Here is a 288,358-nt window from a genome sequence, read left to right on the forward strand (position 1 = left end):
CCTCAGAGAAATGGCGGAGCCAGGTGCATGCGTTGCCACCGAATGCCAGACAGCGACGATGAGCAGCAAGTGCCTGAACAACGGCGAGGTGATCACGGCTTGCCCTCACCCATCAGAGGCGGACCCGCGTCCACCGCTGGTGAGGGACCTGAACCCCTTGGAGCCACCAGTGGAGGAGCCGAGCCTGCCTATCCCAGCCACGGAACCATGGAGGGCGGAGCTACATCAAGAGGTGACTCCGGAGGAGCCGCGGTCCGGGCTGCAGCCGATTCCTGTGTCCTTGTCAACGGAACAGATCGACATCGGTGGAATCACATCAGGCGCAGGTATGGACGGCATCCCTACTCCCCCGGCCGATTCTGCTCTCCCGACCGATCCGGCTCTCCTGACCGATCCCGCTCCTGCAACCGCTCCTCACCCCAGCAATGATCGTTCCTTCTTGGTGGAGCGGGTGATCCTCACCTCTAACGCGATGGGAAAGCTAGTGCCTCCGCTACCAACCAAGTTGGGAGAACCCATAGATTTGGGCCTAGACGGGGTGATCCTCCGGTGGGACACCCCCTGGACCGGGCCGGATGGAACCCGGGAGGATGGCCTCACCCTTGCGGTACTTACCTGGGAACAGTATAAGCAATGTCTAATACAACACTGGAAAGATCGAGACGAGACTGAACAACATGATACACAACGTAAGAAGTCTGCACCCGGCAGGAAAGACGTGGTAAAGCGGGGAACGGTGCTGGCCTACCAACCGAAGAGGGGATGGGGCTCCATACAGGAACCGGGGCTACCAAATGATGTCTTTGTTGCTAGCTACAACGTGAAAACCCCCTGCTGCAGTCGAGATGGTGACCCATTACAAAGGGGAGATCAGGTGACCTACACCCGTCATCGGAATGCACAAGGATGGTGTGCCCGGAACGTTCGACGGTGCGAACCTGAGAGAGCGTCCCCTGTTGCCCCGATCATGACTGATCCCGATTTGCCAGATCTTGTTCCTATCACCACCGTACGCCTAGTGGCGGCTGCTGAACTTGCAAGCAGGATTAGCCTTCAAATCCAAACAACGGCTGATCTGATGGCGCCTGAGAGACCAACTACCAGCATGGGTGCTGCCTCCACCAGGGGTGGGAAACCACCCTCTGTACCGAAAAATGAGTAAGCATGAATGCTTTGAATATGTAAATAGTTACTGTTCTATTATGTTGCTGCTAAAACCCGTCCAGGGTTAACTCTTAAAGGGATCCCTTTGTTGACCCGGGATCCCTATTGTTTTGTTTGTTTTTTCTAAGTTTTGCACAAGTTTCCAGAACTGCCGCAATCATGAACAGTACATGATACAAACTTTTTGTAAATAGTTTGCACCTTATTAAAGGTGCTCCCTACTGGTTTTACTTAAAGAAGGACTCTTTGTGAAGATACCACACTGGAACCTTTGCTGAGTATGGACTGGTAGCTTGAGAAGATATGCTACCTCATAGAGACTTGGTCCCCTCTTAAAGGGGATGTTCATTTGTGCACGTAAATGGTGATATTTGCTTTAAGACAGGTAGCAATAATGTTTTGACGAAAGAAAGTGATGATAATGTTTACATGAGAAAGTTATATGTATCCAACTAGTTAATTGTGAAGAAATGCTGATGATGTTCCCTGAAAGAAAGTGAAAGCTAGAAGAAAGTTTAATGTTCTATAGAAAATGCTTGATAATGTTGATAGATAACGAGGATAGAAGGTGAACCCTGAGTCCTCCTTGGAGTCATGTAGAGATGGCTCGGTGCTCTTAAACTGAAAGTAATGTTATGCTCTATACTGTGTATAGTAGTTGAAAAGGCAGTAGGCCCGGGCTGAACGGGGCGGTCCTGTAATAGAAAGGAGAGGCAGTAGGTCTGGTGCCGTTAGGACAGGCAGTCCTGCAGATTTAAAGTAGGAGAATGAAAAAGTTAAATTGCCTTATAATGTGATTATAAGAAGGTCTTTAGTGGATTCAGAGTGTATGTCCTTAAAGGCAATGTTAAATTATTGTTCAACAATTTTGCACTTAATAGAATACCCGGTTGGGTAAGAAAAGTTATTTATAGCATGTTGCTATGATATCTAACCATGTTTGTAACGTTCAAGTGTCCTCACCTCCCATAAAGGGAAGCTCTGTTTAAGTATACTTATTGTTATTGCACTCAACAAAACTGTATGTCTTTTTGCTAACTTGTATTGTTGTTTTCTTCTCAGTCCCGGAGTACTGTGTTTAACCAGGGGGGAGTGCAGCGCCCCAGAGTCCTGGTCATTGCAGTACTGTGGCTCCGCCACTATGGGGAGCTATGGTGCGTCTGATGGCACTGAAGGAGTTCATCTGATCAGGTATCACAGACACCAATACATTTCACAGTCGGGCCTCTGGGGGGAGCTAAGGGTTCTATTCACTAGGCCACTCCCCACCATAGTGGGTAAACTGGGGGTCAGGCAGGAAGTTAGATCAGAAAGCTGACTGGGTTGGAACCAGGCAACACCTTGTGGCAGAGGGTGTTGTGGGGGAAGATACAGTAGGGTCTCTGTCAGGGGTGGGATCCTGACAGAGGCTTGGCAACTTGAACGAACGTAACGGGACCGTGCCTGCTCAGGATAGCGGCGGTGCCCAAGGAAGGATTAGAAGCGAGATAGATTGTGCTGAGTGAGAAACAAGATCAAGCAAACGGAGAAATACCAGTAGGGGTCGTGCTGTAAGACCGAAGCAACACCCTACTGAGGCGCACTACCGGTGGCCGGAACGCCGAGGGAGTATAATAACATTCAGCTTCAAGCAATACTCCAAACAGCGGCAGGACAGTCAGTCTAAGGCGGGCTGTCTAACTTAAATCACCTATGCAGTCTTGGGGGGCAACTTGTGGAGAGGGGCGACTCTAGGGTCCCGGAAGAGCTCCGAGCCTACCCGTCAAACGGGTGCCATCCCAACCAGAACACCAGGGAGGGATGGAGGATTAGCAGAACATCATCTAATCGAGTTGTGAGGGAACTTAAGAAACAGACACAACAGTTGTGGGGACTTTCTGTAAGCACAGCAGGGAAGGACCGCAACACCTAGCGCTAGAAGGAAGGCACAGATTTCCACCTGCTAAGAGAACTCTGGAGGTGCCATTGGACCGGCCGGACTTGCGCAGCCTGGTTATCCAGATTCTGGACTGAGGACCCAGAGATCTTCAGTAAAGAGGTAAAGAGACTGCAACCTGGTGTCCTCGTTATTTACTGCACCGCACCACTACAGCCTCACCACTACCATCATCCATCATATCTATCACTGTACGCCCCTCGGCAGGGTCACGGACCGGGCCTAGCCACCGTGACAACCCCAGAGCAGAGACTCAGAGGCCCGGTACCGGGTATCCCTTGGCCCTGCGGCAGTGGGGGCGCTACAGAGTGATGGTACGTCTGATTGCACTAAAGGAGTTCACCTGACCAGGTATCACAGTCACACATTACACTTCACACTCCGGCCACCAGGGGGAGCAAAGGGTTCTATGTATTAGGCCACTCCTCACACTCTGGTAAAACTGGGGGTCGGATAGGAAGTTAGGGAGAAGCTGACTGGGTTTTGCCCAGGTAACATCTTGTGAGAGAAGAGGTTGCTTGGGAAGATTCAGGGTGGTCCCTGTCAGGGGTGGGATCCTGACAGAGGCCTAGCGAAAGGACAGATCGTTACGGAGCCACGCCTGCACTTCATTGCGGTGGCATCTTAAGAAAGGACACGAAGCGAAGTATATTGTGGAGAAGTGAGAAACGAGATCACAGCACAAAGGCGATAGAACCAGTAGGAGTCGTGCCCTGAGATCGGCAACATCCTACTGAGGCGCGTAGCCGGTGGCCGGAACGCCGAGGAAGTATTGGGCTCTACGCATTACTTCAAACCAACGGCAGGGCAGTTAATTTTAGGTTGGCTGCCTCACCTTAATCACCTAATGAAGACAACGGAGGCAATTGTGGGAGAGGGGCGTCTCTAGGGTCCCAGAATAACTCCAGGCCTACCCCGTCATACGGGTGCGTCCTATCCATATCATCTGGGGGACGGAGAGAGAAAGAACAGAAACACACACGACAGTTGTGAGGACTATCCCGTGGTGCTCAGCAGGGAAGTACTACAACACCCAGGCGCTAGTAGGTAGGCAATGATTTCCACCTGCAAAGGGAACTCTGGATGTGCCTTTGGACCGGCCGGTCTCAGCCAGCCCTGTTAGCAGTGCTCTGGATTGCGGATGCCGAAGCCTTCAGTAAAGAGGTAAAGAGACTGCAACCCTGTGTCCTCGTTATTTACTGCTACCTACACCAGCACCTACACCTTTATTGGGCGCCCCTTAGCAGGGCCACGGACCGGGTCAGGCCACCGTGACATCCTCAGAACTGAGAGACCCGGATCCGAGTACCCCGCCGTCCTGCGTCTGGGGGCCGCCACATGTGTTCTGTCTACTTGGCTGAATTCCAGATCTATGTTATAAAGAGATTTTTATGATGGCTATAGTCTGCTATGAGTCGATTTTGTGCCTATAGGCTTGTAATATGGACCGGTAGCGATTTCATATGGTGTATGCTCATGGGGTTTTGCATTGTATGATGAACCATACAATAAAAAGCAAATCAGAGTCCTTTGTCTCACTCAGTAGGATTTAGCACCCCAAACTATTGATATACTGTATGCATATAACTTTTTCAAAGACAAGTCCAGCAATACCTTTACATGGCCAGTCTGTTACTAAGAAATCAGCATTTGAAATTACGTGCTAATGAGGCCGAAATGCTACTTATAGGTCTGAAGCCTCTGTCACTCTAGCTCTATTTCCCGCTCAGCACCACCTCTTCCTGTTTGCCTGACAGCTCTAAAGTCACACAGCATGGAGGATTTCAGTCAAGCAGGAGGTGGTAGCACTGGGCAGAGATTAGATAATTAGATCTTGTTCTCTATCTTCTTCTCATCTGTAGTCATCAAAGAGAATTGGATCACAATATGCTGATACTCAGATCAAACGCTGAGCCAAGTGTCACTTATATAATCAATTTGATTTTCTTTAGTAATAATATACGCTTATATAGATATTTTTCTATGAACAGCAGATGACAATATCAATAATATCACAAACTGCTTTTTGCTGGACCACAATGACCTAAAACATTGACAAACGAGATGGCTGCATGAAATGAATGTCAAATTCATTATTTCTTACCATAAAATATGTCAGTATGGAGCGCCCCCACGTCAAGGGCAGTGGGGTACTCAGTACCGGGTCCCTCTGTCTCGGTTCTGAGGATGTCACGGTGGCCCGACCCAGTCCGTGGCCCTTTTGAGGAGCGTCCACTTAAAGGTATAATTTGTCTAGTGTTCGTGACGCCACCTGTGGTGTTCGGTCAGGGTGACCGATGCTGCTAGGGGTCCGCTGGGGTGATGGAGTAGCAGCAAGATGGTATATCTTCCCACAGGTGAAGTATGTCCCCAGGGCTTCCCAGATGTGTAGGTGGTGATGGTGGACGATGTAAGGCGCAATGAATAATGAGGACACAAAGGTTGCAGTCTCTTTACCTTTTACTGAAGACTTCAGCATCCACAGTCCAGAGTACAGATCACAGGGCAGGCTGAATCCAGCCAGTCTGAAGGCAAATCCAGAGCTCTCTTATCCAGGTGGAAATCAGTAGCCTTCCTACTAGCGCCTGTGTGTTGTAGTACTTCCCTGCTGAGCACCATGGGATAGTCCTCACAACTTTCGTAGATGTTTCTGATGTTCTCTCTCTGTCCCCCAGATGGTATGGATAGGACAACCCGTATGACTGGGATAGCCTGGGGCTTGTTTGTAGGGACCCTAGAGACGCCCCGAAACCCCACAATTTGCCCACCGTGTCTTCTTAGGTATTAAGGTCGGGCAGCCAACTTGGAATTGACTGTCCTGCCGGTCCCTGAGGTAAAGCGTAGAGATTATTACTCCCTCGGTGTTCCGGCCACCGGCTATGCGCCTCAGAAGGAGGCTGCCGATCTCGGGGCAGAACTCCTCCCGGTATTATCTCCTTGTGCTGTGACTTCGTTTCTCACTCTCTACAATATACCTCTCCTCTTGTCCTTTCTTAGGATACTGCCGCACGTGGGGCAGGCACAGCTCCGTAACTTTCTGTCTCGTGCTAGGCCTCTGTCAGGATCCCACCCCTGACAGGGACCCTCTGTCTGCAGCTCAGATGTTCCTCCTTTCCCCCTGTCTGCCTGACAGGTCTTGCCTGGGCAAAGCCCAGTCAGCTTCTCCCTAACTTTCTATCCAACCCATCAGTTTTACCCTTCTGTGAGAAATGCCCTACTAGATAGGAGCATGGCTCCCCCTGGTGGATTGAAGTGTGAAATGTGTTGTGATGCCGTGATACCTGGAAAGATGAACTCCTTTAGTGCCATCAGACGTAATATCACTCCCCCTGGTGGAAAAATGACGTTACTGCAGCAACCAGGACTCTGGGGCACTGCAAGTATACTTTAAATAATAGAAAGTTTTTCACTTATTTTTATAACATTTACTGTGCACTAGAATGGAAATATAAGGAAATCTAATCTTTTCACGTATAAAAAATATAACCTGCGCCTCTATATTTAACAGATTTTACATGTACTAAGGAGAAGAGGAGGTAGGTGCTTGACACTGCGTTGAGAAGGTCCTTCTATTAATGCTTTCCACAAAAACAACTCCCATGAATGAATCTGCTTGGTACAAGTTTCTTTTTGTATTCGTTAAATATTCATTTTTCATACTAGAGTATTGTTGAAACATGGTAAACAAGCAGTTATTTCTATGAGCATTTTAAAAAGGCCACCTGTGTCCTGATTGTTGTGCGTGAAGCACTGTTTGTTCATTACGTTTATGGGTGACAGCTGCGTAAGTTCAAAAAACATCCAACCAAGGAAAAAAACATAAAAAACATAAACACAAATCTCTTATGTAAGTATATTTTGAAATGCACCATCTGTAATTATCAAGTGGTCCTTGTGAATGTGATGCTCGGCAATGTTCATTCTTGCATTTTTGTGCAGCTTAGCAAGGTCCAGCAATTAGAGATAAATTGGAAGAGAAAATCGATTTGTTGCAAATCAAGTTCATGTTTAATTTTAGAAAATTCACTGGCAAATTCAAACATTTAGTGATTTGGACCTTAAAAAATCTCCCCCAAAAGCCCCTCCCTTTCAAAGCTGCCTACTATTTTACACAAAAAGAGAATTGAGCAAACGGGAAAAAAGAAGTCCCAGTCGACAATTCATAAGGCGTGGAAGATATTAATACAAATAAGGAAACTCACATGGCAGGGGGGAGGAAGGTAGCGCCCAACCCTTGTATCCTGGAGCAAAAGGAACCCCGTCCATTGTATCTTCAGCTGTGGTATCTGCCGCCCTGCTGGATGTGGTGTGCAGCTCTGCATGCACTATTGCAACGCCAGGTCAGCAGAGTTGTGACACTGCTGGATTCCATTACCTCCTCTTGCTGTTGGTAATGATGGATCACTCCCACAGATACCAATGGGTATTGTGAGAAAAGTTATTTAATGTCAGCATAACATAAAAATATTGGCAATTGTTTTATATTGGGGTTGGGACCTACCTGCTTCCCCTTCTTTTGAATTTCCTTATCTTTATTATTAAAGGGAACCTGTCACCCCCAAAATCGAAGGTGAGCTAAGCCCACCAGCATCAGGGGCTTTTCTATAGCATTCTGGAATGCTGTAGATAAGCCCCGATGTATCCTAAAAGATGAGAAAAAGAGGTTAGATTATATTCACTGTTGTGAATTTACCTTTTTGGCTCCCTCTAGTGGTTACTAGTGATTTGACTCTGGGAATGTCTGCCATCCCTTGTATGCTCAGCTGGGTCGTTAGGTCAGGGGTGTTGCTATATAAGCTCCCTGGACCTTCAGTTCAATGCCTGGCAACGTTGTAATCAGAGCTAATCTGTTGTGCTCTTGTCTACTGATCCTGGTTTCTGCTAGATTAAGCTAAGTCTGCTTTCTTGCTTTTTGCTATTTGTTTTTGTTTGCATTTTTGTCCAGCTTGTACATAATCTGTATCCTAACCTTGCTGGAAGCTCTAGGGAGGCTGGAGTTCTCCCCCCGGGCCGTTAGACGGTTCGGGGGTTCTTGAATTTCCAGTGTGGATTTTTGATAGGGTTTTTGTTGACCATATAAGTTATCTTACTACATTCTGCTATTAGTAAGTGGGCCTCTCTTTGCTAAACCTAGTTCATCTCTGTGTTTGTCATTTCCTCTTACCTCACCGTTATTATTTGTGGGGGGCTTGTATCCAACTTTTGGGGTCTATTCTCTGGAGGCAAGAGAGGTCTTTGTTTTCCTCTTCTAGGGGTAGTTAGTCCTCCGGCTGGCGCGAGACATCTAGCGACCAACGTAGGCATGTTCCCCGGCTACTTCTAGTGTTGGCGTTAGGAGTAGATATATGGTCAACCCAGTTACCACTGCCCTATGAGCTGGATTTTTGTACTTCGCAGACTTACTTGTTCCTCTGAGACCCTCGCCATTGGGGTCATAACAGTTTGCCAGGCCAGTATTAAATGTTAAATGCATTGCAGAAGCGGGATTATAAGAAAGAAAATTCTGAGTTTTTTTTTCTCTTTCTCATTTTTTTTTTTCTTTTCCCCTTTACCTCTGAGTGGCTTGTGTTTGCTGCAGACATGAATGTCCAGACCTTGATTACAGGTGTGGACCAGCTAACTGCTCGTGTGCAGGGCATACAAGATTATGTTATCAGAAATCCTATGTCAGAACCTAAGATACCGATTCCTGAACTGTTTTCCGGAGACCGATTTAAATTTAGAAATTTCAGGAATAATTGTAAATTGTTTTTGTCCCTGAGACCCTGTTCATCTGGAGACTCCGCTCAGCAAGTGAAAATTGTTATTTCTTTTTTACGGGGCGACCCTCAGGATTGGGCCTTCTCGCTGGCGCCAGGAGATCCGGCATTGGCTGATATTGATGCGTTTTTTCTGGCGCTCGGTTTGCTTTATGAGGAACCCAATCTTGAGATTCAGGCAGAAAAAGCCTTGCTGGCTATGTCTCAGGGCCAGGACGAGGCTGAAGTGTATTGCCAAAAATTTCGGAAATGGTCCGTGCTGATCCAGTGGAACGAGTGTGCATTGGCTGCAAATTTCAGAAATGGCCTTTCTGAAGCCATTAAGAATGTGATGGTGGGTTTTCCCATTCCCACAGGTCTGAATGATTCCATGGCCCTGGCAATTCAAATCGACCGGCGGTTGCGGGAGCGCAAAACTGCAAATTCCCTCATGGTGTTGTCTGAACAGGTACCTGATTTAATGCAATGTGATAGAATCCTGACTAGAAATGAGCGGAAAATTCATAGACGCCAGAATGGCTTGTGTTACTACTGTGGTGATTCTACACATGTTATCTCAGCATGCTCTAAATGTCTTACTAGGGTTGTTAGTCCTGTCGCCATTGGTAATTTGCAACCTAAATTTATTCTGTCTGTAACTTTGATTTGCTCACTGTCATCGTATCCTGTCATGGCGTTTGTAGACTCAGGTGCTGCCCTGAGTCTGATGGATCTGTCATTTGCCAAGCGCTGCGGTTTTGTTCTGGAGCCATTAGAAAATCCTATCCCTCTTAGGGGTATTGATGCTACGCCTTTGGCAAAAAATAAACCGCAGTTTTGGACACAGGTTACCATGTGCATGACTCCTGAACATCGGGAGGTGATACGTTTTCTTGTTCTGCATAAGATGCATGATTTGGTTGTTTTGGGTTTGCCATGGTTACAGACCCATAATCCAGTCTTGGACTGGAAGGCAATGTCGGTGTCAAGTTGGGGCTGCCATGGAATTCATGGAGATTCCCTGCCCTTGTCTATTGCTTCTTCTACGCCTTCGGAAGTTCCGGCGTATTTGTCTGATTATCAGGATGTCTTCAGCGAGTCTAAGTCCAGTGCACTGCCTCCTCATAGGGAATGTGACTGTGCAATAGATTTGATTCCTGGCAGTAAGTTTCCTAAGGGGAGACTGTTTAAATTGTCGGTACCTGAACATACCGCGATGCGTTCATATATCAAGGAGTCTCTTGAGAAGGGGCATATCCGTCCTTCTTCTTCCCCTCTTGGTGCGGGATTCTTTTTTGTGGCCAAAAAGGACGGATCTTTGAGGCCTTGTATTGACTATCGGCTTTTAAACAAGATCACTGTCAAATTTCAGTATCCTTTGCCGCTGTTGTCAGACTTGTTTGCCCGGATTAAAGGTGCCAAGTGGTTCACCAAGATAGACCTTCGTGGTGCGTACAACCTTGTGCGCATTAAGCAAGGCGATGAATGGAAAACCGCATTCAATACGCCCGAAGGTCATTTTGAGTACTTGGTGATGCCATTTGGGCTCTCTAATGCACCTTCAGTTTTTCAGTCCTTCATGCATGACTTTTTCCGGAAGTATCTGGATAAATTTTTGATAGTTTATCTGGATGATATTCTGGTTTTTTCTGATGATTGGGACTCGCATGTGGAGCAGGTCAGGTTGGTTTTTAAGATTTTGCGTGAAAATTCTTTGTTTGTTAAAGGCTCAAAGTGTCTCTTTGGTGTACAGAGGGTTCCCTTTTTGGGGTTCATTTTTTCCCCTTCTGCTGTGGAGATGGACCCAGTCAAGGTCCGAGCTATTCATGATTGGACTCAACCCTCGTCAGTTAAGAGTCTTCAGAAGTTCTTGGGTTTTGCTAACTTCTACCGTCGTTTTATCGCAAATTTTTCTAGCGTTGTTAAACCATTGACAGATATGACCAAGAAAGGCTCTGATGTAGCTAACTGGGCTCCTGCTGCCGTGGAGGCTTTCCAGGAGTTGAAACGCCGGTTTACTTCGGCGCCTGTTTTGTGCCAACCTGACACCTCACTTCCCTTTCAGGTGGAGGTGGATGCTTCGGAGATTGGGGCAGGGGCCGTTTTGTCGCAGAGAGGCCCTGGTTGCTCTACTGTGAGACCTTGTGCCTTTTTCTCCAGGAAGTTTTCACCGGCAGAGCGAAATTATGATGTGGGCAATCGGGAGTTGTTGGCCATGAAGTGGGCATTTGAGGAGTGGCGTCATTGGCTCGAGGGTGCTAAGCATCGTGTGGTGGTCTTGACTGATCACAAAAATCTGATGTATCTCGAGTCTGCTAAACGCCTGAATCCTAGACAGGCCCGCTGGTCATTGTTTTTCTCCCGTTTTGACTTTGTGGTCTCGTATTTACCAGGTTCTAAGAATGTGAAGGCCGATGCTCTGTCTAGGAGCTTTGTGCCTGATGCTCCTGGAGTCGCTGAACCTGTGGGTATTCTTAAGGAAGGAGTTATCTTGTCAGCTATTTCTCCTGATCTGCGGCGTGTGTTGAAGAGATTTCAGGCTGGTAGGCCTGACTCTTGTCCATCTGACAGATTGTTTGTGCCTGCTAAATGGACCAGCAGAGTCATTTCCGAGGTTCATTCCTCAGTGTTGGCAGGGCACCCGGGAATTTTTGGCACCAGAGATCTGGTGGCCAGGTCCTTTTGGTGGCCTTCCTTGTCAAGGGATGTGCGGTCATTTGTGCAGTCCTGTGGAACTTGTGCTCGAGCTAAGCCTTGCTGTTCTCGTGCCAGCGGGTTGCTCTTGCCCTTGCCTGTCCCGAAGAGACCTTGGACACACATCTCTATGGATTTCATTTCTGATCTTCCGGTGTCTCAGGGCATGTCTGTCATCTGGGTGATATGTGATCGTTTCTCCAAGATGGTCCATTTGGTTCCTTTGCCTAAGCTGCCCTCCTCTTCTGATCTGGTTCCTGTGTTCTTCCAGAACGTGGTTCGTTTGCACGGCATTCCTGAGAATATTGTGTCGGACAGAGGATCCCAGTTTGTTTCCAGGTTCTGGCGATCCTTTTGTGGTAGGATGGGCATTGATTTGTTGTTTTCGTCCGCTTTTCATCCCCAGACTAACGGACAAACGGAGCGAACTAATCAGACTCTGGAGGCTTATTTGAGGTGTTTTGTTTCTTCTGATCAGGATGATTGGGTGACCTTCTTGCCGTTGGCTGAATTTGCCCTTAATAATCGGGCTAGTTCCGCCACCTTGGTTTCGCCATTTTTCTGCAACTCTGGTTTCCATCCTCGTTTTTCCTCGGGACATGTGGAGCCTTCTGACTGTCCTGGGGTGGATTCTGTGGTGGATAGGTTGCAGCGGATCTGGAGTCATGTGGTGGACAACTTGAAGTTGTCACAGGAGAAGGCTCAGCGTTTTGCCAACCGCCGCCACGGTGTGGGTCCCCGACTTCGCGTTGGGGATTTGGTATGGCTGTCTTCTCGATTTGTTCCTATGAAGGTCTCCTCTCCCAAATTTAAGCCTCGCTTCATTGGTCCTTACAAGATATTGGAAATCCTTAATCCTGTATCCTTTCGCCTGGATCTTCCGGTGTCGTTTGCCATTCACAACGTATTTCATAGGTCCTTGTTGCGGCGGTACGTTGTGCCTGTGGTCCCTTCTGCTGAGCCTCCTGCTCCGGTGTTGGTTGAGGGCGAGTTGGAGTACGTGGTGGAGAAGATCTTAGATTCTCGTCTCTCAAGGCGGAGGCTTCAGTACCTGGTCAAGTGGAAGGGCTATGGTCAGGAGGATAATTCCTGGGTGGTCGCCTCTGATGTGCATGCGGCCGATTTGGTTCGTGCCTTTCACACCGCTCATCCTGATCGCCCTGATGGTCTTGGTGAGGGTTCGGTGACCCCTCACTAAGGGGGGGGTACTGTTGTGAATTTACCTTTTTGGCTCCCTCTAGTGGTTACTAGTGATTTGACTCTGGGAATGTCTGCCATCCCTTGTATGCTCACCTGGGTCGTTAGGTCAGGGGTGTTGCTATATAAGCTCCCTGGACCTTCAGTTCAATGCCTGGCAACGTTGTAATCAGAGCTAATCTGTTGTGCTCTTGTCTACTGATCCTGGTTTCTGCTAGATTAAGCTAAGTCTGCTTTCTTGCATTTTGCTATTTGTTTTTGTTTGCATTTTTGTCCAGCTTGTACATAATCTGTATCCTAACCTTGCTGGAAGCTCTAGGGAGGCTGGAGTTCTCCCCCCGGGCCGTTAGACGGTTCGGGGGTTCTTGAATTTCCAGTGTGGATTTTTGATAGGGTTTTTGTTGACCATATAAGTTATCTTACTACATTCTGCTATTAGTAAGTGGGCCTCTCTTTGCTAAACCTAGTTCATCTCTGTGTTTGTCATTTCCTCTTACCTCACCGTTATTATTTGTGGGGGGCTTGTATCCAACTTTTGGGGTCTATTCTCTGGAGGCAAGATAGGTCTTTGTTTTCCTCTTCTAGGGGTAGTTAGTCCTCCGGCTGGCGCGAGACATCTAGCGACCAACGTAGGCATGTTCCCCGGCTACTTCTAGTGTTGGCGTTAGGAGTAGATATATGGTCAACCCAGTTACCACTGCCCTATGAGCTGGATTTTTGTACTTCGCAGACTTACTTGTTCCTCTGAGACCCTCGCCATTGGGGTCATAACAATTCACCCAGGGGCGGTCCCGGTACGATGGGCGTCTTCATCAGATGACGTCCTCTTCTTGTCTTCTTTGTCTGTCTGAGTATAATCTAACCTCTTTTTCTCATCTTTCAGGATACATCGGGGGCTTATCTACAGCATTACAGAATGCTGTAGATAAACCCCTGATGTTGGTGGGCTTAGCTCACCTTCGATTTTGGGGGTGACAGGTTCCCTTTAACTTCCACGCTTTACGAATTGTTGTTTGGCTCTTATTATTTTTTCCTGTTTGTTCTGTGCTCTCTTTGTGACATCAAGGTAGAAGTCCGGTTGAAAGCTGTAGGCTGATTAGAATTTACTGAAGGCTTGGTTGCCTTCATAAGTGGTTTTCAAGGCTTTCACATAGTAATGTTGCACATATCTTTTAGTGATTTCTACCTCCTGATATATTCCCATACAGAAGTGCCATTTTTTTAAAGATCCTTTTTCCTTTTCTTTGCATTTTACACAAAAAGGAATTTTGTACCATCCAAAGTAGTACTGACATGAAATGTGCCACCAAGCAGATATTCCCATAATGTCTTGTAGCTACCATCACATAGTATAGCACAGCACAGCCAATCATGAAGTACCATCATTGTATATAAAAAAAAGCCAAGGCAGGAAATACAGCAGCCACTTTGGTGTAATTCAGGATACAGATAGTGTGCAACAGCACAGAAGTGAAGAACAGTTACCATCCGGTTTACTCCTGGCGTTATATGTTGAGGTCACTTTGACATTACTAAGGCTATGTTTGCATTAATGAGCTTAAATGCAATGACCTCAGTGTGATATACATCTCATCTCATCTGCAATTGGATTATTTGCAGTACTTGTGATTCATAGAAAACTGATTAGCTGTAAATTTAAGTTTTCTTAAAAATTTGGCAATTTGAATTTTAAAAAATTCTCTCATACAGTTATATGAAAAAGTTTGGGCACCCCTATTAACCTTAAGCTTAATGTTTTATAAAAAATGTTTTTTTTTTGCAACAGCTATTTCAGTTTCATATATCTAATAACTGTTGGACACAGTAACGTTTCTGCCTTGAAATGAGGTTTATTGAAATGTGCAATCTGCATTCAAACAAAATTTGACAGGTGCATAAGTATGGGCACCTCACCAGAAAAGTGACATTAATATTTAGTAGATCCTCCTTTTGCAAAAATAACAGCCTCTAGTCGCTTCCTGTAGCTTTTAATGAGTTCCTGGATCCTGGATGAAGGTATTTTTGACCATTCCTCTTTACAAAACAATTCCAATTCAGTTAAGTTTGATGGTCGCCGAGCATGGACAGCCCTCTTCAAATGATCCCACAGATGTTCAATGATATTCAGGTCTGGGGACTGGGATGGCCATTCCAGAACAGTGTAATTGTTCCTCTGCATGAATGCCTGAGTAGATTTGGAGCGGTGTTTTGGATCATTGTCTGGCTGAAAGATCCATCCCCTGCGTAACTTCAACTTTGTCACTGATTCATGAACATTATTGTCAAGAATCTGCTGATACTGAGAGGAATCCATGCATCCCTCAACTTTAACAAGATTCCTGGTGCCGGCATTGGCCACACAGCCCCAAAGCATGATGGAACCTCCACCAAATTTTACTGTGGGTAGCAAGTGTTTTTCTTGGAATGCTGTGTTTTTTTGCCGCCATGCATAACGCCTTTTTGTATGACCAAACAACTCAATCTTGGTTTCATCAGTCCACAGGACCTTCTTCCAAAAATAAATTGGCTTCTCCAAATGTGCTTTTGCATATCTCAGCCCACTCTGTTTGTGGCGTGCTTGCAGAAACGGCTTATTTCGCATCACTCTCCCATACAGCTTCTCTTTGTGCAAAGTGCGTTGTATAGTTGACCGATGCACAGTGACACCATCTGCAGCAAGTTGATGCTGCAGCTCTCTGGAGGTGGTCTGAGGATTGTCCTTGACTGATCTTACCATTCTTCTTCTCTGCCTTTCTGATGTTTTTCTTGGCCTGCCACTTCTGACCTTAACAAGAACTGTACCTGTGTTCTTCCATTTCCTTACTATGTTCCTCACAGTGGAAATTGACAGGTTAAATCTCTGACACAGCTTTTTGTATCCTTCCCCTGAACAACTATGTTGAATCATCTTTGTTTTCAGATCATTTGACAGTTGTTTTGAGGAGCCAATGATGCCACTCTTCAGAGGAGATTCAAACAGGAGAACAACTTGCAAGTGGCCACTTTAAGAAGCTTTTCTCATGATTGCTGTCACGGGAGACCTAGGTAGGCAAAAGCTAACAACCCAGGCCCCTGCGATTTCCCTTAGACTAGGGAAACCCTGACTGACCCTCTCCCAGAGTTTACACTGATGGTGTGCATGTCTGGGCCTCCATCCTCACCCTGTCTCCTGTTTCAACCCTAAGCTGAAACCACCACCCAGTGAGGAGACCACACCAATACCCACAGTTAGCACAGACAAGGATAACGGAAACTATACACCATGCCGCAGTCACACAGGAATACACTATAAATGCTCAGGGCAAAACAAATACAAATATAGGAAGGAGAAAATATGACAAAGGGAAATACACCATCAGATACGAACTCTTTCTCCTAGACCACCACTCCAGACCGAGATAACCAAGCACAAGACAGAAGCTATAATCGGCGATGCCCAATGTTCATCAGAACTATTTAAAGGCAGTGGGCGTGACCCAGCTTCCAATCCGAGTACCAGCTAAATTAACCAATGACCAGCTAGATAGAATCTAGCCGACGCCACTGAGCGCATAGTGGACAAAAGCGGAATTACCGCTGTCTGTCGGACGCCCTAGTGTGAACAGCATCCGACATGACAATTGCATACACCTGGCAATGAAGTTCAAAGCTCAGTGAGGTTACAAAACAAGAAAAAGTGCTTTAGTAAGTCAGTAAAAAGTAGGTAGGAGTATTTAAAACAAGAAAATGATAAGGGTGCCCATACTTATGCACCTGTCAAATTTTGTTTGAATGCAGATTGCACATTTTCTGTTAGTACAATAAACCCCATTTCAAGGCAGAAACATTACTGTGTCCAACAGTTATTAGATATATGAAACTGAAATAGCTGTTGCAAAAAAACAATTTTTATAAAACATTAAGCTTAAGATTATTAGGGGTGCCCAAACTTTTTCATATAACTGTATCTGCAAGCTATTTTATATTCTTAATGTATACTGTTTATTTTTCTTGTCTATATTGAAACATTATAGATTATGGTCCCTATTCATTAAAAGTGTTACTGCCGAAATTTTAGTATAAGAATACTTTGAAAAGTAGCATTTTTTTTGCGTAATGTGATGTAGTGCATAAATGTAGTTATTTTTGGGGGTATTTTCTCACCACTTTTGGCCAAGTCAGACAAAGTGAGTAGAGCTGTGAAGGATTCTGGGTGGGACAAGGTGTGGTAATGTCTGCCTGTAAAAAATACATGGCGTATCTGGCGAGCAGGTGCATGGAGGTGAACAACATGCACCAAATTAATTAATACCATCAGCCATGGGGGCCTTATGCTCCCCATCATATGCCAACTTATTTTTAGATGCCTCGAAAAGGCAAATATTCCTCACCTATCCTGATCCTTTTTTTTCATAAATTAGAAAATTGGATGAGATATATTGACAACATTTGGTTCAAATGGGATGGCTCTGCCCCGAAATAGAACAATTAATTCTTAGATTAAACCAAAATGATATCAATATCAATATGACCTATACATATGGCCTGAGAAGTGGAGTTTCTCGATGATAAAATAAAAACATCTACGGTGAAGGAAATCTGCATGGTTGCAAATAGGAAACAAACAGTCATGAATGCCCCACTCCAAACCAAATCCTCCCACCTCCCATCTACTATTGAAGGAATCCCAAATGCTCAATACCTTAGAGTCAAAAGTGTCTATTCATGGGAGGAGGCTGTAAAAGTTCAAACAAGAGATCTAGCAGACAGATTCCACAGTAGGGGATATAGCCATATAGCAATCAACAGGGTATTTAACCCCTTAAGACCCGAGGGTGGTTTGCACGTTAATGACCAGGCCAATTTTTACAATTCTGACCACTGTCCCTTTATGCGGTTATAACTCTGGAACGCTTCAATGGATCTTGACGATTCTAAGACCGTTTTCTCGTGACATATTCTACTTCATGATTATGGTAAAATTTATTTGATATTACCTGCGTTTATTTGTGAAAAAAATGGAAATTTGGCGAAAATGTTGAAAATTTCGCAATTTTCCAACTCCCATAAGTCTACTTTACATCAGAACAATTTTGGAAACAATTTTTTTTTTTTCTTAGGGAGTTATAAGGGTTAAAATTTGACCAGCAATTTCTCATTTTTACAACAAAATTTACAAAACCATTTTTTTTAGGGACCACCTCACATTTGAAGTCACATTTAGGGGTCTATATAGCAAAAAATACCCAAAAGTTACACCATTCTAAAAACTGCACCCCTCAAGCTGATCAAAACCACATTCAAGAAGTTTATTAACCCTTCAGGTACTTTATGAGAGCTAAAGCAATATTGAAGGAAAAAAATGAAAATTTTACTTTTTAGGCATAAAAAAGATCTTTTAGCAACAATTTTTTTATTTTCCCAAAGGTTGTGCCTAAACAGTGGAAACCCCCCACAAGTGACCCCATTTTTGAAACTAGACCCCCTAAGGAACTTATGCAGATGTGTGATGAGCACTTTGAGCCCCCAGGGGCTTCACAGAAGTTTATAACGCCCGGGCATGAAAATAAAAAATCATATTTTTTCCACAAACATGATCGTTTAGTCCCCAATTTTTTATTTTCCCAAAGGTAACAGGAGAAATTGGACTGCAAAAGTTGTAGTCCAATTTGTCCTGAGTACGCAGATACCCCATATGTGGGGGGAACCACTGTTTGGGTGCATGGCGGGGCTCAGACGGGAAGGAGCGCCATTTGACTTTTTCAAGCTAAAATTAGCTGGAATTGAGATCGGACGCCATTTCACGTTTGGTGAGCCCCTGATGTGCCTAAACAGAGGAAACCCCCCATAATTGACCCCTTTTTGGAAACTAGGCCCACGAAGGAACTTATCTAGATGTGTGGTGAGCACTTTTATCCCCCAAGTGCTTCACAGAAGTTTATAACGCCCGGGCATGAAAATAAAAAATCATATTTTTTCCACAAACATGATCGTTTAGTCCCCAATTTTTTATTTTCACAAGGGTAACAGAAGAGTTTGGACCAAAAAATTTGTAGTACATTTTTTCCTGAGTACACCAATACCCCATATGTGGGGGGAACCACTGTTTGGGTGCATGGCAGGGCTCAGAAGGGAAGGAGCTCCATTTGACTTTTTCAAGCTAAAATTAGCTGGAATTGAGATCGGATGCCATGTTGCGTTGGTGAGCCCCTGATGTGCCTAAACAGTGGAAACCCCCCACAAGTGACCCCATTTTGGAAACTAGACCCCCTAAGGAACTTATCTAGATGTGTGATGAGCACTTTTATCCCCCAAGTGCCTCACAGAAGTTTATAATGCCCTGGTGTGAAAATAAAAAATCATATTTTTTGCCCACAAAATAGATATTTTAGTATCCAATTTTTTAATTTCCCAAGGGTAACAGGAGAAATTGGACCACAGAACTTGTTGTTCAATTTGTCCTGAGTACACTTGTACCTCATATGTGGGAAAAAACAGTTTTGGGAACACATCAGGGCTCAAAAGGGAAGTACTGATGTTTTGGAATGCAGACTTTGATGGAATCGTCTGCGTGCGTCATGTTCTATTTGCAGAGCCCCTGATGTGCCTAAACAGGAAAAAAACCCACAAGTGACAACATTTTGGAAAGTAGACCCCCAAGAACTTACGTAGATGTTGTCACGAGAGACTTAGATAGGAAAGAGCTAATAACCCGGGCCCCTGCGATCTCCCTCAGACTAGGGAAACCCTGACTGTCCCTCTCCCAGAGTTTACACTAATGGTGTGCATGTCTGGGCCTCCACCCTTGCCTTATCTCCTGTATCAACCCTAGGCTGATACCACCGCACACCACCCAGTGAGGAGACCACACTCCAATACCCACAGTTAGCACAGACAAGGATAACGGAAAAATAAGCACCACGCCGCAGTCACTCAGGAATACACTATAAATGCAAAGGGCAAAACAAATACAAATATGGGAAGGAGTAAATAAGACAAAGGGAAATACACCACCAGCAACGATACTCCAACTACTAGCTCACCACTCCAGACTGAGATAACCACGCACAAGACAGAAGCTATAATCGGCGACGCCCAATGTTCAGGAGAACTATTTAAAGGCAGTGGGCATGGCCCAGCTTCCAATCCGAGCACCAGGTAAATTAACCTCGGACCAGCTAGATAAAATCTAGCCGACGCCAATGAGCGCATAGTGGACAAAAGCGGAATTACCGCTGTCTGTCGGACGACCTGGTCTGAACAGCATCCGACATGACAGATGTGCCTCCTTTGGAATAAATCTTTTTCCTGTAAATTAGTAGTGCATGGAGGTGTGGTACAATTTAAAGCAATCCTTCATACACAGGCCAGGCTTTTCGGGGCAGGTGTCGCATTGATAGATGGTGTCCTTGCGTATTCCTCTTTTATAGCACACTCGGCACCTTTTTTGTGGCTTACCTCTCCTTCCAGTTGGCGGGACCACCCCCGGAAAATTCTGACCTGGTACGATACGTGCACCTTCAGTTCCAGAAGTACTGGGGCCCGCTCCTTCCCTCATGCCAAACATCAGGGCCTTAACCACTACCTCCTGGAAATGAAGGTACGACGTATCAGTGTTGTGTTCACATCTTGACAGCAGGAAAGCGTTGAGCATTGCCATTTGTACAATGTGCACGGACAGCTTTTTGTACCACACCCTGGCCTTTCTCAAAGCACTGTACGGTTGGAGGAGTTGATCAGAGAGATCAACGCCCCCCATGTTTTTGTTGCACCCCAGTACACAGGTTGGTTTGCTGACCTCTGTAGAGGTACCCCTTACAGTGCTGAGGGCGCTGCCATCACCGTGTATGGTGATCAATAGAAGGACGTCCCTTTTGTCCTAGTACTTGACCAACAGCAGGTGGTCGCTATATTGATCTTTGCTCTTACCTTTTCTGAGAGTCTGCTCAAGTAGTATCTTTGGGAGGCCTCTCTGATTTTTTTGGACAGTACCGCAGGCTGCGGTACCTCGCGCAGAGAGAGATTTTGTAGAGTGGGATGCTGGTGTAAAAGTTATCGGTATAGAGGTGATAACCTTTATCCAGCAGTGGGTGCACCAAATCCCACACAATTTTCCCACTCACTCCCAGGATAGAAGGACACTCAGGCGGTTGAATCCTGGTGTCCTTCCCTTCGTAGACTCTAAAGCTATGGGTGTACCCTGAGGTACTCTCACACAGCTTGTAGAGTTTGATTCCGTACCTGGCCCTTTTGCTGGGCAGGTATTGATGGAATCTGAGCCGCCCCTTAAAATGAATTAAGGACTCATCCACGCAGATGTCCCTTTGAGGCACAAAAACTAGTGTTGAGCGATACCGTCCTATACTTGAAAGTATCGGTATCGGATAGTATCGGCCGATACCCGAAAAGTATCGGATATCGCTGATACCGATACCCGATACCAATACAAGTCAATGGGACACCAAGTATCGGAAGGTATCCTGATGGTTCCCAGGGTCTGAAGGAGAGGAAACTCTCCTTCAGGCCCTGGGATCCATATTACTGTGTAAAATAAAGAATTAAAATAAAAAATATTGATATACTCACCTCTCCGGAGGCCCCTGGACATCACCGCTGGTAACCGGCAGCCTTCTTTGCTTAAAATGAGCGCGTTTAGGGCCTTCCATGACGTCACTGCTTCTGATTGGTCTCGTGCCGCTCATGTGACTGCCAGGCGACCAATCACAAGCCGTGACGTCATTCTCAGGTCCTAAATTCCTAAAATGAGGAGTTTAGGGCCTGAGAATGACGTCACGGCTTGTGATTGGTCACGTGGCAGTCACATGAGCGGCACACGACCAATCAGAAGCCGTGACGTCATGGAAGGCCCTAAACGCGCTCATTTTAAGCAAAGAAGGCTGCCGGTTACCAGCGGTGATTTCCAGGGGCCTCCGGAGAGGTGAGTATTAGAGTTGAGCGACTTTCATTTTTTTAAGATCGAGTCGGGTTTTGTGAAACCCGATTTTGTCCAGAGTCGAGTCGAGTGCAGTCGACCGATTATCGCTAAAAGTCGGGGATCGACCGAAACACGAAACCCAATGCAATTCAATGGGGAAGCATAGTCGGCAGTGAGTGGAGGCCAGGAAAACACCTACAGTGCCCATTTTAATGCCAAAAACATCCATTCTTGTTTCTGAAGCTTGTCAATCTTAATTAACTTTATAATAATAGTTGGGCATAGGGAATTGGGGGTCATTTGGCAAAAGTTGTGGGGGGAGTAGGGCCGGCTCAAGTTTTTCGTGGGCCCAGGAAATGCGGACTACGTCACGGCGGTGTTGCAGGGAAAGGTAAGTATTTCAACGTTGCAAGTGCTGTGATCCTGAGCAAGCAGGGGGGGCCCACTCGTTCGCATTGGCACTGGCACAGGGCCCCTCAAAGTACAGCGATGTGTGTTTGCATGGCGGGGGCGCCTCCCACCAGCAGCGACACTTTTGCGTACTCTGAGGGGCCCTGTGCCAGTGACGTCGCCAACGAGTATGCCCCCCCACCTGATGAAGGAACCTGCACTTTCATCTGCACCTTCCTCTCTGTCCCTGTGTAAGGTGGTATAACATGCGGGAAGGGGAACCTTACTTTCAGCAGGGTCAGATTCTGGCTGTGTAGAGTATAAGGGGAATGTAGTGGTCTAGGTCAATGTACCAGCAGACTCATCTAGCAGTGGCTGGGCAATGGGCAGGATGAGGAGGAAACAGATATAGGGCCAAAGAATAAAGTAGGCTAAATGCAGTTCAAAATTGGTAACAGGACTAAACAGGCGGCATTGCTTTGTTCAGTGGAGTAGCAAACCCAAGAGCAGCAGACACTGTTTCAAGGGCATAACCACACTAGTAGGCCAAATGCAGTTTAATATCTGATAGTATAGGGCGAAAGCCAGAATGTGGAAGCTCAGCTTTGTTCAGTTGAGGACAACACCAGGCAGGGGCAGACAGACACCTTTAGTAGGCCGGAACAGCCAATTTTTTAAAAAAACAGCAGTTAGTAAGAGGCAGAAGGTAGAAGCTCAGCTTTATTCAGTTGAGGACAACACCAGGCAGGGGCAGACATTCACCTTTAGTAGGCCGGAACAGCCAATTGCATTTTTAAAAATGGTAATTTGGAACTGAAGGTTGAAGCTCAGCTTTATTCAGTTGAGGACAACACCAGGCAGGGGCAGACATTCACCTTTAGTAGGCCGGAACAGCCAATTGCATTTTTAAAAATGGTAATTTGGAACAGAAGGTAGAAGCTCAGCTTTATTCAGTTGAGGACAACACCAGGCAGGGGCAGACATTCACCTTTAGTAGGCCGGAACAGCCAATTGCATTTTTAAAAATGGTAATTTGGAACAGAAGGTTGAAGCTCAGCTTTATTCAGTTGAGGACAACACCAGGCAGGGGCAGACAGACACCTTTAGTAGGCCGGAACAGCCAATTTTTAAAAAAAACAGCAGTTAGTAAGAGGCAGAAGGTAGAAGCTCAGCTTTATTCAGTTGAGGACAACACCAGGCAGGGGCAGACAGACACCTTTAGTAGGCCGGAACAGCCAATTGCATTTTTAAAAATGGTAATTTGGAACTGAAGGTTGAAGCTCAGCTTTATTCAGTTGAGGACAACACCAGGCAGGGGCAGACAGACACCTTTAGTAGGCCGGAACAGCCAATTGCATTTTTAAAAATGGTAATTTGGAACTGAAGGTTGAAGCTCAGCTTTATTCAGTTGAGGACAACACCAGGCAGGGGCAGACATTCACCTTTAGTAGACCGGAACAGCCAATTGCATTTTTAAAAATGGTAATTTGGAACAGAAGGTAGAAGCTCAGCTTTATTCAGTTGAGGACAACACCAGGCAGGGGCAGACATTCACCTTTAGTAGGCCGGAACAGCCAATTGCATTTTTAAAAATGGTAATTTGGAACAGAAGGTTGAAGCTCAGCTTTATTCAGTTGAGGACAACACCAGGCAGGGGCAGACAGACACCTTTAGTAGGCCGGAACAGCCAATTTTTTAAAAAAACAGCAGTTAGTAAGAGGCAGAAGGTAGAAGCTCAGCTTTATTCAGTTGAGGACAACACCAGGCAGGGGCAGACAGACACCTTTAGTAGGCCGGAACAGCCAATTGCATTTTTAAAAATGGTAATTTGGAACTGAAGGTTGAAGCTCAGCTTTATTCAGTTGAGGACAACACCAGGCAGGGGCAGACAGACACCTTTAGTAGGCCGGAACAGCCAATTGCATTTTTAAAAATGGTAATTTGGAACTGAAGGTTGAAGCTCAGCTTTATTCAGTTGAGGACAACACCAGGCAGGGGCAGACATTCACCTTTAGTAGGCCGGAACAGCCAATTGCATTTTTAAAAATGGTAATTTGGAACAGAAGGTTGAAGCTCAGCTTTATTCAGTTGAGGACAACACCAGGCAGGGGCAGACAGACACCTTTAGTAGGCCGGAACAGCCAATTTTTAAAAAAAACAGCAGTTAGTAAGAGGCAGAAGGTAGAAGCTCAGCTTTATTCAGTTGAGGACAACACCAGGCAGGGGCAGACAGACACCTTTAGTAGGCCGGAACAGCCAATTGCATTTTTAAAAATGGTAATTTGGAACTGAAGGTTGAAGCTCAGCTTTATTCAGTTGAGGACAACACCAGGCAGGGGCAGACAGACACCTTTAGTAGGCCGGAACAGCCAATTGCATTTTTAAAAATGGTAATTTGGAACTGAAGGTTGAAGCTCAGCTTTATTCAGTTGAGGACAACACCAGGCAGGGGCAGACAGACACCTTTAGTAGGCCGGAACAGCCAATTGCATTTTTAAAAATGGTAATTTGGAACTGAAGGTTGAAGCTCAGCTTTATTCAGTTGAGGACAACACCAGGCAGGGGCAGACAGACACCTTTAGTAGGCCGGAACAGCCAATTGCATTTTTAAAAATGGTAATTTGGAACTGAAGGTTGAAGCTCAGCTTTATTCAGTTGAGGACAACACCAGGCAGGGGCAGACAGACACCTTTAGTAGGCCGGAACAGCCAATTGCATTTTTAAAAATGGTAATTTGGAACAGAAGGTAGAAGCTCAGCTTTATTCAGTTGAGGGCAACACCAGGCAGGGGCAGACACCGTTACTAGGCCGGAACCACCATTTTGTTTTTTAAAAAACACTTAATGAGAGCCAGAAGGTTGAAGCTCAGCTTTATTCAGTTGAGGGCAACACCAGGCAGGGGCAGACACCGTTAGTAGGCCGGAACCAGCAATGTGTTTAAAAACAGCAGTTAATCAGAGCCGGAAGGTAGAAGCTCAGCTTTATTCAGTTGAGGGCAACACCAGGGAGGGGCAGAAGCCGTTAGTAGGCCCTAACCACCATTTTGTTTTTTAAAAAACACTTAATGAGAGCCAGAAGGTTGAAGCTCAGCTTTATTCAGTTGAGGGCAACACCAGGCAGGGGCAGACACCGTTAGTAGGCCGGAACCAGCAATGTGTTTAAAAACAGCAGTTAATCAGAGCCGGAAGGTAGAAGCTCAGCTTTATTCAGTTGAGGGCAACACCAGGGAGGGGCAGAAGCCGTTAGTAGGCCCTAACCACCATTTTGTTTTTTAAAAAACACTTAATGAGAGCCAGAAGGTTGAAGCTCAGCTTTATTCAGTTGAGGGCAACACCAGGCAGGGGCAGACACCGTTAGTAGGCCGGAACCACCATTTTGTTTTTTAAAAAACACTTAATGAGAGCCAGAAGGTTGAAGCTCAGCTTTATTCAGTTGAGGGCAACACCAGGCAGGGGCAGACACCGTTAGTAGGCCGGAACCAGCAATGTGTTTAAAAACAGCAGTTAATCAGAGCCGGAAGGTAGAAGCTCAGCTTTATTCAGTTGAGGGCAACGCCAGGGAGGGGCAGAATCCGTTAGTAGGCCCTAACCACCATTTTGTTTTTTAAAAAACACTTAATGAGAGCCAGAAGGTTGAAGCTCAGCTTTATTCAGTTGAGGGCAACACCAGGCAGGGGCAGACACCGTTAGTAGGCCGGAACCAGCAATGTGTTTAAAAACAGCAGTTAATCAGAGCCGGAAGGTAGAAGCTCAGCTTTATTCAGTTGAGGGCAACACCAGGGAGGGGCAGAAGCCGTTAGTAGGCCCTAACCACCATTTTGTTTTTTAAAAAACACTTAATGAGAGCCAGAAGGTAGAAGCTCAGCTTTATTCAGTTGAGGACAACTTGAATTAGGGACTGCATACAGACTTAGCAGGCTGTCCCCTGTGTGGACCATGCATCCAATACATTAACCCATTGAGCCACAAAGGACACGTAACCTTCCGTGGCCATGCCTACAGGTCCATGTGTCTGTTGTCAGGTGTACCTTTGTCAGTGTAGGCCTATTGGAAGGAGGGACCGCAGACAGGCTTCGAAGGCCTAACACAATAAAATGGGCTGGCTGTAGGCACTTTAAAATTGGTTCCAGGGGTACACGGGCAGCAGTGGTCTGGTCAGTGGAGGCCTAGTGGAAGGAGGGACCGCAGACAGGCTTCGAAGGCCTAACACAATAAAATGGGCTGGCTGTAGGCACTTTAACCCTCCGTCACATACAACTGATCTGACAGGCGCTTCTCTTTTACTTTCATTTCTCCTTCCTCACCAGATTGTGAGGAAAGCCCCTCCCTCCAGGTAGTCTCCTGTCTCTTGAAGGTCTGTAAAACCTGATATCACAGTTGGATTTCAGAGCTTCAGGGGAGAGGATATAGCTGCACAGATCTCTCAGGCTCATTGTATGTGAATACGTCACATTCAGTAAGGTTGGTATTTTATGTTTTTATTCATCACAATAGTTTATTTAGCTTGTTTTATGAATGTATAGCACAAAATGTGAGGATATTTCATAGAAATAAGGGAGATTTTATAAAAGAAAGCGGAACCAGAAGGCTTTCAAATTATGAATGTCTCAAATGTCATAAAGCAATTTGCCTGACACATGCAAAAATGGTGTGTAATTCTTGCTATTTGCTCTGCAAGTGTGACTTTTCTGGGGAAACCTCAGCATCTACTTCTGATTGAATATGTTTTTAATAGTACTTAAGGTACCTTAAAATTAAGTTTGTGTTCAAAAATTTTCTTTGTACATTTTTTTGAGAGAGTCGAACTGGGGACTATTTGGCGGGAGTTTTGAAAAGTTTGTATTTCATAGTTATTAGTTTTATGTTAAGTAAATGTTTTTTTTTGCAACTGATTATGTGTAGTCTCTTTTATTACATCCCTATGAAGGTCACTGATCACTTTTAGAGCACTGAAATTGCAAACATTAGATATTATAGGTATTTTTCCAGCAGGCACCTGACAGGCACATTGTATGTGAACTCGTTAGTCCGAATATTGTATGTGACGGAGGGTTAAAATTGGTTCCAGGGGTACACGGGCAGCAGTGGTCTGGTCAGTGGAGGCCTAGTGGAAGGAGGGACCGCAGACAGGCTTCGAAGGCCTAACACAATAAAATGGGCTGGCTGTAGGCACTTTAAAATTGGTTCCAGGGGTACACGGGCAGCAGTGGTCTGGTCAGTGGAGGCCTAGTGGAAGGAGGGACCGCAGACAGGCTTCGAAGGCCTAACACAATAAAATGGGCTGGCTGTAGGCACTTTAAAATTGGTTCCAGGGGTACACGGGCAGCAGTGGTCTGGTCAGTGGAGGCCTAGTGGAAGGAGGGACCGCAGACAGGCTTCGAAGGCCTAAAATAACAAACAATAGGCTCATGGCAGTTTTACAGCGGTTACATGGATACACGGGCAGGCAGCTTGGTGGTGAGTGGAGGAGTATTTAAAGTAGGGACCGCAGACAGGCTATCAAAGGCCTAAAATAACAAACAATAGGCTCATGGCAGTTTTACAGCGGTTACATGGATACACGGGCAGGCAGCTTGGTGGTGAGTGGAGGAGTATTTAAAGTAGGGACCGCAGACAGGCTATCAAAGGCCTAAAATAACAAACAATAGGCTCATGGCAGTTTTACAGCGGTTACATGGATACACGGGCAGGCAGCTGGTGATGAGTGGAGGAGTATTTAAAGTAGGGACCGCAGACAGGCTATCAAAGGCCTAAAATAACAAACAATAGGCTCATGGCAGTTTTACAGCGGTTACATGGATACACGGGCAGGCAGCTTGGTGGTGAGTGGAGGAGTATTTAAAGTAGGGACCGCAGACAGGCTATCAAAGGCCTAAAATAACAAACAATAGGCTCATGGCAGTTTTACAGCGGTTACATGGATACACGGGCAGGCAGCTGGTGATGAGTGGAGGAGTATTTAAAGTAGGGACCGCAGACAGGCTATCAAAGGCCTAAAATAACAAACAATAGGCTCATGGCAGTTTTACAGCGGTTACATGGATACACGGGCAGGCAGCTTGGTGGTGAGTGGAGGAGTATTTAAAGTAGGGACCGCAGACAGGCTATCAAAGGCCTAAAATAACAAACAATAGGCTCATGGCAGTTTTACAGCGGTTACATGGATACACAGGCAGCTTGGTGGTGAGTGGAGGAGTATTTAAAGTAGGGACCGCAGACAGGCTATCAAAGGCCTAAAATAACAAACAATAGGCTCATGGCAGTTTTACAGCGGTTACATGGATACACGGGCAGGCAGCTTGGTGGTGAGTGGAGGAGTATTTAAAGTAGGGACCGCAGACAGGCTATCAAAGGCCTAAAATAACAAACAATAGGCTCATGGCAGTTTTACAGCGGTTACATGGATACACAGGCAGCTTGGTGGTGAGTGGAGGAGTATTTAAAGTAGGGACCGCAGACAGGCTATCAAAGGCCTAAAATAACAAACAATAGGCTCATGGCAGTTTTACAGCGGTTACATGGATACACAGGCAGCTTGGTGGTGAGTGGAGGAGTATTTAAAGTAGGGACCGAAGACAGGCTATCAAAGGCCTAAAATAACAAACAATAGGCTCATTTCAGTTTTACAGCGGTTACATGGATACACGGGCAGGCAGCTGGTGATGAGTGGAGGAGTATTTAAAGTAGGGACCGCAGACAGGCTATCAAAGGCCTAAAATAACAAACAATAGGCTCATGGCAGCTTTACAGCGGTTACATGGATACACAGGCAGCTTGGTGGTGAGTGGAGGAGTAGTGCAAGGAGTGTCTGTCCCAGTACTCCCAAAATATAAATAGATGTTAATGTCTCGCAAAACAACCAAAACAAAAAAAAAGGTGGCATACTTAGGTACAGGGGTGGGCTCATCTACTGAGTTTCTGACATAGTAATTTGGCAGTAACTATTTAATGGTGCCAATATAGGACACAGACACAGACTACTTTAAGTTGCATCATAGATGTCTACAAATTTGTATTGTCAGTGCCAGACATTGAATGATGTCAGCGAATAGACTAAAGATTGGTGGAGCTGTGCGACATAATTTTGCACGTGGTAGAGCACATTTTGAGCTGGGGTAGGGGGGAACTCTCTTGAGGCCGGCGGGACCGCCCCAGGGCCCCTCATGTTACAACGGTGTGTCTGACGTTGGGTGCGCACCACCACCGCCAGAGACACTACATTGTACTATGAGGGACCCAGTAGCAATGCCGTCAACCAAAAGCGAGCACACCCACCTCTTCAGACAAACAGCAGTCTCACGGGTGCTTGCGCCAAGTCGCGATACCACGGCCCCGTGTGGGGAGTTTTGCCATTTAGGGAGGTGTAAACATGTCGTATGCTGTACAATCAGCTGCAGCAAATTAGACATTAGAAAAGTAATTCACAGGCAAGAGCTTTTCATAGGAAAGCTAGGTGTCGGCCGGGCAAGGTGGGGCAAAAGATTTCGAAATCCAGTTGTGGTTCATTTTAATGAATGTTAGATCGTCAACATTTTGGGTAGCCAGACGAGTCCTTTTTTCGGTTAATATTGAACCTGCAGCACTGAATACTCTTTCTGATAGGACACTTGCTGCCGGGCAAGCAAGCTCCTGCAATGCATATTCTGCCAATTCTGGCCAGGTGTCTAATTTGGAGGCCCAGTAATCAAATGGGAATGACGGTTGAGGGAGAACATCGATAAGGGATGAAAAATAGTTAGTAACCATACTGGACAAATGTTGTCTCCTGTCACTTTCAATTGATGCAGCAGTACCTGTCCTGTCTGCGGTCATAGCAAAATCACTCCACAACCTGGTCAGAAAACCCCTCTGTCCAACGCCACTTCTGATGTGTGCACCCCTAACACTCCTAGTCTGCTGCCCCCTGGAGCTCGTGTGAGAACGATCACGTGCGCTGTGTGCTGGGAATGCCTGAAGCAAACGGTCAACAAGAGTTGATTGTTTGGTTGCTAATATTAGTTCCAAGTTCTCATGTGGCATAATATTTTGCAATTTGCCTTTATAGCGTGGATCAAGGAGGCAGGCCAACCAGTAATCGTCATCGTTCATCATTTTCGTAATGCGTGTGTCCCTTTTTAGGATACGTAAGGCATAATCCGCCATGTGGGCCAAAGTTCCAGTTGTCAAATCTCCGGTTGTGATTGGTTGAGGGGCAGTTGCAGGCAAATCTACGTCACTTGTGTCCCTCAAAAAACCAGAACCCGGCCGTGACACGCAACCAATTTCCTGTGCCCCCGGGAAAGGTTCGGCATTAAAAATATACTCATCCCCATCATCCTCCTCGTCCTCCACCTCCTCTTCGCCCGCTACCTCGTCCTGTACACTGCCCTGACCAGACAATGGCTGACTGTCATCAAGGCTTTCCTCTTCCTCTGGTGCAGACGCCTGCTCCTTTATGTGCGTCAAACTTTGCATCAGCAGACGCATTAGGGGGATGCTCATGCTTATTACGGCGTTGTCTGCACTAACCAGCCGTGTGCATTCCTCAAAACACTGAAGGACTTGACACATGTCTTGTATCTTAGACCACTGCACACCTGACAACTCCATGTCTGCCATCCTACTGCCTGCCCGTGTATCCTCCCACAAATAAATAACAGCACGCCTCTGTTCGCACAGTCTCTGAAGCATGTGCAGTGTTGAGTTCCACCTTGTTGCAACGTCTATGATTAGGCGATGCTGGGGAAGGTTCAAAGACCGCTGATAGGTCTGCATACGGCTGGCGTGTACAGGCGAACGTCGGATATGTGAGCAAAGTGCACGCACTTTGAGGAGCAGGTCGGAGAACCCAGGATAAGTTTTCAATAAGCACTGCACCACCAGGTTTAAGGTGTGAGCCAGGCAAGGAATGTGTTTCAGTTGGGAAAGGGAGATGGCAGCCATGAAATTCCTTCCGTTATCACTCACTACCTTGCCTGCCTCAAGATCTACTGTGCCCAGCCACGACTGCGTTTCTTGTTGCAAGAACTCGGATAGAACTTCCGCGGTGTGTCTGTTGTCGCCCAAACACTTCATAGCCAATACAGCCTGCTGACGCTTGGCAGTAGCTGGCCCATAATGGGACAACTGGTGTGCAACAGTGTCATCTGCCGATGGAGTGGTTGGCAGACTGCGTTCTGTGGAAGAGCTGTAGCTTCTGCAGGAGGACGAGGAGGAGGAGGAGGAGGGGGTGCGAACGCCTACAGCCAACTGTTTCCTAGACCGTGGGCTAGGCACAACTGTCCCTAAATTGATGTCGCCTGTGGACCCTGCATCCACCACATTCACCCAGTGTGCCGTGATGGACACATAACGTCCCTGGCCATGCCTACTGGTCCATGCATCTGTAGTCAGGTGCACCTTTGTACTCACAGATTGCCTGAGTGCATGGACGATGCACTGTTTAACATGCTGGTGCAGGGCTGGGATGGCTTTTCTGGAAAAAAAGTGTCGACTGGGTAGCTCGTATCGTGGTTCAGCGTACTCCATCAGGGCTTTGAAAGCTTCGCTTTCAACTAACCGGTAGGGCATCATCTCTAACGAGATTAGTCTAGCTATGTGGGCGTTAAAACCCTGTGTACGCGGATGTGAGGATAAGTACTTCCTTTTTCTAACCAGAGTCTCATGTAGGGTGAGCTGGACTGGAGAGCTGGAGATCGTGGAACTTTCGGGTGTGCCGGTGTACATGGCAGACTGAGAGACGGTTGGAGACGGTATTGTTTCCGCCGGTGCCCTAGATGCAATATTTCCTCCTACAAAACTGGTGGTTCCCTGACCCTGACTGCTTTTGGCTGGCAAAGAAACCTGCACAGATACTGCCGGTGGTGCGGAAAATGGTGGCCTTACAGTGACGGAAGGGATGTTGCGTTGCTGACTAGCTTCATTGGCCGAGGGTGCTACAACCTTAAGGGACGTTTGGTAGTTAGTCCAGGCTTGAAAATGCATGGTGGTTAAGTGTCTATGCATGCAACTAGTATTTAGACTTTTCAGATTCTGACCTCTGCTTAAGCTAGTTGAACATTTTTGACAGATGACTTTGCGCTGATCAGTTGGATGTTGTTTAAAAAAATGCCAGACTGCACTCTTCCTAGACTCGGATCCCTTTTCAGGGATTGCAGACTGAGCTTTAACCGGATGGCCACGCTGTCCTCCAACAGGTTTTGGCTTTGACACGCGTTTTGGGCCAGATACGGGCCCGGCAGATGGAACCTGTTGCGATGTTGATGCCTGCTGCGGCCCCTCCTCCACCTCCGCTTCTGAACTACTGCCGCCTGCACCCTGTTCCCCCAATGGCTGCCAATCGGGGTCAATAACTGGGTCATCTATTACCTCCTCTTCGAGCTCGTGTGCAACTTCGTCTGTGTCACTGTGTCGGTCGGTGGTATAGCGTTCGTGGCGGGGCAACATAGTCTCATCAGGGTCTGATTGTGGATCTGTACCCTGAGAGGGCAATGTGGTGGTCTGAGTCAAAGGAGCAGCATAGTACTCTGGCTGTGGCTGTGCATCAGTGCACTCCATGTCAGAATATACTTGTAATGGGCATGGCCTGTTAAATGTTTCACTTTCTAAGCCAGGGACGGTATGTGTAAAGAGCTCCATGGAGTGACCCGTTGTGTCGCCTGCTGCATCCTTCTCTCTTGTTGTAGTTTTTGCTGAGGAGGACAAGGAAGCGACTTGTCCCTGACCGTGAACATCCACAAGCGACGCGCTGCTTTTACATTTACCAGTTTCGGAAGAGGAGGCAAAAGAGCTAGAGGCTGAGTCTGCAATGTAAGCCAAAACTTGCTGTTGCTGCTCCGCCTTTAAAAGCGGTTTTCCTACTCCCAGAAAAGAGAGCGTTCGAGGCCTTGTGTAGCCTGACGACGAAACTGGCTCCACAGCTCCAGACTTAGGTGGAATATTTTTATCCCCACGACCACCTGATGCTCCACTACCACTACCATCATTACCAGCTGACAATGAACGCCCACGACGACCTCTTGCACCAGACTTCCTCATTGTTTTAAAATCTTAACCAAAGTAACTTTATTTGTTGCTGTCAAACAACTTACACGGTGAGCTATAACTTCAGTATGATTTCAATATCCCTTAACAGGTTGGTGAGACCACAAGGAAAATCAGGCACAATGTTACACACTCTGTTTTCTGTGGCACAAAATCACAGAGATGACACACACGCAGGACTGTCACTCAAGCACTAATGTCAATATTAATCTCCCACCTAATTTATTTATTTTTTTTTCTCAGGGAGACTTTAGAAACCAAATAATATTAAAAACAAAACAAAAAAAAAAACAAAAAAAAAAAGGCTTTCTATGGCCCACAATTAGAGAGAGAGAGGTGGCACACCCAGGAGTCAAGACTGGCGCACAAGCTGAAAGGGCAATATTACTCTCCCACTGTTTTTTTAAGTTTTTTTTTTTTTATTTTCAGGGAGACTTTAGAAACCAAATAATATTAAAAAAAACAAAAAAATAAATAGCCTTTCTATGGCCCACTGAATGAGAGAGAGAGGTGGCACACCCAGGAGTCAAGACTGGCACACAAGCTGAAAGGGCAATATTACTCTCCCACTGTTTTTTTATGTATTTTTTGTTTTTTAAGGGAGACTTTAGAAACCAAATAATATTAAAAAAAAAAAAAAAAAAAAAAAAAAGGCTTCCTATGGCCCACAATTAGAAAGAGAGAGGTGGCACACCCAGGAGTCAAGACTGGCGCACAAGCTGAAAGGGCAATATTACTCTCCCACTGTTTTTTTATGTTTTTTTTTTTTTCAGGGAGACTTTAGAAACCAAATAATATTAAAAAAAACAAAAAAATAAATAGCCTTTCTATGGCCCACTGAATGAGAGAGAGAGGTGGCACACCCAGGAGTCAAGACTGGCACACAAGCTGAAAGGGCAATATTACTCTCCCACTGTTTTTTTTTTTTTTTTTTTTTTTTCAGGGAGACTTTAGAAACCAAATAATAAGAAAAAAAATAAATAAATAAATAGGCTTTCTATAGCCCACTGAATGAGAGATAGCACACACAGCAGTGGCACACAAGCCCTGACTGAGGCCAATATTTTTCTCCCACTGATTGATGTAGTGTTTTTGTGTTGAGGTAGATTTTAGAACACAAATCAAGGAAAAAAAAAATGCTTTCTATGGCCCACTGAATGAGAGAGGTGGCACACCCAGGAGTCAAGACTGGCACACAAGCTGAAAGGGCAATATTACTCTCCCACTGTTTTTTTATGTATTTTTTGTTTTTTAAGGGAGACTTTAGAAACCCAATAATATTTAAAAAAAAAAATAAATAGGCTTTCTATGGCCCACTGAATGAGAGAGGTGGCACACCCAGGAGTCAAGACTGGCACACAAGCTGAAAGGGCAATATTACTCTCCCACTGTTTTTTTTATGTATTTTTTGTTTTTTAAGGGAGACTTTAGAAACCCAATAATATTTTAAAAAAAAAATAAATAGGCTTTCTATGGCCCACTGAATGAGAGAGGTGGCACACCCAGGAGTCAAGACTGGCGCACAAGCTGAAAGGGCAATATTACTCTCCCACTGTTTTTTTAAGTTTTTTTTCTTTTATTTTCAGGGAGACTTTAGAAACCAAATAATATTAAAAAAACCAAAAAAATAAATAGCCTTTCTATGGCCCACTGAATGAGAGAGAGGTGGCACACCCAGGAGTCAAGACTGGCACACAAGCTGAAAGGGCAATATTACTCTCCCACTGTTTTTTTATTTTTTTATTTTTTTCAGGGAGACTTTAGAAACCAAATAATAAGAAAAAAAAATAAATAAATAAATAGGCTTTCTATAGCCCACTGAATGAGAGATAGCACACACAGCAGTGGCACACAAGCCCTGACTGAGGCCAATATTTTTCTACCACTGATTGATGTAGTGTTTTTGTGTTGAGGTAGAATTTAGAACACAAATCACGGAAAAAATAAATAGGCTTTCTATGGCCCACTCAGTGAGAGATGGCACACACAGGGATGGCACTGTAGCAGAAATGCCAATCTTAATCTCCCACAAAAAAAAAAAAAAAAAAAAAACAGGGACTGTCCTACAATTACTATCTCCCTGCAGTAATCTAAGCCAGGTATGGCAGGCAGCAATAGGAGTGGACTGATGCACAAATTAAATAAAAAGTGTGGACAAACAAAAAAGATAGCTGTGCAGAAAGGAACAAGAGGATATGTGCTTTGAAAAAAGCAGTTGGTTTCCACAGTGGCGTACACACAGCAATACAGCTATCACGGAGCCTTCTAGGGCAGCCCAATGAGCTACAGCGCTGAGGAAAAAAAAAAAAAAAAATAGCTTCCACTGTTCCTGCACACCGAAGGTGGTGTTGGACAGTGGAAATCGCTACAGCACAAGCGGTTTGGTGGTTAGTGGACCCTGCCTAACGCTATCCCTGCTTCTGACGAAGCGGCAGCAACCTCTCCCTAAGCTCAGATCAGCAGCAGTAAGATGGCGGTCGGCGGGAACGCCCCTTTATAGCCCCTGTGACGCCGCAGACAGCAAGCCAATCACTGCAATGCCCTTCTCTAAGATGGTGGGGACCAGGATCTATGTCATCACGCTGCCCACACTCTGCGTTCACCTTCATTGGCTGAGAAATGGCGCTTTTCGCGTCATTGAAACGCGACTTTGGCGCGAAAGTCGCGTACCGCATGGCCGACAAGCACAGGGGTCGGATCGGGTTTCATGAGACGCCGACTTAGCCAAAAGTCGGCGACTTTTGAAAATGATCGACCCGTTTCGCTCAACCCTAGTGAGTATATCAATATTTTTTATTTTAATTCTTTATTTTACACAGTAAAATGGATCCGATACCGATTCCCGATACCACAAAAGTATCGGATCTCGGTATCGGAATTCCGATACCGCAAGTATCGGCCGATACCCGATACTTGCGGTATCGGAATGCTCAACACTAACAAAAACACTTCAGCAAACTTTTTGTTGAAGTGTTCGATGACCAGCCGAACTTTGAACAGACGGTCAAAGTTGGGGTCATCTCGTGCGGGACACCGTGCATTATCGTTGTAATGCAGGAACTTATGGATGGCCTCAAAATGCGTACAGGTCATGACCATTCGGAACACTGGAGTGTCATATAAAATATCAACACTCCAATATAGCCGAAGTTCAGGCTTCTTCAGGATCCCCATGTGGAGGACCAGGCCCCAAAACTGCATCATTTCAACTGCGTCTACAGGAGACCAGTTAGAATATGATGAACCCGAGTTTTGGTCCAAAAATTGCTGAGCATACAAGTTAGTTTGCTCCACCATGAGGTTAACGAAAGCCTCAGAGAAAAAGACTTTGAAAAAGTCTAGTTCTGTGAGGATGGTGGTGTCAAACTTGATTCCTGATTCTGTCACAAAATCAGGAAGCAGTGGCTTGTAATTTTCAGGTGGTGAGGTCCATACGGGGTCCGAAGAGGGTTGAGCTAGTTCGTCATCGGCAATGGTGGGCTCTTCATCTTCATCAATGATGGGCACTGCCTCATCTTCTGTCCTGCGGCATCTGCATGGCGGTTCCGCAGAGCCGGAGGAGGAAGATGAGGAGTGGGAAGAGGATGAGGAAGAATCGGAAAAATAAGAAAAAAGTGGGATCCTCTCCCTCGGTATCAGTGTCAGAGGCAAGGAAAGAATATGCCTCCTCCGCTGAATAGCGCTGTTGAGACGAACGGGAAGAGCAGGACATTTTTTTGTAAGTATGGTGCTTGGGTGCACTTTATTGGTAACTATGTGTAAGTGTGGGGGGATAGTGCTTGGTGCAAACTACTCTGAAAAGAAAAAGCTAAAGGAAAAAAAAGCAAATAGGGAAAAAAATACCTGGGAAAGAAAAGTCTAAAACAGCAGACCCTAGCTCTGATAAGTGAACGGTGTCACTTTTCAAAGTTCGGTGGCTTCTGGGTGTGCGAATGGGATGTGAGAAAAAAATGACAGGCATGACAGCTCTGATAAGTGAACCGCGTTACTTATCAAAGTTCATTGGATGCTGGGTGTGCGAACGGAGATGTGAAAAAAAAGAAAAAGAAAAGGAAGGCATGGGTTAGACGCGGCGGCTGGGTGAGCGCACAAAGGAAGGCACAGGTTAGATGCGGTGGCTGGGTGAGCGCACGGGGATGGGAAAAAAAAAAAGAAAAGGAAGGCACGGGTTAGACGTGGCGGCTGGGTAAAAGCATGGAGATGTGAAATAAAAAGCAAAGGGCAGGCTCGAGAGCTTTGATAAGTGAACCGCGTCACTTATCAAAGTTTGGCGGCTGCTGGGTGTGCGCACAGGTGTGGTGGAAAAAAAAGGAAAACGGGAGGCACAAGCTTTGATAAGTGAACTGCGTCACTTATCAAAGTTTGGCGGCTGCGGGATGGGTGTGCGAAATTGGGCAAAGGGGGCTGATGAAAAAAAAGCGAGCACGAGTGTTGATCGGTGAACTGCGTCACCAATCAATGCTCGGCGGCTGCTAAACGTGCGCACGGAGGCGGCGCAAAGAGGGATGGAGGGGGGAAAAAAGAGGGGGGAAGGGGGATGGGGGGTGAAGAGAGATTGGGTAGGGGCTGATAACGCTTACGCTTGTAGTCACTCTTCTTTCTTCGGTTTTCTTTCTTTCTTTTCTAATGCAGGGATTGTGGTGTTACAGGCGTCTGTAGCACCACAAGGCCCAGCAAGAGTAAATCTGGCTGTGTGACCGCTCTGCAGGAGTCCTCAGCTAGAGTGGGGACCCCTGCAGACTGGTCAGACAGGTCACCTGCAGGTGACAGGTCACAGAGCAGTCACACCGCTGCTGTCAGCTGTCATTGGTGGGATCGGATGATAACATTGATCCCACCAATCCCTGCAGGCCCTGGTGACCATGGCAACTGCCTAGGATCCCTCCGATCCTAGGCAGGTCACAGCCAGGTCACCAGCAGGGCACACAGCGGTCACAACGTGACCGCCACTGTGCCCTGTGATTGGCGCGATCGTCGATAGTATCGATCGCGCCAATCAGCTCCTGCAGGCCCTGCTGGGCCTTCACTAGTCTCTGGTCTGCGATCAGTGCGATTGCAGCACCGATCCAGGTCGATCCCGAAGGGTACAGCAGGGAGCAGGGTACAGCAGGGCACAGCGCGGTAATACCGCCGCTGTGCCCTGTGATTGGCGCGATCGTCGATAGCATCAATCGCATCAATCAGCTCCTGCAGGCCCTGCTGGGCCTGCACTAGGCTCTGGCCTATGATCGGTGCTATTGTAGCACCGATCCAGGCCGGTACAGCATGGCACAGCGCGGTAATACCGTCGCTGTGCCCTGCGATTGGCGCGATTGATATGATCGGCGATCGTGCCAATCCGGGGGGGGGGTTGTTGCCGGGCGTTGCCGGGCACTGGCCCTAGGATCGAGTACATCGGTACTCGATCCTAGCCTGGGACTTCATTGTTTCAGCTGCTCCGATTGGCTGTTAAAACAGCTAGTAGGACCTGCAGAAACTCACTCCTATATCCTAATCAAAACATCAGACATGTGGAACCTACAGAGAACATGATATTAATTACAACTTATAACAGCCATTGGAATGGCTCGATATCTTAAAGGGAACTTGTCACCCCCCAGGCGTTTTTAACTAAAAGAGCCATCTTGTGCAGCACTAAAGCTGCATTCTGCCAAGGTAGCTCTTTTAGTTTGGGTCCCTGTTAACGCTGAAATAATTGTTTTTATAATGTGCGCCTCATACCTGAAGTTTGTCAGGGGGGCATGTCTTTTCCCCCCTGACACAAATGCCTCCCAGCCGTCACTCAGGGCCTATGTGTGCCGGGCGCCGCCTCCATTTCCTTCCTGAACGTCCCTGGCACCTGCGCTGTACATTCCCATCATGTGATGGGAGTCGAAGTGCAGCGCAAACTGCGCATGCCCGAAAAAAAAACTTACAACACAGGTGTGGGGATGTTCAGGAAGGAAATGGAGGCAGCGCCCGGCACACGGAGACCCTGAGTGACGGCTGGGAGGTGTTTGTGTCAGGGGGGAAAAGACATGCCCCCCAACAAACTTCTGGTATGAGGGGCACATTATAAAAATGATTATTTCAGCGTTGGTAGGGACCCGAACTAAAAGAGCCACCTTGGCAGAATGCAGCATTAGTGCTGCACAAAGTGGCTCTTTCAGTTAAAAACGCCTGAGGGGGGTGACAGGTTCCCTTTAAATAAACATTGGAAAGTTCTACATGTAACCCCAAACCTTTGTAACTTCCTTGCAGATGGCTCCTAAGTTACATCATATCACTCAAGGAATTTTAGGGAACCTCCTCGTCCATAGCCATTATATGGGCATGAAAACTTCTCATCTGGATAATCACAATTGGGAATTCTGCCTGTGTGACATCTGTAAAGCCTGTCTAAGCATGACTAACGCCAAGACAGTTAAGGGTACAAAAGGATCAAAGGAGTATGTCATTCAAACAAACCTAGAAAGATAAGCGCGTGTACCGCCGTATATAAGGTGCCAGAGTAGGTTCCAATACCATGAAGTGTAGCAAAAAACTCAGCACTCAAACGTAGTTTTATAAGTGGTTTCATTGTATCCACGCTTAGTAGCAAAAAAAACATTTCGGTCCTATTAGCCGGACCTTCATCAGTCATGTAGCAGAAGGCGGACGCAGTCTGTGTCTCAGGAGTGTAGCCAAATGCGGCAGATAACCTTAGGAGATCTAGAGCCTGCGTGTCTGTTCTAAAGGGGACGCGGCATCCACCATCCGTCACATGGACTTGCGGTTCCCGGATTCGGCTACACTCCTGAGACACGGACTGCGTCCACCTTCTGCTACGTGACTGATGAAGGTCCGGCTAATAGGACTGAAATGTTTTTTTGCTACTAAGCGTGGATACAATTAAACCACTTATAAAGCTAAGTTTGAGTGCCGAGTTTTTGCTACAATTCAAACAAACCTCACCTGTGCTTCTAAATGTGTGATATATGAAGTCGAATGTCCATATGGCAAATTGTATATAGGTCTCACTATCCGGGAACTAAAAATTAGGGTAAGGAAACATGTTAGGGATAATGCCAAAGCGAGAACAACAACCAATGATGAGCCTCTGACGATGTTACCCAGACATTTTAAAATGTTCCATAATTCTAATTCATGATTACTAAAGATCAAATCTATTAACCAAATCCAGGTGGGTCCACGTAGAGGTAAGTAAATTCATAGTGCAACTTTAAAGTAAATGGATTTTCAGGTTAGTCACAATGGCACCTGCAGATCTAAATAAGCACTATGGCTTTGGGTCTGTTCTCTGATCTCTATTTGGGTATTGCACTACTATGTAAATTTACAAATTTATGTATTCATTGTTTTGTCCTTTTGTCTGTCTATTTATTCAGAGTTAGTGGTTGGGCTAATTCCTTATATGTATAAACATGGTGATTAAACATATACTTAAAATGATATTAAGGAAGGTATATGAACTTATTCATTTTTTTCCTACCTCTTGCAGTATTGGAATCAAAATCGTGATAGAAATTTGTTCCAGTGGCAACTAAGGTGTTTCTTTATTTGGTGTTTTGGAGTTTCATCCTTCTATTCGTTGTTCCTAGTACTTTGCGTTCTGATTACATCAAGAGAACTATTCAGAATCAACAAATATGGATATCATACTCAAATACATGACTGCATTCTCTATCAAGAGTTAAGGAACTGTCCTTCCATACCCTCAAGGATTCATCACCTCAATAATTGACCTCTATATCCAATCAACTTTTGTACTGACTTTAATTATGGGAATTGTGGATTCCAACTTCAGTCATATATTTATATTTACCCTCTCCTTATTTTTAGATTTTATTAAGTATTATTTTGAACGGTGTTTAATGTTGCATCTCATAATTATGTTATGGAAAGACTATTATGTTATCAGTGCCTTTTCTAGTGGGACAGTCTAGATGTCATTGGAGAATATATGATTTCTGATAACCTGTCATCAATATGGGTTCCGAATAGGATTTACTCTAGCTTTCGTAATACCAATGACCTATTTACTTCTATATGCTTGGCATTAGCATATGTTTATTCACTGACAAACCACAAAGTATTCCCTCAATCCTTCACTGCTAAGAAATATTTTAATCACATCCCTCATCACCGGTTTTCAATTCACATCCTCAAGATCACAGTACACCCTTTAAGAAGTAATACTTGTTTCTAATGTAGGGATTCACTTCACCTCATATTCACTATTTATCTAAGTATTGAACGGTAGTTTGATCCACTTGTACATAGTTTGTATGCTCCCCCCCCCCTTAAAGCTTGGTTCACGAAATTGGTTATCAATAACAATTATAATACAGAACCATATCACATTAAAGGGAACCTGTCATCCCCAAAATCGAAGGTGAGCTAAGCTTGCCAGCATCAGGGGCTTATCTACAGAACCGGACCGGGACTGCCCCTGAGTGAGTATAATCTAACCTCTTCTTCTCATCTTTCAGGATACATCAGGGGCTCATCTACAGCATTACAGAATGCTGTCGATAAGCCCCTGATGCTGGCGGGCTTAGCTCACCTTCGATTTTGGGGGTGACAGGTTACTTTAAATTTGCGTACCACTCACTGTCCCCTGATTTTATGTCCCTTTGTGTTCTCCTTACCCGAGTCACATATGGCTTTTCCACTTAGCGCTGATACACCCTTGTGCTTCTATTTCCAGTCTATCTCCACCACACTACGTCTCAGTGCACATGCACGGCTGTAATTCCTAGGCTCCTCCTCGTATAGTACAGCACTGTGGGGCACCGGCACATGCATGGTTGCACTGGCATTTGTTGCCATGGCATCCAGGCCTGGCTTGAGCCCCATGGCCTGGAAACGGAGAGGATTTTCCATCTGCCCCAAGACAGCCTGTGATGCACCATGTGAGAGACTCAGGTTAGCTATCCGTAGCTAACACAGCAAGTTTTTCTTTGTCCTATTAGTTGCTAACTAATATATTAGCCCACAATCCACTCCCCACTTCACACACGCCCCCTGAGGAAGCAGGGTTAAATGCGGATTGGAGCTCTGAACAGTATTAGGTAATTTCACTCTCCCTTCAGTTTTTCATACATCTTTTTTTTTTACATCCTATAATATTGTCTAAGCAAATCCAGATATCTTTACATTCTATGACACATAAAAGTGTCACAGTTACTAGTGTCATACCTATGGCCTAGTTTCCTCATATGTTAAGTAGGGTTGAGCGACTTTTGCTTTTTTAGGATCGAGTCGGGTCTCGTGAAACCAGACTGTCTCGAAAGTCGGATCGTGTGAAATCGGCCGATTATTGTGAAAAGTCGGGGGCCGACCGAAACACGAAACCCAATGCAGGTCAAAGGGTTTTTTTTGTTTGTTTTTTTTTCTCTCTCTCTCTCTCTCTCTCTCTCTCTCCCCTCCGTCCCTGCAAAGTTTGTGTTTCACTGTGCAAATCGCTATATCCCAAACGTTAAGATGGCGGTTTTACCCCCTGTGACGCCGCACAAAGCAAGCCGGAACCTATGTCATCACGCTGCCCACACTCCTTCATTGGCTGAAAAAATGGCGGGGAAAGCGTCATATGAAACGCGACTTTGGCGCGAAGATCGCCGACCGCATGGCCGATCCCACAGTGGGATCGGGTCGGGTTTCATGAAACCCGACTTTGCTGAAAGTCGGCGACTTTTGAAAATGTCCGATCCGTTTCGCTCAACCCTAATGTTAATATTTCATTGGGATACAAACAAGGTATTGTGCACTATAGGAGGGAACCTAATATATCTGGACATATACTAATCTATGAATGTTTTCAGGCCATAGAATCTATGGGGGAGAATAGGATGTCCATTGCTATATAACATGATATTTACTGTCATAATGGCATATGTTTAATGGATGTTTTCTGGCTATAGAATGTATAGGTAATAATAAGATGTCTACCATTATACATTAGAATGTTTACTGTTATGACGGCACATGTTCAGGGGAAATATTACTAAATACATAGTCAAACTACTATTAATTTTTCTATATTAGTTATAACTAGGGTTGAGCGAAATGGATCGGACATTTTCAAAAGTCGCCGACTTTCAGCAAAGTCGGGTTTCATGAAACCCGACCCGATCCCACTGTGGGATCGGCCATGCGGTCAGCGATCTTCGCGCCAAAGTCGCGTTTCATATGACGCTTGCTTTGTGCGGCGTCACAGGGGGTAAGACCGCCATCTTAACGTTTGGGATATAGCGATTTGCACAGTGAAACACAAACTTTGCAGGGATGAGAGCGAGAGAGAGAGAGAGAGAGAGTTAAATAAATACTCATTGACCTGCATTGGGTTTCGTGTTTCGGTTGGCCCCCGACTTTTCACAATAATCGGCCGATTTCACACGATCCGACTTTCGAGACAGTCAGGTTTCACGAGACCCGACTCGATCCTAAAAAAGTAAAAGTCGCTCAACCCTAGTTATAACGTACTGAGAATTCCCCACACATGCGTTGTCATACCAGGAGTCATCTTTTAAAATACACTGCTCAAAAAAATAAAGGGAACACTAAAATACCACATCCTAAATGTCACTGAAAGAAATATTCCAGTTGCAATTCTTTATTCATTGCATAGTGTAATGCCTTGGGAATAATAAAACATGAAAAGGATCAATGTAAATCATAATTAATATCCCATGGAGGTCAAATTTAATATCCCATGGAGGTCTGGATTTAGAATGATACTCAAGATCAAAGTGGAAAATCAAATTTCAGGCTGACCCAACTTCAGTAGAAATGCCCCACGACAAGGAAATGATACTCAGTAGTGTGTGTCGCCTCCACGTGCCTGTATGACCTCCCTACAACACCTGGGCATGCTCCCGAAGAGACGGCGGATGTCTCCTGAGTGCTCTCCTTCAAGACCTGGTTAAAAACATCAGTGAACTCTTGGCCAGTTTGTGGTGCAACGTGGCATTGGTGGATGGAATGAGATATGGTCTCCCAGATGTGCTCTGGACAAACCTGGATTCAGGTTTGGGGGAACAGGCAGGCTAGTCTTTAGCATCAGTGCCTTCATCATACAGGAACTGCTGACACACTTCAGCCACATGAGGTCTATCATTGTCATGCATCAGGTGGAACCCAGGGCCCACTGCACCTGTGTATGGTCTCAAAATGGGTCTGAGGATCTCATCTCGGTACCTAATGACAGTCAGAATACCTTTGCTAAGCACACGGGTGGCTGTGCGGCCCTCCAAAGAAATGTCACCCCACACCATTACTGACCCACTGCCAAATCAGTCATGCTGAAGGATGTTACAGACAGCAGATCACTCTCCACAGCATCTCCAGACTGTTACATCTGTCACATGTGCTCAGTGTGAACCTGCATTCATCTGTGAAGAGCACAGGGCGCCAGTGGCGATTTTGCCAGTCCTGGTGTTCTGTGGCAAATGCCAAGTGTCCTGCACGGTGTTGGGCTGTGAGCACAACCCCTATCTGGGGACGTCAGACACTCAGACCATCCTCATGGAGTCAGTTTCTAACCCTTTGTGCAGACACATGAACATTTGTGGCCTGCTGGAGGTCATTTTGCAGGACTCTGGCAGTGCTCCTCCTGTTCCTCCTTGCACAAAGGCTGAAGTAGCCATCCTGGTGCTGGGTTGTTGCCCTCCTACAGCTCCCTCCACGCCTCCTGATGTACTGGCCTGTCTCCTGGTAGCGTCTCCAGCCTCTGGACACTACGCTGACAGACACAGCAAACCTTGTTGCTACAGCTTGCAATGATGTGCCACCTTGGATGAGCTGCACTACCTGAGCCACTTGTGTGGGTTGTAGAGTCCGTCTCATGCTACTACAAGTGTGAAAGCACAACCAACATTCAAAACTGACCAAAACATCAGCAAGAAAGCATTGGTACTGAGATGTGGTGTGTGGTCCCCACCTGCAGAATCACTCCTCTATTGAGTGTGTCTTGATAACTGCCAATAATTTCCATCTGTTGTCTATTCCATTTGCACACCAGCATGTGAAATTGATTGTCAAACAGTGTTGCTTCCTAAGTAGACCGTTTGATTTCACAGAAGTTTGATGTACTTGGAGTTATATTCTGTTGTTTAAGCGTTCCCTTTATTTTTTTGAGCAGTGTATATTCCATGCATAACTGTTGTTATAATGGAATGAATTTGATGGATTTGGTAATTTTTCAGCAAATTATATATATACAGAGTATATATATATATATATATATATATATATATATATATATATATATATATATATATATATATATATATACACTCACCGGCCACTTTATTAGGTACACCTGTCCAACTTCTTGTTAACACTTAATTTCTAATCAGCCAATCACATGGTGGCAACTCAGTGCATTTAGGCATGTAGACATGGTCAAGACAATCTCCTGCAGTTCAAACCGAGCATCAGTATGGGGAAGAAAGGTGATTTGAGTGCCTTTGAACGTGGCATGGTTGTTGGTGCCAGAAGGGCTGGTCTGAGTATTTCAGAAACTGCTGATCTACTGGGATTTTCACGCACAACCATCTCTAGGGTTTACAGAGAATGGTCCGAAAAAGAAAAAAAATCCAGTGAGCGGCAGTTCTGTGGGCGGAAATGCTTTGTTGATGCCAGAGGTCAGAGGAGAATGGGCAGACTGGTTCGAGCTGATAGAAAGGCAACAGTGACTCAAATCGCCACCCGTTACAACCAAGGTAGGCCTAAGAGCATCTCTGAACGCACAGTGCGTCGAACTTTGAGGCAGATGGGCTACAGCAGCAGAAGACCACACCGGGTACCACTCCTTTCAGCTAAGAACAGGAAACTGAGGCTACAATTTGTACAAGCTCATCGAAATTGGACAGTAGAAGATTGGAAAAACGTTGCTTGGTCTGATGAGTCTCGATTTCTGCTGCGACATTCGGATGGTAGGGTCAGAATTTGGCGTAAACAACATGAAAGCATGGATCCATCCTGCCTTGTATGGAGCATCTTTGGGATGTGCAGCCGACAAATCTGCGGCAACTGTGTGATGCCATCATGTCAATATGGACCAAAATCTCTGAGGAATGCTTCCAGCACCTTGCTGAATCTATGCCACGAAGAATTGAGGCAGTTCTGAAGGCAAAAGGGGGTCCAACCCGTTACTAGCATGGTGTACCTAATAAAGTGGCCGGTGAGTGTATATATATATATACTGCTCAAAAAATAAAGGCAGCACTTAAACAACACAATGTAACTCCAAGTCAATCACACTTCCGTGAAGTAGACCTGTCCAGTTATGAAGCAACATTGATTGTGAATCACTTTCTCCTGCTGTCATGCAAATGAAACAGACAACAGGTAGAAATGATAGGCAATTAGCAAGACAACCCCTTTAAATGAGTGGTTCTGCAGGATGTGACTACAAACCATTTCTCTGTTCTCATCCTTTTTGGCTGTTGTTTTGATCACTTTTGCATTTTGTCATTGATGTATACCTAGGGGTACTGTACAGTATCATGAGGCAGTGTCAACAACCCACAGAAGTGCTCAGGTAGTGCAGATTATCCAGCATGGCACATCAATGCGAGATTTGGCAAGAAGCGTAGCCTTCTGCCAGCACAGTGTCCAAAGCATTGAGCATATACCAGTAGACAGGTCAATACACCAGGAGACGTGGAGGGGGCTGTAAGAGGGCAACGACCCAGCAGTAGGACAACTACCTCCTCGTTTGTGCAAGAAGGAACAGGAGGAGAAGTGCCATTGCCCTGCAAAAGGACCTCCAGCAGACCACTAATATCTATGTGTCTGCTCAGTTAGAAACAGACTCCACGAGGTTGGTATGAGGGTCTGACATCAACAAGTGGATGTTGTGCTTACAGCCCAACACTGTGCAGGGCAATTGACATTTGCCATAGGACACCAAGATTGGCAGATTCTACATTAGCACCCTGTGCTCTTCACAGAAGAGAGCAAGTTCACACTGAGCACATGTGGAGAACGTTCTGCTGCCTGCAACATCCTCCAACCTGACTAGTTTGGCAGTGGGTCAATAATGGTGTGAGGAGGCATTTCTTTGCAGGGCCGCACAGCCCTACATCTGCTACACAAAGGTACCCTGACTGCCATTAGGTACTGGGATGAGATCCTCAGACCCACTGAGAGACCTTATGAAGGTGCAGAGGGCTATGGGTTCCTTCTGAAGCATGACAATGCTAGGCCTCATGTGGATGAAGTGTGTCAGTAGTTCCTGAATTATGAAGGCATTGATGCTTTGGACTGGCCTGAATTCAATCGAGCACATCTGCGACATCATGTCTAGTTCCATCCACCAATGCCAAGTTGCACCACAGACTGTCCAGGAGTTGACTGATGCTTTATTCCATGTATGGGAGGAGATCCCTTTAGGAGAACATCCTCTGCCTCATCAGGACCATGCCCAGGCATTGTAGGGAGGTCATGTAGGCACGTGGAGGCCACACACACTATTGAACATCATTTTCTTGTCTTGAGGTATTTCCACTGAAGTGGGATCAACCTGTAATTTGATTTTCCACTTTGATTTTGAGTATCATTCCAAAGCCAGACCTTCATAGGATATTCATTTTGACTTACATTGATCATTTTTATGTTTTATTGTTTCAACGCATTCCACTATGTAATAAGTAGACATTTGCAAATGGAATATTTAATTCAGTGATACCTAGGATGTGGTATTTTAGTATTCGCTTTAATGTTTTGAGTAGTGTACTATGCACAAGAAGCCAGTAACTGTTTTTGAGGTATTCTTGCTTTTTAACCCCTTAGTGACAGAGCCAATTTGGTACTTAATGACCGAGCCAATTTTTACAATTCTGACCACTGTCACTTTAAGAGGTTATAACTCTGGAATGCTTTATCGGATCCCGCTGATTCTGAGAATGTTTTTTTGTGACATATTGTACTTCAAGTTAGTGGTAACATTTATTCGATATTACTTGCGATTATTTATGAAAAAAACGGAAATATGGCGAAAATTTTTAAAATTTAGCAATTTTCAAACTTTGTATTTTTATGCCCTTAAATCAGAGAGATATGTCACGAAAAATAGTTAATAAATAACATTTCCCACATGTCTACTTTACATCAGCACAATTTTGGAAACAAAATTTTTTTTTGTTGGTTAGTTATAAGGGTTAAAAGTTGACCAGCAATTTCTCATTTTTACAACACCATGTTTTTTTTAGGGACCACATCACCTTTGAAGTCATTTTGAGGGGTCTATATGATAGAAAATAACCAAGTGTGACACCATTCTAAAAATTGCACCCCTCAAGCTGCTCAAAACCACATTCAAGAAGTTTATTAACCCTTTACGTACTTCACAGGAACTGAAACAATGTGGGAGAAAAAAATGAACATTTAACTTTTTTTTGCAAACATTTTACTTCAGAACCATTTTTTTTAATTTTCACAAGTGTAAAAACAGAAATTTAACCACAAATTTTGTTGTGCAATTTCTCCTGAGTACTCCGATACCACATATGTGGAGGTAAACCACTGTTTGGGCGCACCGCAGAGCTTGGAAGTGAAAAAGCACCGTTTGACTGTTTCAATGCAGAATTGGCTGGAATTGAGATCGGACGCCATGTCGCGTTTGGAGAGCCTCTAATGTGCCTAAACAGTGGAAACCCCCCACAAGTGACACCATTTTGGAAACGAGAACCCCTTAAGGAACTTATCTAGATGTGTGGTGAGCACTTTGAACCCCCAAGTGCTTCACAGAAGTTTATAACGTAGAGCCGTGAAAATAAAAAATCGCATTTGTTTTCACAAAAATGATATTTTCGCCCACAAATTCTTAGTTTCACAAGGGTAACAGGAGAAATTAGACCACAAAAGTTGTTGCGCAATTTCTCCTGAGTACGTTGATACCCCATATGTGGAGGTAAACCACTGTTTGGGCGCACCACAGAGCTTGGAAGTGAAGGAGCACCGTTTGACTTTTTCAATGCAGAATTGGCTGGAATTGAGATCGGATGCCATGTCGCGTTTGGAGAGCCCCTGATGTGCCTAATCAGTGGAAACCCCCCACAAGTGATACCATTTTGGAAACTAGACCCCTTAAGGAACTTATCTAGATGTGTGGTGAGCACTTTGAACCCCCAGGTGCTTCACAGAAGTTTATAACGTAGAGCCGTGAAAATAAAAAATCCTATTTTTTCTACAAAAATGATCTTTTTGCCCCCAAATTTTTATTTTCACAAGGGTAACAGGAGAAATTAGACCACAAAAGTTGCTGTGCAATTTCTCCTGAGTACGTCTATACCCTATATGTGGGGGTAAACCACTGTTTGGGCGCACCGCAGAGCTTGGAAGAGAAGGAGTGTCGTTTTACTTTTTCAATGTAGAATTGGTTGGAATTGAGATCGGACGCCATGTCACGTTTGGAGAGCCCCTGATGTGCCTAAACAGTGGAAACCCCCCTCAAATGACACCATTTTGGAAACTAGACCCCTTAAGGAACTTATCTAGATGTGTGGTGAGCACTTTAAACCCCCAGGTGCTTTACAGAAGTTTACAACGTAGAGCCGTGAAAATAATTTGTACAATTTGTCCTGAGTACGCCGACACCCCATATGTGGGGGTAAACCACTGTTTGGGCGCATGGCTGAGCTCGGAAGCAAAGGATCGCCATTTGACTTTTCAATGCAAAATTGACTGGAATTGAGATCGGACGCCATGTCGCGTTTGGAGAGCCCCTGATGTGCCTAAACAGTAGAAACCCCCCAAAAGTGACCCCATTTTGGAAACTAGACTCCCCATGGAACTTATCTAGATGTGTAGTGAGAACTTTGAATGCCCAAATACGTCACAGAAGTTTATAATGCCGAGTCGTGAAAATAAAAAATATTTTTTTTTTAACAAAAAGATTTTTTAGCCCCCAAGTTTTTATTTTCATAAGGGTAACAAGAGAAATTGGACCCCAAAAGTTGTTGTCCAATTTGTCCTGAGTATGCTGGTACCCCATATGTGGGGGTAAACCACTGTTTGGGTGCATGGCTGAGCTCGGAAGGGAAGGAGCGCCGTTTTGGAATGCAGACTTTGATAGAATTGTCTGCGAGCGTTATGTTGCGTTTGCAGACCCCTAATGTACCTAAACAGTGAAAACCCCTAACAAGTGACCCCATTTTGGAAAATAGACCCCCCAAGGAACTTATCTAGATATGTGGTGAGAACTTTGAATGCCCAAGTGCTTCACAGAAGTTTATAATGCAGAGTAGTGAAAATGAAAAATATTTTTTTTCCCACAAAAAAAGATTTTTTAGCCCCCAAGTTTTTATTTTCACAAGGGCAACAAGAGAAATTGGACCCCAAAAGTTGTTGTCCAATTTATCCCGAGTACGCTGATGCCCCATATGTGGGGGTAAACCACTGTTTGGGCACACGGCAGAGCTCGGAAGAGAAGGAGCGCCATTTTGGAATTCAGACTTTGATAGAATTGTCTGTGGGTGTTATGTTGCGTTTGCAGAGCCCCCGATGTACCTAAACAGTAGAAACCCCCCACAAGTGACCACATTTTGGAAACTAGACCCCCTAAGGAACTCATCTAGATATGTGGTGAGAACTTTGAATGCTCAAGTGCTTCACAGAAGTTTAAAATGCAGAGTAGTGAAAATAAAAAAATATTTTTTTTCCCACAAAAAAGATTTTTAGCCCCCAAATTTTTATTTTCACAAGGGTAACAGGAGAAATTGGACCCCAAAAGTTGTTGTCCAATTTATCCCGAGTACGCTGATGCCCCATATGTGGGGGTAAACCACTGTTTGGGCGCACGGCAGAGCTCAGAAGGGAGGGAGCACCATTTGACTTTTTTAGTGCAAAATTGGCTGTCGTGTTTGGAGACCCCCTGATGTACCTAAACAGTGGAAACCCGCCAATTCTAACTCTAACCCTAACTCCAACACACCCCTAACCCTAATCTCAACCCGATCCCTAACCCTAATCACAACCCTAACCCCAAAACAGCCCTAATCTCAACCCTAACCATAACCCTAATCAAAACCCTAAATCCAACACACCCCTAACCCTAATCTCAACCCTAACCTCAAACCTAACCCTAATCCCAATACACCCCTAACCCTAATCCCAACCCTAACCTTAACCCTAATCCCTAACCCTAATCCCAACCCTAATCCCAAACGTAACCCTAATACCAACCCTAATCCAAACCCTAACCCTAATCCCAACTCTAACCCTAACTTTAGCCCCAACCCTAACCCTAACTTTAGCCCCAACCCTAACCATAACTTTAGCCCCAACCCTAACCCTAATTTTAGCCCCAACCCTAGCCCTAACCCTAACTTTAGCCCCAACCCTAACCCTAACTTTAGCCCCAACCCTAACCATAACTTTAGCCCCAACCCTAACCCTAACTTTAGCCCCAACCCTAGCCAGAACTTTAGCCCCAACCCTAACCCTAATTTTAGCCCCAACCCTAGCCCTAACCCTAACTTTAGCCCGAACCCTAACCCTAAATTTAACCCTAACCCTAGCCCTAACTTTCTGCAAATGTGCCCACAAGATGCCTTTTTTGCCCATAGACTTGTATTACCGACGGATGGCCACACGTCGCGTCCATCGTGCACTGGATCTGTTGTGTTTTGGTGGACCGTCGTCACAAAAAAAGTTCAATGTAACCTTTTTTTGTACGTCACGTCCGCCATTTCCGCGCATGCGTGGCCGTAACTCTGCCCCCTCCTCCCCAGGACATAGACTGGGCAGCGGATGCATTGAAAAACTGCATCCGCTGCCCACGTTGTGCACAATTTTCACAACGTGCGTCGGTACGTCGGGCCGACGCATTGCGACCGCCCCGTAACGACGCAAGTGTGAAAGAAGCCTAAGGCTACTTTCACACTAGCGTCCTACTCGGCCCATCGCAGTGTGTCGGGCCGACGTACCGACGCTAGCGTTGTAAGCGCCGCACAACGGGTGCAGCGGATGCTGTTTTTTCCACGCACAAAAAAACACGTTGCACAAAAAAAGTTACATGTAGCGTTTTTTTGTGCCGACGGTCCGCCAAAGCACAACGCATCCGTCGCACGACGGATGCGACGTGTGGCAATCCATCGCAATGTGTCGCTAATGCAAGTCAATGGAGAAAAAACGCATCCTGCAAGCACTTTTGCAGGATGCGTTTTTTCTCCAACGACGCATTGCGACGGAAGCCAAAAAACGCTAGTGTGAAAGTAGCCTAACCCTAACCCTAACCCTAGCCCTAACCCTAATTTAGCCCCAACCCTAACCCTAAATTTAGCCCCAACCATAGCCCTAACCCTAGCCCTAACCCTAACCCTAACCCTAATTTTAGCCCCAACTCGTCTCTCCTGCTGGCCGGCAGATGGCGGGCGCACTGCGCATGCGCCCGCCATTTTCTTTCCCGAGGAAGAAGCCGGCCGGTAGGAGACGCAGGAGGACCCAGGGACACCGGGTGAGTATGATAAGGTCCCCGAATTCCCCTATTTCTTTGTCCTCTGATGTGCGATCACATCAGAGGACAGAGAATTACAGATCGCTTTTTTTTTTGCGGTCGCCGGTAAACAGTTAATTACCGGCGATCGCAAAACAAATCATGTTCTTTGGGGTCTCGGCTACCCCCGGCAGCCGAGACCCCAAAGATCTTCCGGGTGCCGGGCGGAAAAAATATGGCGGTGCCCATCGGGAGCCACGAGGAGCACCGGGGGAGATAGATGAGTATTGGGGGGCTATTGGGGGCGATCAGGGACCCTATTTCTCTGTCCTCCGATGTGCGATCACATCGGAGGACAGAGAAATTAAATGGCAAATCGCGTTTTTTTTTGTTGCGACCGCCGGTAAACGGTTAATTACCGGCGATCGCAACTCAGGGGTCGGTAAAAACCCCCCGAATCATGTTCTCTGGAGTCTCAGCTACCCTCGGCAACCGAGATCCCAGAGAAAATCCGACTCTGGGGGGCGCTATTCACTTTTTCCACAGCGCCGTTAACGGCGCTGTGGTTTAAGTACCCTTAGTGGCCGCCGTTAAAAGGCGTATCGGCGGTCGTTAAGGGGTTAATTTTGTTTTATTGTTTTAGAAATAGGAGCACATTGTTTTAGAAATGTCTAAAATAATTTTGTTCTGGGTTAGTAGGATTTGTATTTGTATGGTTTATATCAAGTTCATTAAGTGGCGTGCATCTCTTAATGAAATTAGCACATTTTATTCTTGCATGACCCTAATTAATACCAGCCTATGTTTAGTAATGTGTTGCCTTCCTTCCCTACAGATATGCTATCAGTGTACTTTTAGTTTTCTTTATATCCTGTGTTACTGATGTTTTCTTTCAACTTTGACATTGGTAGAGGCTGCTGCTAAATTAAAAATAAAATTATGTTGGTACCGTGTTAGCCAGTTGAAAAAAAAAATGCTCTCTTTATGAAAAGCAAGCTAATCTTGCAGTTATGATACCTTTTGTTAGCCATTAAAAGGTATTATAACTATCTTGTTTTTCACACTGAGAGCATTATTTTTTTTAAATAAAAAAAATAAACACAATACTTTATGCACTCTGCATTCTAGGTAGCTTTCTGTCTGTCACATTGACAGACTACAGCAGAATGACAAATAAGTAGTGCTACTTCTATTTAGTTTGTTTGCAGTATCCCATAGTTTTTTTCCAGCGATATCATAGAAGACCAGTAGGCTAACTAAACTTATTTAATTTTCCTTATCTGGGAATTCAGCAATTTACACACTTTTCCTGTCTGTCACACAAGCAGAGCATGCCACATTGTTAAGTAAGCAGTATAGTTTGTGTTAATTTTGCTTTCAGCATATACAGGTGCTTCTCACAAAATTAGAATATCATCAAAAAGGTAATTTATTTCAGTTCTTCAATACAAAAAGTGAAACTCATATATTTTATAGAGTCATTACAAACTGAGTTATTTATTTCAAGTGTTTATTTCTGTTAATGGTGATGATCATGGCTTACAGCCAATGAAACCCAAAAGTCAAACAAGCAACACTCGCATTCAAATCAGCTCTCACCTCTGCTAAACAGACTTATTTTACATCCCGCCCACCACTGCCCCCTCTGAGTTCCCTAATCGTTGCAGAGGACTTTGCCATTCACTGCAAAAATAAGAGAGACCAAACTAGGCAAGTCTTTGTTGTCAAACCACCACAACCCCTTTGTATACCAGACCAATGCCCTAACCCCATAACTTCCAAAATCACTGAAGGGGAGTTTGCTGATCTTCTCTCCAAATCACACCTCACCACTTGTGCGCTTAACTCCATCCCATCCCACCTCCTCCCCAACCTCACTACCACACTAATCCCATCCCTAACCCATCTCTTCAACCTATCACTAATTTCTGTTACCTTCCCCTCTGCTTTCAAACATGCCACGATCACACCTATCCTCAAAAAGCCATCCCTTGACCCCAGCTCTATGTCCAGATATCGCCCCATATCTTTGCTCACATTTGCTTTCAAACTCCTTGAGCAGAATGATCATGCTGAATTTTCCTCTCACTTTGCAACCTACAATCTGGCTTCCATCCCCACCATTCTACTGAGACTGCCCTAACCAAAATTACTTAACGACCTACTTACAGCCAAAGCTAACAAACAATTCCATATACTCCTCCTTCTAGACCTGTCCTCTGCCTTCGACACAGTTGACCACTGCCTCCTACTACAGATCCTTTTTTCCTTTGGTGTCAAAGACCTTGCCTTATTTTTGATCTCCTCATACCTTACCAAATGCAAATGTAGCATTTCCTTCTCCTATACAACCTGTTATGGTTCTCAATGGCAAGAGAACATAGCCCAGCAAACATAAGAACTAGCTCTTGGAAGGATGGAAACTAAACTGACCATGAACTAAACCTGCCGCACAACTAACAGTAGCCGGGTAGCGTAGCCTGCGATTTATCCCTAGACGCCCAGCGCCGGCCGGAGGACTAACTAATCCTGGCAGAGGAAAATATAGTCCTGGCTCACCTCTAGAGAAATTTCCCCGAAAGGCAGACAGAGGCCCCCACAAATATTGGCGGTGATTTTAGATGAAATGACAAACGTAGTATGAAAATAGGTTTAGCAAAATTGAGGTCCGCTTACTAGATAGCCGGAAGACAGAAAGGGCACTTTCATGGTCAGCTGAAAACCCTATCAAAACACCATCCTGAAATTACTTTAAGACTCTAGTATTAACTCATAACATCAGAGTGGCAATTTCAGATCACAAGAGCTTTCCAGACACAGAAACGAAACTACAGCTGTAAACTGGAACAAAATGCAAAAACAAACAAGGACTAAAGTCCAACTTAGCTGGGAGTTGTCTAGCAGCAGGAACATGCACAGAAAGGCTTCTGATTACAATGTTGACCGGCATGGAAGTGATAGAGGAGCAAGGCTAAATAGCGACTCCCACATCCTGATGGAAACAGGTGAACAGAGAGGATGATGCACACCAGTTCAATTCCACCAGTGGCCACCGGGGGAGCCCAAAATCCAATTTCACAACAGTACCCCCCCCTCAAGGAGGGGGCACCGAACCCTCACCAGAACCACCAGGGCGATCAGGATGAGCCCTATGAAAGGCACGGACCAAATCGGAGGCATGAACATCAGAGGCAGTCACCCAAGAATTATCCTCCTGACCGTATCCCTTCCATTTGACCAGATACTGGAGTTTCCGTCTGGAAACACGGGAGTCCAAGATTTTTTCCACAACGTACTCCAACTCGCCCTCAACCAACACCGGAGCAGGAGGCTCAACGGAAGGCACAACCGGTACCTCATACCTGCGCAATAATGACCGATGAAAAACATTATGAATAGAAAAAGATGCAGGGAGGTCCAAACGGAAGGACACAGGGTTAAGAATCTCCAATATCTTGTACGGGCCGATGAACCGAGGCTTAAACTTGGGAGAAGAAACCCTCATAGGGACAAAACGAGAAGACAACCACACCAAGTCCCCAACACAAAGCCGAGGACCAACCCGACGCCGGCGGTTGGCAAAAAGCTGAGTCTTCTCCTGGGACAACTTCAAATTGTCCACTACCTGCCCCCAAATCTGATGCAACCTCTCCACCACAGCATCCACTCCAGGACAATCCGAAGATTCCACCTGACCAGAAGAAAATCGAGGATGAAACCCCAAATTACAGAAAAAGGGAGACACCAAGGTGGCAGAGCTGGCCCGATTATTGAGGGCAAACTCCGCTAAAGGCAAAAAAGCAACCCAATCATCCTGATCTGCAGACACAAAACACCTCAAATATGTCTCCAAGGTCTGATTCGTCCGCTCGGTCTGGCCATTAGTCTGAGGATGGAAAGCAGACGAGAAAGACAAATCTATGCCCATCCTAGCACAGAATGCTCGCCAAAATCTAGACACGAATTGGGTACCTCTGTCAGAAACGATATTCTCCGGAATACCATGCAAACGGACCACATTTTGAAAAAACAGAGGAACCAACTCGGAAGAAGAAGGCAACTTAGGCAGGGGAACCAAATGGACCATCTTAGAGAAACGATCACACACCACCCAGATGACAGACATCTTCTGAGAAACAGGAAGATCCGAAATAAAATCCATCGAGATGTGCGTCCAGGGCCTCTTCGGGATAGGCAAGGGCAACAACAATCCACTAGCCCGAGAACAACAAGGCTTGGCCCGAGCACAAACGTCACAAGACTGCACGAAGCCTCGCACATCTCGAGACAGGGAAGGCCACCAGAAGGACCTTGCCACCAAATCCCTGGTACCAAAGATTCCAGGATGACCTGCCAACGCAGAAGAATGAACCTCAGAAATGACTTTACTGGTCCAATCATCAGGAACAAACAGCCTACCAGGTGGGCAACGATCAGGTCTATCCGCCTGAAACTCCTGCAAGGCCCGCCGCAGGTCTGGAGAAACGGCAGACAATATCACTCCATCCTTAAGGATACCTGTAGGTTCAGAATTACCAGGGGAGTCAGGCTCAAAACTCCTAGAAAGGGCATCCGCCTTAACATTCTTAGAACCCGGCAGGTAGGACACCACAAAATTAAACCGAGAGAAAAACAACGACCAGCGCGCCTGTCTAGGATTCAGGCGTCTGGCGGACTCAAGATAAATTAAATTTTTGTGGTCAGTCAATACCACCACCTGATGTCTAGCCCCCTCAAGCCAATGACGCCACTCCTCAAAAGCCCACTTCATGGCCAAAAGCTCCCGATTCCCAACATCATAATTCCGCTCGGCGGGCGAAAATTTACGCGAGAAAAAAGCACAAGGTCTCATCACGGAGCAATCGGAACTTCTCTGCGACAAAACCGCCCCAGCTCCGATTTCAGAAGCGTCGACCTCAACCTGAAAAGGAAGAGCAACATCAGGCTGACGCAACACAGGGGCGGAAGAAAAGCGGCGCTTAAGCTCCCGAAAGGCCTCCACAGCAGCAGGGGACCAATCAGCAACATCAGCACCCTTCTTAGTCAAATCAGTCAGTGGTTTAACATCAGAAAAACCAGCAATAAATCGACGATAAAAGTTAGCAAAGCCCAAAAATTTCTGAAGACTCTTAAGAGAAGAGGGTTGCGTCCAATCACAAATAGCCTGAACCTTGACAGGATCCATCTCGATGGAAGAGGGGGAAAAAATATATCCCAAAAAGGAAATCTTTTGAACCCCAAAAACGCACTTAGAACCCTTCACACACAAGGAATTAGACCGCAAAACCTGAAAAACCCTCCTGACCTGCTGGACATGAGAGTCCCAGTCATCCGAAAAAATCAAAATATCATCCAGATACACAATCATAAATTTATCCAAATAATCACGGAAAATGTCATGCATAAAGGACTGAAAGACTGAAGGGGCATTTGAAAGACCAAAAGGCATCACCAAATACTCAAAGTGGCCCTCGGGCGTATTAAATGCGGTTTTCCACTCATCCCCCTGCTTAATTCGCACCAAATTATACGCCCCACGGAGATCTATCTTAGAGAACCACTTGGCCCCCTTTATGCGAGCAAACAAATCAGTCAGCAGTGGCAACGGATATTGATATTTAACCGTGATTTTATTCAAAAGCCGATAATCAATGCACGGCCTCAAAGAGCCATCTTTCTTAGCCACAAAGAAAAAACCGGCTCCTAAGGGAGATGACGAAGGACGAATATGTCCCTTTTCCAAGGACTCCTTTATATATTCTCGCATAGCAGCATGTTCAGGCACAGACAGATTAAATAAACGACCCTTAGGGTATTTACTACCCGGAATCAAATCTATGGCACAATCGCACTCCCGGTGCGGAGTTAATGAACCAAGCTTAGGTTCTTCAAAAACGTCACGATATTCAGTCAAGAATTCAGGAATCTCAGAGGGAATAGATGATGAAATGGAAACCACAGGTACGTCCCCATGCGTCCCCTTACATCCCCAGCTTAACACAGACATAGCTTTCCAGTCAAGGACTGGGTTATGAGATTGCAGCCATGGCAATCCAAGCACCAACACATCATGTAGGTTATACAGCACAAGAAAGCGAATAATCTCCTGGTGATCCGGATTAATCCGCATAGTTACTTGTGTCCAGTATTGTGGTTTATTGCTAGCCAATGGGGTGGAGTCAATCCCCTTCAGGGGTATAGGAGTTTCAAGAGGCTCCAAATCATACCCACAGCGTTTGGCAAAGGACCAATCCATAAGACTCAAAGCGGCGCCAGAGTCGACATAGGCATCCGCGGTAATAGATGATAAAGAACAAATCAGGGTCACAGATAGAATAAACTTAGACTGTAAAGTGCCAATTGAAACAGACTTATCAAGCTTCTTAGTACGCTTAGAGCATGCTGATATAACATGAGTTGAATCACCGCAATAGAAGCACAACCCATTTTTTCGTCTAAAATTCTGCCGTTCACTTCTGGACAGAATTCTATCACATTGCATATTCTCTGGCGTCTTCTCAGTAGACACCGCCAAATGGTGCACAGGTTTGCGCTCCCGCAGACGCCTATCGATCTGGATAGCCATTGTCATGGACTCATTCAGACCCGCAGGCACAGGGAACCCCACCATAACATCCTTAATGGCATCAGAGAGACCCTCTCTGAAATTCGCCGCCAGGGCGCACTCATTCCACTGAGTAAGCACAGCCCATTTACGGAATTTCTGGCAGTATATTTCAGCTTCGTCTTGCCCCTGAGATAGGGACATCAAGGCCTTTTCCGCCTGAAGTTCTAACTGAGGTTCCTCATAAAGCAACCCCAAGGCCAGAAAAAACGCATCCACATTGAGCAACGCAGGATCCCCTGGAGCCAATGCAAAAGCCCAATCCTGAGGGTCGCCCCGGAGCAAGGAAATCACAATCCTGACCTGCTGAGCAGGATCTCCAGCAGAGCGAGATTTCAGGGACAAAAACAACTTGCAATTATTTTTGAAATTTTGAAAGCAAGATCTATTCCCCGAGAAAAATTCAGGCAAAGGAATTCTAGGTTCAGATATAGGAACATGAACAACAAAATCTTGTAAATTTTGAACTTTCGTGGTGAGATTATTCAAACCTGCAGCTAAACTCTGAATATCCATTTTAAACAGGTGAACACAGAGCCATTCCAGGATTAGAAGGAGAGAGAGAGAGAAAGGCTGCAATATAGGCAGACTTGCAAGAGATTCAATTACAAGCACACTCAGAACTGAAAAAAAAAAAAAAAAAATCTTCAGCAGACTTCTCTTTTCTCTCCTTTCTCTGTCAATTAATTTAACCCTTTTTTGGGCCGGTCAAACTGTTATGGTTCTCAATGGCAAGAGAACATAGCCCAGCAAACATAAGAACTAGCTCTTGGAAGGATGGAAACTAAACTGACCATGAACTAAACCTGCCGCACAACTAACAGTAGCCGGGTAGCGTAGCCTGCGTTTTATCCCTAGACGCCCAGCGCCGGCCGGAGGACTAACTAATCCTGGCAGAGGAAAATATAGTCCTGGCTCACCTCTAGAGAAATTTCCCCGAAAGGCAGACAGAGGCCCCCACAAATATTGGCGGTGATTTTAGATGAAATGACAAACGTAGTATGAAAATAGGTTTAGCAAAATTGAGGTCCGCTTACTAGATAGCCGGAAGACAGAAAGGGCACTTTCATGGTCAGCTGAAAACCCTATCAAAACACCATCCTGAAATTACTTTAAGACTCTAGTATTAACTCATAACATCAGAGTGGCAATTTCAGATCACAAGAGCTTTCCAGACACAGAAACGAAACTACAGCTGTGAACTGGAACAAAATGCAAAAACAAACAAGGACTAAAGTCCAACTTAGCTGGGAGTTGTCTAGCAGCAGGAACATGCACAGAAAGGCTTCTGATTACAATGTTGACCGGCATGGAAGTGACAGAGGAGCAAGGCTAAATAGCGACTCCCACATCCTGATGGAAACAGGTGAACAGAGAGGATGATGCACACCAGTTCAATTCCACCAGTGGCCACCGGGGGAGCCCAAAATCCAATTTCACAACAACAACCTCTTCATCTCTCCCCCTCTCTATTGATGTCCCTCAAGGCTCTGTCCTAGGACCCTTACTCTTCTCAACCTATACACTTGGCCTGGGGCAACTCATAAAGTCCTATGGCTTCCAGTATCATCTATATGCTGATGACACTCAGATCTACCTCTCTGGTCCAGATGTCACCTCTCTTCTCTCCAGAATCCCAGAGTGTCTATCAGCCATATCCTCCTTCTTCTCCTCTCACTTCCTCAAGCTCAATGTGGACAAATCTGAACTAATTATATTTCTTCTATCTCACATATCTTCCCTACCTGATCTATCTATCAAAATAAATGAAACCACACTTTCCCCTGTCCCCGAAATCCGCTGCCTCGGAGTAACCCTTGACTCTGCCCTGTTGTAATAATTATAGGGGATAACTCAGGAGACTCTTTGCGTGGAACAAGACAACTACAGGACACAGTTTTATAAGTGGTAAAGTCTATATTATCACACGGTGATTCAAACAGGTGCAGAGAGAAACTCAAATGCACAACACTTGGTGCAAATATCAAATGCAGCTCAGCAGTCTATAGGAAACTTCAGAGGAAAATGCAATCACGCAGAAAGTCTATGAAGCACAATTATTCTTGAGGATACTTGACACGATAAGTCCTTGCTTAGTCCACAACACAGATAGATATGCTTATAAGGCAGTTCAAATAATATCTTAGCTCATCCAGGGAGGTCTGGGTAATAGTCTCAGGTTCTTGCAGAGCAGAAACAGCTTACATGTCCAGCAAATGCAGATGGAAGCAAACACGAGCAGCAGATGAAGGAGGATTACTGGAACTGGTGTATGCAGCAGGAACTAAGAGCAGAGTAGCAGGATAACCCCACAGGTTCACAGGAGCAGGTATAAAGCCAGGGAGTCACCAGAGGTCAGGAGCTGGATGCAAGGCAGAATACTCTAGCACAGACTGAAGGCTGGGGTGGAGTTTTATAGCAGGAAGACACAGTGCACATGAGACCAAAGACGCCATCTTGGAAAAGGGCAGTAATGCACAAAAAGGTAATAAAAAATGTTCAGAGTCCTGACACCTGTCCTTCAAACCGCACATCCAAGCTCTCGCCACCTCCTGTCGCCTCCAGCTCAAAAATATTCCGTCCTTTCTGTCCTTTCCTCAACCCTCACTCTAACAAAATGCTTGTGCATGCCCTAATCATCTCCCGCCTTGACTACTGCAACATCCTCCTCCGTGGCCTACTTTCTAACACTCTCGCACTCCTCCAGTCCGTCCTTAACTCTTCTGCCTGACTAATCTCTCTCCTTGCTACACTCCTGCTTCTCCCCTTTGCAAACTTTGCAAATCCCTTCTCTGGCTCCCAATTTCCCAGCGTATCCAGTTTAAAGTACTAGCACTGAACTACAAAGCCATCCATAACTTTTTTCCTTCATATATTTCCAAACTAATCTCTCAATATCTTCCCTCATGTAATCTTTAGTCCTCCCAAGACCTCCTACTCTCCTCCATGCTTATTCGCTCCTCACCCAATCGCCTCCAAGACTTCTCCCGAATATCCCCCATCCTCTGAAATTTTGTGCCCCAACATGTCCGGTTATCCACCACATTTGGATCCTTCAAAAGAAACCTGAAAACCCACCTCTTCTAGAAAGCTTACAACCTGTAATGACCACACGCCAACCTCAACAACATCAGAGCTACTGCAACCCCTGACCTACTGTCTCCATCCCCATAATCCTGTAGAATGTAAGCCTGCAAGGGCAGGGTCGTCTTCCCTCTGTACCACTCTGTCATTGTTAGTTTGTTTACAGTGATTTTTGTATTTTGATGTAACCCCTTCTCATGTACAGCACCATGTAACTAATGGTGCTATATAAATAAATAATAATAATATTAGTTATGTCAGTAAATTAAAATAAATTATAACAAGAGCTTGAAAAATTATTTTAAAATCGGAACTGTTGGCCTACTGAAATGTATGTTCAGTACATGCACTCAGTACTTGGTTGGGGCTCCTTTTGCATCAATTACTGCTTCAATGCCGCATGGCATGGAGGCGATCTGCCTGTGTTACTGCTGAACTGCTGAGGTACTATGGAAACCCAGGTTGCTTTGATAGCAGCCTTCAGCTTGTTTTGTTTGCATTGTTGGGTTTGGTGTCTCTCATCTTCCTCTTGACAATGCCCCATAGATTCTTTATGGGGTTAAGATCAGGCGGGTTTGCTGGTCAATCAAGCACAGTGATATTGTTGTTTTTAAACCAGTTATTGGTACTTTTGGCAGTGTGGACAGGTGCCAAGTCCTTCTGGAAAATGACATTTTCATGTCCAAAAAGTTTCTCATCAGAGGGAAGCATGAAGTGCTCTAAAATTTCCTGGTAGATGGCTGCGCTGACTTTGGTCTTGACAAAACACAGTGGACCTAAACCAGCAGATGACATGGCTCCCCAAACCATCACTGATTGTGGAAACTTCACACTAGACCTCAAGCAGCTTGGATTGTGTGCCTCTCCACTCTTCCTCCGGACTCTGGGACCTTGATTACCAAATGAAATGCAACATTTACTTTTATCTGTAAACAACACCTTGGACTACTGAGCAACAGTCCAGTCCTTTTTCTCTTTGGCCCAGGTAAGATGCTTCTGTCGTTGTCTATTGGTCATGAGTGGCTTGACACAAGGAATGCAACATTTGTAGCCCATGTCCTCGATTTATCTGTGTGTGGTGGCTCTTGAAGCAATGACTCCAGCAGCAGTCCACTCCTAGTGAATCTCCCCCAAATGTTTGAATGGCCTTTTCTTAACAATCCTTTCAAGGCTAGGGTTGTCCCAGTTGCTTGTGCACCTTTTTCTACCATACTTTTTCATTCCGCTCAACTTTCTTTTAACATGCTTGGATACAGCACTCTGTGAACAGCCAGCTTCTTTAGCAATTACTTTTTGTGGCTTACCCTCCTTGGAGAGTGTGTTAATTACTGCCTTCTGGAGATCTGTCAAGTCAGCAGTCTTCCTCGTGATTGTGGAGCCTACTGAAACAGACTAAGGGACCTTTATAAATGCTTAGGAAGCCTTTGCAGGTATTTTTTTTAATTATTCTAATTTACTGAGATAATGACTTTGGGGTTTTTATTGGCTGTAAGCCATAATCATCAACATTTTCAGAAATAAACACTTGAAATAGATCACTCTGTTTGTAATGGCTCTATATAATAGGTGAGTTTCACTTTTTGTATTGATGAACTGAAATAAATTAACTTTTCGATGATATTCTAATTTTGTGAGAAGCACCTATATGTTTTTTTCCATCTGTGATATGGACATAACTCGCTACAATGTAAAAATAAATAATCATAAATAATTTCATTGCTCTGAGAACACAGCATTTTGGAGATTTTATATGAACAGATGCATTATAATGTGCTTGAAATAGAAAAAAGTAGATGGCACCACTGTTTGGTCTAAGATTCTTTGGGATCACACATGCTGCAGTCTTGCTGTAACTATATCAGTGGACTTCGGGTGCATGTCCAGAAAACACACTTGTAAATGAAATGTAGAAGAAAACACATGGATAGCACTCATCGGTCCTTTAAAACTTCCTGCTTTATTCAATGAATAAAACTTCATGGTCAGGAGAGTGGGTTAACAGGATGTGCGAGCCAGTGCTGACGATGGCCATTTTGCGCTGAACTGAGCTTGCCCCGTGGAAGCCCAGTTAAGCACAAAACGGCCGTTGTCAGCACTGGCTCGCACATCCTGTTAACCCACTCTCCTGACCATGATGTTTTACTCGTTGAATAAAGCATGACGTTTTAAAGGATCGGTGAGTGCTATCCATGCGTTTTCTTCTATATTTCAGATGCATTTATAAAATTGTGTTATGGTTTGGTTTGATTTGCATATGGGACTTTACCTGTTAATATGCTAACTAAAAATATTTTCTTACTGCACCTCTTTGAACACATAAATCTTCTAACACTAGTCTCGATACAACACCCATTCATAAAATTATGTTTTCTTAGAACGTATTCAACTTTTCCTGAAAGCAATTAAAGATTTTTAAATAAAAAAAAGAAAAACATTAGATGACAAAGTAGGAGTGATCTTTTGTGAGGCGCATCTACATTTCCAATGCGTCATCTCCAGAGCCGTAGCTAGGAGCTTGGTTCAGGAGGAGCAAAACTTCTTATTAGGCCCCTAACCAGATAACCCTTTTTACAACTACAGTGCTGCACTCTGAGGCCCCCTTCACAAGTCCTGATATTTCCAGTACTGGAAAAACTGGTAGTGGTGTTATCTATATCTGTGTGTCCGTGTATGCATGTGTCATCCGTATGGTATCTGTGTGCTGACTATGTGCAATCCATGTGCACCATTTGTGTGATGCATACTGGAATAGAATGCAGAACAGAAAGGACAGATGTTTAAGTGTTAAAGATGTGCAAAGATAGAGATAGATACAGTCCTGCTCATCTTTATTGGCACCCCTTCATTTTTTCATAGACTGTACAGTATCTTCAGAAATAAATGGAAATATACCAGCTATATACTCAGGATTTTTTAATTAGTAGTCCAAAATAATACAACAATAAAATATGCTTTTCGAATTACTTGTTGCAATTTCAAAGAAGAAACAGAATAAGCAGCATGGGCAGCAATAAAAGCAACGCTAATTAATACTTGGTTGCACACCCTTTGGCATTGATGACAGCCTCAAAACTTGTAGCCATCAAAAATCTTCTTGCACTTCTCAGCTGATATTTTCTCCCACGCTTCCTTTGCAGTTTGCTCAAGTTCTTGAAGGTTTGCAGGGTTCTTTTTCCCAACAGCAGATTTCAGCTTACCGCAAAGATTTTCAATGAGATTGAGACCAGGTTGGGACAAGGACTCACTGCTGGACACTTTAAAACAGTCCATTTTTTTCTTTTTCAACCATTCCTGTGTACTTTTGGATGTGTCCTTTGGGTCATTGTTTGCTAAAGGACCCATGATCTTCGACTCAAGCCAAATTTTCTTACACTGGGTAGGACAGTTTGCTCTAAAATCTCTTGATAATTCTATGATTTCATTATTCCTGTGATACAGTCAAGGCCTCCAGTACCACATGTAGCAAAGCAATCCCACAGCATTATGGATCCTCCACCATGCTTAACTTTTGGTAGGGGGTTATTTTCCTTATAAGCTTCATTGCGCCATCTGTAAACAAACTGTTGCTTTGCATTGTGAAAAAGCTCTATTTTTGTTTCAGCTGTTCACAGAACATTTTCTCAGAAGGTTTGTGGTTTGTAAAGGTACTCTTTGGCAAAGATCACTCATTGTTTTTTATGTATTTTCTACAGCAATAGTTTCTTTCTTGGCCTTCACCCATAAAGCTCTGCTTGGTTTAGTGTGCGGCATATGGTACTTGTTGAAACCATGACCCCAAACTGTTCCAAATTGGCCATCAGGTCTTTGAATGTTTGATATGGTGTTTTTTTCCACCCTTTGCACCAACCTTTGAAGACATCGCTTGTCAATTCTCCCCTTTCTCCCACATCCAGGGAGGATCTTGACACTTCCATGCTTGGCAAACTTCTTAATAACATTGCGCACTGTTGAAGCTGGGATACCAAGGTCTGTGGAGATGGCATCATACCCTTTGGAAGTCTTGTGTTTGCTAATAATAACAACAGTTCAGATGTCCTCAGACAGCTCCTGCTTTGCCTTCACTATGAGTGACAATGGAACAGGGTCTACTAGGTACCTTTTTAAAACACTGAAGTCATCATTCATTGGCTAATTCACGTGACATGGGCACTGACAATTAATCACAGGAGATTCTCATTTGTGATTTCCCACAGGCGAATCAAAGTGTGTTTGCATTCTAATTTAATGTAAAGGGTGTCAATACTAGTGTCACGGAAAGCTGCAGATTTTTCTATTTTTCCCTCCCATTGTTATTTGTTTTAAATTATTGTTTATCATTTGCTCTTTTCTATATAACACATGTGCTCTATACAAAACTGTTTCACGTGATTCATTTTTTTAGGAGATATTACACATTATGTACTTAAACTTTATCGGTGCCAATAATGATGAGCAGGACTGTAGTTAGATAGATAAATGGATAGATATGTGGTAGATAGATACAATAATGATGAGCAGGACTGTAGTTAGATAGATAGATAAATGGATAGCTAGATATGGGGTAGATAGATATATGAGATATATAATCAGTGCTTTGCATGTGTAATTTACTGTTCATGTTTTAAGCTAAAAAAATAAATATATAAATAAATTAATGAAAAAACGACATGGCTCCCTCTACTTTTGATAACCAGCAAAAGTTAAGCACATAGATTTGCCAATTAGGTGTGCCAATTCTGGCTCTTTGCCCATTTCTTCTCGATTGCCCTGGTGGCAATTTTGGTAATGATAGCTTGGGTTGACAAATCACAGCTGACATCAAACCCATCTGTCATTACCCTGATTGCCACCCAACAGGGCAATTGGGAAGAGCTGTGAAAAGCACCAGAATTAGCACATCTAATTGTTACATCTATCTGCTTTTCCTTTGCTGGTTATCAAAAATAGGGTAGAACCCATGTCATTTTTTAATTAATTTATTAGCTTAATACATGTACAGTAAACTACACAGGCAAAGCACTGATTATATATATCCTATCTATCGATCTATCTATGAACAAAAATAGTGCAACACCAGCAACAGTAAAAATGGGAGCAAAGCCACCCAGGCAAATTAAAAAAAATGATATCATCCAATAGAGTAAGCACTCCAAGGTAAAAAAAATGGTGTCATCGCGTCACTCCGATATGGGCCTAAAGCGACCTATGGCCTACAGAATGGAGCTCAGCAGTGCAGGGAGATAATTTCTCCTTGCTCTGCCGCAGAGTTGCACATACCAATGCAGTTGAGGGCAGCATTAGCTCTGTGTGGGCCCCTCGAAGTCAGGAGCCTGGGGTCACAGCACTCTGTGCTACGCTACTAATCATCCCACTTAGCCTGTTGCTGAGAAAACTGTTGGAGCAAGAAATAATAGTAGCAATAATATTGATTATTGTAAGACTTTCTGCAGAATTGAACTGAAATGCTTCTTTTGAGATAACGTCCTGAATAACAATCACAGAAAATTGCTGCACAAAATAGATTCCGCAGCTTTGAGACTGTGCTTAGTATCAAAAGACAAACATCAAGGACAAAGTGGGAAAATAGTTAACAAAATTTTGTCTAGAATTTGTAAAATCTTTGGCGTTAGTTCTTAAGCCAGAATCACAGAAAGGCATTCATCCCTTTTTCTTACTGTTCTGCTGAAAGCATATCCAAATGAGTCAGGCCTCAAAACTTGTGGCTCTATTTTTATCTGAAGTTTGCATGGCATGCCCTTTGGGTCGCACGCATGTGTCACTTTTTCCAATGTTTTCATTGAAGATAAAGCTGGAAGCATGCTCTGTGCTTAAGCAATCTTTTCAGAAGGAAAGCGCATATGAATTTGTACTCCTTTTGGGATGGTTCTATGTAATTTTGCCTTTTTTTTTCTGTTGCATTTGTCATTAAGGTTTGCAAACCTCTTTGGTATAAAAAGAGGACAAGGCTTTGTGCACATGAACACACGCACAAAGCCTGTAGAGAACATGTATTGTACTTACAAAAGTGCTGTAAATGAATAAGGAAAACACAAATATGTTTGCCATAATGTAGTTCAGCCTTGATAGGCCATTAAAGGAAAAAAATTTTGTTTTTTTGCTGAAAGATTCTTAGAAACATCCATTTAACTCTGATCGGTGATAACTGTTCAGTGATAACTATTTACTAGAGATGAGAAAATATATTCAAGTGGAATTGAATCCATTCTACTCGAATATTACGAAAAAAATGCTTTCACCAAAATGTGGGTCTTTTGCAATTTGCTTCTCTGATGAACTGTAATGGGGCATTAAAAGGTTAAAAAATAAAATACAATTTTTATACTCACCTTACCGTTCACCTCACTGACCCTTTCGCTCCTCACATGTAACCAGTCTGGTCCATGGTGCATCTTCGTGTCTCTGACACCTAGCACTGAATCCTCATGCTTCTTCAAGCTAGGCCGGGTCTTACAGCTGCAATAGGAAAAAGGCTATGACACCGGTTGTGACATCATAACGTCGTCACCTTACTCCTGTTTGCGCAGAAACATCCTCGGCCTCATGAGAGCTGAAAATTCCAATCCAGCATGAAGGGGCAAGGAGGTTCAGCATTCAATAAGAAGAAGATGTGCTGTAAACTGGACTGGAGCAGAAGGACCGGACAGGAAATTGGTTAAATGAGTACAAGTATAAAATATTATTTTTATTTATTTTTTAAAATTTTACATTTATTATGCTCTGTGATCTGGAGATACCCAAAAGTGTGATAAGGGACATTCAGTTCATGGAGAACAACTCTGATGTGAATCGAATTTCTCTGGTAAATGTAGGTTTTCTCATAGGCATTGGTGGGATCTGATTGCTGCAACCTCCACCATGAGAACAAGGAGCTCCCGAAATTAGGAAAGTAACCTATCACTTCAACTTCTGTACAATCTTCTTGGCTATTCTTAGGCTGCTGCATAGTCATCTAATGACTGTTGGGGTGTGAGGTCTAAAAGGATCTGAAAACACCAGATATCTTGCAGTCTTTATTAAGGGCGCTGCAATCGCGAGGCAAGACAGGGAGCCGGTAATTCAATTATGTTCATATCCTTAATAAATGGATGCAGTTAAATATACTAGCGATGCTGCAGAAATCCATGACTATCTCTCTGCTTTGCTGCAGCCTCTCTATGACTTAGCTGGTGAAATAGTGTGATGACATTGCTCCATCAATGTAATTTAAGAGGAGACAAGATAGAAGACCACACTGCATACGAGAGTTTGATGGGTGGTGATTTTTTTTACTCATCGGGCACAAGGGTGTCTAAAAGTTGATTCAGGGAAACAGTGGTGGCCTATTTTATTGTTGCTGGGGTACACTAGTAATTACATATATACTCATGAGTCACAATAGGGGGTACAAGTATATTTAAGTGGCACAGTGGTAGCCTGCTTGTTTCTGCATGAATGTGAAAGTATGTGTAATTGAAATCCACTGTAACCACAGTGATCAAGCAAGCAACAGCTTGTGGTTGTCAACTCTGCAATCTCACTATTTTTATCAATTACGTCTGAGTACATTATTCTCGTTTCTTCACAGACTAATCTTCACTGCTGTGCCACACACACACACATACACAATTTGTTTCATGCTTTAAGGCTTTCTCTCCATATTTCTATGGCTAATCTGAGATGTGACACCTTCTGACTATCCAGTTTCACCACAAATTTTCAATTTAATTCACTGTCTGCAAAATATTCTCTTTTTTAGGAGCAGCTATAGGTTTGTTGTTTGAAACGTAAATATGACGTCCAAAAATTATCCCTTAGTTGACAGTTTTAGGAATCTTATATTTACCATGTGCAGAGTAGGGTTCTCATAAGCAATTGAGTATAGATATAAAAATTGAACAGGCAGAAGATGTGTAGCTGTCCATTGGCAGTGGCAGTAGAAGCAACAGAACAGAAAACAGTAAGAGGGATAGACAGGAGATGTCTGGATGTTTACAGCCAGCACTGGTAGTCCTGGCAGCAACAGTACAGTAAAGATATTTAATACAATGGACAGAAAATATACAGTGCAGACCAAAAGTTTGGACACACGTTCTCATTTAAAGATTTTTCTGTATTTTCATGACTATATATAAATTGTACATTCACACTGGAGGCATCAAAACTATGAATTAACACATGTGGAATTATATTTAATAAAAAAAAGTGTGAAACAACTGAAAATATGTCTAATATTCTAGGTTCTTCAAAGGAGCCACCTTTTGCTTTGATGACTGCTTTGCACACTCTTGACATCCTCTTGATGAGCTTCAAAAGGTAGTCACCGGGAATGGTTTTCACTTCACAGGTGTGCCCTGTCAGGTTTAATAAGTGGGATTTCTTGCCTTATAAATGGAGTTGGGACCATCAGTTGTGTAGAAGTCTAGTGGATAAACAGCTGATAGTACTACTGAACAGACTGTTAGAATTTGTATTATGGCAAGAAAAAAGCAACTAAGTAAAGAAAAACGAGTGGCCATCTATACTTTAAAAAATTAAGGTCAGTCAGTCCGAAAAATTGGGAAAACTTTGAAAGTGTCCCCAAGTGCAGTGGCAAAAACAATCAAGCGCTACAAAGAAACTGGCTCACATGAGGACAACCCCAGGAAAGGAAGACCAAGAGTCACCTCTGCTTCTGAGGATAAGTTTATCCAAGTCACCAGCCTCAGAAATCGCAGGTTAACAGCAGCTCAGTTTAGAGACCAGGTCAATGCCACACAGAGTTCTAGCAGCAGACACATCTCTACAACAACTGTTAAGAGGAGACTTTGTGCAGCAGGCCTTCATGGTAAAATAGCTGCAAGGAAACCACTGCTAAGGACAGGCAACAAGCAGAAGAGACTTGTTTGGGCTAAAGAACACAAGGAATGGACATTAGACCAGTGGAAATCTGCGCTTTGGTCTGATGAGTCCAAATTTGAGATCTTTGGTTCCAACCACCGTGTCTTTGTGCGACGCAGAAAAGGTAAACGGATGGACTCTACATGCCTGGTTCCCACCGTGAAGCATGGAGGAGGAGGTGTGATGGTGTGAGGGTTCTTTGCTGGTGACACTGTTGGGGATTTATTCAAAATTGAAGGCATACTGCATGCTATTCCATCCGGTTTGCGTTTAGTTGGACCATCATTTATTTTTCAACAGGACAATGACCCCAAACACACCTCCAGGCTGTGTAAGGGCTATTTGACCAAGAAGGAGAGTGATTGGGTGATACGCCAGATGACCTGGCCTCCACAGTCACCAGACCTGAACCCAATCGAGATGGTTTCGGGTGAGCTGGTCCGCAGAGTGAAGGCAAAAGGGCGAACAAGTGCTAAGTATATCTGGGAACTCCTTCAAGATTGTTGGAAGACCATTCCCGGTGACTACCTCTTGAAGCTCATCAAGAGAATGCCAAGCAGTCATCAAAGCAAAATGTGGCTACTTTGAAGAACCTAGGATATAAGACATAATTTCAGTTGTTTCACACTTTTTTGTTAAGTATATAATTCCACATGTGTTGATTCATAGTTTTGATGCCTTCAGTGTGAATGTACAATTTTCATAGTCATGAAAATACAGAAAAATCTTTAAATGAGAAGGTGTGTCCAAACTTTTGGTCTGTACTGTATGTCTGGTTGTCAATTGGCAGTGGCAGTGATAACCCGTGCATCTCACAGGGAACCTCAGAGGAGGGTTCCTTCACAACTAGTAAGACATCACTGCTGCAACATATAAACAAAGACCAGCAGCTGAGAGACATCGCTGGATCAGGGGGGAGTGATTAACTCTGATGTTATTATTTTTAGTTAGGGCAAGCCTTTTGGGATAAACAAAATTAATGGAAAATCCCTTTAAGATAGGGGGTCCCCTACAAAATTCTGGCACATGGGTCATTTGCTTTCAGTGTCTGACCTAGAGCAAAGTTGCAATATACAACATGATGGAGAGACAGAAGGTGGACAACTGTGTGGGGCGTGCATGGAAAGCCCTTGCAGCAGCAGCATCACAGCATAGACAGAATATGGGACACAGACAGAAGATTACTGGCTGCATAGGGCCATCAGCATTAGCACTAGTAGCAGCAGAATAGTATAGAACAGTGTGAATGTGTTTTCCAACTTAATTATCTGGGGGATAACATTATTGGTGCCACAGTTAACCATATTGACAAATTTAGCAGCTAGAAACAGACATCCTTCACTGGCTGACACTAGAGGATTTCAACGCTACCTTAACTCCAGTGTGCCTTCAGTATGTGGATAGGGGTCTACTGGTCAGCCATTCAGAGCAAATTAAATAGAAATAGAGCAAGCATATTATGCCACTTTTCAGAAGCAGGAAAAATGTTCTCATTTTGCTTTTATAACACTGGTCAAGAAGCATGACTATCCAATAGTGCTAATAATATGCATGTCACCCCACAAGCATACCAGTATACAGCTTGCCATCTTCACCAGCATGACCAAGGAATCTATTGGTTGACTTTTTGTATCCAATTGTGATGATTGACTGCCATAGCCAGTTTTGTTATTGTAGTTGTCATTTTCACTTCGGCCATTTGTCCTTTCATCTGCCTGTGCCTGGGATAATTAAGCGTCACCCCCCTAAACCCACCTGCTGCTTCTCCCCATCCTCTTTATTCTCCTCATCTTCCTGCATGTAACATGGATCAAATGTTTGCTCTAGTGATATTCATGTACTAATGTTGGCACTGTATTCCTGTACTGATGTTAGTGCTGACATCCTGTATTGACATTTTGTTTTATTTATGTAGTGCTGTTGTAGGGCGGAGAGCCAAACTTGCGGTCTCTCTTGAGTGTCTGGGCCGGAACTGTCGGGGCCATTACCAGTGTTTCAGGGGGAAGAGATTTCGGACTGGAGCAGTTCAGGACACCTGACTGATGGGGGCGGGTCCGACATAAATAGCAGTAAAAAACTCGGCACTCTAACTTAACTTTTGTTAGTGGTTTAATTGTATCCACGTTAAACAACAGAAACGTTTCGGTCCTAACATTCGGACCTTCCTCAGTCACAGTAGTAAGATATGGTCGACACCAGGCAGACCCCCAGGATTGTGAAATCTCAGTAGATTCATGGGAGATGGTGGACACAGACTTACGGTGGATGCCGCGTCCCTTCAGACCACACACACAGGCTCCAGATCTTCTAAGGGCACTCGCCGGATCTCTATACAGTCCTGAGACACAGTCTGTGTCCACCATCTCCCATAAATCTACTGAGATTTCACAATCCTGGGGGTCTGCCTGGTGTTGACCATATCTTACTACTGTGACTGAGGAAGGTCCGAATGTTAGGACCGAAACGTTTCTGTTGTTTAACGTGGACACAATTAAACCACTAACAAAAGTTAAGTTAGAGTGCCGAGTTTTTTACTGCATTTTATGGTATTGGAACCTACTCAGGCACCTCACTATTAGGCTGTGCACGCGCTTATCTTTCTAATCCGACATAAATAGCAGTCTGAGCGGGAAGACGGGACACTTGGCGGGGAACGAGCTTGTGAGTAGTGAGACGGTTGACTCCCTCTCGACGAACCCACGCTAGCTAGCTGTGCCTGTATCTCCGGCTAGCGATACTGCCGACACATACTACCCCCAGCCCAGAGCGACATCCGCACCGGGTAGTGATCAGGATAGAGTGCATACCTTGGCTCCGCTCACCACCGAGGAGGCACTGCTTAGTCCCATTCTTGCGGTGCCTGCTAAGTACCGGCCTGTGCCTGTGGCTGTGTCCACTGGACTGTGTGCTTCAACTGCGGCCTTGTCTGCTGAACTTTCCGCTTCTTCCACTGTGCCACCGACTATCATCTCTACCCCACCGTGTGCTCGGATCAGGAGATCACGTGCCAAAGGACCCAGTGGATTCGTTGTCTCCAGGAGACAGTGCATCGCCCATCTGCGGGACCGGATCAGAGACATCTCACATCACCTGCGGCACCACCGAGGGATCTTCCAGCTACCTTCCTCCAGCGGACAGAGACTGATAAGTAGTGTTGAGCATTCCGATACTGCAAGTATCGGGTATCGGCTGATATTTGCGGTATCGGAATTCCGATACCGAGATCCGATACTTGCCGCATATTGGATACCGGAATCGGAAGTTCTCAATTCAAACAGCACGAATTCAGCCAATGAGGACTGATTACAAGTGTGGGCACATCCTGTTCAGCATGGTGGGCATGAAACTACTGGCAAGGCTGTGATTGGCTGCTGAAATGATGTCATGCTGCAGTTTAAAAGTCACTGGCGCCATTTTGGGCTCACTCTGCTGTGAATTCAGTTAGTGACAGGACGCTGTGTTCTGACTGAGGGCCAGTTGAGATAGCGATTTGCTTCTTTGTGCTTTTCCCAGGCTAATTTAGCAACTGCTGTGTGTTCACCTTGCTTTTGCCTTGCAGAGCTGTTTTCACAGCGATCTGCAAGGTCTCTGTGTGTGTGTGTGTGTGTGTGTGTGTGAGTGCAGCCCACTCTCTAGTCTGTGTGCAGCCATAGCTGGTTGTATTCAGGTCAGGGTGGTTCACTGCCTCATACTGTTCTATCCATTCCATTGTCCTTTTTTGCAAGTAGTGCAGGCTGCTGCACATTTTTTTCAAATAATTCCTATTAGTGACTTTTCACCCGTATCCAGCTAAATTGTGGAAAAACACTACATAGGATAATGTAGGGGAGGTTTTTGGGGCCTTGCAGCGCCGTTTACGGCTGTCTGCACGGTCTCCGTGTGAGTGCAGCTCGCCCTGTAGTCTGTGTGCAGCCACAGCCGGTTGTATCCAGCTCAGGGTGGTTCACTGACTCATACAGTTCTATCCATTCCATTGTCCTTTTTTGCAAATAGTGCAGCCCGCTGCACATTTTTTCAAATAATTCCTATTAGTGGCTTTCCACCTGTATCCAGCTAAATTGTGGAAAAACACTACATAGGATAACGTAGAGGAGGTTTTTGGGGCCTTGCAGCGCCGTTTACGGCTGTCTGCACGGTCTCCGTGTGAGTGCAGCTCGCCCTGTAGTCTGTGTGCAGCCACAGCCGGTTGTATCCAGCTCAGGGTGGTTCACTGACTCATACAGTTCTATCCATTCCATTGTCATTTTTTGCAAATAGTGCAGCCCGCTGCAAATTTTTTCAAATAATTCCTATTAGTGGCTTTCCACCTGTATCCAGCTAAATTGTGGAAAAACACTACATAGGATAACGTAGAGGAGGTTTTTGGGGCCTTGCAGCGCCGTTTACGGCTGTCTGCATGGTCTCCGTGTGAGTGCAGCTCGCCCTGTAGTCTGTGTGCAGCCACAGCCGGTTGTATCCAGCTCAGGGTGGTTCACTGACTCATACAGTTCTATCCATTCCATTGTCATTTTTTGCAAATAGTGCAGCCCGCTGCACATTTTTTCAAATAATTCCTATTAGTGGCTTTCCACCCGTATCCAGCTAAATTGTGGAAAAACACTACATAGGATAACGTAGAGGAGGTTTTTGGGGCCTTGCAGCGCCGTTTATGGCTGTCTGCACAGTCTCCGTGTGAGTGCAGCTCTCCCTGTTGTCAGTTCAGCCCCCCAAAAATAAATAAATAATAAAGTTCACCAAACACACCACTTTACAGTTGTGAAGGCCACATTAGCTCATATTAAAGTCTAGTCCACACTTTAGAAAATTAGTGTTTCTTATACCTGTTAGGAGCTGTTCAGGAATAAGCACACTAAGCCGCTAGTACTTTTCTGCTTATCTTTATCAGTCAACCAAGATGAAGAAGGCAGGGAGTAAGGCACGTGGGCGTAGGTGCGGAGCAGGGAGAGGACGTGGGGATTCTGTGCCTGCTGCGGGCACCGGTGACTCATCATCACCCAGTTTCAGCAGGGAACAGTCCTTCATGCGCAGCTTTGTCGGAGAGCGCCGTACACCGCTGCTGCGTGAAGACCAAATTGAAGCCGTTGTCGGATGGATGGCAGCTAACGCATCGACTTCAATTAGTGCCACATCCTCTCAGACACAGAGCACTGGAGAGCAGCCATCTGTCTCTTCACCACCTGCCAAATTGCCCAGGCAGACAGAGAGCCCAGGACAGGACCCGTCTCTACTTCTGTTCTCTGAATCTCTTGGCTTGGAAACAGGGGGCCAGCCAAGCAGCATTGGAGAAATGGAAGAAGAGGCAGTGTGCAGTGATGCCCAACAGCTTTTTCTCTCTGAGTCTGAAGAGGCGGGTGGGCCAGTGCCTCCGGTCACCACACCGCAGAACGCATCCGCTGATGACACTCAGGTGCCACTTTCTGGTGCGTGCTCTGCTGCTGAGACTACCCAGGAGGAGCAGTTGGTGGCAGAGGGTAGTGTAGATGATGAGGTCCTTGACCCATCGTGGCGTGAGGGACAGGAAGGTGGTGGGAGCAGCTCTGAGGAAGAGATTCCCCGAATGGGCCAAAGAGGGAGAGGGAGGGGGAAGACTGCGGATCCTGTAGCCTCCACTTTGGCACCCGTTAGGAGCATGTCTCTTCCAAAAGCCAAAAAAAGCGCTCCCAAGACTTGCAGTGCCTGGTCCTTTTTTGACACAGTTGCAGATGACATTTGCTATGTCAAATGCAAGGTGTGTCATCACAAAGTCAAAAGAGGGAGAAATGTCAGCAACCTCAATACCTCCAACATGCGGAAACATGTGCGGACCAGGCACGCGGCGGAGTTACAAAAACACACTGAAGAGCTAGGCCAACCAACAGCGGCAGCTACCACCTCTTCAGCTCGGGTTGCCTCTTCCTCCAGCTCACACACAGCTGGTTCGGCTTCCTCCCAGGATCGCCATGGAAGAACCTCTGGCACTGTTGTCCAGAGACCCACTGTAATTCACCCGCAGCACCACGTTCCCAGTCATCCTCACACTCCCAGCCCAGTCTACAGCCATCGATAGTACAGGCATGGGAGAAAAGAGAAAAGGCGGCCTTTCTCGGCAAACCACCCACGAGCACAGGCTCTGACGGCAGGCATTGCCAAACTTCTGTCACTGGAAATGCTGTCATTCAGGCTGGTGGAGACTGACAGCTTCCGTGACTTGATGTCATTGACAGTCCTACAGTACAATGTGCCCAGCCGCTTTTATTTCAGCAGGCAAGCCGTCCCTGCCCTGCACGAGCATGTGGAGGGACACATAAAACACGCGCAACTGAACGCCGTCAGTAGCAAGGTCCACCTCACCACCGATGCGTGGACCAGTCAACATGGACAGGGGCGATACCTTTCCCTCACTGCCCATTGGGTTAATGTTGTTGAGCCGGGTACAGATCGTGCGAGTGGCGCAGGACATGTCCTGCCCCCTCCAAGGATTGCAGGAATCCAGTCTGTACGCATTGAGTCCTCCTCTTACACAAGTTCCTCAGAATCATCGCTGCAGGAGCAGTCACAGTCCACCTCCACATGGACCCGTGAACATTTACCTGTTACGACCGACATGAGCACAGCCGTGGCCAAACGCCAACAGGCCGTCTTGAAATTAATTTCTTTGGGGAATCGAAGCCACACAGCGCAGGAGCTCTGGAATGCCATCAAGCAGGAGAGCGATGTGTGGTTTGTGGCAGAGAATCTCCAGCCAGGCATGGTAGTGTGTGATAATGGCTGAAATCTGGTGGCAGCTCTGGGCCTCGGCAACCTCACTCACATCCCATGCAGCGCCCCAGAGTCCTGGTCATTGCAGTACTGTGGCTCCGCCACTATGGGGAGCTATGGTGCGCCTGATGGCACTGAAGGAGTTCATCGGATCAGGTATCACAGACACCAATACATTTCACAGCCGGGCCTCCGGGGGGAGCTAAGGGTTCTATTCACTAGGCCACTCCCCACCATAGTGGGTAAACTGAGGGTCAGGCAGGAAGTTAGAAGAGGAAGCTGACTGGGTTGGAACCAGGCAACATCTTGTGGCAGAGGGTGTTGTAGGGGAAGATACAGTAGGGTCTCTGTCAGGGGTGGGATCCTGACAGAGGCTTGGCAACTTGAACGAACGTAACGGGACCGTGCCTGCTCCGGGTAGCGGCGGTGCCCAAGGAAGGATTAAAAGAGAGATAGATTGTGCTGAGTGAGAAACGAGATCACGCAAAAGGAGAAATACCAGTAGGAGTCGTGCTGTAAGACCGAAGCAACATCCTACTGAGGCGCACTACCGGTGGCCGGAACGCCGAGGGAGTATCATAACATTCAGCTTGGAAGAGGGGTTATACAGGAGATCGGGGAGCCGCTACAAGTCCACGTGGACCGAGAGGAGGTGGAACTCTGCGGTGGAAGGTTCGCTCGCGACCTGGAGCCAGGTGATGCCGTAACCTACACCAGGTGGAGGAGAGCAACAGGTGAAGCTGGCTGGATGGCGCAGGGCGTCCAGCGGTGCATCGCGCTCCAGGCCGCCGCTGCAACCTCCAAAGATGAACCTCCCGCCGAAAAGGCAACGGAACCTGACCCTGCGGAGCAGCGGGGAACCCGGACCCACCATGTACCTTGGGGGCGTGCAGGATCCTCGGTGAAAAGAACATCCCGGCGAGGGATCCTGTCGTTGTTGGGGCGGGACCCGCTCCTTGAACCAGCAGGACGACCCGTTGGTCTGGTGAGGCCCGGGAGGAAACCACCTTCTTCCCCGAAAAATGAGTAAGCATGACTGCTTTAAATATGTAAATAGTTCTTTGACTGTTTGTTCGTGTCCTGTTTTTGCTGCTAAACCCGTCCAGGGTTAACTCTTAAGGGGATCCTTCTGTTGACCCGGGATCCCTATTGTTTTGTTTGTTTTTCCAAAGTTTTTGCACAAGTTTTTAGTTGAAAAGAACTGCTGAAATCATGAACAGTGCATGATACGAACTTTTTGTACATAGTTTGCACCTTATTAAAGGTGCTCCCTACTGGTTTTACTTAAAGAAGGACTCTTTGTGAAGATACCACACTGGAACCTTTGCTGACTATGGACTGGTAGCTTGAGAAGACGTGCTACCTCATAGAGACTTGGTCCCCTCTTAAAGGGGATGTTCATTTGTCGCACTTAAATGATGATATTGCTTTAAGACAGGTAGCAATAATGTTTTGACGAAAGAAAGTGATGATAATGTTTACATGAGTAAGTTATATGTATTCAACTATTTAATTGTGAAGAAATGCTGATGATGTTCTCTGAAAAGAAAAAGTGAAAGATAGTAGAAGGATGCAGTGGGTCCGTAGGGGTAGACGTGGTGTCCAGCATGCATGTTAGTGAGAAAGATAATGAGAAGGTTTGATGTTATATAAAGAAAATGGTTGATAACGTTGATAGATAATTAGGATAGAAGGTAAACCCTGAGTCCTCATAGGAGTCATGTAGAGATGGCTCAGTGCTCTTAAACTGAAAGTAATGTTATGCTCTATACTGTGTATAGTAGTGGAAAAGGCAGTAGGCCCGGGCTGAACGGGGCGGTCCTGCATAGAAAGGAGAGGCAGTAGGTCTCGTGCCGTTAGGACAGGCGGTCCTGCAGATTTAAAGAAGGAGAATGGAAAAGTTAAATTACCTTATAATGTGATTATAGGAAGGTCTTTAGTGGATTCAGAATGTATGTCCTTAAAGGCAATGTTAAATTATTGTTCAACAATTTTGCACTTAGTAGAATACCCGGTTGGGTAAGAAAAGTTATTTATAGCATGTTGCTATGATATCTAACCATGTTTGTAACGTTCAAGTGTCCTCACCTCCCATAAAGGGAAGCTCTGTTTAAATATGCTTATTGTTATTGCACTCAACAAAACTGTATGTCTTTTTGCTAACTTGTATTGTTGTTTTCTTCTCAGTCCCGGAGTACTGTGTTTAACCAGGGGGGAGTGCAGCGCCCCAGAGTCCTGGTCGTTGCAGTACTGTGGCTCCGCCACTATGGGGAGCTATGGTGCGCCTGATGGCACTGAAGGAGTTCATCGGATCAGGTATCACAGACACCAATACATTTCACAGCCGGGCCTCCGGGGGGAGCTAAGGGTTCTATTCACTAGGCCACTCCCCACCATAGTGGGTAAACTGGGGGTCAGGCAGGAAGTTAGAAGAGAAAGCTGACTGGGTTGGAACCAGGCAACACCTTGTGGCAGAGGGTGTTGTAGGGGAAGATACAGTAGGGTCTCTGTCAGGGGTGGGATCCTGACAGAGGCTTGGCAACTTGAACGAACGTAACGGGACCGTGCCTGCTCCGGGTAGCGGCGGTGCCCAAGGAAGGATTAGAAGAGAGATAGATTGTGCTGAGTGAGAAACGAGATCACGCAAAAGGAGAAATACCAGTAGGAGTCGTGCTGTAAGACCGAAGCAACATCCTACTGAGGCGCACTACCGGTGGCCGGAACGCCGAGGGAGTATCATAACATTCAGCTTCAAGCAATACTCCAAACAGCGGCAGGACAGTCAGTTTAAGGCGGGCTGTCTACCTTAAATCACCTATGCAGTCTTGGGGGGCAACCTGTGGAGAGGGGCGACTCTAGGGTCCTGGAAGAGCTCCGAGCCTACCCGTCAAACGGGTGCCGTCCCAACCAGAACATCAGGGAGGGACGGAGGATTAGCAGAACATCATCTAATCGAGTTGTGAGGGAACTTAAGAAACAGACACAACAGTTGTGGGGACTTTCCGTAAGCACAGCAGGGAAGGACCACAACACATAGCGCTAGAAGGAAGGCACCGATTTCCACCTGTGAAGAGAACTCTGGAGGTGCCATTGGACCGGCCGGACTTGCGCAGCCTGGTGAACCGTATTCCGGACTGAGGACTCAGAGACCTTCAGTAAAGAGGTAAAGAGACTGCAACCTGGTGTCCTCGTTATTTACTGCACTGCACCACCACAGCCTCACCACCACACCATCTACATCATACCTGACACTGTGCGCCCCTCGGCAGGGTCACGGACTGGGCCTAGCCACCGTGACAACCCCGGAGCAGAGACTCAGAGGCCCGGTACCGGGTACCCCTCGACCCTGCGGCAGTGGGGGCGCTACACCCATGTCTGGCACATGTGCTCAACTTGGTCGTGCAGAGTTTTTTGAGGGACTATCCGGATCTTGATGCACTGCTGCACAAGGTCCGCCTAGAGTGTGCTCACTTGCGGCGTTCCAGCACGGCAAAATCGCGCATTGCGGCTCTGCAGCGCCGATTCCGCCTTCTGGAACATCGCATCATATGTGACCTACCTACCAGGTGGAATTCCACGTTACATATGTTGGAGCGGTTGTGTGAGCAGCAGCATGCAGTAATGGAGTACCAGCTGCATCAGGCGCAAAGAAGTCGCACTCCACGCCGTTCAGACTTCACAACCACAGAGTGGGCCACTATGAAGGACGTCTGCCAGGTTTTGCGTCCCTTCGATTATTCCATGCGGATGGCGAGTGCAGATGATGCACTAGTCAGCATGACTGTCCCCCTTATCTGCCTGCTTGAAAAATCACTGCAAGCGCTAAGGGATGATGTTGTGGAAGAGGTGGAGGATGAGGATTCACCATTTCCATCATCTTCTGGACAGTCAGCGCCACGTGGTTCCTCACAAAAGCGTAGGCAGGGGACACTTTGTGAGGAGGATGAGGAGGAGTCAATGGAGGAGGAAGACATCCGTCCAGAGGAGGGAGTTACACAATTGTCCAGTAGTCAGTGTGTACAGCGAGGGTGGGGTGATGACGAGCGGGCAGAGATCACGCCTCAAGCAGGGGACAGCGTTTCTTGGCCAGTTGGCAGTCTGCAGCACATGGTTGATTACATGCTGCAATGCCTGAGAAACGACCTCCGCATCGCCCACATTCTCAACATGTCTGATTATTGGGTGTTCACCCTCCTCGATCCTCGCTATCGGGACAACGTACAAAGCCTCATCACACCGTTGAACCGGGAGCGTAAAAGGCGGAAGTACCAAGACACACTGGTGAATTCCATCATCTTCTCCAGTCCAACTGAGAGAAGTGCTGCTAGTGCTTTACAAAGCAGCTCAGTGCGTCCAGGCAGTGGAGGAGGCTCTGCACAAAGAGGGAGCAGAAGCAGTGCCTCTGCCCAAGGCAAGACCAGTATGGCCCAACTGTGGCACAGTTTTGTGTGCCCGCCACAAATGTCTACACCATCACAGATGGCTCCAGTCAGCAGGAGGTAATGGTTCCGTCAGATGGTGACAGACTACATGTCTTGCCCTCTTGCTGTACTCCCAGACGGCTCTTCCCCTTTCAAGTTTTGGGTCTCTAAGCTGGATACATGGCCAGAGCTAAGCCAGTATGCATTGGAGGTGCTGGCTTGCCCTGCGGCTAGTGTATTATCGGAATGCGTCTTTAGTGCTGCAGGTGGTGTACTAACTGACCGTCGCATGCAACTATCCTCCGAAAACGTTGACCGGCTTACTTTCCTGAAAATGAACCAGGCCTGGATCTCGCAGGAATTTGCCACTCCTCTTCCTGATTAAATAATTGGGTGACTGTCTACAGTATCCAGGTCTCCTGTTGTGTTCATCTTTCTACCACCTGAACTGTAATTCCTGGGCTCCAACACCGCCAGTTGAGGCTCAGAAGTGACATCTGCACAGTCAAAACATACGACCCAGTGTTATTGGGTGTCAGTAACGTCAGCTGATCTCCAGCTGTGTAGCCGGCAATGTGTCCTGCGACCGCCACGCTGACACAACAACTGAAATGTAAGGGAACCTGTCCCCCCCCAGGCGTTTGTTACTGAAATAGCCACCTTGTGCAGCAGTTATGCTGCACAAGGAAAAGGTAACTATTTTTGTTTAGCTCCTTGCACACGCAGAACGTAACACTTTTTAAGTGTGTCCACTGATACCGTAAAACCATCCCAGAGGTGGGACTTTCCTTTGTAATGTGACGCAGCACACCCATCATTCCTACCCCCTTGGCGACGTGCGCCGCCTCCTCCGCGTTGTTTAATTCTGTCCCGGAGCCAGCGCTGTTATGTTATCCCTTGGCCAGGCACACTTTGCGGTGCCCGTCTTCTGACATCATTTGGTGTCAGGCTGGCTGCGCCTGTGCAGCCACGCTGGACGAGATCCCGCCTCGCAGTGTCTTCTAATTTAATCACACTGCGGGCCTGGGATCCATGGGCATGCGCAGTGCATATCTTCACCTCCGCCTCTCACTCATCTCCCTCCACCTTCTTCAGACTGTGCGCCGTCAGCTGATCCCTAATAGCATGCCACGGCAGTGACACCGCGCAGTCTGAAGAAGCCGGAGGGAGGGGAGTGAGAGGCGAGGATATGCACTGCGCATGGCCATGGATCCTAGGCCCGCGGTGGGATTACATTAGACGACACTGCGAGGCAGGATCTTGGCCAGCGCGGCCGCACAGGCGCAGCCAGCCTGACACCAAATGATGTCAGAAGACGGGCACCGCAAAGTGCGCCCGGCCAAGGGATAACATAACAGCACAGGCTCCGGGACGGAATCAAACAACGCTGAGGAGGCGGCGCATGGCACCAAGGGGGTAGGAATGACGGCTGGGCTGCGTCACATTACAAAGGAAAGTCCCACCTCCGGGATGGTTTTACGGTATCAGTGGACACACTTTAAAAGTGTTTAGTTCTGTGTTTGCAAGGAGCATAATGAAAAGAGCCACCTTTTCCTTTGGCATCCTTTGTGATGCAAAAGCTGGCTCTTTCAGCTACAAACGCCTTTTGGGGGGGGTTAAAGGTTCCCTTTCGACTTGCTCCAATCAGGCTTCGGCCTAAACAGTGTTCCTCTGCACCTCCTGCTGTCCCTGGGCTCCAACACCGCTAGTTGGTGCCTGGAAGTGCTGTCCGCACAGTCAACAGTCGCTCCTCTGTTATTGGGGTTCAGTAACGTCAGCTGCTCCCCTGCTGTGTGTGCTGCAATACCTCCTTTCTGCTCCGCCTGCTGTCCCTGGGCTCCAACACCGCTAGTTGGTGCCTGGAAGTGCTGTCCACACAGTCAACAGTCGCTCCTCTGTTATTGGGGTTCAGTAACATCAGCTGCTCCCCTGCTGTGTGTGCTGCAATACCTCCTATCTGCTCCGCCTGCTGTCCCTGGGCTCCAACACCGCTAGTTGGTGCCTGGAAGTGCTGTCCGCACAGTCAACAGTCGCTCCTCTGTTATTGGGGTTCAGTAATGTCAGCTGCTCTCCTGCTGTGTGTGCTGCAATACCACCTATCTGCTCCTCCTGCTGTCCCTGGGCTCTAACACCGCCAGTTGGTGCCTGGAAGTGCTGGATGCACAGTTAACACTTGCTGCCGTGTTATTGGGGTTCAGTAACGTCAGCTGCTCCCCTGCTGTGTGTGCTGCAATACCTCCTATCTGCTCTGCCTGCTGTCCCTGGGCTCCAACACCGCTAGTTGGTGCCTGGAAGTGCTGTCCGCACAGTCAACAGTCGCTCCTCTGTTATTGGGGTTCAGTAACGTCAGCTGCTCCCCTGCTGTGTGTGCTGCAATACCTCCTATCTGCTCCTCCTGCTGTCCCTGGGCTTTAACACCGCTAGTTGGTGCCTGGAAGTGCTTTCCGCACAGTCAACAGTCGCTCCTCTGTTATTGGGGTTCAGTAACATCAGCTGCTCCCCTGCTGTGTGTGCTGCAATACCACCTATCTGCTCCTCCTGCTGTCCCTGGGCTCTAACACCGCCAGTTGGTGCCTGGAAGTGCTGGATGTACAGTTAACACTTGCTGCCGTGTTATTGGGGTTCAGTAACGTCAGCTGCTCCCCTGCTGTGTGTGCTGCAATACCTCCTATCTGCTCCGCCTGCTGTCCCTGGGCTCCAACACCGCTAGTTGGTGCCTGGAACTGCTGTCCGCACATTCAACAGTCGCTCCTCTGTTATTGGGGTTCAGTAACGCCAGCTTCTCCACTGCTGTGTTGCGGCAATAACTCTAGCCTGCTCCTCCTGCATTCCCTGGGCTCCAACAGCGCCAGTTGCTGTCCGGAAGTGCTGTCTGCACAGTCAACAGTTGCTCCTCTGTTATTGGGGTTCAGTAACGCCAGCTGCTCCCCTGCTGTGTTGCGGCAATAACTCTAGCCTGCTCCTCCTGCATTCCCTGGGCTCCAACACCGCCAGTTGCTGTCCGGAAGTGCTGTCTGCACAGTCAACAGTTGCTCCTCTGTTATTGGGGTTCAGTAACGCCAGCTGCTCCCCTGCTGTGTTGCAGCAATAACTCTAGCCTGCTCCTCCTGCATTCCCATGGCTCCAACACCGCCAGTTGCTGTCCGGAAGTGCTGTCTGCACAGTCAACAGTTGCTCCTCTGTTATTGGGGTTCAGTAACGCCAGCTGCTCCCCTGCTGTGTTGCGGCAACAACTCTAGCCTGCTCCTCCTGCATTCCCATGGCTCCAACACCGCCAGTTGCTGTCCGGAAGTGCTGTCTGCACAGTCAACAGTTGCTCCTCTGTTTTTGGGGTTCAGTAACGCCAGCTGCTCCCCTGCTGTGTTGAGGCAATACCTCTAGCCTCTTCCTCCTGCATTCCCTGGGCTCCAACACCGCCAGTTGCTGTCCGGAAGTGCTGTCTGCACAGTCAACAGTTGCTCCTCTGTTATTGGGGTTCAGTAACGCCAGCTGCTCCCCTGCTGTGTTGCGGCAATAACTCTAGCCTGCTCCTCCTGCATTCCCTGGGCTCCAACACCGCCAGTTGCTGTCTGGAAGTGCTGTCTGCACAGTCAACAGTTGCTCCTCTGTTATTGGGGTTCAGTAACGCCAGCTGCTCCACTGCTGTGTTGCAGCAATAACTCTAGCCTGCTCCTCCTGCATTCCCTGGGCTCCAACACTGCCAGTTGCTGTCCAGAAGTGCTGTCTGCACAGTCAACAGTTGCTCCTCTGTTATTGGGGTTCAGTAACGTCAGCTGCTCCCCTGCTGTGTTGCGGCAATAACTCTAGCCTGCTCCGCCTGCATTCCCTGTGCTCCATCACCGCCAGTTGCTGTCCGGAAGTGCTGTCTGCACAGTCAACAGTTGCTCCTCTGTTATTGGGGTTCAATAACGCCAGCTGCTCCCCTGCTGTGTTGCGGCAATAACTCTAGCCTGTTCCTCCTGCATTCCCTGGGCTCCAAAACCGCCAGTTGCTGTCCGGAAGTGCTGTTTGTACAGTCAACAGTTGCTCCTCTCTTATTGGGGTTCAGTAACGCCAGCTGCTCCCCTGCTGTGTAGCGGCAATGTGTCCTGCGACCGCCACGCTGACACCACAACTGAAATTTAAGGGAACCTGTCCCCCCCAGGCATTTGTTACTGAAAGAGCCACCTTGTGCAGCAATATTGCTGCACAAGGAAAAGCTGCCTCTTTTCATTGTGCTCCTTGCACACGCTGAACCTAACACTTATGAAATGTGTCCCCTCACACCGTGAAACCGTCCCGGAGGTGGGACTTTCCTTTGTAATGGGACGCAGCACAGCCGTCAACCCTACCCCCTTGGCGCCATGTGCCGCCTCCTCAGCGTTGTTTGAATCTGTCCCATAGCCTGCGCTGTTATATTCAACCTTGGCCATGCGCATTTAGCGCTGCCCGTCTTCTGATATCATTTGTTGTCAGGCTGCCTGTGCCTGTGCAGCCGCGCTGCCCGAGATCCCACCTCGCAGTCTCTTCTGATTTAATCACACTGCGGGCCTGGTATCCATGGGCATGCGCAGTGCATATCTTCACCTCTGGCTCTCAATCATCTCCCTCTGCCTTCTTCAGACTGTGCGCTGTCAGCTGATCCCTAATATCATGCCACGGCCTTGACGCCGCACAGTCTGAAGATGCGGGAAGGAGGGGAGTGAGAAGCGAAGATATGCACTGCGCAAACCCATGGATCCCAGGCCCGCAGTGTGATTACATTAAATGACACTCCGAGGCGGGATGTCGGGCAGCGCGGCCGCACAGGCACAGCCAGCCTGACAACAAATGATGTCAGAAGATGGTCAGCGCTAACTGCGCATGGCCAAGGGATATAATAACAGTGCAGGCTCCGGGACAGAATCAAACAACGCTGAGGAGGCGGCACACGGTGCCAAGGGGTTAGGAATGACAGTTGTGCTGCATTCATTACGAAGGAAAGTCCCACCTCCGGGACCGTTTCATGGGAGCAGGGGACACATTTTATAAGTGTCTAGTTCTGCGTTTGCAAGGAGCATAATTAAAAGAGCCACCTTATCCTTTTGCAGCATTAGTGCTGTACAAGATGGCTCTTTCAGCTACAAACGCCTGGGGGGGGTTAAAGGTTCCCTTTCAACTTGCTCCAATTAGGCCTCGGCCTACACTCAGCTCCTCCTGCAGTCCCTGGGCTCTAACACCGCCAGTTGGTGCCCGGATGTGCTGGCTGCACAGAGAAAAACACCTGCCACTGTGTCAGTGGGGTTCAGCAACGCCAGCTGTCCCCCTGCTGTGTAGCCGGCAACGTGTCCTGCAAACGCCATGCAGACACAACATATATTAAACTGCCTCCAGTGCTGGCTTCGGCCTACACTCTGCTCCTCCTGCTGACCCTGGGCTCTAACACCGCCAGTTGGTGCTCGGAAGTGCTGGCTGCACAGAGAAAAACACCCGCCACTGTGTCAGTGGGGTTCAGCAACGCCAGCTGTCCCCCTGCTATGTAGCCGGCAACGTGTCTTGCAAACACCACGCAGACACAACAGATATTAAACTGCCTCCAGTGCAGGCTTCGGCCTACACTCTGCTCCTCCTGCTGACCCTGGGCTCCAACACCGCTAGTTGCTGCTCGGACGTGCTGGCTGCACAAAGAAAAACACTCGCCACTGTGTCAATGGGGTTCAGTAACGCCAGCTGTTCCCCTGCTGTGTAGCCAGCATCGTGTCCTGCAAACGCCACACAGACACTACAACAAAAATTAAAGGGAACCTGCCCCCCCAGGTATTTGTAAGTAAAAGAGCCACCTTGTGCAGCACTAATGCTGCATTTGGGCTGCGATTCATGGGCATGCACAGTGCATATCTTCGCCTCTCACTCATCTCCTTCCGCCTTCTTCAGACTGTGCGGCTTCACGGCCATGGCATGCGATAAGGGATCAGCTGACGCCGCACAGTCTGAAGCAGGCATAAGGACATGAGTGAGAGGCGAAGATATTTACTGCGCAAGGCCATGAATCCCAGCCCCGCAGTGTGAATAAATCAGAAGACACTGCGGGGCTGGGATTCATGGGCAGCCCGACCGCACCGGCTGACATCAAATGATGTCAGAAGACGGGAAGCGCTAACAGCGCATGGCCAAGGGATAACACAACAGCGCAGACTCCAGTACACAAAAAAAACAACGCTCAGGAGGCTACGCCCAGCACCAAGGGGGTATTTTTGACAGCTGTGCTTCGTCTTATTAAGAAGGAAAGTCCCGCCTCCGAGACGGTTTCACGGTATGAGGGGCAAAATTTTATAAGTGTTTCATTCAGCGTGTGCAAGGAACATAATTAAAAGAGCCACCTTTTCCTTGTGCAGCATTACTGCTGCACAAGTAGGCTCTTCTAGTTACTAACGCCTGGGGGGTTAAAGGTTCCCTTTCAATGTGCTCCAATTAGGCTTCGGCCTACACTCTGCTCCCCCTGCTGACCCTGGGCTCCAACACCGCTAGTTGCTGCTCGGAAGTGCTGTTTGCACAGTCAACACTTGCTGCCGTGTTATTGGGTTTCAGTAACGTCAGCTGATCCCCAGCTGTGTATCCAGCAATGTGTCCTGCGACCGCCATGCTGACACTCCAACAGATGTTAAACTGCCTCGAGTGCAGGCTTCGGCCTACACTCTGCTCCTCCTGCTGACCCACTCCAACACCGCCAGTTGGTGCCCGGAAGTGCTGGCTGCACAGAGAAAAACACTCACCTTGCCACTGTGTCAGTGGGGTTCAGTAACGCCAGCTGTTCCCCTGCTGTGTAGCCGGCAATGTGTCCTGCGACCACCACGCAGACACAACAACAGATATTAAACTGCCTCGAGTGCAGGTTTCGGCCTACACTCTGCTCCTCCTGCTGACCCTGGGATCCAACACCGCTAGTTGGGGCTCTAGGAAGACAATCTTGAAAAGGTCCCCCTGGTTCCAGTACCGTCAGCTGGTTCCAGGCAGAGCCTTTGGCTCAGGTGCCTCCTTCTGGTTATCCGAGTTCCACCAATGTCAGGCGGTCCTTGTTAGTGCTTTCTGGCACGGGTACCTCCTGCTTAGTAACCGGGTTCCATTAACGTCAGCTGGTCCTCGGTAGTTCATTTGGCTCTTGGACCTTCGGGTAGCCATCCGGGTTCCAGTTCCATCAGCTGGTTCTCGGCATTTTCTCACCCTTCTTGTACCTTCTGCTACATTTCCAAGTTCAAGACCCTAAAGACGACCCTGAAGACCACCCCTAAGATGACGACGACACCTGAGATGGCAACCCCTGAGATGACGACCCTGGAGACGACGACCCTCAAGACCACCCCGATGACGACGACGACCCCGGAGACGACGACCCTGGAGACGACGACCCGGAAGACCGAGAAGCAGAAGAACAAGAAGCTGCAGAACAAAGAGCAGAAGAACATTAAGCATAAGACTAAACATCAGAGCAAAATAGATCTAAATTATAAGCAGAAGAAAACTAAGCAGTGTATGGGGGTGAGTCCGTTCCTCCTCGTGGTGCCCCTGAATAAAGCCTGCTGCTGCAGGCCAAACTGAACACGGACAAATCCTTTTGTAACTCTTTTGTGACAGGCAGAACGGAAGGTGTAATCTTCAAACTTTTATAGATAACAACTACAGGAATGCCTGTCACAAATAAGAATATGATGAAGAAGTAGAATATGAAGAAGAATAATAGTTTAATAAAAAGAATATGAAGAATGTAACAAAAAAGAATAATAGGAAGAAGGTGAAGAAGAAGATGAATAAGGTGAAGAAGAAGTTGATGTAAAAGATGCTGCTGCTGAGGATGATGAAGAAGAAAGTGTTGGAGAAGGAAAAAAGGTGAAGAGCGTGGAAGTAGTGAAACATCAATATCTGACAAAATATAAAAAATCTTAACATAGTCAATATCTTTGTAACTCCGAACGTCTTAAAAAAAAAATAGATCCTGCTGTTCAATTTGATTGGGCTAAACCTCTATGCCTTTAATGTCTCCTCCACCTCCCCCAATACATCCTACATTATTCTTAGCTGTTTTCCTTCATGTAGAAAGAACCTACAAGGAAAGAAAGGGTTTATTTTATTTCTGATATTTTGATCCCATTGACTTGCATTGGTATCGGGTATTGGTATCGGCGATATCCAATATTTTTCGAATATCGGCCGATCCAATCCGATACCGATACTTTTGGATATCAGAAGGTATCGCTCAACACTAGTCATGAGTAGAGAGGAGTATATCAATTCATGGATGATCATTTTTAATTAGAATTTCCTGAAATTTAGAACAATCTGCAATTCAATTCTCATTAACTGAAAATAAAAAATACCCAGTGTTCTTTCACATGATGCTGAAGACTCATGTAGCAGTTTAATGACATCAGGCACAGTAGTACATTCGTCCCCTGATGCCCTATAATATCATATTGTATAGTCTAGACCAGCCAATCAAGGTAGACTATTACAGACAGTGAAAAACAAGGAGGCTGGCTAAGCAGCAACATTTCTGGCTTTTTTAGTATAAGGTTAGGAGTAGTGTTGAGCACAAATGATTGCTACTCGAGTTTGCATTGGGGGCTCGGGTATGCACAGAGTATAGGCGATCAAGGGATATGCTCGAGTCCTCATCCCAGATGTTTCACGGCAGTTAGACAGCCAAAAAACACATGCAGGGGTGGTCTGCCACACATGGGCAATCCCCACATGCTTTTTGGCTGTCTAACAGAGGTAAACCATGTGGGGTGGGGACTTGAGTATGTCATTCGAGCACCCTCAATACTCTGTGCATACCCGAGCACCCAATGCAAACGTGAGTAAAGAGCACTTGCACTCATCACTAGTTAGGAGGTCAATTCAAAATAGGTTTGACAAAAGACTAATCTGATTGTGTTGTACTATTTCAGTATAGAATCATAGTGAAAAAGGGAGTGGTGGTCAGTCTGTGGATAATAATCCAAAGATTCAAGTGATATACAGTAGATAAGTGCTTTAGCTATATAGTCACTGTGATATATGTGATGGTGTAGTGACCCCTGTGGCAGCTAGGGGGCGCTCTGTGCGCTCTGCGAGATATGCATGGAGGCGTATCTGTTGTGGTGATATTCGTGGTGAACCTGTGATCGGCAGTGTTGTAAATGGCCGATATGTGTCGCAGAGGGAGTCTGCGTAGTAAGTCTGATGTTTTGTGTTTATGCTGGGACCTGTAGTCCCTCAAGAGTTTCTGTAATGTGTATAGTTAAGTTTGGGTGACTTACTAGGCTAGTCATGAGAGATGGGAGGGTCAGACTAGCCACACATACACTCCCACCCAGGGGAGTGGTTATCAGTATGTAACGTGACCAGGGTGGGAGTCAGTGTTCGTTGTGAGCTCCCTGTGTGTGGAGCTGGGAGGTGTGTCCGGTAGGTCCTGTGTGGAACCTGTGTATGGACCTGACCGGTGAAGGTGCTGGATCGTCCTAGGAATGACTAGGGTCCAGAGAGCACCTGGGAATGGTGCGGGACTGTCCTAGGAATGACTAGGGTCCCGAATGGTGCTGGATCGTCCTGGGAATGACTAGGGTCCGGAGAGCACCTGGGAACGGTGCGGGACTGTCCTAGGAATGACTAGGGTCCCGAATGGTGCTGGATTGGCCTAGGAACGACTAGGGTCCGGAGAGCACCTAAGACCGTGAGACTTGGCTTCGGGTGGCCTGGGTATTGGACGTGCCCGGCTGCGGAAGGACGTCCTGAAGAATACCCGGACTAGGCCACCGGCGTGATCCTGGTAACCTGAGGTAACGGGTGGAGGACGGGGTCCAGGACCTAAGCTGACAGGTGGAGGACGGGGTCCAGGACCTAAGCTGACAGGTGGAGGACGGGGTCCAGGACCTGTTTTGACAGGTGGAGGACGGGGTCCAGGACCTAAGCTGAAAGGTGGAGGACGGGGTCCAGGACCTAAGCTGATAGGTGGAGGACGGGGTCCAGGACCTGTGGTAACGAGGTGAGGACCAGGATCTGCGGGGCCAGAGACTGTTCCTGTGTGGGGAAGCTGCAGTCCTTCGGTGAGGTCCGGACTGACTACTGTGTGCCGGACAGGCAAGTTGGGGACCCCCGTTAGGCAGCTTACCCAGAAGCATGTTAACAGAGTGTGGGGAAGCTGGAGTCCTTCGGTGAGATCTGGACTGACTACTGTGTATTGACCAGGCGAGTTGGTGATCCCCGTTAGGCAGCTTACCCAAAGGCTGTTGGAAGAGTCGGCAAGGTGGAGCAGGAGCTCCCGTCAGGTACCAAAGAGACTGTTGGTGCCTGTTGTATTCTATGTAATGAACTGTGCTTAAACCCGGTTTATGTGGCTTAATAAACCGTATGGACTGCTTTCTTTTATAAACCCGTGCTGTGTGCTTAAATATCGCGGTCAAGCGAGTGTCCCCCAACACTCTCAGTAAGAGAAACCTTACATCACTCATTGTGACTGTGAATTGATTAATCTGAGATATACAGCTCCTTCTCAAAAAATTAGCATATAGTGTTAAATTTCATTATTTACCATAATGTAATGATTACAATTAAACTTTCATATATTATAGATTCATTATCCACCAACTGAAATTTGTCAGGTCTTTTATGGTTTTAATACTGATGATTTTGGCATACAACTCCTGAAAACCCAAAAAACCTGTCTCAATTAGTGTTGAGCGATACTTTCCGATATCGGAAAGTATCGGTATCGGAAAGTATCGGCCGATACCGTCAAAATATCGGATCTAATCTGATACCGATACCCGATCCCAATGCAAGTCAATGGGACGAAAATATCGGAATTAAAATAAACCCTTTATAAACTTGTAGGTTCATTCTACATGAAGGAAAACAACTAAGAATAATGTAGGATGTATTGGGGGACGTGGCGGAGACATTAAAGGCACAGAGGTTTAGCCCAATGTAATAGAATAGCAGTTTTTTTTTTTTTTATGACGTTCGGCGGTAGAAAGATTTAGACTATGTTAATTTTTTTTTATTTTGTCAGATATTGATGTTTTACTACTTCCACGCCCTTCACCTTCTTTTTTACTTCTCCCACACTTTCTTCTTCATTATCCTCATCATCAGCTTCTTTGACATCAACTTCTTCACCTTATTCATCTTCTTCTTCATCTTCTACCTATTATTTTTTTTCTTACATTGTTCATATTCTTTTTATTTTACTATTATCTTCATCATATTCTACTTCTTCATCATATTCTTATTTGTGACAGGCATTCCCGTAGTTGTTATCTATAAAAGTTTGAAGATTACACCTTCCGTTCTGCCTGTCACAAAAGAGTTACATTTGTCCGCGTTCAGTTTGGCCTGCAGCATCAGGCTTTATCCAGGGGCACCACGAGGAGGAACGGACTCACCCCCATACACTGCTTAGTCTTCTTCTGCTTATAATTTAGATAATATTTTTTGCTATGATATTTAGTGTTATGCTTAATGTTCTTCTGCTCTTTGTTCTGCAGCCTCTTGTTCTTCTGCTTCTCGGTCTTCCAGGTCGTCGTCGTCTCCAGGGTCGTCGTCTCCGGGGTCGTCATCGGGGTGGTCTTCAGGGTCGTCGTCTCCGGGGTCTTCGTCATCGGGGTGGTCTTCGGGGTCATCGTCTCCAGGGTCGTCGTCATCACGGTGGTTGTCGTCTCTGGTGTCGTCATCATCTTAGGGGTGGTCTTCCGGGTCATCGTGTTTAGTCTCTTGAACTTGGAAATGTAGCAGAAGGTACAAGAAGGCTGAGAAAATGCCGAGAACCAGCTGATGGAACTGGAACTCGGATGGCTACCCGAAGGTCCAAGAGCCAATGGAACTACCGAGGACCAGCTGACGTTACTGGAACCCGGTTACTAAGCAGGAGGTACCCGTGCCTGAAAGCACTACCAAGGACCACCTGACGTTGGTGGAACTCGGATACCCAGAGGGAGGCACCTAAGCCAAAGGCTCTGCCCGGAACCAGCTGACGGTACTGGAACCAGGATGGGGAGCAGAAGGTACAAGAGCAAAAGACACTGCCGAGAACCAGCTGACGGTGCTGGAACCCGGATGGGTAGCCGAAGGTCCAAGAGCCAATGGAACTACCGAAGACCAGCTGACGTTACTGGAACCCAGTTACTAAGCAGGAGGTACCCGTGCCTGAAAGCACTACCAAGGACCACCTGACGTTGGTGGAACTCGGATACCCAGAGGGAGGCACCTAAGCCAAAGGCTCTGCCCGGAACCAGCTGACGGTACTGGAACCAGGATGGGGAGCAGAAGGTACAAGAGCAAGTGTCTGCGTGGCTTTTGCAGGACACGATGCCGGCTGCACAGCAGGGGAACAGCTGGCGGTGCTGAACCCCACTGACACATTGGCTGGTGTTTTTCTCTGTGCAGCTAGCAGTACCGGGCCCCAACTGGCAGTGTTAGAGCCCGGGGTCAGCAGGAGGAGGAGATGGAGCAGAGTGTAGGCCGAAGCCTGCACTGGCGTCAGCTTTGGGTCTGTTGTGCCTGCGTGGCAGTTGCAGGACACGTTGCCGGCTGCACAGCAGGGGAACAGCTGGCGGTGCTGAACCCCACTGACACATTGGCTGGTGTTTGGCTCTGTGCAGCTAGCAGTACCGGGCCCCAACTGGCGGTGTTGGAGCCCGGGCTCTGCAGGGGGAGCAGAGTGTAGGCCGAAGCCTACTTGAACCAATTTCAAAGGTAACCTTTAACCCCCCCTCAGGGGTTACAAAGTAGAAGAGCCACAGCTTATGCAGCAGTAGTGCTGCACAAGTCAAAGGTTGCTCTTTTAATTTTGCTCCTTGCACACGCTGAATGAAACACGTATAACATTTAGCCCTTTATACAGTCAAACTGTGTTGGAGGCGCGAGTTCCCTTTGTAATGAGACGCAGCACAGATGTCAAGAATCCCACCTTGGTGCTGGGTGCAGCCTCCTGAGCGTTGTTATTTGCTGTACAGGAGTCTGCGCTGTCGTGTTATCCCCTGGCCTAGCGCTGTTAGCGCTGCCCATCTTCTGACCTCATTTAATGTCGGCCGCTGCGGTTCGCGATGACCATGAATCCCAGCCCCGCGGTGTCTTAACACTGTTAAAACACTGCGGGGCTGGGATTCATGGCCTGGCGCAGCACATATGTTCGCCTCTTGCACTCGGGTCCTTACACCCGCTGCAGACTGTGCGGCGTCAGCTGATCCCTTATCGCATGCCACGGCCATGAAGCCGCACAGTCTGAAGAAGGCGGAAGGAGATGAGGGACAGGCGAACTGATGCACTGCTCATGCCCATCAATCACACCCTCGCAGTGCCAAGAAATAAGACACCGAGGGGCGTTGTGTGGGTCAGGGCGGCCGCAGAGGCGCAGGCAGCCAAACAATGATGCCAGAAGACGGGCAGCGCTACCAAGGGGGTTGCAGCGTGTCATTACAAAGGAAAGTCACACCCCCGGGACGGTTAAATGGTCACATAGAGGACACATTTCAGACGTGTTTTCAGTTCCACATGTGCGAGGAGAATACGTTTATGAGCCACCTTGCACACATGCAGCATTACCGCTGTACAAGGTGGCCTTAAAAACGTACAAACGCCTGGGGGAGGGGGGACAGGTTCCCTTCAATTTCAGTTCTTGTGTCTGCGTGGCTTTTGCAGGACACGATGCCGGCTGCACAGCAGGGGAACAGCTGGCGGTGCTGAACCCCACTGACACATTGGCTGGTGTTTTTCTCTGTGCAGCTAGCAGTACCGGGCCCCAACTGGCGGTGTTAGAGCCCGGGGTCAGCAGGAGGAGGAGATGGAGCAGAGTGTAGGCCGAAGCCTGCACTGGCGGCAGCTTTGGGTCTGTTGTGCCTGCGTGGCAGTTGCAGGACACGTTGCCGGCTGCACAGCAGGGGAACAGCTGGCGGTGCTGAACCCCACTGACACATTGGCTGGTGTTTGGCTCTGTGCAGCTAGCAGTACCGGGCCCCAACTGGCGGTGTTGGAGCCCGGGCTCTGCAGGGGGAGCAGAGTGTAGGCCGAAGCCTACTTGAACCAATTTCAAAGGTAACCTTTAACCCCCCCTCAGGGGTTACAAAGTAGAAGAGCCACAGCTTATGCAGCAGTAGTGCTGCACAAGTCAAAGGTTGCTCTTTTAATTTTGCTCCTTGCACACGCTGAATGAAACACGTATAACATTTAGCCCTTTATACAGTCAAACTGTGTTGGAGGCGCGAGTTCCCTTTGTAATGAGACGCAGCACAGATGTCAAGAATCCCACCTTGGTGCTGGGTGCAGCCTCCTGAGCGTTGTTATTTGCTGTACAGGAGTCTGCGCTGTCGTGTTATCCCCTGGCCTAGCGCTGTTAGCGCTGCCCATCTTCTGACCTCATTTAATGTCGGCCGCTGCGGTTCGCGATGACCATGAATCCCAGCCCCGCGGTGTCTTAAGATTGTTAAAACACTGCGGGGCTGGGATTCATGGCCTGGCGCAGCACATATGTTCGCCTCTCGCACTCGGGTCCTTACACCCGCTGCAGACTGTGCGGCGTCAGCTGATCCCTTATCGCATGCCACGGCCATGAAGCCGCACAGTCTGAAGAAGGCGGAAGGAGATGAGGGACAGGCGAAGTGATGCACTGCTCATGCCCATCAATCACACCCTCGCAGTCCCAAGAAATAAGACACCGAGGGGCGTTGTGTGGGTCAGGGCGGCCGCAGAGGCGCAGGCAGCCAAACAATGATGCCAGAAGACGGGCAGCGCTACCAAGGGGGTTGCAGCGTGTCATTACAAAGGAAAGTCACACCCCCGGGACGGTTAAATGGTCACACAGAGGACACATTTCAGACGTGTTTTCAGTTCCAAATGTGCGAGGAGAATACGTTTATGAGCCACCTTGCACACATGCAGCATTACCGCTGTACAAGTTGGCCTTAAAAATGTACAAATGCCTGGGGGAGGGGGGACAGGTTCCCTTCAATTTCAGTTCTTGTGTCTGCGTGGCTTTTGCAGGACACGATGCCGGCTGCACAGCAGGGGAACAGCTGGCGGTGCTGAACCCCACTGACACATTGGCTGGTGTTTTTCTCTGTGCAGCTAGCAGTACCGGGCCCCAACTGGCAGTGTTAGAGCCCGGGGTCAGCAGGAGGAGGAGATGGAGCAGAGTGTAGGCCGAAGCCTGCACTGGCGGCAGCTTTGGGTCTGTTGTGCCTGCGTGGCAGTTGCAGGACACGTTGCCGGCTGCACAGCAGGGGAACAGCTGGCGGTGCTGAACCCCACTGACACATTGGCTGGTGTTTGGCTCTGTGCAGCTAGCAGTACCGGGCCCCAACTGGCGGTGTTGGAGCCCGGGCTCTGCAGGGGGAGCAGAGTGTAGGCCGAAGCCTACTTGAACCAATTTCAAAGGTAACCTTTAACCCCCCCTCAGGGGTTACAAAGTAGAAGAGCCACAGCTTATGCAGCAGTAGTGCTGCACAAGTCAAAGGTTGCTCTTTTAATTTTGCTCCTTGCACACGCTGAATGAAACACGTATAACATTTAGCCCTTTATACAGTCAAACTGTGTTGGAGGCGCGAGTTCCCTTTGTAATGAGACGCAGCACAGATGTCAAGAATCCCACCTTGGTGCTGGGTGCAGCCTCCTGAGCGTTGTTATTTGCTGTACAGGAGTCTGCGCTGTCGTGTTATCCCCTGGCCTAGCTCTGTTAGCGCTGCCCATCTTCTGACCTCATTTAATGTCGGCCGCTGCGGTTCGCGATGACCATGAATCCCAGCCCCGCGGTGTCTTAACATTGTTAAAACACTGCGGGGCTGGGATTCATGGCCTGGCGCAGCACATATGTTCGCCTCTCGCACTCGGGTCCTTACACCCGCTGCAGACTGTGCGGCGTCAGCTGATCCCTTATCGCATGCCACGGCCATGAAGCCGCACAGTCTGAAGAAGGCGGAAGGAGATGAGGGACAGGCGAAGTGATGCACTGCTCATGCCCATCAATCACACCCTCGCAGTCCCAAGAAATAAGACACCGAGGGGCGTTGTGTGGGTCAGGGCGGCCGCAGAGGCGCAGGCAGCCAAACAATGATGCCAGAAGACGGGCAGCGCTACCAAGGGGGTTGCAGCGTGTCATTACAAAGGAAAGTCACACCCCCGGGACGGTTAAATGGTCACACAGAGGACACATTTCAGACGTGTTTTCAGTTCCACATGTGCGAGGAGAATACGTTTATGAGCCACCTTGCACACATGCAGCATTACCGCTGTACAAGGTGGCCTTAAAAACGTACAAACGCCTGGGGGAGGGGGGACAGGTTCCCTTCAATTTCAGTTCTTGTGTCTGCGTGGCGGTCGCAGGACACGTTGCCGGCTACACAGCAGGGGAAAAGCTGGCGGTGCTGAACCCCACTGACACATTGGCTGGTGTTTTTCTCTGTGCAGCTAGCAGTACCGGGCCCCAACTGGCGGTGTTAGAGCCCGGGGTCAGCAGGAGGAGGAGATGGAGCAGAGTGTAGGCCGAAGCCTGCACTGGCGGCAGCTTTGGGTCTGTTGTGCCTGCGTGGCTGTTGCAGGACACGTTGCCGGCTGCACAGCAGGGGAACAGCTGGCGGTGCTGAACCCCACTGACACATTGGCTGGTGTTTTTCTCTGTGCAGCTAGCAGTACCGGGCCCCAACTGGCGGTGTTAGAGCCCGGGGTCAGCAGGAGGAGGAGATGGAGCAGAGTGTAGGCCGAAGCCTGCACTGGCGGCAGCTTTGGGTCTGTTGTGCCTGCGTGGCTGTTGCAGGACACATTGCCGGCTGCACAGCAGGGGAACAGCTGGCGGTGCTGAACCCCACTGACACATTGGCTGGTGTTTTTCTCTGTGCAGCTAGCAGTACCGGGCCCCAACTGGCGGTGTTAGAGCCCGGGGTCAGCAGGAGGAGGAGATGGAGCAGAGTGTAGGCCGAAGCCTGCACTGGCGGCAGCTTTGGGTCTGTTGTGCCTGCGTGGCTGTTGCAGGACACGTTGCCGGCTGCACAGCAGGGGAACAGCTGGCGGTGCTGAACCCCACTGACACATTGGCTGGTGTTTTTCTCTGTGCAGCTAGCAGTACCGGGCCCCAACTGGCGGTTCAGATATGCAATGCGCATGTCCATGGATCCCAGGCCCCCAGTGGGATTAAATCAGAAGACACTGCGAGGCGGGCTCTCGGCCAGCGCGGCCGCACAGGCGCAGCCATCCTGACACCAAATGATGCCAGAAGACGGGCAGCGCTAAGTGTGCCTGGCCACGGGATAACATAACAGCGCAGGCTCCGGGACAGAATCAAACAACGCTGAGGAGCCGGGGCGCAGCGCCGGGGGGGTAGGAATGACGGCTGTGCTGCGTCATATTACGATGGAAAGTCCCACCTCCGGGACGGTTTTACGGTATCAGTGGACACATTTTATAAGTGTTAAGTTCTGCGTGTGCAAGGAGCTAAACCAAAATAGCTACCTTTTCCTTGTGCAGCATTACTGCTGCACAAGGTGGCTCTTTCAGTAACAAACGCCTTGGGGGGGGGGGACAGATTCCCTTACATTTCAGTTGTTGTGTCAGCGTGGCGGTCGCATGACACATTGCTGGCTACACAGCTGGGGATCAGCTGACGTTACTGAAACCCAATAACACTGGGTCGTATGTTTTGACTGTGCAGACGGCACTTCTGAGCCTCAACTGGCGGTGTTGGAGCCCAGGAATTTAAGTTCAGGTGGTAGAAAGATGAACACAACAGGAGACCTGGATAACGTATACAGTGACCTAATTATTTAATCAGGAGGAGGAGTGGCAAATTCCTGCGAGATCCAGGCCTTGTTCATTTTCAGGAAAGTAAGCCGGTCAACGTTATCGGAGGATAGTCGCATGCGACGGTCAGTTAGTACACCACCTGCAGCACTAAAGACACGTTCCGATAATACACTGGCCGCAGGGCAAGACAGCACCTCCAATGCATACTGGCTTAGCTCTGGCCATGTATCCAGCTTTGAGACCCAAAACTTGAAAGGGGAAGAGCCGTCTGGGAGTACAGCAAGAGGGCAAGACATGTAGTCTGTCACCATCTGACGGAACCGTTGCCTCCTGCTGACTGGAGCCGTCTGTGATGGTGTAGACTTTTGTGGGGGGCACAGAAAACTGTGCCACAGTTGGGCCATACTGGTCTTGCCTTGGGCAGAGGCACTGCTTCTGCTCCCTCTTTGTGCAGAGCCTCCACCACTGCCTGGACGCACTGAGCTGCTTTGGAATGCACTAGCAGCACTTCTCTCAGTTGGAATGGAGAAGATGATGGAATTGACCAGTGTGTCTTGGTACTCCCGCATTTTTCGCTCCCGGTTCAACGGTGTGATGAGGCTTTCTACGTTGTCCCGGTAGCGAGGATCGAGGAGGGTGAACACCCAATAATCAGACATGTTGAGAATGTGGGCGATGCGGCGGTCGTTTCTCAGGCACTGCAGCATGTAATCCACCATGTGCTGCAGACTGCCAACTGCCCAAGAAACACTGTCCCCTGCTGGAGGCGTGGTCTCTGCCCGCTCGTCATCACCCCACCCTCGCTGTACACACTGAGTACTGGACAATTCGGTAACTCCCTCCTCTGGACGGATGTCTTCCTCCTCCATTGACTCCTCCTCATCCTCCTCACAAACTGTCCCCTGCCTACGCGTTTGTGAGGAACCACGTGGCGCTGACTGTCCAGAAGATGATGGAAATGGTGAATCCTCATCCTCCACCTCTTCCACAACATCATCCCTTAGCGCTTGCAGTGATTTTTCAAGCAGGCAGATAAGGGGGACAGTCATGCTGACTAGTGCATCATCTGCACTCGCCATCCGCGTGGAATAATCAAAGGGACGCAAAACCTGGCAGACGTCATTCATAGTGGCCCACTCTGTGGTTGTGAAGTCTGTACGGCGCTGACTGCGACTTCTTTGCGCCTGAAGCAGCTGGTACTCCATTACAGCTTGCTGCTGCTCACACAACCGCTCCAACATATGTAACGTGGAATTCCACCTGGTAGGTAGGTCACATATGATGCGATGTTCCGGCAGGCGGTGTCGGCGCTGCAGAGCCGCAATGCACGCTTTTGCCGTGCTGGAACGCCGCAAGTGAGCACACTCTAGGCGGACCTTGTGCAGCAGTGCATCAAGATCCGGATAGTCCCTCAAAAAGCTCTGCACGACCAAATTGAGCACATGTGCCAGACATGGGATGTGAGTGAGGTTGCCGAGGCCCAGAGCTGCCACCAGATTTCGGCCATTATCACACACTACCATGCCTGGCTGGAGATTCGCTGGCACAAACCACACATCACTCTCCTGCTTGATGGCATTCCAGAGCTCCTGCGCTGTGTGGCTACGATTCCCCAAAAAAATTAATTTCAACACGGCCTGTTGACGTTTGGCCACGGCTGTGCTCATGTCGGTCGTAACAGGTACACGTTCATCACGGGTCCATGTGGAGGTGGACTGTGACGGCTCCTGCAGCGATGATTCTGAGGAACTGGTGTAAGAGGAGGAGTCAATGCGTACAGAATGGATTCCTGCAATCCTTGGAGTGGGCAGGACACGTCCTGCGCCACTCGCACGGTCTGTACCCGGCTCAACGACATTAACCCAATGGGCAGTGAGGGACAGGTATCGCCCCTGTCCATGTTGACTGGTCCACGCATCGGTGGTGAGGTGGACCTTGCTACTGACGGCGTTCAGTAGCGCGTGTTTTATGTGTCCCTCCACATGCTTGTGCAGGGCAGGGACGGCTTGCCTGCTGAAGTAAAAGCGGCTGGGCACATTGTACTGTGGGACTGCCAATGACATCAAGTCACGGAAGCTGTCAGTCTCCACCAGCCTGAATGACAGCATTTCCAGTGAAAGAAGTTTGGCAATGCCTGCAGTCAGAGCCTGTGCTCGTGGGTGGTTTGACGAGAAAGGCCGCCTTTTCTCCCATGCCTGTACTACCGATGGCTGTAGACTGGGCTGGGAGTGTGTGGATGACTGGGAAAGTGGTGCTGCGGGTGGAATTACAGCGGGTCTCTGGACAACAGGGCCAGAGGTTTTTCCACGGCGATCCATTTTTCCCTCTTTTGACTTTTTGATGACACACCTTGCATCTGACATAGCAAATGTCATCTGCAACTGTGTCAAAAAAGGACCAGGCACTGCAAGTCTTGGGAGCGCCCTTTTTGGCTTTTGGAAGAGACATGCTCCTAACGGGTGCCAAAGCGGAGGCTGCAGGATCCGCAGTCTTCCCCCTCCCTCTCCCTCTTTGGGCCGTACGGGGAATCTCTTCCTCAGAGCTGCTCCCACCACCTTTCTGTCCCTCACGCCAAGATGGGTCAAGGACCTCATCATCTACACTACCCTCTGCCCCCAACTGCTCCTCCTGGGTAGTCTCAGCAGCAGAGCACGCACCAGTAAGTGGCACCTGAGTGTCATCATCAGCTGATGCGGCCTGCGATGTGGTGACCGGAGCCACTGGCCCACCCGCCTCTTCAGAGGAAGAGAGAAAAAGCTGTTGGGCATCACTGCACCCTGCCTCTTCTTCCATTTCTCCAATGCTGCTTGGCTGGCCCCCTGTTTCCAAGCCAAGAGATTCAGAGAACAGAAGTAGAGACGGCTCCTGTCCTGGGCTCTCTGTCTGCCTGGGCAATTTGGCAGGTGGTGAAGAGACAGATGGCTGCTCTCCAGTGCTCTGTGTCTGAGAGGATGTGGCACTAATTGAAGTTGATGCATTAGCTGCCATCCATCCGACAACGGCTTCAATTTGTTCTTCACGCAGCAGCGGTGTACGGCGCTCTGACACAAAGCTGCGCATGAACGACTGTTGCCTGGTGAATGTGGGTGCTGATGAGTCACCGGTGCTCGCAGCAGGCACAGAATCCCCACGTCCCCTCCCTGCTCCGCGCCCACGCCCACGTGCCTTACTCACTGCCTTCTTCATCTTGGTTGACTGATAAAGATAAGCAGAAAAGTACTAACGGCTTTGTGTGCTTATTCCTGAGCAACTCCTCCTAACAGGTATAAGAAACACTAATTTTCTAAAGTGTGGACTAGACTTTAATATGAGCTAATGTGGCCTACACAAATGTAAAGTGGTGTAACTGGTGTGTTTGGTGAACTTTATTATTTATTTATTTTTTGGGGGCTGAACTGACAACGGATAGAGCTGCAGTCACACGGAGACCGTGCAGACAGCCGTAAACGGCGCTGCAAGGCCCAAAAACCCTCCTCTACGTTATCCTATGTAGTGTTTTTCCACAAGTTAGCTGGAGACGGGTGGAAAGACACTAATAGGAATTTTTTGAAAAAATGTGCAGCAGCCTGCACTACTTAAAACAAAATGAAAATTGATTTGGCGGTATGACGCAGTGAACAACCCTGAGCTGGAGACAACCAGGCTACGGCTGCTCACAGACTACAGGGCGAGCTGCAGTCACACGGAGACCGTGCAGACAGCCGTAAACGGCGCTGCAAGGCCCAAAAACCCTCCTCTACGTTATCCTATGTAGTGTTTTTCCACAAATTAGCTGGAGACGGGTGGAAAGACACTAATAGGAATTTTTTGAAAAAATGTGCAGCAGCCTGCACTACTTAAAACAAAATGAAAATTGATTTGGCGGTATGACGCAGTGAACAACCCTGAGCTGGAGACAACCAGGCTACGGCTGCTCACAGACTACAGGGCGAGCTGCAGTCACACGGAGACCGTGCAGACAGCCGTAAACGGCGCTGCAAGGCCCAAAAACCCTCCTCTACGTTATCCTATGTAGTGTTTTTCCACAAATTAGCTGGAGACGGGTGGAAAGACACTAATAGGATTTTTTTGAATAAATTAGCAGCAGACTACACTACTTGAAAAAAAAAAAAAAAAGAACAGTATGAGGCAATGAACCACCCTCCCTGAACTGAATACAACCAGCTATGGATGGCCTATGTGGCTGCACTCAGACTAGAGAGTGGGCTGCACTCACACACACACACACACAGACCTTGCAGATCGCTGTGAAAACAGCGCTACAAGGCAAAAGCAAGGTGAATAGTAGGTGAACACAGCGGTTGCTAAATTAGCCTTTGGAAAGCACAAAGAAGCAAATCGCTATCTCTAAACTGTCCCTCAGTCAGCAAACAGCGTCCTGTCACTAACTGAATTCACAGCAGAGTGATCGCAAAATGGCGATAGCGACTTTTAAACTGCATCATGACATCATTTCAGCAGCCAATCACAGCCTTGCCAGTAGTTTCATGCCCTCCATGCTAAACAGGATGTGCCCACACTTGGAATCATTCTCATTGGCTGAATTTCTGCATTTTGAATCTTGGAACTTCCGATTCCGGTATCCGATACGCGGCAAGTATCGGAATCCCGGTATCGGAATTCCGATACCGCAAGTATCGGCCGATACCCGATACTTGCGGTATCGGAATGCTCAACACTAGTCTCAATAAATTAGCATATCAAGAAAAGGTCCTCTAAATGACCTATTACCCTAATCTTATGAATCAACTAATTAACTCTAAACACATGCAAAAGATACCTGAGGCTTTTAAAAACTCCCTGTCTGGTTCATTACTCAAAACCCCCATCATGGGTAAGACTAGCGACCTGACAGATGTCAAGAAGGCCATCATTGACACCCTCAAGCAAGAGGGTAAGACCCAGAAAGAAATTTCTCAACAAATAGGCTGTTCCCAGAGTGCTGTATCAAGGCACCTCAATGGTAAGTCTGTTGGAAGGCAAAAATGTGGCAGAAAACGCTGTACAACGAGAAGAGGTGACCGGACCCTGAGGAAGATTGTGGAGAAGGACCGATTCCAGACCTTGGGGAACCTGAGGAAGCAGTGGACTGAGTCTGGTGTGGAAACATCCAGAGCCACCGTGCACAGGCGTGTGCAGGAAATGGGCTACAGGTGCCGCATTCCCCAGGTAAAGCCACTTTTGAACCATAAACAGCGGCAGAAGCGCCTGACCTGGGCTACAGAGAAGCAGCACTGGACTGTTGCTAAGTGGTCCTAAGTACTTTTTTCTGATGAAAGCAAATTTTGCATGTCATTCGGAAATCAAGGTGCCAGAGTCTGGAGGAAGACTGGGGAGAAGGAAATGCCAAAATGCCTGAAGTCCAGTGTCAAGTACCCACAGTCAGTGATGGTGTGGGGTGCCATGTCAGCTGCTGGTGTTGGTCCACTGTGTTTCATCAAGGGCAGGGTCAATGCAGCTAGCTATCAGGAGATTTTGGAGCACTTCATGCTTCCATCGGCTGAAATGCTTTATGGAGATGAAGATTTCATTTTTCAGCACGACCTGGCACCTGCTCACAGTGCCAAAACCACTGGTAAATGGTTTACTGACCATGGTATTACTGTGCTCAATTGGCCTGCCAACTCTCCTGACCTGAACCCCATAGAGAATCTGTGGGATATTGTGAAGAGAAAGTTGAGAGACGCAAGACCCAACACTCTGGATGAGCTTAAGGCCGCTATTGAAGCATCCTGGGCCTCCATAACATCTCAGCAGTGTCACAGGCTGATTGCCTCCATGCCACGCCGCATTGAAGCAGTCATTTCTGCCAAAGGATTCCCGACCAAGTATTGAGTGCATAACTGAACATTATTATTTGATGGTTTTTTTGTTTGTTATTAAAAAACACTTTTATTTGATTGGACGGGTGAAATATGCTAATTTATTGAGACAGGTTTTTGGGGTTTTCAGGAATTGTATGCCAAAATCATCAGTATTAAAACAATAAAAGACCTGACAAATTTCAGTTGGTGGATAATGAATCTATAATATATGAAAGTTTAATTGTAATCATTACATTATGGTAAATAATGAAATTTAACACTATATGCTAATTTTTTGAGAAGGACCTGTATTGCACTCACAGCACCTTAACCCCTTAACGACCGCCGATACGCCTTTTAACGGCGGCCGCTAAGGGTACTTAAACCACAGCGCCGTTAATTAACGGCGCTGTGGAAAAAGTGAATAGCGCCCCCCAGAGTCGGATTTTCTCTGGGGTCTCGGTTGCCGAGGGTAGCCGAGACCCCAGAGAACATGATTCGGGGGGTTTTTACCGACCCCCGAGTTCCGATCGCCGGTAATTAACCGTTTACCGGCGGTCGCAACAAAAAAAAAAAAACGCGATTTGCCGTTTAATTTCTCTGTCCTCCGATGTGATCGCACATCGGAGGACAGAGAAATGTGGTCCCCGATGGCCCCCAATAGCCCCCCAATACTTACCTACCTCCCCCGGTGCTCCTCGTGTCTCCCCATGGGCGCCGCCATCTTTTTTCCGGGAAAAAATGGCGGGCGCACGCGCAGTGCGCCCGCCGCCCGGCACCCGGATGTTCTTTGGGGTCTCGGCTGCCGGGGGTAGCCGAGACCCCAAAGAACATGATCGGGGTCGATTTGCACCGACCCCTGCTTTGCGATCGCCGGTAATTAACAGTTTACCGGCGACCGCAAAAAAAAAAAAAAAAAAAAAAGCGATCAGTTATTTCTCTGTCCTCTGATGTGATCGCACATCAGAGGACAGAGAAATAGGGGGATTCGGGGACCCTATCATACTCACCCGGGGTCCCTGGGTCCTCTTCTGTCTTCTCCTGCCGGCCGGCTTTTTCATCATGGCGGGCGCATGCGCAGTGCGCCCGCCATCTGCTGCCATCTGCCGGCCGGCAGGAGAAGACAAGTTGGGGCTAAAATTAGGGTTAGGGTTAGGGTTAGGGTTAGGGTTAGAGTTAGGGTTAGGGTTAGAGTTAGGGTTAGGGTTGGGGCTAAATTTAGGGTTAGGGCTAGGGTTAGGCTACTTTCACACTAGCGTTTTTTGGCTTCCGTCGCAATGCGTCGTTGGAGAAAAAACGCATCCTGCAAAAGTGCTTGCAGGATGCGTTTTTTCTCCATTGGCTTGCATTAGCGACGCATTGCGACGGATTGCCACATGTCGCATCCGTCGTGCGACGGATGCGTCGTGCTTCGGCGGACCGTCAACACAAAAAAACTACATGTAACTTTTTTGTGCAACGTGTCCCACATATTTCAGTGCCACGTGCCACGTATTTAAGTGACACGTGCCACGTATCAAAGTGCCACGTGCCACATATTTCAGTGCCACGTATCAAAGTGCCACGTGCCACGTATCAAAGTGCCACGTGCCACGTATCAAAGTGCCACGTGCCACGTATCAAAGTGCCACGTGCCACATCTTTCAGTGCCACGTGCCACGTATTTAAGAGACACGTGCCACGTATCAAAGTGCCACGTGCCACATATTTTAGTGCCACGTATTTAAGTGACACGTGCCACGTATCAAAGTGCCACGTGCCACATATTTCAGTGCCACGTATCAAAGTGCCACGTGCCACGTATCAAAGTGCCACGTGCCACGTATCAAAGTGCCACGTGCCACGTATCAAAGTGCCACGTGCCACGTATCAAAGTGCCACGTGCCACGTATCAAAGTGCCACGTGCCACGTATCAAAGTGCCACGTGCCACATATTTCAGTGCCACGTGCCACGTATCAAAGTGCCACGTGCCACGTATCAAAGTGCCACGTGCCACATCTTTCAGTGCCACGTATTTAAGAGACACGTGCCACGTATCAAAGTGCCACGTATCACGTATTTCAGTGCCACGTATTTAAGTGACACGTATCACGTATAAGTGCCACGTGTCACGTATTTAATTGCCACATATTTAAGTGCCACGTATCAAGATTTTCCATGGAGAACAGACACATCCAGAGATATGTCAGCTCTCCACGGCTGCAGCAACACACTGACAGGAGCCATAGTTCCTGTCGGTGTGTCACTGCGCATGCGCGAGCGAGTTTACCGGCGGTCATTGACCCCGGCACTCTCGCTTAACGGCAGTGCTGCGTGGGAAAGTTCAACGCAGCTGTACTGCTGTTAACCGAGACGCCGGAGTCATTGAACTCCGGAACAGTACGCGATACACTGCTAGGAGCTTCGCTCCTGGCAGTGTATCGCCGGAGAGCAGCCGATCGGCGTGGGACACTCGTTTTATGGATTCTGCGGACAGGGAGTATGAATTTGGTTTATTATTTTTGGATTTTTTCCTGGAGGATCGAGGGCTTCGCCTACAAGTGTGCTGTTGGTGAGTATATACTCTGTGTTATATGTTGTATGTACTGTGTGTCATGTATGTGTATTGTGTGTAGGTGTTTTGTGTAACTTTACAATTGTGCTAAGTCGCCGGACACAGGGACAACTCTCCCATCCTAATACCGGATGGGAGTAGTAGTCCCATACGGCGACTTAGCACAATGGTGGCACTAGCGTCGCATGGGGACACACACACGCACACACACGCACACACACACACACAGAAGGACTCCATGCTGCTTCACTGGGGGGCGGGGGCTTCCCTCTTCCTGTCCGACGTCACGTCCGGTCCTGGGTGTCAACCCCTCCGTACAAAGACGCCGACACCCAGGACAAAGGTGCTGTGTGTGGAAGGTAATATGGGGCCCTAGGGGGATACGCAGACACGCCGCTGCGTAAAGAATTGACATGTCAATTCTTTTTACGCCGGCGTGTTTGCAGACAAAAGCGCCGCGTTTTTTTGCGGTGTGTCTGAACGGCAAAGTGAATTTCTCATTCACTTTGCCGGCAGACGAAAATGACATTGCGCATTTTTGAAAAGCGCCCGCAAAATAGCGCTCAAAAATGCGCTATGTCTGAAAGTAGCCTAAGGCTTCTTTCACACTTGCGTCGGTACGGGGCGGTCGCAATGCGTCGGCCCGATGTACCGACGCACGTTGTGAAAATTGTGCACAACGTGGGCAGCGGATGCAGTTTTTCAACGCATCCGCTGCCCAGTCTATGTCCTGGGGAGGAGGGGGCAGAGTTACGGCCACGCATCCGCGGAAATGTTTAGGTACATCAGGGGGTCTCCAAACACGACAGCCAATTTTGCGCTAAAAAAGTCAAATGGTACTCCCTCCCTTCTGAGCTCTGCCGTGCGCCCAAACAGTGGTTTACCCCCACATATGGGGCATCAGCGTACTCGGGATAAATTGGACAACAACTTTTGGGGTCCAATTTCTCCTGTTACCCTTGTGAAAATAAAAACTTGGGGGCTAAAAATCTTTTTTGTTGGAAAAAAATATATTTTTTTATTTTCACTACTCTGCATTATAAATTTCTGTGAAGCACTTGAGCTTTCAAAGTTCTCACCACATATCTAGATAAGTTCCTTAGGGGGTCTAGTTTCCAAAATTTGGTCACTTGTGGGGGTTTCTACTGTTTAGGTACATTAGGGGTCTGCAAACGCAACATAACGCCCGCAGACAATTCTATCAAAGTCTGCATTGCAAAATGGCGCTCCTTCCCTTCCGAGCTCTGCCGTGCGCCCAAACAGTGGTTTACCCCCACATATGGGGTACCAGCATACTCAGGACAAATTGGACAACAACTTTTGGGGTCCAATTTCTCTTGTTACCCTTGTGAAAATAAAAATTTGGGGGCTAAAAAAATCTTTTTTGTGGGAAAAAAAATATTTTTTATTTTCACTACTCTGCATTATAAACTTCTGTGAAGCACTTGGGCATTCAAAGTTCTCACCACATATCTAGATAAGTTCCTTGGGGGGTCTATTTTCCAAAATGGGGTCACTTGTTGGGGGTTTCTACTGTTTAGGTACATTAGGGGTCTGCAAAGGCAACATAACGCCCGCAGACAATTCTATCAAAGTCTGCATTGCAAAATGGCGCTCCTTCCCTTCCGAGCTCTGCCGTGCGCCCAAACAGTGGTTTACCCCCACATATGGGGTACCAGCATACTCAGGACAAATTGGACAACAACTTTTGGGGTCCAATTTCTCTTGTTACCCTTGTGAAAATAAAAATTTGGGGGCTAAAAAAATCTTTTTTGTGGGAAAAAAAATATTTTTTATTTTCACTGCTCTGCATTATAAACTTCTGTGAAGCACTTGGGCATTCAAAGTTCTCACCACATATCTAGATAAGTTCCTTGGGGGGTCTATTTTCCAAAATGGGGTCACTTGTTGGGGGTTTCTACTGTTTAGGTACATTAGGGGTCTGCAAAGGCAACATAACGCCCGCAGACAATTCTATCAAAGTCTGCATTCCAAAATGGCACTCCTTCCCTTCCGAGCTCTGCCATGCGCCCAAACAGTGGTTTACCCCCACATATGGGGTACCAGCATACTCAGGACAAATTGGACAACAACTGTTGGGGTCCAATTTCTCTTGTTACCCTTGTGAAAATAAAAACTTGGGGGCTAAAAAATCTTTATTGTTAAAAAATATATATTTTTTATTTTCACGACTCTGCATTATAAACTTCTGTGATGCACTTGGGCATTCAAAGTTCTCACTAAACATCTAGATAAGTTCCATGGGGGGTCTAGTTTCCAAAATGGGGTCACTTTTGGGGGGTTTCTGCTGTTTAGGCACATCAGGGGCTCTCCAAACGCGACATGGCGTCCGATCTCAATTCCAGTCAATTTTGCATTGAAAAGTCAAATGGCGCTCCTTTGCTTCCGAGCTCAGCCATGCGCCCAAACAGTGGTTTACCCCCACATATGGGGTGTCGGCGTACTCAAGACAAATTGTACAACAGCTTCTGGGGTCCATTTTCTCCTGTTACCCTTGGTAAAATAAAAATTTGGAGGCAAAAAGATCATTTTTGTAGAAAAAATGCGATTTTTTTATTTTCACGGCTCTACGTTATAAACTTCTGTGAAGCACCTGGGGGTTTAAAGTGCTCACCACACATCTAGATAAGTTCCTTAAGGGGTCTAGTTTCCAAAATGGTGTCATATGTGGGGGGTCTCTACTGTTTAGGCACATCAGCGGCTCTCCAAACGTGACATGGCGTCCGATCTCAATTCCAGCCAATTCTACATTGAAAAAGTAAAACGACACTCCTTCTCTTCCAAGCTCTGCGGTGCGCCCAAACAGTGGTTTACCCCCATATATGGGGTATCGACGTACTCAGGAGAAATTGCAAAACAACTTTTGTGGTCTAATTTCTCCTGTTACCCTTGTGAAAATAAAAATTTGGGGGCAAAAAGATCATTTTTGTAGAAAAAATGAGATTTTTTATTTTCACGGCTCTACGTTATAAACTTCTGTGAAGCACTTGGGGGTTCAAAGTGCTCACCACACATCTAGATAAGTTCCTTGGGGGGTCTAGTTTCCAAAATGGTATCACTTGTGGGGGGTTTCCACTGTTTAGGCACATCAGGGACTCTCCAAACGCGACATGGCATCCGATCTCAATTCCAGCCAATTCTGCATTGAAAAAGTCAAACGGTGCTCCTTCACGTCCAAGCTCTGCGGTGCGCCCAAACAGTGGTTTACCCCCATATATGGGGTATCGACGTACTCAGGAGAAATTGCACAACAACTTTTGTGGTCTAATTTCTCCCGTTACCCTTGTGAAAATAAAAATTTGGGGGCAAAAAGATCATTTTTGTAGAAAAAATGAGATTTTTTATTTTCACGGCTCTACGTTATAAACTTCTGTGAAGCACTTGGGGGTTCAAAGTGCTCACCACACATCTAGATAAGTTCCTTGGGGGGTCTAGTTTCCAAAATGGTATCACTTGTGGGGGGTTTCCACTGTTTAGGCACATCAGGGACTCTCCAAACGCGACATGGCATCCGATCTCAATTCCAGCCAATTCTGCATTGAAAAAGTCAAACGGTGCTCCTTCACTTCCAAGCTCTGCGGTGCGCCCAAACAGTGGTTTACCTCCACATATGGGGTATCGACGTACTCAGGAGAAATTGCACAACAACTTTTGTGGTCTAATTTCTCCTGTTACCCTTGTGAAAATAAGAATTTGTGGGCGAAAAAATCATTTTTGTGAAAACAAATGCGATTTTTTATTTTCACGGCTCTACGTTATAAACTTCTGTGAAGCACCTGGGGGTTCAAAGTGCTCACCACACATCTAGATAAGTTCCTTGGGGGGTCTAGTTTCCAAAATGGTGTCACTTGTGGGGGGTTTCCACTGTTTAGGCACATTAGGGGCTCTCCAAACGCGACATGGCGTCCGATCTCAATTCCAGCCAATTCTGCATTGAAACAGTCAAACGGTGCTCCTTCACTTCCAAGCTCTGCGGTGCGCCCAAACAGTGGTTTACCTCCACATATGGGGTATCGGCGTACTCAGGAAAAATTGCACAACAAAATTTGTGGTTAAATTTCTGTTTTTACACTTGTGAAAATTAAAAAAAATGGTTCTGAAGTAAAATGTTTGCAAAAAAAAGTAAAATGTTAATTTTTTTCTTCCACATTGTTTTAGTTCCTGTGAAGTACGTAAAGGGTTAATAAACTTCTTGAATGTGGTTTTGAGCAGCTTGAGGGGTGCAGTTTTTAGAATGGTGTCACACTTGGTTATTTTCTATCATATAGACCCCTCAAAATCACTTCAAAGGTGATGTGGTCCCTAAAAAAAACATGGTGTTGTAAAAATGAGAAATTGCTGGTCAACTTTTAACCCTTATAACTCCCTAACAAAAAAAAAAATTGTTTCCAAAATTGTGCTGATGTAAAGTAGACATGTGAGAAATGTTATTTATTAACTATTTTTTGTGACATATCTCTCTGATTTAAGGGCATAAAAATACAAAGTTTGAAAATTGCAAAATTTTAAAAATTTTCGCCATATTTCCATTTTTTTCATAAATAATCGCAAGTAATATCGAAGAAATGTTACCACTAACTTGAAGTACAACATGTCACGAAAAAACAATCTCAGAATCAGCGGGATCCGATAAAGCGTTCCAGAGTTATAACCTCATAAAGTGACACTGGTCAGAATTGTAAAAATTGGCTCGGTCATTAAGTACCAAATTGGCTCTGTCACTAAGGGGTTAATAACAGCCTTTTTATTATTTACAAATTGCAAACAAGGAGGGCAATAGTAAACCCCTCATTGCTAATTTTGCTGCTAAACCATAAGCCAGAGTTTGGGTGAGACAGAAAGCGTGCTGTATTGTAAGAAACCTTTTTTTAAGCCAAAAGAAACATTTCCATGACCTTGACATGAAAACACATTTGTCTCCCCCATAAAGTATGTATGTTCTACAAAAGCAATGTTTACTTTTATTTTTAGGTCCCTCTCATTTGAGAATGAAGGGGATATTAGGATAAGACATATTTAACCATGTCCAATAATTTTTTAATACTGTGCTTTGTGCTATTAACTCTTACAGCAACAGTAGAGTAGGACTAGTTCACATAAATGTACTCATTGCTTTTCATGGCTCCAAACAACATCTTGGATTATACAGAACTGTGTTTGATGATGCAGAAAAAAGCTAAATCAGCCAAACTACCTTGATAAATGACATCTACTGCAGAATCCTCTAAGGATACTTAATGCCTCTGGTCCGGTTGCTAAGTGATTGTGTAAATGAACAGTCACAGTACATGAATGGGGTAGAGTGAAAGAATGATTTATACTGCTGGCATGTAATGTTGCCACAGCAATGTCTCACTTACTGGAATGTCTTCTTTATCACATCCTTGTCTTTTTTAATCATTGTTTGGAGTAAGAACGCGGAATGCACCATAAACTACATTGAAGAGTACGGAATGTTGACAATGATGGAAAAATGCAAAGATGGTAAATGCAAAAGTGATCCAGCACAATGGAGAATTGACAGCTGTACCGACTGATTGAGTTTCTTGCTTGTATTTTGCACCTGATCTTTTATTAAATTATTAAATGTTCATCTAGTATGCAAGGTGCAGTTTCAGATGTAATTGTAAAATATTTATGAGCAGCGTTTAGGGAACGGCTTATCCTTAGCCTGTGTATTACAAGAGGGAGAACATTAAATACTGTACTAATTAAATCGACGTGTATGGATATTTACTGCATTGCTTTTTACATAGCTTTGCTGTGGTCCTGATATCTCTACATGTGTACACAGAAGTGGGAAAAACATCTGGTAACATAAAAAATAGATACATGTAGATTCTGCAGGTACATAAATATGCACGTCGTGAATGTGTTAACCAATTAGTAAGTTGTCCCTGTGCATTTCAATACAAACCCTGCTTATACATATTCAATGGGGGCTGTAATGGCTGCCGAGCATGGACTCAGACATTTGCATCTCTCAAATTGCATTTGCAATTTAGGAATAATATTCTTCTTTTGTTATTTAGTTAAAATGCTTTTTCCTATGTTGAAGGTAATCTGTCACCAGGTTTCTGCTATGTAATCTAAGAGCAGCATGATATAGGGTCTAAAACCCTGACTGCAGCGATGTCTCACTTGCTGGTCTGCATGTTGTCATTTTGATACAATCATTCTTTTTCCTACTGCAGATCTAGCAGTGTTTAGAATGCTGAGCCCTGTATATCCCCACCCACACCACTAATTATCATCTTTCTGTAAAATGTACGTTAACAGAAAGCTGACAATCAGCGGTGAGGGCGGGGTTATACAGAGCAGTTGACTAGGAGGCATGAGACGTCTAGTCCTGTGGTGTTAATCTCCTGCTGATAAAACATTGATTTTAATAAACAGAAATATACAGCCTAATGTGACACATCATTCGAATCAGTTTCTCAGCCCAATACATTATATTGCTCTCAGATTACATAGCAAAAACCTACTGACATATTCATTTTAAAGCCAATGCCATCAAAATCTCTGTCCTCTGTGCCAATCTTTCCCTCCTTTTGACTACTGTGTTTCCCCGAAAATTAGACCTACTCCAAAAATAAGCCCAAGCATGATTTTACAGGATGTTTTGAGTATGCTTGAAATATAAGCCCTACTTCAAACATAATCCCTAGATACAGCCAGGGCCAGTGTTAGTGAGGGGGAAACTAGGCAATTGCCCAGGACATCAACTCTCTTAAGGGCCCCCCAGCCTTTCTATTCTGAGGTTAAGACTGCTTAACGACCTTTGTTGACATTCCAGTCATGTGACCATGATGTCACCAAATGTCCTTTAACTACAGGAGGAATTTTCACTGATATGTACCATATGTGCATATGTGCAGGGTGTGTGTATATACATGTGTATTTATGTGCAGTGTGTGCATATACATGTGTATTTGCAGTATGTGTATATACGTATATGTGTATGAATATACAATGTGTGTATATACAGTACATATCTAGGTGCAGTGTATGCATATAAACGTGTATATATATATAAATATATATACACGTTTATGTCCAGTGTGTGTATATACTTGTGTATGGGTATAGTATGTGTGTATAGATGCAGTTTATGTGTTTGTGTAGTATGTGAAAATACAGGTGTATGTGCAGTGTGTGTATGCTCAAGAATAATAATTGATTGCTGTTTATGAAAAAAAGATATCGCCTAACCCCTAATTTATTTAAGACCCTGGCTTACTTTTGAGGAAACACAGTACTATTTCCTTTCATGTGACATCTAGTATGACAGTACTTTTGATTGGGAAAGGTTGTACACAGTTTGCAATCATGTAAACAAACACCGGTGTTGAGTACTGAATCTGCGAGATTGGAGTAGTATGGGATTTCATGATAAGTCTATTTTTATTATTATATGAGATTTCCTTGTGGCCGATTTTTTCTTGATCTTCAACAATGCCTTTAAGTACATGATATGTTAATTATGAGCATATATAGATATATTCAATGTGTTTAGCTATATTTGTCTATTTAGCATAGAAGACACAATGAATAACACTTAGACCCTAGACAGTATGTCACGTATCCCAAAGAATTCACTGAATTGCAATAAGTGAAGCTGTGGTGGAAATATTAGTGTGACACAAAACAGTAACAAAATAGTTTCATATACTATTGTAAGATGGCTGCCATACACAGCGTTGAAGGGAGATATGTTTCATGGAGGTGGCTGTCCTCAGTGATGTAAGCCCGGAAGCAAGCTCCAGCCCAGTATAGTGCTGAAAGTGTTAATAGGGTGTGGCAAGGGTCGGTTTTACAAGCAGTCAGAAATATGGGTTGGACATGGTATATTGGATATAAGGAATTCTGACCGTATCATTATTATATAGTGAGTGGAGGTAAGACGACCTCCTGTGTGATATCTCGAAACTAAGACTATCACTAAAGTGCTATTATTTGATCTGTTTACTTTGTTTTGCCTTCACCAAAAGGCTGTTTATTTCTTTTGTGTGTGGCAGAGTTTATGGAGTCTTAGTAAACCAGCCTGGACATTTTCCTGAAAACACTTCCTTTTCCTACCTCAACGCAACCGAGTGAGTAGTAACTTTACACTATAAATTAGAGCTTTGCTGCCAGAATTTGTATTCCTTTTCAGCCAAGGTGTAAAGAACAAATAAGAACACAGTATACCTTTTAAAAGGAATCTGTCATCAGAAGGTGATCTATTGTTTAAATTAGGTCTTGGCATTACTTGCATTTAAAAAAAAAACTGTTGCCAGACTCACAGATGATTGAAACAAATACAAGCATTTATTTGAAATAGAATATAATATTATTTCATGCTGAGTATCAGGACAGAAAGTGATAGGTTATGTTTTGACCCATCCCGGGTCTTTCCCAAACATCGCTAAAGGTAAAGTGAAAAATATATACTAAAATACTGTGCTGTGCAGATACACATGAAATGTATGAACATATAGCTGTAAGCAAAAACAAAACAAAAAAAACAACAACCAACAGCAAGGATGAAGTATGAAATAATAATCATTAGGGCAATATGAGTAATTAAAATACTAGGGATGGAGCCAATTGCATCAAAATATATATACAAGGCATGCAGAAGAAGCCCTATCAAGCGGGATACTTATGCTTGGGGTGGTAATAAACATAGGAAACGGGGATACAATAATAAATACAAGTTAAGAGTATGAAACGTGGAGGGGAAATTAGAAACAAAAGTAATAGGAAAAAGTGGGAATGGGCGGTGTGGACAATAGTATTCACGGAATATATGCATCAAAGAAAAAGTGAATTTCAGTCTGTCAGAGCCATAAGGCTAAGTTCACATTGCGTTAAGTACATTCCGTTAAACGTATCCGTTAAACACATTTACAGAAAAGAGACAAATTTGTTGTAAATTTGGCTTCACGTTAACGCTTGCGTTAACGCACGTGACTGCGTTTATGTCATTCTGATGTCCGTTCGTGAAGTATCCGTTTGTCTGCGTTTGGCACTGTCAATAAAGTTTTTTTTTTTTTTTTCCCTTTTGTCAGCGTCGGGTGTGAGTGCAGACTCATTCTCCATTTTGAAAGCACTGAGTGAACTTCTGCTAGCAAGATGTTTGTGTCTGAGCTTGTTAGATTTCGCTTGATGCAGTTGCGACTTCGGCAGAGAAGGCGTATTTCTCAAAGGAGATATTGGATCCATGAAGTCAATTTCTTACGGAATATATATGGTGCCTTTCACACCCTGTATGTTCAGCTTCGGGATCATCCCTCCAAATTCCAATGTTATCTACGGATGTCCATTGAGACCTTTGATGTTTTGCTCACGCATGTGAAGGATGAGATACATCATCAGCGCAGCACTTTCCGTGAAAGCATTTGTGCGGAGCAACGTTGTGACTCTAAGGTAATTATAATTTATTTGAACATTCTGCTATAGACAAAGACAACATGTATTTTATTGTGGGGCATACTTAGGTACATTTAGGCAATTGTATTATTCCATTTTAACTAGCCTTTTTGTTAGTTGTCCTTTAAAATCCTAACAATATATATTTTTTTTTTCTTTGTGATTTCCGACAGATATTTGGCTACCGGAGAATCTTTTGCGTCACTGCATTTTCAATTTAGAATTGGGAAGTCAACCATTTGCCAACTGGTTTGGGAAACTTGTGATGCGATTTGGAACAAATTGCAACCACTTGTGCTACCAACCCCAACAACAGAAATGTGGCTAGCGATTTCCCAACATTTCGAGGATGTGGCTAATTTCCCCAATTGCATTGGTGCCTTGGACGGCAAGCACATTCGGATTCAGAAACCAGCGCATAGTGGATCGCTGTACTATAACTATAAAAAATACTTTTCCATTGTATTGATGGCGATTGTGGATGCCAGAAACCGTTTTGTTGCTGTGGATATTGGTGCGTATGGCCGAACAAACGATTCCAGAGTCTTCAGAGACTCCAACATGGGGAGATGTTTGTACAGCAACAACTTTAACATACCCTCACCACGACCTCTTCCGGGCACCGAAGGCCCAAGTTTGCCCTATGTTTTAGTTGGGGATGAGGCTTTCCAACTTGGACAAAATCTTCTAAAGCCGTACTCAAGCCGTACTCTAAACTCCACAAGACGCATTTTTAATTATCACTTGAGCCAGGCAAGACGTTATGTGGAGTGTGCCTTTGGTATTTTGACCTTAAAATGGCGAATCTTACTTACTTGCATGCAACTGCAACCAGAAAATGTGGACCGTGTTGTGAAGGCATGCAATTGTCTGCACAATTTTGTTTCTAGACATGAACCCCAGGTGGCTGACCCCGATGACTGTGAGTCGAACCTCATCAGCATAGATTCGACAGCTGTTCGGTCTACAGTACAAATTATGAGGATTCGGGATGATTTTGCCAATTACTTCACACATGAAGTGTTATGACCCCAATGGCAGAGGGTCTCAAAAGAACATACCAAGTCTGCAAACATAAAAAAACAGCTCATAGGGCAGTGGTAACTGGGCTAACCGTATATCTAATCCTAGCACCACAAATAGCAGCAGCCGGGGAACGTGCCTACGTTGGTTCTAGACGTCTCGCGCCAGCCGGAGAACTAACTAACCCTAGAAGGGAAAAGATAGACCTTTCTTGCCTCCAGAGAAAAGACCCCAAAAGTTGGATACAAGCCCCCCACAAATAATAACGGTGAGGTAAGGAGAAAAGACAAACGTAGAATGAACTAGAGAGGCCCACTGACTAATAGCAGAATATAGTAAGATGACTTATACGGTCAGCAAAAACCCTATCAAAATTTCCACGCTGGATATTCAAGAACCCCCGAACCGTCTAACGGCCCGGGGGGAGAATACCAGCCCCCTAGAGCTTCCAGCAAAATCAGGAATCACATTTAGTACAAGCTGGACAGAAAATAAGAGCAATACAGATAACCAAAAAACAAGGAAGCAGGACTTAGCTTAATTTTGCAAGAACCAAGACCAGCAGACAGGAGCAAACAGAAAGGATCTGATTACAACAATGCCAGGCACTGGACTGAGGATCCAGGAAGTTTATATAGCAACACCCCTGGACTAACGACCCAGGTGGGTGCCAAACTGAGGAAAGACAATCCCAGAGTCATATCACTAGTGACCACAAGAGGGAGCCAAAAAAGTCTAATTCACAACAGTACCCCCCCTTTAAGGAGGGGTCACCGAACCCTCACCAGGACCACCAGGGCGATCAGGATGAGCAGCGTGAAAGGCACACACTAAATCGGCCGCATGCACATCAGAGGCAACCACCCAGGAATTTTCCTCCTGGCCATAGCCCTTCCACTTGAACAGATACTGAAGCCTCCGTCTGGAGAGACAAGAATCCAAGATCTTCTCCACCACGTACTCCAACTCGCCCTCAACCAACACCGGAGCAGGAGGCTCAACAGAAGGAACCACAGGCACAACGTACCGCCGCAACAAAGACCTATGGAACACATTGTGAATGGCAAACGACACCGGAAGATCCAAGCGAAAGGACACAGGATTAAGGATTTCCAATATCTTGTAAGGACCGATGAAGCGAGGCTTAAATTTAGGAGAGGAGACCTTCATAGGAACAAATCGAGAAGACAGCCATACCAAATCCCCAACACGAAGTCGGGGACCCACACCGCAGCGGCGGTTGGCAAAACGCTGAGCCTTCTCCTGTGACAACTTTAAGTTGTCCACCACATGATTCCAGATCTGCTGCAACCTATCCACCACGGAATCTACCCCAGGACAGTCAGAAGGCTCCACATGTCCCGAGGAAAAACGAGGATGGAAACCAGAGTTGCAAAAAAAAAGCGAAACCAAAGTAGCGGAACTAGCCCGATTATTAAGGGCAAACTCAGCCAACGGCAAGAAGGTCACCCAATCATCCTGATCTGCAGAAACAAAACACCTCAAATAAGCCTCCAGAATCTGATTAGTTCGCTCCGTTTGTCCATTAGTCTGAGGATGAAAGGCAGACGAAAACGACAAATCAATGCCCATCCTAGCACAAAAGGATCGCCAGAACCTGGAAACAAACTGGGATCCTCTGTCAGACACAATATTCTCAGGAATGCCGTGTAAACGAACCACATTCTGAAAGAGCAAAGGAACCAGATCGAAAGAGGAAGGCAGCTTAGGCAAAGATACCAAATGGACCATCTTGGAAAAGCGATCACATACCACCCAGATGACAGACATGCCCTGAGACACCGGAAGATCTGAAATGAAATCCATGGAAATGTGTGTCCAAGGCCTCTTCGGGACAGGCAAGGGCAAGAGCAACCCGCTGGCACGAGAACAGCAAGGCTTAGCTCTAGCACAAGTCCCACAGGACTGCACAAATGACCGCACATCCCGTGACAAGGAAGGCCACCAAAAGGACCTAGCCACCAGATCTCTGGTGCCAAAAATTCCCGGATGCCCTGCCAACACCGAGGAATGAACCTCGGAAATGACTCTGCTGGTCCACTTATCAGGAACAAACAGTCTGTCAGGTGGACAAGAGTCAGGTCTACCAGCCTGAAATCTCTGCAACACACGTCGCAAATCCGGAGAAATGGCTGACAAGATAACTCCCTCTTTAAGAATACCAACTGGTTCTACAACTCCAGGAGAGTCAGGCACAAAGCTCCTTGAAAGAGCATCAGCCTTCACATTCTTTGAACCTGGTAAATACGAGACCACAAAGTCAAAACGGGAGAAAAACAATGACCAGCGGGCCTGTCTAGGATTCAGGCGTTTAGCAGACTCGAGATACATCAGATTTTTGTGATCAGTCAAGACCACCACACGATGCTTAGCACCCTCGAGCCAATGACGCCACTCCTCAAATGCCCACTTCATGGCCAACAACTCCCAATTGCCAACATCATAATTCCGCTCAGCAGGCGAAAACTTCCTAGAGAAAAAGGCACATGGTCTCATTACAGAGCAACCAGGGCCTCTCTGCGACAAAACGGCCCCTGCCCCAATCTCAGAAGCATCCACTTCAACCTGAAAGGGCAGTGAGACATCAGGCTGGCACAAAACAGGCGCCGAAGTAAACCGGCGCTTCAACTCTTGGAAAGCTTCCATGGCTGCAGGAGCCCAGTTAGCAACATCAGAACCTTTCTTGGTCATATCCGTCAAAGGTTTAACAACGCTAGAAAAATTAGCGATAAAACGACGGTAGAAGTTAGCAAAACCCAAGAACTTCTGAAGACTTTTAACTGACGTGGGCTGAGTCCAATCATGAATAGCTCGGACCTTGACTGGGTCCATCTCCACCGCAGAAGGGGAAAAAATAAAACCCAAAAATGGAACCTTCTGTACTCCAAAGAGACACTTTGAGCCCTTAACAAACAAAGCATGCTCACGCAAAACCTGAAACACCATCCTGACCTGCTCTACATGCGAGTCCCAATCATCAGAAAAAAACAGAATATCATCCAGATAAACAATCATAAATTTATCCAGATACTTCCGGAAAATATCATGCATAAAGGACTGAAACATTGAAGGAGCATTAGAGAGCCCAAAAGGCATCACCAAGTACTCAAAATGACCTTCGGGCGTATTAAATGCAGTTTTCCATTCATCTCCTTGCTTAATGCGCACAAGGTTGTACGCACCACGAAGATCTATCTTGGTGAACCACTTGGCACCTTTAATCCGGGCAAACAAGTCCGACAACAGAGGCAAAGGATACTGAAATTTAACAGTGATTTTATTCAGAAGCCGATAGTCAATACAAGGTCTCAAAGATCCGTCCTTCTTGGCCACAAAAAAGAATCCCGCACCAAGAAGGGAAGAGGATGGACGGATATGCCCCTTCTCCAGAGACTCCTTGATATACGAACGCATTGCGGTATGCTCAGGTACAGACAGATTAAATAGTCTTCCCTTAGGAAATTTACTACCTGGAATCAAATCTATGGCGCAGTCACAGTCCCTATGAGGAGGCAGAGCACTGGACCTGGACTCGCTGAATACATCCTGATAATCAGACAAATACTCAGGAACTTCCGAAGGAGTAGAGAAAGCAATAGACACCGGCGGGGAATCACCATGAATTCCCTGACAGCCCCAACTTGACACAGACATTGCCTTCCAATCCAAGACTGGATTATGGGTCTTTAACCATGGCAGACCCAAAACGACCAAATCATGCATTTTATGCAGAACAAGAAAACGAATCACCTCCCGATGTTCAGGAGTCATGCACATGGTTACCTGTGTCCAAAACTGTGGTTTATTTTCCGCCAATGGCGTAGCATCAATACCTCTAAGAGGGATAGGATTTACCAAAGGCTCAAGAACAAAACCACAGCGCTTGGCAAATGACAGATCCATAAGACTCAGGGCAGCACCTGAATCCACAAACGCCATAACAGGGTAGGAAGACAATGAGCAAATTAAAGTCACAGACAAAATAAATTTAGGTTGCAAATTACCAATGGCGACAGGGCTAACAACCCTTGTAAGGCGTTTAGAGCATGCTGATATAACATGTGTAGAATCACCACAGTAAAAACACAACCCATTCTGACGTCTATGATTTTTCCGTTCATTTCTAGTCTGAATTCTATCACATTGCATTAAATCAGGTGTTTGTTCAGACAACACCACCAGAGGATTAGCAGTTTTGCGCTCCCGCAAACGCCGGTCAATTTGAATAGCCAGCGCCATGGAATCATTCAGACTTGTAGGAATGGAGAAACCCACCATCACATTCTTAATGGCTTCAGAAAGGCCATTTCTGAAATTTGTGGCCAGAGCGCACTCATTCCACTGAGTAAGCACGGACCATTTCCGAAATTTTTGGCAATACACTTCAGCTTCATCCTGGCCCTGAGAAATAGCCAGCAAGGCTTTTTCTGCCTGAATTTCAAGATTGGGTTCCTCGTAAAGCAATCCGAGCGCCAGAAAAAACGCATCAATATTTGCCAGTGCCGGATCTTCTGGCGCTAGCGAGAAGGCCCAATCCTGAGGGTCGCCCCGTAAGAAAGAGATAACAATTTTAACTTGCTGAGCTGAGTCTCCAGATGAACGGGGTCTCAGAGATAGAAACAATTTACAATTATTCCTGAAATTCCTAAACTTGAATCGGTCTCCAGAGAACAGTTCAGGAATAGGTATTTTAGGTTCAGACAATGGACTACTGGTAACAAAATCTTGTATGCCCTGCACACGAGCAGCAAGCTGATCCACACTTGTAATCAAGGTCTGGACATTCATTTCTGCAGCAAGCACAAGCCACTCAGAGGTAAAGGGGAGGAACAAAGAGAGGAAAAAGAAAAAAAAAACTCAGAATTTCCTTTCTTATTATCCCACTTCTGCAATGCATTAAACATTCAACTTTGGCCTGGCATACTGTTATGACCCCAATGGCAGAGGGTCTCAAAAGAACATACCAAGTCTGCAAACATAAAAAACCAGCTCATAGGGCAGTGGTAACTGGGCTAACCGTATATCTAATCCTAGCACCACAAATAGCAGCAGCCGGGGAACGTGCCTACGTTGGTTCTAGACGTCTCGCGCCAGCCGGAGAACTAACTAACCCTAGAAGGGAAAAGATAGACCTTTCTTGCCTCCAGAGAAAAGACCCCAAAAGTTGGATACAAGCCCCCCACAAATAATAACGGTGAGGTAAGGAGAAAAGACAAATGTAAGAATGAACTAGATATTTAGCAAAGAGAGGCCCACTGACTAATAGCAGAATATAGTAAGATGACTTATACGGTCAGCAAAAACCCTATCAAAATGTCCACGCTGGATATTCAAGAACCCCCGAACCGTCTAACGGCCCAGGGGGAGAATACCAGCCCCCTATAGCTTCCAGCAAAATCAGGAATCACATTTAGTACAAGCTGGACAGAAAATAAGAGCAATACAGATAACCAAAAAACAAGGAAGCAGGACTTAGCTTAATTTTGCAAGAACCAAGACCAGCAGACAGGAGCAAACAGAAAGGATCTGATTACAACGATGCCAGGCACTGGACTGAGGATCCAGGAAGTTTATATAGCAACACCCCTGGACTAACGACCCAGGTGGGTGCCAAACTGAGGAAAAACAATCCCAGAGTCATATCACTAGTGACCACAAGAGGGAGCCAAAAAAGTCTAATTCACAACAATGAAGGCCTTGTTCCATGGCAAGACATCCACGTCTGAAAATGTGGAAACCAGATGTCATAGCCTGATTATTGGTGAAATGTGTGGGACAGTTTTTGTTTTTTTGATTTCCCAGAATGTTATTTATCTAGTGTAAAAAGTAAAAGTCATATTGTCATGTAGTGTGAATAGTTAAAGCCATACAACGATATTCATTTTTTGAACAGTTTACTAAATGGAACTTTTTTCTGCTGTGTAGATCCACGTTTTTAAGATATGATATCCCATATAGCGATGAACATAACCATAAAAAAAAAATTAAAAAAAATGCTGGAATGAAATTAAATACACAAAATGTGATCGATGAAATTGAAACCGGTTGGTGACAGTACTTATAGACTGTGAAACTGTGCCGGCGTATTGTCTGCCCAACTGTACGATGGACTGCTACATTGCCTCTGTTGTTCCATGCTCAGTTCACCCCGGCCTCTGTATTGTGGGTTGTAGGCCTGCATGTCCATGCTTCTTGTTCTCGATGGAGCGGGTTCCTGGGGGCCCACAAATTCCTCAAGTAGGTCATTCAGCCTTTGCCTAAACAAAAAGTTTCTGTGTGCCGGGATATTTTGAGCTACAGGCACATAGGACAAAAACAGGAGCTTCCACTCATTGGCTGCATATACAGACTCACGGGATTGCAAGTCCGTTATTTCCTGCCTCAGGTCTCTGAGTTTACTACGACACATGTCCTCTACCCGTTGGAGTCCATCGACAATTATGTCATCTGCTTCATTTTTTGGGGATGATCGCTTTCGTCCACGCTGAGCTTGCAAACGGGCACTGACACCAGAAGCCACAGTACTTTTCTCCACAGATCGTGGCTCGCTCATGCCAGACTCATCTTCAGTGACCATCTGCTGGCTTGGTTCGATTGGCGATGCCTCCGGTTCCTCTGCCTCTCTAGGCGCAGCGGTACTGCATATTGTTCTGTAACCAAAAAAAAACAATTAATTATTTTATTTTAAACAACTTTGTCTTGCTCTCCTAAAATATTTTTACTTACGAGCGCTGTGACACAGTTTTTTTGCAGAATGAGCAATTGCACATAATGCACATATGGGGTGACCCGTTTGCCACCAGATCCACTGGGTGTGGTTTGGCTGTTGCGGAAGTCACGTACAAAGCGATCCCTAATCGATCTCCAACGGGTATGGACAGCATCGGCTTTAAAGAAACAAAAAAAATAAATAAATACATAATAGATAGATAGATAGATAGATAGATAGATAGATAGATAGATAGATAGTAGATAGTTGATAGATAAATAGTAGATAGATAGTGGATAGATAGATAGTTGTTAGATAGTTGATAGATAGATGTTTGATACATAGTGGATAGATAGATAGATTGTAGATAGATAGTGGATAAATAGATACTGGATAGTTTTTTTTTTTTTAAAGGGAACCTATCACCCCGTTTTTTAAAGATTAGATAAAAATAGTGTGAAATAGGGGCAGAGCTGGGCTTTACATTAGTGCCTTTTTCGTGCCTTTACACCCCCGTTAGGCTGCCGAAATACCTTTGTGAAGTGGCCGTTTTGTCCTGTCACTCAAGTTGGTCAGGTCGGATGGGCGTGGTCACAGCGCTGTTTCTCCCCCAGATCAGGCTCATCATTACGTTGGTGGCGTAGTGGTGTGCGCATGTCCAAAGAGAAGATCCACTGCCCAGGAGATTCAAAACAGCGCGGTCTACGCTATTCGCCGTTTACCGGTGGGCGCGGCCATCTTTCCTGTGGCCGCGCTTGCGCAGATGGAGCGCTCTGCTGCCCGGGGCTTCAGGAAAATGGCCGCGGGATTCCGCGCGTGCGCAGATGGAGATCGCGGCGGCCATTTTCCTGAAGCCCCGGGCAGCAGAGCGCTCCATCTGCGCACGCGCGGCCACAGGAAAGATGGCCGCGCCCACCGGTAAACGGTGAATAGCGTAGACCGCGCTGTTTTGAATCTCCTGGGCAGTGGATCTTCTCTTTGGACATGCGCACACCACTACGCCACCAACGTAATGATGAGCCTGATCTGGGGGAGAAACAGCGCTGTGACCACGCCCATCCGACCTGACCAACTTGAGTGACAGGACAAAACGGCCACTTCACAAAGGTATTTCGGCAGCCTAACGGGGGTGTAAAGGCACGAAAAAGGCACTAATGTAAAGCCCAGCTCTGCCCCTATTTCACACTATTTTTATCTAATCTTTAAAAAACGGGGTGATAGGTTCCCTTTAAGTTTTTCAGTTGCTTTTGTATTTGACTGTTTGCAATCGTAACATTTTGCCAGTTAAGTTCAACAATATTTACCAATTTTTTTCTTTGAGGATGCCGACTTCTCCATGTATCGTGGGTCAAAATGGCATATAATTTTATCCCACAACTTCCTGTTTTTGACTATGTCGTGGTGGGAGCTGTTGCTTTGGTCCCATATGGATGGATTGGCTTCCACTAAATTGATCAGCGTCTCGTTATGAATGTCCAAGGGCTCTTCGTCAACCACAATCCTTTTTTTTTTTGGTGGGAGGCTTGGACTATGTAAACACAAAACGTTATATTGAAAGGTTAAATGTCACTGGATGGATAGATAAACAGATAGATAGTTAGTTGATATATAGTTCATAGATATAGTAGATATATAGTGGATAGATAGATTGTACATAAATCATAGATAGCTTGATAGTAGATAGATAGTGGATAGATAGATTGTACATAAATCGTGGATAGCTAAATGATGTATACTGAGATATACATTGAATTGTACTTACATTGCCTCTGATCCCTTGCAATACACTCTCACAATGTGCTGTGCTGCAGGCGTCAGGAAACTGTGTAGTAGTGTCTGTCCTCCAAAATGGCTGAAATCATATTTTCTGTCACATGTCCACATGGACAACCCTCAAACGCAATTCAAACGTATGGATTTATTTGGGAATTTCACTGGATTTGCGTCTGGCTGCGTTGCAATTGCCTTCAATGGCATAATTTACGCCTCCGTTAGTCTTGCGTTAGCTTGACCGGACCCGAAAACACTGTAAGCCGCGTTCCAAGGTCCATCATAAAAAAACGCAATGTGACAAACGCATGCCAAAATTGGCATCACGATGCGTCAGACAATGCAAGTCTATGGGTGCGTTACAATGTCTGTTACATTGCGTTTTAACTACTTTAAAACATGTCCGTTAGATGGACTCACGTAGCGCAATGTGAACCTAGCCTAATATATAGAAGAAGTGTGCACCTACAGCTAGGGAGCATTAAGGCAAGGTGACATTCAGACAAATGTGAGAGAGTCTAACGTTGTACAACACCTGTGTCCAGACGGCCAAGTGGGAGAGCTGCATGTGCTCCCGCGTTGGTGTGGCATTGGCGGTGGATAGTAAAAAAAGACTGTTCAGAGCAAAATTTCCGGTTATAATGAGCAGATGTGACGAGTGATGTGATGAAGTGACGAGCAGATGTGAGTCAAAATCAGGCTTGGATGTTGGGGCAACACTGCTGAGAGGCAGGAAACAGCTCAGGTAATTTGTAATGTCAATGTGCAGAAGCATGAGGCATGACCCAGAGCAAAGATGGTTGTAATGTACAGCAGAGATGAGAAGATAGAAGAAGAAAAAGACTGAGAGAAGAAAAAATGAGGAAAATGGGAGGGGAGGTGAAAAAGAGGTGGGAGATGAAAACATGCAGGGAAGATAAGAAAAAGAAACAAGTAGAAAAAAATAGTAATCATGATGAAATAAAATAAAAAAGATGCAAAAATGGAAGTAGGAAGACAAAAAATTAAATGGAAAAAATGAAAACAATGGAAAAAAGAGATGAAAATAGAAAATATGAAATAAAATGTTAAAGAAAAAATAAATAAATAGAAATCAGAAAATAAAAAAAATAAAAAGTAAAAAATAAAAAATGGGATTGGGGAAGGGATGCAGGTGCACTTGTCAGTGTAGGATGTAAGTGTGTCATTGAATCTGGAAGGGTAAAAATATTGTTAGAAAAGAGGAAAATCACATGCACCAATATTAGGCTTTTTTTACACTTACCGTGTTTTTGAGGCCCGTTTTTGCAGCCCCAATAGATTTCTAAAAACAATGGAAGCTTGCCCAATGTGTTGATTTTGCGGTGCACTGTGAAGACCGTATTTGCGGCACGCTGCATTTTTAATAGGACACTCCCATGAACTTCATGTTTATCACTTTGAAGTTTATCACTCCATGCCTGCAGGCACATAAGGCTTCTTTCACACTAGCGTCGGGCTCGGCCCGTCGCCGTGCGTCGGGCCGAGGTCCCCGACGCTAGCGTTGTCCCCGCCGCACAACGGGGGCAGCGGATGCATTTTTCCAGCGCATCCGCTGCCCCATTGTGAGGTGCGGGGAAGTGCGGGGAGGTGGGGGCGGAGTTCCGGCCGCGCATGCGCGGTAGGAAAAAGCGGACCGTCGTGAGCAAAAAACGTTACATGTAGCGTTTTTTGCTCCCGACGGTCCGCCACTGCACGACGCATTCGTCGCACGACGGGTGCGACGTGTAGCAATCCGTCACAATGCGTCGCTTCATGTTAATCAATGGCGAAAAAACGCATCCTGCAAACACTTTTGCAGGATGCGTTTTTTCGGCAAAACGACGCATTGTGACGGAATGCAGTTAACGCTAGTGTGAAAGTAGCCTAAGATGGACCTGGAGAGAATCATTGTTCTCGTTCAGGTATGTAGGGGAGCTGAAAAGCCCCCCCCCCGCCCCCCCATTTAGTTTAGAGGAGTGTATGGGAGGCTCCATGTTATTATGGGTGATGTGGGTGAAGACCCCTCACCAGCTTCCGGTACTGTTGTTTTTTGCTGTGATGGGGGCCATACAGAGATGGGAGGGGGGTGTTAAAAGATAAAAAATAGGGGTGGCATTGAGTGCAAAATAGGGGTGGCATAGAGTGCAAAATCCCTGCATTTGAGATTCCAGGCGGGAGACTTATCATGAACATGATATGAAAGAGCGGGCCTTGGAGGATGTGGCGTAATCCCTCATCCCAAACCACTGGCAGCGTGCAGATTTTAAGGAGCAAGACTTGATATGTAAGTATGCAGCAAATGACAAGATATAATTGTTTTTTACCATTTAAAAAGTGGGAAATTGAGTTATGTTTTTTCTTCCACTACAGTGAAATCCATAAAGACCAAGTGGGGATCTGCAAGGGACCAATTGAAACGTGAGATAAAGGCCAAAGCCGAGAGAGAGAGAGAGATGTGGAGAGGCTGGTGGAAAAGAAAAGAAGCCCTACAGATTCACCAAACAGCTTCAATTTCTGATTCCTGTCCTTAGCATGAGCGAGTAAGTATATACAGGTCCTTCTCAAAAAATTAGCATATAGTGTTAAATTTCATTATTTACCATAATGTAATGATTACAATTAAACTTTCATATACACTCACCGGCCACATTATTAGGTACACCTGTCCAACTTCTTGTTAACACTTAATTTCTAATCAGCCAATCACATGGCGGCAACTCAGTGCATTTAGGCATGTAGACATGGTCAAGACAATCTCCTGCAGTTCAAACCGAGCATCAGTATGGGGAAGAAAGGTGATTTGAGTGCCTTTGAACGTGGCATGGTTGTTGGTGCCAGAAGGGCTGGTCTGAGTATTTCAGAAACTGCTGATCTACCGGGATTTTCACGCACAACCATCTCTAGGGTTTACAGAGAATGGTCCGAAAAAGAAAAAAAATCCAGTGAGCGGCAGTTCTGTGGGCGGAAATGCCTTGTTGATGCCAGAGGTCAGAGGAGAATGGGCAGACTGGTTCGAGCTGATAGAAAGGCAACAGTGACTCAGATCGCCACCCGTTACAACCAAGGTAGGCCTAAGAGCATCTCTGAACGCACAGTGCGTCGAACTTTGAGGCAGATGGGCTACAGCAGCAGAAGACCACACCGGGTACCACTCCTTTCAGCTAAGAACAGGAAACTGAGGCTACAATTTGTACAAGCTCATCGAAATTGGATAGTAGAAGATTGGAAAAACGTTGCTTGGTCTGATGAGTCTCGATTTCTGCTGCGACATTCAGATGGTAGGGTCAGAATTTGGCGTAAACAACATGAAAGCATGGATCCATCCTGCCTTGTATGGAGCATCTTTGGGATGTGCAGCCGACAAATCTGCGGCAACTGTGTGATGCCATCATGTCAATATGGACCAAAATCTCTGAGGAATGCTTCCAGCACCTTGTTGAATCTATGCCACGAAGAATTGAGGCAGTTCTGAAGGCAAAAGGGGGTCCAACCCATTACTAGCATGGTGTACCTAATAAAGTGGCCGGTGAGTGTATTATAGATTCATTATCCACCAACTGAAATTTGTCAGGTCTTTTATTGTTTTAATACTGATGATTTTGGCCTACAACTCCTGATAACCCAAAAAAACCTGTCTCAATAAATTAGCATATCAAGAAAAGGTTCTCTATACGACCTATTACCCTAATCTTCTGAATCAACTAATTAACTCTAAACACATGCAAAAGATACCTGAGGCTTTTAAAAACTCCCTGCCTGGTTCATTACTCAAAACCCCCATCATGGGTAAGACTAGCGACCTGACAGATGTCAAGAAGGCCATCATTGACACCCTCAAGCAAGAGGGTAAGACCCAGAAAGAAATTTCTCAACAAATAGGCTGTTCCCAGAGTGCTGTATCAAGGCACCTCAATGGTAAGTCTGTTGGAAGGAAACAATGTGGCAGAAAACGCTGTACAACGAGAAGAGGTGACCGGACCCTGAGGAAGATTGTGGAGAAGGACCGATTCCAGACCTTGGGGAACCTGAGGAAGCAGTGGACTGAGTCTGGTGTGGAAACATCCAGAGCCACCGTGCACAGGCGTGTGCAGGAAATGGGCTACAGGTGCCGCATTCCCCAGGTAAAGCCACTTTTGAACCATAAACAGCGGCAGAAGCGCCTGACCTGGGCTACAGAGAAGCAGCACTGGACTGTTGCTAAGTGGTCCCAAGTACTTTTTTCTGATGAAAGTAAATTTTGCATGTCATTCGGAAATCAAGGTGCCAGAGTCTGGAGGAAGACTGGGGAGAAGGAAATGCCAAAATGCCTGAAGTCCAGTGTCAAGTACCCAGTCAGTGATGGTGTGGGGTGCCATGTCAGCTGCTGGTGTTGGTCCACTGTGTTTCATCAAGGGCAGGGTCAATGCAGCTAGCTATCAGGAGATTTTGGAGCACTTCATGCTTCCTGGCACCTGCTCACAGTGCCAAAACCACTGGTAAATGGTTTACTGACCATGGTATTACTGTGCTCAATTGGCCTGCCAACTCTCCTGACCTGAACCCCATAGAGAATCTGTGGGATATTGTGAAGAGAAAGTTGAGAGACGCAAGACCCAACACTCTGGATGAGCTTAAGGCCGCTATTGAAGCATCCTGGGCCTCCATAACATCTCAGCAGTGTCACAGGCTGATTGCCTCCATGCCACGCCGCATTGAAGCAGTCATTTCTGCCAAAGGATTCCCGACCAAGTATTGAGTGCATAACTGAACATTATTATTTGATGGTTTTTTTTGTTTGTTATTAAAAAACACTTTTATTTGATTAGACGGTTGAAATATGCTAATTTATTGAGACAGGGTTTTTTGGGTTATCAGGAGTTGTAGGCCAAAATCATCAGTATTAAAACAATAAAAGACCTGACAAATTTCAGTTGGTGGATAATGAATCTATAATATATGAAAGTTTAATTGTAATCATTACATTATGGTAAATAATGAAATTTAACACTATATGCTAATTTTTTGAGAAGGACCTGTATACATACACTCACCGGCCACTTTATTAGGTACACCTGTCCAACTTCTTGTTAACACTTAATTTCTAATCAGCCAATCACATGGCAGCAACTCAGTGCATTTAGGCATGTAGACATGGTCAAGACAATCTCCTGCAGTTCAAACCGAGCATCAGTATGGGGAAGAAAGGTGATTTGAGTGCCTTTGAACGTGGCATGGTTGTTGGTGCCAGAAGGGCTGGTCTGAGTATTTCAGAAACTGCTGATCTACTGGGATTTTCACGCACAACCATCTCTAGGGTTTACAGAGAATGGTCCGAAAAAGAAAAAAAATCCAGTGAGCGGCAGTTCTGTGGGCGGAAATGCCTTGTTGATGCCAGAGGTCAGAGGAGAATGGGCAGACTGGTTCGAGCTGATAGAAAGGCAACAGTGACTCAAATCGCCACCCGTTACAACCAAGGTAGGCCTAAGAGCATCTCTGAACGCACAGTGCGTCGAACTTTGAGGCAGATGGGCTACAGCAGCAGAAGACCACACCGGGTACCACTCCTTTCAGCTAAGAACAGGAAACTGAGGCTACAATTTGTACAAGCTCATCGAAATTGGACAGTAGAAGATTGGAAAAACGTTGCTTGGTCTGATGAGTCTCGATTTCTGCTGCGACATTCGGATGGTAGGGTCAGAATTTGGCGTAAACAACATGAAAGCATGGATCCATCCTGCCTTGTATGGAGCATCTTTGGGATGTGCAGCCGACAAATCTGCGGCAACTGTGTGATGCCATCATGTCAATATGGACCAAAATCTCTGAGGAATGCTTCCAGCACCTAGTTGAATCTATGCCACGAAGAATTGAGGCAGTTCTGAAGGCAAAAGGGGGTCCAACCCGTTACTAGCATGGTGTACCTAATAAAGTGGCCGGTGAGTGTATATATGTGTCCTCTATGTTGATGATTGTTGTCTAGCTACTTAAATTGTCTGTTCTCATTTGCAGAACTGAAGAAAGTCTTACTGCGGAGTCCACACAATCACAGCAGCAGCAGTCAAACAGCAGTGGTGTAAGTACATCTTTTGATTCCAGCAAACCATGTATCATATTAGAAGAGAGCTCGGAATGTACTGCAGAAAAGGTGGTCACTGTAGACATAACGACACAGCCAAGCACAAGAGGAGGTAGCCGTGGCAAGCGGAGAGCTGCTGCTGCTTCTGCTGCTGCTGCTGCGCTTGAAAGGACGCCTCTGTCTGAGACATCCCAGGAAATACTAGATATTTTGCAGAAAAAAAAACAGAGGGCCCAGAGGAGGAGTTATTAAGGAGCTTTAGCCCATATTTTCGCGCTGTGCTCCCGGAAAACAAGCAGAGCTGCATTAGTATGATCAATAGTATACTTTATATATGTTCTCCCAAACCCCATCCGATCGATTTGGAGGCTATTGATGGGTTTAATAAGTCAACGAGGCATAGAGTACGCGATTCTTTTATGCAGCGTCAGGCTAGTGCTAATCTGCCAGTCTTCAGGGGCACAGTTCAGTTTCAAGGCTCATCGAGTCTTTTCAGCACTCCTCAATCTTCTGAGCATTCACAGATGGGGATGCTTGACCACGATATCCTGAACTTTCTCAACTAGTTCAAGCCGTTTATCTTTTTTTTTTTTGTAAACCATGTAGAAAATGGTTATGTTTTTTGGTTTTCTAAAAATTTTCTGTACAAAAATTATTTTACAAAAAAAATATTTTGTTCAATAAAATTTATTAAACAAACTTTGTGAGAATGTTTTTATTGGGAACAGTAAGTGCATGTGAACTGAGTGACATCAGTTTCCAAGTCTGTAAGCACATAGCTGCATACAGGCTGGAAGCAAAAATGAAAAAAAAACCCACCAAATTTGTAGATGGTAAAAACACTGATTTCCTTCTGTGTTTTTCAAAACGTGCAGGGAAATCAGCCGCCACAATCCCGCCACATGTGGACATACACAAATACTCACCTCTTCCAAAGCTGCTGATTTTCATATGCTTTTACACACACTTTAGGGACAGAAATCATGTGACTGTTCTTCATGAGGCATTAGAAAGAATGTTAAAGGCTGCATAGCCTCTTTACTGATTATACATTAAAGTATGATCATTAACCCCTTTCTGTCATTGGACGTACTATTCCGTCCATGTGGGGTGGGCCCTACTTCCCAAGGACGGAATAGTACGTCCAGCGCGATCGGCCGCGCTCACGGGGGGAGCGCGGCCGATCGCGGCCGGGTGTCAGCTGCCTATCGCAGCTGACATCCGGCGCTATGTGCCAGGAGCGGTAACAGACCGCCCCCGGCACATTAACCCCCGGCACACCGCGATCAAACATGATCGCGGTGTGCCGGCGGTACAGGGAAGCATCGCGCAGGGAGGGGGCTCCCTGCGGGCTTCCCTGAGACCCCCGCAGCAACGCGATGTGATCGCGTTGCTCCGAGGGTCTTCTACCTCCTTCCTCGCTGCAGGTCCCAGATCCAAGATAGCCGCGGCATCCGGGCCCTGCAGGGAGGGAGGTGGCTTACCGAGTGCCTGTTCAGAGCAGGCGCTTGGTAAGCCTGCAGTGCTGTAAGTCAGATAGGTGATCTGACAGAGTGCTATGCAAACTGTCAGATCACCGATCTGTGATGTCCCCCCCTGGGACAAAGTAAAAAAGTAAAAAAAAAATGTCCACATGTGTAAAAAAAAAAAAAAATTCCTAAATAAAGAAAAAAATATATATATTATTCCCATAAATACATTTCTTTATCTGAATAAAAAAAACAAACAATAAAAGTACACAATTTTAGTATTGCCGCGTCCGTAACGACCCAACCTATAAAACTGTCCCGCTAGTTAACCCCTCCAGTAAACACCGTAAGGAAAAAAAAAAAACGAGGCAAAAACAACGCTTTATTATCATACGCCGAATAAAAAGTGGAATAAATCGCGATCAAAAAGACAGATATAAATAACCGTGGTACCGCTGAAAGTGACATTTTGTCCCACAAAAAAAGAGCTGCCATACAGCATCATCAACAAAAAAATAAAAAAGTTATAGTCCTCAGAATAAAGCAATGCCAAAATAATTATTTTTTCTATAAAATAGTTTTTATCGTATAAAAGCGCCAAAACATAAAAAAATGATATAAATGAGATATCGCTGTAAACGACCCAAAGAATAAAACTGCTTTATCAATTTTAACAAACGCAGAACGGTATAAACGCCTCCCCCAAAAGAAATTCATGAATAGCTGGTTTTTGGTCATTCTGCCTCACAAAAATCGGAATAAAAAGCGATCAAAAAATGTCACATGCCCGAAAATGTTACCAATAAAAACGTCAACTCGTCCCGCAAAAAACAAGACCTCACATGACTCTGTGGACCAAAATATGGAAAAATTATAGCTCTCAAAATGTGGTAACGCAAAAAATATTTTTTGCAATAAAAAGCGTCTTTCAGTCTGTGACGGCTGCCAATCATAAAAATTCGCTAAAAAACCCGCTATAAAAGTAAATCAAACCCCCTTCATTACCCCCTTAGTTAGGGAAAAATTAAAAAATTAAAAAAACGTATTTATTTCCATTTTCCCATTAGGGCTAGGGTTAGGGTTAGGGCTAGGGTTAGGATTAGGGTTAGGGTTAGGGCTAGGGTTAGGGTTGGGGCTAAGGTTAGGGTTAGGGTTAGGGCTAGGGTTAGGGTTAGGGTTAGGGCTAGGGTTAGGGTTGGGGCTAGGGTTAAGGCTACAGTTAGGGTTGGGGCTAAAGTTAGGGTTGGGGCTTAAGTTAGGGTTAGGGTTTGAATTACATTTACGGTTGGGAATAGGGTTGGGATTAGGGTTAGGGGTGTGTCTGGGTTAGAGGTGTGGTTAGGGTTACTGTTGGGATTAGGGTTAGGGGTGTGTTTGCATTAAGGTTTCAGTTATAATTGGGGGGTTTCCACTGTTTAGGCACATGAGGGGCTCTCCAAACGCGACATGGCGTCCGATCTCAATTCCAGCCAATTCTGCGTTAAAAAAGTAAAACAGTGCTCCTTCCCTTCCGAGCTCTCCCGTGTGCCCACACCTGGGTTTCCCCCAACATATGGGGTATCAGCGTACTCAGGACAAATTGGCCAACAACTTTTGGGGTCCAAGTTCTCCTGTTACCTTTGGGAAAATACAAAACTGCGGGCTAAAAAATAATTTTTGTGGGAAAAAAAGATTTTTTATTTTCACGGCTCTGCGTTATAAACTGTAGTGAAACACTTGGGGGCTCAAAGTTCTCACAACACATCTAGATAAGTTCCTTGGGGGGTCTAGTTTCCAATATGCGGTCACTTGTGGGTTTTTTTACTGTTTAGGTACATTAGGGGCTCTTCAAACGCAATGTGACGCCTGCAGACCAATCCATCTAAGTCTGCATTCCAAATGATGCTCCTTCCCTTCCGAGCTCTGCCATGCGCTCAAACGGTGGTTCTCCCCCACATATCAGGTATCAGCGTACTCAGGACAAATTGGACAACAATATTTAGGGTCCAATTTCTCCTGTTACCCTTGGAAAAATACAAAACTGGGGGATAAAAATAATTTTTGTGGAACATTTTTTTTTTTTATTTGCACGGCTCTGCGTTATAAACTGTAGTGAAACACTTGGGGGTTCAAAGCTCTAACAGCACATCTAGATGAGTTCCTTAGTGGGTCTACTTTCCAAAATGGTGTCACTTGACGGGGGTTTCTACTGTTTAGGTACATTAGGGGCTCTGCAAACGCAATGTGACGCCTGCAGACCATTCCATCTAAGTCTGCATTCCAAATGGCGCTCCTTCCCTTCCGAGCCCTCCCATGCACCCAAACGGTGGTTCCCCCCCACATGTGGGGTATCAGCGCACTCAGGACAAATTGGACAACAACTTTGGGGGTCCAATTTATCCTGTTACCCTCGGAAAAATACAAAACTGGGGGATAAAAATAATTTTTGTGGAAAATTTTTTTTTTATTATTTGCACGGCTCTGCGTTATAAACTGTAGTGAAACACTTGGGGGTTCAAAGCTCTCACAGCACATCTAGATGAGTTCCTTAGTGGGTCTACTTTCCAAAATGGTGTCACTTGACGGGGGTTTCTACTGTTTAGGTACATTAGGGGCTCTGCAAACGCAATGTGACGCCTGCAGACCATTCCATCTAAGTCTGCATTCCAAATGGCACTCCTTCCCTTCCGAGCCCTCCCATGCGCCCAAACGGTGGTTCCCCCCCACATGTGGGGTATCAGCGCACTCAGGACAAATTGGACAACAACTTTGGGGGTCCAATTTATCCTGTTACCCTCGGAAAAATACAAAACTGGGGGCTAAAAAATAACTTTTGTGGGAAAAAATTTTTGTTTTATTTTTACGGCTCTGCATTATAAACTTCTGTGAAGCCCTTGGTGGGTCAAAGTGCTCACCACACATCTAGATAAGTTCCTTAGGGGGTCTACTTTCCAAAATGGTGTCACTTGTGGGGGGTTTCAATGTTTAGGCACATCAGTTGCACTCCAAACGCAACATGGCGTCCCATCTCAATTCCTGTCAATTTTGCATTGAAAAGTAAAACGGCGCTCCTTCCCTTCCGAGCTCTGCCATGCGCCCAAACAGTGGTTTACCCCCACATATGGGGTATCTGCGTACTCAGGACAAATTGTACAACAATGTTTGTGGTCCATTTTCTCCAGTTACTCTTGGTAAAATAAAACAAATTGGAGCTGAAGTAATTTTTTTGTGAAAAAAAGTTAAATGTTCATTTTTATTTAAACATTCCAAAAATTCCTGTGAAACACCTGAAGGGTTAATAAACTTCTTGAATGTGGTTTTGAGAACCTTGAGGGGTGCAGTTTTTAGAATGGTGTCACACTTGGGTATTTTCTATCATATAGACCCCTCAAAATGACTTCAAATGAGATGTGGTCCCTAAAAAAAAAAAGGTGTTGTAAAAATGAGAAATTGCTGGTCAACTTTTAACCCTTATAACTCCCTAACAAAAAATAATTTTGGTTCCAAAATTGTGCTGATGTAAAGTAGACATGTGGTAAATGTTACTTATTAAGTATTTTGTGTGACATATCTCTGTGATTTAATTGCATAAAAATTCAAAGTTTGAAAATTACAAAATTTTCGCCAAATTTCCATTTTTTTCACACATAAACGCAGGTAATATCAAATAAATTTTACCACTATCATGAAGTACAATAAGTCATGAGAAAACTGTGTCAGAATCACTGGGATCCGTTGAAGCGTTCCAGAGTTATAACCTCATAAAGGGACAGTGGTCAGAATTGTAATAATTGGCCCGGTCCATAACATGCAAACCACCCTTGGGGGTAAAGGGGTTAAAGAATGACTAGCAACCATATTAACATCCAGTGTCAAGGCTCCTCACTGTGTTGTGGGTCCCTAACCTAACTGTTTAATAGAGAATGTGAATGCCGTAAACTATTTGTTATTGTTTTTACACACTTTGGGTCCTAGTAATCATTTAATGAAATGGCCGCCTGCTGCCAGGAAACGGATCCCTGGGAAGACACAAAATAATCTGCAAAAACCTCTTGATTTGCAACTGCAGCTTGCAGCAGGGCGTCCAAAATTAACTTGCTCATCTGAGGTGTTGATGATGTTGTCCGATTGAGTTTCCACAGAAAGCAAGTGGTCTTGGTTAACTTCATGTTTACAAAAGTGATTTATTTAAGGAAAAAAAATATGACTAAAAGTGTCAAATGTGACTGACTTGGAATTTATAACCCGTCAAGGCTTTGCGGTTTAGGAGTCAGGTGGAAGTTGCAGACAAGTTAAGGTGGATGTAAAACCTTATGGCAGTGAGCAGCCTCGGCTTTGGTGGACACCCTCACGGACGTTGTAATGGTAACGTCAATCAGGGGCGCGGGCACAGTGGTTAAGCACAGGAGTGAGGATAATAGGGTCATTGGTGCCCTGAAAGTTTACTGGCTCTGCTTGAATGGCAAGCCAGTGCGTGCCGCCCCTTTATCGCTGTCTGTCCTGGTGCTGTATGTCAGACAGCTGGGGATATCGCAGTACTTGTGAATCCCAATGTACTAGCACTCCACCTGACTCCTACTGTGATTATTTGATCCTGTGATTGAAATAAAGCTGTGGCCATTTTGTCAACCAATATAATGAGTTTTTTGTATTTATTCCAAAATTTAAGATGGAGTGGGGGTCGGTCCAATATCCAAAAGTCAAAGAATAATTGTAACCATCTCTCCTCTAAATAAAAAGTTAGGGTCTTCCATTGGTGATCTCCTTTTATTACCTCAAAATAGAGAGTCTGATACCTGATTCTCTAAACCAACCATCCCTCTTAAGTACCGGACAATATGTCAACAATTATAAAGATGGAATGACAGCTCAGATCTTAACAGTGGAGTGATACAGGATAATCGGAGCAGGTACAAAAGTAATATCCTGGAGTGACAGAATACTATTTTCTCCATATATGTGTTTTGTAAAAGGATAAAACTAACCCCAGGAAAAGCTGCAGATTTATCAAAAGGATCACAGGAAACCTCTGCTGTAATATTCCCAAGTCATATTATAGTCTGTGGCAGTAAACTGATTGTCATTGTCCGGAAATTACATTTATATAGACACAGCTTTCTATCAATATCAAAATGTCCAAAAATGATTTTTCTTTGTTTTTTCGTTATTTACTGTAGTTAAAATCTAATTTTTTGTTAATGTTTTGCATACTAATTATGTTGGAAGAACTTCTTTTCTATTCAGTATTTCCATATTTCAGCATGACGCAGGCAGTTCACATTATGCCGTCCGTATAAATATTGTCCTCCTAAAATTGAATTTGTGATGTTCTTGTAAATGAAGCTTGTACATTGGACTGGAGCCAAACCTGCAGAATTACCTTGAAACTAACATATTACTCCTCACTTTTTCAAGAAAAATCTCAGGCATAACAAAATATTTTACTCTCAGTGTGAGGGGCCATATCTGAGACAGGTAATTTTATTCCACTGCAGAGATCCAATGGGATGATTGGTCTTCATTAAGGTTTTTTATACTGCAATAATAACATGTTCGAATACCAGTGCGCCCCATGTTTCAATAATGCATTCCTCTGCATGCAGAGATGCATATTACTCATAGCTGCAGTCTGCACAATGATATGTTATATTTTAACCTGCTGCCTTAAAAGGACCTGTCACAACATCAAAATTACAAAGTTTTTTGCACTTACTTTATCCTTGTTGCCCCTCCGGGTAATACATATATATACTAGCTGTTTCAAGCCAGCTAACGCTCGGCACGCTCACTGCTATCTAATTAACGCTGCTGGGTAATGTGTGGGGACGGAGCCTTGTGTGGTAATGTGAGGGGATGGAGCCTCGTGTGGTAATGTGAGGGGACGGAGCCTCATGTGGTAATGTGTGGGGACGGAGCCTCGTGTGGTAATGTGTGGGAACGGAGCCTCGTGTTGTAATGTGTGGGGATGGAGCCTCGTGTGGGGACGGAGCCTCGTGTGGTAATGTGTGGGGACGGAGCCTCGTGTGGTAATGTGTGGGAACGGAGCCTCATGTAGTAATGTGTGGGGACAGAGCCTCGTGTGGTAATGTGTGGGGACGGAGCCTCGTGTGGTAATGTGTGGGGACGTTGCCTCGTGTGGTAATGTGTGGGGATGGAGCCTCATGTAGTAATGTGTGGGAACGGAGCCTCGTGTGGTAATGTGGGTGGACGGAGCATCGTGCGGTAATGTGTGGGGACAGAGCCTCGTGTGGTAATGTGTGGGGACGGAGCCTCGTATGGTAATGTGAGGACGTAGCCTCGTATGGTAATGTGAGGGGACAGAGCCTCGTGTGGTAATGTGGGGGGACAGAGCCTCGTGTAGTAATGTGTGGGGACGGAGCCTCATGTGGTAATGTGGGGACGGAGCCTCGTGTGGTAATGTGTGGGGACGGAGCCTCGTGTGGTAATGTGTGAGGACGGAACCTCGTGTGGTAATGTGTGGGGACGGAGCCTCATGTGGTAATGTGTGGGGACGGAGCCTCATGTGGTAATGTGGAGGGCGGGATTATGTGTGGTAATGTGGTGGGGGGGCGGGATTATCTGTGGTAATGTGGGGGATTATGTGTGGTGATGTGGTGGGAAGTGGGATTATGTGTGGTAATGTGGTGGGGGGCGGGATTATGTGTGGTGATGTGGTGGGGGGCGGGATTATGTGTGGAGATGTGGTGGGGGGGCGGGATTATGTGTGGTGATGTGGTGGGGGGTGGGATTATGTGTGGTGATGTAGTGGGGGGCGGTAATGTGGTGGGGGGGCAGGATTATGTGTGGTAATGTAGTTGGGGCGGGATTATCTGTGGTAATGTGGTGTGGAGTGGGATTATCTGTGGTAATGTGCTGGGGGGCGGGATTATGTGTGGTAATGGGGTGGGGGGCGGGATTATGTGTGGTGATGTGGTGGGGGGTGGGATTATGTGTGGAAATGGGGTGGGGGGCGGGATTATATGTGGTGATGTGGTAGGGGCGGGATTATGTGTGATGATGTGGTGAGGGGGCAGGATTATGTGTGGTAGTGTGGTGGGGGTGGGATTGTGTGTGGTAATGTGGTGGGGGCGGGATTGTGTGTGGTGAAGGGGTGTGGGGCGGACCTACTGTGCAGGGGGCGGGATTAGCGAGTAATCACGATGCCTCTTATATATATATATATATATATACTGTATATATATATATATATATATATATATATATATATATATAATTTTTTATTATTTTTTTTAAATCCACCATACAGTTATACAGTTACAGAAATATGAGTCATTTTACGTATTGACGATTTTCAAAAGTTTCACCTAGGAGGCGGTGCTCACACAGTAATAGTGCAGAGATGCTCAAATACACTCCTCAAGGGAATACTATGAACATCAACTTATGGGTAAAGACCGTAAACATTAGCACCAAATAAAAAGCCCCATGTCTCTGGCACTATATTACATATGTAAAAAAAAGAAAGAGATAATTCAGGGGGGCAGCAGAAATATGCTAGAGTGAAAGCTAGCCGAGAAAGTTTCCAACTTGGCCTCTCATCATTAGAAATCTAGGTACTGGTGGCAGGGTGAGAAGTATATGACAATGATCTAGGGCAGAGGTTTCAAATTGCATTCCTCGAGGGCCGCCAACAGGTCATGTTTTCAGGATTTCCTTTTATTGGTGACAATTTAATCACCTGCACAGAATGATTCCAGCACCTTGTGGAATGCTAAGGAAATCCTGAAAACATGACCTGTTGGTGGCCCTCGAGGAATGCAGTTTGACACCTCTGATCTAGGGGTTACTGATTTTTCTTATGGAGACCTCCAACTGGTCTGGCAATGTTCCTTGGGTCTCTAGTACCATCTTACAATTAGCTACCCTATAAGTCAATGTTTAACTAACTAACATGGTGCAGTGGAGGCAGCACAAGTGAAAAATACTGCTAAAACAATTCCTCACACAGTGAGTGCCCAGTACATTAGATACACAAGGATAAGGATTGTCTAGGGCCCAAGTCAAACACTTATTTGTAGTGAACCATACCAGCTTACTGCCTACTGGTCACGCACATACTATTAGATCAGGTGGACTATATAAATATAAGTATATAAACTATAATAGATAATAATAATCTACATCTATATACATTTCTCAGAAGGGATAGATACCCATTTACCCTCACCAACAAAACAGAGCATGGCTGCACCATGCAAAAGAATAAAAAAATACATAAGTCATCAGTTGATATTTTGTCTAAAATGGCTGTCAACCCTCTGCCTTTTATCATGGGGGCTTGATGCAGCCGGCAGTGCATTAGCATTGTGACCTTGGATTGGTGAGCATGGCTGGTTTTCTTTTGTGATGCTTAAAGGGAACCTGTCATTATTTATTATTATTATTATTTATTGTTATAGCACCGTTGCCATAGCACCATGGCGCTTTACATGTGAGGAGGGGTATACATAATAAAAACAAGTACAATAATCTTAAACAATACAAGTCATAACTGGTACAGGAGGAGTGAGGACCCTGCCCGCGAAGGCTCACAATCTACAAGGGATGGGTGAGAATACAGTAGGTGAGGATAGAGCTGGTCATGCAGCGGTTTGGTCCATGGGTGGTTAGGTTACTGCAGGTTGTAGGCTTGTCAGAAGAGGTGGGTCTTCAGGTTCTTTTTGAAGATTTCGATGGTAGGCGAGAGTCTGATGTGTTGTGTTAGAGGGTTCCAGAGTAGGGGTGATACGCGAGAGAAATCTTGTATACGATTGTGGGAAGAGGACATAAGAGGGGAGTAGAGAAGGAGATCTTGTGAGGATCGGAGGTTGCGTGTAGGTAAGTACCGGGAGACGAGGTCACAGATGTATGGAGGAGACAGGTTGTGGATGGCTTTGTACGTCACGGTTAGGGTTTTGTACTGGAGTCTCTGGGAAATGGGGAGCCAGTGAAGGGATTGACAGAGGGGAGAGGCCGGGGAATAGTGGGGGGACAGGTGGATTAGTCGGGCAGCAGAGTTTAGAATAGATTGGAGGGGTGCGAGAGTGTTCGAGGAGAGGCCACAGAGCAGGAGGTTGCAGTAGTCAAGGCGAGAGATGATGAGGGCATGGACTAGGGTTTTTGCAGATTCTTGGTTGAGGAATGAACGGATTTGTGAAATATTTTTGAGTTGAAGTCGGCAGGAAGTGGAAAGGGCTTGGATATGTGGTTTGAAGGAGAGATCAGCGTCAAGGATTACCGCGAGGCAGCGAGCTTGTGGGACTGGGGAGAGTGGGCAGCCATTTACTGTAATGGTTAGGTTCGTTGGGGGGGTCGCATGAGATGGGGGAAAGATGATGAATTCTGTTTTGTCCATGTTAAGTTTCAGAAATCTAGCGGAGAAGAAGGATGAAATAGTGGACAGACATTGAGGGATTCTGGTTAGTAGGGAGGTGATATCTGGTCCAGAGATGTAGATCTGTGTGTCATCAGCATAGAGGTGATACTGAAAGCCATGAGATTCTATGAGCTGTCCCAGGCCAAAGTTGTAAATGGAGAAGAGCAGGGGCCCAAGGACTGAACCTTTTGGGACTCCGACAGATAGGGGGCGAGGTGAGGAGGTGGTGTGTGAGTGGGAGACGCTGAATGTCTGGTCTGTTAGGTATGATGAGATCCAGGATAGGGCCAAGTCTGTGATGCCAAGGGATGAGAGGGTCTGTAATAATAGGGAATGGTCAACTGTGTCAAAGGCAGCTGACAGGTCGAGGAGGAGGAGGACAGAGTAGTGTCGCTTGCTCTTGGCGGTTAAGAGGTCGTTGGTGACCTTAGTTAGGGCAGTTTCAGTGGAATGGTGTGACCGGAAGCCAGATTGTAAGCGGTCAAAGAGGGAGCAAGAAGAGAGATGGGAGGACAGTTCAAGGTAAACGTGTTGTTCCAGTAGTTTGGAGGCATAAGGGAGAAGTGATATAGGGCGATAGCTAGATACAGAGGATGGGTCAAGAGAGGGCTTTTTGAGGATAGGTGTGATGGATGCATGTTTAAAGCTTGAGGGAAAAACACCAGGTGTTAGTGATAGGTTAAAGAGATGGGTTAGGGTTGGGATGAAGACTGTGGTGAGGTTTGGGATGAGGTGGGATGGGAGCGGGTTAAGTGCACAGGTGGTGAGATGCGATCTTGAGAGTAGAGTGGAGAGTTGATCTTCTGTAATGGTGGAGAAGTTGGTTTTGGAGGTGGAGGGCTGGGAAGTCGGGAGGAAGGGCTCTGGGGGTTGTTGACCAAAACTGTCTCTGATGATATCAATCTTCTGCTTGAAAAATGAAGCAAAGTCTTCAGCTGAGATGAGTGGGGAGGGAGGAGGTGCTGGGGGACGGAGGAGAGAATTGAAGGTCTTGAATAACTGTTTAGGGTTGTAAGACAGGCAGGATATGAGAGATGAGAAGTAGGTTTGTTTAGCTGTGGCGAGTGTGGTCTTGAAAGTAGTGAGGGACTGTTTGAATACGATGAAGTGCTCGTTGGAGTGGGACCTTTTCCATCTGCGCTGAGCAGCCCTGGAAGCTCGCCTCAGTTCTTTGGTCAGGCTGGTGTGCCAGGGCTGTCTGTTGATTTTGCGAGCTTTGGTATGTGTAAGTGGGGCAGCAGATTCCAAAGCTACAGCTATTGTGGTGTTATATAGAGTGGCAGCGTCATCCGCATTGTGTATGGAACTTATGTCTGTGAGAGGGAGGAGGGATTCAGAGAATGAATGTAGGTCAAGATGTTTAAGATTTCTGCGAGGGTGTGAAAGTTTGTGGGGTGGGGATTGTAGACATGGAGTGGAGAGAGATGAGAATGTGAGAAGGTTGTGGTCAGAGAGTGGAAGAGGTGAGTTAGAGAGGATAGATAGGGAGCAGAGGCGGGTGAAGATGAGGTCCAGTGTGTGACCATCTTTGTGAGTGGCTGCAGAAGACCATTGAGTGAGGCCGAAGGAGGAAGTGAGAGATAGAAGTTTAGTGGCAGCTGAGAGGGAACTGTCAATGGGGATGTTGAAATCGCCCATGATGATTGTGGGGATGTCCGCAGAAAGGAAATGAAGTAGCCAGGTGGTGAAGTGGTCAAAGAAGGTGGTGGCTGGCCCTGGGGGGTGGTAAATGGCAGCCAGTAGGAGGTTGGAGGGGGAGTAGATGCGCACAGAGTGCACCTCAAAGGAAGGGAGGGTAACAGAGGGTGGCAGTGGGATTAGGGTGAAGGAGCAGTTATCTGACAGGAGAGAACCAACTCCTCCGCCATGCTTGCTGCTGGGGCGGGGTGTGTGAGAAAGGTGGAAGCCACCGTAAGAGAGTGCAGCAGGGGAGGCTGTGTCAGAAGGGGTGAGCCAGGTTTCGGTGATGGCGAGGAAGGAAAGTTTGGTAGTAACAAAAAGATCATGGATGTAGGAAAGCTTGTTACAGACAGAGCGAGCATTATACAGAGATCCTGTTAGTGGGACAGGGGAAGCGGTGGCTGGGCGAATGGGTATAAGGTTAGAGAGGTTACGGAAGTTTGTGATGGAGTGTGGATGGGAGGTAGAAATGACTGTGGGAATATGGTGAGGAGGACCAGGATTTGGAGCGATATCACCAGCAGTGAGAAGGAGCAGAGATAGTGTTAGCAGGTGGGAGCAGGAGAGGGCATAAGGGGGCTGCCTGTGCTTTGAGACAGAGGATTGTATGTTAAGGAACAGTTCTGAGGAGGAGGTGAGATGGATGGGGAGGATTGAAGAGGAGATGAACAGTTCCTTACTTGGTGTGGGGATTGGGGGAGGTAGCAGAAAGTGAAAGATTATAGGGGTAAAAGTGAAAACAAACTGAAACATTGTTTGCAGTGACTGGCCAGTTACCTTCAGTTCCCTTCAGGTTCAATTCAGGTTTTAATTCTAATGTAATCCACACTTTTAGGACACACTTCTAGGGATCACACTGCAGACTAAAGTCATTGCAGACTTTTGCTATGCAATATATGGAAAACTAAGTGCGTTCAGGTGTGAAGCAGAGAGGAGTGGTCTCTGCTCATCTTGGTCAGAGAATTAATAGATCTGTCATGTCAGATAGTGGTATTAACCTACAGATCTATGGTTAATTTGCAGGTTAATAGCTTTAAAATGGTGATTGACCACCATACTGAAAATGCGGTTCTCGGGAGAAAATGATCTCTTCTTTTTCCGGGAGATGCTGGCTTTCAGTCGTAGAAGCCTACTACTTAGCCACTGGTCACAGTACTTTCAGCGGACGTTGTAAGCACACCATGGCACTTTATTTGACATCCAGCTCTGCAGAGCATCAGGAGAGTGAAGTGCAGTGCAGAATCGGCTATCAGTCAAAGTCCCAGGGAATGCTTATAGCCGTCGTTCACTGTATACTGATTGCAGCCGCAATGACATGTCTCTGTGACTGATAGCTAATGGTTCCCAGAAGAAATAAAGTTCATTTTGTCATGGGAATCAGACAGAAAAGCAAAACTCTGTATGAAATAAGACGTACAAGGAGGTGTAGTAACTTCCCCTTCTATGGTTGTGTCCCAGCTCTGCACAACAGTGCATGCACCCTAAGGGGGAAATATTGAAACAGCAATTCGGAAGAATGATGCATTACTGAGGATGATAATGGCTTTCAGTTTTGAGTGACATTCAAAACTATTTTCCGGTTGGGATCCTTTCTGAGTAATGAGTACTCATTATTATATTGTAGCCAACGTTGTCGCGCAGCATTAAATAAAAAGCCATGATACAAATCCCGCTAAGAGGGCTTTTTTAAGCTCAAACTGTCTTCTAATGTTCCGATTTGCATGAGAATCAGATTCTGCAACAATAGCAAGTTTCGTAAACCACAATGAAGAAATAGTGACACGAGCTTTCCATCCTGCTTCTAATGACTTTATACAAAAATGCCTTCAGTAGCTCAGAAGGCAAATGATCCGATTAAAACAGTTGAAGCAGAAATGTCATAGCTGTGGTTGCAATGCGTCTAAGTGCCAATTTAGCTTGATCTGCACTCTCGGTGATGTTGGGCAGAAACAAAGTATATTGTTGACGAAAAATTGCAGATATTACCTTTGATGTATGGCTTCATTAGCGGCTGTGATGTTTTTTTGACAGAGTCATTGCCATTGCAGATATGCTCGGAATGATGCGTTATCCTCAGTTCTAGGCACAAGCTTCAATAAATGTAAGAGATGGCATAACATTAACACTGCGTACTTTGAATGTAGGCTGGCACCTACTTACGCGGGTGGTTTTATAGCTTTAGGTTACATTCCAGCACTTTTTAGTCTGTTCCACTGTAGGCTAAGCCAACCCTTGCTGTGCAAGCCATCTGTATAGTAGTCATTAAGGACCAGACATCTTTGCATGAAATAATTTATTGTTACCCCTCTCCTTGCACAGATTCTTTGTTTCTCTTTTGCTTACATATAAAGGAACTGTCATCCATCTTGTCTCTTTGGCTTGGTATTATATGCAATCTACTGTACATCATTCCGCAGTTAAAGTTATGAAGATTTAGAGCAAAATAGTTAAGAAGAGGGCAGCATTCTCTCGTATATCACTTAGAGTTTAGTAAGAAATGCTTCCCGTTAACAGACAATTTAATTTTCACATTTTTAATGATTTCCATTAACACCTCGCTAAATCCTATAATCACATCACAAATATTGTGGTTTTTAAACTGTAGCTTGGGAAGATAATTGTATAGGCTTCAGGAGTATTGCCCAATAAGCGGAGCAAACACAAATCCCCATCTCCAGAAAATTGCACAACAGCTGAGAGGATTTAAGAAGCGGTAAGCTATACCTTCGGTGCGGAATTTAGTTGAATATTACATTTTGCAAATTAAGAGAGTTGGATTCAGAATAAATAAGAGTTGCTTTTTAATTTTTTCCTTGTATTGCAGTTCTGCTAGGATCAAATAATTGAAGATTTACATCTGAGATGTTCTGTGATGTACCTTAGACTTTGTCCATCAAGTAGGCACCATCAGATCTGATGAAAAGGATGAAGGCACTTGAAATAAATAACTTTATTAGTTGTCTTTAAAGAGGACTATACCAATGTCTTCAGGATGTAAAATGCCTCCTTCAGAGTGATTTTAAACTGGAAGGCCACGCTAAAATCAAACCGTAAAGTTCCAAGTTTGTTTTTGACTTCATACCACAAATGTGGCACTTGAACCCCAGATAAATCCACAAGTTCTGAGTTCTCTCTCTTGACAAGACCTGTCTAGTTTGTGAAATACGTTAATGGCAGTGTACACCCGGCACCTTTATTCTTGTGCTCTCTTGTGAATGTTTACAACTAGAGATGAGTGGATCTGGTAAGGTTCGAATTTGCCAAGCCAACATGGATTTTACTGGGATATTCAATTAGCAGCAAGCTATTTTCCACAGCTTCAATGTTACCTGTCATGCAATGAGGCCTCTCCAGACTGCATAGCAAACTATATGTAAAGTAAAAAAAAAAAAAAAACAACCCTAATACTCACTTTACTGCCCACTATTATTGAGTGAGTATATTCATTGCTCGTGTTTTCCCAAGCACACTCAGGTGGTCTCCGAGTATTTATGACTGCTCGGAGATTTAGTTTTCCTTTGCTTAAGCTGCATGATTTGCGGCTGCTAGACAGCTTGATTACATGTGGGAATTCCCTAGCAACCAGGCAACCCCCACATGTATTCAGGCTGGCTAGTAGCTGTAAATCATGCAGCTGCATCAACAAAAACTAAATCCCGAGCAGTCACAAATACTCGGAGACCAACCAAGCGTGCTCTGGAAAACCCAAGCAATGAGTATACTCGCTCATCACTACTGCCCACCTGTTTCGGCACGTCTGCATGCCTCCACTGACCACTCTCGGCCTGTCCAATTCTCAGGGCCTGGTTTTTCTATATACACACACTGGTGCTTTCACTCTAGGACAGGGCTTCTGGCTGTGGCAAGGCTTCGAAGCTTGATAGATTCAATCTAGAACAGGACTTCCTTCTTTGATCAGGCCTTGGAGGTCAAATCTTATTGTTACGTCACAACAACGTTATGTTATGCCATGACATTGGTAGCTTGGTCATAGACAGAAGTTTTCTGCTCCAGAGTGAAAACACCAACGTGTGACTGTGCAAAGAAGGGGCCAGAGGACCCCTAGTGTCCTATGGAAACCCGAAAAAGACCATAAAGCACCATAGTCCTGAAACTTATGTCTCAATAAATTGTGCTTTCTAAGGTTACATTCAATTTTGAACTCATTCTCTTGCAAAGTGGTTGTGGGATTCTATTAAAGTGTTTGCGGCGATTTCTTCATTCTATCACAAATATTCCAAAGGCTGATACACAGTTCAGAAAGGATGCAGAGATGATGGTTTCTATAGTGATTTTTGAAGTTATTCTCAGGCAGCATTGACAGATATTATGTTTACAGCAGAAAGAATCATGTAATTCTGGAAACAGTATGTTATCATCTTGCATTTTAGTAACCATTCTTAAAGCTGTTGTTTGGTCATTTTGTTTAAAAAGTACTGGAATTCTATAAAAAAAGATGTAATAGTTTTATTATCGAACCCTTGTCAATGCCGTTCAGACGCTCCCTGGGCTCCTAGACGATTTCTGCACTTATCGCCAACTGCATGGATAATCACTGGCTGTCAGGTTGATGTGTTGGTCACATGTCCATCCAGACAGATTTAGGCTGTGTGCACACGTAGCAGATTTTTTTGCGTTTTTTTAGCATTTTTTCGCTATAAAAACGCTATAAAACCGTGACAAAAACGCTAACATTAAGCATCCTATGTAACAGAATGCAATCCGCATTTTTTGTGCACATGCTGCATTTTTTTCCTGAGCTGAATCGCAATCCAGAAAAAAATGCAGCATGTTCATTAAAATTGCGGAATCGCGGCGATTCTGCACACATAGGAGTGCATTGATCTGCTTACTTCCCGCACGGGGCTGTGCACACCATGCGGGAAGTAAGCAGATCAAGTGCGGTTGGTACCCAGGGTGGAGGAGAGGAGACTCTCCTCCACGGACTGGGCACCATATAAGTGGTAAAAAAAAAAGAATTAAAATAAAAAATAGCGATATACTCACCTTCGGGCCGCCCGACCTCCACAACGGCTTCTGTGGTGTGTGTGAAGGACCTGCGATTACGTCACGGTCACATGACCGCGGGTCACGTTACCGCTACGTCAATGGAAGGTCCTGAACACACAGCATTAGGAACGGACGCCGCTGAGGTGAGTATAACCTTTTTTTTTATTTTTTTAATTATTTTTAACATTCAACCTTTTACTATAGATGCTGCATAGGCTGCATCTATAGTAAAAATTTGGTCACACTTGTCAAACACTATGTTTGACAAGTGTGACCAACCTGTCAAACAGTTTTCCAAGCGATGCTACAGATCGCTTGGGAAACGCTAGCATTCTGCAAGCTAATTATGCTTGCAAAACGCTAGTTTTCTGCGGGTATATGCATGCTAATTCTGCATGCGATATACCCGCGGCAGGAGGCGCAGAATTGCTGCGGAAATTTCCGCGGCAATTCTGCTACGTGTGCACATAGCCTAAGAAGTACACAGACATTAGGAAACCTGAAAAACATTGAAATTAGAGAAAGTGGAGTTTAGTAAGGTTTGTAATTACCGTATATACTCGAGTATAAGCCGACCCGAGTACAAGCCGAGACCCCTAATTTTGCACAAAAAACTGGGAAAACTTAATGACTCGAGTATAAACCTAGGGTGGAAAATGCAGCAGCTACTGGTAAATTTCAAAAATAAAAATAGATACCAATAAAAGTAAAATTAATTGAGACATCAGTAGTTTAAGGGATTTTTGAATACCCATATTGAATCAGGAGCCCCATATAATGATCCATACAGTTTATGATGGGCCCCATAAGATGCTCCATATTAAAATATGCCCCATATAATGCTGCACAAATGTTGATTATGACCCCATGAGATACTCCATACAGACATTTGCTCCATATAATGCTGCACAAATGCTGATTATGGCCCCCTAAGATGCTCCATAGAGTTATTGGCCCCATATAATGCTGCACATGGCCCTGCAGCGCCCCAACGTTCTGGTCGTTGCAGTAATGTCGTTTTTCCACCAGGGGGAGTGATATTACGTCTGATGGCAATAAGGGAGATTCCTACCAGGTATCACAAACCATACACTACACTTCACACTCCTGACCACCAGGGGGAGCCTTGCTCCTATCTACTAGGGCACTCCTCACAGAAGGGTAAAACTGGTGGGCTGGATAGAAAGTTAGAGAGACGCTGCCTGGGCTTTGCCCAGGCAACACCTGTCAGGCAGACAGGGGGAAAGGAGGAACATCGGAGATGCAGACAGAGGGTCCCTGTCAGGGGTGGGATCCTGACAGAGGCCTAGCAAGACAGAAGGCTACGGAGCTGCACCTGCCCCACGTGCGGCAGCATCCTAAGAAAGGACACAAAGAGAATTGTATTGTAGAGAGTGAGAAACGAAGTCACAGCACAAGGAGAAAACAGAGTTCTGCCCTGAAATAGGCTGCCTCCTTCTGAGGCGTAGACGGTGGCCGGAACACCGAGGGAGTAATTGACTCTACGCATTACTTCAGAGACCGGCAGGACAGTCAATTCCAAGTTGGCTGCCCGACCTTAATACCTAAGAAGACATAGTGGCAAATTGTGGGGGTCGAGGCGTCTCTAGGGTCCCTATAAACAAGTCTCAGGCCATCAGTCATACGGGTTTGTCCTATCCATACCATCTGGGGGACAGAGAGGAAGAAATAACATCTAGAACATCTACAAGAGTTGTGAGGACCTTACCGAGTTGCTCAGCAGGGAGGGAGTACAACACACAGGCACTAGTAGGAAGGCTACTGATTTCCACCTGGATAAGGGAACTCTGGATTTGCCTTCGGACCAGCTGGACTCTACCTACCCTGTGGTCTGTACCCTGGACTGTGGATGCTGAAGCTTCCAGTAAAAGGTAAAGAGACTTCAACCTCGTGTTCTCGTTATTCACTGCACCTTACATCATCAACCATCACCATTGCCACTTCTGGGAAGCCCTGGGGATATGCTTCACCTGTGGGAAGGTATACCATCTTGCTGCTATAACATCACCCCAGCGGACCCCTAAGCAGCATCGGTCACCCTGACCGAACACCACAGTTGGCGTCACGTACATTATACAAACTACACCATTAATTGGATGCCCCTCAAAGGGCCACGGACCGGGTCAGGCCACCGTGACATCCCCCAAACCGAAGGACCCAGTACCGAGTACCTCATTGCCCTTACGCGTGGGGGCGCTCCATATCATGGGTGAATCAAGGTCCTAAGAAGACCTGTTTCAGAGTGCTCAGGAACAGCCGAGCACTCTGCACCACATGATCGCCACACTCCCACAGCGGCATAGCCCACTCCAACGCCCTGTCAGACAGGAGAGACATAATGAATCCCACCTTTGCCCACTCTGTAGGGAAACGTGCAGCCAGGAGCTCGAGGTGTATAGAGCACTGGCTAATGAAACCCCTACAAGATTTGCCATCACCAGAAAATGTTTCTGGCAGTGGGAGGCAAGAGAGAGTCCAAGCAGGAACAGCTACTGTGGTAACATCCACAGCTGAGGTTGTGCGCTCGAGAGCCACCAACCTGCCCTCCAGCTGCTGGATGTACCGCAAAGATTGCTGTTTGTCTGCCAGACCCTGGCGCTAGGATTATGTTAGGGCTGGCGAAATGCACCGAGCATATTTAGATATAATTATTGGTGCGTTCGCAGCCCGGGGTCCACCGTGCAGGAAATGAGCCTGCTGCTAGCAAATGGCGGCACAATATGGCGGTATAAGTGAACTCTGTTACTTCTCAGAGTCGCACAGAAGAGAAAACGTTGTGCCCTGTTAGCGTCACAGGGGAACACAGCTGCCTAACAGAGCAAAAGCAATCAGTGGTTAGGGAGTAGCAAGCATACAAACACCTCCTGGAGCTGGAATTCTAATGGCTTTACGCCAGCCCTGAATTCACCATACAAAACTCCTCACCGGAGGTGCCGGTATTCTAGTGGCTTATTTCAGCTGGACCCTGACCACAAGCAGACAAGACCACTGAATAGCAAAAGCTCATGACATAAGCTGATCCTAGTGCATAGCCGTGCGGCCATGCAAACCTTTTACAGCTGCAGCAACTTCAGGACCTTCCTAGAGGACCAATGGGAGCTGCCACAGTACCTGAGCAACTTCAGGACCTTCCTAGAGGACCAATGGGAGCTGCTGCATTACCTGAGCATGTGACCCCTGACCTCCAATGAGAGGTCTTACCTTGGGCATGCTCAAAAGGGGAAAAGCAGGACTTAGTCCCAGAGACGTAACATAGTAACATAGTAACATAGTTATTAAGGCTGAAAAAAGACATTTGTCCATCCAGTTCAGCCTATATTCCATCATAATAAATCCCCAGATCTACGTCCTTCTACAGAACCTAATAATTGTATGATACAATATTGTTCTGCTCCAGGAAGACATCCAGGCCTCTCTTGAACCCCTCGACTGAGTTCGCCATCACCACCTCCTCAGGCAAGCAATTCCAGATTATCACTGCCCTAACAGTAAAGAATCCTCTTCTATGTTGGTGGAAAAACCTTCTCTCCTCCAGACGCAAAGAATGCCCCCTTGTGCCTGTCACCTTCCTTGGTATAAACAGATCCTCAGCGAGATATTTGTATTGTCCCCTTATATACTTATACATGGTTATTAGATCGCCCCTCAGTCGTCTTTTTTCTAGACTACATAATCCTAATTTCGCTAATCTATCTGGGTATTGTAGTTCTCCCATCCCCTTTATTAATTTTGTTGCCCTCCTTTGTACTCTCTCTAGTTCCATTATATCCTTCCTGAGCACCGGTGCCCAAAACTGGACACAGTACTCCATGTGCGGTCTAACTAGGGATTTGTACAGAGGCACAATAATGCTCTCATCATGTGTATCCAGACCTCTTTTAATGCACCCCATGATCCTGTTTGCCTTGGCAGCTGCTGCCTGGCACTGGCTGCTCCAGGTAAGTTTATCATTAACTAGGATCCCCAAGTCCTTCTCCCTGTCAGATTTACCCTGGTGGTTATGGTGATATTGATTCCTTCTTCCCATGTGTATAACCTTACATTTTTCATTGTTAAACCTCATCTGCCACCTTTCAGCCCAAGTTTCCAACTTATCCAGTGCTCGCCGCTGACCAGTACTGGCTTCAATGGCTGAGCCTGGAAAGGCAGCAGTAACCATCCGCACAGTATCAGGCTGAGCCACCCGCTGAGACCGATGTCTCCGCTGAGCAGGCTTCATTGAGGCTGGAGAAGAATGGAAGACCGCAGCGGAGATGGTTTGAGACTCCCCCTGTGCAGAGGTGGGAACTTGACCCCTAACACATATCAATAGTCTCAAGGCTACAAATCCATCTCAAGAGATCTTGATGTTCCTTTGTCCACGGTGCGCAACATAATCAAGAAGTTTACAACCGATGAGACTTTAGCTAATCTCTCTGGACATGGATGGGTTAGAAAAAAATTGATGAAAGGTTGCAATGCAGGATAGTCAGAATGGTGGATAACCAGACCAAATCAAGTTTCAAAGAAGTTCAAGCTGACCTGCAGGCTCAGGATGCATCTGTGTCAGGACAAACAAACCTTAGATATTTGAATGAATTGAAATGCTAAGACAGAAGTAGCGCAATTTTTCTATAAATTGTGCAATCTAAGGGGTCTCTACCAGCTTCTGGGATAAGAACTAAATATGAGTGCGATAATGTATCCGGTATAGGAGAGCCCTCCAAGAATGAATTAAATAGTTTAACCATATGTTGGGAAAGTTCCTCTAGAAAGGTTTTGTAATATAGGTATGTCACCCTGTCTGGTCCGGGAGACTTACCCAGTGGGAGATCCTTCAAGATATCCACAATCTCCTCCTGGGTTATCGGCTGACCAACAAAGCCTCAGGGGGTACGACTGGCAAATTTAAGTTTGCTAAAAAAAATTCAACTCAGAATCTACTTCAGCCCTATATAAAGGGTTGGTATCCTGTAGGTTATACAAATTGCGATAATAGCTAAAAAATAAGTTTGAGATTTCAAGGGGGTTGTAATAGATTGTGCAATCGGCTCCTCTAAGGGTTTGGGGATGAGTGGATGGGCCTTATTACCTTTCTCATAATACTTTTGTTTTGTATACAAAAGGTTTTTTTTACTTTACGCATGGAAAGATCCTTTAAACTATTTAAACTATTTCTCAAACCCATTATCTTCCTCAATACTCTCAATGAGGGCGAAACGGACAGCTTACTTTCTTCTGCTTTCTTATACTTACTTAGCTAGTTGAGAGAATAGGTTGTTGAATTCAATCTTAGCATTTCTTTTTAGTATAGAACCATCCTTGATACAACAACCCCTCATGACGGCCTTATAGGCCTCCCACAGAACTGAAGGAGAGGAAACTGAGCCCTCATTAAGTCGAAAGAATTGGTGAAATGGTCCAATAGGGTCCTCCAAATAGATGGGTCCTTAATTAAGAACTCATTCAACCTCCAATGACACGCCCTTGTATGCAGTTGAGTGGATTTAAGGTCCAGTGCTACTGGGGTGTGATCGGACCAGTTGATTTGACCCATCTCAACCTTCTTCATCATCCGAAGGGTTATTATATTAGCAAAAAAAATCAATTCTGGTGTTGGTATGATGAGGGGGGGGAGTAAAAAGAGAAAGCCCTTTCCTTGGGGTGTTCAATTCTCCTCAAGTCAAACAGGAAATTAGCCTTGATTAATTTCCTAAAATCCCTCTCTATCCCAATTAAGTTTTTTGACACAGGCTTTTTGGTGACCATGACTCCCCCAGACAAATTACAGCTCTATTCTGCAGTAGCAACTGCATAAAAATTTAAACGGCTTTCAATTTCCTACAGGGCATTATAAACATGAACCTGCACCGGCTATAACAACTAGAAGTCAAATACAACTATCATATTCTAACTCATATATTTTAGAAAATAATTAACAGCTAATTAGATATGTGTGATCAACGAAGTCTATTAGTGGACAATCCTCTTTTGCCTCCTCTGGAACCCAGACCTCTTTGTTCCTTTCTACTTTTCTGGGACCAGACCAGTGGGGGTGGTGGGCCCTCAGGACCAGGGACATCCCAATCAACAATCCTTGGGTGTCTGAAGACCCAATGAGTCACAAAAAGCCGGGAGATCCTCCAAGGTACGTCGGTTGGCCGATAAGCTCTCTCTTCTGCCCACTAGCGCAAAGGGAAAGCCCCATCTATACGGGATCTGAAGATCCTTTAGTGCGATCAGTAAGGGTTTGAGGTGGCACCTTTTTTGCAGGGTGATGCGAGATAGATCTGGGAACAACTGAATCACATTTCCTTGGTACAGAATCTTGGTCTGAGTCCTGGCCTTCATCATAATTTGCTCCTTGGTTTCAAAATCATGGACACAGCAAATAATATCTCGCAGAAAGGGTGATGATCCTTTGGGCTGGAATATCCTATGGGCTCAATCAAACTTGATAGGCGTAGAGGCAGGGATGTCCAAGATGAAATTAAAGATATCCTGCAGAACTATTTTAGTATTGTCTTGCTCCTTTGCCTCTGGGATGCCTCTCACTCTGATGTTACATCTCCTTCCCCAATTGTCCAAGTCCTCCAGCTGAAGTTCTTTAACAGTTTTTTGCTGCACAATTGATGACTGGTGTAGGTCAGTCAATTGAGATCTGGTGAGATCATGGTCCCCTTCAAAAGAATCAATCCGGCCAGACAAAAGTTGCAGGTCCTGACTTATACAAGCAATTTCAGGTCTGCATGCATCTTTGACTTCTGCTATCAAGAATTGAAAATCGGCTTTTGAGGGAAAGCGTGAAAAAAATTCACCCATGGTAACAGGGGGTGATCTCATGTATGAGCCTCATTATCTTCTGAGGTATCCCTTATATAGTCACTCCACTCTCCCTCCTGAGGGACTTTAGCTATTAACTTAGCGGTGCTCTGCTTAAGAGGCATTTCCCTCGCCTCTCCAGCATTATTGGATTGACTCATGGGGTTCTTGATAGATCCAGAGTGAGACAGAGGGACTGAGGTATGGCTCTGTTGGGAGGGGGAGAGTCCTCTTTGCTCAACATGTGGCTTGGCACCATTTTCTTCAATGCACTGTCCAGAGGACAACTTCTGATCCCCTTCAGCCTGCTGCTGCTCTAGGACATCTCCCCCAATATTATCCTCCTTACCACCTCCTGATGCCGAAATCCCTGAGCATGGCTGCAGGTCCCTTTCATCCAGGGCGCCGGAAAACGCCGCTTCACTTTCTCTTCCGGACCCCTCCTCCTCCAAGCAAGATGGCGCCCGGTCCGACATGCCGCCCTGCTCCCGCAGGAGGAAAGTATCCAGAGGGGTAATAGAGCCAGCAGGAGTGACTCTGGTAACCCTGGAGGTTCTCAGTCTCCTGGACTTATTGGGGATGCAGGAAAGTCGCCAGTGCAGGGTCGGCAAGCCGAATGATCAAGTGCCTGGTGGGAGCTCTGTGAGTATGCGTCCACTCAGGTCGACATCCGGAAACGCCCAGAGATTCATTTTTTGTACTGAAGAACTGAAATAAATTAACTTTTTGATGATATTCTAATTTAATGAGAAACACTTATACATACCTGTGCAAAATAGACCACTTTTCCATAATATACCTCACCCACTGGCAAAAGCTTCATTTTGAGATTTTTTTATTTTTTTTGTTATTTTCTAATCGCATCTTCATTGTACCTTACCATGCAATGGAAGCATAGAAGCTTACATTTTCTTCATATAATTCTCCCATCTTGAGTCACAAAAACATACCAAACTTACTAATTAGTTCATTTTTTCACTCTTCTATCTTTTTACTTTTATCATTTCTATTCCTTAGAATGACCTCCTCTCTAAATGAAACATTTATTCATTTATCACCACCAATCGCTGCACCAAAACCCCATCTCAGGCCAATATTTATCACACTCATGTCCTATGCAAGCTCATCTCACTGCACCTTCACCCAAGTCCTGAAGATCTTCTCTTAAGTATTTCTCACACTATTTCACTTGTAAATTTTCCACCTATTCCTTGTTTCACAATTTTCATTCCCTTATTCTCTTTCTAACTTGCAACCAACTCCCCATATTGCTCTTTCAATAAATATTCTCTTTATGCCTCCTATTTATTGGCTCACCCTGAGTTCAAATCCTTTTTCTCCAGTAACACAAATTCCAATCATTTCACTTTAAGGCCGGGGTCACACATGCGTGTTTTACGGACGTAAGAGCGCAGAAACTACGTCCGTAAAACTCGCATTAAATACGGCACAATTATTCTCAATGGGGCTGCTCCTATTAGCCGTATATTACGGTTCAGTATTAGGCCGGCCTCACACTAGCGTGTTTTACGGACGTAAGAGCGCAGAAACTACGTCCGTAAAACTCGCATTAAATACGGCACAATTATTCTCAATGGGGCTGCTCCTATTAGCCGTATATTACGGTTCAGTATTATACGGCTTTCTACGGCCGTACAAAATCGCAGCATGCTGCGTTTGTCAGCGTATTGCGCAAATAATACGCCAATGAAAGTCTATGGGGGCGAGAAAAATACGGATTCCACACGGACCTGCAGTGTGACTTGCGAGAAATACGCAGCGGTGTTAGTGAAAAGTCGGTAATTCAATTGCCGACTTTTTCCTTCTCCTTCACAAACCCGACATGATATGAGACATGGTTTACATACAGTAAACCATCTCATATCCCCTTTTTTTTTGCATATTCCACACTACTAATGTTAGTAGTGTGTATGTGCAAAATTTGTGCACTGTAGCTGCTAAAATAAAGGGTTAAATGGCGGAAAAAATTGGCGTGGGCTCCTGCGCAATTTTCTCCGCCAGAGTGGTAAAGCCAGTGACTGAGGGCAGATATTAATAGCCAGGAGAGGGTCCATGGTTATTGGCCCCCCCGTGGCTAAAAACATCTGCCCCCAGCCACCCCAGAAAAGGCACATCTGGAAGATGCGCCTATTCTGGCACTTGGCCACTCTCTTCCCACTCCCTGTAGCGGTGGGATATGGGGTAATGAAGGGTTAATGCCACCTTGCTATTGGAAGGTGACATTAAGCCAGATTAATAATGGAGAGGCGTCAATTATGTCACCTATCCATTATTAATCCAATTGTTGGAAAGGGTTAAAAAACACACACACACATTATTAAAAAGGATTTTAATGAAATAAACACAGCGGTTGTTGTAATAATTTATTGTTCTCGCAATCCATTTGCAAACCCTCGCTTGGCAAAATAATAAACGCACAAGATACATACCTTCTGATGTCAGATCACGTCCCACGATGTAATCCATCTGAAGGGGTTAACTAATATTACAGGCAGGAGCCCTGCTAAATGCAGCGGTGCTCGTGTCTGTAATCCCCCGGCGAATGAATGAAATGTAGGTCATTGACCTACATTTCCTTCAGTCGCGGTGATGCGCCCCCTGGTGGATGTCCTCATATGACCTGGAGCGTGGGAAAAAGTTCCCAGGCTGCAGTTCATGAGAACATCCACCAGAGGGCGCCTCACCGCGACTCAATGTAAGTACAGATCCTGCTTTCCTTTCAGCACCCGGGGATTACAGGTACGAGCGAGTGGTTTATCGCAGCTCCTGCCTGTAATATTAGTTAACCCCTTCAGATGGATTACTTCGTGGGACGTGATCTGACATCAGAAGGTATGTATCTTGTGCGTTTATTATTTTGCCAAGCGAGGGCCTGGAAATGGATTGCGAGAACAATAACTTATTACAACAACCGCTGTGTTTATTTCATTAAAATCCTTTTTAATAATGTGTGTGTGTGTTTTTTAACCCTTTACAACAATTGGATTAATAATGGATAGGTGTCATAATTGACGCCTCTCCATTATTAATCTGGCTTAATGTCACCTTCCAATAGCAAGGTGGCATTAACCCTTCATTACCCCATATCCCACCGCTACAGGGAGTGGGAAGAGAGTGGCCAAGTGCCAGAATAGGCGCATCTTCCAGATGTGCCTTTTCTGGGGTGGCTGGGGGCAGACGTTTTTAGCCACGGGGGGGCCAATAACCATGGACCCTCTCCTGGCTATTAATATCTGCCCTCAGTCACTGGCTTTACCACTCTGGCGGAGAAAATTGCGCGGGAGCCCACGCCAATTTTTTCCGCCATTTAACCCTTTATTTCAGCAGCTACAGCGCTGAAATTTAGCACATACACACTACTAACATTAGTAGTGTGGAATATGCAAAAAAAAAGGGGATATGAGATGGTTTACTGTATGTAAACCATGTCTCATATCCTGTCGGGTTTGTGCAGGAGAAATGAAAAGCCGGCAATTGAATTACCGACTTTTCACAGATATCGCGCTGAATGAAATCTAAATACAGAATATATATATATGTGTCTCAATGACATATATATATATATATATATATATATATATATATATATATATATATATATATATATATACTGTATATATGTTTTCCCTAACATTTGAGCACATAAATCCATTAGATGTCGGTTTTGCAAGCCTACGCGAAAATCTCGCAGTACGGATGCCATACGAATTACATACGGAGGATGCCATGCGCAAAATACGCTGACACACCCTGACTACGGATCAATATTTTGGGAACATTTCTCCGTATTACGGCCGTAGTACGGACGTATAATACGTGGCGTATTGTCTTACGCCAAGTGTGACTCCAGCCTAACACTTTTGTCCTTTTTCATCTATTGATAGTTTGTCATTTATATGTATAGTTCCCTTTTCTGATTCATCATTCTCTTATCTGCCTAGGTGGCTCATCTGTTTAATGTCCTCTTTCTGGTTCTTAATCATTGGCTCGTCCTGGATTCTAATCTCATTTTGTGTTTTAATTACCGTACTTTATTTTCAACATTTTGTCCTTTATTCATCTATTCATATTTTATCATTTTCATATTTAGTTCCCTTTTCTGCATCACTCTTCCCTCATCTGCCTAGGTGGCTCCTCCACTACATGGTCTCTTTCTGGCTTCTATTCACTGGCCCATACCAGGTTCTGAACCCATTTCTCATGCACTCAATTCATTCCTCCTCAACAGTTTGTTCTTTATTTATGTGTTATCATTTATATGTATAGTTCCTTTCTTGTTCCTCTCCCCTTTTCTGCCTAGGTGGCTATTCTTAAACTAAATGTTTGGCCCCAATAAAATAATTAGGCGACCTGCAACCCTGGCTTCCTCTTCATGTTCACTTTGTACAAAGGTGGAGAAAGTGCCACCATCGCTAATTGGACGCCGGCATCACGTGTCACAACACCACATCACAGCCACAGACAGACTGAGTGCCGACACCATGAGAACAGTGTCAGCATGGCAGGTGAGTACATCCTTTATTTTCTTATCGACACCGAACATTTAGTTTAAGGAGGGGTTGTCCTAAGAGTGGACATAGTGGCTAATCACTGGCTCATCCTGGTTTCTTATCCCACTTCTCTTACATTAGAATCATTTGTCATCTACTTACATTTTATCATCAAGAACCATAGTCTCTTTTTTTTTCTCTAACTTTACTAAATTTGAAATTACCAGTTGACCTTCCCTCCTCTTCCCAATTTCCCTATTGGTTTAAGTGTTCTTGTTGGTGTTCCCTATGTAATTGGCATCTATTTTGGGCCTTTAAAAACCCATCTGTTTTCATGTTTTGCACATTTGTTTTTTTCACTCAATGAAGACGCCGGTGCGGTGTTGAAACGCATTGTGAATAAAATACCTTTTTCTCATTAATGTTATTATTATTATTATTTATTATTATAGCACCATTTATTCCATGGCACTTTACTTGTGAGGAGGGGTATACATAATAAAAACAAGAACAATAATCTTGAACAATACAAGTCACAACTGGTACAGGAGGAGAGAGGACCCTGCCTGCGAGGGCTCACAATCTACAAAGGATGGGTGAGAATACAGTAGGTGAGGGTAGAGCTGGTCGTGCAGTGGTTTGGTTGATTGGTGGTTACTGCAGGTTGTAGGCTTGCCAGAAGAGGTAGGTCTTCAGGTTCTTTTTGAAGGTTTTGATGGTAGGTGAGAGTCTGATATGTTGCGGAAGAGAGTTCCAGGGGTGATGCGCTAGAGAAATCTTGTATACGATTGTGGGAAGAGGAGGTAAGAGGGGAGTAGAGAAGGAGATCTTGTGAGGATCAGAGGTTGCATGCAGGAAAGTACCGGGAGATGAGGTCACAGATGTATGGAGGAGACAGGTTGTGGATTGCTTTGTATGTCATGGTTAGGCTTTTGTACTGGAGTCTTTGGGTAATGGAGAGTCAGTGAAGGGATTGACAGAGGGGAGAGGCCGGGGAATAGTGGGGGAACAGGTGGATTAGTTGGGCAGCTGAGTTTAGAATTTGGAGTTTTGAATAGATTGGAGGGGTGTGAGAGTGTTAGAGTTCTCATCATCATTTCTGAAGAATATACTCCAGCAGCGCAGCCCACCGACGTGTTCATCCAACTAGATCCAATATCTCTTGAAGGATTTAACCACCAGCCAAGGAGCAGCAGCAGCTATTTTTCTTCATGTCGACAGAGGAGTTGCGACTGTCACAACTCCACCAGGTGAACGTAACCAGCACTCTCCTACTCTCCCTCCATAGGGTATCACCTTATTCAGCGCTCTGTTTCCCACTACTAGAATTACAAAGATATAAAAACTAGACATATAAATATAAATTATTTAAACGATAATCTAAGCAAGCCATAAAATATTATACATAACACTATGTACGACCACTAGTGATGACATGGGTAATAAAAACTCTGGTAGTAAGATACATGCTTTAAAATCTTTCATCACCCTTTCCTTTAAAAATTACATGTTTCTAAAAACCTGCACATTGCAAACGCAAAGATTAAATTGCATTTTAATTGCCAAACAAAGAAAGGATCCTAATTGATGTCTAACTTCATTAGCAGATTTATATTTACGTTAAAATTGAGATTAAACCTGAAAAGTTTTATGCCACATTCTGGAACATCTACAAATGAATGTCATGGTGACGATGTCACATTTCCCTTGATATTAAAATGTATCTATTAGGAAATATGATAATGAAGATTAAATTCTGTTTGATAACGGCACCCATGATAAATACTGTCAATGTTGAGTAGTCACGGCTCTAAGGAAATGCAATATTTATGACTGTTTAAATCTGGAAATAATTTGTCCAGGTGTCAAAAGTTCTATTTGAGATAAAGTTGGGATTAGTTTAGCATTATATATATATATATATATATATATATATATATATATATATATATATATATATATAGTGCAATTTCCACACTGACATCCAGAAAATTATCTTTATACAACAGTAGCTGGAGATAAGAAAAATACAACTCGGTGCAGGTTCTCTAGCAAGTCCTCATAGTATGATAAAGAATATATTTCACTGTCTGCTTGTTAGCCTGGCTCGATTGAATGTCTTAAGTAGTATTTTCTTCTCTGGAAAAATTGAATGTTAGTGACAAGACTTTCACTTGTCTCCATTTCAAGTAGTGAAGTTAAACTTGTTCTCCTCCATAAATCCACCTTTCTTCAATCATCATTCCCACTTCAGCTCGGCAGCGCTCCAGTACCAGTTTTTGATTATGAATTGAGAAGATGGAAGGAACATTCAGTGCAGGTCTGTTTGAAGTCAGATAAAGCAATAAATATCAGAAAAGAGGCCTTATTATAAGAAATCTAATTATGTTGGATTAGGGTAAACAAACAGAATTATATGGGAGTGTGGCCAAGTAGAAGAAACTAATGAGATTATACATTCTGTCACCTTTCAATATGTATGAAACAGCATAAAGCAATAATGCATGAAGTCGACATACGATAAATGTGGCTGTCACTCACAATAAAAAAAAAAAAAAAACGTAATAAAATCCTATGGGAAACATGAAGTCATTCATTATAAAGGTATTTAAAAAATCAGTCAGGACAATCTATTATTCTGCATTATTTTTATACAAATAATCTGACATACATCCTATTTTCCAAGCTGTTCAACAAGATATTAAATAGTGTCCTCAAAAAGGACCTTTTGCCAATTTTTTCATGTCGAACTGGGCACATGATGTAATAGTGACTGCTTAGCAGAATAAAATAATTTGTGTTTATTTTTTTAAATTCATCTATCCTTTGCGGAGATATTAACATTCAAAGAATTTGGCGCCTAATGAGTTATCTTTAGATAAATCCAAGTGGGTATATTATCCCTGTATAGGTACCTTCACACTGACCAACTTTCCAACGATAACGATAGCGATCCGTGACGTTGCAGCGTCCTGGATAGCGATATCGTTGTGTTTGACACGCAGCAGCGATCTGGATCCTGCTGTGATATCGTTGGTCGGAGCTAGAAAGCCAGAACTTTATTTGGTCATCAGATCGGCGTGTATCGTTGTGTTTGACAGCAAAAGCAATGATGCCAGCAATGTTTTACAATGGTAACCAGGGTAAATATCGGGTTACTAAGTGCAGGGCCGCGCTTAGTAACCCAATATTTACCCTGGTTACCATTGTAAAAGTAAAAAAAAAAACAGTACATACTCACCTTCTGATGTCTGTCACGTCCCCCGGCGTCCGCGCTGCTGCTCAGAGCTTCCTGCACTGAATGTGTCAGTGCCGGCCGTAAAGCAAAGCACAGCGGTGACGTCACCGCTGTGCTCTGCCGGCCTTGACATAGTGCAGGGAAGCGGACGCCGGGGGATGCGACAGACAACGGAATGTAAGTATGTAGTGTTTGTTTTTTTACATTTACACTGGTAACCAGGGTAAACATCGGGTTACTAAGCGCGGCCCTGTGCTTAGTAACCCGATGTTTACCCTGGTTACCCGGGGACTTCGGCATCGTTGGTCGCTGGAGAGCTGTCTTGTGACAGCTCTCCAGCGACCACACAGCGTCGCTGCAGTGATCGGCATCGTTGTCGATATCGCTGCAGCGTCGCTTAATGTGACGGTACCTTAAGGCCATGTGCACACGTTAAGTATTTTTCGCGAAAAAAACGCTAACATATGCCTCCTATTATTTTAAGTGTATTCCGCATTTTTTGTGCAAATGTAGCCTTTTTTTCCGCGAAAAAATCGCATCGCGGAAAAAAAAGCAACATGTTCATTAAAATGCGGAATTGCAGGGGATTCCGCACACCTAGGGGTCCATTGATCTGCTTACTTCCCGCACGGGGCTGTGCCCACGATGCGGGAAGTAAGCAGATTATGTGCGGTTGGTACCCAGGGTGGAGGAGAGGAGACTCTCCTCCACGCACTGGGCACCATATAAGTGGTCAAAAAATAAGAATTAAAATAAAAAATAGTCATATACTCACCCTCGATGTCTTCCCGCCTCCACTGCATGCTGTCGCTTCGGTTCCTGTAGCTGGTGTGCGGTGAAAGACCTTGCCGATGACGTCACTGTCCTGTGATTGGTCGTGAGCGGTCATGTGACCGCTCACGTGACCGTGACGTCATGGAAGGTCCTGTGCGCACACACCAGCTATACGGAACGGACGCCGGTGAGATGTCTGGGTGAGTATAAGCATTTTTTTATTTTTTTTATTATTTTTAAACATTCTATCTTTTACTATAGATGCTGCATAAGCTGCATCTATAGTAAAAAGTTGGTCACACTTGTCAAACGCTATGTTTGACAAGTGTGACCAACCTGTCAGTCAGTTTTCCAAGCGATGCTACAGATCGCTTGGAAAACTTTAGCATTCTGCAAGCTAATTACGCTTGCAGAATGCTAAAAAAACCGCGAAAAAAACGGAAAAAAAACGCAAAAAAAAAAATGCGGATTTCTTGCAGAAAATTTCCGGTTTTCTTCAGGAAATTTCTGCAAGAAATCCGCAACGTGTGCACATACCCTAAGAGTTGCTATCTGATAACACCCTCTTGGATTTAACAAAATTGAACTCCTTAGTTGCCAAATACTTTGATTGCTAATATCTCTTCAACAGTGAGGCAAGCAGAAAGCAGCAGAACATTAGCCAGTTCATGCTTTGTTCTATACTAATGTACTAGAAATTCAATGCAGTGAAAACAGCTTGCATAAGATAGTGCAGCTGTGGGGGGTGGAAAGCTAGCTGTCAGATACAGACACACTTCCCACAGAGAAGATAAACATGGTTTATAACAAATTTCTACCTTCTAGATCACTGTATAAACAACACTGAAAAAGAGCTTGTGCATACAGATTAGAAGTCACTAACAGTGCTTCCTCCTCTGGATCCAGTTGTTATGTGATTGCTGGGTTTGGAGAGGGAGCAGCAGAAAGACGCAGTCTATGTTGTCAGGAGGTTGCCAGTCTGAATCACTTTTTCAAGACCAGCCTCCATAAAAAAAAAACTGTGTCCAATAAAAATAATTTCAAAAGAAAGGCAAACACAATTTTTTTAGTAGTGCTTTGAGGTCATTAAAAGAAACAAAAACATTTTTTCACAATATCTGTGAAAAAAAAGGAAATACAAAATGGCATAAACAAGAAGTCTAATTTCTGTGAGCATGTGCAGGGTTATACATGGCCTAGTCATGGGTGGAAGTACCGGTCTGGTGTGAAGATGCAGTGCGTGATGGCTCGAAGAAGATGCACCAAGGACCATATAATTTATTGTAGTCCAGAACCCAGGTCATAATGAAGGATATTCAATTCATGGAGAATGTATCCGGAGTAAATTTAATTTCTTGTGTCTAACAAAAGAACTATTCTCATCCAAGAAAAAAATATATTTTATTAATGCATTATTATAAAGGAAACTTCATACATTTTCCTGGTCAAAAACAACAAAAGTGAATAGTGGCACTCATTAGTAGATAGTCCTGTGCACAGACATTATGCCACATAGAAAATCTGGGCTTCAAGGTTGGAGGAGGAATCGTGAGGAAAAATAAACTTCAATACTTTCAATTATAGCTTTCCCCTATTGATGTTCCTGACTGCAGAGGTTGGTACCCTAATGAAGCACCAAGTTATGGCACCACCGCACTTTGACCTTTCCCAGCGCCTGCCACTGCAGTACTTTGCTCTGCCTTCAACAGGGCTGAAAAGTACGCCTGTGCAAGATTGTGATGCTGATGAGACTGTGTGGATGATGTAGGGACACGTCATCCACACAAAGCAAGGAGAGTTGCATCGCAAGAAGGGATGACCTGGCCTCCACAGTCACCAGACCTGAACCAAACCTGAACCCAATCGAGATGGTTAGGGTGAGCTGGACCGTAGAGTGAAGGCAAAAGGGCCAACAAGTGCTAAGCATCTCTGGGAACTCCTTCAAGATTGTTGGAAGACCATTCCCGGTGACTACCTCTTGAAGCTCATCAAGAGAATGCCAAGAGTGTGCAAAGCAGTCATCAAAGCAAAAGGTGGCTACTTTGAAGAACCTAGAATATAACACATATTTTCAGTTGTTTCACACTTTTTTGTTAAGTATATAATTCCACATGTGTTAATACATAGTTTTGATGCCTTCAGTGTGAATTTACAATTTTCATAGTAAGGAAAATACAGAAAAAATTTTAAATGAGAAGGTGTGTCCAAACTTTTGGTCTGTACTGTATATGTTTATAGAAAAGTACTCGCATTAATCTTGTGACAAAGGATCTGTTTTGGAACCAAGCTGCATGAATTATAATTCTGAATGATACCTGTAACTTATGCAAAGCATATTAAAAAAAGGAAACATTGTTGAAATGCATTCTTCCAAATCCTAAAACATATTTTATCTTTCCAGGCAGCCTTTCCTACCCACATTTACAATTTGCTGAGTAGATGATTCTGATTATCTTCTTAAATATATTACACACCAGTAACATTAAGCTACAAATCTAAAGCATTCTCACAGACCTCATCATGCACGCGAGACAAGGTTTGCGGAAAACGTTCTTTGTTGTATTGTGAATGAACATAAGCGAATAATTGTGTTAGTGAGGCCAACCATGGAGAGTGCAGCATGTTGTTAGCTTTGTGATATTTTTCACTGCCAAATGCAGAAATGATATTATGTCTATTTATCTAATTTGGGGTGTACACAGATGAGCTACCGCCAGATACTACAGATGGTCTCTTTAGGTGAATATCTTCTGAATGAAAAAAGTATAACCTGCTAATTTATTTTTGGAGGAATTAGGCCCCAGTGAGGTGGAATCTTGATTTCTCTTTGAAAACTCATTATACTGGATTATAAAAAAAAAAATATTCCAGAAACTGCACTATGTCAGTTCACAATTGTCAGTGTCATGGTTCCACCCCTCAGTGTGTCTGGGATGCACTTACTGACAGCTCGGCCATCTAATCTGGTATAGGGGTGTGCTGAAGCTGTCAGCACCATGATTGACAGCTTGACCATCTAATCTGGTACAGGAACTTGCTGAGCTGTTAGTGTGTTGACTGAGAGCTCGACTATTCAATCTGAGACTGTGAGGCATCGGATGTCTCTGGTTGTTCATTATTCCAGGTAATTGCCATGCTTCTTAGCTGAGTTGTGTCTCCCAGAACTCTGCCAGAAGTACATTCAGCTTGTGAGGTTTGTGCTTTTCTGTGCCTTGAGTTCTGTATGTTTGATCTGTTGTCTGACCTTGGACTTCGTTCTGACCATTCACTTGTTTAACCCCTTCTGCTCTGATCTGTTAATCTCCCGGTACTCTGACCTTCAAATAACTATATAGAGCTCCATTTTCCCATACAGCACTCCAAGTCTACTGCATGGACATAGCTTTAAAAAATGCAGGCTGTCTACTTTCAGCTTCAGCTAGAGGGAACTGGGACCTTTTTGCATAGTATATACTAGAGATGATCAAATCAATTCAACTTGAACATAACTGAAGTCAAATTTCCTGAAATATTCAGTTTCCATCAAATCCAACCAATGTGCAATTCAATTTGCGCAAATTGCACAGAAATGGTTGTCACTGTTGTATACATTATAACGCTCACAGACTGCTGCGTTGGCTTCCCCAACATACCTCACCGCTGTATGGTCCTTTCTCTTTCTCTCTCCTGGACTCCCTACTCCCCCCCGCAAAACGCTCACCGCACAGTCCAATCCACGCAAACATCTTGCTTCCTGTAAATTGCTTTTCTACACTTCAGATTTGCTAACTTCACCCATTATATTGGCGCTTATTCCCCATTTATCATTTCTCTTACGGCTACTATTATATAAAAAATCTACCATTTTACACAATGGCAATTGCGAAAAGAAACATGGTTCACGTGTCCATAAGGAGCATTATGACTACCACAGATTCTCCTATGCCTGAACTCTGCCAATCTCCCACATCTCATTTCCAACTTACAAGGGCCACTTAAATGCATTAGTGCATGAAGCATACACTGCCGAGAAACTTTACACTGTTTTCCACATCAGCTCAGTGGACAGTTCTCATGCACCATTGATATGTTTTGTGTTTGCTCAGTTTGGCCTCAAGCTAGGTCCAAAACAAGAAAATTCCAAGAAGTTTGAGGCACCATAGAGTATTCATTGTATAAAACTTGACTTTTATTCCATAGCAATGTTTTGGCCATATCTGGGTTATTTCAAGCCTGGAGAATACAGCTATAGTGCAATACAGTGAAAATTGCAAATATGCCATTTTAGTGCCCAATACATAGGGTCCGTCCGGCTTTTGCTTCAGTAGACATGTGCTGCATTGATTGTTAAAAGGGTAGTCCAGGACCTAACAACTGATGACTCATCTCAATTAGAGATGAGCAAATTTGTTCGGATTCGGTCCCAAATACGATCGGTATCGAATATTGTTTTTGCAATATTCGTCGAACACAGTTGGACGTCATTAGTGTTAATGAGGATAGAAATTTCCGAATATGTTTGGCACTGATCATTAAACATACATTCAGCATGAATAGTTTTCGAATATGGCACAAATATGTCAAAATCAGAATCAGGGACAAAAAACGAACAAATTCGCTCATCTCTAATCTCAATATAAGATTTGTGGGGGTTCAAAATTCTCACGATCAGCTGAAACAGCTCTAGCAATGGCTCGAACTAAGGCTTGGTCCACACTGCACTTGTGGACACTGTTAGGTGCATACACTCAAGAGCTATGCGCCCTTTAGTGTGGCCTATCAAGATAGATCCACCACCCTTTGGGACCCACTATAAAGAGAGGTATATCGCATGGTATACATGTTTTTGCAATGTTCCCCTGTATAGAAAAGTTCAATCTACATCTTTCAACCAGCCCGACCAAGTCATCTGCATTCCGGAGATCAACCTGAGCAAACCAAGTCTGTATTTTGACTACCAGCTTGCCTCTGATTTTGTGTCGGACCTCTTGCTATCAACCCCCTGTGATGACCTTTCTTGCTTCATGCTTCCAGCCTACTCCACCAGGCGGCAGCTGACACTGTGGCTCTAGCCACGGGTTCCTGTGTAAGTCCAGATCCATATACAATGGTTAAAGGGTGAAGGCCAGGAAAACCCCTTGGCTGTGGTAAACAGAATTTCTTGCGCTATGTCTATCTTTGGAAGCTTTATTAAAAGCTGCCAGGCTTCAACAAACAGTACTATTATGACACTCAGAGCAGTTCATCATTCTTCATAGCATTTATTTGAGATTGAGCTGTTCAATCTACCGGGTAGGAAGGAGTTTGTTTGCTGCCCTTTATCATAAAAGCATGAACATTTTGGTCATCCAAGGGTTAATTTAATCCATTTAAAAGATGTAAGCAAAGTTTCCTTGATCATAGACACCCCTATCAAACCCTATAGATGCACGTGTTTAGAAAAGCATGCTAATTGTACTCAGTGTGTTCTTTTGCATATAATTACTGTAGATAAACATTTATGTCCTTTTTATTCTGAACGTTCTATGACAGGCTTGGCAGCAGTTTCTGAAATGTAAGTGGGGGGTGTGGAAAGCCATTCGCTGCTTAATGATCTCTGAAGAAATTCTGGTGGATGTTTTTAGCTGCTTTTCAACAGTCTCAAATAATTCCAGGTGTCGGACATAAAAAAAGGGGTATCATTATATTCCCACTTATGCACTGTGCATGCTACTTTCCTTTCATTTGTCTCTTTTATGAGAGCTGGTGGAGTGGTGCACGGTTTAAGCACAGCATAGGGAAAATTACATGTGATGGTAAAGTGAAGCAATGGTATTATGTGCAGGTGTTAAAATTAGTTAATATTTAAATATGTTCTTTATCTGGGACAGATAAGAAAAATATTTGGAACTGGCGCATATTAAAATGATTGATTTTTGCTAAGAAACTGTAATATGGATGATGTAATCACAACGTCCCTCATCCATTGTGGTGTAAAAAAAATAATTTAATTAAATATGCTTGTCAGAGATGGACTCATTGGTAGATTCTGTCTGATTGCAGGTTTAACCCCTTAATGACCACCAACAAGTCGTTTTACTGCTCTGCGATGTAAGAGACTAGCATCCCCCGACGAGTGACTATCCTGTATCTGTGAGCTGTACACTATAGCTAACAACTTGTTGCATCATCCATGATCAGTGTTGGCACCGACCATGGACGTTTAACCTCTTAGATGCTGCTGTCAATAGTGACTACAGCATCTAAATGGTTAACAGAATTCTGGGGGCTCCCTCTTTAACCCCATTGGCACCCTGGGATCTTAATCGTGTGGAATTGTGTGGTCCTGATGTTTGCCCTGGCAGTTCATGGCCAAATAACGGACTTAGCATCTGCAAAGCAATTTTAAATAAGTGGAGGGGTGCAGTTTTTAAAATGGTGTCACTTTTGAGGTTTCCAATATATAGGACCCCCAAAATCAATTAAAAACTGAACAGGACCCTATAAAAAATAAGTTTTGTAAATTTCCTTAAACAAATGAAAAATTACTGCCAGATTATTAAACCTTCTAAAATGTGAAGAAAAGAAAATAATATTTTACAAATGGTGCTGATGTAAAGCAGGCATGTGGGAAATGGTATGCATTAATGCTTTTGTGTGGTTTGACTATCTGGATTAAGGGGATAATCATTCAAAGTTTGAAAATTGCTAATTTTGTAAAATTTGTAAATATTTTAAATATTTTTATAAATAAGCACAATACATATCAACTTAACTTTACTATTATCATAAAGTATAATGTGTCACGAAAAAAAACAAACTCAAAATCAATTGGATATGGTAAAGCATTTCAGAGTTATTACTACATAAAGTGACACGTCAGATTTGAAATAAATTGGCCCTTTCACAATCCTTATGATGCTGTTTAGCGATGAGCGGATCAGGCAAAATTCGTAGAGAAGGTATTAGAGAAGGTATTATCTGTGAATTTAATGACCATTTTCAAGACCCCAGAGTATAACAAAAAATAAAAAAATACTTATTCCGAGTTCTCCGGCCTATTATGCTCTCTCCTGTTCTCTGTCCAGTCATCCGTGCCTCCGTCGTGTCACTTCTTTGGCCCAGTGTTCACTCTAAGCCTGGCATCTGCTAGCGACTGAAAGCCCTGGTCTAGAGTGAATACCAAGGCTGGCCCTACTCACATGCGTAGTGACCTCCTGGGCTTGCAGCCGGAAGCCGAGACCCAGTGTTCACTCTAGGCCAGAACTTCTGGCCACAAGTCGTCCTGTAACATGTGCAGTGATCTGTGGGACCTGCTAACGACTGAAAGCCCTGGTCTAGAGTGAATACCAAGGCTGGCCCTGGAGATAACTCATATGCGCAGTGACCTCCTGTGCCTGCAGCTGGAAGCCGCGACCCAGTGTTCACTCTAGGCAAAAACTTCTGGCCACAAGTCGGCCCTGTAACATGTGCAGTGAACTGTGGGACCTCCTAGCGACTGAAAGCCCTGGTCTAGAGTGAATGCCAAGGCTGGAGATCCAGTGTGACAGAGGCATGGAAGACAATAGTAGGCAGGGAGCAGTGGAGGGAGGAGAAAGTGTTTTTTTTTTCCTTTTCTTTTTAATCTTTTGTTGGGCCTCTTCTCTTCAGCTGTATGTATTACCAGAATGCTATTTAAAAAAAAAATGAAGAAAAATTCAATTTTCACTTGCATTAATTCACCCATCTTGAATGCTGTTCCTCATATTACTTTTTTGAACAGTCATTGTGCTGACAGAGTCCTTTAAACACTTCAGTCTTTTATGGACTGACTTTAATGGTTGGAATGTCTAAAGTTCACACCTATGAGTTCATGCAAAGGTTAATAGGATCAGCTCCTGTGTAGTCAGATCTCAGCCGTTGCTGTGTTGCAGTCACAGTATATTGTATTTTTGGCTGTTCTACAGAATCTGTTCCCTGTCCTCTTGCAGAAATCACACTCTCATAGCTTGACTGCAAGAAGGACATTTTAGGCACATTTGGGCTGTAGGGTATTTCTCTCCTTGATTAGGACAGATTAAAAAATATAGAATATAAATATCAAACTGTTTTTCTCTATACAGATGACTTTTTATGTGAATACAGTTGCTTGTATTTAAAATGTAATTAAAGTGCCCCCCAGACCTGCCGTATTCCCAATACAGAGAGACGCAGCGCCACAAAACACGGTACGGTTGCCGAGGTAACCACATGCCCTGTACTATTTCTATTAGTAGGACCCATGCACACTACTCGCTGGTCACATCAATTGGTTGCCTTGGCAACATTGCCGACCAGTGTGCAGTGGTATCAGATCAAGCAGGAAGAGAAGTCTGTCAGTACATGTAGTATCCTTACATAGCCGCCAAACATGGCCATAATATTACTGAGCCCAATGCTTCCCACGCCCAAGTGTTGGCACCTTGATGTCAATGTAAGCCCGCAAGGACAGGGTCCTCGCCCCTCTGTATCAGTCTGTCATTGTTAGTTTGTTTACTGTAAGTGATATCTGTAACTTGTATGTAACCCCTTCTCATGTACAGCACCATGGAATCAATGGTGCTATATAAATAAATTATAATAATAATAATAATAATGTGATAATTGCACAGTGATGTACTAATGTTATACAGTTGTAGCGCCCCCACTGCCGCAGGGCCGAGGGGTAGCCGGTACCGGGCCTCTGAGTCTCTGCTCTGGGGTTGTCACGGTGGCTAGGCCCGGTCCGTGACCCTGCTGAGGGGCGTACAGTGATAGATATGATCGATAGTGGTGGTGGTGCGGTGCAGTAAGTAACGAGGACACCAAGTTGCAGTCTCTTTACCTCTTTACTGAAGATCTCTGGGTCCTCAGTCCGGAATACGGTTCACCAGGCTGCGCAAGTCCGGCCGGTCCAATGGCACCTCCAGAGTTCTACTTGCAGGTGGAAATCTGTGCCTTCCTGTTAGCGCTATGTGTTGTGGTCCTCCCCTGCTGTGCTTACGGGATAGTCCCCACAACTGTTGTGTCTGTTTCTTGTGTTCCCTCACAACTCGATTAGATGATGTCCTGCTAATCTTCCGTCCCTCCCTGATGTTACGGTTAGGACGGCACCCGTATGACAGGTAGGCTCGGAGCTCTTCCGGGACCTGTTGTGAATTTGCTTTTTGCTCCCTCTAGTGGTTACTAGTTTTTTGACTCTGGTTTTTCTGTCATTCCTTTTATCCGCACCTGGGTCGTTAGTTAGGGGTGTTGCTATATAAGCTCCCTGGACCTTCAGTTCTATGCCTGGCAACGTAGTTATCAGAGCTAGTCTGCTGTGCTCTTGTCTACTGATCCTGGTTCCAGTTATATCAGCTAAGTCTGCCTTTTGCTTTTTGCTATTTGTTTTGGTTTTGTATTTTTGTCCAGCTTGTTCCAAATCTATATCCTGACCTTTGCTGGAAGCTCTAGGGGGGCTGGTGTTCTCCCCCCGGACCGTTAGACGGTTCGGGGGTTCTTGAATTTCCAGTGTGGATTTTGATAGGGTTTTTGTTGACCATATAAGTTACCTTTCTTTATTCTGCTATTAGTAAGCGGGCCTCTCTGTGCTAAACCTGGTTCATTTCTGTGTTTGTCATTTCCTCTTACCTCACCGTCATTATTTGTGGGGGGCTTCTATCCAGCTTTGGGGTCCCCTTCTCTGGAGGCAAGAAAGGTCTTTGTTTTCCTCTACTAGGGGTAGCTAGATTCTCCGGCTGGCGCGTGTCATCTAAAATCAACGTAGGAATGATCCCCGGCTACTTCTAGTGTTGGCGTTAGGAGTAGATATATGGTCAACCCAGTTACCACTGCCCTATGAGCTGGATTTTTGTATTTTGCAGACTTCCACGTTCCTCTGAGACCCTCGCCATTGGGGTCATAACAGTTTGCCAGGCCCGTATTAAATGTTTAATGCATTGCAGAAGAGGGATTATAAGAAAGAAGATTCTGAGTTTTTTTTTTTTTTCTTTTTCCCCTTTACCTCAGAGTGGCTATGCTTGCTGCAGACATGAATGTCCAGACCTTGATTACAAGTGTGGACCAGCTGGCTACTCGTGTGCAGGGCATACAAGATTATGTTATCAGAAATCCTAGGTCAGAACCTAAAATACCGATTCCTGAACTGTTTTCCGGAGACAGGTTTAAGTTTAGGAATTTCGTGAATAATTGTAAATTGTTTTTGTCCCTGAGACCCTGTTCATCTGGAGATTCTGCTCAGCAAGTAAAAATTGTTATTTCGTTCTTACGGGGCGACCCTCAGGATTGGGCTTTTTCGCTGGCGCCAGGAGATCCGGCATTGGCTGATCTTGATGCGTTTTTTCTGGCGCTCGGTTTACTTTATGAGGAACCCAATCTTGAGATTCAGGCAGAAAAGGCCTTGCTGGCTATGTCTCAGGGGCAGGACGAGGCTGAAGTGTATTGCCAAAAATTTCGGAAATGGTCCGTGCTGACACATTGGAACGAGTGTGCACTGGCCGCTAATTTTAGAAATGGCCTTTCTGAAGCCATTAAGAATGTTATGGTGGGTTTTCCCATTCCCACAGGTCTGAATGATACTATGGCACTGGCTATTCAAATTGACCGGCGGTTGCGGGAGCGCAAAACCGCAAATTCCCTCATGGTGTTGTCTGAACAGACACCTAATTCGGTGCAATGTGATAGAAAAACCGCAAATTCCCTCATGGTGTTGTCTGAACAGACACCTGATTTAATGCAATGTGATAGAATCCTGACTAGAAATGAGCGGAAAATTCATAGACGCCGGAATGGCTTGTGCTACTACTGTGGTGATTCTACACATGTTATCTCAGCATGCTCTAAACGTATAGCTAAGGTTGTTAGTCCTGTCACCGTTGGTAATTTGCAACCTAAATTTATTCTGTCTGTAACTTTGATTTGCTCACTGTCATCTTATCCTGTCATGGCGTTTGTAGATTCAGGTGCTGCCCTGAGTCTCATGGATCTCTCATTTGCTAAGCGCTGTGGTTTTACTCTTGAACCATTAGAAAATCCTATTCCTCTTAGGGGTATTGATGCTACACCATTGGCAGCAAATAAACCGCAGTATTGGACACAGGTTACCATGTGCATGACTCCTGAACACCGCGAGGTGATACGTTTCCTGGTTTTACATAAAATGCATGATTTGGTTGTTTTAGGGCTGCCATGGTTACAGACCCATAATCCAGTCCTGGACTGGAAGGCTATGTCAGTCTCAAGTTGGGGCTGTCGTGGTATTCATGGGGATTCCCTGCCTGTGTCTATTGCTTCCTCTACGCCTTCAGAAGTTCCGGAGTATTTGTCTGATTATCAGGATGTCTTCAGTGAGTCTGAGTCCAGTGCACTGCCTCCTCATAGGGACTGTGACTGTGCTATAGATTTGATCCCAGGCAGTAAATTTCCTAAGGGAAGACTGTTTAATCTGTCGGTACCTGAACATACCGCTATGCGTTCATATATCAAGGAGTCTCTGGAGAAAGGACATATTCGTCCGTCTTCTTCCCCTCTTGGTGCGGGATTTTTTTTTGTGGCAAAAAAGGACGGATCTTTGAGACCTTGTATTGATTATCGGCTTTTAAATAAGATCACTGTCAAGTTTCAGTATCCTTTACCGCTGTTGTCTGACTTGTTTGCCCGGATTAAGGGTGCCAAGTGGTTCACCAAGATAGACCTTCGTGGTGCGTACAACCTTGTGCGCATTAAGCAAGGTGATGAATGGAAAACCGCATTCAATACGCCCAAAGGTCATTTTGAGTACTTGGTGATGCCTTTTGGGCTCTCCAATGCGCCTTCAGTTTTTCAGTCCTTTATGCATGACATTTTCCGGAAGTATCTGGATAAATTTTTGATTGTTTATCTGGATGATATTTTGGTTTTTTCTGATAATTGGGATTCGCATGTGGAGCAGGTCAGGTTGGTCTTTAAAATTTTGCGTGAAAATTCTTTGTTTGTCAAGGGCTCAAAGTGTCTATTTGGTGTACAGAAGGTTCCCTTTTTGGGGTTCATTTTTTCCCCTTCTGCTGTGGAGATGGACCCAGTCAAGGTCCGAGCTATTCTTGATTGGACTCAGCCCTCGTCAGTTAAGAGTCTTCAGAAGTTCTTGGGCTTCGCTAACTTCTACCGTCGTTTTATCGCTAATTTTTCTAGCATTGTGAAACCTTTGACGGATATGACCAAGAAGGGCTCCGATGTAGCTAACTGGGCTCCTGCTGCCGTGGAGGCTTTCCAGGAGTTGAAACGCCGGTTTACTTCGGCGCCTGTTTTGTGCCAGCCTGACGTCTCACTTCCCTTTCAGGTTGAGGTGGATGCTTCGGAGATTGGGGCAGGGGCCGTTTTGTCACAGAGAGGCCCTGGTTGCTCTGTTATGAAACCTTGTGCCTTTTTCTCTAGGAAGTTTTCGCCTGCCGAGCGAAATTATGATGTGGGCAATCGGGAGTTGTTGGCCATGAAATGGGCATTTGAGGAGTGGCGTCATTGGCTCGAGGGTGCTAAGCATCGTGTGGTGGTCTTGACTGATCACAAAAATCTGATGTATCTCGAGTCTGCTAAACGCCTTAATCCGAGACAGGCCCGCTGGTCATTGTTTTTCTCCCGCTTTGATTTTGTTGTCTCGTATTTACCAGGTTCAAAGAATGTGAAGGCCGATGCTCTTTCTAGGAGCTTTGTGCCTGATGCTCCTGGAGTCGCTGATCCTGTTGGTATTCTTAAAGATGGAGTTATCTTGTCAGCTATTTCTCCGGATCTGCGACGTGTGTTGCAGAGATTTCAGGCTGATAGGCCTGAGTCTTGTCCACCTGACAGACTGTTTGTCCCGGATAAGTGGACCAGCAGAGTCATTTCCGAGGTTCATTCCTCGGTGTTGGCAGGTCACCCGGGAATTTTTGGCACCAGAGATCTGGTGGCCAGGTCCTTTTGGTGGCCTTCCTTGTCAAGGGATGTGCGGTCATTTGTGCAGTCCTGTGGGACTTGTGCTCGAGCTAAGCCTTGCTGTTCTCGTGCCAGCGGTTTGCTCTTGCCCTTGCCTGTCCCGAAGAGACCTTGGACACATATCTCCATGGATTTCATTTCTGATCTTCCGCTATCTCAGGGCATGTCCGTTATCTGGGTGATATGTGATCGCTTTTCCAAGATGGTCCATTTGGTTCCTTTGCCTAAGCTGCCTTCCTCTTCCGATCTGGTTCCTGTGTTTTTTCAGAACGTGGTTCGTTTGCACGGCATCCCTGAGAATATTGTGTCAGACAGAGGATCCCAGTTCGTTTCCAGGTTCTGGCGATCCTTTTGTAGTAGGATGGGCATTGATTTGTCGTTTTCGTCTGCTTTCCATCCTCAGACTAATGGACAGACGGAGCGAACTAATCAGACTTTGGAGGCTTATTTGAGGTGTTTTGTCTCTGCTGATCAGGACGATTGGGTGACATTCTTGCCGTTGGCTGAGTTTGCCCTTAATAATCGGGCTAGTTCCGCCACCTTGGTTTCGCCTTTTTTCTGCAACTCTGGTTTCCATCCTCGTTTTTCTTCGGGTCATGTGGAGCCTTCTGACTGTCCTGGGGTAGATTCTGTGGTGGATAGGTTGCAGCAGATCTGGAATCATGTGGTGGACAACTTGAAGTTGTCACAGGAGAAGGCTCAGCGCTTTGCCAACCGCCGCCGCGGTGTGGGTCCCCGACTACGCGTTGGGGATTTGGTATGGCTTTCTTCCCGCTTTGTTCCTATGAAGGTCTCCTCTCCCAAATTTAAACCTCGTTTTATTGGGCCTTACAAGATATTGGAAATCCTTAATCCTGTATCTTTTCGTCTGGATCTTCCTGTGTCGTTTGCTATTCACAATGTATTTCATAGGTCCTTGTTGCGGCGGTACATTGTGCCTGTAGTTCCTTCTGCTGAGCCTCCTGCTCCGGTGTTGGTTGAGGGCGAGTTGGAGTACGTGGTGGAGAAGATCTTGGATTCTCGCCTCTCCAGGCGGAGGCTTCAGTACCTGGTCAAGTGGAAGGGCTATGGTCAGGAGGATAATTCCTGGGTGGTCGCCTCTGATGTTCATGCGGCCGATTTAGTTCGTGCCTTTCATGCCGCTCATCCTGATTGCCCTGGTGGTCGTGGTGAGGGTTCGGTGACCCCTCACTAAGGGGGGGGTACTGTTGTGAATTTGCTTTTTGCTCCCTCTAGTGGTTACTAGTTTTTTGACTCTGGTTTTTCTGTCATTCCTTTTATCCGCACCTGGGTCGTTAGTTAGGGGTGTTGCTATATAAGCTCCCTGGACCTTCAGTTCTATGCCTGGCAACGTAGTTATCAGAGCTAGTCTGCTGTGCTCTTGTCTACTGATCCTGGTTCCAGTTATATCAGCTAAGTCTGCCTTTTGCTTTTTGCTATTTGTTTTGGTTTTGTATTTTTGTCCAGCTTGTTCCAAATCTATATCCTGACCTTTGCTGGAAGCTCTAGGGGGGCTGGTGTTCTCCCCCCGGACCGTTAGACGGTTCGGGGGTTCTTGAATTTCCAGTGTGGATTTTGATAGGGTTTTTGTTGACCATATAAGTTACCTTTCTTTATTCTGCTATTAGTAAGCGGGCCTCTCTGTGCTAAACCTGGTTCATTTCTGTGTTTGTCATTTCCTCTTACCTCACCGTCATTATTTGTGGGGGGCTTCTATCCAGCTTTGGGGTCCCCTTCTCTGGAGGCAAGAAAGGTCTTTGTTTTCCTCTACTAGGGGTAGCTAGATTCTCCGGCTGGCGCGTGTCATCTAGAATCAACGTAGGAATGATCCCCGGCTACTTCTAGTGTTGGCGTTAGGAGTAGATATATGGTCAACCCAGTTACCACTGCCCTATGAGCTGGATTTTTGTATTCTGCAGACTTCCACGTTCCTCTGAGACCCTCGCCATTGGGGTCATAACAGGGACCCTAGAGTCGCCCCTCTCCACAGGTTGCCCCCTATGTCTTCGTAGGTGATTTAGGTGAGACAGCCCGCCTATGACTGACTGTCCTGCCGTTGGTTTGAAGTATTGCTTGAAGCTAGATTTATGAATACTTCCTCGGCATTCCGGCCGCCGGTTGTGCGCCTCAGTAGGATGTTGCCTCGGTCTCACAGCACGACTCCTACTGGTATTCTCCTTCTTGCTTTGATCTCGTTTCTCACTCAGCACAATCTATCTCGCTTCCAATCCCTCCTTGGGCACCGCCGCTATGCTGAGCAGGCACAGTCCCGTTACGTTCTCTCAAGTTGCCAGGCCTCTGTCAGGATCCCACCCCTGACAGGTACCCTACCGAATCTTCTCCCACAACACCCTCTGCCACAAGGTGTTGCCTGGTTCCAACCCAGTCAGCTTTCTGTTCTAACTTCCTGCCTGACCCCCAGTTTTACCAGTATGTGAGGAGTGGCCTAATGAATAGAACCCTTAGCTCCCCCTGGAGGCCCGACTGTGAAATGTATTGGTGTCTGTGATACCTGGTCAGATGAACTCCTTCAGTGCCATCAGACATACCATAGCTCCCCTTAGTGGCGGAGCCACAGTACTGCAACGACCAGGACTCTGGGGCGCTGCACTCCCCCCCGGTTAAATCCAGTACTCCTGGACTGGGAAGAAAACAACAATACAGGTTAGCAAAAAGACATACAATTTTGAAAATGCAATAACAATAAGTAAGCCTGAACAGAGCTTCCCTTTATGGGAGGTGAGGACACTTGAACGTTACAAACATGGTTAAACATTATAAATTACAGGCTATAAATAACTCCTGTTACCCAACTGGGTATTCTACTTAGTGCAAACTTTTGAATATTAAGTTAACATTGCCTTTAAGGACGTATACTCCCTATCCACTAAAGACTTTACTTATAAAACATTATAATATTAATTAACTCTTTCTCTTTCATTCTCCTTCGTTATATCTGCAGGACCGCCTGTCCTAACTGCTCCAGGCCTACTGCCTCTCCTTTCTTTACAGGACCGCCCCTTTCAGCCCGGGCCTTCTGCCTTTTCAACTACTATACACAGTATAGAACATAACATTTACTTTCAGTTTGAAATCACTGAGCCATCCTTACATAGCTCCCAAGAGGACTCACTGACTAACCCCGTACGGGTTCACTCTCTGTCCTCATTTTTCTTTCAACATTATCAATCATTTCTTGCAATCAGCTGGTTGGATACATATAACTTTTACATGTAGGCATCATCATCACTTTTCTTTTTGTCAAGACATTATTGCTATCTATCTGTCTTAAAGCAATACCATTCTTTAAGTGCAACAAGTGAACATCCCCTTTAAGAGGGGACCAAGTCTTTATGAGGTAGCACATCTTCTCAAGCTACCAGTCCATACTCAGCAAAGGCTCCGGTGCGGTATCTTCACAAAGAGTCCTTCTTCAAGTAAAACCAGTAGGGAGCACCTTTAACAAGGTGCAAACTATTTACAAGCAGTTTGTATCATGCACTGTTCATGATTGCGGCAGTTCTTGTTAACGAAGAAGAGAATAGAAAATAACCAAAAACAATAGGGATCCCGGGTCAACAAAGGGATTTCTTTAAGAGTTAACCCTAGACGGGTTTAGCAACAAAATCAGGAAACAAACAATTTAAAGAACTATGTACATGTTCAGAGTTTTAAGATCTTACTTAAACCAATCAGGGGGCAGCACCGGCGGAGACAACCCCTTAGGATATTGCCCGCCGCTTGGCACTGCGTAGGGTGGAGTACCGTCCCATCTAGGGGTTTGTGTACCCACTGTCTTCGGTGCTGGAGCAGCAGAGGCACCACCCACCTGAGGAGTCACCTCCTTGGCCACGATGGTGGTTGAGGTGACGATGCTGCACGTTGTGGCCTTGACCATAGTGCACGTTGGAGTGACCTCGGTGGTCCTGGTAGTGATCAGGGGCTGGCCACATGGGGGCACCTTTGCTACAGGGGTCAGCTTCACTGGCACCTTAATCGGGGGCATCACAGGGTTCTGCCTGTTGTGGACGTTCAGGGCAAACCACCCCTTTTCCCCAAAGTGCCTGGTGTAACTAACCTCGTCCCCCGGGTAGAGATCCCGGCCTGGGTGGCCCTCTCTGAGGTGCGACTCAACATCCCTCCGGTTCACAAACACCTTCGCGTACAGACCCGGCTCCTTGATGAAGCCCCAGCCTCCGCGGAGCTTGAAGGTGGTGATGATGCCCTGCCTGCGCGGGGCCTGGTGAGCGGTGGGGTCTTTGCGGCCCCGGTCCTTGACCGCCAAGTCTTTCTGATGATAGGCCTCCAGCCCAGCCTGGTACTCCTTTTCCTTCTCCTTCCACTGCTGTTCCAGCTGGGCCTGGTATTCCTCCCAGCTCAGGGCCTGCACCATCTCCCCTTCCCGTGTCTTCACCCCGGGGAACCCCATGAGGTCGGATCCTGGGTTCACCCAGCGGTATACCGTGCGCTCCGCACGGGTCTCACATGACAGGGTGGTTGGCGCGATCGGGGCCTTCAGGCGGTGTTCCATGCCCGTGGCCTCCTCCCAGGGTAACAGGCGTTGGAGTCTATGGGTCCCAGGGAGAGGGGGTGCCGCAACAGGGCCTATTAACAAGTCTTCCGCCGGCGGGACAGGGTCGACGGACTCACCAGCCGATGCAGGCTTCTCCTCCGCGGTGGGTTCCGCTAACGGTGTCGGCGAGGGCCTCAGCAACAACTCCGGTAGCGGTACAGGATCCGTTGTCAGGGGACTTCCTTCCGGCGCTACCTGGTGCGGAGCCTGGGCTCCCGTGTTCAGCTGAAGGAGCTGGTGAATCAGGTCTCCCATCTCAGCCTGCAAAAGATCAGCGTTGTCTGTGGAGTAGCGGCTGCAGTACTCATCCGGGTAGTTGGGGGAAACTTCTGCTTCCGTCCCACATTCGGGTTCTGAGCTGCTGGCCATGGCGTCCTCCACGTGAGTCGCTTCCTGGTTCTTTTCCCGCTCTCTCCTTCGTGGGCGGTTTCGTTTTCTCTGTCTCTGCCCCCCATTGAGGATTAGGAGGCGGATTTCTGCTGCTGACGGACACGTCCTCACGGTGCAGAAATATTTAGACTGGGCGGCCATTGTCTTTCGCGCTCTTCAGCTTGTCCACGCCCACTTCACGCCCCTCTTCTTCTCCTGCGCTGTAATGGCGGCGGATTTTGGCGGTAAATGGCGCGGCACAGTCTTTGCAATAAATCACAGTCCAAGCACAATAAATCACAGTTCCAAGGCACACATGACCTGATTCTTCAGGCTTAAGTAGATCCTGTTCGTGACGCCAAGTTGTAGTGCCCCCACTGCCGCAGGGCCGAGGGGTACCCGGTACCGGGCCTCTGAGTCTCTGCTCTGGGGTTGTCACGGTGGCTAGGCCCGGTCCGTGACCCTGCTGAGGGGCGTACAGTGATAGATATGATCGATAGTGGTGGTGGTGCGGTGCAGTAAATAACGAGGACACCAAGTTGCAGTCTCTTTACCTCTTTACTGAAGATCTCTGGGTCCTCAGTCCGGAATACGGTTCACCAGGCTGCGCAAGTCCGGCCGGTCCAATGGCACCTCCAGAGTTCTACTTGCAGGTGGAAATCTGTGCCTTCCTGTTAGCGCTATGTGTTGTGGTCCTCCCCTGCTGTGCTTACGGGATAGTCCCCACAACTGTTGTGTCTGTTTCTCGTGTTCCCTCACAACTCGATTAGATGATGTCCTGCTAATCTTCTGTCCCTCCCTGATGTTACGGTTAGGACGGCACCCGTATGACGGGTAGGCTCGGAGCTCTTCCGGGACCCTAGAGTCGCCCCTCTCCACAGGTTGCCCCCTATGTCTTCGTAGGTGATTTAGGTGAGACAGCCCGCCTATGACTGACTGTCCTGCCGTTGGTTTGAAGTATTGCTTGAAGCTAGATTTATGAATACTTCCTCGGCGTTCCGGCCGCCGGTTGTGCGCCTCAGTAGGATGTTGCCTCGGTCTCACAGCACGACTCCTACTGGTATTCTCCTTCTTGCTTTGATCTCGTTTCTCACTCAGCACAATCTATCTCGCTTCCAATCCCTCCTTGGGCACCGCCGCTATGCTGAGCAGGCACGGTCCCGTTACGTTCTCTCAAGTTGCCAGGCCTCTGTCAGGATCCCACCCCTGACAGGGACCCTACCGAATCTTCTCCCACAACACCCTCTGCCACAAGGTGTTGCCTGGTTCCAACCCAGTCAGCTTTCTGTTCTAACTTCCTGCCTGACCCCCAGTTTTACCAGTATGTGAGGAGTGGCCTAATGAATAGAACCCTTAGCTCCCCCTGGAGGCCCGACTGTGAAATGTATTGGTGTCTGTGATACCTGGTCAGATGAACTCCTTCAGTGCCATCAGACGTACCATAGCTCCCCTTAGTGGCGGAGCCACAGTACTGCAACGACCAGGACTCTGGGGAGCTGCACAGAGATATTTCACTATAGAAAATATCAACCTCTAGATTGTCATAGAGTCATTATAAAACAAGATAATTAGGTCTGAAGGAAAACAAAGTGAATGACTGTAAGATCCTGGGGAAAGAATATGAAAATAGTCAGGAATTCTGGAATCTGTCAGCAGGTTTTTACTATGCAATCTTTAGACAGCGTGAGGTAGGGTTACAACACTGATTTGTGTCACAGTGTGCTGTTATTTCTATACAATGAGATTATCACTGCCTGGACTACAGCTCACGTGCTTCCTTGTCCAGCTTCACCCCCAGTGCTGATTAGCAGCTCATTATCAATATGCAATATACAAAGAGAGCTGTAGTGGGGGCGGGGCAGCTTCCTCAGCTCTGTACATGATACATATAAAAACTCTTCATCACAACTGGTGCACCCAGTAAACGAATGAGATCGCAGGAACCAGGATCTCTTTTCTTACATTATGCTGCTCTCCAATAGGGTACCAAAAACCTACTGACCAATTCCGTTTAACTTCTTTGGGTCGCTACAACTATGTATATACCAAACTATATTATTTATTATTAAACTACCATATTATTATTATTGTAGTGGTTAAAAAATTCTGAACTTTTTGTAGAAAAAAATCTATTTTTTGTCTCAAGTTTCAGAGATCCATAATTTATTTATTTATTTATTTTTTATTGATGGGCATGTGTGTAGGCTTATTTTTTAAATGATGGGCTTTAGCTTTCGAGGAAATTCTGAAATTTTACCAGGCTCCCATTTTACTTTACTAAGGGGAACCTTTCATCTCAGCTAATGCAATTTACCAGGAGCTATAGGATTAATCAGGTAAATAGCGCTACAATGCTTCCTGACTGGCTTAAGGCTCTTGCTGTTGTCGGATTTTCTCCGACGAGTGCTATCTGGTTTTCAAATTCATGTCCAATTTTTATTTTTTGGGGGGATTGAGTGGTCTGTGAACAAAAGTCAGAGACACTTCCATTTTTTTTATTTGAGTATCAGATCAAAATCGGCAATACAAGTCTATGGGTCCATGGATAAAATTGGACCGCACTCAGAGGCATTCGATTCTCATGGGCTGTAAAAACTGGAGAACGTGGATAAAGTTTTGGCTTTTTTTTCACTCCACATCCAAGAAAATCTGATGCTACTCTGATCAAACTCTGATCAGAATATTTAGACCATTTTTCTCAGACATTGGTGGTATAAACCTACCCTTAGGCTACACTCACACATTCAGTATTTGCTCAGTATTTTACATCAGTAATTGTAAGCAAAACCAGGAGTGGGTGATAAATGCAGAAGTGGTGCATATGTTTCTATTATACTTTTCCCCTGTTCCACTCCTGGTTTTGGCTTACAATCACTGATGTCAAATATGGACCAAATACTGAATTTGTAAACCTGGCCTTAATGAAAGTGCTGTAATCAGGAGAATATGAGCATATTTATAACTGGGAACCCCCGGCTTTCAGTCATATTGTGTGCAGGGAGTGTCTCCATTCATCGCTCACTGCACAAGCTCACTCTCCCAGTAGTTGCACTTTCAATAAAATGGCCGGGCAGCATTGTAATGCTACTTATAGATATAGAGTTAATAAGGTAAATAGCATTACAATGCTTCCTGGACACCTTAATGAAAGTGCAGCTACAGGGAGGAAATGTACTTCTTTCTTCCTGGGAGCTGCTACTTTCAGTCATGGAGCCGTGCCGAAGTGGTAACGGTCACTATCCTATGAGCGGCGGCTGTAAGCATGCTCGCTCTTCCAGTATCTGCACTTGTCAGGAGGCAGCATTGTAATGTTCTTTACCTGCAGATTAATCCTATATTTGCAGGTAAATTGTGTTTTCAGAGGTGACAGGTTCCCTTTAATACATTCCAGTAGATACAGTAGTAAATAAAATATGAAGACAAATGTGCAGGAATGCATTAAGTTGTAGGCTAATGTGTAACATTATATCTAAGGATCCCGGATAAATTGCTACACTACACTTATGTGTCAATACTAAGGTTAATAGCGCATGCTACATCTAGGAGTTTCACCAGACTCTATTATCTTTAATTATTATAGCAATATGACTTACTTTAAAACAATGTAATAGGAATCATTATAAACTGATTGGATTAAATGAGGCACTGGAGTGGAGAATGGTTATGTCAACTCTCTATTTGTTGATGCTGACATTGCCTGTGATAATTTCTCTTAGACTAGATTGGATTTATTGATTTTTGAATCTCGCCTCTTCGACAGCGAACCCACCAACTCCCTTAATCCGCAGAAGCCACAGTTCATTTCATCCTTTGTCTGGTAAGCAGGATCCATACAAAGTGACAGAAATATTACCACTCTGGACAATTATTTATTATTTTTTCAGCCATTTGTGTCTTATCTGCTAATTAATTTCCAGTGAAATGTCTGTGACCATATATTACCATCTGAAGGATCATATTGAATGTGTCTGACTAATATAGTGCACAATTTTCTCGAAAAGAGAAGAGTTTTTTTCTGATTTATTTTTCTCTTTTTGCACTTGGCTTAGATTTTTTTTAAAAAAATAGTCAGACAGTTAAATTGATTCTCAAATGATTCTTTATAAATAAGCATGGAACAAAGTTTACAGGCTTAAACCTAAAAAAATGGTCTTTTGTTTGAATATATCCTTGTCTTCCCCACATAAGTAGTTTGTCAAAGACTAGTAAGACATTTCATTTCTCATCTGTCATTCCCATAGTTTATAAGGACATCAGGGAAGGTACACCCTGTCAGGGCTAGCGGAACGCACCAAATAATAAGATAGATAGAATAAGGTGCGTTCGCAGCCCGAGATCCACCGTGCAGAGATGGAACCTGCTGCTGAGTAATGACGGACTATATGGCGGTAAAAAATGGATTCACACATGGGTTAACTTCACCCAGTATGAAGAAAGAGAAACCTGTTGCGTCACAGGGCCGCGGTGCCGCACAAAAGAGCGCAAGCAGGGAGTCGCAGAACTCTACCCCTAGACTTGGGATTAGAGTTCATCTAGACCTATAGTGCTCCACACCGCAACTGGGGTGTCAGAGTGAATGAAATAATAATAATTATTTAGATGCACGAGAGTGCGTGCGGTGCCGCTCTGGCGGATGCCACTAACCACCCAGGCTTGGGTAAGGAAAGCGCTGTGAAATCGCACGGCGCCGCACTGGCGGTCACAGCAATTTAACGCTGTTTTGTGTGTCACATGCTGATAGCTAAGTCTGGCGCTAGATAGCAATCATCCACCTTACAGGAGCAGTCATACACAAGGGAGGGGATAATTAATGAATGACTTTCACACGTCAACACACACACATTTACAAGTGTACACTAGCGCATGGCCGAGCAGCCATGCAAACCTTTTATAGCGGCAGTGCTACAAGACTTTCAAGATGGTCCAAGATGGAACCGCAACAGTACCTGAGCATGTGACCCTCGACCTCCAATGGGAGGTCGTCCCATGGGCATGCTCAGTATGGGAAAAGCAGGACTTAGTCCCAGAAAGATCTCACTGCTGATCAGTGCTGGCTACAAAGGCAGAGCCTGGAAGGACAGTAGTAATTAGTCACCCAGTATCAGCCTGAGCTAGACGCTGGGACTGACTCTCCGCTGAGCAGGCTCCACTGCAGCTGAAGAAGAATGGGAGACTGCAGCGGAGATGGCTCGAGATTCCCCCTGTGCAGAGGTGGGAACTCGACACCTAACACCCCTTTATGAACAAGAGAGGTGAGCTCCAGGTATCGGTGGTGGACCTGTTTTGCCCATTTAGTATTTGGAGGAAAATTCAGTTGGGTGGTCTCTAAGTAAGCAAATTTGTGAACTAGAGTTGAGCTAAATGTTTTACAGGACCCTGGTCCAGGAGCCACATCAATTATTTGTGGCCATCAGACCAAAGCCCTGAAAACGTCATAATTACTTAGTGTCATCCTGCCACCAGAAATAGGAGTTGAAACTCCTGAGTCCCAATGTAAAATAGGGTGCACCGGGGCTGAAGTTCGCATCCAGGTTCTTCACGCTACAGGAAAATGGGGATCTTGGCTCCGTGTGTGTGCTTTTACCTACTGCAGACCGCATGCTACCTCTTGACATGGCAGTCCAGGACCCGATGAGGTAGAGATTAACGAGGGAGACCAAGTTCCAAAAATAAACTTATCTTTACTGAGCATACTGGTAAATAGTATACACATTAGATAGCAAGGACAACACTTTAAGAATACATCTTCTGCACAATCCAAAAAGGAACTTCACCATAACACGTGGCAGTACTTTACTTCTATTACATGTTACATTATTCTAGCAAACCATTATGGAAATCTCCATCTTTCATTTGTGTGAGGACCTCACTGGCTGCAGATTACTCACCATTCTCAAAGTCCATTAAATGTGGGCTATGCCTCTGTATCCGCAATTCCCCATGGGAAAACACGTGTCCCAGCCTGGCCATCTTCTCCTCTATGACCCTCAGGTCTCCCTACACTTTTGCTTATCTAGTATAGATAACATTTGCTGTAGACCCCCTTGCCAAAGATAATAAATCATTTTGCCACTTAGTCCTTGTTTCCTTCAGAACATGTTATCCCAAGTATGGCTTCCTCTTTTGGCACACAACACCTTTTCCAATGCAGGTCTGCTAACATTAGGTCGGTAGATCCTTCTTGTTTCTCTATCTGCCTAACAAGAACTGAGTCCATTTTGCCCACATAACTCCTGCCACATTGTCTGGCCGAAATAGTTAACCCTGTCTGTATCTAACCAAATGTTTCAGGCCACAAACCAGATAAAACAACATTCAAAACAGAGCAGTGCTTTATATAAACATATGATCTTCAAGAGAGGGTGTTCACAGCTTCTTTACTCCTTTACTAAGGCATCTACCTCCCATATGCCATTTGTAATACTGTTGTCTACTGTGAGTCCCCTCAAGCAGAGGCATATTTTTTTATTGAGGTTGCAACTACAGTGTGAGCTTGCTCCTGAGTTACAGAGGGGTGCAAACAAGCCATTTCTCTTTAGCTATAGGATGATGGCAGCAAATTGAAAATTTTCACCAGATGAGGAAAAATCTAGCTATGACTTTGGCACAAGGATTTGAGTATGACTTCTTCAACTGAACCCCCCAGCACCAGAGTGTTCCTGCCTCCCTCTCTTCATGAATGGATCTATACCTTCAGAATGTGAAGATCTAGTTTCAGTTAATCAAGGACGAATGAAGCAGAGATGAACATTTATTATTATTATTATTATTATTTATTGTTATAGCGCCATTTATTCCATGGCGCTTTACAAGTGAGGAGGGGTATACATAATAAAAACAAGTACAATAATCTTGAACAATACAAGTCATAATAGGTACAGTAGGAGAGAGGACCCTGCCCGCGAAGGCTCACAATCTACAAGGGATGGGATTTACCATATTTACAGGCTTTACAAACATTATACGTTTCCATATTTTTATTTTTAAGCAAAGAATTGTAGGAAAGCTAGTTTAATTACTTGGATAAATGAGGTGGGGGCTCTAATGAGCTTCTCCTCCTACTTGGGTTTGAATGGAAATCCACACCGCTGACAGCCTGGGGTCATAATAACTCAATGTAAAGGAAGTTAAGTCATGGGATTGCTAAAAATATATGCAGCAGATTCTTGTGCTTCTCAGACAGATCATAAGCACAGTATTGTTTTTATCTGAAATTATTTAGATTGGACCAAGTGATTTATTGAACAATTTAATATAATTTGCCATTTTGGAAAACCATTAACAAGAATAGCTTAACAATTTTCCTTGCTTCTCTTTACTTTACTTTTTATGTTATTAAATCCAGAACATGGACAGTTTTCTTGTATAAGTAGATTGTACATTATAGAATTATTGGTTTCTATTGTGTCTAATTACATTCTTTGGCGATTTCAAGCTCGATCATGTTTTAACCAGTCAAAACAAGAACCACAGGCGCTTATGCAATGGTTGTAAATGTGAGGCTTTAATCAGATTGAAAAAAGTCCAAAACACTAGTGACAGAGGATTTTCAAGTGTGCTTTTTATATACACACTGTATCTTAGATTGAAAATCCTACTAGTTTATATATATACAGTATATATATATATATATATATATATATATACAGTTAGGTCCATATATATTTGGACAGAGACAACCTTTTTCTAATTTTGGTTATAGACATTACCACAATGAATTTTAAACAAAACAATTCAGATGCAGTTGAAGTTCAGACTTTCAGCTTTCATTTGAGGGTATCCACATTAAAATTGGATGTAGGGTTTAGGAGCTTCCGCTCCTTAACATGTGCCACCCTGTTTTTAAAGGGACCAAAAGTAATTGGACAATTGACTCCAAGGCTATTTCATGGACAGGTGTGGGCAATCCCTTCATTATGTCATTCTGAATTAAGCAGATAAAAGGCCTGGAGTTGATTTGAGGTGTGGTGCTTGCATTTGGAAGGTTTTGCTGTGAAGTAAACATGCGGTCAAAGGAGCTCTCCATGCAGGTGAAACAAGCCATCCTTAAGCTGCGAAAACAGAAAAAAACCCATCTGAAAAATTGCTACAATATTAGGAGTGGCAAAATGTACAGTTTGGTACATCCTGAGAAAGAAAGAAAGCACTGGTGAACTCATCAATGCAAAAAGACCTGGGTGCCCACGGAAGACAACAGCGGTGGATGATCGCAGAATAATCTCCATGGTGAAGAGAAACCCCTTCACAACAGCCAACCAAGTGAACAGCACTCTCCAGGAGGTCGGCGTATCAATATCCAAATCTACCATAAAGAGAAGACTGCATGAAAGTAAATACAGAGGGTTCACTGCACGGTGCAAGCCACTCATAAGCATCAAGAATAAAAAGGCTATACTGGACTTTGCTAAAAAACATCTAGAAAAGCCAGCACAGTTCTGGAAGAACATTCTTTGGACAGATGAAACCAAGATCAACCTCTACCAGAATGATGGAAAGAGAAAAGTATGGCGAAGGCGTGGTACAACTCATGATCCAAAGCATACCACATCATCTGTAAAACACGGCGGAGGCAGTGTGATGGCTTGGGCATGCATGGCTGCCAGTGGCACTGGGTCACTAGTGTTTATTGATGATGTGACACAGGACAGAAGCAGCCGAATGAATTCTGAGGTATTCAGAGCCATACTGTGTGCTCAGATCCAGCCAAATGCAGCCAAACTGGTTGGTTGTCGTTTCATACTACAGATGGACAATGACCCAAAATATAAAGCCAAAGCAACTCAGGAGTTTATTAAAGCAAAGAAGTGGAATATTCTTGAATGGCCAAGTCAGTCACCTGATCTCAACCCAATTGAGCATGCATTTCACTTGTTAAAGACTAAACTTCAGACAGAAAGGCCCATAAACAAACAGCAACTGAAAACCACTGCAGTGAAGGCCTGGCAGAGCATCAAAAAGGAGGAAACACAGCGTCTGGTGATGTCCATGAGTTCAAGACTTCAGGCAGTCATTGCCAACAAAGGATTTTCAACCAAGTACTAGAAATGAACATTTTATTTACAATTATTTAATCTGTCCAATTACTTTTGGTCCCTTTAAAAACAGGGTGGCACATATTAAGGAGCTGAAACTCCTAAACCCTTCATCCAATTTTAATGTGGATACCCTCAAATGAAAGCTGAAAGTCTGAACTTCAACTGCATCTGAATCGTTTTGTTTAAAATTTATTGTGGTAATGTCTAGAACCAAAATTAGAATAATGTTGTCTCTGTCCAAATATATATGGACCTAACTGTATATATATATATATTTATACATATATATATATATATATATATATATATATATATATATATATATATATATATATATATATATATATATATATATCTACAGTGCCTACAAGTAGTATTCAACCCCCTGCAGATTTAGCAGGTTTACACATTTGGAATTAACTTGGCATTGTGACATTTGGACTGTAGATCAGCCTGGAAGTGTGAAATGCACTGCAGCAAAAAAGAATGTTATTTCTTTGTTTATTTTTTTTTTAAATTGGGAAAAGTCTTTTCAGAGGGTCATTTATTATTCAACCCCTCAACCCACCAGAATTCTGTTTGGTTCCCCTAAAGTATTAAGAAGTAGTTCAGGCACAAAGAACAATGAGCTTCACATGTTTGGATTAATTATCTCTTTTTCCAGCCTTTTCTGACTCTTTAAGACCCTCCCCAAACTTGTGAACAGCACTCAAACATGGTCAACATGGGAAAGACAAAGGAGCATTCCAAGGCCATCAGAGACAAGATCGTGGAGGGTCACAAGGCTGGCAAGGGGTACAAAACCCTTTCCAAGGAGTTGTGCCTACCTGTCTCCACTGTTGGGAGCATCATCCGGAAGTGGAAGGCTTATGGAACTACTGTTAGCCTTCCACGGCCTGGACAGCCTTTGAAAGTTTCCTCCCGTGCCGAGGCCAGGCTTGTCCGAAGAGTCAAGGCTAACCCAAGGACAACAAGGAAGGAGCTCCGGGAAGATCTCATGGCAGTGGGGACATTGGTTTCAGTCAATACCATAAGTAACGTACTCCACCGCAATGGTCTCCGTTCCAGACGAGCCCGTAAGGTACCTTTACTTTCAAAGCGTCATGTCAAGGCTCATCTACAGTTTGCTCATGATCACTTGGAGGACTCTGAGACTGACTGGTTCAAGGTTCTCTGGTCTGATGAGACCAAGATCGAGATCTTTGGTGCCAACCACACACGTGACGTTTGGAGACTGGATGGCACTGCATACGACCCCAAGAATACCATCCCTACAGTCAAGCATGGTGGTGGCAGCATCATGCTGTGGGGCTGTTTCTCAGCCAAGGGGCCTGGCCATCTGGTCCAAGGATCTTAAGATGGGTCGTCATTTCATCTTCCAACAAGACAACGACCCAAAGCACACAGCCAAGAAAACCAAGGCCTGGTTCAAGAGGCAAAAAATCAAGGTGTTGCAGTGGCCTAGTCAGTCTCCTGACCTTAACCCATTTGAAAACTTGTGGAAGGAGCTCAAGATTAAAGTCCACATGAGACACCCAAAGAACCTAGATAACTTGGAGAAGATCTGCATGGAGGAGTGGGCCAAGATAACTCCAGAGACCTGTGCCGGCCTGATCAGGTCTTATAAAAGATGATTATTAGCTGTAATTGCAAACAAAGGTTATTCCACAAAATATTAAACCTAGGGGTTGAATAATAATTGACCCACACTTTTATGTTTAAAATTTATAAAAATTTAACTGAGCAACAAAACTTTTTGGTTTGTAAGATTTATGCATCTGTTAATAAATCCTGCTCTTGTTTGAAGTTTGAAGGCTCTAACTTATTTGCATCTTAATAAACCTGCTAAATCTGCAGGGGGTTGAATACTACTTTTAGGCACTGTATATATATATATATATATATATATATATATATATATATATATACAGAATTTGGAGGAGGCACACCATTTAAGTGAAAAAAGCTTCTATTTAATGGGCCATTGTGGTGACATTGACATTTTGGTTCTTTAGTGAGAACCTTTCTGAAGTTTGGATGGTGTGCTGCTTCCAATCTCTGGATACATATAGAAGGTTTGGTGGATACTTGGCGCTAGCAGCCAAATAGCATATTCTATTGCAAATATTGTAAAGGAGGGCACCACAGTATAACTAGGGGGATGCTCCCAAGGTCAATGCAAAAATTGAACACTATATACAAAGAGAAAAGCTGCAGACCAAACATTGGGGATCACCACACAAAAAATACAAATTTTATTGAATACAAAAACCAACAAACTTGTTAAAAACAATTAAAAGTCAAAAAACATTGACATAGATGAACCTGAATGGCTTATAATGAAGCTTAAGGCAACCCCTCCCAAGGCGAATGCAAAATCACAAACACAAATGTAGTGTCATAATTGCTGATAGTGGTTCTAAGAATACACCTAGGTATCAATAATAGTATAGATGCTTGTAACACACTAACTACACATAAATGTGTTGTGAATTCCGTCTGGGCTCCCTCTGGTGGCCTTTAGCGATACTGCGGGTCTGGAGCTGGGCTCAGCTGCCTCATTTCCTGCTATGCTGGTTCCTATTTAACTCCACCTGGACCTTTACTTGTTGCCTGCTGTCGTTGTATTCAGTACTGGTTCTGACCTCTCCTGGATCTCCCTGGTGACCTGTCTCTTTCTGAGAAGCTAAGTCTTGCTAGTTCTTTTTGCTCATTGTTTCCTTGAATATGTTTCTCAGTATATGATGTGTTCAGTCCAGCTTGCTTATATGTGATTTTTCGCTTGCTGGTAGCTATGGGGTGCAGAGTGCGCCCCTCACATTGTGAGTCGGTGTGGGGGTTCTTGTACTTTCTGTGTGGATAGTTTTTGATAGTTTTTGTACTGACCGCACAGATCTCTTGCTTTCTTCTGTCTATTTAGTGTTAGCGGGCCTCATTTGCTTAAACCTGTTTTTCATTCCTACGTTTGTATTTTCCCCTTAACTCACCGTTATTATTTGTGGGGGGCTGTCTAAACTTTGGGGTTATTTCTCTGAGGCAAGTGAGGCTTTGCTTTCTCTCTAGGGGTAGCCAGTTTCTTAGGCTGTGAAGAGACGTCTAGGTTTTTAGGTAACGCTCCACGGCTGCCTTTAGTGTGTGTGGATAGGATCAGGATTGCGGTCGGTATAGTTCCCACAATCCCAAAGCTTGTCCTACAATTCAGGTTCACCTATCAGGTCAGTTTTGTGATCCTACCTCCGGATCATAACATAAATGTATTCCAGTAACATGGCAATAGGTCAACCTTGAAAAATAGCTATTGAGCGCTGATACTGCCTAATGGACGCCAATAAACATAATGTGTACTCACTAAAAAATTAAGTATCGCTCAAAGCATTCACACAGCCCATGTGATCAGGCTGTGCAGCATAGCTGAATAGCTGTAACAGACCCACAGCAGCACATGGTATGTGCAAATAAGCCCAGGAGCAGGGGAGCCCGTGGAGGGGCAAATAGCATATTCTAGTGCTGCTTTTGTTTTTTCTGCATAACCAAAAACAACTTCTTCTGGGCACTAAGGTATGACAGCAAATGAACAATTCTGTGACGCTGTAAGAATCAGGCTGCACTCAGATGTCATCCGAGTGCAGTCCCATTTGAGAGAGTGGATTCAAACAGGGACAACGGAGAGTGGACCCACTGGACCATGACGACGAACCCCTCTCGGACGAGCTGACCAGGTGGACCACCCCCTATACAGGGAGCGTTAGGGGCAGGCCCGTGAGGGACTATCGCCACGGAAGCTGGAGGGTCGACTGAGATAAGAAGGGTACACTGCAGGAACTCAGGGACCGAAGGAAACAGCGGAGGAAACAGAGGGAATGGCAAGGAACTACTGAGACGAGGGAGAAGATGGGAATACTACAGAGACACGGAGGCTGACGAGACAATATGGAGACACAGAGGCTGACGGGAGCAAGGAAATGGTAAAGGAGCCAGGCAGGTACCGCAGAGAAACAGGAACTGAAGGAACAAAGCAGGAACACAGGAAAATCAGGCAGGTACTGCAGAGGAAGGAGGAGTCCCAAGGTCAGAAAGCTAGGAATGCACAGAGACCACAGGTGACCAGAAGCACTTGTAAACACAAATGATCATCAGGCACAGAGGAGCAGCAGGAAGCAGCTTATATACCAGCGTGAGGGCTACTTCCGGGTTACAGTCCTCCAGGATGACAGAGAGGACAGGAAGGAGTGCCAACAGAGGAATCAGATGTGCGCACGCGCAGAGCTGAATGCGCCGCGCGCGCGCACCCGGCGAGCTGCAGAAGCCGGGGGCGAGCGCTGCATGACAGTACCCCCGTCTTTACGCCCCTCCTTTTTAAGACTTGAAAGAAACCGGGACAAAATGCGAGGGGCCTGAATGTTCTCACGAGGCTCCCAGGACCTCTCCTCAGGACCAAAACCTTTCCAGTCAACCAAAAACAAAGTTCTCCCTCTAAGTTTTTTCATGGCTAAAATGTCCCTAACTTCAAAGACATCATCCTCGGAAACAGGCGAAGGAGAACAAAGGTTAGAAGAATGAAACTGATTAAAAACTACGGGTTTAAGGAGAGACACATGAAAAGAATTAGAAATACGCAGAGAGGCAGGCAACTTAAGTTTGTAAGAGACGTCATTAATACGAGACAAAACTTCGAATGGACCGATATAGCGAGGACCCAGCTTATGTGAAGGAATTTTGAGACGGATAAATTTAGAAGAAACCCAAACCTTGTCCCCAGGATGGAATATAGGAGAATCGAGGCGTCTTTTGTCCGCATGTCTCTTCATCCTGACTTGAGCCAACTCAAGGGCAGACTTGGTCTCCTGCCAGACCCTGGAGAACTCTCTAGACAGAAGATCAGCCGCTGGTACAGTAGAGACAGGAGGAACCGGAAGAGGAAGACCAGGATGTTGACCGTAGACGATAAAAAATGGAGATTTGTTAGTAGCTTCGCTGGAATGGTTATTGTAAGAAAACTCAGCCCATGGCAGCAAGTCAGACCAATCATTCTGATGGGAATTGGAAAAATGACGGAGATAAGTTACCAAGGTCTGATTAGTACGTTCCACCTGGCCATTGGACTGCGGATGGTAGGCCGAAGAAAAGTCAAGCGAAATGTTCATAGATTTGCAGAGGGATTTCCAGAAGCGGGCGGTGAATTGAACACCTCGGTCAGAAACAATATGTAAAGGAAGACCATGAAGACGAAAAATATGGTGAACAAAAATCTTTGCCAATTCGGGAGCAGAAGGCAAACCAGGTAGTGCAATGAAATGAGCCATATTGGAGAAACGATCCATGACCACGAAGATGACGGTACAACCAGATGAAGAAGGCAGGTCAGTGATGAAGTCCATTGATAAATGTTGCCACGGAGTGGAGGGTACCGGTAAAGGATGCAAAAGCCCGGAAGGTAGTTGCCTGGGAATTTTATTCTTGGCACAGGAGGGACAAGAGGCGACAAAACTTTGGACGTCCTTGGACAACGTAGGCCACCAGTAATAGCGAGAGATCAGACGGAGGGTTTTTTTGAGACCTACATGTCCAGCTAATTTGGAGGCATGACCCCAAAGTAAGACGCGTTCTCTGTTCTCTTCAGCAACTAAGGTCTTACCCGGAGGCAACGAGGAAAGAGAGAGAGGAGCAACTGTGATGACTCTAGCAGGATCGATGATGTGCGCAGGTTCTTCCTCCATATCCACCGCCTGGAATGACCTAGACAGAGCGTCGGCTCTGGAGTTTTTATCTCCTGGCAGGAAACGAAGTTCGAAGTCAAACCTGGCGAAAAACAAGGCCCACCTGGCCTGCCGAGGATTTAGTCTTTGCGCAGAGCGGATATATGCCAGATTCTTGTGATCTGTGTAAATTACAAAACGATGTAAAGCCCCCTCCAAGAGGTACCGCCACTCCTCCAATGCCAACCTGATTGCCAAAAGTTCTTTATCACCGATAGAATAATTCTTTTCAGAGGAGGAGAAGATCTTAGAGAAAAAAACACAGGGCACAAGACGACCAGAAGAGGATTTCTGCGAGAGCACAGCTCCAGCTCCAATTGCAGAAGCATCTACTTCAAGGATGAAGGGTTTATTGGCCACAGGACGATGAAGAATAGGAGCGGAGGCGAAGGCCTGCTTGATGGACCGGAAAGCCTCTTCGGCCTCAGACGACCATAGATGAGGATTGGCACCCTTCCGAATCATGGAGGAGATTGGAGCAGAAAGAGAGGAAAAGTGAGGGATAAACTGCCGATAGTAGTTAGCAAATCCAAGAAATCGCTGAATTGCTTTCACTCCAAGAGGACGTGGCCAGTTGAGCACGGCAGAAACTTTTCCTGGATCCATACACAAACCAGCGTCGGAAATGATGAAACCCAAGAAGGGAAGAGATGACTGTTCGAAGACACATTTTTCCAGTTTTGCGTACAGCCGATTCTCTCTCAAACGCTGAAGTACTTGCCGTACATCTCTTCTGTGAGTAGACAGATCTGGAGAGAACACAAGGATATCGTCCAAGTACACTACAACACAGGTGTAAAGTAGATCCCGAAAAACATCATTTACAAACTCCTGGAAGACTGCGGGTGCGTTGCATAAACCGAATGGCATAACTAAATATTCATAATGACCATCTCTGGTATTAAACGCAGTCTTCCACTCGTCACCGGAACGGATACGGACCAAATTATAAGCTCCTCTGAGATCCAATTTGGTAAAGATTCGTGCTCCACGTAGACGATCAAAGAGTTCTGGTATGAGAGGAAGTGGGTACTTGTTCTTGATCGTGATAGTGTTGAGACCCCGATAGTCTATACATGGGCGAAGAGAACCGTCCTTCTTCTTGACGAAGAAGAACCCAGCTCCTGCAGGTGAGGAGGACTTTCGAATGAAGCCTCTGGCCAGATTCTCTTGAATATATTCGGACATGGCTTGAGTTTCGGTAGGAGACAATGGGTAAATACGTCCTCGAGGTGGAGTAGAACCAGGAACAAGGTCTATCGGGCAGTCATAAGAGCGGTGCGGCGGCAAGATCTCCGCCTCCTTCTTGTTAAAGACATCCGAGAAAGCGCAATAGGCTGGAGGAATTCCCGTGGATTCCGAAGCAGACCGAAAGGAGGACGCAGGCTTGACAGGAAGCAGGCACCTGTTCAGACAAGACTGTCCCCACCGTAGAACATCTCCAGTGCGCCAGTCCAGAGTGGGTTCGTGATCTCTCAGCCAAGGAAGACCCAACAGGAAAGAATGAGACAATGAAGGTAAAACATAAAAGGCCAGTTTCTCACGATGAAGAGCTCCAATCTGAAGTTCAACTTCCTCCGTAACTAAGTTGACGGTCTCCCGCAAAGGCTGACCATCGACGGAAGCTATTTGTCTAGGAGTCTCCAAGGGTCTAACAGGTATCCCAAGCCTGTTAACAACCTCGAGCTGAACAAAGTTCCCAGCCGCTCCTGAATCAACATAAGCCTCCAGAGAAAAGTGACGGGAACCTAAATGTAGAATAACAGACAAAACCAGAGGTGGAGAGGAGTCATAACCACCTAGGAAGGCCTCTCTTACCTGTCCTAGGCGGAGGCGTTTCCCGACCTCTGAGGACAGGCGCGTAAGAGATGAGAGGCACTACCGCAGTAAAAACAGAGACCTTGTGCGAGTCTCTCCTTGCGGCGCTGCTCGGAAGACTCAAAGCGATCGACCTGCATGGGTTCAGGAGAAGATGAAGAAACCACCGGGGCTGTTTGAGAAAAAGAAGTCCCTCGAGCAATAGTGGTCTGGCGAAGAGGTCTCTTTTCTCTGGCAAGCTCGCGAGTGCGCTCCTGAAAGCGCAGATCAATGCGTATGGCCAAGGAGATAAGATCATCCAAAGAGGTGGGAGTGTCCCGTCCTGCCAGCTCATCCTTAATCCGTGAAGACAAACCACGCCAAAACGCTCCAACCAAAGCCTCATTATTCCACCCAAGGTCTGAAGACAGAGTCCGGAAACGGATGGCGTACTGAGCTACAGAGAGAGTGGCCTGGCTAAGGTTAAAGAGGGACTCTGTGGTAGAGACCAGACGTCCAGGTTCATCAAAAACCTTGCGGAAGGTATCCAGGAACGGATTGAGTTGGGAGACCAAAGGATCATTACGCTCCCAGAGGGGATTAACCCATGCCAAAGCCTCACCCTCCAAATGGGATACTATAAAAGCAACCCTAGCTCGATCGGTGGGATAAAGTAGCGGAGACAATTCAAAATGCAACTGGCATTGAATAAGAAAGCCGCGGCATGCTTTAGGACCCCCACCATACCGAGGAGGTCTAGCAAGTCGGGGCGAGGGTTGTGGCGCAGAGACAGGAGTGGAGACAGAGGCCACATTCTGGAGGGCGAGAAGCCGATCATTAATAGAGGCCAAAAAATTCGAAATATGGGACTGAGTGTCCCATTGTAGACCTAGCTCCAGCTGAAGGGCAACCAACTGCGGAGCAATACCAGGATCAGAAGGCTGTAAAGCCGCTAGGCGAGACTCCATATTTTTTAAAAACGACATGATCCTAGTCTGGTTTTCACGCAAAAAGAGTAAGTCTTTTTGAGTAGCGGAAGCTCCAGCGGGGTCCATGGCCTGATGATACTGTGACGCTGTAAGAATCAGGCTGCACTCAGATGTCATCCGAGTGCAGTCCCATTTGAGAGAGTGGATTCAAACAGGGACAACGGAGAGTGGACCCACTGGACCGTGACGACGAACCCCTCTCGGACGAGCTGACCAGGTGGACCACCCCCTATACAGGGAGCGTTAGGGGCAGGCCCGTGAGGGACTATCGCCACGGAAGCTGGAGGGTCGACTGAGATAAGAAGGGTACACTGCAGGAACTCAGGGACCGAAGGAAACAGCGGAGGAAACAGAGGGAATGGCAAGGAACTACTGAGACGAGGGAGAAGATGGGAATACTACAGAGACACGGAGGCTGACGAGACAATATGGAGACACAGAGGCTGACGGGAGCAAGGAAATGGTAAAGGAGCCAGGCAGGTACCGCAGAGAAACAGGAACTGAAGGAACAAAGCAGGAACACAGGAAAATCAGGCAGGTACTGCAGAGGAAGGAGGAGTCCCAAGGTCAGAAAGCTAGGAATGCACAGAGACCACAGGTGACCAGAAGCACTTGTAAACACAAATGATCATCAGGCACAGAGGAGCAGCAGGAAGCAGCTTATATACCAGCGTGAGGGCTACTTCCGGGTTACAGTCCTCCAGGATGACAGAGAGGACAGGAAGGAGTGCCAACAGAGGAATCAGATGTGCGCACGCGCAGAGCTGAATGCGCCGCGCGCGCGCACCCGGCGAGCTGCAGAAGCCGGGGGCGAGCGCTGCATGACAAATTCATTCAGTAGGCACATATTTGTCAGTGCAGGTTCACCCGAACAGATTACAGTGCATTATACTGGAGCAAACTTCACACACTGAAGAGATACAATCCTTCCAGTCAAGATGTCACCTTCAGCCTGAGCTCCAACACCTTCCATTGCCAAACAGAAGTGTTCAAATTTATGCGCAGTTCAAAAAAGAACAGGCTGCCACTTCCACACGTTACTCAGCTCCAACACACAAACTGCTCAGCTTTCCTAGGTGTCCCGTGCTGTCTCCATTCAGAGAGAGACTTTAGCTTGTCTCTCTCCCAGCTACAGCTCACATTTTGACTGGTCACTTACCAACTTCAACACCTTCCACTCTGCTCGACATCTGACACAAGGTGAACCCATTTCCTGTTTCTTAGTCAAAGCTAGTCAGGTGCATTGTATCAAGGCCTGTAGTGCTAGGATTTAAACCTAGCCTACCTCATAAGAAAAAAACCACTGGTAAGATTACAAAATGGTTAGAGCTAGGATTCAAACTACCAGACTTTAAAAGTCAGAAGGCCCAAATTTGCATTAGTCTGTCAGTCAATCTCTCTGATATACGGGTTTGGCGACTTTAGTTTAATAAGTAAGGGAGCACTTACAGAGAACTCACATGCTGTCAATTTGTGGTGCAGATTCAGAACTGTAAAGTCACAGCAAACTATAGTACAGTACCTGTCAATGAGTTTTCCTAACCATATTAAAAAGTATCATAAAAATTGTATACTTACCGTAATTGTGTGACAAGGATTTTAAAATCCCCACCATGTCAGTTCTGTCACCAACTTGTCACAGAGCAGAATCTCGTGAAATCAATGGCAAATCCATTCAGTGGTCCTCAAGTCAATGCTAACCAGGGCTAAATCTCTATATAAATAATCTATTTTCTTTCCTCCATTTCAACTCACACTTCAAAAACATAGGCACTCATTCAGATGTCAGTTTATTACTTAGGAGTGCTATCCATTTTTTTTTTCAGATAGTACTCGTACCTATGATAGTCTATGGGGCTGTTCACATGTCCGTGATTTTTTTCTGATGAGTGCTCTGTGCAAAATTGTGGAAACATGTCTGATATTCCTCCCAGTGTAGAATCAAACTCAGCAATGTGAGTCTATGTGTCAGTGAGAAAATCCGCCAGCTCTCGGATGCCATCTATCTGCGGTTCATTTTACAATGACATATATAGAGAAGAAATTAGAGAATCAGTAAAAATAAACTGATGAAACTCTGATATTCAGATGAAAATCTGATAAAACACGGATTAGTCTTTCTTGTACATAGAAAAATACCTGACATCTGAATGAGACCTCAACGAAAGTTTCAGGGTTGACATTGGTGGCAAATTGTTGGATATGCCATCAACGTCCAATCAACAATGGTCCACAAGGATACATGGTTCCTAATATTGCAGATGAGGTGACTTATCACAATCAGGAAATAAATGGATTTTGCATGTAACAACAATTACATTTTCCCACTCATCATCAACTTTCTTTGTTATTTGTTTTACTTTTTTTATGATATGATTTGCTTTTTCATGTCACAGAGCATTGTTCATATCATATTTTGGCATTTCATGGACATTTTAAAGTGGAGCTCTCCTTTTTTTGAAGTTAGCTGTGAGTCCGTATGAGTCTAAATAAAGAAGGAAAGTCAAAGTTTTGTTTGAAGCAAGACAACTTTATGAACACTACAGAGGCTAAGCCCATGTTTTCCCACCTTTGTACTTTCTGATAGTAAGTCTGCATTCATGTATGAAGTACCTGTAGAAAACTATGGAATGTGGTTTCTCTATAACAACTCAATCGCATACTTTAGTGTTCACATTTTGGCCCATTATGCTTTGCGTCACATGGAACCATATTCCTTTTCATTAATCACGTTACAATGATTTGACATGCAGTGGAATTTTCCACAATTTTGGATCGTGCTGTAGATTTACAACCAATCTGCAGCGGTTCCTCAGACAAATGCTTTTACTACAATGGATTTATCAATGATTTCACAAAAATTTGTGACAGGTCAGTGCACACGTAATTCTGTTTGCATTTTTCTGATACTTTTTGATAGGGTTATAAAACTCATTCACATGCACTGTACTATAATTTGCTGTGGATTTGCAGTTCTGAATGTACACCACAAATTGATAGTACAGTCATGGCCAAAAGTATTGACACCCCTGCAATTCTGTCAGATAATACTCAGTTTCTTCCTGAAAATGATTGCAAACACAAATTCTTTGGTATTATTATCTTCATTTAATTTGTCTTAAATGAAAAAACACAAAAGAGAATGAAGCAAAAAGCAAAACATTGGCCCATTTTTGGAGTTTGGTGTGAAATGATCAGACAAAAGTATTGGCACCCTCAGCCTAATACTTGGTTGCATAACCTTTAGTCAAAATAACTGCGACCAACCGCTTCCGGTAACCATCAATGAGTTTCTTACAATGCTCTGCTGGAATTTTAGACCAGTCTTCTTTGGCAAACTTCTCCAGGTCCCTGATATTTGAAGGGTGCCTTCTCCAAACTGCCATTTTTAGATCTCGCCACAGGTGTTCTATGGGATTCAGGTCTGGACTCATTGCTGGCCACCTTAGAAATCTCCAGTGCTTTCTCTCAAACCATTTTCTAGTGCTTTTTGAAGTGTGTTTTGGGTCATTGTCCTGCTGGAAGGCCCATGACCTCTGAGGGAGACCCAGCTTTCTCACACTGGGCCCTACATTATGCTGCAAAATTTGTTGGTAGTCTTCAGACTTCATAATGCCATGCACACGGTCAAGCAGTCCAGTGCCAGAGGGAGCAAAGCAACCCCAAAACATCAGGGAGCCTCCGCCATGTTTGACTGTAGGGACCGTGTTCTTTTCTTTGAATGCTTCTTTTTTTCTCCTGTAAACTCTATGTTGATGCCTTTGCACAAAAAGCTCTACTTTTGTCTCATCTGACCAGAGAACATTCTTCCAAAACGTTTTAGGCTTTTTCAGGTAAGTTTTGGCAAACTCCAGCCTGGCTTTTTTATGTCTCGGGGTAAGAAGTGGGGTCTTCCTGGGTCTCCTACCATACAGTCCCTTTTCATTCAGACACCGACGGATAGTACGGGTTGACACTGTTGTACCCTCAGACTGCAGGGCAGCTTGAACTTGTTTGGATGTTAGTCGAGGTTCTTTATCCAACATCAGCACAATCTTGTGTTGAAATCTCTTGTCAATTTTTATTTTCTGTCCACATCTAGGGAGGTTAGCCACAGTGGCATGGGCTTTAAACTTCTTGATGACACTGCGCACGGTAGACACAGGAACATTCAGGTCTTTGGAGATGGACTTGTAGCCTTGAGATTGCTCATGCTTCCTCACAATTTGGTTTCTCAAGTCCTCAGACAGTTCTTTGGTCTTCTTTATTTTCTCCATGCTCAATGTGGTACACACAAGGACACAGGACAGAGGTTGAGTCAACTTTAATCCATGTCAACTGGCTGCAAGTGTGATTTAGTTATTGCCAACACCTGTTAGGTGCCACAGGTAAGTTACAGGTGCTGTTAATTACACAAATTAGAGAAGCATCACATGATTTTTCAAGCAGTGCCAATACTTTTGTCCACCCCCTTTTTTATGTTTGGTGTGGAATTATATCCAATTTGGCTTTAGAACAATTTGTTTTGTGTTTTTTTCATTTAAGACAAATTAAATGAAGATAATAATACCAGAGAAGTTGTGTTTGCAATCATTTTCAGGAAGAAACTGAGTATTATCTGACAGAATTGCAGGGGTGTGAATACTTTTGGTCATGACTGTATGTGAATTCTCTGTAAGGGCCCTGTAACACACGCACATGACAAACGTTGATCGTGGACCCACTGTGCGGGACTCACCTGCACCGCGTCACTTAGGGTGACGCACTTCCGCTCTGACTCACTGCAGCTGCGGTTAGTTATAGACACACACATCTCTATGACAACCACCATAGCACCCCCACACACCTACACGTTACTTCCTGTGACGTACCCCCTGTACGGCACCTCACGCCACTATTTAAAAATCCCCCATCACCTTCCTCCATTACTCCAGTGTTATGATCCTTAGTGGTTGAGGATCACAAATTACTCCAGCTAAGTAACAAACATAGGACAAGCTCTAGGGAGGTGGCAAGCTGGACTGACCGCAAATCTGAACCTAACCAAATACACTAGAAGTAGCCGGTGAACGTGCCTGAATTCCTAGACGTCTCGAGACAGCCTAAGGAACTAACTACCCCTAGAGAGAAAGAAAGACCTCTCTTGCCTCCAGAGAAATAATCCCCAAAGATATAGAAGCCCCTAACAAATAATAACGGTGAGGTAAGAGGAAGGCACATACACAGGGGTGAAAGCAGATTCAGCAAATGAGGCCCACTAATACTAGATAGCAGAAAATAGAAAAGGGAATCTATGCGGTCAGTAAAAAACCCTTACAAAATATCCACTCTGAGATTTCAAGAACCCCCACACCAACTAACGGTGTGGGGGGAGAAACTCAGTCCCCTAGAGCAACCAGCAAGCGAAGAAATCACATTTTAGCGAGCTGGACTAAAAATATAATAAACACTGATAATCAAAAAATGATCAAACAAAAACTTAGCTTGTCTAGGAGAGACTGGGAGCAAGGTAGACTGTTGTGAACTCTGTGTTCAGGCTCCCTCTTGTGGTCACTGGTGGTATGGTGTGACTTTTGCTTTGGGCTCCCCCTGGTGGCTTTGCCTGTTATCCTGCTGGTCTCTGGCTATCAGGCTATCAGCTGGTTCGTTATCCTCTGGGAGGTTCCTATATAGCTCTGTTTTTCTTCCACTTGTTGCCGGCTGTCGATGTAATCAGTGCTACTCAGATTCCTTCTGACTACCTTGCTCCCAGTCCATCCAGGATAAGCTAAGTTTTGTTTGCTCATTTTTTTGATCAGCAGTGTTTATCATGTTTTCTGTTCCAGCTTGCTAAAATGTAATTCCATCGCTTGCTGGTTGCTCTAGTGGGCTGAGTGTCTCCCCACACACCGTTAGTTGGTGTGTGGGTTCTTGAAATCTCAGGATGGATATTTTGTAAGGGTTTTTTATTGATCGCATAGACCCCTGCTCTATTTTCTGCTTTCTAGTACTAGTGGGCCTCCTTTGCTGAATCTGATTTCATCCCTATGTATGTGCATTCTTCTTACTTCACCGTTAATATTTGTTGGGGGCTTCTATATCTTTGGGGATTATTTCTCTGGAGGTAAGCGAGGTCTTTCTTTCTCTTTAGGGGTAGCTAGTTCCTCAGGCTGGCTCGAGACGTCTAGGAATTTTTTAGGCACGTTCACCGGCTACCTCTAGTTGTTTTGGATAGGTTCAGATTTGCGATCAGTCCAGTTACCATCTCCCTAGAGCTCGTCCTTAGTTTAATCACTTGCTGATCTATTTGTGATCCTCAGCCACTAGGGATCATAACAGTACAGCCGGCCCGCAAAGTGTTAATTGCATGGCAGAAGCAGGAGAAAAGAAGCCTTGAGAAATTTTTTTTTTTTTTTTCTTGTTGTTGCCGTGTGTCTAGCTGCTGTGCTAGCTTCTCTCCTCCTCTTAATCTTGGTGTGGCTCTGAGTTCAGCTGCTGACATGGATGTCCAGAGCTTGGCTTCCAGTCTGGATCATCTTGCTGCTAGAGTATTCAGGATTTTGTTGTTCACAGTCCTATGTCTGAGCCTAGGATACCTATTCCGGAGTTGTTTTCTGGAGATAGATCTAGGTTCCTAAATTTTAAGAACAATTGTAAGTTGTTTCTTTCTTTGAAACCTCGTTCCTCTGGTGATGCCGTTCAGCAAGTTAGGATTATTATTTCCTTTTTGCGTGGTGACCCTCAAGATTGGGCCTTCGCATTGGCGCCAGGGGATCCTGCATTGCTCAGTGTGGATGCGTTTTTTCTGGCCCTTGGATTGCTCTATGAGGAACCTAATCTTGAAAACCAGGCTGAAAAAGCATTATTGGCCCTCTCGCAGGGGCAAGATGAAGCAGAGGTGTACTGCCAGAAATTTCGGAAATGGTCGGTGCTTACTCAGTGGAATGAGTGTGCCCTGGCTGCAAATTTCAGAGAAGGTCTTTCTGAAGCCATTAAGAATGTCATGGTGGGGTTCCCTACGCCTGCAGGTCTGAATGAGTCAATGACTCTGGCCATTCAGATTGATTGGCGGTTGCGGGAGCGCAAACCTGTGCATCATTTGGCGGTGTCTTCTGAACAGACACCTGAATCTATGCAATGTGACAGAATTCTGACCAGAAGTGAACGGCAAAATTATAGACGGCAAAATGGGTTGTGCTTTTACTGTGGTGACTCAGCTCATGTTATCTCAGCATGCTCTAAGCGCAAAAAAAAGGTTGATAAATCTGTCACCATTGGTACTTTACAGCCTAAGTTCATTTTGTCTGTTACCCTGATTTGTTCCCTGTCATCTTACCCGGTTAATGCCTTTGTAGATTCAGGTGCTGCCCTGAGTCTGATGGATTGGTCATTTGCCAGGCGCTGTGGTTTTGATTTGGAGCCTTTAAAATTCCCTATTCCACTAAGGGGAATTGACTCTACGCCATTGGCTACGAATAGACCTCAGTACTGGACACAAGTGACCATGTGCATGACTCCTGTTCATCAGGAGGTGATTCGCTTTCTTGTATTGCATAATTTGCATTATGTTGTCGTGTTGGGTCTACCATGGTTGCAGACTCATAATCCAGTCCTGGATTGGAAAGCTATGTCTGTGTCAAGTTGGGGTTGTCAGGGAATTCATGGTGACGCTCCTGTGGTGTCAATTGCTTTGTCCACTCCTTCTGAAGTCCCTACGTTTTTGTCAGACTACCAGGATGTATTTGAGGAGCCCAAACTCAATTCTCTACCTCCTCATAGGGACTGTGATTGTGCTATAAATTTGATTCCTGGTAGTAAGTTTCCTAAGGGACGACTTTTCAATTTATCTGTGCCGGAGCATGCTGCCATGCGGAGTTATATAAAGGAGTCTTTGGAGAAGGGACATATTCGCCCGTCCTCTTCCCCTCTTGGTGCGGGATTCTTTTTTGTGGCTAAGAAGGATGGTTCCCTGAGACCTTGTATTGATTATCGCCTTTTGAATAAAATCATGGTCAAATTTCAGTATCCTTTGCCATTGTTAACTGATTTGTTTGCTCGCATTAGGGGGTCTAGTTGGTTCACCAAGATAGATCTTCGTGGTGCGTATAACCTTGTGCGTATAAAACAGGGTGATGAATGGAAAACTGCATTTAATACGCCTGAAGGCCATTTTGAGTACCTGGTGATGCCTTTTGGACTTTCTAATGCTCCTTCAGTCTTTCAGTCCTTTATGCACGACATCTTCCGTGAATATCTGGATAAGTTTATGATTGTGTATCTGGATGATATTCTGTTTTTTTCGGATGATTGGGAGTCTCATGTTAAGCAGGTCAGGATAGTCTTTCAGGTCCTGCGTGACAATGCTTTATTTGTGAAGGGCTCAAAATGTCTTTTTGGAGTCCAGAAGATTTCTTTTTTGGGTTTCATTTTTTCTCCTTCTACTATTGAGATGGACCCAGTCAAGGTTCAGGCTATTCATGACTGGATGCAGCCTACATCGGTTAAGAGTCTTCAGAAGTTCTTGGGTTTTGCTAATTTTTACCATCGCTTCATAGCTAATTTTTCTGGTGTTGTTAAGCCTTTGACGGATTTGATCAAGAAAGGTTCTGATGTGACTAATTGGTCCTCTGCGGCTGTGGAGGCCTTTCGGGAGCTGAAGCGCCGGTTTTCTTCGGCTCCGGTCTTATGTCAGCCAGATGTCTCACTTCCCTTCCAGGTGGAGGTTGATGCTTCCGAGATTGGAGCGGGGGCTGTTTTGTCGCAGAGAAGCTCCGATGACTCTGTGATGAAGCCATGTGCTTTCTTTTCAAGAAAGTTTTCGCCTGCCGAGCGGAATTATGATGTTGGTAATCGGGAGTTGTTGGCTATGAAGTGGGCATTTGAGGAGTGGCGACATTGGCTCGAGGGAGCTAAGCATCGTGTGGTGGTCTTGACTGATCACAAGAATTTGATTTATCTCGAGTCGGCCAAGCGGCTGAATCCCAGACAGGCTCGTTGGTCGTTGTTTTTCTCTCGTTTTGATTTCGTGGTTTCGTACCTGCCTGGTTCGAAGAATGTGAAGGCTGATGCTCTTTCTAGGAGTTTTGTGCCTTACTCTCCTGGAGATTCAGAGCCGGCTGGTATTCTTAGAGAAGGGGTGATTTTGTCTGCCATCTCCCCAGATTTGCGATGTGTGCTGCAAGAGTTTCAGGCGGATAGACCTAATCGCTGTCCACTGGAGAGACTGTTTGTCCCGGATAGATGGACCAACAGAGTCATCTCCGAGGTTCATTCTTCGGTGTTGGCGGGCCATCCTGGAATATTTGGTACCAGAGACTTGGTGGCCAGGTCTTTTTTTTGGCCTTTCTTGTCGTGGGATGTGCGTTCCTTTGTGCAGTCTTGTGGAATTTGTGCTCGGGCTAAGCCTTGCTGTTCTCGAGCCAGTGGTTTGCTGTTACCTTTGCCTGTCCCGAAGAGGCCTTGGACGCACATTTCCATGGATTTTATTTCAGATCTCCCTGTCTCTCAGAGAATGTCTGTCATCTGGGTGGTGTGTGTTCGTTTTTCTAAGATGGTCCATTTGGTGCTCTTGCCTAAGTTGCCTTCCTCCTCCGAGTTGGTTCCACTGTTTTTTCAAAATGTGGTTCGTTTGCATGGGATTCCTGAGAACATTGTTTCTGACAGAGGATCCCAGTTTGTGTCTAGATTTTGGCGGACCTTTTGTGCTAAATACGGCATTGATTCGTCTTTTTCGTCGGCCTTCCATCCTCAGACGAATGGCCAAACCGAGCGAACTAATCAGACCTTGGAGACTTATTTAAGATGTTTTGTTTCTGCTGATCAGGACGACTGGGTTACTTTTTTGCCGTTGGCCGAGTTTGCCCTTAATAATCGGGCTAGTTCTGCTACTTTGGTTTCTCCTTTCTTTTGTAATTCGGGGTTTCATCCTCGTTTTTCCTCAGCTCAGTTGGAGCCTTCTGACTGTCCTGGAGTGGTTGTTGTGGTTGATAGGTTGTATCAGATTTGGAATCATGTGGTGGACAATTTGAAGCTGTCTCAAGAGAAGGCTCAGCTCTTTGCCAACCGCCGTCGCTGTGTGGGTCCCCGACTTTGCGTTGGGGACTTGGTGTGGTTGTCTTCTCGCTTCGTTCCTATGAAGGTCTCCTCTCCTAAGTTCAAGCCTCGGTTTATCGGTCCTTATAGGATTCTGGAAGTCCTTGGCCCTGTGTCATTTCGTCTGGACCTCCCAGCATCATTTGCTATTCATAATGTGTTCCATCGCTCGTTGTTGCGGAGGTATGTGGTGCCTGTGGTTCCTCCGGTTGAGCCTCCTGCCCCGGTGGTGGTTGAGGGAGAATTGGAATACGTGGTGGAGAAGATCTTGGATTCTCGTATTTCTAGACGGAGGCTCCAGTATTTGGTTAAATGGAAGGGCTATGGTCAGGAGGATAATTCTTGGGTTGTCGCCTCTGATGTTCATGCAGCCGATTTGGTTCGTGCCTTCCATGTGGCTCATCCTGATCGCCCTGGTGGTTTTCATGAGGGTTCGGTGATCCCTCCTCAAGGGGGGGGTACTGTTGTGAACTCTGTGTTCAGGCTCCCTCTTGTGGTCACTGGTGGTATGGTGTGACTTTTGCTTTGGGCTCCCCCTGGTGGCTTTGCCTGTTATCCTGCTGGTCTCTGGCTATCAGCTGGTTCGTTATCCTCTGTGAGGTTCCTATATAGCTCTGTTTTTCTTCCACTTGTTGCCGGCTGTCGATGTAATCAGTGCTACTCAGATTCCTTCTGACTACCTTGCTCCCAGTCCATCCAGGATAAGCTAAGTTTTGTTTGCTCATTTTTTTGATCAGCAGTGTTTATCATGTTTTCTGTTCCAGCTTGCTAAAATGTAATTCCCTTGCTTGCTGGTTGCTCTAGTGAGCTGAGTTTCTCCCCACACACCGTTAGTTGGTGTGTGGGTTCTTGAAATCTCAGGATGGATATTTTGTAAGGGTTTTTTATTGATCGCATAGACCCCTGCTCTATTTTCTGCTCTCTAGTAGGGTTGAGCGATACCGTCCGATACTTGAAAGTATCGGTATCGGAAAGTATCGGCCGATACCGGCAAAGTATCGGATCTAATCCGATACCGATACCCGATACCAATACAAGTGAATGGGACTCAAGTATCGGACGGTAAATCAGCCCTTTCTGTCCTTCTATATGGGGTTCTGGAGGGGGGGGAGAGTGTGGGCGGTGCGTGGGCGGAGACTGCGTGTCTCTGTGCGGGCGGGGTCTGTGCGGGCCTGCCAGGGATCTCATTCTATGCGGCCGGCGCTGTATGCCCAGGCTTGATGCGGCGTGCCGGGGCTTGATGCGTCGTGGGAGGGCTCTGCGGCGTGCTGGGGGGGTCTATGCAGCGTGAGGGGCTCTCTGCGGCGTTCTGGGGCGTCTATGCGGCGTGCTGGGGGATCTATGCGGCGTGAGGGGCTCTCTGCGGCGTTCTGGGGCGTCTATGCGGCGTGCTGGGGGGTCTATGCGGCATGCTGGGGGGTCTATGCGGCGTGCTGGGGGGTCTATGTGGCGTGCGGGGGTCTCAGCGGCGTGCGGGGATCTCTGCGGCATGCTGGGGGGTCTCTGCGGCGTGGGGGGGTCTCTGCGGCGTGGGGGGGGTCTCTGCGGCGTGCGGGGGTCTCAGTGCGGGCATCGTCCGATGGGACTACAAGTCCCATCGGGCTATGCCTGCTACACTGACAGTGATTGACACATTAGCCAATGATGGGACAGTAGTAGTCCCATCATCCGGCTAATGTGTTGAATGAAAAAAAAAAATACTCCATACATACATTCTACATACATACATACATATAGACATACAGTACATTCATACATTACATACATGACATACATTACATTAAACATAGATTACATACTCACCATTACTTGTCATTTTGATCCCCGAAGCCAGTGTCATCTATAAAAAATGTGAAAAAAACAAACAACCAATATACTCCCTGTCCGCAGAAATCCACGAGTGTCCCACGACGATCTCCCGTGGAGAGCAGCAGCATCAAATAATGCGACCGCTCTCTAGGGGCTCAGAAACACAATGACGGGAGGAAGGTATCCTTCCGCCACTGTATTCCTCCGCCGCTGTAAAAAAAAAAGTCCCTAGTCTCACTTTATGGCATTTCTGTATGAGACATTTTCCCATGCAGCAATTATACAAAGTGACACTTTGAACTCAGGTAACCTCAGTGATGCACTGCAGGAGCCATTGTCTCCTGTCAGTGTGTCACTGAGGGTCCTATAGAGCAGTGACGTCACCCGATGTCACTGTTCTATAGGGGAGATCGTCGTGGGACACTTGTTATTAATTGGACTACGGCGGACAGGTAGTATGCGGTTTATTATTTTACGTTTTTTGCAGGTGCTGAAGTATGGTAAGTATGGTGAAATGAAGAATATTAAAATACTTTTTCCTAATGTGTGCGTGTTTTATTAACCCTTTTCTTACTATTGGATTAATAACGGATAGGCGTCTTATTGACGCCTCTCCGTTATTAACCCGGCTTAATGTCACCTTACGATAGCAAGGTGACATTAACCCCTTATTACCCCATATCCCACCGCTACACGGGAGTGGGAAGAGAGGGGCTAAGTGCCGGAATTGGCGCATCTTACGGATGCGCCATTTTCGGGGCGGCTGCGGACTGGTATTTGTAGCCGGGGGGGGGCCAATATCCATGGCCCCTCTCTAGGCTATGAATATCAGCCCGCAGCTGTCTGCGTAGCCTTTCTGGCTATAAAATATAGGGGGACCCCACGTCATTTTTTGGGGGGGTCCCCCTATTTTAATAGCCAGTAAAGGCTACGCAGACAGCTGCGAGCTGATATTCATAGCAGGCTACAAATATTGGCCCCCGGCCGTCGGCTTTCCCCCTCTGGCGCAGAAAATTGCGCGGGAGCCCACGCCGTTTTTTTCCATTTTTTTTTTTTTTAAATTCAACGCTCATAAAGGCCTCTTTCACCCTTGCGTCAGTACGGGTCCGTCGCTATGAGTCGAGCTGACGTACCGACGCACGTTGTGAAATTTGTACACGACGTGGGCAGCGGATGCAGTTTTTCAACGCATCCGCTGCCCATTCTGAAGTTCGGGGAGGAGGGGGCAGAGTTTCTGCTGCGCATGCGCAGTAGAAAATGGCAGACGCGACGGACAAAAAAACGTTCACTTGAACGTTTTTTCGTGCCGACGGTCCGCCAAAACTCGACGGATCCGTTGCAGAACGGACGCGACGTGTGGCCATTCGTCGCGATCCGTCGCTAATACAAGTCTATGGGGAAAAAAATGCATCCTGTGAGCACATTTGCAGGATCCGTTTTTTTCCGCCAGATCCGTTTTTTCAGTTGGATCCGTTGTTTTCCGCCAGATCGGTTTTTTTCCACCGGATCCGTTTTTTTCCGCCAGATCCGTTTTTTTTACATTGGATCCGTTTTTTTCTGCCAGATCTGTTTTTTTCCACCGGATCCGTTTTTTTCCACCAGATCCGTTTTTTTTCCGCCAGATCCGTTTTTTCCTGCCGGATCTATTTTTTTCCGCCAGATCCGTTTTTTCTCATAGAGTTGTAATAGCGCCGGATTGCGCCTGATGGCCACACATTTCATCCGTTTTTTGCAGGATTCGTTAAAAAAAACTGTTTCCGCCGGACGGAAAACTCATAGGAACGTTTTTTGTCCGTTATTTTTCATGCATGTTTCCATTCAAATCATGCACATTTTCCGTTTATTTATTTTCCAAAAACCTCATCAAAACCTGCATCAAAACTGCATGAAAAACCGCACCAAAAACCTGCATCAAAAACAGCATCAAAAACCGCACCAAAAACCTGCATCAAAAACCGCACCAAAAACTGCATCAAAAACCGCACCAAAAACTGCATCAAAAACCGCACCAAAAACCTGCAGCAAAAAAGCACCAAAAACTGCATCAAAAACTGCATCAAAAACCGCACCAAAAAACTGCAGCAAAAAACTGCAGCAAAAAAAGCACCAAAAACTGCATCAAAAACCGCATCAAAAAGCTACATCAAAAACAGCACCAAAAACTGCACCAAAAACTGCATCAAAAACAGCACCAAAAAACTGCAGCAAAAAAGCACCAAAAACTGCATCAAAAACCGCATCAAAAAGCTACATCAAAAACAGCACCAAAAACTGCATTAAAAACCGCACCAAAAACCGCATTAAAAACCGCATCAAAAACTGCACCAAAAACTGCATCAAAAACCGCATCAAAAAGCTGGAGCAAAAAAAGCACCAAAAACTGCATCAAATACTGCACCAAAAACTGCATCAAAAACCGCACCAAAAACCTGCAGCAAAAACTGCATCAAAAACCGCATCAAAACTGCAACAGTATTTTATGCAGGTTTTGATGCAGTTTTTGGTGCAGTTTTTGATGCGGTTTTTGATGCAGGTTTTGGTGCGGTTTTTGATGTAGTTTTTGGTTCAGTTTTTGATGCAGTTTTTGGTGCTTTTTTTGCTGCAGGTTTTTGGTGCGGTTTTTGATGCAGTTTTTGGTGCTGTTTTTTATGTAGCTTTTTGTTGAGGTTTTTGATGCAGTTTTTGGTGCTTTTTTTGCTGCAGGTTTTTGATGCCGTTTTTGATGCAGTTTTTGGTGCTTTTTTGCTGCAGGTTTTTGGTGGTTTTTGATGCGGTTTTTGATGCAGTTTTTGGTGCTGTTTTTGATGTAGCTTTTTGATGCGGTTTTTGATGCAGTTTTTGGTGCTTTTTTTGCTGCAGGTTTTTGGTGCTGTTTTTGGTGCTTTTTTTGCTGCAGGTTTTTGATGCCGTTTTTGATGCAGTTTTTGGTGCTTTTTTGCTGCAGGTTTTTGATGCAGTTTTTGGTGCAGTATTTGATGCAGTTTTTGGTGTTTTTTGCTGCAGGTTTTTGGTGCGGTTTTTGGTGCAGCAAAAAAGCACCAAAAACTGCATCAAAAACCGCATCAAAAACTGCACCAAAAACTGCATCAAAAACCGCACCAAAATCCTGCAGCAAAAGCACCAAAAACTGCATCAAAAAACGCATCAAAAACTGCACCAAAAACTGCATCAAAAACCGCACCAAAAACCTGCAGCAAAAAAAGCACCAAAAACTGCATCAAAAACTGAACCAAAAACTACATCAAAAACCGCACCAAAAACATGCAGCAAAAAAGCACCAAAAACTGCATCAAAAACCGCATCAAAAACCTGCAGCAAAAAAAGCACCAAAAACAGTTGCGGTTTTTGATGTAGTTTTTGGTTCAGTTTTTGATGCAGTTTTTGGTGCTTTTTTGATGCAGGTTTTTGGTGCGGTTTTTGATGCAGTTTTTGGTGCAGTTTTTGATGCGGTTTTTGATGCAGTTTTTGGAGCTTTTTGCTGCAGGTTTTTGGTGCGGTTTTTGGTGCAGTTTTTGATGCGGTTTTTGATGCAGTTTTTGGTGCTTTTTTGCTGCATGTTTTTGGTGCGGTTTTTGATGTAGTTTTTGGTTCAGTTTTTGATGCAGTTTTTGGTGCTTTTTTTGCTGCAGGTTTTTGGTGCGGTTTTTGATGCTGTTTTTGATGCAGGTTTTTGGTGCGGTTTTTCATGCAGTTTAGTTTTGATGCAGGTTTTGATGAGGTTTTTGGAAAATAAATAAATGGAAAATGTGCATGATTTGAATGGAAACATGCATGAAAAATAACGGACAAAAAACGTTCCTATGAGTTTTCCGTCCGGCGGAAAGTTTTTTTTTACGAATCCTGCAAAAAATGGATGAAATGTGTGGCCATCAGGCGCAATCCGGCGCTATTACAACTCTATGAGAAAAAACGGATCTGGCGGAAAAAAATGGATCCGGCAGGAAAAAACGGATCCGGCGGAAAAAAAACGGATCTGGTGGAAAAAAACGGATCTGGTGGAAAAAAACCGATCTGGCGGAAAACAACGGATCCGACTGAAAAAACGGATCTGGCGGAAAAAAACGGATCCTGCAAATGTGCTCGCAGGATGCATTTTTTTTCCCCATAGACTTGTATTAGCGACGGATCGCGACGAATGGCCACACGTCGCGTCCGTTCTGCAACGGATCCGTCGAGTTTTGGCGGACCGTCGGCACGAAAAAACGTTCAAGTGAACGTTTTTTTGTCCGTCGCGTCTGCCATTTTCTACTGCGCATGCGCAGCAGAAACTCTGCCCCCTCCTCCCCGAACTTCAGAATGGGCAGCGGATGCGTTGAAAAACTGCATCCGCTGCCCACGTCGTGTACAAATTTCACAACGTGCGTCGGTACGTCGGCTCGACGCATAGCGACGGACCCGTACTGACGCAAGGGTGAAAGAGGCCTTTATGAGCGTTGAATTTAAAAAAAAAAAAATGGAAAAAAACGGCGTGGGCTCCTGCGCAATTTTCTGCGCCAGAGGGGGAACGCCGACGGCCGGGGGCCAATATTTGTAGCCTGCTATGAATATCAGCTCGAAGCTGTCTGCGTAGCCTTTACTGGCTATTAAAATAGGGGGACCCCCCCAAAAAAATGACGTGGGGTCCCCCTATATTTTATAGCCAGAAAGGCTACGCAGACAGCTGCGGGCTGATATTCATAGCCTAGAGAGGGGCCATGGACATAGCCCCCCCCCCCCCGGCTACAAATACCAGTCCGCAGCCGCCCCGAAAATGGCGCATCCGTAAGATGCGCCAATTCCGGCACTTAGCCCCTCTCTTCCCACTCCCGTGTAGCGGTGGGATATGGGGTAATAAGGGGTTAATGTCACCTTGCTATCGTAAGGTGACATTAAGCCGGGTTAATAACGGAGAGGCGTCAATAAGACGCCTATCCGTTATTAATCCAATAGTAAGAAAAGGGTTAATAAAACACGCACACATTAGGAAAAAGTATTTTAATATTCTTCATTTCACCATACTAACCATACTTCAGCGCCTGCAAAAAACGTAAAATAATAAACCGCATACTACCTGTCCGCCGTAGTCCAATTAATAACGAGTGTCCCACGACGATCTCCCCTATAGAACAGTGACATCGGGTGACGTCACTGCTCTATAGGACCCTCAGTGACACACTGACAGGAGACAATGGCTCCTGCAGTGCATCACTGAGGTTACCTGAGTTCAAAGTGTCACTTTATATAATTGCTGCATGGGAAAATGTCTCATACAGCAATGCCATAAAGTGAGACTAGGGACTTTTTTTTTTACAGCGGCGGAGGAATACAGTGGCGGAAGGATACCTTCCTCCCGTCATTGTGTTTCTGAGCCCCTAGAGAGCGGTCGCATTATTTGATGCTGCTGCTCTCCACGGGAGATCGTCGTGGGACACTCGTGGATTTCTGCGGACAGGGAGTATATTGGTTGTTTGTTTTTTTCACATTTTTTATAGATGACACTGGCTTCGGGGATCAAAATGACAAGTAATGGTGAGTATGTAATCTATGTTTAATGTAATGTATGTCATGTATGTAATGTATGAATGTACTGTATGTCTATATGTATGTATGTATGTAGAATGTATGTATGGAGTATTTTTTTTTTTCATTCAACACATTAGCCGGATGATGGGACTACTACTGTCCCATCATTGGCTAATGTGTCAATCACTGTCAGTGTAGCAGGCATAGCCCGATGGGACTTGTAGTCCCATCGGACGATGCTCGCACTGAGACCCCCGCACGCCGCAGAGACCCCCCCACGCCGCAGAAAACCCCCCCCCACGCCGCAGAGACCCCCCCCACGCCGCAGAGACCCCCCAGCACGCCACAGAGACCCCCGCACGCCGCTGAGACCCCCGCACGCCGCATAGACCCCCAGCACGCCGCATAGACCCCCCAGCACGCCGCATAGACCCCCCAGCACGCCGCATAGACGCCCCAGAACGCCACAGAGAGCCCCTCACGCCGCATAGATCCCCAAGCACGCCGCATAGACGCCCCAGAACGCCGCAGAGAGCCCCTCATGCCGCATAGACCCCCCCTCACGCCGCATAGACCCCCCCAGCATGCCGCAGAGCCCTCCCACGCCGCATCAAGCCCCGGCACGCCGCATCAAGCCTGGGCATACAGCGCCGGCCGCATAGAATGAGATCCCTGGCAGGCCCGCACAGACCCCGCCCGCACAGAGACACGAAATCTCCGCCCACGCACCGCCCACTTTACATTATAGTGATTTTAGCACTGTGGGGACTTCCGATTCCGATACCCGATACCACAAAAATATCGGATCTCGGTATCGGAATTCCGATACCGCAAGGATCGGCCGATACCCGATACTTGCGGTATCGGAATGCTAAACACTACTCTCTAGTACTAGTGGGCCTCTTTTGCTGAATCTGATTTCATCCCTATGTATGTGCCTTCTTCTTACTTCACCGTTAATATTTGTTGGGGCTTCTATATCTTTGGGGATTATTTCTCTGGAGGCAAGCAAGGTCTTTCTTTCTCTTTAGGGGTAGCTAGTTCCTCAGGCTGGCTTGAGACGTCTAGGAATTTTTTAGGCACGTTCACCGGCTACCTCTAGTTGTTTTGGATAGGTTCAGATTTGCGATCAGTCCAGTTACCATCTCCCTAGAGCTCGTCCTTAGTTTAATCACTTGCTGATCTATTTGTGATCCTCAGCCACTAGGGATCATAACAGTAGACACACGGAATCTGAAGAGCACTGAATACATTGATAGCAGGCAAGGAACTGAGTATCCAGGTGGGCTAAATAGAAAACCAACCGAGGATAACGAACCAGCTGATGAAGCCAACCTGCAGAAGGACAACACTACACAGTACCGCTTGTGACCACTAGAGGGAGCCCAGAAATAGAGTTCACAACAGTACCCCCCCTTGAGGAGGGGACACCGAACCCTCATCAAGACCCCCAGGGCGATCAGGACGAGCTGCGTGGAAGGCGTGAACCAAATCGGCCGCATGAACATCAGAGGCGACAACCCAGGAATTATCCTCCTGACCATAGCCCTTCCACTTAACCAGATACTGAAGTCTCCGTCTAGAGATACGAGAATCCAAAATCTTCTCCACCACGTACTCCAATTCGCCCTCAACCAGCACCGGAGCAGGAGGCTCAACAGAAGGAACCACAGGTACCACATACCTCCGCAACAAAGACCTATGGAACACATTATGGATGGCAAACGATGTCGGGAGATCCAAAAGAAAAGACACCGGATTAAGGATTTCCAAGATCTTATAAGGACCGATGAAGCGAGGCTTAAACTTAGGAGACGAGACCTTCATAGGAACATACCGAGAAGACAGCCACACCAAATCCCCAACACGAAGTCGGGGACCCACACCGCGGCGGCGGTTGGCAAAGCGCTGAGCCCTCTCCTGTGACAATTTCAGATTGTCCACCACATGGCTCCAAATCTGCTGCAACCTATCCACCACAGAATCCACCCCAGGACAGTCAGAAGACTCAACCTGACCTGAGGAAAAACGAGGATGGAAACCAGACTTGCAGAAAAAAGGCGAAACCAAGGTAGCAGAACTAGCCCGATTATTAAGGGCAAACTCGGCCAATGGCAAAAAAGTCACCCAATCATCCTGATCAGCAGAAACAAAACATCTCAAATAAGTCTCCAACGTCTGATTAGTTCGCTCGGTTTGGCCATTAGTCTGAGGATGGAAGGCCGACGAAAAAGACAAATCAATGCCCATCTTAGCACAAAAAGTTCGCCAAAACCTGGACACAAACTGGGATCCTCTATCAGACACAATATTTTCAGGAATGCCGTGCAAGCGAACCACATTCTGAAAAAATAGAGGAACCAAATCAGAGGAGGAAGGCAGCTTAGGCAAGGGCACCAAATGGACCATCTTGGAAAAACGATCACACACCACCCAGATGACAGACATTCTCTGAGATACTGGCAGATCCGAAATAAAATCCATGGAGATGTGCCTTCCTCTTACCTCACCATTATTATTTGTTGGGGGCTTCTATATCTTTGGGGATTATTTCTCTGGAGGCAAGAGAGGTCTTTCTTTCTCTCTAGGGGTAGTTAGTTCCTTAGGCTGGCTCGAGACGTCTAGGAATTCAGGCACGTTCACCGGTTACTTCTAGTGTGTTTGGTTAGGTTCAGATTTGCGGTCAGTCCAGCTTGCCACCTCCCTAGAGCTTGTCCTATGTTTGTTACTTAGCTGGAGTAATTTGTGATCCTCAACCACTAAGGATCATAACAGTATAGCAGGCCAAAAAGTGTTTAATGCATCGCAGAAGTGGGATAAAAAGAAGACCTGAATACATTTTTTTTTTCCTCCTCCCGCTTTTCCTTTGCTGCAGTCTGTTTAGCTTCTTTCATCCCCTTGAACTCTGGGTGGTTTTGAGCTCAGCTGCAGACATGGATGTTCAGACTCTGACTTCTAGTGTGGATCATCTTGCTGCACGGGTGCAAAGTATTCAGGATTTTGTTATTCATAGCCCTATGTCAGAACCAAAGATACCCATTCCTGAGTTGTTTTCTGGAGATAGATCTAGGTTTCAGAATTTTAAGAATAATTGTAAGTTATTTCTATCTCTGAGACCTCGTTCCTCTGGTGAATGTGCCTGAATTCCTAGACGTCTCGAGCCAGCCTAAGGAACTAACTACCCCTAGAGAGAAAGAAAGACCTCTCTTTCCTCCAGAGAAATAATCCCCAAAGATATAGAAGCCCCCAACAAATAATAACGGTGAGGTAAGAGGAAGGCACATACACAGGGGTGAAAGCAGATTCAGCAAATGAGGCCCACTAATACTAGATAGCAGAAAATAGAAAAGGGAATCTATGCAGTCAGTAAAAAACCCTTACAAAATATCCACTCTGAGATTTCAAGAACCCCCACACCAACTAACGGTGTGGGGGGAGAAACTCAGTCCCCTAGAGCAACCAGCAAGCGAAGAAATCACATTTTAGCAAGCTGGACTAAAAACATAATGAACACTGATAATCAAAAAATGATCAAACAAAAACTTAGCTTGTCTTGGAGAGACTGGGAGCAAGGTAGACACACGGAATCTGAAGAGCACTGAATACATTGATAGCAGGCAAGGAACTGAGTATCCAGGTGGGCTAAATAGAAAACCAACCAAGGATAACGAACCAGCTGATGAAGCCAACCTGCAGAAGGACAACACTACACAGTACCGCTTGTGACCACTAGAGGGAGCCCAGAAATAGAGTTCACAACACTCCAGCAGCAGTCAGAGGCAGGAGCGCCACAGTAACCAGGCTACCAAAGTACCTCAGCCCCCTGACTGACTTACACCATCCCCCTAACTTACTCACTTCTTAACCATGACTTTATCTCCACAGCACTCCGCATCCCACACCCAGCATTGACAACTATCCAGGTACTCTGACCTCTCCATGGATCCTCCATTACCCACATCATGCCAGTCTTTATCCTACTAATGACTATTTCCCCCATCCCTCCTCTTTTTGCAGCAATTCTATCTTGCTACCCTGACCTGGGGTTTCGGCATCCCATTGTTTAAAACCCCTCAATAAACAAGTAAGCATTTTTTTCTTGTGCCTCTATTCCTCAGTACAATATCACACTGGTAGGCCCTAAGTGGTCCCTTTCCACGAAACCAATTATTTGAAGCATATTCTCTCTTTGCATACATTCTCTTGTTTATTTTATTTTTTCACATTAGCATATTGTGTATTAAAGTTCAGTGATTATTATTCTCATGCATTGTTTTTTCTTTTGCAGCGTTGCAATGATGAAGAGCCAGGATGGGTCGAAACGTCTACAAATGTTATATTCAAATGCTATATAGTCGCTTTGCATTATAATTTTTCCTCCCTTGCTACACATACTTGATTCTAATAAATTTATGCATCACCTAAACGCAAGAGTGTGCAGTGAAGTTATACTATGTTGTACTGGGACCACTTGACCCATTACACCAGCACCTCGCATCTGACCAAGGGCAGGCCATAACTGATAACACCGCTACTGCAGCTGCTGACATAAGGAGTCAGTTTTGTTGACATGGACAAGGAGTCACTTTTAGGGCATGACTTGGATGCTGTACAGACATCACGGGTTCCGGGTTTTCGGTCACGATAGACACAGATGTGAAGTCACTGACAGGACTCGATTCGGACACCATCCAGACAGCGCCAGATCTGGATCATGGTCAGTACTGGATTCGGATACTGGAACAGGGTCCGACTGTACGGACAAAGGAATGCTAACCAGTTAGACACTGGTGCAGGTTTGGCGTCAGGGTTCACATACCACAAATGCGGCTGCAGACACAAGTACCACAGGTGCAGGTTCAGTCACAGGCACCACCAGGAGTGGTGTCAGGATTAACGTACCATGGATGCGGTTTCAGGTACAGATACCGCAGGATGCTAAGTCAGGCTGAATGTACAGCGGGTTTCAGACACAGGTATCGCTGGGAGTGGTGTCTTGTTTTATGCAGCGCGGGTGCAGTTTCAGGCACAGGTAACACTAGAAATGGTGTCAGGCTTCAAGTGTCGCAGGTGCAATTACAGGCACAAATATCGCATAAAGCGGTGACAGGTTTAATGTACCACAGATGCTGTTTCAGGCACAGTTACTGCCGGAAGGGGTGACAAGCTACAGGTACCGTGGGCGCAGTTATAGGAAACAAATACTGCAGAACTGGACAAGCTTAATGTACCATGGGTGTGGTTTCAGGCACAGGTATTGCCGGTAGTGGTGACAGGCTTAACGTACCACAGGTATGGTTTCAGGGTTCAGGTACCACTAGAGCGGTGTAAGGGTTCAGGTACGGCTGGAGTGGTGTCAGGATTCAGGTACTGCCAGAACGATGTTAGGGTTCAGAGACCGGCAGAGCAGTGCCAGGGTTCAGGTATCACACTACACAGAATATGATAAAAAATATAAACATACACTATATGGGATACGGGGACCTGGCTACTTACAAGTTGCACATAAACGCTAACTGGAAAATGTTGCTCAGACACCTCCCTACTTGGGAGAGTGCCTATTAGTACTAACGTCCTCTTAGTCATTAGGCTGAAGGTATTAGTAAAGTTTACAGGCTGCCCCTTTAAGAATCAGGGAGTGTGTGAACTAGGCACGCCACCAGAAGGTCTATGTAGCATGTACAGAGCCATGCAAAGGGGAGAAGGAAAAGGGACACTGGAGAGGAACCATACAGGGATGCCGGCATAGCGCTGCATGCCCCCTTACAGATTAGACTAAAGTTGGCCAATCCCAGATATCAGAGGGATTAGAGGGCTGACAGACTAATGTAAATGGAGTTGGGGGGTTGAGTTTTAACACGGACTATTTTGTTAATCTGTATATAAGCTGCTGCCAGAGCTGTCTGACAGCAACTTTCTTCACTTTCCCTTTTGGAACATTCTTTTGAGCTGAACATTCATTTGTATTGCAGAGATGGTAGAGATAGTTTTGTACAAAGTTGCAGGGCATGCTATAAACTTTCACTATTCAGGGGTAGCCAGTGGAGAAGAGCGAATCTTTTGAAATTTGAATTTGCTGACTTTGCCAAACTTTCCCAAAAAATTTAATTTGCAGTGAATGAATTTGAGCGAATTACATGATCCGCTCAAGTCTAGTAGCTAACATTGCACATAGAATATTAATCATTACTTGAATGAAGTAATGAATGAATGAATGAATAAGAAATCAGAGCAATCTATTTTTGAGTTTCTTTGAAGTCTATTCATCCAGTATAATCTATTTTATATATTCTATATATCACTGTATCACTTTTCAATTTACAAATCATTTCTCAAAAATGTTTTGGTATCACATTACCTAATATGATGTTGCCTTGCTGTGGCCATAACCCAATGTGCCACAACTCCACCTTCTATGTCACAGAAACCAGTAAGGACACCTCACGGCATCCAGAAACTTCTGTAGATATCAATGCTCGTTGTATAAATCCATAAGTAATAAGCTTCAAGTATACAGCAAAAAAAAAATGCTGTAAAAAACCTCAACTCTTTATTCCACTGTCAATCTGGCACTGATGTTCTGATGAGCCCTGTAGTCCTTGTTAACAAGCAGTGGTCATATGAAGTCTGCTTGTAAAGAAAACCAGGAGGCCCACCAGAAACCAAGCCTGGGAATTTGAAGATGTGAAATGTTTTTTATTATTTATGCTGTGGTTTATTGCATTTGTTGCTGTTTTATTTATGTTTTAGAATCTGGATAGCCTTTTTTAACATTATGTTATGAGCACATACAGTAAGTTAATTACCCTAATATGCAGTAGTTATTCAAGCAGCAGTTTAGGAGGAAGATTAAGCAAAAAATTAGATGCAAACCATTCTTCCAAAGCTTTGCTTTTAATTACCTTGGTTGTCGTTACTTGCTCAGTAGATCACTGTGCATTAAGTGATGGATATTGGAACCAGCATACTCTACCGGATGAGATGGGAGACATAATGCATGTGACAATTCTAATTTATTCATCCGTTCCCCATGTGTACTGTCATGTTATATACCGTCATGTACTCAAGGATAATACTACTGCAATCTAGTGCAGTTACTAGTGCGCCAAACACAACCAGACGCTGCTGAAGTCCATATATCAATCAGTGACAGTATGCACTAAAAATGATTAAAATCAAATGTACATGTAAGGGCAAGAGGCTAATCATAATCCAATTAAAACCAAGGATGGGAGATTACATTTATTGGGGAGAGGAAGAACAGTATTTTGTACATATTAAATCAGGCAGATTTTTTTCTAGCATATTAGTCTAACCTTTTCTCAATATCTGACATCCCTTGTTTTTAGATAATTACCAGAAAAAGATTTAGATACTGCAAAACTTTTAAAATAAACACATAAAAGAGTCATTAAAATGGCAAATGTTGTATATATCGGAGTGCCTCTTTATAGAAAAGAGACATAAACAATTGTTTTTGATGCCCATTAACATTGTTTCATCCTATCAATGAGCTATAGCTCAAGTTCGGGCTTGATAATATGTTGGGCCTGGCTACCTTTGTCATCATGCTACCTACCACAAATTAAATTGGGACCGATTATTTTTCACTTCTAAAGTTAATAAAAAATTACCTTAAAAAAAAATCACAAATCTATACTCTATAAAACAGCTTTATAAGGGCTTGTGCACACAACAGATATTCTCGTATGAGTACTACCTATGTTTCTCACGGATAGCACTCTTACCTATGACATTCTATAGGGCCGTGTATGTCATAATTAACTCAGACCTAGTGCTCTACGGAAAAAAATTATAGACATGTCCGATTTTGATTTGAGGGGTCGGATACAGCTTTGCCTTTTATTATCGCTTCTTTCATTCTTTTTACTTTGTCTGGCTTTTGCAGACTGCTTACTACAAAGCAACCATCTGACGCTTGCACATTCAAGAGATATGACTTCAAGTTCTATTCACAGTTTATGATTGTACATTGCTGGTAAAACAATTATTATCATGATTATTATGTGTTTTAATCTTTTTCATTTTTATTATTCCTGGCTTCCATTGCCTATGTATAAATGTGTATACACTCATTTATTATCTGTATCCTATGAAGGCCAAAGTTCTCAGTTGAGATGCTATGCAGATGAACACAGGAATAAAGAATAGAATTCTTTTATATATAAAATTACCTCCTTTCATATTATCTACACAGCATCAGTACCGTGCCCATATACGTATAGAACATGCGACAACATTCTATTCATCAGATGGTCTAAATGAATATAGGATCACCCAGTCTATAACATGCTCCACTAAGGCCGTGATTTATTGTGCCTCCTGTCCCTTCTCCAAAATTTGTATAGGGCTTACAACACGGGCTCTTAATTTAAAGGGAAGGTGCCATAAAAAAAATGTTTTCCAGCGATTGAAAAAATGTAAAAAATTAATGTTTAAATTTTCTTTAAAAATATTATAAATTGTTTAAAATATAGTAAAATATGAAAAATAATTTTAAAAGGTTTGGCATTTCCACTTTTAAACACTAGGGGGAGCAGCTAATGAAATTTGACAAAAACCTAGTGAACAACTAGCTCACATTACTGCACAGCAGTAATTATGGGCGGAGTCTGCTGACGTGTGTGTGTGTGTGTGTGTGTGTGTGTGTGTGTGAGAAGACATTTTGTTGGTGACTGCAAAGTTATACTGACAAGTAGACAGTCACCGAGGATGGCAGGCAGCAAGGATTCTGGGAGACATATGGTGGAGGGAGCAAAGTGACAGTAGCACAGAGTATTTCAGGAGAGCAGTGTGCTGGTCTATAGGGGGCACCCTGTTTGGTGCACGGAGCAGCCAGGGATTGTACATAGAGCGCTGTCTTTTATACACATGGATGGACCGTCTGCTCCACAGAAATCCAGGAAACATTTCTGTGGATTGATGGCCTGTTCTGATCCAGACTTTGCATGCAGACCCCATTCCCCTCCTTAGATCCTGTCTTCTCCATCCTGTCCTGGCGATGTGTGAAAGCGAGACGACAGGCGCAGTCTGGGGTGACGCTGGGGGGAAATGTAGCCATATAGTAACGATAAAAATGAGACCCCTCTCTTCAGCTGCCTCACCAGCCTTCCTCTGACTGCACCTAACTGGAGGTCATGCTGCCCCCTCTATTACCCCAAACCCGTGTGCAGGTGCTCAGCCAGAACCACCATAGAATGGGTCCTCTTTCTGAAGATAATACCGCCATAGTGTTCTCACATAATACTGTTATAGTGTTCTCACATAATACCGCCATATATATCACACATAATGTCGCCATATAGATCTCACATACCACCAGTGTTCTCACAATACCTCCATATAGATCACGCATAATACCACCATATACTTCACACATAATACCGCCATATAGATCACACATAACAGGGGGGAGAGGAGTGCATAGGAGAGGAGTAGATACACGGCCCATCAGTTAGTATCACACATAGGAAGATTAGATACACAGCTCAGCAGTCAGTTTCACACCGGATAGTATTGGATACACAGCTCAGTCAGTATCACACAGGATAGGATTAGATACACGGCTCAGCAGTCAGGATCACACAGGGGAGGATTAGATACACGTCTCAGCAAAGTATCACACAGGAGAGGATTAGATACACCGCTCAGCATACAGTAACACACAGAATAGGATTAGATACACGGATCAGCACACAGTATCCCACAGGAGAGGATTAGATACACGTCTCAGCACAGTATCATACAGGGTAGGATTAGATACACGGCTCAGCAGACAGTATCACACAGGGTAGGATTAAATACATGGCTCAGCAGACAGCATCACACAAGATAGGATTAGATACACAGCTCAGTCAGTATCACACAGGGTTGGATTAGATACACGGCTCAGCATACAGTAACACACAGAATAGGATTAGATGTACAGCTCAGCACACAGTATTCCACAGGAGAGGATTAGATACATGTCTCAGCACACTTTCACACAGGGTAGGATTAGATACACGGCTCAGCAGACAGTGTCAGGCCAGTCCCACACGTCCAGATAATTCCGGTACCGGAAAAATCGGTACTGGAGTTATCCATGTCCGTGTGCTCACGTGGCACATCAGTGTGCAAACATGCAGCAGCCGTGTGCCGCCCATGTGCCGACTGAGTACCACATGGACCATGCAGGAGACAGCGCTACAGTAAGCGCTGTCCCCCCAGCAGTGTTCGCTGGAGAGAAGGAATGAAAAATCACCGTTTTTTTAAATTATTTTTGTGTTTAAAATAAAGATCCTTGTCACCTGCAGCCTCCCACCCCCTGTGCGCCCGCCCGCTGGCATTAAAATACTCACCCAGCTCCCTCGATGCTTCCTCTCAGCGCCGCAGCTTGTCTTGTATGAGCGGTCACGTGGTACCGCTCATTACAGTGATGAATATGCGGCTCCACCCCTATGGAGGTGGGCGTGGCCAGATCACAGCAGGGAGCAGCTCAATGCAAAGTATAAGGTCTGATGCCGACCGCAGATGTCTATGCCCAGGGCTGCCGTATTTGAAGAGTGTAAGTGTCATGTAGCTACACTTACACTCCTGCAAAGCAAAATGGCGGTGCCCAGTGGCTGAAAAAATAATTAATAATAAAAAAATGTTAAAGTTAAAAAATGTAAATTTGTATTAAAAATAATTGTTTATATAAACAATCATTTTTAATACAAAAAAATTAAATGCGGCACCTTCCCTTTAAGGATGCGAGAACATGTTATGGACATTGCGGCTGCTAGAGAGGTGACTGATGTGAAGAGGTTGCGTACATTGCCAAGGCACTTTGAAAACTTTCATAACTGTGATCGTAGAAGGTTGAGAATGAGAGGTATTGACAGTGTTGTGCTGGGAGTACGTGAAGGTCAAACAAGTCACCTACTTAAAAATTTAGAAACAAAATGGATTTGGACCTTACAATACTTACAACCGTGTGGTCATAATGAAACTATGAATTTTGGCTTCTGACACACTATTGTATTTCCAGGACCATGTGATCAACGCGGACATTGACTTTGTGTCCTGTGACTGGACCGCGTTCCTTGACGCAGTTTTGAAATACGCCCCTCTTGATTGGCTAGCATGACTCACACCACCATGGATTGTGATTAGGTTACGCCCCCAGCAGATCCCATTGGCTGATCTTGATGAGGTGCGCATATATTATACTATGGACGAACTTGTTTGTCTTTGTTAAGGATTATCAGTGGGCATGCAATATTTCAATAGCTGCGAGTAAGGAAGGAGACGGCAGCACTCACCGATCTTCAGTGCAGGTAAAACTTTATTGCAGTAAAATCTTCACGGCTTGGGGGAGCATATACAGCAGAGTGTACAGGTCAAACGACGGCCGTTTCGCGCTACTCAAGCCCTTCAACAGGTTTGTGAATGGACGGACATGACGCCAGAAGAAGTACCGTATTTTTCGGACTACAAGACGCACTTTTTTCCCCAAAAATGTAAGGGGAAAATAGGGGTGTGTCTTGTAGTCGGAATATACTTACAAATTATGCGGCAGCGGCAGCGGTGGCGGTCTCGATGCAGCCTCCCTTCCTATGCTGGTGCAGCTGTGGCTGTGCTGCGGGCAGGGACTGTGCTGCGGGCAGGGGCTGTGCTGTGGGGCTGTGGCAGCGGCTCTCTGGGCTCAGTGGGGGCTCCGATGGCATTTCTTCAAAGCCCGGAGGCCCCCCGCTCATCCGGCATGTTGCGGTGGCCTCCGAGAACATAGGCGCCAGGAAAATGGCCGCCGGGCCGGCGCACACTCAGATTCAAATCTTGTCAACGAGATCTCGTCTCCCGAGATCTCGGGGCGAGATCTAGGCAACAAGATCTGAATCTGAGCGTGTGCCAGCCCGGCGGCCATTTTCCTGGCGCCCATGTTCTCGGAGGCCACCGCAACATGCCAGATGAGCGGGGGGCCTCCGGGCTTTGAAGAAATGCCGTCGGAGCCCCCACTGAGCCCAGAGAGCCGCTGCCACAGCCCCGCAGCACAGCCTGTGCCCCAGAGCCCAGCCACTGCCCGCAGCACAGCTTGTGCCCCAGAGCCCAGCCACTGCCCGCAGTACAGCTTGTTCCCCAGAGCCCAGCCACTGCCCGTAGCACAGCTTGTGCCCCAGAGCCCAGCCACTGCCCGCAGCACAGCTTGTGCCCCAGAGCCCAGCCTGTGCCCCAGAGCCCAGCCACTGCCTGCAGCACAGCTTGTGCCCCAGAGCCCAGCCTGTGTCCCGGAGCCCAGCCTGTGCCCCAGAGCCCAGCCACTGCCCGTAGCACAGCTTGTGCCCCAGAGACCAGCCTGTGTCCCGGAGCCCAGCCTGTGCCCCAGAGCCCAGCCACTGCCCACAGCACAGCTTGTGCCCCAGAGCCCAGCCTGTGCCCCGGAGCCCAGCCACTGTTCTGGAGCAGAGCACAGCCTCTGCCCCGGAGCACAGAGCCTCCACCCCTGCCCAAGCACAGAGCACCAGCCTGGGATGGGATTTCCTGGAGGCCAACGCACCAGCCTGGACCACCGAAAGGCCCCTGTGACCACTTCTCCACCTGTGGCGATCCCTTCACTGGTAAGCTGAATTCGGACTGTAAGACGTACCCCCATTTGAAACATTTTTTTTTTCCTTATTTTTATTCTGAAAATTTGGGGTGCGTCTTATCGTCCGGTGTGTCTTATAGTCCGAAAAATACGGTACCTGCCATAAGCATAACTCCTCCCTGCTTCATCCCGCCCACTGACCACACGAAATACTAAGAACAATTAAAAACAAGTGAATAACTTATGCGCTACTTATAACATGTACAGCTTATATAAACAGAATTATATAAATGTTATTACTGCATGAGAGAGAACTAGCGAGAGCTATCTTCCCATAACGAGGATAAACCATTACCCATGTTTCTCAAACCCTGGGGCTCCAAAAGTAAATGTATGGCATGAATGTAACTCATCCAGAACCAGTGAAAAAAGACAAAACTGAATCGATACCCCATTCTACAAGAAAACTCACAAAAAACATCATAAAAAATCCGGCTCAATTGCAAGCATGTTACTGCAGTGACAAGGAGAAGGGACAAATTATATTAATAATGATGTATCATATAAAGATAGTACAAATTATCCCATTCATTTCCAATGATATGTCCCATAAAGATAGTATAAGTTATCCCATTCATAGAAAGATCGACATGTCTACCCTGTCGTCAGTGGCGTATCTAGGGGGGGGGCATCCGGGGCATGTGCCCCGGTTGCAGCCAGCAGGGGGGCGCCGTCGGGCCGCCTAATTCGGCAGTCCGCAGTGTCTCCCCCGGCGGCTGCATTCTGCCGCCCCTGGTCTGGGAGTCAGCTGTTCTCTGTGCCGACTGTCAAGGTGACAGCCGGCACAGAGAAGCTGCAGAGCGCCGGCTCCCAACGTGTGCAGAGGTGGAGGGGGGCCTTGCAGGGTGGCTGCGGCGGGCAGGGAGAAATCCCCGCAGCTCATCTGTTTTCCTGCTTCCTCTCACACAGACACGCCGCTGGATGACGTCATCATTCGGCGGCCGGCTGTGTCAGAGGAAGGCGATGAGATGCTGCAGCAGAGCGCGAGGAGAGGTGAGAGGTGTGTGTGTGTATGTGAATGTGTGTATGTGAATGTGTGTATATTTGTATGTGAATGTGTGTATGTGTATGTGTGTGTGTATGTGAATGTGTGTGTGTATGTGAATGTGTGTGTGAATGTGTGTATGTGTGTGTGGCTCAGTATTGGGTGGGTGTGTGTGTATCACGCCTCAGGGGAATGTGCAGAGAAGTGAATGGCATGTGTGGGGGAAGGAGAGGGCAATGATGGGGCTGACGGGGAGAGAGCAATGATGGAATGGTGGAGGAGGAGAGGGCAATGATGGAGCTGACGGGGAGAGAACAATGATGGGGATGGTGGAGGAGGAGAGGGCAATGATGGGGCTGATGGGAAGAGAGCAGTGATGGGGATGGTGGAGGAGGAGAGGGCAATGATGGGGCTGACGGGGAGAGAGCAATGATGTGGACGGTGGAGAAGGAGAGGGCAATGATGGGGCTGACGGGGAGAGAGCAATGATGGGGATGGTGGAGGAGGAGAGGGCAATGATGGAGCTGATGGGGAGAGAGAAATAATGGGGATGGTGGAGGAGGAGAAGGCAATGATGGGGCTGACGGGAAGAGAGCAATGATGGGGATGGTGGAGGAGAGGGCAATGATGGGGCTGACGGGGAGAGAGCAATGATGCGGATGGTGGAGGAGGAGAGGGCAATGATGGGGCTGATGGGGAGAGAGCAATGATGCAGATGGTGGAGGAGGAGAGGGCAATGATGGGGATGGTGGAGGAGGAGAGGGCAATGATGGAGCTGATGGGGAGAGAGCAATGATGGGGATGGTGGAGGAGGAGAGAGCAATGATGGGGCTGAAGGGAAGAGAGCAATGATGGGGATGGTGGAGGAGGAGAGGGCAATGATGGGGCTGATGGGGAGAGAGCAATGATGGGCATGGTGGAGGAGGAGAGGGAAATGATGGGGCTGACGGGGAGAGAGCAATGATGCGGATGGTGGAGGAGGAGAGGGCAATGATGGGGATGGTGGAGGAGGAGAGGGCAATGATAGGGCTGATGGGGAGAAGGCAATGATGGGGCTGACGGGGGGGCATATGTCCTGGGGGGGCACCAAAATTAATTCTTTCCCCGGGTGCCAGAAACCCTAGATACACCTCTGCCTGTCGTTCAAACCTAACGGGCCCATCGCCTCTGTTCGCATTATCCATCTAGCCTCTTGTCTCAATAAGAGATTATGAAGATCTTCATAGCACCATGAAACTATTCCAGCAAAATCTGAACTCCAATATGGCGCCACTTCTTTTCTGAGCTTTGCACTGTGCCTCAAAAGTAGTTTTCCCCTACATATGGGGTATCCATAGGGTATGTTACCCTTATAAAAATGCAAAATGTATAAACTTTTGTGAAGCACCTGGGGGTTCAAGGTGCTCACCACACATCTAAATTAGTTCCCTGAGCGGTCTAGTTTCCAAAATGGCGCACCTTTTTTTTTGAGCTCTGTTGTGCCTCCAAACAGTGGTTTTCTGCCTCATATGGGGTATCGGCATGCTCAGGAGAAATTATACAACAAATTCTGGGGTCCATTTTTTACTGTTACCAATGTCAAAATAAAAAATTTTAATCTGAGGAAAAAATTTTGTGAAAAAAGTTAAATGTTATTTTTTTTTCCACATTCCAAACATTCCTGTGAAGCACCTGAAGGGTTAATAAACTTCATGAATGTGGTTTTGAGCACCTTAAGGGGTGCTGTTTTTAAAATGGTGTCACGTTTGGGTATTTTCTGCCATATAGACCCCTCAAAGTCGCTTCAAATGTGATGTGGTCCCGAAAAAAAGATTTTTTAAATTTTGTTGGAAAAATGAGAAATCGCTGGTCTTTTAACCCTTATAACTTCCTAACAAAAAAAAAAATGGTTCTAAAATTGTGCTGATGTAACGTAGTCATGTGGGAAAAGTTTGAAAATTGCAAAATTTTCACCAAATTTCATTTTTTTCACAAATAAATGCTGCATAAAATGACAGTGGTCAGAATTGTAAAAATTGGCCTGGTCATTAATGTGCAAACCACCTTCGGGGTAAAGGGGTTAAAAGCAACTATATCATCCTCTAGGCCTAGGTAATGAATCCTTTACAAGCGGCTATGTCCTTATCTGGAAGATTAACCCTTTAGCAGTGACCACAGCCTCTGCCCCATGATGACGTGTCTTTTGGGTATCCCAACATGCTCTGGGATTCGCAAACGAAGCGTCATGAAAAGGAAGTAGGAAAAAATAGAAAAGCAGTTAGACTGCTAAGGGATTTTTTAATACAAGTATATTAGAAAATTGTTAGTTTATGGCACTAAATAATTGGGGATTTAGCATGAAAATTACTTTGCCTTTAGAACACTCCTTTAAGTGTGATACTTTATAATGTGAAATAGTCCTACACAAAATATCTGTGATTGATAGTGCTATTAAAATTGGTTTCATTTACTATTTATATCGTTGTAAAATTATCTATAATTCAATTATCCTAGGACAAGAAGCAATTGTATGTGTAGGTGCAGAATGTCACATACTGATAAACTGATAACAGGAGAAAGTTGCAGTGATCTCCTGAACAAGACATTGATGAAATGAAACAGCAGTTCCTCTCTATGTAGGTGAAAAGGAAAGAAGACAGTTCCATTAATTGATTAAATAAACTGGATGGAGCACTGGATTCAGTATTTTTATACTTTTTAAATTCATCCACACCTTTTAAAGTTACACCATGATTTTATTAGTGCTCCCAGGGGTGAACCTAGCCTCTGTGCTGTCTGAGGCGAAGTGCAGAACGGCGCCCCTGCCCCCCTAGTACATTTTTTTTAATCAGTAGGAATAAATCTGGTTCATACAGATTTATATCTATCCTGTAAAAATGAGGACAATAGTAAACATTTTAATTCAGAGAAATAGAAAAACAAGATGTCCAAATACAAGGATGTCAGCGCCATTACACACATACTAAAACCTCACAGAAGAATCCAGAACAAGGGTCATTAATGACAATGGCAGGCCTGGCACAAACATACAGACACACAATGATGGCTGCAGAGCTGTGGGCCTCTAGGCAGACACAGTCCTGCATCCTTATAGTACAGGAGGCAGCACTGATTGCCAACCTATTATCTCTGGCACATGCCGACATAACTCTGGGCAGCTCCAACGTGGCCGATGCCAGGCACAAAGTAGTCAGACAATGTCCACCATGCAGAACCGTCCATACACCACATGCAACAACCTGCAGTCTAAGCATCAACAAGCCACCACTGCACTAACCTGGTAAAATGGCGTGACTTCCCCAACAGAACACGCCTCCTTCTCCCGAAATGCTTAGCCAATCACAAGCGCCGTACAAGGGGCTGTCCAGAGGTAATAGCAGGGGCTTTTCTATTAGGTTGAGTAAGGGATGTGAGAGCGGGAAGGGGGATGAGCCAACCGACGCTCAGGAGAAACATGGCTAAATGCCTGTATCTGTATGTACTGAGGGGCAGCATTGGACGTGGTGTGTAAGTTATGGGCAATCAGTCCTCCAGCAGAGACGTATGTGAGAGGGACAATGCATCCTACATCAGGGCGCACAAAGAGATCATGGCGCCACAAGGCAAAAGTTCTTGCCCCCCCAAAAAAAAAAAATGTCTGGGTCACATAGGTACATATCTTACAACTTTGCTGCCGTTACAAAGTAGTTTTCCTCCTATTGAAGCCCCAGATTCCTCTTTCATTGCCCCCATAAAGTATGGTGCCAATAAAGGTGCCCCACAAACACTATGACCATCCACAGAGACTCCTCCACATGTAGAGTATAATGACCTTACTGTACCCCCTCAACTATCCTGCCACATTATGATCCCCAACTGTGAGCCGCATACTGTATAAAGGCCACCAACACAGCCCTCCATAAAGTATAAAGGCTTCCTCATAGCCCTTCAAGTATTTTTATGCCCACCACAGAGTCCTCCAAATATTGTAATTACTTCCATATAGTATAATTGGCTTCATATAGTCCTCCATATTTTATAATGCTCCCCCACAGTCCTCCATATATTATAATGCACCATCCATAGTCATCTATATAACATAATGCACCCCCATAGTCCTCCATATAATATAATGCACCCGCCATAGTCCTCCATATAGTATCATGCACCCCCCATAGTCCTCCATATAGTATATTGCAGCATGCGAGATTGTGTCAAAGGCAAGGATACAACCTTTTACTTATATGAACCTCAAAGGTGGAGAATGGGTTAAATTATATTATATACAGCAGAGGTGTCAAACTGCATTCCTCGAGGGCCGCCAACAGGTCATGTTTTCAGGATTTCCTTAGCATTCCACAAGGTGCTGGAATCATTCTGTGCAGGTGATTAAATTATCACCTTTGCAATACAAGGAAATCCTGAAAACATGACCTGTTGGCGGCCCTCGAGGAATGCAGTTTGACACCTCTGATATACAGTACTTGTATACAGCACACACATACTGAACAACACATGCTCATTACATACACATCATACATGTCCTTAGTACACAAAAGCTATATACCAGATGCACAGCAGGTACACATCATAAACACAGAACATGCATGCAAGACAAGTGTACATACACACACTTCAGTATTCTCAAAAGATATCTAATCACACAGTCACAGCCCCCCCACACACACAGGCACAACCCACACACACTCACAGAGACACAACCCCCCCACACACAGAGGCACAACCCACACACGCACAGAGACACAACCCATACACACTCATAGAGACACAACCCACACACACAGAGACACAACCCACACACACTCATAGAGACACAACCCACACACACTCATAAAGACACAACCCACAAACACACAGAGGAACAAGCCACACACACAGAGACACAGCCCACACACACAGAGACACAACCCACACACACTCAGAGACACAACCCACACGCCCAGAGACACAACCCCCCCACACACACAGACACAACACACTCACACACAGACACACATGGACACAACCCACACACAGTCAACATAGAGACACAACCCACAACAAAACACAAAACAACCCACACACCACACAGGCACAACCCACACACCACACAACAGATAGACACAACCCACACGCAAACACACAGAGACACAATCCATACACAGACACACAACCCACACACACGCAGACACACCATAGACACAACCCCTCAAACAGACACAACCCACACCACAGACACAACCCACACACCATACAACACACAGAGAGACACAACACACACACAACCCACAGACACAACACACACACAGAATCCACACACAGACAACCCACACACAGACACACAACCCACATGAAGACACACACACAGACACACAACCCACACACACAGACACAACCCACACACACAGACACAACCCACACACAGACACATGGAGACACACACTCCTCTGTGCTACAGGGGTGGGGGCTGGTTTACATGTGCAGCTTTCTCTGCTCACAGCAGCTGAGCCCCACACCCACTCTCTCTGCCGGGACTGCCCTGCAGGAGATCTGTCACCTTGTGGACTGGAGCTGCTTCTCCTTGGCATCTTCCAGCACAGGTGCCTCCCCTGATCTTATCTCCTGGCTCTCACTTTTTCACTTCAAAGACATGCCATGCAGGAGGACAGGAGCACTGGCCAATGTTCTTCTCCTGCAGGACACCACCACTCTCTGAGTTGCTGAACCCAGAGGGTAAAAGCCGCCGTACACCCGTAATACTTTAAGGGCATATTCCACCCTGTATGAAGCGGGCAGTGGCGCCGTAGGAGATAACAGGATGTCAGGGAGACAAGAGCCGCCAAATGCAGGCACAAGCTGGCGTCTGAAACAGAGGTGTATCTAGGTTTTCTGGAACCCAGGGTAAGAGTTCAGTTTGGTGCCCTCCACCTCCAAGGATCACTTAGTCATGTACTGACGAGCTCCTCTCCCTAATGCTCTCAATGTTCAGTGAAAAACTGAGAGAAGAAGGATGAGAAGCTCGTTGTCACAGGACGAGAAGTATGAAATCACATATGAGTGAAGTGTCCATGTGATGACTACTGGAACCTGCAGAGCTGAATCCTGACATCGCAGCTTCTGAATTCTCACAACTAAGGCACTGCACACTTTTGGAATTCTCCCTTGTGGACAGGGCCGTATTTAGAGTTTCCGCTGCCCTAGGCACTTTTAGTGCTGCCCCCCCCCCCCCCATTGGTGAGTATGACACTATCGGCAGTGACTTTAGCAAGAATCGCTGATGTGAAAGTCGCCTTTTGCAGCAGATTGGGAAGTTTTTCTGCATGTGCCGCGTAACGGATCACTTACGGCAACACAGCGTTCGGCCTCATTCATTCCTTATGGTATTTGTGGCACTTGCCATGATCTGGCAAATGCGGTAGCATACCTCCCAACTTTTGAAGAAGGGAAGGAGGTACAAAGTGTGCGGCGCGCTACGCGTGCCGCAGCAAATTTTAGGCCACGCCTCTGACCACACCCATTTCACAACTAGTCACACCCATATCCACGTCCCAACCACAGCCATTTAGCACTGCTGATCACACTGTTTTATATACAATAATTATAAACGAAACAATATGGCCACAGTGCTCCATACTGTATAATGACCACACATGATGCTCCATACTGTATAATGGCCACACATGATGCTCCATACTGTATAATGGCCACACATGATGCTCCATACTGTATAATGACCACATGATGCTCAATACTGTACAACGGCCACACACAGTTCTCCATGATACTGTATAATGACCCCCCCCTCCTGTATGCATGGCTCATATTCCCCCCCTGTATGCATGGCTCACACTCCCCCCCTCCGTATGCATGGCTCACACTCCCCACCCCCCCCACCCCGTGTGCATGGCTCATATTCACCCCCCCCTGTATGCATGGCTCATATACACCCCCCCTGTATGCATGGCTCATATACACCCCTCCCCGTATGCATGGCTCATATACACCCCCCCCTGTATGCATGGGTCATCTCTCCACCCCTCCCTCTGTATGCATGGCTGATGGCCCATCAGCCATGCATACAGGGGGGGTGGAATATGAGTCATGCATATGGCTCATATATTCCCCCCGTAGGACCAGGTATATACCGTGCCCTGGCATACACAGGGGTGGCAGAGCAGGACTTGGATGGCGTGCGGGGAGTTTGCCAGCCAGCCGGACCGGGACCCGCTCGGCTCTGCTATATCTGCGCAGCACTCACCTTCAGGTCGTGCGGGTCCCGGTCCGGCTGACTGTCATACGATTTCTCCGGCGTCAGCCTCGGGGCAGAGGAGCCGTTGAACTCGTCCATGAAGATGCGAGCGTCGGCTTCCACCTTAGGGGGAGACGGCCGCCCGCGACTGCTCCAAGCTGCGGCGCGAGAAGACACTTACTGGCTGGATAGTGCACCTGCTCTCCGCGCCCCCCTCCTACCTGCCCGGTGTGAGTTGTGAGTATTGTTTTCAAGGAGGGCGGGGGGCGGGAGGTGGGGGGGCGGGGCGGGGCGGTTCTCGCTTGTGACCTGGGACTTAAAAAAAAAAAAAATAAACCTTGCTCAGGTGCCGCCCCCCACAATGTCGCCGCCCTAGGCACGTGCCCTCGAGTGCCTAGTGGCAAATACGGCCCTGCTTGTGGACAGTCATGTCAGCACAAGTATGTGGTTTGTACACTTCTGGCAAAATTCCAACTAGACGTGCCTGGCCTCGCTCAGTTCATTTTCATTGAGTGAGGACACACATGCCTAGTCAGCATGTGACCACATGTATGTAAATCACCGGCACGAGAGAATCCTAACAGCGTGCAGGGCGCACTGTGAGAATTCAGAAGTCTGCAGTCACATAGAATGACTGCAGATTCATCACAGACCTGGAGAACCCCTTTAATGCTCTTAGTCTTAACATAAATAAAAAGATGAGAATTAGTCAGTATCACAAATAACGTTTACATCCAGGTACCTTATAGATGACGTCATCTCTGGAGTCGTTCTCCTTCTTTTCTTCATCTTCTTCAGACCCCATGATGAGTTTTCTCATCCACAGCTCGTCTCTGCAGACTTCCATCTTCTCCAGTCTTCTGCAGCACATCCTCACACAATGCCCTTAAAGATAAAAGTGTCATTATAATGCTCCTGAATAAAAAGTTGCCCCTCACTATATTCAAACAACATGTATCCCACCAAATCCAGGGCACTTCACATCAATACAACAACTGAATCTCACATCAAAATATGTGTGAGAAAAAAAGAAGAGATCCCAAAATAATAATAAAACCAATATTTATTAATAAGTTGTAAAAACACATACATGTAAAAAAGCAAAAAATACCGTAGGGGACACCTCCAACAACACCAAAACAAATAGATGCATCTATACAGGTATGCTATGTCGATAACCACACTATATTGTCTGCACAAAATATGACCCCCACACTGTCCCTCTTATGGTACATGCTCTTTACACTGACTTCCCCTTTCCATACTGGCCCCCTCTTCACACTTTCCTCTCATGCTGTGTCCCGCCTATAGGGCTCAGTTTCTATACTGTACCTTTCATCACACTCCCCCTCCTTGGTATACTATCCTCTCCTGGCTGTGCCCTTACACTGTCCCCCCATGCTGCGCACCCCACTACTCAGTTTGTATTCTGTGCCTATTCACTTTTCTCCCCCCACACTGTCTCGTCACACTATTCCCCTCCCTCCTTATACTGTCTCCTCTCACATCCCCCTGTTCACCATACTGTCTCCTCATATATTTACCCCCTCACTTTCTACACTGCCTGCTCACACATACCCCTGACTCCCCTTTCTGTGTCTGCACACATAACATCACCCTCACTCCCCATACTCTGTCCACATACATTTTTCACATCACTACTCATACTGTGACCGCATACATTCCCTGTTCGCTCCCCATACTGTCTGTGTAGTACCCCCACTGCCGCAGGGCCGAGGGGTACCCGGTACCGGGCCTCTGAGTCTCTGCTCTGGGGTTGTCACGGTGGCTAGACCCGGTCCGTGACCCTGCTGAGGGGCGTACAATAATAGATGTGGTATGGTGCTGAGGTTATGGTGCGGTGTAGTGCCGGTCGCGGTCAATAACGAGGACACCAGGTTGCAGTCTCTTTACCTCTTTACTGAAGGCTTCTGAGTCCTCAATCCGGAATACGGTTAACAGGGCCGCGCAAGTCCGGCCGGTCCGATGGCACCTCCAGAGTTCCCTTTGCAGGTGGAAATCTGTGCCTACCTTCCTGCGCTTGTGTTGTGGTCCTCCCCTGCTGTGCTTACGGGATAGTACTCCACAACTGTTGTGTCTGTTTCTCGTGTTCCCTCACAACTCGATTCTGATGTTCTCCCTCTACGTCCCCCTGATCTTACGGTTAGGACGCACCCGTATGACGGGAGGCTCGGAGCTCTTCCGGGACTCTTGCGTCGCCCCACTCCTGTTGTTACCCCCCTGTGTCTTCCTGGGTCTGGGTGAGACAGCCCGCCTGTAACTGACTGTCCTGCCGTAGGTTTGAAGTTTGGCTTGGAGCTCTATACTTCCTCGGCGTTCCGGCCACCGGTTATGCGCCTCAATAGGATGTTGCCTCGTCTTACAGCACGACTCCTACTGGTATTCTCCTTGTTGCATTGATCTCGTTTCTCACTCAGCACAATAAATCTCGCTTCTTATCCTTTCTTGGGGTACCGCCGCTATATCGTGCAGGCGCGGTCCCGTAACGTTCTCTCTGTTCGCTAGGCCTCTGTCAGGATCCCACCCCTGACAGGGACCCCCCTGAATCTTCCCCTACAACACCCTCTGCCACAAGGTGTTGCCTGGTTCCAACCCAGTCAGCTTTCTGTCTAACTTCCTGCCTAACCCCCAGTTTTACCAGACTGTGAGGAGTGGCCTAATAAATAGAACCCTTAGCTCCCCCTGGAGGCCAGACTGTGAAATGTATTGGTGTCTGTGATACCTGGTCAGATGAACTCCTTCAGTGCCATCAGACGTACCATAGCCCCCCTTAGCGGCGGAGCCACAGTACTGCAACGACCAGGACTCTGGGGCGCTGCACTTGCACCCATCCGTACTCACCATACTGTTTCCTCATACATGTCCCCATTCCCCTATACTGTTTCCTCATGCATGCCCCCCATTCCCTAGTACTGTTTCCTCGTACATGCCCCCCATTCTCCATACTGTTTTCTCATACATGCCACCATTCCTGCATATTGTTTCCTCATACATGCCTCCCATTCCCCAGTACTGTTTCCCCATACATGCCCCCCATTCCCCAGTACTGTTTCCCCGTACACGCTGACTATTCTCCAGTACTGCTTCCTCATACATGCCCCCCATTCCCCAGTACTGTTATCTCATACATGCCCCTCATTCCCCCATACTGTTTCCTCATATATGCCCCCATTCCCCAGTACTGTTTCCTCATGCATGCCCCCATTCCCCAGTACTGTTTCCTCATACATGCCCCCCATTTCCCAGTACTGTTTCCTCATACATGCTCCCCATTCCCAAGTACTGTCTCCCCGTACACGCTGACTATTCTCCAGTACTGCTTCCTCATACATGCCCCCCATTCCCCAGTACTGTTTCCTCATACCTGCCCCTCATTCCCCCATACTGTTTCCTCATATATGCCCCCATTCCCCAGTACTGTTTCCTCATGCATGCCCCCATTCCCCAGTACTGTTTCCTCATACATGCCCCCCATTTCCCAGTACTGTTTCCTCATACATGCCCCCCATTCCCAAGTACTGTTTCCTCATACATTCCCCCATTTCCACATACTGTTTCCTTACACTTGCCCCCATCTCCCCCTTCGCTCCTCATTTTGTGTCCTTAAATCTCCCTTCATATATTAAATCCCCCATCCCTACTACAAATCTCCCCACACACAATAAATAGCCCTATATCCACTCCAAATCTCCCCCCACACATTAAACACCCCCATCCCCATGACAAATCTCCCCCCAAAGCACATTAAATACCCCATCCCCACTTCAATTCTCCCCACACACACTAAATTCCCCCATCCCCACTCAAATTCTCCCTCCACACATTAAATCCCTCCATGCACATAATCTTCAGTGTCTTCAGCTCCACTGGAGCACATACCACTCATCTGCGTCTCTGATGTCAGCAGCGTGATCACATGGACTGATTACTCTGCTGTAGTCGCTCTGACCCGGCGATCTGAGCTTCAATTGTACTCATGTCTCTAAGATGCGAGTACATTTGATCCCTGTGAGCCGGCACACTGCAGCCTCTCTGTGCTGGCCTCGCGCAGATGCCGCCCCCTTTTTATTAGCAGGTGGCGCCGCCTGAGGCAATCGACTCAAGTTGCCTTATGATAGATGCGCCCCTGAGTACTCCATTAGCAATCAATCCTTTATCTTGGGCCAAAAGGCGACTGTATGTGCATTAAAGGTGAAACATGGTAAGATATGTTGATGGCAGTGTTCTTATGTAGGGCGACATTAGTGCTGCTGGTGTCAGAGAGCTACATTTCAATGATGGAATGAATTCAAACGACGTGCTGCTCTAAATTGAAAATGAAGATGTTGCCATCACTCTGTGCCCTTGATAGACATGTACTTTTCCAACAGCATTGTCTTAATGCCTGAAACACACATCTGTTGCTTTCTGAAAAATAAGTAAAATTAATTCAGTGGCCAAATTGTAAGAGGGTGGTGCTGTTATGGACAGTAACACGCTGCCACTTTAAGAGACAGCACCCCCTTGTTTGGTGTGATGGAATGTTCTGCTTCTCCCTGCTATAGATTGTGAAGATGAACTGCCCTAGAATTAGGGGAGGAGTTGAGCCTGAACTGCTTGTGTGAGCTGAAGCTGCTACAGAGAGAACTGTGTGCTGTTTGCTACAAGAAAGGTCCCACAGCCTGGGACGTTGTGTAATTGTGAAATTTGCAAGACTTTTCCGGGTACAGCAAAGGTGGCTGTTCTGTGCTAGTTTGTGAAGCCATGAAGATACTGAGAAAGGGACTTATAGTTTCCAGGAGCATCCCTAGGATCCAGAATCAAGGAGAAGACCACGCTTCACAAAGCTGACAGAAAGCTGTGCGCACCACCATATAGACTGCTGGGGCCCCCCTGGGACTGGACCTGAGTCCCCAACATCACCGTGAGTCTGTTCCTGTTTGGTGCACTTGTTAGGGCCTAGTGTAGGCTTCAGTAGTCAGTACACGTCAGCCGTGGGGCCTGCTTAGTAAAGGCCAGGGAAGTTATATGTAGAGTAGCATCGTTATTTGTTATTGTTTAAATTTGCTTGTGAGACATGTTTTGAGTCTGTAATAGCTGGAGCACTGTGCTATTTTACGGACAAGAAAAAGTGTATAAGTCTTGTAAAGTGTCTCTTGCCATTGAATACCTCTGTTTGCATCTTCCTCACCACTTCATTCCTTGCCTCCCAATAAATCTACCCTTTGTTGTTTGCACCTCATCTTGTGTACAGTAGTCTTCCTGCACCGTGGTGGTCCCCGGCCATCCATAGCTTCAAGTGGCGCTGCGAGCAGGGTACTGTCACTAAGATGGAGGCAGCAGACAGCAATTGGGGGAATGCTAACATTAATGGGGATGCTGTGGGCATTGGTGGAACCCCTGCAAGGACACTCCCTATGGGCACCATATTTAGTGTGCTACCAAAGTTTGACGGCGAAAATATGCCACTGTCAGACTGGGTGTCCTGGCTGCAAAGCACCCTGAAGATTTATAACATCAGCCCAGACCTTGAAGCGGACATCGCTTTAACTGCCCTAGAGGGAGAAGCCGCAGAACCGTCTGCCTACAACCAGAACTCATCCGTAGTACCCTGAAGGAGCTAGTGAAGTTCCTGGAAGAGATCTACGGCGAGACTGCTAGCGCGGGACACCTTCTCGCCAAATTTTTCTCTAGGCTGCAGCGGGAAGAAGAAGGAATTTCTCAGTATGCAACAGCACTGCAAGAAGTGTTAGCAGAGGTACAGAGAAAGGAGGCGGATGGATTTGACGGCATGGGCTCTAAAGACCGGATACTCCAGGAGCAATTCATTCTGGGACTGCACAACACATCCTTGAGGCGAGCACTGTCAGAACGGGTCCGGGCAGATCCGGCCCTTACGTTTCGTCAAATCCTGGTGGAAAAAGTGGCCCGAACTAAAGAAGAGAACTATGCGTCTGGGGTGATGTGTTTCCAGGGCGCCAATTCCAGAGGGGACCCAAACCATCAACAGGTGCTGGTCCAGGTAGTGCAAGACTTGCAGCGGTCCCTTGTTAACGTGCAAGAGAAACTGACCCAGATGGAGCGAAGAGTGGAGAAACTACAAGAGCCTGACCCACCATACTCATGCAACCATTCTTCAGCCTGACCGACAAGGGACCAGTGTGAACAAGCCCCCCTCCCGTCAGGCATCGGAGGCACAAGGACAGGCTCGAGGTGCCCCCCGGCGAGGATTAGGCATCCAATGCTGGGAATGTGGAGGACGGGGGCACCTTGCTAGAGACTGTCGGAACTATACTCAAGGCCAGCGGAAGCCGCCATTAAACTACCAACCCCCACAGTAGTGCGGCACTCTGCGGGGGAGGTGAGGAGAGAGGCCGCTCCATATCATAATGAACACTTGATTGCTGGGAGTCCCATCCTACGTGCTGAATTTGAGGGAGTTCTATTGGATTGCCTGGTAGATACCGGGTCACAAGTGACGATGATGCCAGAAACGTATTTCAAGCAGCATTTCCAGGCCCTGGCCAAGCCAGAAAAAGAGACATTGATCCGGTTGTTTGCTGCCAACCAACAACCGATCCCAGTCACAGGGGTCGTGTGGATGAATATTCAAATCTGTGGGCAAGAAGTGGGGAGAAAAGGGATCCTGCTAGTCCCTGAGCCTATCAAAGAAGATGTGCCTGTCGTACTGGGGATGAATATCCTACGTGAACTCGATCAGATTATGTTTACCAAACGGGGACCTGGATATTGGAAGAAGGCTACTACACTGTTATGATCCTGGTGGTAGGATCTCAAACTGACCTGACAAATATACCCTGAGTATATAGGACAAGTTCTGGGGATGTGGAAGCTATACTGACCGCAATCCTGATCCTATCCAAACACACTAAAGGCAGCTGAGGAACGTTACCTGAAAACCTAGACGTCTCATCACAGCCTGAGAAACTGACTACCCCTAGAGAGAAAGCAAAGACCTCACTTGCCTCAGAGAAATGTACCCCAAAGTTTTAGATAGCCCCCCACAAATAATAACGGTGAGTCAAGGGGAAAACACAAACGTAGAGATGAAACAGATTTAGCAAATGAGGCCCGCTAATACTAGATAGGCAGAAAATAGATAGGTGTCTGTGCGGTCAGTACAAAAACTATCAAAGTAAACCACGCAGAGAATACAAGAACCCCCACACTGACTCACGATGTGAGAGGCGCACTCTGCACCCCAGAACTAACCAGCAAGCAAAAAATCACATAAAAGCAAGCTGGGCTGAACTCATTATATAATGAGAAACGTTTTCAAGGAAATAATGAGAAACTGAACAAGCAAACTTAGCTTCTCATAGCAGGAGACTGGTCACAAGGAATATTCAGGAGAGCACAGGATCAGGACTGAATACATCGACAACAGGCGACAAATAAAGGTCCAGGTGAGTTAAATAGGCCCAACCTAGCAGGAGATGAAACAGCTGAGCCCAGCCAAGACCAGCCATATCGCTAAAGGCCACCAGAGGGAGCCCAAGAACAAACTCACACAGTACCACTCATGACCACAGGAGGGAGCCCGAGAACGGAATTCACAACATACACATAAGCCTACTCAAGAAGCTCTTCAACGACTGATCCGCGTCTGTGGGACACAGAAGAGTGTGCCATCCTATCAGACGGTAGGGGTTATCAGGGCTCCTGGTAAAGAACCTGTAATCCTGCCTCCCGAGCGAGAAACTATAGTATACCTTCCAGTGGGGATGCATCGCAACCTTGATGGGTTGGAAGTGATTGTTCAGCCTGTGGTAGGCGGAGGAGTGGACCAAGAAGTCATGATAGCTCTACAGTAGCTGTGGTCCAGCGAGGACACGTCCCCATAAGAGCTTTGAATGTGGGCCCCGGGGAGGTCACCTTGCCACGAGGGACAGATCTGGCCCTGGTGTACCTACATAAGGGCGAAGTGGTGAGTCAGAAGGAGATGTCTTTATCACCGAAAGAAGGTGCGGGGTGGACCCTAGCAGTTGCTGTGGGAGCCGAAGAGACGCCATCCCTGGTGGTGGAGTGGACAGGTCATCCATAAACAAATGGAAGTGGATGTGAGGGCTCTGGGCCCTGAGCGTGTGCAAGCAATAGAAGCTATGCTGTGGGAACATCAGGCCGCATTCGCCCATCACGCCGAGGATTTTGGCTGTACTGAAGCAATCACGCACGAGATACCGACCGGAGAAGCTCGTCCAATTCGAGAACGATACCGGCAGACCCGCCCAAGATGTATCAAGATGTGAAAACATTACTGAGGCAGATGCTGGATTCAGGAGTGGTGCAGAGTAGTCAGAGCCCTTGGGCAGCCCCGGTGGTACTCGTCAATATAAAGGATGGGACCATCCGGTTCTGTGTAGACTACAGGAAACTCAATGCCTGCTGTTATGATCCCTAGTGGCTGAGGATCACAAATAGATCAGCAAGTGATTAAACTAAGGACGAGCTCTAGGGAGATGGTAACTGGACTGATCGCAAATCTGAACCTATCCAAAACAACTAGAGGTAGCCGGTGAACGTGCCTAAAAAATTCCTAGACGTCTCGAGCCAGCCTGAGGAACTAGCTACCCCTAAAGAGAAAGAAAGACCTCGCTTGCACTCCAGAGAAATAATCCCCAAAGATATAGAAGCCCCCAACAAATATTAACGGTGAAGTAAGAAGAAGGCACATACATAGGGATGAAATCAGATTCAGCAAAAGCGGCCCACTAGTACTAGAAAGCAGAAAATAGAGCAGGGGTCTATGCGATCAATAAAAAACCCTTACAAAATATCCATCCTGAGATTTCAAGAACCCACACACCAACTAACGGTGTGTGGGGAGAAACTCAGCCCACTAGAGCAACCAGCAAGCGAGGGAATTACATTTTAGCAAGCTGGAACAGAAAACATGATAAACACTGCTGATCAAAAAATGAGCAAACAAAACTTAGCTTATCCTGGATGGACTGGGAGCAAGGTAGTCAGAAGGAATCTGAGTAGCACTGATTACATCGACAGCCGGCAACAAGTGGAAGTAAAACAGAGCTATATAGGAACCTCCCAGAGGATAACGAACCAGCTGATAGCCAGAGACCAGCAGGATAACAGGCAAAGCCACCAGGGGGAGCCCAAAGCAAAAGTCACACCATACCACCAGTGACCACAAGAGGGAGCCTGAACACAGAGTTCACAACAGCCTGCACTGTTCGAGACTCGTATCCATTGCCCCACATCGAGGAATCCTTGACAACGTTGGGGAAAGCCAAGTACTTCTCCACCCTGGACCTAGCAAGCGGATACTGTCAAGTAGCCGTGGCAGAGAATCAGGAAAAAAACGCCTTCATCCTCCCTATGGGACTGTTTGAGTTTAACCAGATGCCCTTCGGGCTCTCCAATGCTCCGGGCACGTTCCAACGGCTCATGGAAAAGTGTTTGGGAGACTTAAATTTTGAGGCTACCCTGATCTATCTGGATGACATCATTGTGTTTTCGGCCTCATTTGAAGAACACCTTGCCCGGCTTGGACAGGTACTCGGAAGACTGTGGGCTCATAACCTGAAGGTGAAGCCAAAGAAGTGCCACCTCTTCAAGAGAGAGATCGAGTACCTGGGCCACATAGTGTCACAAGATGGAGTTCTACCCTCACCAGAAAAAGTGGCTGCTATCCAGATGTGGCTAGTCCCTCGCACGGTGAGAGAGCTTCAGGCCTTTCTGGGGCTTGCCGGGTACTACCACCGGTTTGTCAAAGACTTCGCGAAGGTAGGGGGTCCCCTGAATGAGCTGCTGAGGGGGACCGCCGGAGTGCTGAAGACCCAGTACATCCCTTGGGCCCAGAGACAAGATGAGGCCTTCCAGGCTATAAAGAATGCCCTTACTTCAGCCCCAATTTTGGCCTATGCAGATTTTGATTAACCGTTCTTGTTGTACACAGATGGTAGCCTTCATGGACTCGGTGCCGTACTTTCTCAGATACAGGATGGACATGAGAGAGTCATCGGGTATGCCAGCAGGTCCCTGCGAGACAGCGAAAGGAACCCCCACAATTACAACTCCTTCCGGTTAGAGCTCCTGGCCCTGGTGTGGGCCATGACAGAAAGGTTTGCAGGCTTCTTGGCAGGGACCAAGATTCAAGTTCGAACAGACAATAATCCCCTGGCCCACCTTGAGAATGCTAAATTGGGGGCTTTAGAACAACGATGTGTGGCTCGCCTAGCCAAGTTTGACTTTACCATCTGTTATCGCTCTGCTACCGAAAACGCAAATGCTGATGGGCTGTCAAGAGTGACTGTGGAGACTTCAGCAGGGGATCTCGATGAACAACTCGAAGAGGAGGAGACCCCAGATTTTCGTAAGTTCAAGCCCCCAGTGGTTGATGCCCAGTCAAGAAGGGAGGCCTGTGCACTACCCCGGTCCCTGGGGAGAACCAATGAGGAATGGGGACATGTTCAGGATGAAGATGAAGGGCTGAGACAGATGAAATGGTGGGTAACTCTGAAGCGGAAGCCTGGCAAACAAGAGAGAGATGATCTGGACGCTGAAATGAAGAGTATCTTACACCAGTGGGATAGACTGGAAGTGCGAGAATCAGTGTTATATCGCAAGAGACAACAGCCAAAAGATGTGGAAGTAAGGTGGCAGGTGGTCATCCCAGGAAGAATGGCTCAAAAAGTAGCTAGAGAAGCCCACGAATTTGGAGCTCACTTCGGGCCCACAAAGACCTACCAATGGTTACAGTGATATGTGTATTGCCCCCGGTTGGAGTCTGTGGTGGAAGAGGTTTGCCGGCAATGTCGAGTATGCGACCTCATTAACCCCTTAACGACCGCCGATACGCCTTTTAACGGCGGCCGCTAAGGGTACTTAAACCACAGCGCCGTTAATTCACGGCGCTGTGGAAAAAGTGAATAGCGCCCCCCAGAGTCGGATTTTCTCTGGGGTCTCAGTTACCGGGGGTAGCCGAGACCCCAGAGAACATGATTCGGGGTTTTTTTACTGACCCCCGAGTTGCGATCGCCGGTAATTAACCGTTTACCGGCGGTCGCAAAAAAAAAACAAAAAAACGCGATTTCCCATTTAATTTCTCTGTCCTCCGATGTGATCGCACATCAGAAGACAGAGAAATGGGGTCCCCGATTGCCCCCGATACTCACCTGTCTCCCCCAGTGCTCCTCATGGCTTCCGATGGGCGCAGCCATCTTCTTCCGGCAAAAAAATGGCGGGCGCATGCGCAGTGCGCCCGCCGGCCGGCACCCGGGAGATCTTTGGGGTCTTGGCTACTGGGGGGGGTAGCCGAGACCCCAAAGAACATGATCGGGGTCGGTTTTTACCGACCCCTGTTTTGCGATCGCCGGTAATTAACTGTTTACCTGGCGACCGCAAAAAAAAAAAAGCGATGTGTAATTCTCTGTCCTCTGATGTGATCGCACATCAGAGGACAGAGAAATAGGGGGGATTCGGGGACCCTATCATACTTACCGTTTTCTCAACAATTGTGACGGATCTGTCGATCCGTCACTATGTCGGAGCTGACTGATGCCAAACAACTGAAGTGTGAAAGAAGCCTTAGGGATGTGTTGGGTTAGGGTTGGAGTTAGATTTGGGGGGTTTCCACTGTTTAGGTACATCAGGGGGTCTCTAAACGCCACAGCCAATTTTGCGCTCAAAAAGTCAAATGGTTCTCCCTCCCTTCCGAGCTCTGCCGTGCACCCAATCAGTGGTTTACCCCCACATATGTGGCATCAGCGTACTAGGGATAAATTGGACAACAACTTTTGGGGTCCAATTTCTCCTGTTACCCTTGTAAAAATAATAACTTGGGGGCTAAAAAATCTTTTTTGTGGAAAATGTTTTATTTTATTTTCACAACTCTGCATTATAAACGTCTGTGAAGCACTTGGGCATTCAAAGTTCTCAGCACACATCTAGATAAGTTCCTTGGGTGGTCTAGTTTCCAAAATGGGGTCAATTGTGGGGGGTTTCTACTGTTTAGGTACATCAGGGGCTCTGCAAACGCAACATAACGCACGCAGACCATTCTATCAAAGTCTGCATTCCAAAACGGCGCTCCTTCCCTTCCGAGCTCTGCCATGCGCCCAAACAGTGATTCACCCCAACATATGGGGAATCAGCCTACTCAGCATAAATTGCACAATAAATTTTGGGGTCCAATTTCTCCTGTTACCCTTGAGAAAATAAAAAATTGCAGGCTAAAAAAATCATTTTTGAGGAAAAAAAAAGGATTTTTTATTTTCACGGCTCTATTTTATAAATTTCTGTGAAGCACTTGGGGGTTTAAAGTGCTCAACACACATCTAGATAAGTTCCTAAAGTGGTCTAGTTTCCAAAATGGGGTCACGTGTGGGGGGTTTCTACTGTTTAGGCACATCAGGGGCTCTACAAACGCGACATGGTGTCCGATCTCAATTCCAGACAATTTTACATTGAAAAAGTAAAACGGCACTCCTTCTCTTCCAAGCTCTGCGGTGCGCCCAAACAGTGGTTTACCCCCACATATGGGGTATCTATGTACTCAGGAGAAATTGAACAACAACTTTTGTGGTCTAATTTCTCCTGTTACCCTTGTGAAATTAAGAATTTGTGGGCGAAAAGATCATTTTTGAGTAAACAAATGCGATTTTTTATTTTCAGGCTCTACTTTATAAACTTCTGTGAAGCACTTGGGGGATCAAAGTGCTTACCACACATCTAGATAAGTTCCTTAAGGGGTCTAGTTTCCAAAATGGTGTCACTTGTGGGGGGTTTCCACTGTTTAGGCACATCAGGGGCTCTCTAAACGTGACATGGCATCCGATCTCAATTCCAGCCAATTCTGCATTGAAAAAGTCAAATGGCGCTCCTTCTCTTCCAAGCTCTGCGGTGCGCCCAAACAGTGGTTTACCCCCACATACGGGGTATCGGCATATTCTGGAGAAATTGCACAACAACATTTATGGTTAAATTTCTGTTTTTACACTTGTGAAAATAAAAAAAAATGGTTCTGAAGTAAAATGTTTGCAAAAAAAAGTTAAATGTTCATTTTTGCCTTCCACATTGTTTCAGTTCCTGTGAAGCACGTAAAGGGTTAATAAACTTCTTGAATGTGGTTTTGAGCACCTTGAGTTGTGCAGTTTTTAGAATGGTGTCACACTTGGTTATTTTCTATCATATAGACCCCTCAAAATGACTTCAAATGTGATGTGGTCCCTAAAAAAAAATGGTGTTGTAAAAATGAGAAATTGCTGGTCAAATTTTAACCCTTATAACTCCCTAACAAAAAAAAAATTTGTTTCCAAAATTGTGCTGATGTAAAGTAGACATGTGTGAAATGTTATTTATTAACTATTTTTTGTGACATATCTCTCTGATTTAAGGGCATAAAAATACAAAGTTTGAAAATTGCAAAATTTTAATTTTTTTTGCCATATTTCCATTTTTTTCATAAATAATCGCAAGTAATATCGAAGAAATGTTACCACTAACATGAAGTACAATATGTCACGAAAAAACAATCTCAGAATCAGCAGGATCCGTTGAAGCGTTCCAGAGTTATAACCTCATAAAATGACAGTGGTCAGAATTGTAAAAATTGGCCTGGTCATTAAGTACCAAATTGGCTCTGTCACTAAGGGGTTAAGAGTACCGAACAGAGAGCACCCATCCAGACCATACAAACTAAGGAACCACTAGAAGTCTTGATGATCGACTATGTCCTCGTGGGACACTCGGCCCGGGGGCTACAGTATTGTTTGGTGGTGACTGATCATTTCTCCAAGTTCGCAGTAGTTACCCCGACTAGAGATCAGACTGCAGAGTCGGCGGCGTGAGCCATCTGTCAAGACTTCATCCGGGTGTATGGGTGCCCAAAGCGCATCCACTTTGACCAAGGCGCTTGTTTCCAAGGCAAGGTGATGGACAAACTGTATCGTATGTATGGCATCGAGCGGTCCCATACCACCCTTTACCATCCTCAAGGCAACGGAGCATGTGAACACTTCAACCGAACCTTAATTCAAATGCTGAGAACATTGGAGGAGGATAAGAAGGCGTGTTGGCCAGACTACCTGCCAGAGTTGGTCTGGACCTACAACAATCGGGTCCACTCCACCACGGGTTATACCCCCTATCTACTGTTGTTTGGAAGAGCTGGACGGGAGATCATTGAGCTGAATTTGGAACAGCCAGAGGAGCTGATGGAGTGAACGGTCACCTCATGGGTGAAAGAGCATCGGCAACGACTACAAACGATACGGCGGTTGGCGGGTCAGCAGCTGCAAGAAAAAGAGCATACAGGCCGTAAACCGATTCAAGAGTTACCACTAAAACCCGGAGACCGAGTATTAGTCAGAGAGAAGCGCCCCAAGGGAAAACTAAGTGAGAGATGGGAAGTACAGCCTTATAGAGTAATCGAGCGAGTGTATGCTAACGGCCCTGTCTACAAGGTGCAAATTGAGAGTGGGGCATCTGCCCCTAGAGTACTTCACAGAAATATGCTGAGGCCCTGCCGGTCTGAGATCTGTTCTACGCCATTGTCGTCTGAAGGCGCTATTCCACTTCCTGAATCTGTCATGCCTGATGGTGAAATCGATGATGAGTGGTGGACCGTCCCTGATGTAGGGGTTCTCAGCCGCACAGAGATGGTAATCCCATGGATGTACCAGTACCGCCACGCAAGAACGAGACCAGACAAGAGCCCACGATGACTCCTGCAGCAAGTGTTCCTCTGGAAGATAGTCAAGCCTTGCCTGACAGCCAAGAGCTCCGGAGATCCCAGAGGTCTAATGCAGGGGTTCCACCAGTCCGCTATGTAGAACAGTGTGCTCTGTCTGTTTTTCCAACTTTGTTGCCTCCTCTATAGGTGCTGTTTCCGCATTGCACGTTCCTTCATTACGCTTCGACCTTGATGCTGTGATGGCTGAGGACGACCATCATTAAAAAGGGAGGCATGTAAGAGGGTGGTGCTGTTATGGACAGTAACACGCTGCCACTTTAAGAGACAGCAGCCCCTTGTTTGGTGTGATGGAATGTTCTGCTTCTCCCTGCTATAGATTGTGAAGATGAACTGCCCTAGATTTAGGGGAGGAGTTGAGCCTGAACTGTGTGTGTGAGCTGAAGCTGCTACAGAGAGAACTGTGTGCTGTTTACTACAAGAAAGGTCCCACAGCCTGGGACATTGTGTACTTGTGAAATTTGCAAGACTTTTCCGGGTACAGCAAAGGTGGCTGTTCTGTGCTAGTTTGTGAAGCCACGAAGATACTGAGAAAGGGACTTATAATTTCCAGGAGCATCCCTAGGATCCAGAAGCAAGGAGAAGACCACGCTTCACAGAGCTGATAGAAAGTCATGTGTACCACCATATAGACTGCTGGGGGCCCCCCTGAGACTGGACCTGAGTCCCCGACATCACCGTGAGTCTGTTCCTGTTTGGTGCACCTGTTAGGGCCTAGTGTAGGCTTCAGTAGTCAGTACACGGCAGCCGTGGGGCCTGCTTAGTAAAGTCCAGGGAGGTTATATGCAGAGTAGCATCGTTATTTGTTATTGTTTAAATTTGCTTGTGAGTAGTGTTGAGCATTCCGATACTATCGGCCGATATTCGTTGTATCGGAATTCCGATACCAAGTTCCGATATTTTTGTGATATCGGAAATTGGAATCGGAAGTTCCCAGTGTATGGTTCCCAGGGTCTGGAGGAGAGGAGACTCTCCTTCAGGCCCTGGGATCCATATTCATGTAAAAAATAAAGAATAAAAATAAAAAATATGGATATACTCACCCCTCCGGCGGACCCTGGACCTTAGCGGTGTAACCGGCAGCCTCCATTCCTAAGAATGCAGTGAGTGTAGGACCTGCGATGACGTCGCGGCTTGTGATTGGTCGCGTGAGCGGTCACATGAGCGGTCACGCGACCAATCACAAGCTGCGACGTCATCGAAGGTCCTTCACTCTGCATTCTTAGGAACGGAGGCTGCCGGTTACACCGCTAAGGTCCAGGGTCCGCCGGAGGGGTGAGTATATCCATATTTTTTATTTTTATTCTTTATTTTTTACATGAATATGGATCCCAGGGCCTGAAGGAGAGTTTCCTCTCCTTCAGACCCTGGGAACCATCCAGTATACCTTCCGATATTTGTGTCCCATTGACTTGTATTGGTATCGGGTATCGGTATCTGCGAGATCCGATATTTTGCCGGTATCGGCCGATCCAATCCGATACCGATACTTTCGAATATCGGAAGGTATCGCTCAACACTACTTGTGAGACATATTTTGAGTCTGTAATAGCTGGAGCACTGTGCTATTTTTCAGACAAGAAAAAGTGTATGTCTTGTAAAGTGTCTCTTGCCATTTCATACCCATGTTTGCATCTTCCTCACCCACTTCATTCCTTGCCTCCCAATAAATCTACCCTTTGTTGTTTGCACCTGCACCTCATCTTGTGTACAGTAGTCTTCCTGCACCGTGGTGGTCCCCCGGCCATCGCTTCAAAATGTCTCCTGATCTGAACTCAACTGAACACCTGTGGGGAATTGTCAAGAGACAAGTTGTCATTACTCTCCATCCAACATCTAGGCTCTAAAAATGGTTGTTCTTCAAGAATGGAAAAAGATTAGTGTTGAGCATTCCGATACCGCAAGTATTGGGTATCGGCCGATACTTGCGGGTATCGGAATTCCGATACCGAGATCCGATACTTTTGTGGTATCGGGTATTGGTATCGAAACAACATTAATGTAATAATGTGTAAAAGAAAGAATTAAAATAAAAAATATTGCTATACTCACCTCTCCGACGCAGCCTGGACCTCAGCGAGGGAACCAGCAGCGTTGTTTGCTTAAAATTTGCGCGTTTATTTCCTTACTTGAAGTCCCGGCTTGTGATTGGTCGCGTCGCCCATGTGGCCGCGACGCGACCAATCACAGCAAGCCGTGACGTAATTTTAGGTCCTTCAGGATTTTAAAATTACGTTCTGGCTTGTGATTGGTCGCGACGCGATGCGACCAATCACAAGCCGTGACGTCACAGGAGGCAGGACAAGCGCGCATTTTAAAATGCGCGTGTGTCCAGCCTCCCGTGACGTCACGGCTTGTGATTGGTCGCGTCGCCCATGTGACCGCGACGCAACCAATCACAAGCCAGAACGTAATTTTAAAATACTGAAGGACCTAAAATTACGTCACGGCTTGCTGTGATTGGTCGCGTCGCGGCCACATGGGCGGCACGCGACCAATCACAAGCCGGGACTTCAAGTAAGGAAATAAACGCGCAAATTTTAAGCAAACAACGCTGCCGGTTCCCTCGCTGAGGTCCAGGCTGCGTCGGAGAGGTGAGTATAGCAATATTTTTTATTTTAATTCTTTATTTTACACATTAAAATGGTTCCCAGGGCCTGAAGGAGAGTTTCCTCTCCTTCAGACCCTGGGAACCATCAGGAATACCGTCCGATACATGAGTCCCATTGACTTGTATTGGTATCGGGTATCGGTATCGGATTAGATCCGATACTTTGCCGGTATCGGCCGATACTTTCCGATACCGATACTTTCAAGTATCGGACGGTATCGCTCAACACTAAAAAAGATAGATGTTGCAATATGTCACCAACTTGTTCATTTCATAGAAGCATACAATATTAGAGTTGGAAGGGACCTCAAGGATTATCATGTCCCAGATGTAGAAGTGTTGTGAATTCGGTTTGTGGGCTCCCCCGGTGGTCTGTTATGGTAGTGTCTCTTATGTGCCTTCCTCCATCTCTGATTACCTGTCGCCACCCTCTTGGGGAGTTTCCTATTTAAGGCTGCTTGGCTGTTAGTCACATGCCGGCCAACAATGTGCTAGTAGCATTCTGTTGCATTCACCTGCCTCAAGTTCCAGTTCAGCTAAGTTGAATTTTGTTTCTTGTTTTGCTATTTTTGTCCAGCTATCTGCAATGTGACTCTTCAGTGCTGGAAGCTCTTGTGGACAGAAAATTACTACTCCAGTGGCATGAGTTGTCACTGGAGTTTAAAGTAATTTCTGGATGGTGTTTTTGAATAGTGATTTTTAGGTCGATCGTGAAGTAACTCTTTCCTGTCCTTCTGCTATCTAGTAAGCGGACCTCACTGTGCTAAATCTGCTGTTCATCCTACGTATGTCATTTCCTCTGAACTCACCGTCAATATCTGTGGGGGCCTACTATCATCTTTTGGGGTTCCTCACTGGAGGTAAGGCAGGCCTGTATGTTCCTCTTATAGGGGTAGTTAGATCTCCGGCTGGCGCGTGGTGTCTAGGGCATCGTAGGTACATCCCCCGGCTACTGTAAGTGTTGGGTCAGGTTCAGGTCACGGTCGACCTTAGTTTCCATCACCCGAGAGCTAGTCCGTTTTGTATTTTTTTCCCATGGTCATTGGGGTAACCATAACAGTTTGGCCGGCCAGTAAAAAATCTATGTGTTAAAATATGCACTAAAGTAGGAAGGAGAAGAAAAGGTTTTTTTTTTTTTTTTTTTCTGTGTTTGAAAGTGCACCTTAGTTTGATCATTTGTATTCCTTGCTTAAACTGCAGTCTTCAGCCTTTTTTTTTCTCCTCTCCTCTTAACCTCTGAATGCTTGGGTTACACCCATTTGAAACATGGATCCACAGAGTTTAGTTGCGGGTTTGAATAACCTTGCGACAAAAGTACAGAACCTACAAGATTTTGTTATACGTGCTCCAATGTCTGAACCTAAGATTCCTCTGCCTGAATACTTTACCGGAGACAGATCCCGGTTTTTGAGTTTCAGAGAAAATTGCAAATTGTTTTTGTCTCTGAGATCTCACTCTGCTGGTGATCAGACTCAACAAGTTAAAATTGTTATCTCTCTACTGCGCGGCGACCCACAAAGTTGGGCATTTGCATTATCGCCAGGGGATCCTGCGTTGTTAAATGTAGATGCGTTTTTTCAGGCTTTGGGGTTGCTTTATGAAGAACCTAATTTGGAGATTTTGGCTGAGAAAGCCTTGATAGCTCTTTCCCAAGGGCAAGATGAAGCTGAGATATACTGCCAGAAATTCCGTAAATGGTCGGTGCTTACTAAATGGAATGAGTGCGCTTTAGCAGCTAATTTCAGAGAAGGTCTCTCTGATGCCGTGAAGGATGTCATGGTGGGGTTCCCTGTGCCTACAGGTCTGAATGATGCCATGAAATTGGCTATCCAGATTGATCGGCGTTTGCGGGAGCGCAAATCTGTGCACCATGTGGCGGGGTCTTCTGAGGAAGAATCTGTGCACCATATGGCGGTATCTTCTGAGCAAAAACCTGTGCACCATATGGCGGTGGCTTCTGAGCAAAGACCTGTGCACCATTTGGCGGTGACCTCTGAAAAGGCATTGGAGCATATGCAATGCGATCGTGTTTTGTCTAGAGGCGAACGTCAAAATTACAGGCGCAAAAATGGATTGTGCTTCTACTGTGGAGATCCAGCTCATGTTATATCAGCATGCTCTAAACGTATAAATAAGGTTGATAAAAAGGTTGATAAATCTTTTTCTACAGGTACCTTGCAGTCAAAATTTCTTTTGTCCGTGACATTGATTTGTACCTTATCATCTGTGACTGTGAATGCTTATGTGGATTCTGGCGCCGCTCTGAGTCTCATGGATTGGTCCTTTGCCAAGCGTTGTGGGTTTGATTTGGAGCCGTTGGAAGTTTCTATTCCCCTGAAGGGTATTGATTCTACACCTTTGGCTAGCAATAAACCACAATATTGGACACAAGTGACTATGCGTCTTACCCCGGACCATCAGGAGATTATTCGTTTCCTTGTATTATATAACCTACATGATGTCTTAGTGCTTGGATTACCATGGTTACAGATTCATAATCCCGTCTTGGACTGGAAATCTATGTCTGTGTTGAGCTGGGGATGTCGGGGTATTCATGGGGATGCACCTTTGGTTCCTATTTCTTCATCTACTCCCTCTGAGATCCCAGCATTTCTGTCAGATTTTTATGATGTCTTTCAAGAGCCTAAAGTTGATTCTCTCCCTCCCCACAGAGAGTGTGACTGCGCTATTGAATTGATCCCCGGTAGTAAGTTTCCTAAGGGTCGCTTGTTTAATTTGTCTGTACCTGAACATACTGCTATGCGGGAGTATATCAGAGAATCCTTGGAAAAGGGTCATATTCGCCCCTCGTTGTCTCCACTAGGGGCAGGATTTTTCTTTGTAGGTAAAAAGGATGGTTCATTGAGACCTTGTATCGACTATCGACTTTTGAATAAGATTACAGTTAAATACCAGTACCCGTTACCTTTACTGACTGATCTGTTTGCTCGTATAAAGGGGGCTAAGTGGTTCACTAAGATCGATCTACGTGGTGCGTATAATTTGGTGCGGATTAAGCAGGGGGATGAGTGGAAGACCGCATTTAATACGCCTGAAGGCCATTTTGAGTATTTGGTAATGCCTTTCGGTCTCGCAAATGCCCCTTCCGTTTTTCAGTCCTTTATGCACGATATTTTCCGTGAATATCTGGATAAGTTTATGATTGTGTATTTGGATGATATTCTTGTTTTTTCGGAGGACTGGGAATCTCACGTTCAACAGGTCAGGAGAGTTTTTCAGGTTTTGCGAGCTAATTCTCTTTTTGTAAAGGGCTCAAAGTGTAGTTTTGGAGTTCAGAGAATTTCCTTTTTGGGATATATTTTTTCCCCTTCATCTATGGAGATGGACCCTGTCAAGGTCCAGGCTATTTGTGATTGGATGCAACCTACTTCTTTGAAGAGTCTGCAAAAGTTCTTGGGTTTTGCTAATTTCTATCGCCGATTTATAGCGGGTTTTTCTGCCATTGCTAAACCTTTGACTGATTTGACCAAAAAGGGTGCTGATGTTGCTAATTGGTCCTCTGCGGCTGTGGAGGCCTTTCGAGAGCTTAAGCGCCGCTTTTCTTCCGCTCCTGTGTTGCGCCAACCTGATGTGTTACTTCCGTTCCAGGTTGAGGTGGATGCTTCGGAGATCGGAGCAGGTGCAGTTTTGTCGCAGAAAGATCCTGACTGCTCAGTAATGAGACCATGTGCGTTTTTCTCCCGAAAATTTTCGCCCGCTGAGCGAAATTATGATGTGGGAAATCGGGAACTTCTGGCCATGAAGTGGGCGTTTGAGGAGTGGCGTCATTGGCTTGAGGGTGCTAGACACCAGGTGGTGGTCCTCACTGACCACAAGAATCTAATTTATCTTGAGTCGGCCAGGCGTCTGAATCCTAGACAGGCGCGCTGGTCGTTGTTTTTCTCCCGATTTAACTTTGTGGTGTCATATCTGCCTGGGTCCAAGAATGTGAAGGCGGATGCCCTCTCTAGGAGTTTTGAGCCTGACTCGCCTGGTGATTCCGAACCTACCGGCATCCTGAAGGATGGGGTGATATTGTCAGCTGTCTCCCCAGACCTGCGGCGTTCTTTGCAGGAGTTTCAGGTGGATAGGCCTGATCGCTGTCCGCCTGGTAGACTGTTTGTCCCTGATGATTGGACCAGTAGAGTTATCTCGGAGGTTCATTCTTCCGCGTTGACAGGTCATCCTGGAATTTTTGGCACCAGGGATTTGGTGTCTAGGTCCTTCTGGTGGCCTTCTTTGTCTCGAGATGTGCGCATGTTTGTGCAGTCTTGTGATGTTTGTGCTCGGGCCAAGCCCTGCTGTTCTAGGGCCAGTGGGTTGTTGTTGCCCTTGCCTATTCCTAAGAGGCCTTGGACGCACATCTCTATGGACTTTATTTCTGACCTTCCGGTTTCTCGTAGGATGTCTGTCATCTGGGTGATTTGTGACCGTTTTTCCAAGATGGTTCATTTGGTACCTTTACCCAAATTGCCCTCCTCCTCTGAGTTGGTTCCTCTATTTTTTCAGAATGTGGTGCGTTTGCATGGTATTCCTGAGAATATAGTGTCTGACAGGGGTACTCAGTTTGTGTCTAGATTTTGGCGGACGTTCTGTGCCAGGATGGGTATCGATTTGTCTTTTTCGTCTGCATTCCATCCTCAGACTAATGGCCAGACTGAGCGTACTAATCAGACCTTGGAGACTTACTTGAGGTGTTTTGTGTCCGCTGATCAGGATGATTGGCTTGACTTTTTGCCATTGGCAGAGTTTGCCCTTAACAATCGGGCTAGTTCTGCCACTTTGGTTTCTCCATTTTTTTGTAATTCAGGGTTTCACCCTCGGTTTTCGTCCGGTCAATTGGAGTCTTCGGATTGTCCTGGAGTGGATGCTGTGGTTGATAGGATGCATCAGATTTGGGGACAGGTTGTGGACAATCTGAAGTTGTCCCAGGAGAAGACTCAACAGTTCACTAATCGTCATCGGCGTATTGGTCCTCGTCTTTGTGTTGGGGACCTGGTGTGGCTGTCTTCTCGATTTGTTCCTATGAAGGTCTCGTCTCCTAAGTTTAAGCCTCGGTTTATCGGCCCTTATAGGATTCTGGAGGTTCTTAATCCTGTGTCCTTTCGTTTGGACCTCCCAGCATCTTTTAATATCCATAATGTTTTCCATCGGTCATTATTGCGGAGGTATGAGGTACCGGTTGTTCCTTCTGCTGATCCACCTGCTCCTGTGTTGGTTGAGGGTGAATTGGAGTATGTGGTGGAAAAGATCTTGGACTCCCGTGTTTCCAGACGGAAACTTCAGTATCTGGTTAAGTGGAAAGGTTATGGCCAGGAGGATAATTCTTGGGTGACAGCATCCGATGTTCATGCTCCCGATTTGGTTCGTGCATTTCATAGTGCTCATCCAGGTCGCCCTGGTGGTTCTGGTGAGGGTTCGGTGCCCCCTCCTTAAGGGGGGGGTACTGTTGTGAATTCGGTTTGTGGGCTCCCCCGGTGGTCTGTTATGGTAGTGTCTCTTATGTGCCTTCCTCCATCTCTGATTACCTGTCGCCACCCTCTTGGGGAGTTTCCTATTTAAGGCTGCTTGGCTGTTAGTCACATGCCGGCCAACAATGTGCTAGTAGCATTCTGTTGCATTCACCTGCCTCAAGTTCCAGTTCAGCTAAGTTGAATTTTGTTTCTTGTTTTGCTATTTTTGTCCAGCTATCTGCAATGTGACTCTTCAGTGCTGGAAGCTCTTGTGGACAGAAAATTACTACTCCAGTGGCATGAGTTGTCACTGGAGTTTAAAGTAATTTCTGGATGGTGTTTTTGAATAGTGATTTTTAGGTCGATCGTGAAGTAACTCTTTCCTGTCCTTCTGCTATCTAGTAAGCGGACCTCACTGTGCTAAATCTGCTGTTCATCCTACGTATGTCATTTCCTCTGAACTCACCGTCAATATCTGTGGGGGCCTACTATCATCTTTTGGGGTTCCTCACTGGAGGTAAGGCAGGCCTGTATGTTCCTCTTATAGGGGTAGTTAGATCTCCGGCTGGCGCGTGGTGTCTAGGGCATCGTAGGTACATCCCCCGGCTACTGTAAGTGTTGGGTCAGGTTCAGGTCACGGTCGACCTTAGTTTCCATCACCCGAGAGCTAGTCCGTTTTGTATTTTTTTCCCATGGTCATTGGGGTAACCATAACATAGAAGCTTGCATTTCTCCCTGTTAAATGCCATTCTATTAGTCGCTGCCCATTGTTCAAGCTTATCTAGATCCTACTGAATCCTTATTCTGTATTCTCTAGTGCTAGCTATCCCTCCTAGTTTTGCTTCATCTGCAAATGTTGAACAACATTGGGGCCAGGACAGAGCCTTGTGGTACCCCACTTGAAAACACTTTTCATGCCAGAAGACTTATTGCTGTGCTTAAAATCATGGAGGTCATACAAAATGCTAGTAGTTTTTGATGTTGGGTGTGTTCTTTTTCCATCACCTAATTTTAGTAAAACTAAAGATTTAGTAATGAAAGTTATCTTATTATCCTTACTGTCATGTTATGGGTTAAAATACTCTGGTGAAAAAAATAAAGGGAACACTTAAACAACACAATGTAATTTCAAGTCAATCACACTTCTGTGAAATCAACCCCTCGAGTTATAAACAAACAATGATTGTGAATCAATTTCTCCTGCTGCTGTTCAAATGGATCAGGCAACAAGTAGAAATGATAGGCAAATAGCAAGAAAACCTCTATAAAGGAGTAGTTACTCAGGTTATGACCACAGACCATTTTTCTGTTCTCATCCTTTTTGGCTGTTGTTTTGGTCACTTTTGCATTCTGTCATTGCTCTCACCCTTCTAGTTACTATACAGTAACATAAGGCGGTTTCTACAACCCACAGAAGTTGCTCAAGTAATGCAGCTCACCCAGGATGGCACATCAATGTGAGCTGTAGCAAGAAGGATAGCTGTATCTGTCAGCACAGTGTCCAGAGAATGAAGTAGATACCAGGAAACAGGCCAGTACACCAGGAGACAAGGAAGTGGCCATAGGAGGCCAACAAAAGCAGCAACAGCACTGCTACCTGCTCTTTTGTGAAAGGAGGAACAGGAGGAGCTGCGTCAGAGCCCTACAAAATGACATCCAGCAGGCCACTAACATCTATGTGCCTGCTCAAACTCTCAGAAACAGACTCCATGAGGTTGGTAGGAGTGACTGATGTCTACAATTGGGTGTTGTGCCTACAGCTCAACACCATGCAGGGTGATTGGCATTTGCCAGAGAACACCAAGATTGGCAGATTTGACATTGGCACGCTGTGCTCTTCACAGATGAGAGCAGGTTCACACTGAGCACATGTGACAGGCGTACAGAGTCTGGAGACACTGTGGAGAATATTCTGCTGCCTACAACATCCTCCAGCATGACTGGTTTGGCAGTGTGTCAGTTATGGTGTGGGGAGCCATTTCTTTGGAGGGCCGTACAGCCCTCCATGTGCTAGCCAGAGGTAACCTGACTGCCATTATTTACTGGGATGAGCTCCTCAGACCCATTGTGAGACCATATGCAGGTGCAGTGGGCCCTAGGTTCCTTCTGATGTATGACAATGCCAGACCTCATGATGAAGGCATTGATGCTATTAACTGGCCTGCCCATGCCTTAGACCTGAATCCAATCGAACACATCTGAGACATCATGTCTTGTTCCATCCACCAAACCACGTTGCACCAAAGACTGTCCAGGAGATAAATGGTGCTTTATTCCAGGTCTAGGAGGAGATTCCTCAGGAAAACATCTGCCACCTCATCAGGAGCATGCCCAGGCATTGTAGGGAAGTCATACAGGCACTTGGAGGCCACACACACTACTGAGCATCATTTCCTTGTCTTAAGGTAGTTACACTGAAGTTGGATCAGCCTCTAATTTGATTTTCCACTTTGATTTTGAGTATCATTCCAAATCCAGACCGCTATGAGATATCTATTATGATTTACATTGATCATTTTTATATTTTATTGTTCTCAATGCATTTCACTATGTATTGAGTAAAGATTTCATTCAGTGATGTCTAGGATGTGATATTTTAGTGTTCTCTTTATTTTTTGAGCAGTGTATGTTCCACAAAACTTAGTCTTGTCAAAATTTGGGAAATTGTTCTTGTGTTCAGTGAGATTGATCAAAAATTTACTTTTCAAAGGGAGTGGCCTATGATTTTTGCTATATCCTGCAATTCTATGATATTACAGTATACAGAAAAGTCAATCAAATGATAGATTATAACAGGTTCGATTCCACATAGGGACTAAAAATAGTAAATTAAAAAGGTTTTAAATCATTAAAATTTGAATAATTCCTTCCCTTTCTTTAAAAAAAAAAAATAAAAAAAAATAAAAAATATATATATATATATATATATATATATATATATATATATATATATATATATATATATATATGTATATACCGTATATGTCTGTAGGCTGTAAGCCCGCAAGGGCAGGACCTTCTCCCCTCTCCCCTTTGTGCCTGTCTGTCATTGTTAGTTTGTTCACTGCAATTTATATCTGTATTGTATGTGTAACTCCTCCTCATGTACAACACCATGGAATCAATGGTGCTCTGAAAATATATAATAATAATATTTGCTACTATCATGTCCACAAAAGTCTAATCTATGAAAGTAGGACTAGGTGCCCACTGCGTCTGTGCACCTTGCCAACAGTATACGTCGGGAGCTTTTCCCGTCATGTACTGTAATGTTGCCTTAGGCGACCATTCACCAGACTAGCTGCACAGTTTGTATAACTGTACAGGAAAGATCAGCATTCTGCACTTTCCTATACAAAGAGCCACTGCAAAGAAACATATTCCATATCCTTTATGTGTCTTTACAATGGGTCCCTAAGGTGGACCGATGCCTTGGCACCCATCCTGACAATGGCCACCATTGGGCTAGTGCCGCCTGAATATTTCTCTTTTTTTAGTCACTGCACCAACAATGCATTGAAAAGTGATTAAAACATTGTATTGCAAGTATCCCTAAGTGGTACCAATAAAAGCCACAGTTCATCATTCTAACAAAACAAGCCCCCACAACAGCTCCATTGATGGGAAAAAAGTTAAAGGGAATCTGTCACCATATTTTTGCTATCTCTTATGAGAGCTACAAAATGTAGAAGAAACCCTGATTCCAGCGATGTATCACTTAGTTTACTGGGTGTAGCAGTTGTGATATAATCAGAGTATGCACTTCACAGCTTTCAGTGTACATTGTTTATTAGCAGTAATCAGTGGTGGGGGGCGTGGCTGGACCAGGTCTCACATGTGCACTAGTCTGGGCAGTGATAATCTCCTGCTGATAAAACATTTATTGTAGTGAAACAACAACAGCACGCAGCCAAATAAGTGAAACAAATCAGCATCTCAGCTCCTACCTCATCCTGCACTCGGATTGCATAGCAAAACCCCTGCTGACAGATTTCCCAGAGTCTCAGAAAATGGTATAGCAACTACATTTTTATTTTCACCTACTTTAGATTTTTTTTTTTACCAATTAAATAAATACAAAAAACTATACCTGTATAGCAATTATATTGACCTGGAAGGAAGAAAAAACAAAAGCACAAAAATGAAAATTGACAGTAATGAGACTGGATTAATGTCAAGATTCCGTAGTAGGAAAATAAAAGGATTTAGTCACCATTTTCCTTTAGTACCGACTGAGTTTTGGAATAACCCAACTCTATACAGGATAACTTTTGGGGCACAGATAACAAATGTGCTTACAGGGTCATCATTCCTGTTCCCATACTAATCCCATTTTCTCCATTTAACCTGTTCCTTTACAGTCTTAATATAGTTATTAAGTCATAGCCGTGCATGACATTACAAGAGGGCACTCGGGCTGTCATCTAGAAGACAGATATGTCCAGGTTAGCCGGCGAGGAGCGATAAACTAGAACAGCTCGGATGTATGTCCTCCCAGATGAGAGGTGCAGGGGCTGATTAATTTTATATCCAATTAGATGGATGTAATTGAATGCAAGGCAATAATCCCACATTGCAATAAATATGAGACCACTGTAGCCGGCCTTGAAATGACTGAAAGCTAATGGAGCACTAATACGCGGAGGGTGGAATTCTAATGTGGAAAAAGCTAAGGAGGCTATTTTACATGAGTGATGTGACTGGAACATGTGCTTCTTCTCTACCTTATAATTCTGTGCTGCGAGATAGCTCTGGCAAGAGGACGGGTGGGGGGTGACGGAGAAACTGATTCCAGGCACTCCATTGGGGAGTGTGAGACTGGTTCAGGTTCCATTAATCTGCACTAATTTATAATGGAGGTATAACGGAACGACACTGCACTTGTCAACAGAAGTCGCAGCCAAAATATTAATGGATAGTTCCTATATTTTTTTACATAGTGATGACAAGCCCTGTAATTTATTATTGAGCGCACTGCATCTAGAGGAGGAAATGGAAAGTGATACCATTTGTATTTGCTATAAACACAGAAGGACAATACTTCATATTCATATCATTCTGAGAAATTCTTGACATGAAAAGATTTTTTCCCTCTACTTGTCTTCTATTTACTGATAGGATTTGACAAAGGATAAATTCATTGTGCCCCCAGTAATGTCACCCGTACAGCTAGCAGAGCACTTCCATAAACAATTGTGCCAGCATAGTGCTGTTTTTAAAGGGAATCTGTTGCTGGGTTTTTGTAACCTCATCTAAGAGCTGTACAATGTAGGGGCAGAGACCCTGATTCCAGTCATGTATCACTTACTGGGCTGCTTTTTTTGTCATCTTCATAAAATCCATGTTTTACCTGCTGCAGATTTAGCAGGTCTGTGAATGCTGAGCTCTGTGCAACCCCGCCCACACCTCTGATTGGCAGCTTTCTGCCTATGCAGAGTGTACACAGCTGCTAATCTGTGCAGTTACACACAGATAATAAATATTCTTGACTTCTTGGCAGCAGGTTTACTAGTTCTCTAGTGATAATCTCCTGCTGATTAAAACAGTAATTTTATAAAAACAAGCAGCCCAGTAAGTGATACATGACTGGAATCAGGGTCTTAGCCCCTACATCATAATTCTTTCGGATTAGGTGACAAAAACCTGGTGTCAGATTCCCTTTAGACAGTGTTAGGGTATGTGCACACACTGCGGATTCTGCTGCGGATCCGCAGCGGATTGGCCGCTGCGGATTCGCAGCTGTTGTCCATGAGTTTACAGTACCATGTAAACCTATGGAAAACAAAATCCGCAGTGCACATGCATGGAAATGTAGCGTTGTTTATTCCGCAGCATGTCAATTCTTTGTGCGGATTCCGCAGCTGTTTACACCTGCTCCTCTATAGGAATCCGCAGGTGTAAAACTGCAGGTGGAATCTGCACAAAAACCGCAAAAAAAGCAGTAAATCTGCGGTAATTCCCCAGGTAATCTGCAGTGCGGTTTACCTGCGGGTTTACAAAAATCAGTGAGGAAAAATATGCGGGACTTTCCGCAATGTGTGCACGTAGCCTTAGATTCTGGGGACCCTTATACAATAACTGTGGGAGCAATAATAAGAAAATGGAAGATATACAAGACCACTGATAATCTCCCTCGATCTGGGGCTCCACGCAAGATCTCACCCTGTGGGGTCAAAATGATCACAAGAACGGTGAGCAAAAATCCCAGAACCACCCAGGGAGAACCTAGTGAATGATTTGCATAGAGCTGGGACCGCTGTAACAAAGGCTACCATCAGTAACACACTACGGCGCCTGGGACTCAGATCCTGCAGTGCCAGACGTGTTCCCGTGCTTAAGCCAGTACATGTCCGGGCTCGTCTGAAGTTTGCTAGAGAGCATATTGGTTATCCAGAAGAGTATTGGGAGAATGTCACATGGTCTGATGAAACCAAAGTAGAACTGTTTGGAAGAAACAAAACTCGCCGTGTTTGGAGGAGACACAATGCTGAGTTGCATCCAAAGAACTCCATACCTACTGTGAAGCATGGGGGTGGCAACATCATGCTTTAGGGCTGTTTCTTTGCAAAGGAACCAGGATGACTAATCCGTGTAGATGAAAGAATGAATGGGGCCACGTATCGTGAGATTTTGAGTGCAAACCTTCTTTCATCAGCAAGGGCATTGAAGATGAAATGTGGATTGGTATTTCAGCATGATAATGATCCAAGTACACTGCCAGGGCAACGAAGGAGTGGCTTTGTAAGAAGCATGTGAAGGTCCTGGAGTGGCCAGGCCAGTCTCTAGATCTCAACCCCATAGGAAACTTTGGAGGGAGTTGAAAGTCTATGTTGCCCAGCGACAGGCCCAAAACATCACTGCTCTAGAGGAGATCTGCATGGAGGACTGGGCCAACATACCAACAACAGTGTGTGCCAACCTTGTGAAGACTTACAGAAAACGTTTGACCTCTTTCATTTCCAACAAAGGATATATAACAAAATATTGAGATGAACTTTTGTTAATGACCAAATACTTATTTTCCACCATAATTGGCAAAATAAATCTTGCCAAATCAGATAAGGTGATTTCCTGGATTTGTTTTCTCATTTTGACTCTCATAGTTGCGGTCTACCTATGATGTCAATTACAGGCCTCTCTCATCTTTTTAAGTGGGAGAACTTGCACAATGGGTGGCTGACTAAATACTTTTTTCCCCACTGTATTAACGGCCTCATAGACTGAAACCCATGAAAAATACATATAGCATTGGTCCAAGAAAATCGGTCATCTGGATGAGCCCTAAGAAGGATTTTTACCAGTGAATTGAGAGTGAGTGATGAGCGCAGGAGACAAAAGGAGGTGTCTGACAAATAAAGAAGGAGACATTTTCCTCTAATTAGGTAATTTACAAAGTTTATTTTCATTTGAGACAATGGTTACATTAAGACTGTTTTCACTCCCACATCAGATTCCTAATCATTACTTCCAATTCGTTACTACACTCTTAATTAGATATCTCAATGTGATTTTTTTCAGTGTCGTTTTGATCTTAAATCCTAGAAAAAAAAGAACAATTAGTCTTAGAAAGAGCATTGCCCCCTGTCAGTCTAACTTCCCAGCTGTGCAACCGAAGGCGGAGATGAATGGAGAGCACGGATCAATATTGTGCGATGTGTCCAAGCATCATTAAAACTCATCTAAATACCATCTATTCCCATAACACGACAACATGTCAGTTCAAAGTGACTTCACTAATGCCTGGTCCAGGAATCTTATTTTTTTCCAACCCCCATCTGGGCTCATCATCTATAATGATGATAATTTACCTTTATCATAAAATATTTTACTGCACCTTGGAATCTCACTATTTCATGATGCATTGGCTCATTGCCTTCCCATTGTCTCCTGCGTTGCAGTTTATTTGTTCTACCAAATTCTGAGTTTGGAGCAGGAAGGAATAAAATATATATTCTGGTTCCCCAGGGGGTGGGCTGCAAGTAATAGATAACTTCAAAGCAGACGTGAAATAAAAGCGCAATGAGCCATACTTAGGGTTCTCGACAATTTCTGCTCATCAGTTTGACTGATGAGAATGGAGGAGTAGGAGTTATCTTAATGTATAATCCTTTTTGCTTAGAGACTTCAAACATCTTGTGTTTTTTGAAATTTCTCGATAGGCTGGAAACGGAGTGTTATTAGATTTTCTCTCAGTGAATTAATGGCTGGAATAATGTTATTAAATTACAAAAAAGGAGTAGTATTGAAGTTGTTTCTGCTTGTATTCATCATCGTTGTGTATTACTATGGTATTTTATTGTTATTTTTAGTTGAGTTATATTAATCACATTGTAGACGTTTTCCTTTTATAGCATGTTTGGGGATATTAAGTGGGATGGGGTTAAATAATTAAATGTATTTTTATAAAACATAAAATGAGCCACATGGCAACAATAAAATTTATTAAAGGGAATCTGGAATAAATGGTGCTATATAAATATTTGGTGATTGGGTGGATGCACATCTCTAACCATTAGTTTTCTTGACTCCTAGCCATATACGTGACATGAAAGCAGTGGTTAACATGATGCATGCTTTTAAATGGGAGGCTAATTTCACATGGTTTTCGTGTGATGTACCGTATTTTTCGGATTATAATTTTGGGGGAAAATGGGGGTGCATCTTACAATGCATATAATGCTGTGTCCCGGTGGCGGTACTGCACTGTGTCCACTGTGGCGGTGCAGTGCTGCGCTGAGTCCCCAGTGCTGCGGGGGGCTCTGCCGACATTTTGTGAAAGGCCAGAGCCCCCCGCAAGTTCTTCCATGGTTTCCTGACTCCTGTGCAGCCTGTGGACTCAGGGAAAATGGCCATCGGGAGGCGGCGCATGTGCAGATCGAGATCTCAGCGCCGAGATCTCAGGAGATGACATCTCAGCACTGAGATCTCATCTCCCGAGATCTCAATCTGCGCATGCGCCGCCTCCCAGTGGCAATTTACCAGAGTCCACTGCCGCACAGGAGTCAGGAAAGCATGGAAGAATTTGAGGGGGGCTTTGGCCTTTCACAAAATGTTGGCAGAGCCCCCCGCATCACCAGGGACACAGCGCAGCACTGGGTGCACAGTGCAGCACAGCACCACCATTGTGGACAGTGGACACAGCGCAGCACCGTCACTGGGATACCCGCAGCGGCGTGCCCCACTTTGACCACCCACTCATCCCAGCCTGCAACAATGCTCCACTCTTGCCTCCTCCACCAGTGACCCTGGGACCCCCGCTTGACCGCAGCCATCCCTCGGTAAGCAATAAAACCCATGGATTACAAGAAGCATTACCATTTTCTTAAAAAAAAGTTTTTTTCCTCTTTTTCTCCTCAAAATTTGGGGTGCGTCTTAAAATCCGGAGCGTCTTATAAAGCAAAAAAAAACCCAGTAATTAGTCTGTATCCTTCTAATCCCCAAAATGTAGCTCTCAAATGTTTATCCTTTTATCTCAAGAAATATAGCAGCTATTCGGAGGTTCTATGTGATTTTTTACTTGAAGAAACTAAATTCCTCTTGAGTCACAATTATTGCATGCTTGACAATAGGTATTTTTTGCAAATTAGCGGTGTAAGTATGGGAGCAAAATTCTCCCCTTCACTGGCTAATATTGCAATGGCGACCTGGGAAGAGAATTGTATCTATATATCTTCAAACCCATTCAGAGCTAATCTGGTGTGGATGGGAAGATATATAGATGATCTGCTTTTCGTTTTGAAAGATATGGAGGATGATGCCCAGTTTTTCCTTGAATATTTAAATAACAATGATTATAATCTCCAATTTATTGGTTTTTCTGAGAAGTCACAAATTGACTTTTTGGGTGTAACGTTTGTTGCTAATGTTGAGGAGAGCAAGGTATTGGTACTTCCTTACCCCAAATCAACTGCTTCAAACAGTATGCTGGCAGCCTCATCTTGCCACCCCCCACATGTCATCATAAACCTACATGTTGGTGAATTTATCAAGATTAAACGCAACCATTCTGATCTCAGACTCTACATATATAAGTGAGAGTAAAAAAGTTTGTAGCAGATTACGAAATCATATTAACCTAAGTGGTGTCTGGAAAGAGCCCATTTGATTGTCGATAAGATTCTTTACTTAACCCCTTTACCCCCAAGGGTTGTTTGCACGTTAATGACTGGGACAATTTTTACAATTCTGACCACTGTCCCTTTATGACGTTATAACTCTGGAACGCTTAAACGGATCCCTGTGATTCTGACACTGTTTTCTCGAGACATATTGTACTTAATTATAGTGGTAACATTTCTTTGATATTACGTGCATTTATTTGTGAAAAGAACTGAAATTTGGCAAAAATTTTGAAAATTTCGCAATTTTCCAACTTTGAATTTTTATACAATTAAATCACAGAGATATGTCACACAAAATACTTAATAAGTAACATTTACCACATGTCTACTTTACATCAGCACAATTTTGGAACCAAAATTATTTTTTGTTAGGGAGTTATAAGGGTTAAAAGTTGACCAGCAATTTCTCATTTTTACAACACCATTTTTTTTTTAGGGACCACATTTCATTTGAAGTCGTTTTGAGTGGTCTATATGATGGAAAATACCCAAGTATGACACCATTCTAAAAACTGCACCCCTCAAGGTGCTCAAAACCACATTCAAGAAGTTTATTAACCCTTCAGGTGTTTTACAGGAATTTTTGGAATGTTTAAATAAAAATTAACATTTAACTTTTTTACACAAAAAAATTACTTCAGCTCCAATTTGTTCTATTTTACAAAGGGTAACAGGAGAAAATGGACCCCAAAAGTTGTTGTACAATTTGTCCTGAGTACACCGATTCCCCATATGTGGGGGTAAACCACTGTTTGGGCGCATGGCAGAGCTCGGAAGCGAAGTAGCGCCATTTGACTTTTCAATGCAAAATTGACTGGAATTCAGATGGGACGCCATGTTGCATTTGGAGAGCCCCTGATGTGACTAAACATTGAAACCCCCCACAAATGACACCATTTTGGAAAGTAGACCCCCTAAGGAACTTATCTAGATGTGAGGTGAGCACTTTGACCCACCAAGTGCTTCACAGAAGTTTATAATGCAGAGCCATAAATATAAAAAATCATATTTTTTCACAAAAATGATTTTTTCGCCCCCAATTTTTTATTTTCCCAAGGGTAAGAGAAGAAATTGGACCCAAAAATTTGTTGTCCAATTTGTCCTGAGTACGCTGATACCTCATATGTGGGGTTAAATCACTGTTTGGGTGCATGGCAGAGCTCGGAAGGGAAGGAGCACCATTTGACTTTTCAATGCAAAATTGACTGGAATTGAGATGGGACGCCATGTTGCGTTTGCTGAGCCACTGATGTGCCTAAACATTGAAACTCCCCACAAGTGACACCATTTTGGAAAGTAGACCCCTAAGGAACTCATGTAGATGTGTTGTGAGTAGGGTTGAGCGAAACGGGTCGATCATTTTCAAAAGTCGCCGACTTTTGGCTAAGTCGGCGTCTCATGAAACCCGATCCGACCCCTGTGCTTGTCGGCCATGCGGTACGCGACTTTCGCGCCAAAGTCGCGTTTCAATGACGCGAAAAGCGCCATTTCTCAGCCAATGAAGGTGAACGCAGAGTGTGGGCAGCGTGATGACATAGATCCTGGTCCCCACCATCTTAGAGAAGGGCATTGCAGTGATTGGCTTGCTGTCTGCGGCGTCACAGGGGCTATAAAGGGGCGTTCCCGCCGACCGCCATCTCACTGCTGCTGATCTGAGCTTAGGGAGAGGTTGCTGCCGCTTCGTCAGAAGCAGGGAGAGCGTTAGGCAGGGTCCACTAACCACCAAACCGCTTGTGCTGTAGCGATTTCCACTGTCCAACACCACCTTCGGTGTGCAGGAACAGTGGAAGCTATTTTTTTTTTTTTTTTTCCTCAGCGCTGTAGCTCATTGGGCTTCCCTAGAAGGCTCCGTGATAGCTGTATTGCTGTGTGTACGCCACTGTGGAAACCAACTGCTTTTTTCAAAGCACATATCCTCTTGTTCCTTTCTGCACAGCTATCTTTTTTGTTTGTCCACACTTTTTATTTAATTTGTGCATCAGTCCACTCCTTATTGCTGCCTGCCATACCTGGCTTAGATTACTGCAGGGAGATAGTAATTGTAGGACAGTCCCTGTTTTTTTTTTTTTTGTGGGAGATTAAGATTGGCATTTCTGCTACAGTGCCATCCCTGTGTGTGCCATCTCTCATTCAGTGGGCCATAGAAAGCCTATTTATTTTTTCCGTGATTTGTGTTCTAAATTCTATCTCAACACAAAAACACTACATCAATCAGTGGTAGAAAAATATTGGCCTCAGTCAGGGCTTGTGTGCCACTGCTGTGTGTGCTATCTCTCATTCAGTGGGCTATAGAAAGCCTATTTATTTATTTATTTTTTTTCTTATTATTTGGTTTCTAAAGTCTCCCTGAAAAAAAAAAATAATAAAAAAACAGTGGGAGAGTAATATTGCCCTTTCAGCTTGTGTGCCAGTCTTGACTCCTGGGTGTGCCACCTCTCTCTCATTCAGTGGGCCATAGAAAGGCTATTTATTTTTTTGGTTTTTTTAATATTATTTGGTTTCTAAAGTCTCCCTGAAAATAAAAGAAAAAAAACTTAAGAAAACAGTGGGAGAGTAATATTGCCCTTTCAGCTTGTGCGCCAGTCTTGACTCCTGGGTGTGCCACCTCTCTCTCTCTAATTGTGGGCCATAGAAAGCCTTTTTTTTTTTGTTTTTTTTTTAATATTATTTGGTTTCTAAAGTCTCCCTTAAAAAACAAAAAATACATAAAAAAACAGTGGGAGAGTAATATTGCCCTTTCAGCTTGTGTGCCAGTCTTGACTCCTGGGTGTGCCACCTCTCTCTCTCATTCAGTGGGCCATAGAAAGCCTATTTATTTTTTTGGTTTTTTTAATATTATTTGGTTTCTAAAGTCTCCCTGAAAAAAAAAAAAAACATAAAAAACAGTGGGAGAGTAATATTGCCCTTTCAGCTTGTGTGCCAGTCTTGACTCCTGGGTGTGCCACCTCTCTCATTCAGTGGGCCATAGAAAGCCTATTTATTTTTTTTTTTAAATATTATTGGGTTTCTAAAGTCTCCCTTAAAAAACAAAAAATACATAAAAAAACAGTGGGAGAGTAATATTGCCCTTTCAGCTTGTGTGCCAGTCTTGACTCCTGGGTGTGCCACCTCTCTCTCTCATTCAGTGGGCCATAGAAAGCCTATTTATTTTTTTGGTTTTTTTAATATTATTTGGTTTCTAAAGTCTCCCTTAAAAAACAAAAAAAACATAAAAAAACAGTGGGAGAGTAATATTGCCCTTTCAGCTTGTGTGCCAGTCTTGACTCCTGGGTGTGCCACCTCTCTCATTCAGTGGGCCATAGAAAGCCTATTTATTTTTTTAAAAAAATATTATTTGGTTTCTAAAGTCTCCCTGAAAAAAAAAAAAACATAAAAAAACAGTGGGAGAGTAATATTGCCCTTTCAGCTTGTGTGCCAGTCTTGACTCCTGGGTGTGCCACCTCTCTCTCTCATTCAGTGGGCCATAGAAAGGCTATTTATTTTTTTGTTTTTTTTAATATTATTTGGTTTCTAAAGTCTCCCTTAAAAAACAAAAAATACATAAAAAAACAGTGGGAGAGTAATATTGCCCTTTCAGCTTGTGTGCCAGTCTTGACTCCTGGGTGTGCCACCTCTCTCTCTCATTCAGTGGGCCATAGAAAGCCTATTTATTTTTTTGGTTTTTTTAATATTATTTGGTTTCTAAAGTCTCCCTGAGAAAAAAAATAAATAAATTAGGTGGGAGATTAATATTGACATTAGTGCTTGAGTGACAGTCCTGCGTGTGTGTCATCTCTGTGATTTTGTGCCACAGAAAACAGAGTGTGTAACATTGTGCCTGATTTTCCTTGTGGTCTCACCAACCTGTTAAGGGATATTGAAATCATACTGAAGTTATAGCTCACCGTGTAAGTTGTTTGACAGCAACAAATAAAGTTACTTTGGTTAAGATTTTAAAACAATGAGGAAGTCTGGTGCAAGAGGTCGTCGTGGGCGTTCATTGTCAGCTGGTAATGATGGTAGTGGTAGTGGAGCATCAGGTGGTCGTGGGGATAAAAATATTCCACCTAAGTCTGGAGCTGTGGAGCCAGTTTCGTCGTCAGGCTACACAAGGCCTCGAACGCTCTCTTTTCTGGGAGTAGGAAAACCGCTTTTAAAGGCGGAGCAGCAACAGCAAGTTTTGGCTTACATTGCAGACTCAGCCTCTAGCTCTTTTGCCTCCTCTTCCGAAACTGGTAAATGTAAAAGCAGCGCGTCGCTTGTGGATGTTCACGGTCAGGGACAAGTCGCTTCCTTGTCCTCCTCAGCAAAAACTACAACAAGAGAGAAGGATGCAGCAGGCGACACAACGGGTCACTCCATGGAGCTCTTTACACATACCGTCCCTGGCTTAGAAAGTGAAACATTTAACAGGCCATGCCCATTACAAGTAGATTCTGACATGGAGTGCACTGATGCACAGCCACAGCCAGAGTACTATGCTGCTCCTTTGACTCAGACCACCACATTGCCCTCTCAGGGTACAGATCCACAATCAGACCCTGATGAGACTATGTTGCCCCGCCACGAACGCTATACCACCGACCGACACAGTGACACAGACGAAGTTGCACACGAGCTCGAAGAGGAGGTAATAGATGACCCAGTTATTGACCCCGATTGGCAGCCATTGGGGGAACAGGGTGCAGGCGGCAGTAGTTCAGAAGCGGAGGTGGAGGAGGGGCCGTAGCAGGCATCAACATCGCAACAGGTTCCATCTGCCGGGCCCGTATCTGGCCCAAAACGCGTGTCAAAGCCAAAACCTGTTGGAGGACAGCGTGGCCATCCGGTTAAAGCTCAGTCTGCAATCCCTGAAAAGGGATCCGAGTCTAGGAAGAGTGCAGTCTGGCATTTTTTTAAACAACATCCAACTGATCAGCGCAAAGTCATCTGTCAAAAATGTTCAACTAGCTTAAGCAGAGGTCAGAATCTGAAAAGTCTAAATACTAGTTGCATGCATAGACACTTAACCACCATGCATTTTCAAGCCTGGACTAACTACCAAACGTCCCTTAAGGTTGTAGCACCCTCGGCCAATGAAGCTAGTCAGCAACGCAACATCCCTTCCGTCACTGTAAGGCCACCATTTTCCGCACCACCGGCAGTATCTGTGCAGGTTTCTTTGCCAGCCAAAAGCAGTCAGGGTCAGGGAACCACCAGTTTTGTAGGAGGAAATATTGCATCTAGGGCACCGGCGGAAACAATACCGTCTCCAACCGTCTCTCAGTCTGCCATGTACACCGGCACACCCGAAAGTTCCACGATCTCCAGCTCTCCAGTCCAGCTCACCCTACATGAGACTCTGGTTAGAAAAAGGAAGTACTTATCCTCGCATCCGCGTACACAGGGTTTTAACGCCCACATAGCTAGACTAATCTCGTTAGAGATGATGCCCTACCGGTTAGTTGAAAGTGAAGCTTTCAAAGCCCTGATGGAGTACGCTGAACCACGATACGAGCTACCCAGTCGACACTTTTTTTCCAGAAAAGCCATCCCAGCCCTGCACCAGCATGTTAAACAGCGCATCGTCCATGCACTCAGGCAATCTGTGAGTACAAAGGTGCACCTGACTACAGATGCATGGACCAGTAGGCATGGCCAGGGACGTTATGTGTCCATCACGGCACACTGGGTGAATGTGGTGGATGCAGGGTCCACAGGCGACATCAATTTAGGGACAGTTGTGCCTAGCCCATGGTCTAGGAAACAGTTGGCTGTAGGCGTTCGCACCCCCTCCTCCTCCTCCTCCTCGTCCTCCTGCAGAAGCTACAGCTCTTCCACAGAACGCAGTCTGCCAACCACTCCATCGGCAGATGACACTGTTGCACACCAGTTGTCCCATTATGGGCCAGCTACTGCCAAGCGTCAGCAGGCTGTATTGGCTATGAAGTGTTTGGGCGACAACAGACACACCGCGGAAGTTCTATCCGAGTTCTTGCAACAAGAAACGCAGTCGTGGCTGGGCACAGTAGATCTTGAGGCAGGCAAGGTAGTGAGTGATAACGGAAGGAATTTCATGGCTGCCATCTCCCTTTCCCAACTGAAACACATTCCTTGCCTGGCTCACACCTTAAACCTGGTGGTGCAGTGCTTATTGAAAACTTATCCTGGGTTCTCCGACCTGCTCCTCAAAGTGCGTGCACTTTGCTCACATATCCGACGTTCGCCTGTACACGCCAGCCGTATGCAGACCTATCAGCGGTCTTTGAACCTTCCCCAGCATCGCCTAATCATAGACGTTGCAACAAGGTGGAACTCAACACTGCACATGCTTCAGAGACTGTGCGAACAGAGGCGTGCTGTTATTTATTTGTGGGAGGATACACGGGCAGGCAGTAGGATGGCAGACATGGAGTTGTCAGGTGTGCAGTGGTCTAAGATACAAGACATGTGTCAAGTCCTTCAGTGTTTTGAGGAATGCACACGGCTGGTTAGTGCAGACAACGCCGTAATAAGCATGAGCATCCCCCTAATGCGTCTGCTGATGCAAAGTTTGACGCACATAAAGGAGCAGGCGTCTGCACCAGAGGAAGAGGAAAGCCTTGATGACAGTCAGCCATTGTCTGGTCAGGGCAGTGTACAGGACGAGGTAGCGGGCGAAGAGGAGGTGGAGGACGAGGAGGATGATGGGGATGAGTATATTTTTAATGCCGAACCTTTCCCGGGGGCACAGGAAATTGGTTGCGTGTCACGGCCGGGTTCTGGTTTTTTGAGGGACACAAGTGACGTAGATTTGCCTGCAACTGCCCCTCAACCAATCACAACCGGAGATTTGACAACTGGAACTTTGGCCCACATGGCGGATTATGCCTTACGTATCCTAAAAAGGGACACACGCATTACGAAAATGATGAACGATGACGATTACTGGTTGGCCTGCCTCCTTGATCCACGCTATAAAGGCAAATTGCAAAATATTATGCCACATGAGAACTTGGAACTAATATTAGCAACCAAACAATCAACTCTTGTTGACCGTTTGCTTCAGGCATTCCCAGCACACAGCGCACGTGATCGTTCTCACACGAGCTCCAGGGGGCAGCAGACTAGGAGTGTTAGGGGTGCACACATCAGAAGTGGCGTTGGACAGAGGGGTTTTCTGACCAGGTTGTGGAGTGATTTTGCTATGACCGCAGACAGGACAGGTACTGCTGCATCAATTGAAAGTGACAGGAGACAACATTTGTCCAGTATGGTTACTAACTATTTTTCATCCCTTATCGATGTTCTCCCTCAACCGTCATTCCCATTTGATTACTGGGCCTCCAAATTAGACACCTGGCCAGAATTGGCAGAATATGCATTGCAGGAGCTTGCTTGCCCGGCAGCAAGTGTCCTATCAGAAAGAGTATTCAGTGCTGCAGGTTCAATATTAACCGAAAAAAGGACTCGTCTGGCTACCCAAAATGTTGACGATCTAACATTCATTAAAATGAACCACAACTGGATTTCGAAATCTTTTGCCCCACCTTGCCCGGCCGACACCTAGCTTTCCTATGAAAAGCTCTTGCCTGTGAATTACTTTTCTAATGTCTAATTTGCTGCAGCTGATTGTACAGCATACGACATGTTTACACCTCCCTAAATGGCAAAACTCCCCACACGGGGCCGTGGTATCGCGACTTGGCGCAAGCACCCGTGAGACTGCTGTTTGTCTGAAGAGGTGGGTGTGCTCGCTTTTGGTTGACGGCATTGCTACTGGGTCCCTCATAGTACAATGTAGTGTCTCTGGCGGTGGTGGTGCGCACCCAACGTCAGACACACCGTTGTAACATGAGGGGCCCTGGGGCGGTCCCGCCGGCCTCAAGAGAGTTCCCCCCTACCCCAGCTCAAAATGTGCTCTACCACGTGCAAAATTATGTCGCACAGCTCCACCAATCTTTAGTCTATTCGCTGACATCATTCAATGTCTGGCACTGACAATACAAATTTGTAGACATCTATGATGCAACTTAAAGTAGTCTGTGTCTGTGTCCTATATTGGCACCATTAAATAGTTACTGCCAAATTACTATGTCAGAAACTCAGTAGATGAGCCCACCCCTGTACCTAAGTATGCCACCTTTTTTTTTGTTTTGGTTGTTTTGCGAGACATTAACATCTATTTATATTTTGGGAGTACTGGGACAGACACTCCTTGCACTACTCCTCCACTCACCACCAAGCTGCCTGTGTATCCATGTAACCGCTGTAAAGCTGCCATGAGCCTATTGTTTGTTATTTTAGGCCTTTGATAGCCTGTCTGCGGTCCCTACTTTAAATACTCCTCCACTGACCACCAAGCTTCCTGTGTATCCATGTAACCGCTGTAAAGCTGCCATGAGCCTATTGTTTGTTATTTTAGGCCTTTGATAGCCTGTCTGCGGTCCCTACTTTAAATACTCCTCCACTCATCACCAGCTGCCTGCCCGTGTATCCATCTAACCGCTGTAAAACTGCCATGAGCCTATTGTTTGTTATTTTAGGCCTTTGATAGCCTGTCTGCGGTCCCTACTTTAAATACTCCTCCACTCACCACCAAGCTGCCTGTGTATCCATGTAACCGCTGTAAAGCTGCCATGAGCCTATTGTTTGTTATTTTAGGCCTTTGATAGCCTGTCTGCGGTCCCTACTTTAAATACTCCTCCACTGACCACCAAGCTGCCTGTGTATCCATGTAACCGATGTAAAACTGCCATGAGCCTATTGTTTGTTATTTTAGGCCTTTGATAGCCTGTCTGCGGTCCCTACTTTAAATACTCCTCCACTCACCACCAAGCTGCCTGTGTATCCATGTAACCGCTGTAAAGCTGCCATGAGCCTATTGTTTGTTATTTTAGGCCTTTGATAGCCTGTCTGCGGTCCCTACTTTAAATACTCCTCCACTCATCACCAGCTGCCTGCCCGTGTATCCATGTAACCGCTGTAAAACTGCCATGAGCCTATTGTTTGTTATTTTAGGCCTTTGATAGCCTGTCTGCGGTCCCTACTTTAAATACTCCTCCACTGACCACCAAGCTGCCTGCCCGTGTATCCATCTAACCGCTGTAAAACTGCCATGAGCCTATTGTTTGTTATTTTAGGCCTTTGATAGCCTGTCTGCGGTCCCTACTTTAAATACTCCTCCACTCACCACCAAGCTGCCTGTGCATCCATGTAACCGCTGTAAAGCTGCCATGAGCCTATTGTTTGTTATTTTAGGCCTTTGATAGCCTGTCTGCGGTCCCTACTTTAAATACTCCTCCACTGACCACCAAGCTGCCTGTGTATCCATGTAACCGATGTAAAACTGCCATGAGCCTATTGTTTGTTATTTTAGGCCTTTGATAGCCTGTCTGCGGTCCCTACTTTAAATACTCCTCCACTCACCACCAAGCTGCCTGTGTATCCATGTAACCGCTGTAAAGCTGCCATGAGCCTATTGTTTGTTATTTTAGGCCTTTGATAGCCTGTCTGCGGTCCCTACTTTAAATACTCCTCCACTCACCACCAAGCTGCCTGTGCATCCATGTAACCGCTGTAAAGCTGCCATGAGCCTATTGTTTGTTATTTTAGGCCTTTGATAGCCTGTCTGCGGTCCCTACTTTAAATACTCCTCCACTGACCACCAAGCTGCCTGTGTATCCATGTATCCGATGTAAAACTGCCATGAGCCTATTGTTTGTTATTTTAGGCCTTTGATAGCCTGTCTGCGGTCCCTACTTTAAATACTCCTCCACTCACCACCAAGCTGCCTGTGTATCCATGTAACCGCTGTAAAGCTGCCATGAGCCTATTGTTTGTTATTTTAGGCCTTTGATAGCCTGTCTGCGGTCCCTACTTTAAATACTCCTCCACTGACCACCAAGCTTCCTGTGTATCCATGTAACCGCTGTAAAGCTGCCATGAGCCTATTGTTTGTTATTTTAGGCCTTTGATAGCCTGTCTGCGGTCCCTACTTTAAATACTCCTCCACTCATCACCAGCTGCCTGCCCGTGTATCCATCTAACCGCTGTAAAACTGCCATGAGCCTATTGTTTGTTATTTTAGGCCTTTGATAGCCTGTCTGCGGTCCCTACTTTAAATACTCCTCCACTCACCACCAAGCTGCCTGTGTATCCATGTAACCGCTGTAAAGCTGCCATGAGCCTATTGTTTGTTATTTTAGGCCTTTGATAGCCTGTCTGCGGTCCCTACTTTAAATACTCCTCCACTGACCACCAAGCTGCCTGTGTATCCATGTAACCGATGTAAAACTGCCATGAGCCTATTGTTTGTTATTTTAGGCCTTTGATAGCCTGTCTGCGGTCCCTACTTTAAATACTCCTCCACTCACCACCAAGCTGCCTGTGTATCCATGTAACCGCTGTAAAGCTGCCATGAGCCTATTGTTTGTTATTTTAGGCCTTTGATAGCCTGTCTGCGGTCCCTACTTTAAATACTCCTCCACTCATCACCAGCTGCCTGCCCGTGTATCCATGTAACCGCTGTAAAACTGCCATGAGCCTATTGTTTGTTATTTTAGGCCTTTGATAGCCTGTCTGCGGTCCCTACTTTAAATACTCCTCCACTGACCACCAAGCTGCCTGCCCGTGTATCCATCTAACCGCTGTAAAACTGCCATGAGCCTATTGTTTGTTATTTTAGGCCTTTGATAGCCTGTCTGCGGTCCCTACTTTAAATACTCCTCCACTCACCACCAAGCTGCCTGTGCATCCATGTAACCGCTGTAAAGCTGCCATGAGCCTATTGTTTGTTATTTTAGGCCTTTGATAGCCTGTCTGCGGTCCCTACTTTAAATACTCCTCCACTGACCACCAAGCTGCCTGTGTATCCATGTAACCGATGTAAAACTGCCATGAGCCTATTGTTTGTTATTTTAGGCCTTTGATAGCCTGTCTGCGGTCCCTACTTTAAATACTCCTCCACTGACCACCAAGCTGCCTGTGTATCCATGTATCCGATGTAAAACTGCCATGAGCCTATTGTTTGTTATTTTAGGCCTTTGATAGCCTGTCTGCGGTCCCTACTTTAAATACTCCTCCACTCACCACCAAGCTGCCTGTGTATCCATGTAACCGCTGTAAAGCTGCCATGAGCCTATTGTTTGTTATTTTAGGCCTTTGATAGCCTGTCTGCGGTCCCTACTTTAAATACTCCTCCACTCACCACCAAGCTGCCTGTGTATCCATGTAACCGCTGTAAAGCTGCCATGAGCCTATTGTTTGTTATTTTAGGCCTTTGATAGCCTGTCTGCGGTCCCTACTTTAAATACTCCTCCACTGACCACCAAGCTGCCTGTGTATCCATGTAACCGATGTAAAACTGCCATGAGCCTATTGTTTGTTATTTTAGGCCTTTGATAGCCTGTCTGCGGTCCCTACTTTAAATACTCCTCCACTCACCACCAAGCTGCCTGTGTATCCATGTAACCGCTGTAAAGCTGCCATGAGCCTATTGTTTGTTATTTTAGGCCTTTGATAGCCTGTCTGCGGTCCCTACTTTAAATACTCCTCCACTGACCACCAAGCTGCCTGTGTATCCATGTAACCGATGTAAAACTGCAGTATTTTGCTTATAAAAAAGAAAATACTGGAGAGATATCAAATGCAGACATTTTAACATTAAAAACAAAAACACATACAACAAAAAACTGGTACAGTACAAAAATTGGCCACCAGCTACAAAAACTTGCTCCTGCAAGTAGTTAACTGAAAGGTTTTTTTCCATTGAAAACACAGATATGGCATCCACCGAGTGTTGTCCTGTCGCGTCTTCTTTATATTATTGCCAAGAAGCTGCAACTGAATAAAGCTGAGCTTCTACCTTCTGCCTCTTACTAACTGCTGTTTTTTTAAAAAATTGGCTGTTCCGGCCTACTAAAGGTGTCTGTCTGCCCCTGCCTGGTGTTGTCCTCAACTGAATAAAGCTGAGCTTCAACCTTCAGTTCCAAATTACCATTTTTAAAAATGCAATTGGCTGTTCCGGCCTACTAAAGGTGAATGTCTGCCCCTGCCTGGTGTTGTCCTCAACTGAATAAAGCTGAGCTTCTACCTTCTGTTCCAAATTACCATTTTTAAAAATGCAATTGGCTGTTCCGGCCTACTAAAGGTGAATGTCTGCCCCTGCCTGGTGTTGTCCTCAACTGAATAAAGCTGAGCTTCTACCTTCTGTTCCAAATTACCATTTTTAAAAATGCCATTGGCTGTTCCGGCCTACTAAAGGTGTCTGTCTGCCCCTGCCTGGTTTTGTCCTCAACTGAATAAAGCTGAGCTTCTACCTTCTGTTCCAAATTACCATTTTTAAAAATGCAATTGGCTGTTCCGGCCTACTAAAGGTGAATGTCTGCCCCTGCCTGGTGTTGTCCTCAACTGAATAAAGCTGAGCTTCTACCTTCTGTTCCAAATTACCATTTTTAAAAATGCCATTGGCTGTTCCGGCCTACTAAAGGTGTCTGTCTGCCCCTGCCTGGTGTTGTCCTCAACTGAATAAAGCTGAGCTTCAACCTTCAGTTCCAAATTACCATTTTTAAAAATGCAATTGGCTGTTCCGGCCTACTAAAGGTGTCTGTCTGCCCCTGCCTGGTGTTGTCCTCAACTGAATAAAGCTGAGCTTCTACCTTCTGCCTCTTACTAACTGCTGTTTTTTTTAAAAATTGGCTGTTCCGGCCTACTAAAGGTGTCTGTCTGCCCCTGCCTGGTGTTGTCCTCAACTGAATAAAGCTGAGCTTCAACCTTCAGTTCCAAATTACCATTTTTAAAAATGCAATTGGCTGTTCCGGCCTACTAAAGGTGTCTGTCTGCCCCTGCCTGGTGTTGTCCTCAACTGAATAAAGCTGAGCTTCTACCTTCTGCCTCTTACTAACTGCTGTTTTTTTAAAAAATTGGCTGTTCCGGCCTACTAAAGGTGAATGTCTGCCCCTGCCTGGTATTGTCCTCAACTGAATAAAGCTGAGCTTCAACCTTCAGTTCCAAATTACCATTTTTAAAAATGCAATTGGCTGTTCCGGCCTACTAAAGGTGAATGTCTGCCCCTGCCTGGTGTTGTCCTCAACTGAATAAAGCTGAGCTTCTACCTTCTGTTCCAAATTACCATTTTTAAAAATGCAATTGGCTGTTCCGGCCTACTAAAGGTGAATGTCTGCCCCTGCCTGGTGTTGTCCTCAACTGAATAAAGCTGAGCTTCTACCTTCTGTTCCAAATTACCATTTTTAAAAATGCCATTGGCTGTTCCGGCCTACTAAAGGTGTCTGTCTGCCCCTGCCTGGTGTTGTCCTCAACTGAATAAAGCTGAGCTTCAACCTTCAGTTCCAAATTACCATTTTTAAAAATGCAATTGGCTGTTCCGGCCTACTAAAGGTGTCTGTCTGCCCCTGCCTGGTGTTGTCCTCAACTGAATAAAGCTGAGCTTCTACCTTCTGCCTCTTACTAACTGCTGTTTTTTTAAAAAATTGGCTGTTCCGGCCTACTAAAGGTGTCTGTCTGCCCCTGCCTGGTGTTGTCCTCAACTGAACAAAGCTGAGCTTCCACATTCTGGCTTTCGCCCTATACTATCAGATATTAAACTGCATTTGGCCTACTAGTGTGGTTAGGCCCTTGAAACAGTGTCTGCTGCTCTTGGGTTTGCTACTCCACTGAACAAAGCAATGCCGCCTGTTTAGTCCTGTTACCAATTTTGAACTGCATTTAGCCTACTTTATTCTTTGGCCCTATATCTGTTTCCTCCTCATCCTGCCCATTGCCCAGCCACTGCTAGATGAGTCTGCTGGTACATTGACCTAGACCACTACATTCCCCTTATACTCTACACAGCCAGAATCTGACCCTGCTGAAAGTAAGGTTCCCCTTCCCGCATGTTATACCACCTTACACAGGGACAGAGAGGAAGGTGCAGATGAAAGTGCAGGTTCCTTCATCAGGTGGGGGGGCATACTCGTTGGCGACGTCACTGGCACAGGGCCCCTCAGAGTACGCAAAAGTGTCGCTGCTGGTGGGAGGCGCTCCCGCCATGCAAACACACATCGCTGTACTTTGAGGGGCTCTGTGCCAGTGCCAATGCGAACGAGTGGGCCCCCCCTGCTTGCTCAGGATCACAGCACTTGCAACGTTGAAATACTTACCTTTCCCTGCAACACCGCCGTGACGTAGTCCGCATTTCCTGGGCCCACGAAAAACTTGAGCCGGCCCTACTCCCCCCACAACTTTTGCCAAATGACCCCCAATTCCCTATGCCCAACTATTATTATAAAGTTAATTAAGATTGACAAGCTTCAGAAACAAGAATGGATGTTTTTGGCATTAAAATGGGCACTGTAGGTGTTTTCCTGGCCTCCACTCACTGCCGACTATGCTTCCCCATTGACTTGCATTGGGTTTCGTGTTTCGGTCGATCCCCGACTTTTAGCGATAATCGGCCAACTGCACTCGACTCGACTCTGGACAAAATCGGGTTTCACAAAACCCGACTCGATCTTAAAAAAATGAAAGTCGCTCAACTCTAGTTGTGAGTAGTGTTGAGCATTCCGATACCGCAAGTATCGGGTATCAGCCGATACTTGCGGTATCGGAATTCCGATACTGAGATCCGATACTTTTGTGGTATCGGGAATCGGAAGTTCCCAGTGTATGGTTCCCAGGGTCTGAAGGAGAGGAAACTCTCCTTCAGGCCCTGGGATCCATATCCATGTAAAAAATAAAGAATTAAAATAAAAAATAGGGATATACTCACCCTCTGATGCGCCCTGGTAGTAACCGGCAGCCTGCTTTGCTTAAAATGAGCGCGTTCAGCACCTTCCATGACGTCACGGCTTCTGATTGGTCGCGTGCCGCTCATGTGACCGCCACGCGACCAATCACAAGCCGTGACGTCATCCCTCAGGTCCTAAATTCCCTTCTAGGAATTTAGGACCTGAGGGATGACGTCACGGCTTGTGATTGGTCGCATGGCGGTCACATGAGCGGCACGCGACCAATCAGAAGCCGTGACATCATGGAAGGTACTGAACGCGCTCATTTTAAGCAAAGAAGGCTGCCGGTTCACAGCGGTAAGGTCCAGGCTGCATCGGAGAGGTGAGTATATCAATATTTTTTATTTTAATTCTTTATTTTACACATTCATATGGATCCCAGGGCCTGAAGGAGAGGTTCCTCTCCTTCAGACCCTGGGAACCATCAGGGATACCTTCCAATACTTGAGTCCCATTGACTTGTATTGGTATCGGGTATCGGTATCGGCAAGATCCGATACTTTGCCGGTATCGGCCGATACTTTCCGATACTGATACTTTCAAGTATCGGACGGTATCGCTCAACACTAGTTGTGAGAGCTTTGAACCCCCAAGTGTTTCACTACAGTTTATAATGAAGAGCCGTGAAAATAAAAAATCCTTTTTTTTCACAAAAATTATTTTTAGCCCCCAGTTTTGTATTTTTCCAAGGGAAGCAGTGTAAATTGAACCCCAAAAGTTTTTGTCCAATTTGTCCTGAGTACACTGATACCCAATATGTGGGGGGAACCACCGTTTGGGCGCATGGCAGAGCTCGGAAGGGAAGGAGTGCCATTTGGAATGCAGACTTAGATGGATTGGTCTGCAGGCGTCACGTTGCACTTGCAGAGCCCCTGATGTAACTAAACAGTAGAAACCCCCCATCAGTGACCCCATATTGGAAACTAGACCCCCCAAGGAAC

The 288,358-nt window shown here is 45.6% G+C and overlaps 1 long non-coding RNA gene across 5 annotated transcripts; it reads left to right on the forward strand.

The window, feature by feature from the left end:
• The first annotated feature begins 41,901 nt into the window (after positions 1-41,901).
• Positions 41,902-223,322, forward strand: LOC143809668 (uncharacterized). Of its 5 annotated transcripts, XR_013222377.1 has the most exons (6): positions 41,902-42,107; positions 116,322-116,396; positions 187,716-187,816; positions 222,823-222,860; positions 222,955-223,021; positions 223,226-223,322. It is a non-coding gene; the product is annotated as an uncharacterized LOC143809668 (long non-coding RNA). The 5 variants fall into 5 exon arrangements; XR_013222375.1 differs by lacking the exon at positions 222,823-222,860; XR_013222373.1 differs by lacking the exons at positions 41,902-42,107; positions 116,322-116,396 and adding an exon at positions 174,440-174,564.
• Positions 223,323-288,358: the final 65,036 nt, after the last annotated feature.

The sequence above is a fragment of the Ranitomeya variabilis genome, chromosome 2, assembly GCF_051348905.1.
Source record: "Ranitomeya variabilis isolate aRanVar5 chromosome 2, aRanVar5.hap1, whole genome shotgun sequence".
Lineage (NCBI taxonomy): Eukaryota > Metazoa > Chordata > Amphibia > Anura > Dendrobatidae > Ranitomeya > Ranitomeya variabilis.